Source organism: Anastrepha ludens, chromosome X, assembly GCF_028408465.1.
Source record: "Anastrepha ludens isolate Willacy chromosome X, idAnaLude1.1, whole genome shotgun sequence".
Taxonomy (NCBI): domain Eukaryota; kingdom Metazoa; phylum Arthropoda; class Insecta; order Diptera; family Tephritidae; genus Anastrepha; species Anastrepha ludens.
The window spans coordinates 44,436,226-44,724,583 of record NC_071503.1 but is presented as its reverse complement, the minus strand read 5'-3'; the positions used below and the strand labels follow the sequence as shown (position 1 = coordinate 44,724,583).

The 288,358-nt window shown below is 37.5% G+C and overlaps 5 protein-coding genes and 1 pseudogene across 5 annotated transcripts; 4 read left to right on the top strand and 2 right to left on the bottom strand.

Moving 5' to 3' along the window:
• Positions 1-1,225: 1,225 nt before the first annotated feature.
• On the top strand, positions 1,226-1,882 carry LOC128870455 (uncharacterized; annotated as a pseudogene).
• A 4,985-nt stretch (positions 1,883-6,867) lies between these two features.
• On the top strand, positions 6,868-10,457 carry LOC128870006 (uncharacterized). Its single transcript, XM_054112603.1, has 2 exons — positions 6,868-7,275; positions 10,371-10,457. The coding sequence occupies exons 1-2, from the start codon at positions 6,868-6,870 to the stop codon at positions 10,455-10,457; spliced, it is 495 nt and encodes a 164-aa protein (XP_053968578.1).
• Positions 10,458-10,590: 133 nt separating this feature from the next.
• Positions 10,591-11,310, top strand: LOC128870005 (long-chain-fatty-acid--CoA ligase 5-like). Its single transcript, XM_054112602.1, has 3 exons — positions 10,591-10,815; positions 10,894-11,067; positions 11,173-11,310. The coding sequence occupies exons 1-3, from the start codon at positions 10,678-10,680 to the stop codon at positions 11,308-11,310; spliced, it is 450 nt and encodes a 149-aa protein (XP_053968577.1). The 5' UTR covers positions 10,591-10,677.
• A 77,126-nt stretch (positions 11,311-88,436) lies between these two features.
• LOC128870454 (protein pangolin, isoforms A/H/I/S-like) lies at positions 88,437-279,535 on the bottom strand. The gene is made up of 5 exons (XM_054113120.1): positions 274,842-279,535; positions 231,906-231,987; positions 159,354-159,437; positions 110,763-110,909; positions 88,437-88,697 (listed from the first exon to the last, which is right to left on the bottom strand). The coding sequence occupies exons 2-5, from the start codon at positions 231,932-231,934 to the stop codon at positions 88,565-88,567; spliced, it is 393 nt and encodes a 130-aa protein (XP_053969095.1). The 5' UTR covers positions 231,935-231,987; positions 274,842-279,535; the 3' UTR covers positions 88,437-88,564.
• On the top strand, positions 244,233-245,731 carry LOC128870004 (kelch domain-containing protein 10 homolog; the record flags this gene model as incomplete). Its single annotated transcript, XM_054112601.1, is given in 2 exon segments — positions 244,233-244,784; positions 244,853-245,731. Coding segments are annotated over 2 exon segments (903 nt in total), but the record flags the coding sequence as incomplete, so codon positions are not given.
• On the bottom strand, positions 245,762-246,992 carry LOC128870003 (putative nuclease HARBI1). Its single transcript, XM_054112600.1, has 3 exons — positions 246,641-246,992; positions 246,184-246,583; positions 245,762-246,123 (listed from the first exon to the last, which is right to left on the bottom strand). Exons 1-3 carry the CDS (start codon positions 246,800-246,802, stop codon positions 245,762-245,764), a joined length of 924 nt encoding a protein of 307 aa, XP_053968575.1. The 5' UTR covers positions 246,803-246,992.
• Positions 279,536-288,358: the final 8,823 nt, after the last annotated feature.

Sequence of the window (288,358 nt, the reverse complement as noted above, 5' to 3'; positions counted from 1 at the left end):
AAATGTTAATCAGCATGTTAAAAACAAATCAAAACAAACACCTTATCACTTATTTCCTTCATGGTAAACGTTTCAAAAATTTCACCACACATATGTTACATATTTTTTTTTATTTAACTCGTACCTTCTTGAAAAGCTGAAAAGCGCTCAATGTATGGTGAAATTATTTTTAAAAACACACCAAAAACCCATTTGTTTGGTCAGATTCATCCCACTTCGCCAGCGGATTATACGTTTTCATATTAACATACATACATCAATAATAGTTTAATCATTTACTAAACGATTTGTTACCTACTTAGCTACGCTCTTTCGCTCTCAAAATTTATGAACTTTCGTCTTAACTAGCATACTTATTATTCCCACCTACAAACTTACTTGCATTATATTTATATCAACATGTAGGTATGTATGTAGCAGGCAGATCGACAAACATAGTAGGCTTTGAAAAGACATCGAACTATATTACGGTGCATTTATTTTGCATATGGCCTCTGGTGACGATCCAGCATGCTTGTCTACCAGGCTTATATGTGTGCGTGTCGGGTGACACTCGTACTTGCTTCGTGTCACACATACTTGTTGTCGGCTTTTGCTTGATGAAAATCAAAAATTTTAGATATTAGCGTCAAGCACCCGACACGCACACATATAAACCTGCTGGACAGCATGCTGGATCGTCACCAGAGGCCAATAGAGAAATACATGAATATTTTGTATAGATAGGTATATAGAGCTTTGACTCTTAGCATTAAGAAAATTCTAATTAGGAGAATATATGACATTGGAGTGTAAACATCGCTGGACCGTTTTCTTTGGCCCCATACGTTCAGTAGTGTCCGAAATTACCGCGGTGCAAAATTATTAGTTATTATAGTGTTTTTTTTTAATAATTATTGAAGTTTGTGTGAATTTGTGAAAAGAAGAAATATAGCGCAAAGCGAATTTCCGAGCAAAAAACGGTAAGTTTTGAACTGTTGAAGTGAATTACACGAATGCATGTGTTTCCTTATTTGAAAAAACATATAGTGTACCTCTATTAATGTAGGCATTTTTTGAAATTTAATTTATTCTTTTTTAATTGAAAGAAAAATGCCACGACCCACACGAGGAAATATAGGTCGACGAACGCGTCATGCAAATGCTACGGCATTACAAAGGCGATCACAGACTCCAGATGAACGAGCACAAGCTAATGCATCGCAGCGTGAACGTAATGCACGAAATAGATCTGTTGTACCTGAAATTATGCGTGCTGCTTTTAATTACAACAGTCAGATTAATTACAGTATGTACGGATATACTGGAATAATGGACGCAATATGTTCACATTGGGATGCGACTAAATTTCCAGGTGAAACGCCCGGCATGTGTTGTGCTAATGGCAAAGTGAGATTGCCACCATTAGAAACTCCACCCGAACCATTGTCTTCATTAATTTTTGGGACTTCTGAAAACTCGAAGCACTTTTAGAGTCATATTCAACAATACAATTCGGCATTTCAAATGACTTCTTTTGGTGCTACTAACATTATTAGAGATAATTTTATGCCGACGTTTAAGGTAAATACTTAAACAGGATTGTCCCAATCAATCTGAATCATAAAATTATTCTATAGTTTTAAAAATTATTATGCAACATATACCTAAAATTGCATACATGTTGCAGATTCAGGGCCAAATTTATCATCAAGCTGGTTCGTTATTGCCATACCCCGACGCTGATTATCAATTTTTGCAAATTTATTTTATTGGTGATGAAAATCGTGAATTGGATCAACGTTGTGCAATTGCTTTGAATACAAGACGAGAAATTATTTGTGAGCTATAAAGGTTTTTCCATCAGCATAACGCATTAGTTCAATTGTTCAAAATTGCTCTCTCGATCGTATGCCATCTGATAATCACAAAATCGTAATAAGGGCTGATAGAACACCTTTTGGAGAGCATGAAAGGCGATTCAATGCTCCGACAATTGATTAGGTTGCAATTGTAATTCGTGGTGATCAGTTTCAATCGCGTGATATTATACTTCACCATAGGAATGAGCAATTGCAAAGTGTTTCGGAACTTCATCGTAGTTACGACGCATTACAATACCCAATATTGCATTGGAAAGGTAACGATGGCTACCATATCAATATACGAATGATTGATCCACGAACAGGTAAATAATGTTTTCAGTGTGTTGACATTTCATCATTTGTAGAAATTTCTTAAGTCACATTTTCCACTTATTTTCAGGTCTAAAAGGTAAAAAGTTAGTGCCACGAATTTTTATTCTTATCGATTGATGGTTCGTCCACAAGAACAAAATTATATCTTGAGATGGCGTAAACTAATCATCAGTACATCGTTGATATGTATGCCAAAATAGAAACAGAACGTCTTAATTTTTTTCGTTTTAACCAAGCAAAATTAAGATCTGAACAATATATTCATTTGCAAGATGCGATAGCGAATGATGCTAATATTAATGACATCGGACGTTTAACTATATTGACGGTTGATCGGATCTGTTCATTACATTTACATGTAATCCGCAGTGGGATGACATCAAAAACAATTTATTTGCAGGACAGTCGACAACCGATCGTCATGACATTACTGCGCGTGTTTTTCGGCAAAAATGTAAAGCACTTATGGATTTAATTGTGAAATTATATGTATTTGGGGAGGTGCGTTGCCATATGTAGTCCATCGAATGGCAGAAAAGGGGATTGCCGCACGCACATATACTAATTTGGCTGGGACATAAAATAACTCCGGATAAAATCGATAACCTTATATTAGCTGAAATTCCTAATCACACTGCTGATCCTGAGTTATTTCAAGTTGTCGTTAAAAACATGATAAATGGACCGTGTTCGAAACGATACCCAAGGCAATTTACTTCAGACACAATAACGGGCAATGACGGATATCCGTTGTATCGACGTAGATCACCTAATGATAATGGCAAAACGGCAACCATTAGAATGCATAACCAGGAAGTTGAAGTTGGTAATCGTTGGGTGGTTCCGTATTGTCCATTATTATCGAAAATATTCAACGCTCATATAAATGTGGAATATTGTAATTCTGTCAAATCCATTAAATATATTTGCAAGTATGTAAATAAAGGGAGCGATATGGCTATTTTCGGTGTTGCTGGTGATAATAGAAATGATGAAATTACTCAGTATCAAATGGGTCGCTATATTAGTAGCAATGAAGCTGCCTGGAAGATTATATCGTTTCTAATGCACGAAAGACATCCGGCGGTTGTTCACTTGAGAATGGCCAACGTGCTTATTTTTATGTAGCAAATTTATTGGAAAGAGCAGCGCAACCACCAGCAACTACGTTAACAGGTTTTTTCAAATTATGCGAAACTGATACATTTGCGATAACTTTGTTATATTCTGAAGTGCCTCAGTATTACACATGGAATGTGTCTTCGAAAAAATTTCAAAGCCGTAAACAAGGAACAGCAGTTCATGGGCATCCTGGCATTTTCCAAACAGATGCAATTGGCAGAATATATACAGTACATCCAAACAATGTTGAGTGTTTTTTTTTTTTGAGATTGTTATTATCGTTTTTCGGCTCATCCTCAACAAATACGAATGCTGTTTGCCGTTATATTATCAACATGTATGCCACCAAATCCACTTGAATTATGGAACAAATATAAACATAATATTCTTCTTCTCCTTAATTGGCGCTATAACCGCTTACGCGATTTTGGCCGAGTTTAACAAAGCGCGCCAGTCGTTTCTTTCTCGTGCTAACCGGCGCCAGTTGGACACAACAAGTGAAGTCAAGTCCTTCTCCACCTGATCTTTCCAACGCAGAGGACGCCCTCTTCCTCTGCTACCACCAGCTGGTACCGCATCGAATACTTTCAAAGCCGGAGCGTTTGTATCCATTCGGACGACATGACCCAGCCGAAGTAGCCGCTGGATCTTTATTCGCTGCGCTATGTCTATGTCGTCGTAAAGCTCATACAGCTCATCGTTCCATCGTCTGCGATATTCGCTGTTGCCAACGTGCAAAGGTCCAAAAATCTTACGCAGAATCTTTCTCTCGAACACTCCAAGCGTCGCTTCATCGGATGTTGTCATCGTCCAAGCTTCTGCGCCATACGTTAGGACGGGCATGACGAGAGCCTTGTAGAGTGTTAGTTTTGTTCGTCGAGAGAGGACTTTACTGCTCAGTTGCCTACTTAGTCCAAAGTAGCACTTGTCGGCAAGAGAGATTCTACGTTGGATTTCAAGGCTGACATTGTTATCGGTGTTAATGCTGGTTCCAAAATAGACGAAGTCTTTTACGACCTCGAAATTATAACTGTCTACAGTGACGTGGGTTCCGATACGCGAGTGCGCCGACAGTTTGTTTGAAGACAGGAGGTACTTCGTTTTGCCCTCGTTCACCACCAGACCCATACGCTCTGCTTCTTTATCCAGTTTGGAGAAGGCAGAACTAACAGCGCTGTTGTTAAGGCCAATGATGTCAATATCATCGGCATACGCCAACAACTGTACACTCTTATAAAATATTGTGCCTGAGCGATTAAGTTCTGCGGCTCGTACGATGCTCTCCAACATCAGGTTAAAGAAGTCACACGACAGCGAGTCACCCTGTCTGAAACCTCGTTTGGTATCAAACGGCTCAGAGAGGTCCTTCCCAATTCTGACGGCGCTGCTGGTGTTGAGCAACGTCATCTTACATAGCCGTATTAGTTTTGCGGGGATACCAAATTCAGACATCGCGGCATACAAGTAACTCCTTTCCGTACTGTCGAATGCAGCTTTGAAGTCGACGAAAAGATGGTGTGTGTCGATTCTCCTTGGTCTTCTGGGTCTTTTCCAAGATTTGGCGTATTGAGAATATTTGGTCGATGGTGGACTTTCCAGGTCTGAGCCACACTGATAAGGTCCAATCAGTTGGTTGACGGTGGGCTTCAGCCTTTCACACAATACGCTCGCTAGAACCTTATAGGCGATATTTAGAAGACTAATCCCGCGGTAATTGGCACAAATTGCCAGATCGCCCTTCTTATGGATTGGGCAGAGTACACTTAAATTCCAATCGGCAGGCATGCTTTCATCCGACCATATTTTGCATAGGAGCTGATGCATGCACCTAACCTGCTCCTCGCCGCCATGTTTGAATAGCTCAGCCGGCACTCCGTCGGCGCCAGCGGCTTTGTTGTTCTTTAGCCGCGTTATCGCTATTCTCACCTCGTCATGATCGGGTAGCGGAACGACAATTCCGTCGTCAATGATTGGAGTATCGGGATCTTCACTTTCTCGGTGACATGCGCAGCTGTCACTGTTTAATAGGTTCGAGAAGTGTTCCCTCCATAATTTAAGATTGCTCTGTACGTCAGTCACCAGTTCGCCGTCTTTGTTCTTACAGGAAAACGCCCCGGTCTTGAAACCTTCTGTAAGCCGCCGAACTTTCTGGTAGAATTTTCGGGCGTTGTTCCTGTTGGCCAGCATCTCAAGCTCTTCGCACTCACGTCATCCTTCCTTTCTGCGGCAGCATGACATTCCTCGTCGTACCAATTGTTTTTTCGGGCTCGCCGGAATCCGATTTCTTCTTCGACGGCGGTACGTAGAGAACGAAAAATGTTGCTCCATTGCTCATGCATGCCGGTTTGTTGGGCAGTGCTCTCTGAGAGCAGGAGTGAGAGTCGATTGACTAATCTTCTGGCTGTCTGTTGTGATTGCAGCTTTTCGATGTCGGACATTCTTTGCGTAGGTAGATGCACGTTTTTTGCTGCACAGAGGCGTGTGCACAGTTTGGCTGCAACAAGGTAGTGATCCGGGTCGATGTTCGGTCCTCGGATCGTACGTACATATAATACACTAGAAGCGTGTCTTCCATCTATCACAACATGATCGATCTGGTTTCGTGTTTTTCGATCAGGATACAGCCAGGTGGCTTGGTGAATCTTCTTATGCTGGAATCTGGTGCTACAGACTACCATGTTTCGGGCCCCGACGAAGTCGATCAGCCTCTGTCCGTTGCCGGATGTTTCGTTGTACAGGCTGAATTTTCCGACTGTGGGACCAAAAATTCCCTCCTTGCCCACCCTGGCGTTGAAGTCGCCAAGCACGATTTTTATGTCGTGGTGGGGGCAGCGCTCATAGGAACGTTCCAGGCGCTCATAGAAGGAATCTTTGGTCGCATCGTCCTTCTCTTCCGTCGGGGCGTGGGCGCAAATTAGCGATATGTTAAAAAAACGCGCTTTGATGCGGATTGTTGCGAGACGCTCGTCCACCGGAGTGAACGACAGTACTTGGCGACGAAGTCTCTCTCCCACAACAAATCCGACACCGAATTTGCGCTCCTTTACATGGCAGCTGTAGTAAACGTCGCAAGGTTCTATGGTTTTCTTGCCTTGCCCCGTCCATCGCATCTCTTGGATGGCAGTGATGTCAGCCTGTACTCTCACGAGGACATCAACCAGCCGGGCAGAGGCACTTTCCCCATTAAGGGACCGGACATTCAAGGTGCATGCCCTCAAATCATAATCCTTAGTTCGTTTGCAGGGGTCGTCATCAGTATAGGGAGGTCTCATCCGAGGCTTTTTTACACTTTTCATTGGGGGCGATTTCTAAGTGGTGGGTCCCAAACCCAACGCACAACCAGCTATCCTGGAATGTTTCGCCTTCTCACGTTAGCTCACTCCCGAACGGATGTTCGGAAGCTACCCAGAGGATACGTGGGCTAATCCCGGCCGTTGTGAGCTGCTTGAACCATATGCAGAAGAATAAACATAATATTACAGAAGATATTTTAATTCGTATGCGTCATCATGCAAGAAATCCTGATTTTTAGATAACTTTGGAAATGTACAACGAAGCTTTGATAATAATGGAAGATATGTTTCTACGGATTGCAAATAAAACATTAGTACAATTGGGTATGACCGCACCAAATCCTGACATGCATGGTCTGTTTGATCGAGAATTGCAACGTGAGCAGGAATTCAATTCTAATGATTTGCGTTTATTTGTACAATCGAATATAACCAAAATGAATATTCAGCAAAAACATGTATATGACACAGTCATGCAAGCCATTTCCAATAATGCAGGTGGGTTATATTTCTTGGATGCACCTGGTGGTACAGGCACAACGTTCGTTATATCACTGATTTTAGCCACTATTCGATCGGAACAGAAAATTGCACTGGCACTTGCCTCTTCGGAAATTGCTGCTACATTATTAGAAGGTGGTCGGACAGCACACTCTGCATTAAAATTGACATTGAATGTACAGGTGATTAAAACTCCATCTTGCAATATTTCAAGAAATTCTGCTATGGCAAAAGTTCTGCGATTAACGTCAATTATTTTGTGGGATGAGTGTACAATGGCGAATAAAAAGTTACTAGAAGCATTTAATCGAACAATGCAAGATTTACGTGGTAACCAACAGCTTTTTGGTGGTGCTTTGATATTACCAGAGAATGTTAATGCAATGAGAAGGAGCAAATGTTAAATGAGCTTTTTTCGAGTTCTAATTTGTAGATTCATAATAAGGTAATTTCAAATTCAACTTTCCTCACGAGTGGGGAATTGCAGATATTTACCACGCGAGTGACGCGAGTGGAGGGTTTCTATATTTACTTACCACGCTAGGACAGCAATTCAGATTTTTTCTGCGTTTACCAAACTACTGAGGAAGTTCATAAGATTTTTCGGCACACTAATAAGGAAATCGACTTATTTCATGCCCACAGCGAAGCGAATAAATATGCGATTAAGAAAGCCGCGCGGCAGTTAATTTGTGGTGCAGAAGCTAAAGTCGGCGGAATTATTCGTTTTGTTTTTTGGCACGTATTTAATTCAGGTTCAAGTCCTGAAGTCATATTTTTTTTCTTGCACATTTTTTTTTTTACAATTCAAACCAGGAAAGTTTGGTAAAATTGTTGAGTTTATTTTAATTAAAATTTCTTTAAAATACTCTTCTTTTTGTATTTTATAAATGGAAATTTCTTTTCGGTATAAAATAGTTCATACTGGATATGACCTGATTTTTATATAAATCAATCAAAACAGAAAATATGTACATATGTCTTTAATCTCTTTCATCAAATCCAAATTATATTGATCATTCTAATATCAATAATATATCATATAATTACGCATACAAACTTTCAACTAACGCAGAATATGTGCATATAAAACTGCAAATCGAATAAATGAGTGATTTATTAATTGTAGTTTAGCGCAATCGTGAAAGACGTGTCGTGTATGCAGTACATCGTCCCATATTTGACTCAGGTTCAAATCCTGTGCACACTTTTCTTTGTTCGATATTTTTATTTAATTGTTTGTATTTGGTTTAATTAGAATTGATTTAAAATAGTGTATTCAGGTTTTTCTAATACCTGTTATTTAGAAATTCATTTTCTATATAACATTATTCATACTTCTTTTGAATTAATTTATATGTAAAACAGCCATAAAGGCAATCATATGAATATGCATTCCTATATTTAATCTCTTCAGTCAAATCTGAATTACTTACATACACATATTGATGAGAAAATATTCTAATATCCATGGATGCATCCAGAAAGCCAAACGCGCATACACGCATATGTATACAAATATATACAAACCTTCAACGAACGCAAAATGTATGCATATAAAAAACAACAACTGCGACGGTCTCCTTGTCCGTCAGTGAAAAGATGGGATATGTATACCCTATGAGCAAAAAGAACCGGGAAGGTGATGTTGACTGTTTCCTTCGATTGCCAAGGCATAGTCCACCATGAGTACCTTCCATCGGGCCAGACAGTCAATAGAGAATATTATTTATCCGTTTTGAAACCTTAGAGAGATGCTGTATGTTGCAAGCCGCCGGAAATGTGAGCAAACAATTGTCAGACTTTGCATGATGATAACGCGCCATCGCACTGATCAAAGAGAATACAATTCGGCCTGCCGGGGGTGTTTGGAGGACTGGGTTAAACGTTGGCACATGTGTGTTGCTTCAGACGGGTCATATTTTGAAGGAGATAATATAAATTTGCCTCAAATTTAACTCTGTTTTGTTTAATTTAAACATTCCCGGTACTTTCTGATCATAAGGTACATATATGCGGCTTTGCGGACAGCAATGTGTGATTCGCTGGAAGTCCCATTAACTCGCGACTGTCGCACAGTTAGAAGACATATTTACATACATATAAGGGTGCATACATACATACGGAGCCGCGGCCACTCGACATGACAAAAATTTAAGATTTATCAAATATCGGCAAATAATTCCACGCGAAATATTCCAATATTGACTATTTTCGAATGGTCGCGAAAATTGGCTATGGGCAGCTCGTTCTATGAATGAAATTGAAATATGAGCTCTAACTTATGAATGAACTTTTTGTTTTTGTTCTAAATTGTTCAGCGCCGTCGCTGATAGAATCATGGCCGCTGCGACTGCGTCTACGAATGTATTTTGTTTTTGTAGTCGCTAGGCTTAGATTTTAGCTTTGGGCGACATGCGCATGTGAGGTATGTGTTTTTGTTGTGTTCTAGAACATTTTAGAATGTGTGGTGGCAAAGCGGCCATCGCGTTGCGCTTGCTGTTGCTTTTGCGTCTATCAAAGTATTGTGTTTTTGTAAGTATAATATTAGGAATATCGACTGGTGAAAGACAAAAGTACACGGAAGCAAGAAGGGAGCGCTGTGCTCGCGCATATATGCATGAATGTATGAACGTGCATGGATGTAGTAACATATGAATACAATTATTTTGTAGGAAGTTTAAAAGGCAAGTAGGTATACTCGTATATGTATGTATATATGCTAGGACATAAAGTGGGTATATGTACATACATAGAGCAGAATTGTTTTTGCACTTGTTAGGAAGAAACTCGTTCACTAGTGCGTATGTGTATTTGATTTCTAGTAAGAATGTGATGTGCTGTGGCATGTGTACATACCCCTGCAAACCAACGTTAACCAGTTTTTCCAATTTTACCACCACATTCACTCAATTTTTTCCAATAATACCCACACAATCACATTTAATTCTGTTGTCATTTTTGATGGGTTATACATATATTTATCTCATAATTTTCGTGAATACTTATTAAACTTAACTATAGTGAGTGCGAAAGTGACAGCAAAAAACAAGTTGCAAATGTCGAATACAAAAAAGAATCGCGTTTAAATCTGTGAAAATCTGCAAGCGAAAAGGTAAGTTGAACAATTTGTATTAAATTTTCCAATTATATATATATTTAAACTAATAAAATGTATATTTATTTTCAGAAAAAGAGGTGCATCAAAAGCAATTCAATTTCACAAATTGCATATACTTCTACATACAGAGAGTTGATATCAACAAATCCTTTACAGCTTGTGGATGTGCCGGAGATGGAGTATTTCGCAAGTCAAAACACTGGGGAGGTGCGCGTGCGCGGTTCTAACGTATTCCACGGGTAGGTGTTGATAATTTAAGCAAATAATGGTTTCTTCCTGTGCGAACTTGATTTCTGTGACTAAAACTAACTTAGAGAAAATTAACAATTTCACAATCTTAAGTCGAGTTATAAAGGCACTTGAATGATAATTTCTTTCTCTGCCTTTGCGTCGCAGTTATTACAAAGATCCCGAGAAAACTGCTGAGGCTGTTGACTCTGAAGGCACGTGGCTTCCAAATGGCATGCTGCGCATAATCGATCGTCGCAAACACATTTTCAAGCTAAGCCAGGGCGAATATATTGTACCGGAGAAGATTGAGAATATTTACACTCTGAGCCAATATGTAAATCAGGTGTACGTTTACGGAGAGAGCCTTAAGGTAACTCCATTTTTTTACATAATTTCTAGCTTTTCATGTTCACGCCATATTTACATACATCCCTTAACGCCCACTTAGAGCTGCATCGTAGCCGTCGTCGTGCCTGATGTGGATGTTCTCAAGCAGTGGGCGAGCGACAATCGCGTCAAGGGCACACTTTCGGTGTTATGCAATAATCCACAAGTAAAAGAACGCATCAGGAGCGATATGCTGAATTGGGGTAAGAAGAGCGGACTGAAATCCTTCGAACAGGTAAGTAGCCCAGTGCATATCTGCTTATACTAGTAACGTATGACGTGGTAATAATATCATAATTTAAAATTAATAATAATTACAAATTTTGTATTTATATACCAGGTCAAGGATATATATTTGCATCCCGATCCGTTTTCGGTACAAAATGGACTACTCACACCAACATTCAAAGCGAAGCGGCCACAATTGAAGAGTTACTTTAAGCCACAGCTGGACGATATGTACAAACATTTGGATTAAATCTAAAATACAGCAGTAATTAGTTTTCTAAATGCTGGAGCATTAATTGCCAATTAAAAGCAATACAGGGAGTGGGCAACATTGAACAGAGTGCATAGTTATATTTACTATAAGATACTTCTATTCAGATCAAAAGCAAAAAGAAAAAAAACAGAAAACAGTGCGAGAAACCCCGTAGAGGAGTTAGAAGTAAAATGCGAACAATTTTAAACTTTATGCGAAAATAGAAAAAACATGCAATTGCTATTTATTTAATTAGGCATCAATTTAAATTTCTGCAAAATAGATATTTTAAATACCGGCATAAAAGCAAACTATTACCATTTTAGCCAAAACTATTCTTCAGGTACTAAATAAAATTTGATTAGAAAAGAGTAATCAAACGTAAATATTATACTAATATAATTTATGTACATAAAAACTAAAACGTAAACTTTTCTAATAACTAAACTAATTCATGTATATAAATCACTAAAACTAAAATTTGTCTAACACCAAACCTAATTTTACAATGTAAATATTAAAATAAATAACTAAAACTTAACGTAATTTTATAATGTAAATAGTAAACTAAAATAAATAGCTGTACATAAATAGAACATACTAAAAAAATTATTGTATTGTATTATAATTATATTGTATTAATTTTCTTTAGAAACTAAAAATTTACTAAATAAATATTAAAATTATTCATTAAATAAATAATATTCAATAAATAACCATTTGTATCAGTAATTTTGAAGGATTGTTGTATATAGGATCCGTAAGTATTACCTACAAAATTACCCTGTTGAAGAGATTCTGTTAACTATGTGTTAACAACGAAATTCACTTATTCATGAGATTCTGTTAGCTACATGTTAACAACGAAATTCACTAGTTTATGAAATTCTGTTAACTACATGTTCACAATAACATTCACCAGCCCAAAAGATTCTGTTCACTACATGTTAACAACGAAATTCACTAGTTCATGAAATTCTGTTCACTACATGTTAACAACAACATTCATGAGTTCAGAAGGTTTTGTTCACTACATGTTACCTACATCATTCACAACTTGAATGTCAATTAGAGCAGCACAGCAGTATATGAGAAATTTCTGTTAGTGCGAGCGAATAAATAGTGTAAATAGCAGATAGTTGGTTTGCAGGGACATATGTAAGTCAAGGTTATTTGGGCATACATACTTGCATATGTGATATGCTGTTCTTGCGCTTGTGCATTATTGTTTTTCATATACAAATGTACATATATACATATGTATGTAAATGCTGTCGAATACATCTATATATATAAAAATGAAATAATGTTCGTTTGTACGCATTTTTTTGGGCCGATACGAGGCCAATTTTATTCGTTCTTTTTTCATATTATAGGGATCCACTAGGGGAAGGTTTTTAGCAAAAAAAAATTTCTTTTAAATATTTTCTTCATATAAAAAAAAAGAAAAAATCAAAATATTGTACAAAACAAAACTTGCTCGATTCTTAGATTAAAGTAAGTTTCGAATCGACATTCATTTTATGTGTACAACTTTTTTTGAATTTTTCGTTATTGTATACAGAAATTTCAAATGATTCGAATGAAAATTTTTTTTTTTTTTTTATTTCTTCCATAAAATATTACACCTGTCGTTAGACAATAAGTAATTTGATTTACAAAAAGATGGAATGAGAGTGATATTGAAGGGCCAATGCCCCCAAGCTCATTTAGAAGAAATATATATGTACATATTATTTAAAAACAAGTGGTTAACAAACAATGACATATACGATTAGTTGACAATTGATTACAAGGATTTTGCAAGATCTGTTGGTGTTTGACGGTTAAGCCGACTTTGGGTAGATTTTTCTTTATTTGGTAGTCTTCTCATCATAGGATTTGTATGCGTTAATAGTCTATTTATGTGTCTTCTGCTAGCGCTTTCTATTGTTTCATCAATAGTATCGATGTCAAGGTCGCGATGAATATCTGCGTTAGGAAAATAATGTTTCAATTCAATTGAGCAATGCTTTCTTTGACCAATTCTATATGGAAATGAATGCGTTTGCAAACGATGTTTTCGGCTATGAACAAATGTTGGAATCGAATGAAAAAGGAAAGAAACGCGAAATGATAAAAAAAATTCTTGGAAAATTTAAAATGAATGGTGCTTCATTGGAAAAATTCAAAGGTAATAAGAACATACACAAGATAAAGTTAGAATTCGAATTTTTAGATTTATTTTGTTTATTTCTCATTTTTTCAGAAGTACACCACACAACAACTCATTCCAACTCTGATTTTGAAATCCTGTTGGAATTGGTGATCGATAATTTTGTCACTATAATGGTCAATGGAAATTTGCGTGTATCAGACCCTGCATATTATTTACCATATCAACTTTTTATGGAACATATGGACCAAATGAACACAAAAAAATAATTTAGTTTTGTTTTGATTTTTTGCAACATTTTGGTTTTCAGTTAATACAATAAAAACAATACTGTTTTTTCGTGAATACAAAATTCTAAATTTATTACGTTGTTTGTTTAGAATTTTTTTAGAAAAAAAGTAAATTTTTTGGTTTTGAGGAAATTTGTTTATTGTTGCTATTTGTGAAAGCGTAGATATTTGTACGTATTTGACTATAATCCTAAAAGTTAATGGAATACCACTATGACACATAGAAAACATTTTTTCAAAGGGGTGTTTTTCGAAAATTATAAAAAAAATTGTTTTCAAAAATTTTGAAGAAATAAAGTAAAATAAAAAAATTTCGAAAACATGAAATTTTTTCAAAACCAAATTTTCCTCAAAAAGATAAAAGAAATTTCTTCGAAGAGGAGTTTTTCTAAAATTACAAAAAAAAAAATTTCAAAAATTTTAAACAAATAAAATAAAATAAAACTTTTTCAAGGGTATGAAATTTTTTCAAAACAAAATTTTCTGAAAACCAAACAAAATTAAAAAAAAAATGGTGTTTTCAAAGCATTTCATATTCCACTATTAATAGAGAATACATTTTTTCGAGGGGGTGTTTTTCAAAGCGGAAAAAAATCTTTTTTAACAAATCAATTTAAACTTTTACAAAAGTATGAAATTTTTTCAAGAACAAAATTTTCTCAAAAACGTTAAATTAAAAAAAAATAGTTTTTTCAAAATATTTATTGTAATTTTCAGCAATTAACTGAGAAGAAATTTGTTAGAGCGAAGTGTTTTTCAAAACTTCAAAAAACACTTTTTAACCAAAAAAAATAAACCTTTTTTCAAAAACAACAGGAATGATAACATTGCCTAACAATTTCTGCACTTTTGCACAGTCTAAAGAGGCATTGATACAGAGTGTATTTCCAAACGTAGTTCAACATTACAAAAACCATGATTGACTCAGCGAAAGAGCAATTTTAGCTGGGAAAAATAAGGACGTCAGTGATATAAATTCAGCTATTTTAGATCAAATACCTGGTGACATAGTTGCGTATAAGTCAATGGACACTATTACTGATCAAGATGATGTCGTAAATTATCCAACTGAATTCTTAAACTCACTCGATTTGCCAGGCTTACCACCTCATAATTTACGATTAAAAATTGGAGCACCGATTATTATGCTGCGCAATAGTAATGTGCCCCGACTTTGCAACGGTACCAAACTCGCTGTGAAGAAGCTAATGGGTAACGTTATCGAAGCAACAATTTTGAAAGGGAAGTACAAAGGAGAAGACATTTTGATACCCTGAATTCCACTGCTTCCGGCGGATTTACCATTCGATTTCAAACGTTTGCAGTTCCCTATTCGCCTTGCCTTCGCTATGAGAATTAATAAGGCGCAAGGACAGTCTCTACAACTGTGCGGTATTAATATAGAATACCCAATTTTTTCTCATGGACAATTGTATGTAGCTTGCTCACGAGTTGGCAAACCATCGTCATTATTCACGCGAAAGATGAAAAAACCAAAAACGTTGTCTACCAAAAAGTGTTACAATAAAGTTCGAATGAAATTGTATCAAAGAATTTGCTTTGTTTCGTATTAATTTTGTTCTCTTTCAGCAAATCATTGAATTTATCGTCTAGCGAAGCGGGCGAGGGTACGCTAGTAAACTATAAACTGACATACAATATAAAATAAGTGTTGATTTATCTTAAACCGTTCTTTTATTCTGAATGCAAATACCTCCTATTGACATGTACATACATATTATATCTTATGTATATTATCATATACCATCATTTATTTACATATAAAGTATACGTTCATTTATGTACATATGTGTGTAATGAAAAACTTCATGAGTTACTTTCAGAACTTTATTAAAATTTATTCGCGTCGCGCGCATGCACAAAACCTTTTGTTCACAACGCAGGCGCAGAAATAAACGCTCTGCGTATTTATCCTCCCCACGTGACTCGCCATCAATTCTCGGTGGAAATTTTTTTTTTTTTCGTTTTTAAATTTTTTTTTTATGTAATCGTAAAAAAATTTGTAATAAATTTTATGTATCCGCTTATCATTTCAAAAGTAGCAAAATGGTAAAAAAAAAGCAGTCGAACAAATAAACGCACCGCCTATTTTTCCTCGCCACATGTTAGACTCGAGTTCAATTCTCGGCGCAAACTTTGTTTCATAAATTGTTTTTTTTTTAAATCGTTTTTTTTTTAATGTAATTGAAAAAAAAAATTATGCAAAAAATTTTACGTATTCGCTTATTATTTCAAAAATTCGAAAATAGTAAAAATTTAATTGGTTTAATGTGGAGGTGAGAAATGTGTTGTGTGTTGAGGTGAAAGATGTGTGGTGTTTCTAATTTTTGTGTGGGCAAAAGTCAGTGAGGTGTCTATAAACTCGGTGTGCTAAATTCCCTTACTTCAAATCTTTCAAATCTCAATTGTACTAAAAAAAGCTCACAGTAACATTTGCACCTTCTCATTGCATTAACATTTTCTGATATTACTGTCAGGGGATTTTCGACAAATATTGCCTGTCATTCCTCGGTCAACTCCTGTTGATGAAATAAATGCCGGTTTGAAGTCATCAGTTCTTTGGAGATATGTACAAAAATTGACACTGAACATTAATATGCGTATTCACCTACAAAATGATCCAGCTGCCCGTGAGTTTTCAAAACAATTGTTACAAATTGGTGATGGCAAAATACAAATCGCCAGAACCAACGGATTGATCACTGTACCGAACAATTTTTGTACAATTACGAAATCGATAGATGAATTGATTGAATGTGTTTTTCCAAATATTCTTCAGAATTACAGAAATCATGATTGGTTGAGAGAACGCGCCATTTTAGCACCGAAGAACATTCATATCAATGCCATTAATTTTCAAATTCAAGCAAAACTCCCACGTCACGACATATAAATCAATTGACAGTGCTATGAATCAAGATGAGGCAATGAATTATCCAACAGAATTTTTAAATTCATTAGAACCGGCTGGTATGCCACCGCATTGCTTGAATCTGAAAGTGGGTTCTTTGATTATATTATTGCGAAATATTAACCCACCAAAACTGTGTAATGGCACCAGATTGGCAGTGAAAAATTTATTGCCAAATTTGATTGAAGCTACGATCTTAACTGGTAAATCAAAAGGAGAAGTTTGTTTAATACCGCCAGTTGAATTCAAACGATTACAATATCCTGTGCGTTTATCATTTTAGATGACCATCAATAAAGCCCAAGGGCAAACACTTAACGTTTGTGGTGTGAATTTGCAGGAATCATGTTTTTCACATGGCCAACTTTATGTTGCCTGTTCCAGAGTCGGTACCCCCAGCCGTTTGGTTATTCATGCTCAAAATGGAAAAACAAAAAATATTGTTTATCCAAATGTTTTGGATTAAGTTTTAAAATAGCTAGCAAATAATTAAATATATATTTTTTTTATAAATGAGTTTGATTTAATATATCACTTTATACGTAGCGAAGCACGTACCGGGCCGCTAGTATCACTACATATTATTAAACAAAGTCGCTTTTTCTGTCCCTATGTCCCCTTGAATGCTTAAATCTTTAAAACTACGCAACGGATTTTGATGCGGTTTTTTTTTAAAGATAGATTGATTGAAGAGGAAGGTTTATATCAATATAATGTGAAGAAATATATAAAAGGGGCGTGGCAATCGGTCAAAATGTGGCAAAAAACATAATTTGTTTGTTTTCACGGCCATAAATCATAAACGAATCAACCAATTAAAATGAAACTTTCTTGAAGTTTAACTTTGAAATATTTACTTTCGATCTGCATCAAAAAAAAAATTGATTTATTTGTTATTTAACCAAAATTGTTTCACCCTAGAACACACACCCAGAAAATACCACGTAAACACACACCCGGGATACGTTTGTACCCGGGACCTTATTTTGCGGTTTTTTTAATGCTTATTCAACCGATTTCTATGATTTTTTTTTAAATGTATATTTTAATATATAACAAGTATTTTGTCTTTTGTTTCATTCGAATATTCCTACTGGTTCCAGCGATATGGGCAAATAAAGTCAGGACATGCAACAGTGGATTTTTGTTTTTGTTGTTGTCCTGATAAATGCAAAACAAAATAATATAATTTATAATAATATGCTTGTAGAGTAACAACGAATACACATTTTGGTTTTTATTTCATTGAAATATTCTACCTGGTTCAAAACATATGTGCAAAAAGGTCGCGCAAGGTATGGGTACATAGGTAGCAAATACACTGGTATAACTGGGTTTTGTATTTTATATGCAGCTGCAAGGGTTGTTTTCACACGAGGTGTTGTTATAAATGCTGCCTGTTGATATTTTCATTATTGTTTTGGTGCTCAAAAGTGTAAGAAGTGAAAATATAAGTGAAAATAAATATAACTGAAACTATAAATAACTGGATACGAAATGACTTCAAGAAGAAACGAAAATTTATCAAGTGCAGCATATAGAAGGTAAAAAATGTAAAATAAGCAACAATGTAAACATATACTAATTTTTTTATTATGCAGGCTAACTGAGGAACAGCGAGAATCATATATACAATCTTTATTTGATGAAATTTGTGACGATGACGCTCCCTATGACTTTGACTCAGAAGATGAAGAAGAAATTCAATTCAATGACATTGAAATTGCTGATGACGATGCTGAAGTTTCGCAAAGTATTACAAAGAAGTATTACCTGACTATGCGGACTATGAGGATGATGAAGAAGTCGATGAAGAAGAAGAAGTAGAAAAAAATAATGAATTACCTGCTAGTGGCGAAAAATTTGTTGCACGTGATGGTACTGAGTGGATGAAAGAACCAAATGTAAGTCGTCAGGTACTCAGACAAAATATTATAAGAGAACGTTCTGGACCAGCTAGATGCACTGAAATGTTGTCAATAGAGCAAACATTCAAATGTTTCATGAACGTTGAAATGGCTGATATAATTATGCGCCACACAAATAAGTTAGCAAAAGAAACTTATAATGCTTACAACAATGCGCATCCAAACACAACTCCTAAAACATGGACGCCTGTGTCAATAACAGAGCTGTATGCATTTTTTGGCATACTTATTATGACTGGTGCGAACCATAGCAATGGAAAACATGTTCGAGATTTATGGAGCGTCAAAAACTATCCTTTATATCGCGCCACAATGGGAGTCAACCGTTTCTGTTCGATATTGCGGTTCCTAAGATTTGACGATAAAAACACTCGTGCAACAAGCTTACTAACTGATAAAGCAGCACCGATCTTGCTGCACATTACAAGCCCAGCTCATGCTTGACGATTGATGAACAATTATTTCCTTACCGTGGACGCACACGGTTTACGCAGTACATACCGTCAAAACCTGCTAAATATGGTGTCAAGGTTCGGTGGATTTGCGATGCCACAAATGCATATCCACTGCATGGACAAATATATACTGGCCAAGCAGAAACTGGTAGGGAAACGAACCAAGGCGAACGAGTGGTGAAGGATTTGTCTGCCAAATACCAAGGAAGTGGCCGAAACATTACAATGGACAATTTTTTTACGACCTTGCCAGTTGCAGAACTGCTTCTCACCTGGCAACTCACGATCGATGGCCACTAGCGATGTTCTTCAACCTGTTGGACATTACAGCTCTTGCAGCCTACATTGTCTACGATTTGAATAACCTTATGTTGCCTTGGAGAACAAACAACAAGCGTAAGCAGATCCTGCGCAGCTTGGCTGAAGCATTGTGTATGCCCATTATTGAAGCCAGGGCCATAAATCGTCAAGTGACGCGAAATTTTTCGACTAAAATTGCTATTGAAGCATATTTCAACCGACCGCTGGAATCAATGGTGTCAACAGCAGCATCAACATCTGCCGCAGCGCGCACGCCAAACCCTGTGTCCGGATCTTGCTATTCATGTTACGCACAAGAGGAAAAACGCCGTAGAAAAACCAGAAAGCTGTGCGCCAAATGTAAGAAGCCAATGTGTCTTGAACATTCGGTCACATCAACAAATTGCTCTATTTGCCATGATTTTCCTTAGATATAAGATGCATTTTTATAATTTTTATGATAAAAGTCAATAATATAATGTGTGAAATGAATATTTTTAATTTTTCAAATAAAAAAATAATATAAAAAATGTTTTTTTTTGATTATTATGAGGATTTTTACTATTGGGGTACAAACGTATCCCGGGTGTGTGTTTACGTATATAATGTGTTTGGAAGGCTGTAGCTCCTGAACCAATAGTCCGATCTGGTTCAAATTTTGAATTTGAACTCAAAACTAAATAATCTTCCTAGATCCGAAGTTAGCGGTATAGAGGTATAGCGATTCAAAAGTTACAACACTTCAAAGTTGAAGTGGATACATTTGTACCCGGGTGTGTGTTCTAGGGTTAAACAAAAGCAGCTCTTTTTCCAAAAAAAACTGGTTGTGTGTTTGTTCGCTGTCAACAGAATGAAGCAACAGGCGTTAAGCGATAATCTCACTACATCTCATTAATGTTGAATTACATCGTATGGTGACGGTATTTACGAATCGCTCGCATTATTTCATTTCGGACGTATGTATGTATGTATGTACTGAATTCCATGTAATTATATGCACATAGAATTTTACAGCGAACTAACCCGCTATTTTCACGTTCTATGTTAGTAAATCGCACATAATTAAAATACAGTTTTTGAATAGTTTTTATTGATTCGGAGCGCGTTAAGTTTGCTATCGATTCCATACAATAACATTTTTTGTCATTTACTTTTTACGACAACTAATAGCTTATTTTCGAAGCGATTTCAACAAATCTATGTACATATATGGCTCTTTAAAGCATATAATTGAAAATAATATTTTTCAAGATATTACATCAGTAATTAGTAATTGAGATCTACGGGAAAAATTGCGTTAGCTGTTGCCTCATCCGGCCTTTTGGAAGGAGGCCGAACCGCACACTCTACAATCAAGCTCCCGCTGAAAATCGCCCCCGATGATGATAACAGCGTCTGTAGTGTTTCTAAACAGAGCAATACAGGAAAATTGATGCGTGACTGCTCATTAATAGCCTGGGACGAAGCTACCATGTCAAACAAGACGTCTGTGGAAGCACTGGATAGGACAATGCGCGATTTGCGCAACAAAAATTTACCTATGGGTGGGTGTACAATTCTGTTCTCAGGAGATTTCCGTCAAATCCTACCAGTTGTGACTCGAGGAACACGTGCTGACGAAATAAATGCTTCGCTAAAAAGATCCCACCTTTGGTCGTATGTCAATAAATTAGAGCTTAAAACTAATATGAGGGTTTCGTCATCTTCACGTGAGAACAGGCTATTTCCAGAGATGCTGCTAAAAGTTGGCAATGGAGAATTAACCCAAAGTGAGGGAAGGATTAACCTAGAAAACCTTTGTGTTTTGATAGACAACATCCAAGAGTTAGTCAACAATGTCTATCCAGACATTGACAACATAAGTTATAGGACAATATCTTGGTTTAAAGAAAGAGCTATTCTGTCACCAACTAACGAACAAGTAGATAAAGTAAATAACTTGATTATTTCAAAGACTGATGCGCCGACGAAAATATACTACTCGGTCAATACTGTTCTCGATTTGGAAGAAGCCGTTCATTTTCCTACAGAATTTATAAATTCTTTGAATCCGTCTGGACTCCCTCCTCACAAAATGGAGCTGAAAATAGGTTGTTCTGTTATTTTATTAAGAAACCTAAATTCACCTAAACTTTGCAATGGCACGCGTTTGCTGGTAAAATTACTGAAAACTTTCATAATAGAGTGCACAATACTCACAGGATGTGGTACCGGAGAAGATGTATTGATTCCTCGAATCCCTCTGATACCATCGGATCTACCATTCCAATTTAAACGCTTACAATTTCCGGTAAAGACATCTTTTGCAATGACCATTGATAAATCTCACGGTCAAACATTCAACGTTGCAGGCTTAGATTTGAGCGTTGACTGTTTTTCACATGGCCAACTGGATGTCGCTCTTTCAACAGTAACCTCTAGAGAAAACATGTTTGTATTGTCTAATGACAAGAAAGCTATGAACGTCGTATATAAAGACATTCAGTAATATATTAAGTGTTGTAAAAATAAAATAAATACATATGTATGTAAAAATGCAAAAAGTAAATATGTAAAAGTGTAGGGTATGAATTTAGATATTCCAAAGATAGCAGGGAATCTTCATGCTATAAAGAAAGGAGAATTGTTTTACTCCAAATTTAACGCGTGCGGGCCACGGGCAGTAATGAATAAGCCAAAACTACTGGATCGATTTGAATCATTTTTTCATTGAGTGACATAGGGTATATATTTTATACCCGTGCAAAGCCGGGCGGGTTGCTAGTATATATATATAAGTAAGTACACAATTTATGGCAAGACTAAGTAAGTACTATCGGCCGCCGTACCCGAATGGGTTGGTGCGTGATTTCCATTCGGAATTCACAGAGAGGTTGTTCGAATCTCGGTGAAAGCAAAATTAATAAAAACATTTTTCTAATAGCGGTCGCCCCTCGGCAGGCAATGGCAAACCTCCGAGTGTATTTCTGCCATGAAAAAGCTCCTCATAAAAATATCTGCCGTTCGGAGTCGGCTTGAAACTGTAAGTCCCTCCATTTGTGGAACAACATCAAGACGCACACCACAAATAGGAGGAGGAGCTCGGCCAAACACCTAACAGAAGTGTACGTGCCAATTATTTATTTTTTTTAAGTACTTCAGCTGATACGATATATAAGTATGCTTATATATTGTACAAAGCAGTTCGAACTGAACTACCGAATTTCTAATTTCGCAGAGACCCAATTGGTTATGACATTTATAATAAAAAAATGTTCGCGAAAAAAGTTTAATATTGCGCTTTTATTTTACTTGAAAAAATTTACTGATAAAATTTGAATGTTATTTTTTCCGGATTGTTGTCAGCTTTAAGTTTTTGTGTTTTTAAGGATCAAGTGTATTTTTGTGAAATTTCTTTCGAAGTTAACGTGCGAATAGAAGTGTTCATTGTGACCATATTTAGTTACTAAATAAATAAACATAATGCGGAATTAACTTAATAATATTTGTTACAGAAAGACCATACGGAGCTGATTATTCGGAATAATTTGAATCATCCAGTTTCAGTTGACCCAGGCCATGGTGTGGCCAATATCAAATTGTTACTCGGCCTTCAGTGAATTTGAAGGATTCAGCTGATTCCTTGATGAAACAGGAGCTATGACAGCGGTTTGTTTACGACTTAGGTCAGCAAAAACTGAGATTGGGTTGGTGATATACGAAAACATCAATGCTCATGTCACTTCGTTGCCCTCTGAACGATTGATTGGAATTGCGTAAGCATACGTGAGAAATGAGCAGACACAATTACGCCGGCAAACCCCCAAAGTTTCATTCACAATTTTACCTGGGATTACCAACCTTTGCATCCTACCATTCTTGGACTGCAGTAATGGCTCAATCCAATAGAAGGTAATGCCAAAGATTAGCGAGCTGGCGGCTGAAATGGCGAAATTAAAGCTGGTGATTAATTGGTATCCGTCGTAGCCGAATGGGTTGGAACGTGACAACCATTCGTAAGTACGGAGGTTCAAATCTCCTTGCATGAAACACCAAAGGGATAGAGCAAGTTTTTTCTAATAGCGGTCGCCCCTCGTCAGGCGATTGCAAACCTCTGAGTGTATATCTGCCATGAAAAAGCTCCTCATAAAAAAATATCTGCTATTCAGAATTGGCTTAAAACTGTAGGTTACTCCATTTGTATGCCACAAATAGGAGGGGGAGCGCAGCCAAACACCCAAAAAGAGGTTAATCGCCAATATATGTATATATATAGCTGCAAAATGGTGCGCGAACGCTGCTGTAAACGATTCGCGAATTATGCTGTTCCTTTTTTATCAAATTCCCTAATTTAATTTGAATCAAACGCAGGTGTTCTTAACACAAGTCTTTCAATTTTGGATACCAGTTTTATATATATATATATCGAATCGTTTTCAACAGCGTTCGCGCACCATTTTGCAGCTAAATTTGAGTTACACGCAAGAGGTACATGTGCAAGCACTAAATGTGAGTGTGTTACTACTAGCCCTTAGATTACCTGAATCAAGATTTCCTTAACTTAAAGATTGGTTGCTTACTGTTTTTACTCTCATGAACTTTAATTAAACAAAAACTCACTTTCAATATTGCACAATAAAATCATGCATCTTCGCAAATTTGTATTCACCGTATTAGTAAACAAACCATTGCCATGACACGAGAATTGGTTATATTGATTTTTTTCGTATATCACTAACACTTGCTAAATTTTGTTAAACATATCCCAAGTGATGTCAGCCCATCAGCAGGTTCTGTCAAATTCGCTCAGAGCCGAATAACGATCTGTTATTAAGAACACCTCTAAAAATATTTTCACCATGGCCTTCAGTTATGGTGAACAACGAAATTGAGCGAGTAACTTCGGATGCCACGACGCCGGGGACTCAACATCAGAATTTTGCCCGCACATTTCAACCAGTTATTGTTCAGACAGCAACGAAGCAACATAAGCGAAGATTGTATGGATTTGTTTCTTATATACTCTTATACTTCTTATATATAATTATATATATATAAAGGGTATTCCAATAATAGGTGTTTTTGGTGAATGGATTGCGCTATCGAGAGATGATTAACGATTTTTTGGATGGTATTGTTCTGGACAACGTTAATTTTCAACAAGACGGTGCTACGTGCCACACAAGCAACGAAACCGTTGATCTTTTACGGGAAAAGTTTCCGGACCATATCGAAGAGGTGATCACAATTGGCCACCGCGATCTTGTGATTTAACACCATGCGACTTTTTTCTTTGGCGATACGTGAGGGAGAAGATCTACGCCAACAGCCCAGGGTCGATTCAAGACCGCAAAGATGGAATTCGTGAGGCTATCGAGGATATAGGGCAGCCACTTCGCAATTCGATTATGCAACATTTCCTGAAAAGGATTATGTCCTGTAAGCGTGATCGTGCTAGTCATTTGCCTGATGTTAGTCACAATGTTTATCCACTCTTAACGGCTTACCTTCCTCTTTATAATGAAATAAACATCCGATCATTTATATTACAAAATAGTATTTTTCTTTGAATATGAAACATAACACCTCTTATTGGAAAACCCTGTATACAGGGTGAACGATATGAAGTGTTAACAACTTCACACCGCTTGTATCTCTAAAACAGCTCATGACATCAACGTCAAAATTGTTCTAATGGCAGTTCAATATATTGTTTATAAGGCATCAAAAGCATTTTCGTTTCAGTTTTATTGAATTTTTTTTCTGTGATGGAATTCAAACGTAATAGTGTGATTGCGTTATATTTGGTTGGAAAATCACAGCCAGCGATTGCTCGTGAGCTCAGTCACCTTAAAGTGAATAAAATGCTTGTGCATCGCACTATAAAACGTTACAATGATACTGGTAGCATTGCAAACCGCTATGGAGGTGGACCAAAAACAACCGCAACCACGCCAGAAATGGTTCGGAAACTGAAGGCTCGACTTGAACGAAGTCCACGTCAAAGTAGAAGGAAAATGGCTAAAGAACTGAAAATATCGCAAGACAGCATTCGACGCTTATTGAAAAATGAGCTCAAGGTCCAGGCTTACAAGTTCCAAAAAGCACACGATCTTTCACCCCATCGCAAGTAATGGTTTGGGCCGCAGTGACCGCTCTCCAATGGTTTTAGCAAGCCTGGTGTCAAAGTGAATGCGACTTATTATCGGGAAAATGTTTTAGAAGCTGCTTTAGAGCCGTGGACACGCAAAGATTTCGGCCGTAGACCATGGACATTCCAACAGGACTCGGCACCGTCTCATAAAGCTCGTGTGAACCAAGAATGGTTAAAAAAATCATGTTCCACACTTCAATTCGTCCACACAATAACTTTCGAATTCGCCAGACGCAAGTCCGATGGACTATTCCATCTGGCTCATTTTGGAGAGCAATGTGAGGACTAAAAAATATGCCAGTATGGATGCGCTAAAAAAAGCGATTATACGAGAATGGGCCAAAATACCTCAAGATCACATTCGTGCAGCGTGCAACTCATTTTTTGACCGTTTGAAGGCTATAGTCAAGACAAAAGGTGGTCATATCGAGCTAAAGTGAATATATCGCACCCTAAATACAAAAGGGTCACAACTCAAAATGAGCAGAAGCTCAAATATGAACGAGACGTTATCAATAAAACGGTCCGCGGATGACATATGGCAAAAATAAATTTTCTGTTTTTTGGTAGGACTGTTATAAGCTTACATGGCAAATTTCAGCGTGATATGTCACATAGTTTGTTTTCTGTGCTACTGTAAACAAGTCAAGCTCGAGTGTGGTAAATTTTGAGTTGCGCCCCTTTTGTATTTAGGGTGCGATATGTTAAAATTGTAATCCTTTTTGAACAATTTTGTCTTTGAAATCAATAAAAACTAATTTCACACAAAAAAGTTATGGTGTTTTGAATAGGTAACACTTCATATCGTTCACCCTGTATATAAATTAGTAATTTTGGATATTACAATAGTTTGGGACTGTAGTGATCGATAGCTCATTAAGTATCGATCAAACAAATTAAAGTTTATGTCGTTGTCAAGGTGACATTTCACACTAAACATTTCTTTTGCTGTTTTTTGTTGGTCGCATTCAGTTATGAGTTACATTTTACAGTTTTTCTTTGATAAAGGCGAAAATGCAAGCCAGGTTGCTCAAACTGTGTATAGTGGTTATGATGTTGTTAATGTAACAGCTAATTACGTGCAATTTTGGTTTGGTCGATTTCGTTCAGGCATTTTTGATATTAAAGAAAATGTCGATAAAGACACAGAAACAACCGAGTAAGGATCGACCATAAAACAGTTTTAAACCATTTGCACAAAAACTGCACATGATCGCAAACAGCTCTTAAAATATATTGCTCTCTTCTGCGAATCCAAAAAGAGATCGCTTCCGTTCTATGATGCTAGGTTTCTGGATTATGGATACATATTTTACACGAGAGTATGCCTGAAAAGTTACGTGCAGGGATGTAGTATGAACAGGAGCTTACCTGTGGGAATATTGTTGTGCGGCTGAAGCTAAATGAGTAGCTCAAACTAGCTAGCAGCAGAGCCGACATCAGTACTCTTATTAGCACTATATCGCAGAAACAAATACATATACGCATACATATAGTATGGTATGTGCATTTTATGTTTGTTTTATGTTATTGCATCTTCCTTTTTTGTATTTTCTTATTTTGTTTCGTTTTGTTCTTACTGTTTTTTTTCCATCGATTTATTTCTTGTTTTCTGTTGACCTCTTTTTACTCTGCGCTTTTTGTATATATGTATATATAGAGTTTTCATTATATCATTATATATTATTTTTTGGAGATATGTCAAAAACGTCATTGATATAGTCAAATGAGATTTAGACATCTCATAACCCTCTAAAGACCTAACCTAACCTTAAGGACAATACACCTTCTTGTCGAATAGTATGCCATAGTAGACATCGCTCCCGGAAGAAAAGTACATATGCTCAGCTCAACCCAGCTCCACCTTAGATATATTGAGAGATCTGATTTTAGGTGAGGTAGTCATTTATTTGAATGATCCTAATGACATTGAACTAATTGACCGGGTATCTGCTGTACCAATAATATATGCCAAAAAATCGAATCCTAGCTTGCTAGAGCTCGTTATCGCAACTAGTCTTGGCCATATTCTCAAATTTTACCAATTTTTTTTAAACATGAGATAATATGCTGTGCAGTAGATATGTATGTCCTTTAATCATCCTGTTGATAGTGTCAATTTATGTATCGTGATCCGAAGTCTGCAAATGTTTAAGATCTGCTGGTTGATTTGTCAAAATAAAATACTGGAATAACTGTTGCTTCTACAAGTCTGTAGATTAAAAACATGACTTTTTCAATAAAACCCTCACTGAACTATTTGATAATCATGTTATGTTTGCATCCGTACTTTTTGGGCTATGAATATCTATTTTCCATGGTACAATAATAAAGCCCGTTCGGTTGTAAAAATTCGAAACAAATTGCATGCAAAATGGAAAAGAACCAACACTGACTTCGCTTGGTCACAATACAAGAATGCAAGAAATAAAGGTACCACCATTACAAGAAATGCAAAGCGGTTGTACTTTAAATATAAATATAATCCGTCACTACCATCAAAAGATTTAATTTAAAAAACCTAAATGTGCATGGAAAATTTAAGTCTAAATGTAAAATTGACCCTGACATACTTAGTTACTATTTTATTAACAATCTGACGACATTCAATTGTAATTGTCAAGTCGAATTGGTTTTGTTGAGGTTTTGTCTGCCATTTCACAACAGGTCCACGATGCTTGCCTTTGCCTAAGGTGTTACTACAAAGGGGTTATACATTATTACTTTAATTCTGTATAATGAATGTGGTTGTGAATAAGCTATTATCATTTCTCTGTCTGATTTCTACAAATCTAATAATGGGTCGGAAACAAGCAGGCAAAACTGAAGCTGAAAGAAACAAAATTTTGCATAGGTACAATGAGGGCAAAGGGTGTAGAAATCGGTCAAATGGTGAATCGAAGTCGTTTTCCTATTTATAGAATAATAAAGCGTTTTAAAGGAAAAACAAATCTTAGGAGCTCAATTGGGAACACCTCGCAAATGGACCCTCAGAGTTGACCGCCTTGTAACAAGAAAAATTAAAAAAGAATTCAAAAATTACATCAACGCAAGTGGTAGTAAAGAAGTCCATCCGAAAACAGTTCGCAGGGCCTTGAAACGTGCCGGCCATAGCTCGCGAATGCCTCGAAGGAAACCACTCATAAGCAAAGTCAATAAAAATAAGAGGATAGAGTTCGTAAAGGAATATACAATAAATGATTTTTGGAGCTACGTCATTTTAAGCGACGAGAGAAAGTTCACAATTTTTCAATCGGATGGAAGGATTCGAGTCTGTCGAGTCGGTCGAGTCGATACAATAAGTACAATGCAACATGGTGATGGAGGTGTAATGGTAAGGAGATGTATGTCATCGGCGACTTGGGTAATCTTGTATTTATTGACGGTATTAAGGATGAATCGGTGTTAATGCTGGTTCCTAAATACACGAAGTCTTTTACAACCTCGAAATTATAACACCGATAACAATGTCAGCCTTGAAATCCAACGCGGAATCTCTCTTGCCAACAAGTACTTCTTTGGACTATGTAGGCAACTGAGCAGTAAAGTCCTCTCTCGACGAACAAAACTAATACTCTACAAGGCTCTAATCACGCCCGTCCTAACGTATGGCGCAGAAGCTTGGACGATGACAACATCTGCGCAGATTTTTGGACCTTTGCACGTTGGCAGCGGGGAATATCGCAGGCGATGGAACGATAAGCTGTATGAGCTTTATGACGACGTAGACATCGCGCAGCGAATAAAAATTTAATGGCTACGCTGGCTGCGTCATGTCGTCCGAATGGATACAAACGCTCCGGCTCTGAAAGTATTTGACGCGGTACCAGCTGGTGGTAGCAGAGGAAGAGGAAGGCCTCCTCTGCGTTGGAAAGATCAGGTGGAGAAGGACTTGGCTTCACTTGGTGTATCCAACTGGCGCCGGTTAGCACGAGAAAGAAACGACTGGCGCGCTTTGTTAAACTCGGCCAAAAAACGCGTAAGCGAATATAGCGCCAATTAAGAAGAAGAAGGATAAATCACTTTACCTCCAAACTGTGTTTTGGAAACAACTTTTATTTTTTTATTTTCAACAAGATAATGAGCCCAAGCTTACTGAGCACGATGTGCGTATCTGGATCATACTTCATGCCCCTCATATTCTTGCAACACCACCACAGTCTCCAGACTTGAATCCCATCGCACATTTGTGAGATGCACACCGTAGGCATATCGCTAAAATTAACATAATTAGCAAAACCCAACTAAAGGAGGTACTCCAACAGGAATGGCGAAATTTGAGTCCATATATGACTAAAAAAATAGTTAACTCTATGCCAAAAAGATTTAATGAAGCCATCAGGCAAAAAGGAATGCCTACTAAATATTAAAATTTCATTGAACTTAATATTTTATTTGTGAAATTGAATTGTGCGAATAATTTTATACCTTAAAAATATGAAAAATTCTGTTAATTTTGTTAATTTTTCATTCATGGAGTAAACTTTTGTTAAGTTTATGTTAGTTTTAAATAAACAATAAGTTCGTGTATTTGGCTTAGAATAACATTTTTATTGATATTAATTTTTTCTCAAGATTATCACTTATCGAATGAAAAATTACTGGTTGTCTTAAGAATTTTGTCCGTGTGTGTGTATACATACATATGTGCATCTAAGTTTCAGACTTTGTGCGACGAAAGTCGGAATTCGCCGAGCAAATATATTGTGTTTATGCTAATGACGTAAATAAAAAATTTAATCATACAAATGCTGGATCGGATCTAGCAAATACGTTTTTCAAGCTAAAACCTTCCTCGACTCTAGTTGCTGCATATAACTGCATATGCACTTTATGTGTATGTTTGTGCGTATGTTACGACGCTTATGTCCTTAGTACAATAAACACTACTTCGCGTCATCATTGCATGTCAAAAAGGAAACACAGGTTTGTCATACGGAAAGAGAATTTCACAGCGGCATCTAACGGCAGTTAGTTGGAATATTCTCAAATAGCTGCCAACCTTTGGAAAAATTGGCCTCTAGTTTTAAAAGTACTAACGGTTTCTTCAACTACGAAAAACAGCTTTAACAACCAACACACAAATTCAGCCCTAAATGCTTACCAGAACCTTTAACTTAAAAATATAAAGGAAAATATTAACACACATAAACGACACTTGATTAAAGTTTAAAATTTTTGTGTTGCCATCCTATGCTAGTATATCCTTAAAAACAAACTTAAAGCTATTTGTAAACAAGTAAGGAAGTGCTGAATTCGATCCGGGCCGAACTTTATGTAGCCGCGCACATTTTAGTAAAATTTAATTTGAGCAAGCAATCTAATTTTAGAAATCAAATAAACTCAAAGACAATGAGAGTTGTATCTTGTAACAGTGAAGGACGGGAATTCAGCCTTAACATGTTAGAATGCTGGTTTTTATCCAATTTCAATAAATTTAGTATAAAGTTGCAAAAAGTTTGATAAAGGGTTTTCCAATAACAGGTCTTATTTTGAATAGCCGAAATAGCGGTATATGTCACTTTTGAAGCTGTCATTTTTTGATATTTGGCAAGTAGAAACTATGCCATTAATAAAAATGGAACGATACACGCTTAAACAACGCATTCCAATTATTAAAATTCTCTATAAAATTGGTGAAAATTTAGGTAGAGATTGTTCGTAAAACTCGAACATTTTTGGGTCATCGTGAAGCTCCTTGTCGAACCGCAATACAGAAATTGGTGAACAAATTCGAGCTGTTGGGACAAGTTAGTGATGTGAAGAATAAAACTCGTACACGTCGCTCAAGAATAGGCGAAAATACTGCTGTTGAAGCCAAAAGTGTTGAAGAAAACCCAGGTTTTAGGCATTCCACAAACGTTATTACACTGTATTTTGCATAAAGATTTGGGTCGGCACAGGGCGTAGATATGCGCAATACAGAGGGTTATTCCAACCCCATAGCCTCTACTAAGCCAAGACCGTTAGTGCGTGATGAAGAATCACATCCTGCGCGAGGTAACCCTGCTACTTAACTCAGTAAGATCCCTTGCTGTCGGATGACAAATAGAGTGATTACTGAGTTAAAACAGAACACTACGGATCTAGACCTGAACTGTCGATAACGGGTTCCTCTTCAACAGTGGCTCCCTTGAAGAGTATGAATAGGGCCACAAACGGAAATTAATTCAAACCAGGACTACTCTGCACGGGGTACTCACACTTGTGGCAAACCTCCCGCTGGCTCTCCAGTGGCTTGGTGGAGGATGGACACCTACTGGACGGTGCATCCTCGTCTGCGTCTGCTTCGGGAGGCAATTTGGAGGACGCAGACGTGGTTATGACGCAGGTAACCCCTATCTGTCATGTCACCACGACTGAGAAAACCAAATTGATTCCTGTCCTGGCACCAGTTTTGGCGACTGTTGGGGCTATGGTTAATCAGAGATCACGCTCAGAAAGTAGCAGCGCACCAATGGCCACAGAACAGATGCCAGCTTCAGGAGAAAATCTGTCTAATAGACAGAAGAAGCGGCAAAGGCAGAGAAACGCGAAGAAGGCAGGAGAAACAGTAGGTATGAATCCGGCCACTCGAGCCGGAGCTGCGGCTCATCTGTCTACGTCGACTCTTGTAGCTGAATCTGGCAAGAGGAACAGATCTGATGATGACCCATCTGATCTGGCCACCTTGACAGATGAGCGCATCAGTTGGCACGAGGAAGAAGAAAAGGAGGAAGGGCAATAAACCGGAATCCGAAGTAAGCAACCTCAGACAACAGGTTGTAGTGACTGCAGGAGGAGCCCCGTGCAGCAATCAAATACCTGGTAGTAGTACCAACGAGCCCAGTGGAACGAGTGCCGTGGGGGCCAAATGCGCAGTAGCGAGCGCGAAACCGGGTCCGCCTAGTGATCCACTACTGTCCGTTGGAAGTAACTATGCTACGGCAGCAGCCAGCGGCATGATGGTGGAGATCTGTGGCGATGGGCATATCCAATTGTCCTAAAAACATTTAAATTTTGTCGACAGTCAAGTCTGGGAGGCGATATGGAAGTCGAAAGATGTACCTAGCGAATCGAGCGAATGAGAATTGAGCAAGGCTCGAATGGCTGACCAAAACTGTGGCTGTGATGCCAGGGTTTGAAGAATGTAAGTTTGTCATTCGGCAAACGAACACAATTCGGAAACAGGTGAGGGTGACCATACTGATCCCTGGGCCTCCAAGGGAGCGGTTGATTGCACTTTGTTAAGACAATTCTGCTGTCAAGACTTAGTTGCAGTCAAAATAAAGTATCGATTAGAGGGGAAAGAAGTAGAGACAATTGTCGTCTCGGCCTATTTTCCGTGCGACTCCATTCTCCCTCCCCCTACGAGGGAGTTTATGGAAGTTGTAAGATAAGCTGAATCTATGGGATTAGGTCTAATTGTGGGATGTGACGCAAATTCAGGGAACACACTCTGGGGTAGCACAAAATGTAACTTCAGGGGGCATAAACTCATGGACTTCACTCTGTCATCTCGCTTGGTCATACAGAACGTTGGCACCAGTCCGACTTTGGTGACCAGCAGAAGGCGGGAAGTGATTGATATGACATTATCTAACGATAAAATATCAGATCATATCACTGGTTGGAAAGTACTCGATAAAGATTCCCTGTCGGACCATCGTTATATAGAGTTCACGCTTGCTTCCTCGAAAAACGGATTGGACACGATATGAAGATCTCACTAAAGAGGAAATCCGTGATGTTCCCAAACTCCGGACAATAACTTCGATTGAAGAAGACACAAACTCATTGGGGCGAACTTTGGTCGAGTGTTATAACAAGGTGTGCCCGGAACGTAGGAGAAGAGAGGGTAAAACAGTCCCTTGGTGGAACGCCGAGCTCTCGAAACTCCGGAAAAATTCCAGGAAGCTTCTTAACAGAGCTCTTAAAACTCAGTTGGAAAAAGATTGGACTGCCTACCGAAAGCTTAGGTACGGCTAGGCTAGACTCACTGCTCAAACCAGAGGGTACTTATACGGACTCAAAATCAGAAGTGTACGATGTTCTCTTTTCAACACATTTCCCTAGCTCAAGAAATGTTGTTGGTCAAAGCTCTATCGATCAATCTGATCATGTCAGTATAATTACCAGTAGACGTGATTGGTTTATTGCATCCAGGATAGTTAACGAGGAAACGATAAGGTTCGCCTTCTCGTCATTCGAAAACTTTAAGTCCCCAGGACCCGATGCCATTTACCCAACCATGCTCAAGTGAGGCGGAGAACAACTAATAAAGGCTTTGAAAAGAGTCTTTACGGCATGTCTTGCGCACGCTATTGTTCCACAATTGTGGCGTTTGGTGAAAGTTGTATTTGTCCGAAAGGCAGGCAAGGACAGCTATGCTTTGCCAAAAAGTTTCAGACCTATAAGCCTGACATCGTTTATGCTTAAGGGTCTGGAACGTATAGTGGAGAAGCACATTAGGACGAGGGTTCTAAGTCGAAACCCTCTCAACGTCAGACAACATGCCCATCAAAGTGGGACATCTTGCGAATCGGCTCTGCGTTAGCATAATCGAAAAAGGGCTGCAAAGAAGACTCACTCTTGGTGTGTTTGTGGACATTGAAGGAGCTTTCGACAATGCTACCTTTGACTCTATGTGTTCTTCTATCAGAAGTCATGGAGTAGAAGAAATCATTTTCAGATGGATCCACTCTGTGCTATCCAAAAGACTGCTTACCATGGATAGAGAAAGCGATGAAGGAGTCAGGGTTGAGGTTAAGAAGGGTTGCCCACAAGGCGGTGTACTCTATCCTCTACTTTGGTGCTTCGTGGTGTACTCTCTTCTTAGTGATCTGCAGGAAATTGGACGCATCCAAGCCTACGCAGACGACGTGTGCGTACTTATCTCAGGACGACCACTTGAAGTTATATGCAATACTGCAAAGAGGATAAGCAGTTCCTGATTTCGCAAATAACACTGTGTGACAAAAAAAAAAAAAAATTAAATATACTTTTATGGAGACCTAGCACAACTTGTGGGTATAGAAAAACTAAAAAAAAATGGTATAGGAGAAATTTCCAATACACCCCCAAAATCTCATTTTATGGCCATAAAACCGTTTTTCAGTAGGTTGATGTGAACAATCACTCCTAACTTCGCCAATTTCTATCCGATTTCGAATTGGTTTTTTTAGTTCGAAAGAACAAACACAAGCCTTTTTGCAAGTGTATTGACAATTTTTCTGAAATGACAACTGACGAGACTATCGACGGAAGTATTTGGAATTTTTTTATTTTTTCTCTATTTTTTCAACTTTGACATCATTTTTGCAATATTATGCGATATTGAGGATGTTTTTTAGTACACTACTGTTATAGTAAATTTCATTCTGCGTCGAATGAGCTATATTTGACTGTAATGGAATTAAAATTCATAGAGTTGTGTGAGGTTTAAGATTTTTTTTTTTTTACTAATTTGGTATGTAGGTATAACTGACGCTAAATCGGAATAAGGGCGTGTTTTGATGCGTTATTATATGATAGATACATAATATTTATTGGAGTATATATGTATACATAGGAGTACACTGTACTGCATACAACAGAACTGGTTAGAACTTTCGAAAATATCTAACATATTATATTATCACGCATTTCTTTTTCAATAAAAATATGAAAAAGCTCGCAAGTGTACCTAAGTTCACACTGTAAGCTCAGTGCAGCGGAAAGGCGGGCATGGGAAAGTTTTAAATCATTGTGTGAGAAGTTCCTTGGAAATAAAAAGAGCTCTGAGTATGTTGAAGTCCTCAAAGAGTTTTTGAGTGCGTACGAAAAAATGGAATGCAATATGTCCATCAAGATACACTTACTGCACTCACATTTGAAGTTTTTCCCGGAAAACCTGGGACAGAAGAGCGATGAACAGGGTGAACGATTTCACCAGGAGATAGGAGTCATCGAAAAACGTTTTCAAGGGAATAACTCCATCAACATGCTTGCTGATTATTGCTGGTCCTTGAGACGTAAAACAAGTGATGACTCTTACAAACGAAGCAGGTCTAGCAAACATTTTTGAAATCAAGATTAATTTTTCCCGACATCTTTTAAAATTTTAAAACTGTACTTTTTCGTACTGTTCTATTCCGGTTAAGTAATGTTATGTCCTTTTTTTGCTGTTTTACAAAATGCTGCTATTTAATGTACTGTTCTGTACCGTACTATACTGTACCGTGCCATTATAAACTCCAAAGAGCCGTTTCAAATGCATTTTTAAGTTTGGAACCAGTTCCGTTGTGTATTGCACCGTACTGCACCGTACCATACCGTACAGTGCTGCACTGTACTGTATATCTATACTCCAATAAATATGATGTATTTATACTTATACTTGCTATCATTTTCATGCTTCGAAACGCGCCCTTATTCCTATTTACCTCAGCTATACGTACATATAAAATTAGTAAAATAAATAAAATAATAAAATAAAATCTTAAAACTCACACAACTCTAAGAATTTTAATTCAATTACAAATTCAAATAAAGCTCATTCGACGCAGAATCAAATTTACTATAACAGTAGTGTACTAAAAACATCCTCATTATCGGATAATATCGCAAAAATGATGTCAAAGTTGAAAAAATAGAGAAAAAATAAAAAAATTCCAAATACTTCCGTCTACAGTCTCGTCAGTTGTCATTTCAGAAAAATTGTCAACACACTGTCAAAAAGGCTTGTGTTTGTTCTTTCGAACTAAAAAAACAAATTCGAAATCGGATGGAAATTGGCGAAGTTAGGAGTGATTGTTCACATCAACCTACTGAAAAACGGTTTTATGGCCATAAAATGAGATTTTGGGGGTGTATTGGAAATTTCTCCTATACCATTTTTCTTAGTTTTACTATACCTACAAGTTGTACCAGGTCTCCATAAAAGTATAATATCACTGTCACACAGTGTAATTGAATTGTGTGCAGAAGTAAAGGAATTACGAAAACAGCAAACGGTTGATGTCTCCTCTGCTCTTGTACAGCTAACCGCTGAGGTGAAAGACCTTAGTGCTTGTGTTCATGCAAGGAACACAAAAAATGCGAAAAGCAAATCTAAGAGACAGGAGCCACTACTACCAGTGACTGCTGCTACGTCGCCTGTAAACGTGTCTATTGTTGCTGCTCCGCGTGGTGAGGCTGATGCTGAAAACAGTGAAGACCGCACGGAATCCCTTACCGCATGCCCTTACCGTGCACAAAAACTCACCCCCGAGAACAAGTGCGTTCTCTTAATTACATATTTACACAATACATCGGTTTGTGTGTGTATGTGTTTGGTTGTATCTACACAATGTTGCCATTGATATTTTTGCTTACACACTTTTTCACACATCCGCGTTATCAGTTACAATTTTTCATTGTTTAATAAACCAAAGCCAAAAACCAACAAATGCAAATAGTTCATTTATCTATAATTAACATTATTCAACACAGCACAACGAAACATCCGGTAACGGACAGAGGCTGATCGACTTCGTCGGGGCCCGAAACATGGCAGTCTGCAGCACCAGATTCCAGCATAAAAAGATACACCAAGCTACCTGGCTGTCTCCTGATCGAAAAACGCGAAACCAGATCGATCATGTTGTGATAGATGGAAGACACGCTTCTAGTGTATTAGATGTACGTACGATCCGAGGACCGAACATCGACTCGGATCATTACCTTGTTGCAGCCAAACTGCGCACACGCCTCTGTGCAGCAAAAAACGTACATCTACCTACGCAAAGAATGTTCGACATCGAAAAGCTGCAATCACAACAAACAGCCAGAAGATTCGCCACTCGACTCTCACTCCTGCTCTCGGAGAGCACTGCCCAACACACCGGCATGCGCGAGCAATGGAGCAACATTTCTCGTTCCCTACGTACCGCCGCCGAAGAAGAAATCGGATTCCGGCGAGCCCGAAAAAACAATTGGTACGACGAGGAATGTCATGCTGCCGCCGAAAGAAAAGATGCCGCCTATAGAGCCACGCTGCGATCGGGCGCAACGCGAGCCATGTGGGACTGCTACAGAGAGCTGAAAAAGGAAGAGAGACGTATTATCCGAAAGAAGAAACGAGAGGCCGAAATACGTGAGTGCGAGGAGCTTGAGATGCTGGCCAATAGGAACAACGCCCGAAAATTCTACCAGAAAGTTCGGCGGCTTACAGAAGGTTTTAAGACCGGGGCGTTTTCCTGTATGAACAAAGACGGCGATCTGGTGACTGACGTACAGAGCAATCTTAAATTATGGAGGGAACACTTCTCGAGCCTGTTAAACGGTGACAGCTGCGCATGTCATAGAGAATATGAAGATCCCGATACCCCAATCGTTGACGACGGAATTGTCGTTCCGTTACCCGACCATGACGAGGTGAGAATAGCAATATCACGGCTAAAGAACAACAAAGCCGCGGGCGCCGACGGAGTGCCGGCTGAGCTATTCAAACATGGCGGCGAGGAGCTGGTAAGGTGCATGCATCAGCTCCTATGCAAAATATGGTCGGATGAAAGCATGCCTGCCGATTGGAATTTAAGTGTGCTCTGCGCAATCCATAAGAAGGGCGATCCTGCAATTTGTGCCAATTACCGCGGGATTAGTCTTCTAAATATCGCCTATAAGGTTCTAGCGAGCGTATTGTGTGAAAGGCTGAAGCCCAGCGTCAACCAACTGATTGGACCTTATCAGTGTGGCTTCAGACCTGGAAAGTCTACCATCGACCAAATATTCACAATACGCCAAATCTTGGAAAAGACCCAGAAGACCAAGGAGAATCGACACACACCATCTTTTCGTCGACTTCAAAGCTGCATTCGACAGTACGGAAAGGAGTTACTTGTATGCCGCTATGTCTGAATTTGGTATCCCCGCAAAACTAATACGGCTATGGGAAGGACCTCTCCGAGCCGTTTGATACCAAACGAGGTTTCAGACAGGGTGACTCGCTGTCGTGTGACTTCTTTAACCAGATGTTGGAGAGCATCGTACGAGCCGCAGAACTTAATCGCTCAGGCATATTTTATAAGAGCGTACAATTGTTGGCGTATGCCGATGATATTGATATCATTGGCCTTAACAACCGCGCTGTTAGTTCTGCCTTCTCCAAACTGTATAAAGAGGCAAAGCGAATGGGTTTGGTGGTGAACGAGGACAAAACGAAGTACCTCCTGTCTTCAAACAAACAGTCGGCGCATTCGCGTATCGGCATCCACGTCACTGTTGACAGTTATAATTTCGAGGTTGTAAAAGACTTCGTTTATTTAGGAACCAGCATTAACACCGATAACAATGTTAGCCTTGAAATCCAACGTAGAATCTCTCTTGCCAACAAGTGCTACTTTGGACTAAGTAGGCAACTGAGCAGTAAAGTCCTCTCTCGACGAACAAAATTAACCTTCTACAAGACTCTCATCATGCCCGTCCTAACGTATGGCGCAGAAGCGTGGACGATGACAACATCCGATGAAGCGACGCTTGGAGTGTTCGAGAGAAAGATTCTGCGTAAGATTTTTGTACCTTTGCACGTTGGCAACGGCGAATATCGCAGGCGATGGAACGATGAGCTGTATGAGCTTTACGGCGACATAGACATAGCGCAGCGAATAAAGATCCAGCGGCTTCGTTGGCTGGGTCATGTCGTCCGAATGGATACAAACGCTCCGGCTTTGAAAGTATTCGATGCGGTACCAGCTGGTGGTAGCAGAGGAAGATGAAGGCCTCCTCTGCGTTGGAAAGATCAGGTGGAGAAGGACTTGGCTTCACTTGGTGTGCCCAATTGGCGCCGGTTAGCACGAGAAAGAAACGACTGGCGCGCTTTGTTAAGCTCGGCCAAAATCGCGTAAGCGGTTATCGCGCCAATTAAGAAGAAGAAGAACATTATTCAACAGTATTTTTAAGCTATTTTAACAAAAATTATCATTTTTCTAAGTGTATTTTGTAAATGAGTTCGAAATGTACTGCTTGGCAACACTGTGTGGTGAGAGAGCAATCAGCTGGGTCGGAGTTACGGAATTTTTTTAATAATCGTGAAGTAAAATCTACGGTACTACGATACGGAAGGAAGGAACATGGGGTTCTTATTAGTTTGATCAGAACAGCTGAGTCGGAATTGCATTTACGGGCTTCACTGTTTTCAGCATAATTCGTTTTCCTCTGCTTCGCACTCTCATGCTCCTGTTGGCGATGCGCCACTCTCCTATAGCGCTGCTGTTACTAATACAACTAAAGTGAAGCTGACGCCAATTGCTGCTGCAGCTGCTACTACGTCCGTTCTCCTATCAACATCAACTTGCAAAAAAGCGTCGACTTCTCTTGCACCTACAAATCGTAATCAAATCGCATTCAACTGCTCAATTAGCCATGACTGATGGGTCGAATGATCTCTCTAATCGTACACGTGAATGGAAAACCGTAACTAGAGCTAATCGAAAAAAGGGAAAACAACCTTTGGTTATCTGTTCAAACCAAAATAATGAATTAAGTGTAGTTCCTAACATGAAGTGGCTGCACATATCGTCATTCTCAAACACTGTGACAGCTGCCGATGTTGTGGACTATGTTGCGAAACATGCAGAAATTGACCGCAAATTTCTTTCCTGCTATATGTTTATCAAAAAGGATACCCTCGTAAAGGATTTCAAGAAAATCAACTTTAAGCTAGGCGTTTCTGAGTTTTCTTATGATAAGCTTTTAAATGCGGATATTTGGCCTACGAACGTAAAAATTCGGACATTCACTTTTTTTCAAAAAGACGTCACTCCACCTCTAATTCCGTAACTGCTGCAGCACAAATTAATTCTTTTTATAATAGCCTTAATAGAATCCTAGATCTAATGTTTATTTCAAATAACATCAACTACACATTGTCGGAAGGCATTGCTCCCATATCTTTAACTGATAAACATCATGTTCCTCTTTCTTTTGAGTTGGAATTTTATGAATTTTCTGAGGTATACGATGAGCCTAACATCAAATTTAACTACACCTCATGCGACTTCTCAATTTTTAACGAAATTTTATTAAGTATTGACTGGGATAATGCCTTCCACGACAATGATGTTACCTCTTGTTTTCATTTTTTTAAGACTAAGGTTTCTGAGCTGTGTTTGAAGCACATTCCTATTTATCATAAGAAACTATATAAGACACCTTGGCATACCAAACGGCTTAGGCATCTAAAGAATCTAAAAAACAAATTTTCTAAACTGTATAATAGGTCTGGAGACCCAATGCACTTCTCAAAATTCCAATGCCATTTAAAAGAATTTAATTGTTTGAACAAGTTCTTATATAGAAATTACATCTTGAATTTCGAAAACAATATTAATTCAGATTCGAAGGCCTTTTGGCAATTCATCAAATCAAAAAAGTCTTGCTCAACGGTGCCAAACAATGTTTTTTATATGGGTAAATATGCAAATTCTGCCATAGAATCTGCCAATTTATTTGCTGACTTTTTTTGCTCTAATTTTGAACCCGACTTAGACTTCGATTCTAGTTTGCCCTCAAAAAGTTTTTCACCTCTCAATTTTGGGACTTTGTGCCTATCTGTTACTGATGTCGTCAATGGTATTATGAAGCTCAAGCCTAGATCGAAAACTGACTAGGATGGCCTTTCGGGCATCTTGCTGAAGAACTGCTTGTGACTCGCTGAGCCTCTTACAATTATATTTAATAAATCTTTGTCCTCCGGTATCTTTGTTGACGACAGGAAATTTACTTCCGTTACGCCTATATTTAAGAGTGGAAATGTTAGCAATTACAGACCGATTTCGAAGCTTTCGTCTGTATGAAAACTTTTTGAGATAACAGTGAATGATAAGTTATATTTTGCTGTCAAAGGCCTAATATTTACCAACCAGCATGGTTTCGATGCAAGTCGCTCCACTGTCACTAATTTGTCTATTTTCAATGATTACTGCATTTCAGCCTTCCAGAACAGATCTCAAGTTGATGCAATTTATACAGACTTCTCTAAAGCGTTTGACAAAGTATCGCACCGAATACTCTTGTCGAAGCTTGCATCATTGGGTATACACTCCACGTTTTTGTCGTGGATCAAATCATATTTGTCCAACAGGCACTGCGTTGTAGGCGTTGATAATACGACATCCCGTGCATCCCCGTTATTGCGTCCTCTGGGGTCCCACAGGGAAGTATTCTAGGACCCCTTCTCTTTATACTCTTTATTCACGATATTGGTTCTTGCTTTTCTTTTGCTGAACACTTGTTGTATGCTGATGATCTTAAAATATTTGCAGTGATTAACAGTGTTAGTGACTCTGGAAAATTGCAAACCGACTTGCACAATGTCCGGAACTGGTGCAAATATAAGCAAATGCTTTCACGTAAAATATGCTAAATCAAACAATACTTTGCATACTTCGTATAGTATTGCTGGCTTACCTTTGCAATCCGTTGAGGAAATTAAAGACTTAGGCGTTAACCACGTCACAAGACGATCATATGCGATGCCAGCATTCGTACGCCGAAATTGTTCTGCATTTACCAACCCACACACTTTAATTGGGAGAGAAAGTTTCGCACTACAATTGAAGAGGAGGGATGGCACAAAGGCATGAAGCCTGGCCATAGAACTTTTCACATCTATACAGACGGCTCGAAAACTCCAGACGGAGTGGGAGCGGGTATTTACTACTCAAAACTAGGAATAAGGCAGCCTATCAAGCTGCCAGACCACAGCAGTATTTTCCAGGCGGAAGTTTTTGCTGTGGGGAAGGCCGCGGAGCTAGCCTACACTGGAACAAGAAAGAACTCAACAATTAATATATACGTGGATAGTCAAGCAGCAATAAGAGCAATAAGCTCATATTGTATTAAGTCCAAAAATGTTCGACGGAGCAGGGAGGCCATAGAAAGGCTAGCCGGAAACAATAGGCTGCATATCTACTGGGTACCTGGTCACAAAGGCATTATGGGGAACGAAATAGTAGATGAGATAGCAAAGAGTGCTGTGAGACTACCATTTGAACAAGAGAACGACATACCAAAACCGCTAAACACAATATACAACGAAATGGACGACCACATGAAAAGGCAAGTGGAACCTAGGTGGACTAACCTGAACACATGCAAAACAGCAAAAGTCATGTGTAGAACTAACGACAAAAAACTGCCTCCATTCGTACTTACGCTCTCGCGAAAGGAATGCAGAACTATCATAGGTATGCTAACAGGCCACAATCTATTGGCTCCATATGCGTACAAGATAGGGATTGCTGACACGGACAAATGCAGAAAATGCAGGGAGGATGTTGAGGAGACTTTAGAACACCTTCTGTGAGTTTGTCCGGCATTATTAAAAAAGCGACTAAGATGTCTTGGAGCCCCATTGTGTGAGGGTCTGGAAGACGTCTCAAAAGCGGAGCTCCCAGCCCTACTTAGATTCGCCAAAAGCGCTGACATCCTACATGATGTCTACTTCTGGTATTCATTGTGGTCGGTCTCCATCTGGTATCGCTAGGGACCAAAAGGCTTATTGCCAACCAGGCTAACCTAACCTAAGCTAACCTAACCCACACACTCTCAAAACTTTGTATTGTGCTTTTCTTAGATCCAGATTAGAGTATGCCGTTGTTATTTGGAGACCGTACAAAATAGGTCTGTCTAATCGGATTGAGAGAGTTCAGAAAGTCTTTCTTCGTTTTGCGCTCCGATCTTTAAACTTTTCTGAACCTGCACCATCGTACCGCTCTCGATGTTTATTGATTGACTTAAAACCACTTGATAGCAGACGATCTATTTTATCATGCTCATTTATTATTCGTATCATTTCTGGATCTATTGCAATGCTGTCGAGAATGAAAAATGTGAGTGTATAAGTGAGAACGAAAGAATTGGAGCAGCCCAGTATAAATATTGGATTGGAGTAGAAAATTTGGAACGTAATGTAACTCCTTATATATATTTGGGTTTGTAAATCTATATTATATCTCTAATAAAATCTTTAATATGAATACTTTCGTGGCAGCTTCTTAATAAAAGTACATTCGATAAATGACTTGATGTTAAACTGTGGCGCTACTTGAAGCAAATGAATTTTAAGTCCGAAAAAATTTTCTCACAAAAATATGTTGTGGGAAAAACTGAAAGGCACTGATAAGATATTCTTTTCAATATTGGATATAATGATTCTTCTAAATTTTTCCAGAATTCAATATTATCTCCGTGTGGTGGAACGTTTTCGCTTTGCAAGATGATTAGCTCGGACTGAATTGCAAATTCATACTTACTTATATCGCATTTGAAGGGGTTTTCAAAGATGTCAAGTAATGGTTGAAAACAAAAAAAATCCTGAAATCTGTCTTCAAAATTGTTAAGCAATTGTTCGAGAATTGCAATATGATCACGCGGCTTAACACCCTCACGTTTCGTAATAATAAGCGAAGTTTTCGGAAAATGGGAATAATCGCCAGATTGAAGTTCCCTTAAAAGCAAATATAGTTCTGTTTGGAATTGATGCACATTTTTCAGAGCATCGTTTAATCCTGTTTCTTTTCCTTGAAGCTTTAAATTGGATTTGTTCAAAAAAAGGAGACATCAGCCAAAAATGGTAAATCCAAAATAAAATTGTCATCTTTTAAAGATCGAACTAGGGTGTCTTCATTACAATTAATTTCAAGAAATTGCAAAACTTCTTCAGTCAACTCAAATAACCTGTTGAGACAATCAGCACGACTTAGCCAACGAATGTCTGTATACATTTTTAGGTCATTATGCCGAGCAGAAGTTGTTTTTAAAAAATTTACAAATTTTCTGTGGGTGAAGGAATGGTGCCCTCCCCGTATTTCATTGATAATCTGTTCTGCACGTTTCATGACAGGATGACCGCTCAACAATTTTGAAGCGAGTGCAACTTGATGAATAATGCAATGAAAATGTCTCCCGGAAATTCCATTTTTATTCAATTGGCCAATGAACCCTTCATTCTTGCCGGTCATAAGGTTTGCCCCATCCGTGCATACTCCTACAAATTTGTTTGCATAGAAAACTGAAAAAACTTTTTCGTTTACTACGTCGAACAAGATCTTTCCTGTAACATTCCCACAGAATGTTTCAAGAGAAAACATTGTTTCAGTAATTTCATAATTTACGTTAACTGTCCGAACACATATCGCCAGTTGACATAAATCATTAATATCGGTGGTTTCGTCCAAGCACAGAGAAAAAAATTGGCAATCATTAATTTTTTCCTTCACTGCAGATTGAATGTGTATTCCCAGTTCATCAATCCGTCGGGCTAATGTTTGGCGGGATATGGGTATATTTTTAACTAGCTTTGTATCAAGATTCATTTTTTGAAAAATTTTTAGACAAATGTTTTTAACAAAAACACCATCTATCAAAGGGCGGCCTTGTTTAGCAATATATAAGCTGATCATGGAAGATAGCTCAGCTTTCATTTTTAAATTTGATTGCTTAACAACTGCCTCATTTTCTACTTTCGCCAACCACCCTTTGAATTTTTCCAAAAAGTCTAACATTTTTTCTTCATATAATCCCTGACTAGCTTTTTTGTCTAAAATTTGTATACCTATTTTTGTGGGATGCTCCGATTCCTAAGGCATGTGCAGATTTAAATATGTTTTTCAATTCTTCTGGTGCTGATTTTACATGGCCGTATGGTATCTTAGTCAATCATCTTAAATCGTTCTTTTCTTAGTAACTATATTACTAAACTATTGTACATTAGCTTAATATAGTCTGTAAGAATGTATGCATTCAAAGACAATAAATAAATAAATAAATAAATAAAATAAAATAAATAAATGAAATGCAGGTAGCTCTAAATAAGATTGAGTATTGGTGCGAATTGCATGGTCTTTCGGTGAATCCTACAAAAAGTACCTCAGTGCTTTTCATTAGGAAACGCAATATGGAAGGCCCGTTACTACCCACATTGAAAGGAGTAACACTGCAACTGTCTTCTGAGGTTAAAAATCTAGGAGTAATCCTAGATAGTAAACTTACCTGGAAGAAGCACGTCGAGCAGAAGGTCTCTCGTACACTAAAAGTCCTCTGGCAGTATAGGAGAACCTTTGGCAAGACATGGGGTATAAGACCGGCGATAGTACACTGGCTGTACATCACCCTGATTAGACCCATTATTACATACGCCTCTGTAGTATGGTGAAAAGCCATAATGGTTAATTCCAGAGTAAAACCCCTAAACAGGCTACAGAGAAGTATGTTCTTGGGTATCACAGGTGCCATGAGCACGACATCTGGTGCCCGTAATGCCATTCTGAACTTGCAACCTCCAGATGTTTAAATTCGAAAGGAAGCAATGAAGGCGGCTTACAGGATCCAGTTAAACGGGGTCAGGGAAAATAAAGTAAGCACTGGCCACTGTCAGATATACCACCAGTTGTCGGAGCGGTGCACACTGTTCTCGATGCCGGTGGACAATCGGGTGCCTGTCGTTAGCTTCAGTAGGAAGTATGATGTTTTGATCCCAGATAGAGATCAATGGTTAAGTCCAGATAACCTATTAACGGGATACCAGCACACTTTCTACACCGACGGATCCAAAACCAACGATGGAAACGGATCTGGATGGTACTTAGATGAAGACACTAAGTACTCCTATGCCACAGGACAGATGGCCACGGTATTCCTTACGGAAGTCCATGCCATCTTGAATGTGGCGTACTGGCTAATTGAGAAAAAGTGGCGGGGCAACAGTATTGGAATTTGTAGTGACAGTCAAGCTGCACTGAAAGCCCTTGCTAACCCACGCTGCTCTTCGAAGTTAGTCGGTGAGTCGGTATTTTTATTTTTTTTTTTTTTATTTTTTTTTATTTTACATTGCGACTAGTTACAAAGAAAAAATTTTATTAACTAACGAGCAATTTGTTTAGAATTTAGAAAATAAGGTATATACAACAGTTAACGCTAAGGTGTGGTTAGTACATTAAGTCTTTGGGCTTTCTGCGTTTCAGTCTTCTTCTCCAATTAGCTGGATTAGCGAGAATAGTGGCCTCCGTATTGACGTGGTTTTTTAACCTTTCATCATGGGTTTTTGCTATCTTTTTTATCGTGTCTACCACCGAGTCAATATGTAGGTCGCGTTCAAGATCGGAGCTACGGATATACCACGGAGCACCGACTGCACATTTAATAATTTTGTTTTGGAGCCTTTGTATAGATTGAATGTTACTTTGGCTGGAGCAACCCCATAACTGTGCGCCGTAGGACCATACAGGCTTCAGAATTTGTTTGTATACAATCATTTTATTATTGGTGGATAGTGCTGATTCCTTTCCCATAAGCTAATACATATTTCTGTATTTTAATTCCATTTCTTCTTTCTTTTTCTTTACATGGGCTTTCCATCTTAGCTTGGCGTCTAGAGTCATGCCCAGATACTTTGCAGTATTTGAGTATGGAACCTGTCTACCATTTAAATATATTGGAACATATTTGATTTTGTTTTGGGTGAAATTTATATGCACAGACTTGCTTTAATTTAATTTAATATGCCATTTATTGGTCCAGTCATATATTTCATTTATGGCTAATTGTAATAGTGATGTCGGTGTGTTTTCCGTGTTTCCTATCGAAAGAATAGCTGTATCGTCGGCAAAAGTAGCTGTTACGCAGTTTGAATTGCATGGCAGATCGCATGTAAAGAGCAAATACAATAGAGGGCCAAGTACGCTTCCCTGGGGAACCCCTGCTTTGATTGGTTTGAGACATGAATATGAATCTTCTTGTTTTACTCTGAAGTAACGGTCGGATAAATACGAATGTAGGATGGTGGAGTACTGCTTGGGTAGCAACGCATTTATTTTCTTCTGTAGCCCATAGTGGCATACTTTGTCGAACGCCTTGGATATATCAAGGAATACCGCAGAGCAGGTTTTTCTTTCTTCAAAAGCATTTTCTATTATTCGCATTATCCTATGTACTTGATCGATAGTCGAATGCTTCGTGCGGAATCCAAATTGGTGCGTCGGTATAATTTTTTTGTTTTCTATTATTATGTTGATCCTTTTGATTAACAATTTTTCCACCATTTTCGATAGTATTGGAAGAAGGGAGATAGGCCTGTATGATGTTACATCGTGAGTATCTTTACCTGGCTTATTGAACATAACGACTTCCGCTGTTTTCCAATATATTGAAAAATATTTTAGCTTAAATGTGGTGTTGACGATATTCGTCAATACAGCAATAATATTGTTCGGGAGCTGTTTCAATATTTCAGCAGTAATGAGGTCGTAGCCTGGCGATTTTTTTATCTTTAGATATGAAATTTCTTCTAATATTTCGTCTTGTGAAACCGGAGGGATCTCGTTTATAGCATGGCTATCGCCGTCGTGATCCATATCATCAGCCATTACCGATCCATATGGTGTGAACGTCTCCTCGAGGTAGTTTGCGAATGTATCTGCTTTTTGTTTATTTGTTTTGGCCCACTTATTGCCATGTATCTTGATGGGTGTGTTCTGAGATAATGGTTGTAGTAATTTTTTGGTACATTTCCACAGTGAATAATTTGTCTTCCGTTCATTTGTTAGTTCTTGCAGGTATTTTGTGAATGAACTGTTTTTGTACGCTTTAATTTCGTCGCTAAGTTTTTTGGTTATTTTATTTAGCTGAGCTTTGTCAAGAGGTGATCTTGTTTGATGCCATCTTCTTCGTATTTTCCGTTTCTTCAATACCATTTCCTTTATTTCTTTGGTATACTTGTGACCTGAAATGGTTTTCCTTATAGTTGGTGTACTCTGCCAAGCTGCGCGTTGGATGTTATTTGTCAATCGAAGTACTTCGTCATCGAGTTGATCCTTTGTGTTGATTATCGGCAGGTGGTCATCTGGGCCTTCCAAAATGTGTTTAAAGTAATCCCAATCTGTAAGGTGGTTAGTCAGTTTAAATGGATGTTGTATTGTCGTTACATTTTCGTGCAGTGTTAGATAAATAGGAGAGTGATCTGATAACATATCCATGCCATTCTCAATGTTTACATAAGCGGTGGATACTTTTTTAGCGATGAGAAAAGCAATTAAGTTCGGTGTTTTATGTGGATCTGATGGCCAGTACGTTGATCTGCTCGTCGATATAGAAATGCATCCTGTCTTCTTAAGTGCATCGTAAAGTTCTCTTCCTTTGGTTGTTGTGAGTCGCGATCCCCAGTGAGTATGCTTGGCATTGAAGTCGCCACCTATTATAAATCTATTGTTGTGGCTGTTTATCAGTTCAATATATTGGGCGCATTTGATTGTATGTCGTGGAGGGCTATATACCGCGGAAATTGATATTTCAGTTTTGGCGTATATCGTAACAGTTGTTACCTGGAATTCTTCCGTGAATATTTTTTGGTCTTCGTGATGTTTTTTTGATGATAATTGCACTCCCTCCTCTTGCACGGTTGCTAGGGTGGATAGTGTGATAAATATTGTAATTTTTAATTTTTATTGATGACTCCTTTGTGAAGTGTGTCTCTGCAATCAAACGTACATCCACTTTTTGAGAATCTAAAATAAATTCCAGCTCTTTTTGATGCTTTAAAAGCCGGTTTGCGTTCCAGAGCATTACTTTTAGGAAGTTTGGCATTATGACTTATTTTGCAGATATTTTTCGACGTTTTGCAGTCTTTTTTCGAGTACCAAATTGAATTCATGTTGTTTTGTTAGTTTCTCTGGGATCAGTTTCGAAATGTTATCTTCCTCAATTTTGTTAGCCTTCAATGCTTCTGCAAATGTAAGCACCTTTGGTGCCGTATCTGATGATAGCAGAGTTTGCTGTTTATTTTCTGTTTCAGGTAGCCCATCTTTATTATCGGCTCCAGCTACTTCTTTGTTTGGGTGTAAAGTTCCGGTAGTAGCTTTATTTTTGTTAGTTTGCTTGTCACGTATCTTTTGTAGCTCTTTTGCTACAATGCAACCTCTGTAACTAGCCGGATGGGCTTCTCCACAATTGCAACATTTCGGTTGATGTTCCTCCGGTTTTGTGCAGAGAGAAGTTTGATGCTTGCCTGCGCACTTAACACATCTAGGCTGCTTTCCGCAATAGTAATGGGTATGTCCGAAGGATTGACAGGACTTACATTGAGGTATAAACGTTGGTTGTCTAACTGGTTCAATATTGACTACTGAATGCAGTATGGTTTTTATATTATACATTTTATTTATGTCTTCCGAAGTTTCAAATGTAAGAAGGAACATATCAAGCGGTTGCTTAGTTTTCCATTTTAATTTGTTTATCGCGTTGGTTATTTTTATTCCCTGTTTATTCAAGTCGGAAATTATATCCTTGGGGTCACATGAGTGGTGTAAATTTTTGGCTATGACCTTAATTGGTCTTGAATGCTTATCTTCATAAGTGTACCATGAAATATTTTTGTTTTTCAGTGCTTTCGTAATTTTCCTATAATCATTTGGGTCCTTGGTAGATACTTTGTAATATTTGTTGCTAAGCAGTTTAATTTGAAACTCTTCGCTTGCCTCAACTTTCGCTATGTTAAAAAGCTGTTGGTAATTACACTCTACCGAGACCATTATCGGTGGAGGTCGATGGGCCTTTTTTTTTACTTCCTTGGTTTCATGAGGATTTTGAATAATTGGTGAAGAAATCAATAGTTCGGGGGAAGAATCGGCTTTCCTCTTTTTGCTGGATCTCTTTTTGAGTATCCATTCCGTTTCACAGGTTAGCTCTTCTTCATCGGTTTCATATATTTTATCATTTGCATTTTCTATTTGAAGTGCATTTTTTCCAACATTGGATTTTAATTGGCAATTTTCTGATTTAAGGTGTACTACTTCTTTTTTGAGATCGGCGCATAGCTTTTCCAAATTTTTTAATTTCTCTGATAACTGAGTTATTATTGTTTCGTACTGGTTATTTTTAGTTGCAATTGGCTTTGCTTGATTTCCGCCACCTCCCGGTGGAGGTGCACGATCGTCTCCCATAATAACGCAGAGTTTAGTTTATGCGATTTACTTAGAAGCAAAATAAGTTTAATCTAAGTATGGTGTTTGTTGTAATCGTAAATCGCGAGATATCTTCAAATACATCCGGATCAACTTTGTTAGTATGAATTAAGCAATAAATACATATATATACATTTAAGGGATGATTTTAGGGGTTTTTCAACATAAACTCAACGCTTATATATGTAGTATGATAATTGCAAATACGTTAACAGTATGTTATGAAGTATTGTAATATAAATATATTGTACCAGACAATTTATATCAATTTCTCTTTACCAGAAATGTTTGCCTACTTTTAGGAGCTATTTAATACAACTGCTATTTATTATGTTTTAGAACCACAAGGAGCTTTTTAGTACTAAAATATAAATTTCTACAAATACAGCAACACCTGCTCGGGTCAAAGTCCAATCGTCGTTGACAGCTGAGTAGGAGTCCCACGTAGGAAGATTTGTATTTCAGCACTTTTGGTTGTATTTCACTGGCCAACTTACTGCACTTCAGCTTCCAGCTTTCCCTTCCAATAGGTGTTTTGAATTTCCTTGCTTATAAGTTTTGTTTCGACAGAGCACAGAAACAGTCTTTATTCGACAGAGTTGCCAAATGTCGGTATGTGAGACAAAACTGCACAGTGTTGCAAAACACAACAAAGTCAGTCTTATTTGGGTGCCTGGACATCGTGGTATTGCAGGGAACGAGTTAGCTGATAAATTGGCAAATGAAGGCTCTGCAAGTATGCCACTAGGCCCTGAACCCTTTCTAGGTGTCAATTCCGCATCGATTCAACTATGGATTGACGACTTCATGAGGTCTACTCACAGAGGGCGTTGGTCTGAGTTGAGCTCGTGCAGAGAAGTCAAGTGCTTTGTGAAAGAAAAAAACAGTAAAACAGCGACCTTTCTCCTAAAACTCAGCAGGACGGACCTGAAAGTACTGGTGGGTGTAATCACAGGGCACAACGTCTGTGATCAGCATATGGCTACCATGGGGGTCGTGGACAGCCCAATATGTCTATCCTGTCTTGAGAATGGCGACAATGCGAAGCATTTTCTCTGTAGCTGTCCTGCATTTTCCAGAATCAGACTTAGGATATTGGGTTACGATACACTGAGTATGGACAAAGTTCATACTCTTCCTCTTCCGTATCTCTTAAAATTCATCAAAGAATCCAAGAGATTTGTGGAAGAGTGACATCAAACTAATTTATCCGTTTTTACCATCCACCTTTATCTTTCCTATCTCTATTCTTTCTACTGATATCTATCCGGGTGTAGTGCAATGATCTACTGACTGAGTGCTTGGACTTGTCCAGCCCCCCACAAATCTAATCTAATCAAATCTTGAGTACTGAGGCCCATTTGCACATCGGTGGCTTCGTCAAGAAGTAAAATTGTCGCATCTGGGGCTCAGAAAATCCAAGAGTTATTGTTGAAATGTGTCTCTATCCTTAACGTGTGACTGTTTGTTCCGGTTTTTGGTCCGGCGGAGTCATTGGACCTTACTTTTTCGAAAATGAAGCTGGAGCAACAGTTACGGTGAATGGATTGCGCTATTGAGAGATGATTAACGATTTGTTATGGCCGGAATTGGATGGAATTGGACAACGTTTATTTTCAACAAGACGGCGCTACGTGCCACACAAGCAACGAAACCATTGATATTTTACGGGAAAAACACTTTTTATTGGAAAACTCTTTACTTGGATTTATTTAATTTTGTTGTAAAATGAACTGTATTTTTATTAAATAATAATTCAAATTGAATAAGATTGTCTTGTCTTGAAAAACTTGTCCGTAGGACTCTATATATGTATGCGGATATAAAAATACCGGTCAATCGAATCAGTTTAATTTAGATTAGACTTGCAGATATGATTCAACTCATGAAATTATTATTTCTTACTTTATCTTTACTTATTTGTTTGTTAAGTGAGTGCAGGCTCTGTGAAAATTGGAGAACCTGGTAGGATACATAAATCTAAGCCCTTAATAGAGTATTTTTAATTTTTGATCAGCCTTCAACAGAACACAATGAAAAGCAAAAGTTTAATGCACGATTTTCGTCAGAGCAATTCGAACGTTTCTTTTTTTCACTCTTTAGCGCAAATTCTAAATCCAAAGCTACGTGCTTCATTTCAACAAACTTCGAGTGTTTATTTTAACGTATGATTTGTAACGTAGCTAACTTGTGTTTGTAATATCAGCAAGATATTTGCTCATTTTTAAGTATTTGGTTTCCGTGAGCGAGATTTTTTTTCATTTATTAAATTTGATTTAATTCATTCAATCATAAATATATAACAATTTTCAATAGGAAATTTCACCAAATTTTATCGATACTATTGTTGATTAAGGGTATATTCAGAAACGCATTATAATGCGCAACGTACTTTTGCAGTGTTGGCAATGCGTTCAGAAATGCAAATATGGCAGTACTGCAAATGCATCGCGTTCTAAAACGCCATTTTTGTATCAAACGTCACGCATTATTTGCAGGAAAAATTTTAATACTGGCGCTGATTACGCTAATATGATGTCTGATGAAAAGTGAGTATAAAACTAATTTTTTAGCTTTTAATGCAAAGATATATTAAATATACGTTATTAAAACAATATTTTATTACATTTTTCTTGATTTTAGCGATTATCTAAGTACATCGGAAGTAAAGTTGCTTCTCAGAGTCCGAGTGAGCATGGAAAGTGAATTTGCTTCAGGGAGCAGGAAAAAAATAAAAAAGTGAATAAAGATTTGAAAATAGACGGGCAAATCGCGCAGGGAAAATTTTCTAATTGTTTCAAAAAAAGATTTTTTTTTTTTTTTTTTTTTTTTTTGAAAATTGGAAAAGTAATGAATTACAATCACAATAAATTAAAAAGCATTAGCGACTAGGAAACGAAGATTTATTTTTGGGAATTTTAGCTTTACACATCTTTTTTTTCTTAAATTTAGCAAAAAACGATCACCTTTTACTTCAAATATATCGTCAACAACTAAACTCAATAATACTTCCATTTTAGTCTAAAACGCGTTCATAAATGCAACAAATCTTTTTGTAAATCGTTAACAAATCTATCAATTGCATCACTTGTCACATTGGCAGTGTTGTCAGCGCTGCAATTACTGCGCATTTATAATGCGTTTCTGAATATACCCTAATAGATAAATTTGCAGCTCTAGAATAACGCCATCGTTCAAAAGGTTCGTTTATGAAAAAGCTGACCGTCGGAAGCAGCGTAAAACTGTAATGCCTTCTATTTTACATAATCAAGAACTACAATAAAAGCACCAAATTCGAAAATTAGTAGGCATTCCCTACTCAAATCTCTGCTTGAAAAATACTAGGATAGCTTTTTGACGCTTTTGAAATTTGGTTATCAACGCTGCCAGACGTACTGAGCTACATATGTATGTATTAATGATTTTTATGCCGAAATTTTAAATGATCTGATTTTCAGTAAGTTCAAAATAAGTACTAATAATTATACCTGCGCGTCGACACAAGGGTATTAGAAATTCGTTCAAATTTATTTCATGCAGTATTCATTTTTTCTTAAATTTAATTTAAACTAATGATTTAACAGCTTTTAACCTTTCTGGAATTGACTCCACTAGCTTTTTCGTTACTTCCGGTCCGATTTTGTTCCACTCTTCCAAAATTACGGTTTTTATCTGATCTCTATTGCTTGTGTGATGTGTGCGGATTTTTGTTTCCAGTAATGACCATAAATTCTCGATGACGTTCATGTCAGGTAATTAAGCTGGTGGTTGCTTTAAATGTGGACAATTCCATATGAGCCATGTCTGTAGAAACGGAAATCTTGAAGTATTCCAAGTTTCGCAGCACTTTGGAGTAGATTACTATCTTTTACAATATTGAGGTACATTGTTTTGTCCATAATACCGTCGACAAACACTAAATTTCCTACTCCGGCTGCTGATATACTTGCCCATACCATTACACTGCCACCACCATGTTTCACAGTCGGCTTTATGTTGCTTTTGTGGAGCTCTGTATTAAGTTTAAGCCAGACGTAAAACAATCCATCTGAGCCGAATAGGTTGAATTTGGACTCGTCAGACCAGTCGCACTGTTTCGACGCAACATGATTTGCCCACTTCTTGCTGAATTTCGCTTAGCAGTTTTCGAGCCGATAGCATTGGGTTTTCTTTTATTTTTCTTTTTATTTCGCTCATCACGTTCGTCAAAAATTTTATTTGGGGCACATCGGCCTTTATTTTGCACCCGATTTTCATGAGCGAAGCGTTCAATGATGCTTTATACTGTAGCACTACTCAAAAAAACTATTTCCGCAATTTCTCGCTGCGACTTTCCACTTTGAAAGTGCTTCATAACCAGTTCTCGCTGTTCAATCGTAGTACGTCGGCCCATTTTTTATATATTTTTATATTGTCCACTTGGCGATCACTAATATATATTACTAAAAATTGCATAGAACAATAACTGTGCGCTAATTACATAAACTAGAAATTCAAAATACCGTTAACCAAGCGACTAGCCGCCATCACAACATAAACAAGTGCTTGTATGAAATAAGCTGTGAGCAAAGATACCGCATTGTGGTTGCATTTCATCCCTGTAGTGTGAGTGGGATTCATTTAACTAAATATTTACATTAATGTTTCTTTTTTTAAATTGCGACAATTTTTTATTCTGCAATAATTTAAATTCATAACCTGAAACTGCATGAAATAGCTGTGGGCCACTGTAAATACAGATAAAATGTTTCTTCTTAAACTTTTGGGGCAACATCGGGGGTCAAAGTGGCATTCTAGTACATATGTATACTATTTCTATTATTAATAAAATAACGCGCGCTGTTCAATCTAGCAAAGCAGGATTGACGAGTATGTTGATCGGTTGCGCGGCTTAATAAAACATTGCGGCTTTGGTGAACCTAAGGACGATCTAATGCTGGATAAAATCATTTGTTTGGTTAAGTCGAATGCATTACGTGAAAATTAAAAACCAAAATTTTAAATACAAAAATTTTTAAATATAAAATACATATATATTAAATAAAAAAATAACAGGAATTTAAAGGCACATTCGAATTTAATTAAGCAAATGACGAAATTACATTAGAACAAGCCATAAATAAATGTAAAGCAAAGGAATTGGCAGAAAAGCAATTTAAGGAAGCAGAAGAGAATAAGGCAGTTGATTCACAGAATGAAAAGTATGAAATACCGCACAAAAGGAAATCAAGCAAACATATGTCAAAAAAGAGAGATGAAGACGTCGACTGCAGTTACTGTGGATCGTTGCATGATTTTGAAAATTCCTGCAGAACACGGAAACAGACGCGCAAGCGAGTGAACAAAATTCAAGAAGAAGAAGAAAACCGCGAAAGCCGTGACGAATTCGTTTTAGAAATAAAGATCAATAAAAATTGTTTGAAGTCAAAAATGCTCATCAATGCAAGTTTGAAGAGAGAGAAATACAAAGCTATAGAATGCCAGTTGGATACGGGAGCAACAATAAATGTGATAGGAAAGAAAAATCTGAAAGAAATTATGAATATCCGCAAACTGATTGAGCTCATCAGTTCGTCTCAAAGCGTTCAGAAATACGATCGTTCTATCAATAGGGCAAATACAAATTGACTGCAAATACAAGAAAGGAGATCATCGATTGAAGTTCGAAATCGTGGAGCATGATCACATGCCATTGTTATCCGGAGAAGCGTGAATAAAGATAGGCTTTATAAGAAAGTGTAATGCAATAGAAGGATTGTTAAGATTTTTGAGAATGCCTTTTGGCATAAAACCAGCGATGGAAATTTACCAAATGAAACAAAACGGAGTTGTCCACGGCCAGAAAGGGGTCGCAGTAGCAGCCGATGATATTTTGATCTATGGGAAAGGTAAAACAGTAGAAGAAGCCTTCAAAGATCATAACGAGAACTTTCAAAATCTTTTTCAAAGATTGAGAGATAAAAACTGTAAACTTAACTGAGAATTTTTTCAGGTATCTACTGTCAAAAGATGGACTAAAAGCAGACAATGCAAAAATAGAAGCGATCGTGAATATGCTTACTCCAAAGGACCCAGAAAGCCTATCCAGATTTTTGGGCTTGATGGCTTATCTGCCAAATTTTATCGGAGAAAGCATGCAATTTACGAAAATTATCGCTCCAAGGCGTCGAATGGCTATGGACAACACAGCATCAAAAAGATTTTCAAAGATTAAAGTCAGACATTACAATTGTTCCGATTTTAAAGTACTTCGATACCAACAAACCAGTCACAATACAAGCCGATGCATCTGATCGTGCACCTGGAGCATGCTTAGTACAGGATAATCTACCAATATGCCACTGCGCTATGCTTCTAAAGTTTTAACAAAAATACAGCGAAACAATGGTAAAATTGAAAAAGAGTTTCCTTAGTATAGTATTCGCATGTCGTAGGTTCGCTCAGTATATATGCGGCAAAATGGATGTAACAATAAAAACCGACCATCAGCCTTTGATAAGAATCGTTAAAATGAGTCAACTTTCTAATATGCCAAAGCGATTGAAGATAATGTTGTCTTCTTCTTCAAAGAAACAACCTGAGGATTAAATATGTGAAAGGAAACGAAATGCACATAGCAGATTTTCTCTCAAGAGCACCGGCAAACGACAACGAAATCGCCAATATGAGATCTATCAGTTGAAGCAAAATGAAGACAATTTGTTTCCAAACTCGACGAAATAAATTCGTTTAAGGACCTAAGTGGGAGTGACGAACGTTTGGCACCGTTAAAAGCGCAAACAAAAAATGATATCACCCTGGCAAAGTTCATCAAAGCTATAAAAAATGGCTGGCCGAGCGAACGGCATCAGCTGCCGAACGAGCTGAAGATTTTCTGGGGTATTCGTGCCGATCTGTCAGTTACCAAAAGAATTATTTTTAAATCTAATCGCATACTCATTCCTTTTTAGATGTGCAAAGAAATTATCGAGTGGCTACATAAAATTAATCAGGGCATCAACGATCAATTGCCAAATCGTATCAACAACTGCGAAACTTGTCTAAAGTCGCAGGATGTACCCAAATATCCTTTCCAACGTGTTTCAATGGATTCCTTCGAAATAATGATCAAAGGCAGAAAACCGCGCTACTTCATAACAACCGATCATTTCTCGGATTTCTTTGAAATAGACGGGCTGTATGATCTTTCATCGAACGCTGCCATCATCAGTGGAGAAATACACCAAACGAAACCAGTCTCTCACCAGCAAAACAATTGTTCTCTCGTTCGACCTGAAGCAGCGTTCCTTGTTCACCGAATGACTGCTATCCAAAAGTTTCAGACCAAGTAAAGAATAAAGTAGAACAAAACAGACTCTCAGCAAAGCAACAATACGACAAATACACGAGCAACCTGCCCGCCTTAAAGGTGGGTAACAAAATAATGGCTAAAATCGATCCAAGACACGATAAATGGGTGAATGCTACCCTCAAGAGCGAAGGGAAGCAAAATTCTTTTATCGTCACAACCGACAACCAAGCGTAATATCGCCGAAGCTCCATGCTTACATCCACGGACGCTTCTCTGCTGGTGTCAACAGTCACTATTTGATGACCGCCATTTACTCGTTTACGCGGAATAAGTTTCCGAACCAGCGTAACTAGATGCGAAAGTCATTTTCTCGTGACAGCGCTGAAAAATGAACATTTTTTATAACATTCGTCAGTAATGCCACACCGGAAGAAATATTTAATGGGTGTTTTTCAAACAAAAATTGGGATTTTTTTGTTTACACACCTCCATTCAAGTTAATATTTAGGGCGCGGTTGTCCAGTAGCCTTATGTCACCCATATACACCTACATATAATAAAAATAAGCACAATGCATATGAAATTAGCAAAAAATTCAAAAGTTGATATGTAAATGAAATTATACAAAATTTATATACAAAAGTAACTCCTAATAATAAAGTAATGAACACGAAAAACATAAGTATAAATAAATACATAAAATATTGCGATTTTTTAACATAACAACACAAAAGTAGACAACAACAAAAAAAACAAAATTCGGAAACGACGAACAGAATAAGTTAACCTTTAATCTTTGTAAAATATCTTAAACTCGAATTCAATTCCCTTACCTACACTTTTTAACCATAAAATAATTAAGTATGTATACACAAATATACAGACATAAACCCACACACAGTTTGCATGTATGAGTATAAGAGGCATTGCAAAATTCTAAAAACGCACTTCAATTCAAATTATTATGTTTCAATTGAATTAATTTAAGACAAATAATTATAACTATTTCAATCACGGCATTTTTCCAGTAAGAAAAACGAACTGTTTTCGTCAATTCTTTTCGGCGCGTTTTTTCTGGTAGCCCGCCATTTCCTCTATCAGCTGTTCATCACCTCATAATGTGTGAATGCTTGCCAAGTTTTGAAACGAGCTCATGGGCGCGCTCTTACTCAAAATGAAAGAGTTTCGCATCTTATTATCTACTAGCAACCCGCCCAGCTTCGCACGGGTATAAAATATATACCCTATGTCACTCACTGAAAAAATGATTAAAATCGATCCAGTAGTTTTGGCTTATTCATTATTGCCCGTGGCCCGCACGCGTTAAATTTGGAGTAAAACAATTCTCCTTTCTTTATAGCATGAAGATTTCCTGCTATCTTTGGGATATCTAAATTCATACCCTACATTTTTGTATATTAACTTTTTGCATTTTTACATATGTATTTATTTTATTTTTACAACAATTACCATATTACAGAATGTCTTTATATACAACGTTCATAGCCTTCTTGTCATTAGACAATACAAACATGTTTTCTCTAGAGGTTACTCTTGAAAGAGCGACATACAGTTGGCCATGTGAAAAACAGTCAACACTCAAATCTAAGCCTGCAACGTTGAAGGTTTGACCCTGAGATTTATTAATGGTCATTGCAAAAGATGTCTTTACCGGAAATTGTAAGCGTTTAAATTGGAATGGTAGATCCGATGGTATCAGAGGGATTCGGGGAATCAATACATCTTCTCCGGTACCACATCCTGTGAGTATTGTGCACTCTATTATGAAAGTTTTCAGTGATTTTACCATCAAACGCGTGCCATTGCAAAGTTTAGGTGAATTTAGGTTTCTTAATAAAATAACAGGACAACCTATTTTCAGCTCCATTTTGTGAGGAGGGAGTCCAGACGGATTCAAAGAATTTAGAAATTCTGTAGGAAATTGAACAGCTTCTTCCAAATCGAGAACAGTATCGACCGAGTAGTATATTTTCGTCGGCGCATCAATCTTTGAAATAATCAAGTTATTTACTTTATCTACTTGTTCGTTAGTTGGTGACAGAATAGCTCTTTCTTTAAACCAAGATATTGTCTTATAACTTATGTTGTCAATGTCTGGATAGACATTGTTGACTAACTCTTGGATGTTGTCTATCAAAACACAAAGGTTTTCTAGGTTAATCCTTCCCTCACTTTGGGTTAATTCTCCATTGCCAACTTTTAGCAGCATCTCTGGAAGTAGCCTGTTCTCACGTGAAGATGACGAAATCCTCATATTAGTTTTAAGCTCTAATTTATTGACATACGACTAAAGGTGGGATCCTTTTAGCGAAGCATTTATTTCGTCAGCACGTGTTCCTCGAGTCACAACTGGTAGGATTTGACGGAAATCTCCTGAGAACAGAATTGTACATCCACCCATAGGTGCATTTTTGTTGCGCAAATCGCGCATTGTCCTATCCAGTGCTTCCACAGACGTCTTGTTTGACATGGTAGCTTCGTCCCAGACTATTAATGAGCAGTCACGCATCAATTTTCCTGTATTGCTCTGTCTAGAAACACTACAGACGCTGTTATCATCATCGGTGGCGATTTTCAGCGGGTGCTTCATTGTAGAGTGTGTGGTTCGGCCTCTTTCCAAAAGACTCTTTCCAAAAGAGTAGCGGCAATGCCGGATGACGCAACAGCTAACGCAATTTTTCCGGTAGATCTCAATTACTAATTACTGTTGTAATATCTTGAAAAATATTGTTTTTAATTATATGCTGTAAAGAGCCATATACATAGATCTATATGAAAACAACAATGTATTTAAGGTATTTAATTGGATAAGGATTAATATTGTACCCATTTGCTGAAATCGCTTCGAAAATAAGCTATTAGTTGTCGTAAAAAGTAAATGACAAAAAATGTTATTGTATGGAATTGATAGCAAACTAAACGCGCTCCGAATCAATAAAAACTATTCAAAAACTGTATTTTAATTATGTGCGATTTACTAACATAGAACGTGAAAATAGCGGGTTATTTCGCTGTAAAATTGTATGTACATATAATTACATGGAATTCAGTACATACATATGTACATACGTCCGAAATGAAATAATGCGAGCGATTCGTAAATATATACATACATACGTCACCATACGATGTAATTCAACATTAATGAGGTGTGGTGAGATTATCGCTTAACGCCTGTTGCTTCATTCGGTTGACAGCGAACACACACACAAACAGCTTTTTTGGAAAAAGAGCTGCTTTTGTTTAAACAATTTTGGTTAAATAACAAATAAATCAATTTTTTTTTTGATGCATAACGAAAGTAAATATTTCAAAGTTAAACTTTAAGAAAGTTTCATTTTAATTGGTTCATTCGTTTATGATTTATGGCCGTGAAAACAAAAAAATTATGTTTTTTTGCCACATTTTGACCGATTGCCACGCCCCCTTTATATATTTCTTCACATTATATAGATATAAACCTTCCTCTTCAATCAATCTATCTGTAAAAAAAAACCGCATCAAAATCCGTTGCGTAGTTTTAAAGATTTAAGCGTATAAGGGGACATAGGGACAGAAAAAGCGACTTTGTTTTATAATATGTAGTGATGACTGTAAATCTCTCTCTGTAAATTTGTCGTAGGAGAGGGGATGTTGGGTTGGCAACACTTAATGTCATGTCATGAAAAGTGTGTAGAAATCATAATAATAAATAGTCTAGTGCGAGCACTCGAACTATTAAAACAGTCCCTAAAATGTATGATATGTTAGCCTTTGTTCGTGTGTAACTGTTTGCCATTTTCGGGCCCATCTACGTCAAAGTTTCTTTATACAACCCTAGTGAGATCAAAGTTAGATTATACTTCCTCTATCTGGAAACTATGCCATAGATGATTTCTCAATAGACCTTGTTGCTGTTTTTAATAAAATTGCTCCTCTTTAATTTAATTTCATCAGTGAACGTTGTTATGAAGCACTTTGTTAGCTTGCTAAGCCATAAATTTTGAAGAGTACAACTGATTTCCGGTGGAATTATTGACTGTTCATCTCTTTTAGAAAGATGGCATTTCAATATTCCGACTCGTAACCTCAAATGATGATGAATACACCGAGAAGAAAACAAAAATAATCAATTAATTCCTTATTATCATGCTTAAAATTATTTTTTAGCTAGTTTGAATTTAGTTTTTAGCTTTATTTTAAGCACCCAATGATATCTTCCTTTACCTACCATTTTTGAAGGAATGTAATAATTACTGATACGATTGATGGTACAACGCAGTATTCGATTTATATTTGCTTTTTTAACTTAAGACTTATAAATATAATTATTGTGACGTTAGAAAAACGTTAGAATACGTGCATTTATAAGAATGTTATAATATTAGTCGGAATGAAACAGCAAAATGCTATGTAGAAACAGTTTTTTCTAATAGCGGTCGCCCCTCGGTAGACATTGGCAAGCCTCCGCGAGTGCATTTCCCCATGAAAAAAGCTTCTCAAAAAGCAAAAATATCTGTCATTCAGAGTCGGCTTAAAACTATAGATCCATCCATTTTGTGGAAAAACAAAAAGTCGTACGCCACAAATAGGAGGAACCAAAACGGCTGTAAGCGCCAATTATATACATATGTATATAAAGCGTTTTTCAGTAAGAGCGCTTCAACTTTTGAACTTTTTTGAATAAAACACAAACGGTTTAACTTTTTTAACTAACTTTTTTTTATTATCGAGTTTGAACATATACATTTAAGTATGAAATTCGATTTCTTTTGCATGACCACCGCGTGCACGTTTTACGAAGTCCAATCGTTGAACCCAATTTTCGACCACTCTTTTGCATAAATCGGCCGAAATTCCAGCAATTTCGCGTTCAATATTGGCTCTGAGCTCATAAATCGTCGCCGGCTTGTTACTGTAGATCAATGACTTCACATAAGCGCAAAGAAAATAGTCTAGAGGCGTCAAATCACACGAGCGCGGCGGTCATTCGACCGGTCCATTTCTGGAAATAATGCGCTCATCGAACTTACTCTTCAACAAATCAATTGTAGCGTGTGCTGTGTGGCTTGTGACCCCGTCCTGTTGAAACCACATGTCGTCTAAGTCCATACCATTCAATTGCGGCCAAAAATAATCGTTTATCATGTCGCGGTATCGATTTCCATTCACAGTAACGTGACGATCGTTCTCGTCAACGAAAAAATATGGGTCAATTACGCCCCCGGCATGTAAACCGCACCAAACAGTGATTTTTTGGGGATGCAACGGTGCCTCATGAATCACGTGTGGATTGCTTTCTGCCCAGTAACGCATATTTTGCTTGTTGACAAAGCCATTGAGCCAAAAGTGAGCTTCATCACTGAAGATGATTTTTGAAAAAAATCTGGATCATTTTCGAGTTGATCTTCAGCCCAATTTACGAATTGACGTCGACGTCTTGTGTCAGCTTGATCTTGTACGGATGTAGGCCAAGATCTTTTCGCAAAATTCGCCACAATGACGACACAGAAAGGCCCAATTGTTGAGAACGTCGTGTGAGCGACACATTTGCGTCTTCTTGAACTGAAGCCCTGGCGGCAGCAATATTCTCAATACTTCGTGCACTTCTTGCTCTCACTGGCACCGGAACATTATGTAGCGAAAACGTAGATACAAATTTTTTCACTAGACTGTCGATTGTCGAACGGGATGGCTTGTTAAATGGACCGTAAAATGGCCGTAATGCTCTTAAAGTAGCAGCAACAGAACGATTATTTTCATAAAAAATTTGCACGATTTGCAATCGTTGCTCAAGTGTGTAGCGTTCCATGATAAAATGTATACTAATGAAGTTTACAAATGACAAGCGAAAAATAAAAAATATTGCGTCGTTCGCCCTCCCTATCGGAAAAAAGTTGAAGCGCACCTATTGAAAAACGCTATACTATGATCGTTATATAAATACGGAGAGCAAAATTTAGTCATACCTTTTTTTTAGTATTTAAAGTTATAGAAAAAAGTTGAAACATATATATATTAAATGGATAGCTTATGTTGAAACTTTTTACATGATATACATATGTGAATAGATGTAGTAAAATTAAGTGTGAAAAATATCCCATTTTACCTGTACTAAGCGATCCTATATTTGTGTATTTCAAAAATCATAATTTTTTTTTTATTCATGAATTGGAAACATTTAATTTCATTACTACGGAAAAAAAATTTTTTTTTTTGAAAAACCGTAGTAAAAACAATCATTTATTAATCCACGACCATAATAATTTCTGAATCACATTTATAATAGTATACATTCACAATAATATTATTTATTTTTATACATAATTTTTTTTATTCATGAATTGGAAACATTTAATTTCTTGTATTACGGAAAAAAAAATTAATTTTGTTTCAAAAAGCATAATAAAAAACAATCATTAATTAATTCATGACCATCACAACTTCTGAATCAAATTTATAATAGTATTGATTCACAATATACAAGTTTTCAGTTGTTTCATCAACTTTTATATCATGATACATATATGTAATATCATGATACATATTATAACATGATATATCATAATACAGGTAAAATAGTGTGATTAATTTTACCTGCACCTATTCACTTATGTATCTATTTTAATATACCTATTGTGCAAACGTCTCCACATATGCTATCCATTGGTATATGTTTAAACTTTTTTCTCTGACTAAAAAAAAGGTACGACAAAATTTTGCTCTCCGTATTAATATTTATATAGATATTATTACTCAAAAACTAATTCAGTAATTTCATTGGGATCTAAAATTTCTTTTTTTTTCAAGCAAAAGCGCAAGTAAGTAATGGCTTAGCTTAAAAAGTATGTGATTTCATGTTACAAATCGGAAAAACAATTCCAGACTTACATATAATTCGTGGTATTTTTACTAATATCTAGTCGCGTATTCTTTTATTAAAAAATTTCTCTTAATCTATTCTGCATTGAGAAAACCAATTTCGCGTTCTCACAGCTAATATCTCTGCGCATTCGCTGCCTTAAGGCTACCTCTTGACGTCATTTCGTTTTTCCGAATGGCATACTCCAAATTTGATTGAATTTAGATCCGGCGACTGAGTTGTTGTTTCCAACGGTTTGGTATATAACATCCAAAGCTTTGTATTGTGAGCTGTATATTTTGTGTCGTTATCTTGCTGGAACACGTAATGACCCGAAACCCAAAGTTTATTGGCACTAGCACTCAAAATCTCCTTTAACATTTGAATATAAAGCTGATGATCTATTTTATCGCTAATAAATTGCTTGTTACCGACACCGCTTGCACTCTTGCATCCCCACAACATAGCATTGCCACCATAACGCTTAACTGAGCATATTGTGTTATTATGAAGCATTTCGGAATTAACTTTTCGCTACACTTTATTACTACAATCTGGCCCAAAAATGTTAAATTTAATCTCATCAAATATAATATTACTTTTGTCCAAAACTCGTTTTTACGATCAAATCAATATAATTTTTTGCGAATTCCAAGCGCTGTTTTCTATTTTTTTGCGGCTTAATGCGTGGAGAGACCCAGCAGCTCTAAGCGTTCTTCGCACACTTTCATCCCTAACCTTTATTCTGCTAATCTCAGCGAGATTCTTATTAATTTTTGGGACAAAAGAGCATGGCACTTGCTTGATTTTTTTAATAATAACGGTCTTATCGCGGGAATTTGTTATGCCTTCCTGACCGCTGTCCTAAGTTTACCGAATTCTTCTGCAAAATGCTGTGGATGGTTGAAATGCTTCTTTGTGGTATCTGATGTTTTGTATTTCGTAAATTAAATGCATTTCGTAAATTAAATACAAATTTTCTTTCTATCCATATTTCAAACAACTTCTCGTATTATTACACATTAAGTGAAAGCTACCGAAACCATTGAATTTTACTAACAGACTGAAATTAAATTCTACGATTCTGGATAATGCCTTTGCGAAGCCTATTACGATTTAAAATTCCAAATACTTATGTGATGTGAATTCGAACCAGTTTATATTTATAGCGGTTTACGTTCATAATTTTTTTTGAGATGTTGAATTATTTCTTTCAACAGAAAGCCAAGTGTTTATATGCATGAGTTGTTTCTTTGTTTTTTGACCTTCTACTAGGAAAATTAGGTTTTCAAACACTTTTGAGAGGCAATATATGTATATACGCCGAAAGCTACCCACACGGTTAAAAGCACGGATTTGTACTGGTTTTCCGACATACACACATATATATATTCGAGTTTATATATAACTGGCGCTTACACTATTTTATTAAGCATTTAACCGAGCTCCCCTCCTATTTGTGGTGTGCATCGTGATGTTGTTCCACATATGGATGAACCTACGGTTTTAACCGACTTCGAACGGCAGATGGATTTTTTTATGAGGAGGGTTTTCATGTCAGAAATACACTTGTAGGTTTGCTATTGTCTGCCGAGGAACGACCACTGTATTCTATCAATTGGTGTTTCTTGCCCGGAGTTTCGAGGCTGTGCACTTTCGAATGGTAGTCATACACCAACCCATTCGGCTACGGCGGCTGCGGTTTTCTGACATTCGTGTACAGAATTTCAAAAACCCAAATAAATAATAATAAATAAAATAATATACTATATATTTTTAGTTATTGCATCATTTATTAATATGTTTTGTAACGCGGTCGGAAAATGAAAGTCGACAAATCAATCGAATTTATTTAATGGCATCATTAGACATACAATAGGTTATATAAGTAGATTATCTACTTTTTCGAGCTGATCTCCCAATCCGTAATTAAAAAGTGAAAATACCCATACAAAATTTCTCTCCCGAAATCCGAGATTATAAAATAATCTTAGATTATAAAGATGAGAAAGAGGATTGTTAATTATGCATTCATATTACAAAAAAAGCGTATATTCATAGTAGCTTTGATCTGTTATTGCTATGACCCTATACTCCAATAGAAGTTAAAGGAAAGAAGTATAGAAAGAAAGAAAATAATAATAATATCGAATTTCGCATGCGAATTGCTGCCATAACTTTTTTGCAACCTCAGTAGACTTCGTTCACGAATTTCCTCCAACCGGTTATTACTAGCATGAAATTGCGCAACTAAATTAACTCTTTGCCTTTTCTTCATATTGTTAATAATTAAACAAAATAAAAATAAAAATAAAAAAAAAATAGTTGTTAGATTTCTATAAAGAAAAACCTTTCAAAGCAGTCTTGACAGCTGATTGTTAATTTTGCAGCCTATCTGCCATATGAGATCGGGTGGACTAATTTTTCTGGATTTATTGTTAATCACTGTATATGTGAACCTACTTTTACTTATATCATTACTAGCTTTAACCCGCGGATAGGATATGTAGGTATATAAAAGAATTACAAACAATAATTTCACAGAAAATAATTTTTTATTGATAACCATAATATTACAATACCCGGCATCCGTTGCTATGCCTCGTTGAATAAAATCAAAACAACCAATCAGAAAAATTTTCAAGCAAAATTATTTTTATTAATTTTCTATCTCAACCCGTTTTTGAACTTTGCATTTGGGTCATAGTTGAATAGCTTATGCGGATTATGAAGTCTAGAGTGTGCTATAAATAGTGGGAAATAGGAAAAACTAAGATTTTTTAGATTAAATTTAAGCAAATATTCGATTATTAGTGACGAATTAGAGTGGTGGCGCGGCCTGGGGGCTGTGGGAAGGGAGTTCCATCATAAAAACATGCCTATAACCTTCATTGGGTGAAAATGTGAATGTGTAATAATTTTTACGTCATTTGGTGTTGTCGTTTCGTAGTGATGCGCGGATAACGTACAGACATTCACCTTTATAGTATAGATTATTATTAGCACTTCGACCTGAAATACATATGTATTGTATTCCTAAGAAGATATATTCCTAAAAAAAAAATTGTATTTTTCTTATTTTATTGAGTTTTATTTCCTCCGTAACTTAAATTTTCTGAAAACGCCCGTGACTAAGAACGAGAAGTTATATTTTGAATATAAGCGCGAAACTAAACTTAATGTGCGTCATCCTAAAAAAAATTGTCTGACAATTTTTTTCTAAATTACAGTAAATGCTTTACATCCAGATTATTTGGTAATACAGATCGAGCTTTTTAAACATTGGATAGGGGTGTATAATCATTAATTAGGACTATTTATTTTTTTTTATTTATTGATTCGATCCTAACACAGCAAGTGTGCTAGTCACAATGTTACAGTTTTCATGATCAATATTATATATTTCTGAAGCTCGCGTCTAAAAGTGTTCGTGGTATTTATACTTATAGATATTAAATTTTGTGAAAGAGAATCCCAAAGTCGAGTCACCAAGAACTGTCTTCCTGACGTTAGTGTTTTTTATCTAGCAGCGAGAAATTTAGAATTGCTTATTAACTTCGGGGCAATTATTCTTATTCTGAGGGCGCAGTAACCAAACACTTTCGATTAGTAGATTTTGTGTAAAAGTAACAGGGATCGGAGCTGAAGAAGTTTATCCAGGGACATAAAGTAGATTGTATCAGAAAGATGAAAGAATCGTGGTATCTTGCCTTGACACACAGATGGCACTAGTTTCATTGCATTCCTCTTTTTCAGTTGGTACTAACCTTAAAAAGACCGATGTTAAAATTTCATTATATTCTATTCATTAGTTTGGGAATTATTGTGCTATGAGTAACACTACTTTTGTTATTTTCAAAACAATGGGTCAAAAAGAATTTCGCGTTTTAATTTCACACTGCTTCTTGTTGGGCAAAATATCGTTCAAGCGAAGCAATGGCTTGAAAAGTGTTTTGGTGACTCCGCTCCATCAGAAACAACAATAAAACGATGGTTTGTTGACTTCAAACGTGGTCGTAGAGACACCGATGATGCACAACGCAGTGGACGTCCAAATGAGGCGGTAACACCAAAAAAATCCAAAAAATCGTTTTGAATGATCGAAAAGCGAAGTTGCGTTGGTTAGCTGACATCATAAAGATATCAAAAGAACGTTTTGGCTTTTTTTATATTTGTTTATTTGTTTCCAAAAACGATGATTGTTTATAATCAGTGTCGGATTTACACAAAATGCCGCCCTGTGCACCATGAAGAATGCCGCCCTAATTTTTTAAATTTGTGTGTGCGTGTTTGTATTGTAGTACAGAAAATCGTCGACTACACAATAAACAGGTGTAACAGAACAAATTTAAATGAACGTTCTGCGCTGCAGTTTGTTGACGCTAATGTGTTAAATATTCGATATGCTATCTCCACATTAGGAAACTCAGTGTATAACTCGTTCCTCCGCAGACGTTTCAGCGAGTTACGTTCTATTTTTCGTTCTGAACAGTACGCGAGTTACGTACCATCACTCCACCACCCTATCTATTTATTTCTCTTTTTTGAGTTGTGACAGTATTGTCTTACATTTAATGAAATTGGAATCATACACCAAACTATTTAAATGCTAAGATACTAAGATCTCACAAATAAAGGTTCCCACCAAAAGATTTGCTTAGTATGCAATATTACACCGACACGTTTTTCGCTCAATGCAGTTATGCTCTCAATAAGCATAAGGTACTGCATAAAGTGAGCGCAAAACAGGTGTTATTAGAATTAAGGAAATTGTAAAAAGTCAGTCTGTAGATTCACAGCAACCAAGAAGGTTGAATTTGTTTAAAGAATAAAACCGTGAAAAATAAAAATTAAATTTAGTGTTTTAATTTAAGTCTAAAGACTTAAAACACATTAGTGGCGCAGTCATTGGAGATATTCCCGAAGGAATATTTAAAGAACAAGAAAGTGAATGCAACGAAGTGAAATTTTTGACCAAAATAGAGGTCTAATAATGGCGAACCAACACGACGTGGAAGAACTACTGGAGATCATCCGCAGACAAGAAGCGGAGTTACAACTGCAGCAGCAACGGTTAATACAGCAGCAGCAACAACAACAAACACAACAGCAACAACAGCAACAACAGCAAACACAACAGCAACAACAACAAACACAACACCAACAACAGGAGTTTAATTTTAATATGACCGCGAAGGATGTCATCGACCAATTTCGACGCTTGAAGCCCCTTTCAGAAAATCAAAACGCAAGGGCCTTTATCAATGCTGTAGAATCAAATCTTACGTTATGCGGAACAAATCAGAGCCTTATTCACTTTTGTTTGAGAATTGTGGCCGATGAGAAGATTCATGGCAATGCTGGCGGGCGTGTAAGAGAACTAGACAGCGGAGCTTTGTGGGAGGAAATGAAGGGGAAAATTCAACAAGAATGCAGCCCAAAGACGACCTACGGAGAAGTCTTCAACTTGTGCCGGACAATAAAAGTAAGAAATTTAAGAGAACTATTTAATATTTTTGAAAATTCCAAATTTCATATTAATGATATATACTTGTCTGACCCATTAAAACCTGGTATCTACCGACCAGAAAATGTAGACAGGGACCTGGTAGACATATTATTAGAAAAAATTGACGGACCAATTAGGGATCATTTAAGTGAAAATGCGACTTTGAATGAGATAATTACAAAATATACCAAATTGAAACTATTAGATGACACAAGGGCCATTGCTTTTAACCATAGAGTTAATATACAAAGTGAACGAAAAACAAACAACAATTGGCAATCATTAAAGCCAAGTAATAGTTTTCATAGTAATAATTGGAATACTAATAATTGTTTTCAAAACACAAATTGGCAAAAATCCAAGCCAAATAATAACTTCCAAAATGGCAACTTTAAATCGAATAGTAGCATTCAAACCCGAAATTTCAACTGGCAGAATTCAGACCCTTACCACAGGTCACAATACAGATTAATCAATAATTTTCCAGTTGAAAATTACAGCAGAAATTCAACACAGCAATTAAATTCCAGTAAATTATTTCAGTACAATCAACCAAATTCTTCTCAAACTAGAAAATCTTATCATAGTAGGCAACAACGCCAAACTAATGCGTATCAACAAGAACCAGAGCCAATGGATATTGGTAATTTAAAAGAAGAGGAGGACGTAAATTTTTATATGACGGCTTCTCCACAAAATTACCCATAATATTAGTAACAATTGGAAATTGTAAAATTAGATGTCTCATAGACACCGGATCAGAAACAAGCATAATTAAACCTAATGTCCTTGGGAATACTTTTCCCACTCAACAACTCAATTCACCCCTTTTTTACAGAACCATAAACGGAATAAATCAAGTGACACACAAATTAGTTACCCCAATACCTAGAGAATTTAATATCTCAGGTACCTTCTCTTGGAAGGTTATTGATTTCCATAGCAAAATTTATTCAGCAATAATAGGTCAAAATTTTCTCATCTCTCTTAAAGCTAAGATTGATGTAGAGAATAAATTTATTGCTATACTAGATAAACATATACCGTTTAGAAATTACAATCCATACAATAGTGTAGAAATTTGCTCACTTGAACACAGCGACCTAGAAAAATTGAATCTGAGACATCTAAATTCGGAAGAAACCCAATTGATAACGAAGTTATTGCACAGCTTCAAGGATTTATTTTATAAAGAGGGTGATAAGCTTTCTGCAACCCACGAAATTAAACATGAAATAATTACATCAACTGATAGAGCTGTATATTCAAAAATTCATAGGTACCCCCAAATTCACGAAGAAGAAATAAAGAAACAAATCAAAGAAATGTTAGAGCAAAACATAATTAAGGAAAGCAATTCACCTTATAATAGTCCTTTATGGGTAGTGCCAAAGAAGATCGACAATTCTGGCATCCAAAAATGGCGAATTGTTGTAGATTATCGGAAGCTAAATGAAATTACTGTTAATGATAAATTTCCAATTCCCAATATGGAAGGAATTCTTGATAAATTGGGCAAAGCTCAATACTTCTCTTCTATTGATCTTGCCAAAGGTTTTCATCAAATTGTTGTAGATGAAAATGACAGAAAAAAAACTGCCTTTTCTACACCTTTTGGCCATTACGAATTCATAAGAATGCCATTTGGGCTTAAAAATGCCCCTTCGACTTTCCAGCGACTTATGAATTCAGTCCTTCGTCAGTATATAAATAAAATTTGTGTTGTCTATTTAGACGACATCTTAATATTCAGTACTTCTTTATCAGAACATATACAAAATATTACAAAAATATTTCAAACTTTGAAAACAGCAGGACTTAAAATTCAAATTGATAAATGTAGCTTCTTAAAGAAGGAAACCGAGTTTTTAGGTCATATATTTACACCTAAAGGTGTTAAGCCAAATCCAGTTAAGGTCGAAGTAATTCCAAAATTGAAGCTTCCGACAATACAAAAGCAGATTAAATCATTTTTAGGAACAACAGGTTTCTACCGAATATTTACAAAGGACTATTCTAAAGTAGCTTACCCCATTTAACCCCATATTTAAAGAAAAATGCTAAAATCAACATAAGAGACCCAAATTATATTATAGCTTTTGAAAAACTAAAGGATATAATAACAAATCCGCCTATTTTAAAATATCCAAATTTTAATAAGCGCTTTAAGCTTATCACTGACGCCAGCAATTTTGCTATTGGTGCGGTTTTGACCCAAGATGGGCATCCTGTTTCATTCGCATCGCGAACACTAAATAATCACGAAAAAAATTATTCCACCATTGAAAAAGAGCTATTGGCAATAGTGTGGGGAGTCAAATACTATAGACCTTATCTTTTTGGAAGAGAATTTGATCTCCAAACCGATCATCAACCACTAAAGTGGTTGCAAGTCAAAAACTCGGGTAAAGATATAAGCCCGAGATTACAGAGGTGGCTAGTTCAATTAGGGGAATACGACGCAAAAATTGATTACATTGCTGGCAAAGAGAATAAATTAGCAGACTTTCTCAGCCGCATTAATTGCGAAAAGTGTGAAATAAACGCGTTAGATTCTGATGATTTGGGAATCACTCTTAACGAAACTTTTATAATAAAAAATCTAAATGCTGAAGAAGCAGCAAATCAATCTGATATATCTCTAGAAGTTCATTCCAACCATTCCCTTGAAACCGTACATTCTCAGGCAGAGAATTGCAATGATCATATTTCTATTTTAGATACCATAGTAAATAGGTTCAAAAACCAACTGATTTTAGTAAATAACAAGGAAGTTGAGGTCATGGAAATTTTCAAAAACAAAAGAATCTTTATCGATAAACAAGATATTGACTCTGACAATGTAACTAATATAGTCCGAAGAAATTTTGATAAAGGAAAAATGGCGATATTTTCCCAAATTAATGACCATGAATACAACAAATTACAACAAATTTTAATTAACAATTTCTTAAGTAGTGAACGGTTATCATTTGTAAGATGTAGCTTTTTAGCACAGGACATCCAGGATGAAAGCGAGTTAAGAAAGCAAATATCTCTGTTTCATAAGTACGAAACTGGGCATTCTGGAATATTAGTAACTTACGAGGGCATGAAGCACAAGGTTTATCATCCTCAATTAAAAATAAAAATACATGAAATTATAAATAACTGTGACATATGCTCTGGAGGAAAATATGATAGAAATCCAATTAAAAATAAATTCCATTTAACCGAGACTCCTACTTCTACTAATAAAATTGTACATGTCGATACTTATCTTAATAGTAAACACTCTTTTATAATTTTTCTTGACAAATTTTCAAAACATGCTGTGGCTTTTTACCTACCCGATAGGAATAATCAAACTATTATTGGCAAAATAAACGAATTTTTATCAATTAAGGGTTCCATTGAAAAGTTTGTGTTTGACAATGAGTTTAATTCCAAAAATGTTAGAGATTTTTTAACTAGGGAAGGAATTGAGTTTCACGTAACTAAACCAAACAGTCATACAGGAAATGCTGATATTGAGAGACTTAATAACACTCTAACAGAACGCATTCGAATATTAAACCTAGAGGAAAAACTCCCAGTTATAACTCAAATGCAGAAGGCCATAAAATTTTATAACAATTCTTTCCATAGTACAATAAAAACTACTCCACAAGAAGTTCAAAATTACAAAGTTGATCACAAATTAATAAAAAATCGAATTGAAAGATCAAAGTTAACCACAATTTATAAACAAAACCAAAAACGGGAAAACTATTCAGAGAATCGACTGGAAGGATTTATAAAAAATTACAAAAGTTTGAGGCATAAAGAAGAACCCAAATTTATAAAAAGGAAATTGCAAAATATTCATACATCCAATATTAAAACGGCCAAACAAATTTTCAGGTGGCAACATTCGTACTGGTGATAGCGATATTGGTAACAGGGACTCAAGGGACATTACAAGTCAACAAAATATTGGAAGAAACAGGTTACACTCAAATTAAATTAAGAGAAGTGGAAGTAATAAATGAAACAATTACCGTAATACATTTAATAGATTTAACCGAAATAAATATAATAATTTCACAAATAGAATCCAATATTAAAAATTTAGATATTCTCCATAAGGATTTATTACTCAAAGAAATAGAAATACTTAAAGACAAAGTTAAATCAATTACACCTTCGCCAGTGAATTTTAAACAAAAAAGAGGACTTTTAAATATTGTCGGGACAACTCATAAATGGCTATTTGGCACAATGGACGACGATGACCGTCAAGAAATTTTACAGCATTTAAAAGTTACGGACGAAAATAATCTCAACGTTATTGAAACAGTTAATAAACAAATTCAGATAAACCTACACTTTAATGACACTTTAAACCTACTAAAAAATAATATAGAAGAAGACAGAAAAAGAATCCAGGCAGCTTTTAACGAAATTAAAACCAGGAACAGCGAAATTGTAAGATATTTGCTATACTTAGACCAAATGCAAAAAATCAGATACTTGGAAAATAGGCTTAATCAAATTCAAGATAACATATCAGCGGCTAGGCATAAGATTTTACACCCTAGTATATTGACGGCCAATGAAATAGAACGTTACAATATTGATTTTTATAAGCTAAAACTAATATACTAAAATTAGGTATAATGAAATACGAAAAATCTAAGTTAATTATTGCCATTAAAATACACACAAATTTTATTAAAACCTATGTAAAAGCTATAGTGCCAATACCAAACAAAGAGTTCATGGAAATAAATACTGATATTGAACATGTTGTCGAAAAAGCAAATAACGTATATTCTTATGAAGAAGAGACAGATTTGAAAAATTTGAAAAAAACTCAAAACTGTGTATATTATCAAAACTGTATGTTAAAGTATAACAACAAATTCGAGATCCTAGCTATGGACGATGAAACTTTAATTGTTAAGAATGCAATAAATGACGACCGAAAAATCACACTTAAAAACTTAAAAATTATTTAATTTAATATCTGTATACAACTGTAAAATAACAATAAAAGAGTACGTTCTTCAAAATAAAATAGAAATTGTAAAAGAGAAATATTACATTCCAGTAAACAACGAAAATAACACGTTTGAAAAAGAAATTAACTTCAAAAAAATTTTATTGGAAAATTTTGAAAATATTAAAGAAATAAAAGAATTAAAATATCACAGAAATGTTTCTTATGCAATAAGCACTTTCTTTTTTGTAAGCATTGTTATAATTATTGTGATATTGTATTTAAGAAAAAATAATAATAAAATTAAGATTATCAATAAAATTGAAAACAAATTTGAGGATGTGGAACTGGAAGCCATTAAAGAGAAATACGGCTTAAAAAATAACAAACCATAAGATCCAGGAGAATCTTTTGACAAAGGGGGGAGGAGTTACGTACCATCACTCCACCACCCTATCTATTTATTTCTCTTTTTTGAGTTGTGACAGTATTGTCTTACATTTAATGAAATTGGAATCATACACCAAACTATTTAAATGCTAAGATACTAAGATCTCACAAATAAAGGTTCCCACCAAAAGATTTGCTTAGTATGCAATATTACACCGACACGTTTTTCGCTCAATGCAGTTATGCTCTCAATAAGCATAAGGTACTGCATAAAGTGAGCGCAAAACAGGTGTTATTAGAATTAAGGAAATTGCAAAAAGTCAGTCTGTAGATTCACAGCAACCAAGAAGGTTGAATTTGTTTAAAGAATAAAACCGTGAAAAATAAAAATTAAATTTAGTGTTTTAATTTAAGTCTAAAGACTTAAAACACATTAGTCGCGTGAAAGTGAATCATTTCGTCAGTGAATGAAATCTCAAGGTCTGAAGTATAAGCTTTTCTCAAATATTCCGATCTTTCACGAAGCTCTTTCAAATTTAAACCTCCAAAATCAGTAATCACTGCAAATTTCTCGTACTATATATCTTTTCATATGCTCTTTCTCAATTCTGAATCAACGTTGTCTAGTATGATATTGAAGGTATTTATTCGAAAATTATCACTTCCGGTCAATTGATTCGTCAGCTTGTAACTTTCTTCTTCTTTTTCTCGAAACAGTCGTCTGGTATTCTTGACTCTCTGACATGTTTAACGCTTCTTTTTCATAAACTTCAAATTGTATTCGTGTATCTGCTACTACTTTTATCAGTCCACGATAGTCATTAATTACATCAATAATGTTGATTTCAACTTTCTGTAATCTCTTACTAACAGCGTGGAATCGTGATAGTAAAAAATGCCAAAGAATGTGCATGACTGTTATCTCAAGTCTCTCTAGTTGAATCCTCAGTCCTCTAGCTTCTTGTCTCGTTATAGCATTCTCAGTTACATCTTCCTCGAATAAGATCAGAGTTTCAATGATTTTGCCATAGTGTTCATAGAGTATTTTTACCTGACGAGACGACCATCTTGTTGCTGACAAAGATTTCAATACGATTTATTTTTACACATTGGGCTTGTAGAATTGCCCAACGACTAGTAGATGCTGTGAAAAAATTGTACAATGCTTGAACTGTATTAAAGAAAGAAGCGGCTTCTGTACAACTTTCGACTGCGTGAACTCCAACTAAATTCAGCGAATGGGCTGCACAAGGAGCGAGTTTTGCAAGATCGTTGATTTCTTTAACTTTTGCTTGTAAGCCCGAATAAATGCCAGAAACGTTGCTTGCGATATCGTACGACTGACTTCGACAGTTTGCTATATCAAGGACCAAAAATTCTAAAGCAGATGTTACGGCTATTAACAGATCTTCAGCTTTGTGTCCAGTGTTGTCAATAAACATTGGACACCTTTCTACAGGTGTTCTATCTTTTTGTACATATCTGAGGACAAATGTCAGTTGATCAACGTGTGATATATCCGGTGTTGAGTCTACAATTACACTAAAATACTTGGCTTTTTTGACTTCTTCAACTATAATAGATAATACTTCATCTACCAACAATTGTATAAGCTCTTTATAGATGGTTTTTGATAGATAGCTTGTACTTCCCGATCCTTTGTTGCCATATCTTCTTATATGTTCTTCTGAAAATGGATCAAATAATGCCAGCAATTCGATAAGCATCAGAAAATTGCCATTATTTGGTGAGCCGAATTTTTCATTACTTTCCCGGAACGGAAGCCCACGTGAGGCTAAAGCTTTCGGAACAACAACAACTCTGACGGAATAGATTGCTAAGTTTAGACAGTTATAAGTAATTCTGAGTTATAATGAGCTTGTAGTTTTTGAAATGTAGTCAAACTCTGTCATAAAGATTCAAGGTGTTTTTTAAATTATGAAAACAAAAAAAACACATATGAGAACGTATAAAATAGCTAAATATTAATTCACCTGACGGCTGACATTCTATGATGATCTATCTTGCAGTGATCGCAAATAATCAAATTACTTCCAAAAATAATAAGTGCGTAACTAATTATATAGATATAATTTCATATACCATTTAAAATATTCAATGTAGGGGAGGCGCGGGTATTGTAAGAATAGCGGCTAATGTGGGCCAATCTTTTTCCGACTAATGTTTTATAAAATGGAAATCATTGACAAAATAGTTTGTTACATCAATACGGTTATCTATGTATTATTAAGAACATATGTTTAAAAAAAAGTATTTGAATGCTTTTACTGTATGCACCTGCTTTCTAACCTTGTTTTAGAAGGACTGTCGGTTTTTAACAATTCAATATACAAAATCGAATGAGTGATGTATTCTTTTCTGCGCCACTTCGAAATATTTTTGTTATTGCGAATTAACCGATTTTTATGCCCTAGAGAAGTCAATGAATAAAATCGCTCTGGCGGATATTGGGGGCCACGTATTATATAACAATAAATAACGATTATTTCTGCGTCCATGAAGGTTTCTGAAGATAGAATTGCACACAAACTACTAATTACAACAATTATCATGAATCGACATTGTTTGATAAGTAGTTCTCAACAGTAATGACAGTTTTTGTCACTCGAATCATATATATTTATATTATATGAAAGCAAATACTTAATTTTTTCATACACACTAATGCATTCGAGAGATTTTACGTAATTTTATTAAAAATGTTATTTTATACATTAAAACCGTGACGTTTTTCAATAAAAGGTTTGCTTTCCCACAATTTCCGACACTGTCGGGTAATGTGGGCCAAAACACTTTTTTTAGGAACGTATAATTAACGTTCAGAAATTAACTTTTCTATTCTTACAATTATTTCTCGCATAGATGCATGATTAAACTTTCACTCACTGTTAGAAACTTTTTCGAGATCAGCTTCTTATTTTCTCCATAAACGTTTTCCCTAAGGTGGCCCCTAATACCCGCCGCTCCTCGAGTATACATTTTTTTTTTTTTAATTTTCTTCTCAAAATTTTGCCGCCCTTCTAGAATCTGCCGCCCTGTGCGCAGGCACTGTTGGCACTTAGTGTAAATCCCCCACTGTTTATAATAAAAGGCTTAAAAGTAGTAAAAGAAGGTAGTCAGACTAGGAAGGTGGCGTGAGTTAGTGTTACGTGTCATTTATTATATTAACCACCAGCAGTTTTTAATAGTACGGGTGGATTCGATTTTGTCGCAGCTTGAAATATACATATGTATCAAAACGTTGATTATTTACGTTAAGTGAATATGAGGGATATTATTGGTGTGTGGTTTTTGTTTTGTATAAAGCTTTTTTGTCGAGATATAAGAAGGATTCGGGAGGTGCAAATCCATTAGAAATAGGTAGTGAGAAATAATCGTCGCTTTCGTAGTACAACGCTCTTATTAATATGTTATTGCTATTGTATAGGCAACGCCGCATATTAAGTATTAAATTTATGACATCACAATCAATTTTGGGCACTTTCGCCGTGTTATAAAGCTTTGAATTCGAGATGTATTTGGTATAGTTATTTTTTGTGATCTGTATAAGAAAGTACCTGTACATGATCGTAGTATTCTTCCCTCAAGCCGCTGCATATATGAGAGTGAAATATGGTACCAAATTGAGCAACTGTGCTAGTGTGTGGTAACAAGCTAATTGACCGGAGATTTTTCAAAGAGTTTTTGCCCTTCTCTTTTTTTGGTATCACGATCAGTTTAGCTGTTTTCAAATGGGAGCAAAATAGGCATGTTTTTTATTTATTTATTTATTTATTTATTTATTGTCTTTGAATGGATACATTCTTACAGACTATATTAAGCTAATGTACAATCGTTTAGTAGTATACTAAGAAAAGAACGATTTAAGATGATTGACTGAGATGCCATACGGCCATGTAAAATCAGCACCAGAAGAATTGGAAAACATATCTAAATCTGCACATGCCCTAGGAATTGGAGCATTCACCCCATAGTTGGTTCTCGAGAAGCCAATTTTAAAGGTTTCATACTGTTGGAGCCTCATATTGGGTATATTAAATTGAATTTTACTTAAAAGGGAAGGACAATCAATAGATCCAGAAATGATACGAATAACAAATGAGCACGATAGAATAGATCGTCTGCTATCAAGTGGTTTTAAGTCAATTAATAAACATCGAGAGCGGTACGAAAAGTTTAAAGATCGGAGCGCAAAACGAAGAAAGACTTTCTGAACTCTCTCACTCCGATTAGACAGACCTATTTGGTACGGTCTCCAAATAATAGCGGCATACTCTAATCTTGATCTAACAAAAGCACAATACAATGTTTTGAGAGTGTGTGGGTTGGTAAATGCAGAACAATTTCGGCGAACGAATGCTAGCATCGCATATGATCGTCTTATGACGTGGTTAACATGGCTGGTGAAATTCAGCTTAGAGTCGAAAATAACGCCTAAGTCTTTAATTTCCTCAACGGATTGCAAAGGTAAGCCAGCAATATTATACGAAGTGTGCAAAGTATTGTTTGATTTAGCATATTTTACGTGAAAGCATTTGCTAATATTTAGTGACAAATGGTTTAAATAGCACTAGTTCCGGACATTGTGCAAGTCGGTTTGCAACTTTTCAGAGTCCCTAACACTGTTAATCACCGCAAATATTTTAAGATCATCAGCATACAACAAGTGGTCTGCAAACGAAAAGCAAGAACCAATATCGTTAACAAAGAGTATAAAGAGGAGGGGTCCTAGAATACTTCCCTGTGGGACACCAGAGGATGCAATAACGGGGATGCACGGGATGTCGTATTATCAACGCCTACAACGCAGTGCCTGTTGGACAAATATGATTTGATCCACGACAAAAACGTGGAGTGTATACCCAATGATGCAAGCTTCGACAAGAGTATTCGGTGCGATACTTTGTCAAACGCTTTAGAGAAGTCTGTATAAATTGCATCAACTTGAGATCTGTTCTGGAAGGCTGAAATGCAGTAATCATTGAAAATAGACAAGTTAGTGACAGTGGAGCGACTTGCAACGAAACCATGCTGGTTGGTAGATATTAGGCCTTTGACAGCAAAATATAACTTTTCATTCACTGTTATCTCAAAAAGTTTTCATACAGACGAAAGCTTCGAAATCGGCCTGTAGTTGCTAACATCGTTTTTATTTCCACTCTTAAATATAGGAGTAACGGAAGTAAATTTCCAGTCGTCAACAAAGATACCAGAGGACAACGATTTATTGAATATAATTGGAAGAGACTCAGCGAGACACAAGCAATTCTTCAGCAAAATGCCCGAAAGACCATCCGAGTCAGTTTTCGTTGTAGACTTAAGCTTCATAATACCCTTGACGACATCAGTAACAGATAGGCACAAAGTCCCAAAATTGAGAGGTGAAAAACTATTAGAGGGTAAACTAGAATCGAAGTCTAAGTCGGGTTCAAAATTAGAGCAGAAAAAGTCAGCAAATAAATTGGCAGATTCTATGGCAGAATTTGCATATTTACCATTATAAAAAACATTGTTGCCAAATTGCCGAAAGGCCTTCGAATCCGAAATAATATTGTTTTCGAAATTCAAGATGTAATTTCTATATAAGAACTTGTTCAAACAGTTAAACTCTTTTAAATGGCATTGAAATTTTGAGAAGTGCATTGGGTCTCCAGACCTTTTATACAGTTTAGAAAATTTGTTTTTTAGATTCTTTAGATGCCTAAGCCGTTTGGTATGACAAGGTGTCTTATATACTTTCGTATGATAAACAGGAATGTGCTTCAAACGTGCAATATTTTGCAATAAGTTTTTCAGAATGATGTTAGGTATTTGGTCTAAGCCTGAGGGCAGTTTACTTTTAAGATTGGAAAATATATCTGAGAGATTTCGATTGCCTGTTTGGTCTTAGGTTTAGTGGCATAAAAACTTATTTTGGTTGCTCGAAAGGAATCGAATAAAGTTTTAGCTTCTAAAAACTTATTGAAGTATTCTTGCACCTGTAAGTGAACAATGAATTGCTTCAAAATGAAACTCTACTATATCGAGTATATCATCACTGTTTTTGATGGAGTAATTGAATGTGGTAAAATTCTTTTCTAGTAGATTGCAATGCAGGCCAGCTTTTTGAAATATGTTTGATGAGTTAAAAGGAACGTTTATGTGACTAATTGTGTTGTCGTTTTTTAGAAAAGTTCGTTTAATTACTGAAACTTTTGAGGGGTACCTATTCATAAGGGAAATAAGCGTGTGTTTGAGTTGATCATTAAATTGAATCTATATATTGCCATTGATTAGTTTTAGTTTTGTTTCTTCCAGTTGGAGAATCTTAGGAGAGATTTATATTTGTAGACGGTTGTGTTTTTTGATGTTAGTAAGAATTTTGCTTTTTTCTTTCAGTAGTATTTTTATGATATGGAAGTTTAGAATTGGTAGGACTTTTTGCCATTACTTTTGGAATATTTTTTTCTACAGCTACTAAAATAATTTAATTTAATTTATTTAGCTTAAGCAAGTGAGGATCAATTTCTGAATTAGTTAAGTTTCCATTGTTTGGTGACAACATCTCTTTCTGAAGTTGTATGTTCAAGGTATTTCTAAATTTTTTCCAATTGATTTTTTTATAGTCCAATGTTTTTTGGATTGGATTCCTGCCAAGTTAAGATAGAATGTGCTATCCGTACGGTTACCTTTGATTTTGATAGCGCAATGGTCCCTATCATAGTCCATGCATTTTAAAAAGTTAATACATATTATATCTAAATTCTATCGCATTTGAAGTAAGCCAATCTTTTAAAGCGTTGCCCCTAGTATTGTTATGCGTGTTTCCCCAGTCCGAGTGTTTATTATTAAGGTCGCTTGCTAATATATAGTAATGATTTGGGTTTTGAAGGTCGAGAGCTTCAAATATTATAGTGCGCACGCTGACCGACGTATCGTAGTCCCTTACCGCAGCCCGTAGAGAGCACAAAATTGAGCAAAACTCATCCCGTAGAGAACAACTATGTTCTTTTCGTTACATATTTACTCAATACATCAGTTTGAGTGTGTATGTGTTTGGTTGTATCTACACAATGTTGCCATTGATATTTTTGCTTACATACTTTTACACACATCCGCGTTATTAGTTACAATTTTTCATTGTTTAATAAACCAAAGCCAAAGACCCACAAATGCAAATAACTCATTTATCTATAATCTATAATGCACGGTTGTTGTTCTTTCCACCGGGTTGAGCGACTAAGCTGGGCTCTAAGCTACCGTGGGGGTCGGCAGGTTGCGGATAGCCGGAAGGCCTGTACTAGCAGGTTAGTTGCGAAATAAGTTTAAACGAATAAGCAATCCCCGACAATGAGCGGCCAGAAGCGGAGGATGCGGCTAAATGACAGCCAGCCCATCCGATGAGGCTTCCGGTGACAGAGGCCCAAAGTGAATGCCTCTGAGAAATAGTTGTCTCCCCAAGCCCCCAAGGCCATGGGGAGCACAACAAAAAAACAAAAAAAATCCAGGCGCGGCGGTTTCCATAATGGACGGCTTCCTGGTCAGCGTCTGTTCACCATGTTAGGTGCGGCTGCTAACTGACCGGTATATGCCGTGGCGCACTGGGAATCTCTCATCACTTCAAGAACCATCTCTGTTGTTGAAGTGAAGGGAGTGATGTGAGCTTTCTCTGCCGAGATGTTAGCTGCGGGGTGTATCAGTGACCAGCCCCTTCGGGCCCTAGTCAGGGAGTGTGTATTGGACGCAGAGGTAGTAGTATGCGTTGCCCCGGGTGAGCTCCGGTCCGTCCGTGTTTTCCGGGACCGGTAAAGCGAAGAACAGGCCTCAGGGAACTGGGGTAGGGGCACCGTCCCCAAGGGTATACCCGTTCCTGTTTATTTCGGCCCGCCCCCCTACACACGATGCGCTGGTAAACAAAAAAAGAATGGAAAAATATATGAGAAATACAACTAACAACAGCAGTAACATTTATGGTGCCCTTATGGGTAGCGGAAATGAAAGCCTGGAAGAGGCTAACAGAAAGGTACCAGGTGCAAGTGGATCGAGTGATCTACTAGTGGACCTAACTGAGGAGTACAAGACCCCCAAAGGCCGTATAACAACGGGGGCTGATCCCTTTAAGCGTGCACCAAAACTGGGACGGAGTCCTATCAAGACGCTCAGTGTAGAAAGGCCTGAGAGAGCAAAATCGTCGCCACCTGCGCTGCAAGAAAGCAATGAAAAAGCAGCACAATCGAGTAATGATACCTTAACGCTTCTTGGTGAGACGATTGGAAAGTTGACAGAAGCAATGCGTCTACCGCAACGCTCGATTAACAACCATATAAGGGAACTCCTCGAAAAGATCACTAAGCTACACTCGAGAGCTCAGGAAGAGGCGAAAAGCAAAGAAGCCAAGCGAAACATTCTTGGAAGTGTAACGACTGAAGGAACACCGAAAAGACCACGCGACGATAAGCAGCCGGGTAGAAAAACACCACCCAATAAAAGCAAGACCACACACGAAGAAGAACACAAAGTGTTAGCAAGTGCAGACAAAAAAGCCAAAGGAGAGAGTAATGCCAAGAGGACAAACGGGGATATGGAAAAAGGCTGGATGAGTGTCAAGCGCAAACCAGCTAAGAAGAAAGTGACAAATAAACCACCCCCGAGGCCGGATGCGATTGTTATTGCGCGTGCCGGAACAATGACGTACAGTGACATTCTCAGGGTGGTTAAAAAAGATGATGCCCTGCAAGAACTCGGCGAAAACGTTACACGCATCAGAAAGACGGCCAAAGGAGAAATCCTGCTTCAATTGAAAAAAGAGCAGATGGCCAATACCGGAGTATACCAGAAGAAGATTGGCAAGGTGCTAGGTGACCAGGCACAAATCAAGGTCCTAACCCACGAGATGTTGGTGGAGATCCGTGATTTAGATGAAATCACAACCAAAGAGGACATAGGTGAGGCTATACGTTCGCAAGTTAACGAGCTTAACCTATTTAGTGAAAACGCAATAAAAAGCGTTAGAGCGGCGTATGCAGGCACGCAAGCAGCTGTGATAAGCCTACCAGCACTGGACGCAAGGCGACTGCTTGAGAAGCAAAAACTCAAAATCGGTTGGGCGGTATGCCGAATAAGAGAAAAGCCTGACTTAAGGAAATGCTACAGATGCTTGGAGTATGGACACCTAGCGAGGGCGTGTACAAACGAAGACGACAGAAGCCAGAACTGTCTCAAATGTGGAGAAAAGGGCCACCAAGCGAAAGTATGCGAGAAAAAGCCCTTCTGCGTAGCTTGTAAAAGAAATAGAAGAGAAGATACAAGCCATCAGATTGGAAGCAGAAAATGTCCCCTGTATCAAGCGGCGTATATTAAAACGAAGAAATGAGGATTGAGCAGATCAATCTAAACCATTGCGAGGCTGCACAAGAGCTCCTTAAACAAAGGGTATACGAAAATAAGGTGGATATTGTGCTAGTCAGCGACCAGCATAAAAACCTAAACGTCGGAACGTGGGTCTCGGACAGGAGAAGTAAAGCTGCTATTTGGGCCTGTGGAGGAAATACCCTGCAGGACAAATCGCACACCGACAGTGATTACTATACCCGAGCAAAAATATGTGGCATCTATTTCTACAGTTGCTACGCGCCACCGAAACTGACGCAAGTAGAGTTTGAAAACCTACTGGATGAACTTGTGCAAAACGCTCGTGGTACCACACCAAACGTGATTGCGAGTGATTTCAATGCGTGGGCCTTGGAATGGGGTAGCAGATACACCAATAAAAGGGGAGATGCCTTGATTAAGGCATTCTCACTGCTTGATGTGGTTCTGCTAAATACTGGGGGAAAAACACCTTCGAAGTGAATGGTCGTGCATCAATAATTGACATCACTTACGCCAGCAGGGCTCTAGTACGATCAGCAAGCTGGCAAGTGAGTGATTTTTACACAGGCAGTGACCACCTTGCCATTAAGGTGGACTTTTCGCATGGGAAAAAAGACGTACAGAAAAAACAGAATAAGGGTTGGAGGGTGGAGACGCTTGATGAAGAAATGTTCCAAATCATGCTAGAGAAGAACCCAACTAGCACCAACGATGTGGAACTACAGGCGGAGCTGCTAGTAAAACATGTCAGCAGAGCTTGCGATGCCGCTATGTGCAGGAAAAGACAGAGCGCTCCCAGAAAGCCTGTATACTGGTGGAACGAGGAGATCAGCACCCTAAGAAGCGAATGCAAAAAAGCAAGGCGCCTTTCCCAAAGGAGTTATGGGCTGGCAGAACACTACAGGTTCCGCGAGAACTATAAAAAGAAGCGGAAACAATTAAAGAAAGCCATTAAAAGCAGCAAGCCAGCCAGCTTTAAAGAACTGTGCCAAAATGTGGACGAAAACCCGTGGGGTAATGGCTACAAACTCGTTATGGCCAAGGTCAAAGGAGGTAGAGGACAGGCGCCAACTTGCCCCATTCTTTTAGAAAAGATTGTACAGACACTCTTTCCAAAGCAAGACATGCAACCAAGCCAGACCCAGTTCCACGCAGCAGAATTAGTGAAGCAGAGGTGATTTTGGCGACGGAAAGTTTCGGCAATGCTAAAGCTCCTGGACCTGACGGCATTCCGAACAAGGCGCTGAAGATCGCTGTCAGGCGCAACGCAAAGCCATTTGCAGAACACTTCACCAAGTGTATAAATGAAGGCATGTTTCCGAAAGTATGGAAGAAGCAACAACTAGTCCTACTTCAGAAACCAAATAAGCCAGCGGGTGAACCAAGTTCTTATCCGCCACTCTGCATGATATATACTATGGGTAAAATCCTGGAGAAACTAATCTGCACGCGCCTGGAACAGCATCTGGAGAAAGTGCCGGCTGAACTATCCGAACATCAGTTTGGTTTCCGAAAAGGTCATTCAACCATCGATGCCGTCCGGAGGGTGGCAAACATTGCAAGTAAGGCTATTGAGGGTGACAGGTGGATGCATGGTGATGAAGAATACTGTGCAGTTGTCACACTGGATGTCAAGAACGCCTTCAACTCGGCATACTGGCCCCATATTATAAAGGCTCTTGAAGAGAAAAAAACGTCAGCATACTTAGTACGGGTTATAAACAGTTATCTGTCGGAAAGAGTACTTCTGTACAATACAGATGAAGGCCCAAAGAGATATGCAGTGACGGGCGGAGTACCGCAGGGTTCTGTATTGGGCCCGATGCTATGGAATGTATTATATGATGGGGTACTGCAACTCCCAATGCCGAGGGAAGTGCAAATAATAGGATACGCAGACGACATTGCGTTGACCACAGTCGCCAAAACAATCCCTCAGATTCAGAGTATCTGCAGCGAGGCAACAACAAAGGTCAAGCAATGGTTAACGGCGGTTAAACTCCAGCTAGCCGGGCAAAAAACAGAAGCAGTTCTCATTACGAGTAGAAAAAAGTATAGAAACGACCACACTAAACATTGATGGGTTCAACGTCACAACACAGGCGGCACTACGATATTTGGGTGTAATGATCGATGCTCGACTAAGCTACAGGGAGCACATTAAAAAAGCATGCGGAAAGGCAGCCATGGTGACGGCGGCACTGTCAAGAATTATGGCCAACATCGGTGGTCCTACTCAGAGTAGAAGAGCGCTCCTGGCTAAAGTTACCCAGTCTACACTCATGTATGCAGCACCCTGATACAGAAAACAAACGCGAAAAAGGCGGAAATAGTTTTTAGAATTATTTCCCTTAGAGTTGCCTGTCCTTTCAGGACAGTGTCGTTTGAAGCAGTATGTGTCATATCGGGTATCATGCCACCAGACATAATGGCCTCTGAACTGGGTAGAGTGTACGACAAAGCCAAAAGCCTAAACAGGCGATTAACGGCGGAAGAGCGTAAAGAAGAAAGACGGGGGAGCATAATTGCGTGGCAAAATCGCTGGGACCTAGCGACAAAAGGGAGATGGACGCATAAACTTATCAGAAGCGTACAGGCTTGGGTTGAGAGAGGACATGGTGACACAGATTACTACCTCACACAGTTCCTGACGGGGCATGGATGCTATAGAGAGTATCTCCAAAGACTCGGCCACGAGGACGCAGCTGACTGCTCGTTCTGCGGCAACGGTAGTGAGAACGTGGAACATGTCTTCTTCTCCTGCACAAGATACGCATCTGAAAGAAGGTGCATTGAAGAAATCATAAAAGAAAAATAACCCCGGGCAACATTGTAGATCACATGTTGCAGTCGAAGTTGGTGTGGGTCAAGGTGAAAGAATGGTCCGCAAATGCGTTACAGGAACTGCGGAAGAAGGAATGGGAACGCAGTAAGGAAAGAAGACAAAGAAGTTATGTAGGGTAGACGGAGAGAGAAATATAATTGAAGAGCCATAATGGCTAGCTCTGCCCTGCGATGCAATGCTTAAACGGCGGTACCGCAGGGCAAACTAAAGCTACAGAGGTCGGAGTTAGGGTTTAGTACGTAGGTGTACTGTTTCGCAAGTCCAGTTTAGTAGTAATACTGACGGTGCGTGGTCCCGAATGAGGTGCACCCTTAGCGATCAGTATGAATCGTGCATGCCGTCTGTATTGACGGTATCTATGTAAGATTCCCCCTTCGGATAAAAAAAAAAAAAAAAAAAAATTATCTATAATTAACATTATTCAACATCGTTTTTACCACAGCCCCAAAAGAGCACAAAATTGAGCAAAACCCATCCCGTAGAGAACAACTGCGTTTTTTTAGTTACATATCTACACAATACATCGGTTTGTGTGCGTATGTGTTTGGTTGTATCTACACAATTTTACCATTGATATTTTTACTTACACACTTTTTCACACATCCGCGTTATCAGTTACAATTTTTCATTGTTTAATAAACCAAAGCCAAAAACCAACAAATGCAAATAGTTCTTTGATCTATAATTAACATTATTCAACATTGCTTTTAAGTTATTTTAACAAATATTAAAATGTTTCCAAGTTTATTTTGTAAATGATTTCGAATTGTACTGTTTGGCAACACTGTGTGGTGAGAGAGCAATCCTGAGGGGAATTTTCAAAAATCCTGCGATAAAATCTACGATACTACGTTACGGAAGGGAAGTAATTTTTCATTTACATAGGGCTCTCATTAGTTTGATCGCAACAGCTGACAGGGGACTGCATTTACGTCGGTGACTGTTTCCAGCATTACACTGAGTTCTGATTTGAATGCATAGTTGTTGTTTCCTGATGGATAATAAGCTGCAATTAGATAAATGATATTAATCGGGGGCATATGCATTTTAAGTATACAAGCTTCTAAATAAGAAAGGGAATCTATTCTATAATTAAAAACCTTGGCAAACTTCATATTTTGTTAATTAAAATCGCAGTTCCTCCACCTGTAGTTCTTCTAGATCTATCTCTCCTTATTAAATTATATCCATTAAATTTTAGCTTATGCTTTGCGTTTAGTTTGGTTTCGTTCAGTAAAACTATGTCTGGATTGTTATCTGTTAAGAACTTACTTAATTCTATGCTTCTATTTATATTAATGATCGAATTAACATTAATGGAAACTATTTTTAAATGCGATTGCGAATTCATACTGAGTCTACTAGATTACATATTGCATCGACTCGTGCAGTTTGTATTTCGAGCTGCTTCTGAAGAGTCATAATTTGTCTACTTAGAGATAACATTGTATTTTCTAATTCTGACAGTAGTAAATTTTGATCGTTAATTTTTTAGTGGTGCTTATCTTCCAGCAATGAGGTTATGCTTTCTTAATTAAATTTTCTGCTTGTATCGGTCGCAGTGGTATAAAATGGTTATAATTTGTTTCAATTCGTTAACATTGGTTTTTGCACTTATTTGAACTATAAAAATTGGTGGTTTTATTTTTTGTTGTGTTGAGTTTTTAATAGTGAATTGTGTAACAGTGAGGATTTTAAGGTTATCATTTTGATAGTTGCAAAGTTCATTCCTAATGTCTTTGGTATCGGTGTTACCGTTTAGCCCTTTCATTAATATGGTTTTTGTTTTCAAACATTTAGGAGTACATATATGAATAGAATTTAACTTTAGATTTTTCTAAGTATCTTCGAACTCTTTTACAGTCGGCGATGTTTGTTAGGTAAATTGCTAATTTGTTTTATTTATATTTTTTTATTGTGAATTCAACCATCTTTTATAAGTCCTATAATTTGCTTCGATTCTATATCAGATGTATTTATAGGGGGAATATTTTTACTATTGTTTTGATGTTTGACATTTGTGTCTGTTTTTGTTTCACTGTTATTGTTTACATCAGTAGAGGCAACTGGATTTGCTATTAACTTTGCACTTGTTGGTGCATCGGTGAGATTATTTGTTGTATCACCAGTTTTTGTTTGCTCACTTATTTAGTTGCTTAAAGTGTTGGTATGCAAGTACTGCTCAAATTTTTCTACCACTTCATTACACTCTTCTAGTGTGTCTGTTCAGTGGAGTTCCTTACTTAATAATGAACATCATATAACATTTGTACATTAGACTGGCCGTTACTTTTTTTTTGTGGAAATCCATAAATTTTCGGGTCTTAAAACATGAGGTTAGGAGTAATGAAAAACGGTGTAATTTTTTAACCCGATCCGATGATGCCTAACCGTGCCCATTTGATTCCAAAGTATGGACAATTTCAAAAAATCACAATTTTTACAAATTTTTTTTTGTTTCCAATTTATATAATTTAATTTAATTTAATATGTATATACTTAATATATATGGGGCATTCTTCGCCAACCGGACACCCCCATCTGCCCAGAACAGTTTTTATAAAAAAAATTTTCCCTATGCCGAAATAAAAGCTTACATATGTCATGTACTTTAATTTGTCATGTGGCACTTTTTAAATATTCAAGATGGACGACGAATATTGACATGATACTCGGGGGTTTCTGGGTTCGCTGCTGAATATAAATATTGAAGGAAATTGCTGAAATTGGAATTTTTTTTTCATAATACAGGATTTTTTTCACAGTAAAACTTTTTTTTCTTCTGGAGAATTGGAAAATCTTTTAATAATCACTTCCTTTTTGTTTGAGATTTGGAAGGAATGGCTTTTTAGTATTTCTGGTACTGGTGCTGCAGACTCGAATCTTTTGTTAAGCTTCCAACATATTTGTCAATATTCGTCGTCCATCTTGAATATTTAAAAAGTGCCACATGACAAATTAAAGTACATGACATAAGCTTTTATTTCGGCATAGGGAAAAATTTTTTTTATAAAAACTGTTCTGGGCAGATGGGGGTGTCCGGTTGGCGAAGAATGCCCCATATATAATTTAACTTTATTTATATAATTTATTTATTAATTTAATAAAATTTTAATTAAAGAATTAGATTGTCTATTTAATGAGAGATGTTTTGGTGTAAGACGGATACAATTGCCTGTAGTGCTCAACAACTTGCAGTAAGTACTGTTTATCTTCTTCATTATAAGCAAGCGATCTGTTGTAGTCTGTGATCAATTTCAATGCTCTCTCTGCAGCGTCATTAACTACAGACAAATGCTGACAAATTCGTTTTCCCGCTATATAGTTACTTTCTTGCCATGTTGAAGGATCTGATTCCAAAAAACTTGTTTCAATTCCTAAGCGGGTAAAGAATGTTTTAGTTCTTGATGAAATAAAATCATTTATATTCTTGCTGCCGTGAAGCGTTATTTCTGACATTGTTGCAACAACTCTCTTTGGAACAGCATCTTTCTTCTGGTTATCGCTAGTAATTGCTTCCACCATTTTTCGCTTAATATGTGAAGGAATTTGATCATCAAAACATGAAAGGCCAACCGCCTCTTCCGACAAATACCATAAATGATTTTTAATTTTATGTAACAAGGCATTGAATACATTCTTATCGAAATATACAATCACATCTTGAATGAGCTTAGTGTCATTTTGTGGGGCAGCTATAGGATCCACACAACGAAACCAATATGGAACGTAGATGCAGGTTAAAAAAATACAAACGCTTCTTAGACTCTTTATCTCTGAAGTCGTTAACACGAATTGCTCGCGAAACAGAAACATTTTGTAGCAATATAGGCACTTCGACATAAACCTTGCGTGTGACGTTGCACCAGGTGGCCGTACTTGTGAAAAATTTGGTACGTCTTCCCCAACAAAGAGCAACGATAGTTGTAGTAATTCTTTATAATCGGCACGAGTATGGTGACTATTTAATGCAGTTAGACAAAAATTCTTAAATATTTCCACTTCAGCTACTGTAAAGACTTTCCGAACTTCATTTTCCGATATTCCACTTTTGAATGACTTAGAATTAATGTTTTTCCAGCTGTTAGAGAAACGATTGAATAAGGGAACTTCCGGTGCTGATGATTTGCCAAAATTTAGCTCAAACACTGCTTTGACTAGCAACTCACTGACATGGTGACGACAGGGAATGAAAAGTAGATTTCGGCCCAACCTTTTTTCAGGCAAGAACGCTGCTCCATTATTAACTCCCGTATTAGCAGCTGTTGTATCAAATGATACAATTTCCACTAAATCATCGAGCTTCCACTTGCACAAAAAATTATGTATTTCTGCAGCTATTGCATCTCCCGTTGAACTTTCAATTTTTGGTATCCCCAGCAGTTTTTCCATATTTTCTCCTGTGACAACGAGAGACAATCTATCTTTCTTTTCTGTGCCTCGGATTTCTGCAAGCAGCTTTCCATCCCAGTGAAGGACAAAAACGTCGGGAATCTACAAACAAGTAAAAAGAGACTTCAAGAATCCAAAATCTTATAAAAATATTCAGTAAAACCATTACATTGAATTCATTAATAATCTTTTGAGCTTGTCTGCGACGATAATCTCTCCTCATCGAATGTAATGTTGTTCGATTAAGAATTAAATCTTCCATTTTTATTGACGGCGTTCCATTAACATTTTGCATAATATTTATGAAGGCAGCAACCGTTGGACTCACCAAATGCATGGCATCTCTTGTTGAGAGGTTACATTTGTCCATGCATGCAAGCATTCTATCATCAATAAAATTAATTTTTCCTCGATTTGCCTTTTTCGGTAGTAAATTAATGATACTTCCGTCTGTATCTTCGCCTTCATTCATATCTTTTGCTGCATTTTCTTCGCCAGCTGAAATATCCTTTTCAGCATCCTCGATATCAGTGACTTCAAGAGCATAATTAGCTTCAAATGGGATCAAATATTTAAAAAAAGAACCAGTAAAGCTTAACTTTAATAAACTTACTATGAACTAAATGCTTTTCAACGCGCTTTCTTTCTTCTTCCATTCGTTACTCTTTGCGTTTTTCTTTTCTTGTGAGTACAGTATCGGCACCATACATTCTACCTGGACGACCTCTATTTCTTTGGAGCAAAAGAAAGTCTTTATCTTCCTGCATTTTCATTATACCTAGGGCATCCATGGCTGCAATGTCAAATATGAAGTTTTCAATTTTATCCTTAAACTCTGCTTCATTTTTACGACACTTCTCGTTAGGAGTCTTGGAATGTTTTTGTAAATTTCTCCATTCCTCGTAAGGATTTTTAAGTTTTTTAATACAATTTTTTTCTTGCGCCGTGGGAATTTTAGCTTTTTCCCAAAATTCAATCGTGGCACCAATCGTGTATTTCATACTGCTTTCCAAAGTCAAGTTTTCGTGCCTCATTTTGTAAAACAATAATTGGAGTACCTGTTTCATTGATGGCAACTTGGCCCCCAAAATAACACTTTCACATTCACCCACAGGAAATATTTTTTGCTCAGAACGTAATCTTTTTTTCGGAATGCCTGATAATGATTTTGAACTCATTTTTTCACTATCTAGTTACTTTTGTACTATTAAACGCATAAGACAATTGAAACTGAAAAAAAAAAGTTCACACTGAATAAGAATGCAATGTCAAAGCCTACTAATTCAAATGTCGAGTAAAAATTCAAAACTTTTAGCGTATTCAGCGAACACAACAGTTGATGAATTGCTTAGTGATCACCAAAGTGTTGATTATGAAACAAATTTTTATTTTTATTATTATAATGAAGTGTGAAAAATTATTTAAAAAGTACCTTTGCATAAAATTTAAAAATAATTATTTCATTCAGCAGCTGGCTCAACACACCGTTCATAACACACTATTTCTATTACTCAACTGACGGTGACATATTTTCCACGTATCACTAATCAGTTATGTGTGCTGAAAGCGCCTTTTGTCAGGTGGCTTTCGCGATATAAATTGGACCATACCGCAATAAAGTAAACAAGATCATCAATTAAAATCGCAACACATCAATAAATATAATATAAGATTCGAACAAAAAAATTGGAAACGAAAAAAAATTAGTAAAAATTGTGATTTTTTTCAAATTTTCCATACTTTGGGATCAAATGGGCACGGTTAGACATCATCGGATCGGGCTGAAAAAATATACCGTTCTTTATTGGATCTAACCTCATGTTTTACGACCCGAAAACTTTTGGATTTTCAATTTTTATTTTTCTCCATACAAGCTGCGGCAAGTCTAATGTACATATATATTTTACAATTTTATAACTTTTGCATTTACGTATTTTACGTTTTAAATCTTTGCATTAAATCGTTAGGCGGACATTTTTTAATCTTGAAGAGTAGTTTATCTTAGAAAGGCTGTTTGCTCGGTTATTCGGATGAGTGGCAAGTCGGTTGTTTATTTCTTCGAAAACTGTCGTAAACATGCGGAGCTCCTTTGACTGAAATCTTTGTATAATTTCTAGATTTCATTTTGCAGCTGAGCCCCATAATTGAACACCGTACGTCCATATCGGTTTCAGAATGGATTTGTAGATAAGCACTTTATTGCCTAGTGCAATTGCTGAATTGTAGCCGATTAACCACTGGTTCTGATCGCAGTTTCAGTCCAAGCTGCTTTCACTTTAAAAGTATATGCGATCGCAAAGTAAAACGCCGAACTAATAGAATACCTAAATATTTGGTATTATCTGTTTGAGGTATTGGAACGCTTTAAGAGATACGGCAGGACATGAGCTGTTTCGAAGTGTGAATGTTATCTGCGTCGATTTGCTTCCATTCGCTATTATGCGCCATTTTTCCATCTAGTCGCTAACACTGTTAAGAATTTCTTGTAGGTAATCAGAAGCAATTGAGGCCAGGGAACTCCTGGCTATGATGCCAGTATTATCTGCATAAGTGGCTGTATATGTGTTCTTTGATTGTGGCAGGTCTGCCTTGAACAAAGTATACAGGACGGGGCCTAGAACACTTCCTTGTGGCCACTTGCTCTAAATGCGTGAAGGTTAGTTAGTTAATTACTTTAACAAAAAAATGTATATTTTCCAAGTATGATCTATGAACAGTTGTGCGGTAAACCCTACTTAAGCTTGCATAGCAGGGTTTACGCCAGACTTTATCGAAGGATTGCGTTATATCTAATCGACACTTTGTACACAGACTATAAGGTTAATCACACGGTTTTAATTTCTAATTGAGAGCTATAGGATTTCACTCCACTTTTTTTAAATAGATTAAATCCTTTCTCTCCTGGCGGCAACACCAAAAAAAAAAAAAAACCAAAAAAATCCACAAAATCGTTTGAATGATCGAAAACTGAAGTTGCGTGAGTTAGCTGACATCATGAAGACATCAAAAGAACGTGTTGGGTTTATATTGCATGAGCATTTGACTATGAGAGAGCTCGGTTCAAAGTAGGTGGCCCGTTTGCTTACTGTTGACCAAAACCAAGAACGTATTGATGATTCAAAACAATGGCAAAATTGTTCCCACATCCGCCGTATTCGACAAATTTGGCTCCCAGCGTCTACTGGCCGTAAGCAAGGTTTAAAAAATGCTCGCCGGTAAGAAATTTCGCTCAAATGAAGTGTTGCATTAAGTGTTTGACTACAGGCATAAACACAATTTACAAAGATTTCGCAAACATGTAATAACGATGGCATAACATTTGATTTAAGGGGGTATCTCTCCCAGCCAACGAGTGGTTCTTTTTTTTTTTTTTGCGAAAAACACAGAGTATTTATTATCTTAAAATAAATTACATATTAATATTCATGCTTCAATGAATATACAAATTTTTTTTCAAATAAAATAAAATGGCGGCGCTACAGCTGCTTAAACGTGGCTGCTTTAATTTGCGCCGTGGAATGTACAGCCTCTTATAATCAATTGCAGTCAACCAGACACAAATTTTTCATTACCTAATTTTTACTTGTTGCACTTACCTATTTTTAATGACCACAAAAAGATAACTGAAAACTTGAAGTGTAAAAGAAAAAAAAAACAATTTTTGTATAAACAATTTGATCAAAACAATATTGTTAGTGATAATTAATAGAAAATTTGAGGTACATGCGAAGGCCAATATGTTAGAAAATATCCCTGTAAAATTATAAATTGATATCTTGATTGCTTTTTGAGTTATATTCGACAGCGCGGAAAAACACGTATTTCGAGACGAACGCGATTGAAGTTTTCTTTCTTATTCATCTTCGACGCTCATTCCTTCAATGACTTTATAAGGACTTTTTAGACTAGCTTTAAGCTTAAAACGTTCAAAAGATATTCTTTACATTGTAAATGAATTTTTAAAGCAAAAGAAAAAATGGAATATTTGAAAATGCTGGAGTAGCTGCCCCGTTTAACAATTAGAACGCGAATGCGTAGAGAAGTAAAGTGTTGCGTAGTCCAGAGCGAGCGAAAAATTCCGTACAACTTATATATATATATATATATATATATATATATATATATATATATATATATATATATAATTGGCGCGTACACCCTTTTTGGGTGTTTGACCGAGCTCCTCCTCCTATTTGTGGTGTGCGTATTGATGTTGTTCCACAAATGGAGGGACCTACAGTTTCAAGCCGACTCCGAACGGCAGATATTTTTATGAGGAGCTTTTTCATGGCAGAAATACACTCGGAGGTTTGCCATTGCCTGCCGAGGGGCGACCGCTATTAGAAAATGTTTTTCTTAATTTGGTGTTTCACCGAGATTCGAACCGACGTTCTCTCTGTGAATTGCGAATGGTAGTCACGCACCAACCCATTCGGCTACGGCGGCCGCCATTCCGTACAACTTACCTACGACTAATTTAAGTTAATCTTTGGTTGGAAATGATTCCGAGATTTTTAGCCATATGCACATAATTGATAGCTATGCCGTCAAGGAAGATTTTAAGGAAGACGTTACGTAATTCTTTTTCACACTGTGCATGCCACTTCTAGGTTACTGATAGGATTAAATTTTTGCCTGTGTTTCTCACGAATACACGCCACAGTGCGACGGTAATGTCGTTAGCCTTTCGTGGCATTGACTTTGTGCCTGCACCTCTCTTTCCTATCCAGCTGAGTAAGCGTGGACTTTCTCATATATGTTCTTTGAGCGTAAGGGTTTCCAGAAAGAGAGCACTAATAGTAATGTTGAGAAAGCGATACAAGTACAGGGTTTTAGTAGGAGTGGATACATCTTCAATGGTAATAGCTGCAGAGCCGACAGCAACGGTATCAATTTCCTATGTCATACCATCTAGTATGTAAAAGCAAAGAGCCGAGATAAAAAAAGAGAGAATGATTGAATAACATAACTATTACATTCTCGCACACACGCAAAGGTGGAGCTAAGGGTGTTTGAATAACTGCAAGGGTGCATATAAAACAAATATGGCGTATGCTATAACGAAAACAAAAAGTAGAGAAACGAATAAATAAGATATAGAAGTAAAAACAAAGAAAAAAAAACGTTGAAACCGTAAAAAAAACACGCAAACCAAAAGGAAACTAAATTCGTACACCCATTTTTGTATAAAAAAAGAACAATAAAGCACTACATACTAAAAGGAAAAAAACTTATTCTGGCAGTTATAAAAAAGGGTGGTAAAGCGGTGGTACGATAAAGCTCTTCGCATTGTGGTTGGTAGAGTAACACGTGAGCATTTACATAAGCGTATATGGGGCGTGTGCGGACAGTTAATGCGTTTTAATAGGATACCCCGTGAGAAAAGCTTGAATTTGGGGCAAAAAGCTGAAATGATTTTTTTTTATGTCCTCGTTTTGTCTATTTTTATATTTTCTATGGTCCACTTCTGCAAAATTCAATGTTACCCTACGAGGTAAAAGTTTTTATTAAGTGCATGGTAGTTAACCGGACCGTGCGCTTTCGTTTCATTGATGTCTTTTATTCTCATCATATTCTCATCAGTTTTATGAAGCGAATAGATGGCACAGCAAGTCAACAGGTTAACTTACCATATGAGTTAATATCTGCCTGGAAGTCTGCAAGTTGTAAGTTACAACCATGGGGAAGTGGAAATCAGCAGTTAAATTTGGGAGATTTGAAAAAATGTGATATATTCTTTCCAATCACGTAATCAACAAAACATTTGATCTTTGCAAGATTTCGAAGAAAACGCCAAAAATATTATATGTATATTTTTAATAAAATTTCTTAATTAAAAACATCATTTCATATGGTAGCATAAATACAAACATAGGTTACCTTTCACTAAATACACTTACTTATTGTGAATTAAGCTATAAATATGGCGTCACGTCTGCAGTGAAATGAAATGAACGTGCAAGGTTGCCATATAAAATTTTAGCCAGTAAAATACAGTAAGTATAGACCAAAACTGTATAACTAATTCATATTAACTCTTCTTTTATTAAATAACTACCTTTTAACTTAACTTTTATTTTATTTAATAATTATTATTTAGTGCTCAATACCGCTGTAAATATACACTTGGTGTCATAATTCAACGCTCTTTCTACATTTCACATTTTTTTATAAGAGCGTACAATTGTTGGCATATGCCGATGATATTAATATCATCGTCTGGTGGTGAACGAGGATAAAACGAAGTACCTCCTGTCATCAAACAAAACAGTCAGTGACGACACCCACGTCACTGTTGACAGTTATGATTTCGAGGTTGTAAAAGACTTCGTTCATTTATAAACCAGCATTAACACCTATAACAATGTCAGTCTCGAAATCCAACGAAGAATCTTTTGGACTAAGTAGGCAATTGAGTAGTAAAACCTCTCTGGACAAACAAAACTGGCACTTTATAAGGTACTCATCATGCCCGCCTTATCGTATGGCGCAGAAGTTTGGACGATGAGAGCATCCGATGAGGCGTCCCTTGGAGTGTTTGAGAGAAAGATTCCGCGTAAGATTTTTGGACCTTTGTTCGTTGGCGACGGCGAGTATCGTAGGCGATGGAACAATGAACTGTATGAGCTTTACGACGACATAGACATTGCGCAGTGAATAAAGATCCAGCGGTTTCGTTGGCTAAGTCATGTAGTCCGAATGGATACAAATGTCCCGGCTCTGAAAATGCGATACCAGCTGGTGGTAGCAGAGGAAGAGGAAGGCCTCCTCTGCATTGGAAAGATCAGGTGGAGAAGGACTGGACTTCATTCAAGAAAGGACTGGCGCACTTTGTCAAACTCGGCCAAAACCGCGTAAGCGTTTATCGCGCCAATCAAGAAGAAGAAGAATTTGTCAATGAAATTCTAAGGGTAAAATCCTCATCATCATCATTTCGCGCTACAGCTCTGTGTGAGCTGTCATTTTTGATGTTTACTATCATGTGTTGGTTGTTTACTAATGTGTCACCACCGGTACTTATTTTCGGTAATATATAAGTACATACTATATAAAGGGGAATGTAAAAAGTGTGCGCTCATCATTTGCGTACTCGCTTCTTGTGTTGTTAGGACCATTTTTTGATGAGAAAAGTTTTAGTTACTAGTTTATTGCTTTTCTATGCGTGGAGCCTTACAAGGGAAGAAAAGAAATTAATATCTGCGAGGGGAAAATCATAATAAAATTGTGTAAAGAAGTCCAAAACTTTAGATAAATAGGAAGTTCCGACAGTAATTTAAAGCTACGAAAATATAGGAAAAGATAACTGCTTTAAAGGTAAAAGAAAAAATAAGGAATAAGTTTAAAAAATATATTGGTACTTCAACTAACAAATGGATCTTAAGAAAATATAGTTGTCATGAAAGGGTTGCTTGGTAGAAGCCATTTATTTCCATAACAAAAAAGCAAAAACATATTGCTTTCGTAAATGAACATATACAGAATTTTGGAAAAAGGTTATTTCTTCGAGAAGACCTCCAGTACATCGCTGAATAAAGAAAATTTATTAGCAACAATGAAACATGGTGGTGCTGTGGTGATGGTGTGAGGGTGTATGGCAGCTGGTGGCGTGGGAAAATTGCAGTTTATTGATTCACCAATGGATAAGTTTGCTTATTTAGATATTTAAAGCAAAATTTAAAGCAAGGCGCCTATATACTGGTGTTATCAAAATATAACTGCTTTCAACAAAACAACGACCTCAATCATACGGCTCATATACATAGTAAAGTTCATCTCTATGTGCCCCCAAGCTATTGCCCACTTTATTTAAACCCTTTTGAATACTTATTGGCACTTCTGGAATGAAATATAAAGAAACATCAAATTATATGCAAAGAGGTCTTGACAGAAGTTATGTGAGAAGAATGGAAGAATATTTCTGTCGAAGAGACTACCAAATTGGTAAACTCAATGCCCAAAAAAAAGGAAAGACCTACTGTTTTAAGCCGACTCCGAACGGCAGATATTTTTTATGAGGATCCATTTCACAGCACAAATACAGTCGGAGGCTCGGCATTGCCTGCCGAGTGGTGACTTCTATTGTATTTAAAACAAAACTTTTTCTTCATTTTGGTGTTTGCTCAATAGACTTGAAGAAGCGTCGTGAGTACTCAATATTTTAAATTTTTTATAAATGAGTGTATACTTCTGGAGTATTTCATTTTTGCGTTTCAAATAATATGTATTATTTATTTGTTGAATGGTGTGATCTAAAATGAATTATGTATTTTATTCAATCAGTTTAAATCATTAGATAGCTAAAAAACATATATTTAAAAGGCTTTTTTCGTGTTACTTTTTAAACGACCCAAAAAGGAGAGTAGACTTATAGCACTAAGTGTACGGATACATTTTTAATAAAGCCTGACTGATCACATTTTTTCACGACAGCGCCGCAATACTAATTACCACTGATTTTAATGCAAAGTATACACGCTTCAACTGTTGTATCAACAGGGACATGTTAGATAAACTGTTGTACTCGTATCATGTACGAGTATAGCATGATTGTACAACCGATTTCCATGTTGGTCCAACAGTTGCATGAAAATTAAAATGTTTCAAGTTATGGTGGGCGGAGTTAGCGGTTATATAATGAGTTGGAACGTGTATACGCATATTGTACAACTAACTTTATTTACATTTGTACGTATTTCTTTTTAGTTATTTACCCAGAAAAAATATTAAAAAAATAATAAATTTCAAAATATTAAAAAAAAAATAAAAAATGTAAAAAAAAAATATAATAAATAAAATAAAATTTCATCAATTATAATTATTGAACAAATATCTATAATTTCCTGCATTTTGCGAAATGTTCTACACTACGAATATGAGAATGATAAAGTTGGACAACGCGTTGTGTATACTTATATCATGTTGGAACGTGTTTACTAAATAGCCGTCCAAATCGTTGTACAACGGTTGGAGCGTTTATCCTCTACATAATAATCAGCCTCTGAAAGTAGTGCTTAAGAATGAGCGCAGATGAATACGTTTTGAAGTCTCAACCCTCAATAAATAAACAATAACACGTAATAACTCAATACACTCTTCCTATGGTCCTTACCCCCAAAATGTTTATCCCAAAATGTTTACAACTCTCTGCTCAGCTATAAAACAAGATCTCATTTCCTGTTCGAGGACGGCTTACCGCTAAAAGTTCCTCAATCGAGGTGTACACAAATATGTAGGGGTTCCTAACAAAGAATAAATACATCGAAATATATTTATACAAACATATCGCACCCTAAATACAAAAGGGTCACAACTCAAAATTACCTTCTGCTCAAATATGAACGAGACGTTATCAATAAAACGGTCCGCGGATGACATACATATGGCAAAATAGAGCGGGCTGTATGGAGTTGAGTGTGCAAAATGTGAGGACCGCATTCTATAAATAGTTTTGAACTTAGAAAAGCTTGCAGATTATGATTCTGGATGTTGCCGGGAGATTTGATGGTCCATTTTTTTTTTTACCCCACCCCCTTAGTATTCAAGTATAGTGCATGCGCTAAAGGACATTGAGTATGTGAGGACCGGCAACAATGCTGAAATTCTTTTACCTGAGACCCTACACAAAAAAAAAACATGTTGCTGGCAGCTGTGATGGTCCCTTCCCTTTCCCCCGCCCTTCACCTTGTCCAAGCGTTATTGCGTCATAGCACTCGTATTAGTCAGTAGAAAATACTTCGTGGCACATGACGGTTTATTTTTTCGTAATCACATAATTATTTTAGCTAAATTTTCTTATAATTCAGTGTTTTATTAGTGTTTTGCTTAAATAAACACATGGACATGTCTTTAGAAGTGATAAATATAAAGAAACGAAAACTATACGAAATTTCGTGTTTGTTTTGTGATGAAACGGGTAATTTAGTGATGAATCCAAAACCACAAGCATTTATAAATATTCAGAAAGCAGCAGATCGGAGAAAAGATGACATTAGTGAGAAAATTAAAAGTAATACAGACTTTACTGAATACAAATCTACTTGGCATCAAACTTGTATGCCAAATTGCATTAGCGGAGAGAAGATAAGACGTCGAGAATTGGCAGTACAAAAGCGGGAGAAAGCTTCTATTTCTACCTGCTCTGCAGAAGCTAGTGTGTCAGGAGTCAAGGCACTCGAAGGTCATCAAGAACAAATTTAAAATTTAGTAAAGATCTAAAATGTTTAATCTGTGGTAAACAAACAAGAAATAAAAACAAAACACTTTATTTGTGCTCCGAATGTCAGCAGCGGAACAAATTTTAAATACTGCCCGAAAAAGACAAGATGATGTTTTTACACAAATTGACACTTGCGAACATCCAGCCGATTTATTTGCAATGGAAGTAAGGTATCATAAACACTGTTATCGTGGTTATCTACGACTACCAAGAAACTCAGCAACTCCAGCAGGTAGACCTCCAAATAAAATACCACATGACATTCTTATAGAGCCATTTGAGAGGCTGATTAATGAAATAAAACATAAATTAACAACTCACTCTTATGAAATGGCATCATTAGCTAAGCGACTAGCTGAACTCACTCATGCAGTTGTAGAAAATCGTGATATTAAATCACTACTAATAGATAAGTATGGTGAAAACGTTTTATTTTCATATCCAACTGATCGATCGAAATCATCATTAGTGTTTATGGGCAACATATCACTGGATCAAGTCATTGAACATATTCGTACCGTAACTTCAACAAACTCCATTGTTCAAGTGGCAAAACAACTTCGTAAAGAAATATTAAGTACTGAAGTAATACCAAATGGGGTTTTATGTGATGAAACTTTAATTGAACAATTTTTAAAGAAAAATCATTTACCGAATAATTGGCAAATTTTTATGCAAGTGCAAAAAATAAAAAATTAAGTGAAAATTACAATCGACAAGCGTTATCAGTGTTTCATGATATATACTTTACGATTACTGAGAAACCGACTCTAAAGCATATTGCTTTAGCTCAATCTATTCATCATTTGACTCGATCGAAAAATTTAATCAATATGATGAATAAATTTGATCATTGCATTAATTACAAAGCATTAAAAAACATCAATAAAGAAGTACTAACGTAAATTGTGTGTGCAGATATAGACAGAAAATTACTTATTCCTAAAAATATAGTTCGAGATTCGTCGTTATTTCTTCATGGAGCTATAGATAATAATGATTTCAATGAAGAAATGTCTATGGTTTGAAGGTACTTATAAGAAAAAATACATTTCAGGGTGTCATTTAGCTGCTCAATCCCTTGGCGAAAACATTTCTCGTATTTTGCCAGCATTACACTCTCTAAGTGGTTGCGATTCGACTAGCAGATTGGGCTCAAAAAAAAAAAAATAGTTTAAAAGCTGCATCGTTGGATTTTGTGCAAAATGATCTAAGGCATTTATGAAATCCATACCTAACAGTCGAACAGTCGGAATTAGAAACCATTTGCACCTATATTTTCTCAAAAAAAACATTAACTGCTGGTGAACTTCGCTATAAATTAATTTGTCAAAATATCGGCTTCGGCTTAAATTTATTAAAAGTAATGTGCACATCAGATGCTCTACATTTACGTTTGTTAAGAGCTTCAGCACAAACATATGTATATATGGATAAATTCTGACCAAACAGTACTACAGCCTATTGATTACACATTATTAGGCTATGAAAAAAAGATGGTAAATTGTATCCACGGCAATTGACGAAGCGACCATTACCGGAGTTGTTAATTCAACCCTGCAAATGTGCATCTAATTGTCAAACAAAGGCTTGTTCTTGCAAAAAGTTACAACTAAATTGTATTTCGTTGTGCAAATGTATTAATAATAACTTCCAAAATAAAAGAGAATAATTATTTGTATTTTTTGGTATGACTTATGTTAAAATGTTCTTTTTCCTTTAAATCATTTTTTATCAAAAATATGTGTTTTATTTTTTACTTTTTTTTTATTGACTAACTAAAATTATCTTTAATCATAAGAAATAATTGAACTTTATCACTAAAACAATCATTGAAATGGTTTCAAAGCACTTGTTCAGTCCATTTCCTTGAATACTAAGGGGGTGGGGTAAAAAAAAATGGACCATCAAATCTCCCGGCAACATCCAGAATCATAATCTGCAAGCTTTTCTGAGTTCAAAACTATTTATAGAATGCGGTCCTCACATTTTGCATACTCAATGTCCTTTAGCGCCTGCACTAAAAATAAATTTTTTGTTTTTTGGTAGGACTGTTATAAGCTTACATGGCAAATTTCAGCGTGATATGTCACATAGTTTGTTTTCTGTGCTACTGTAAACAATGATATGTTTTCCATATATATACATATGTTGTATGTACATATGTACGTACATTTACAAGTTTGCATGTAGATTTACCTATCATACGTATCAACTCATGGGTGGCAATGCCAACTAGCACGTATTGTATATATTGTACTTTATAATAGTTACCGGCATTAGCATAAATAAAAACTCTAGTTCTTGAATATAGTGATTCGAAGATAGTTGAAAACGAGAATAATGTCTCTAAATTTTTTATGAATGAATATTATCTTGGAGGCAATAATAGTAATTTTAGGAAACAATTTTTCGCCAATGGACAAAATTAGGTTTCAGTTAATACGAAAGCATAAAATGAGAATAGCATAGTCTTTCCGGAGATTAAAAAAAAAAAAATAATTGGCGCGAACACTTCTGTTAGGTGTTTGGCCGAACTCCTCCTCCTATTTGTGGTGTGCGTCTTGATGTTGTTCCACAAAGGTCCCCTACAGTTTCAAGCCGACTCCGAACGGCAGATATTTTTATAAGGAGCTTTTTCATGGCAGAAATACAATCGGAGGTTTGCCATTGCCTGCCGAGGGGCGACCGCTATTAGAAAAATGTTTTTATTAATTTTGCTTTCACCGAGATTCGAACCAACGACCTCTCTGTGAATTCCGAATGGTAATCACGCACCAACCTATTCGGCTACGGCGGCCGCGGAGCTACAAATGATCAAAAAGGGCGTGTGCCTTAAACCCCTTCATTTTCCGAGATTTCCATCTTAAGTCTACTGAACTCATAAAAACTTGCATATTTAGAACATTTCAGAGGGCTTTAAATTAAGTAGTATGTAATGAAATGCAAGCAAATTGCGTTTGCTTCTTAAAGGTCACCGGCCTTGTAGGTTTAGTATTGCTTAAGCCAAATATTGAATAATATGTGTATATAAAAACTCTAGTTCTTGAATATAGTGATTCGAAGAGAGTTGAAATCGAGAATAATGTCTCTAAATTTTTTATGAATGAATATTATCCTGGAGGCAATAACAGTAATTTTAGGAAACAATTTTTCGCCAATGGACCAAGTTTGGTTTCAGTTAATACGAAAGCATAAAATGAGTATAGCACAGTCTTTCCGCAGATACAAATGGTCAAAAAGGGCGTCTGCCTTAAGCCCCTTCATTTTCCGAGAATTCCATCTTAAGTCTACTGGACTCATAAAAACTTGCCCGCAGTATTTATTCCAAAACCCTAAATTTATTTTTTCTGTAACCAACAGTTCCTAATTTCAGCAGTTTTCATTGCATATCTGATTCGTATGATACCTATCTGCTACCGCGTGATTCTTAAGATTACTTCATACATCTCGTGAGAGCAACTTTACTAACACTCTTCTCTGTGAGGAGTTGCCGGGCGCGTCCCAGGTGGTGGATAGGGAACCCCTGACATCACAAGAGTGGCCTTCCCTGACGGGGTAGGTTCAACACTTGTGTGATGACTCAAATTTGGCATAGAATCAGGCTGCCATCCGCGAACCCAACTGCCTAGGGAGGAGTCCCGAATAAAACCATCCTTGGTAATGGACAACACAAAGGATATTACTCCAAGTGGAACCCACACAAGTGGCAATCCACCCGCTTCGGCGGCAGGGGTATGGATCTGGAGGCCCCAACCATTACCCAAGTCTCTCAGCTCTATGAGCGAGAGCGCATCCTGGAGGAGACCGGGTTTGCTATCGCAATTTCCTCTTCTTCAAAGTCTGAAAAACGTCTCCCTGATTCGGAGGGCCTGAGTTGTGAGGTCTCTTCGGTGGCAGCACGACCTCCCAAAGCAAACGGGAAATCGAAGAGTGTGGCAAGGAGGGAGAGAAAAACGCGGCGGGCAAGGGTCACGAGGGAGAAATCCTTATGGCGCTCTGCGGGCTCTTCTGCGTCTGTGTCTTCCAAAAGACCTCGGTCAGCGGAAGTGACACCCACGGAAGCCACCAAATCCTCGATTGGCACGGGCGCTCCCAAGCTGTTTCGCTCTCGAGGTAAGCGAAGAAGGACGGTGGCTGAAAGCAGTACACCTCCCATCCCTGCAGCTGCCGCTAATGGCCGAGCCACGACCCCCCAAGGTACGAGCGCGGTCTTAGCGCCAGTCAATGTGGCGGGAAAAAGTTCTACTGAGGCACGCCCCTTTCGGCGCCTCGACAAAAAGTCCAGTGGAGGACGGGGAGCTGGACCTTCGCCCAAGCACATCCAAGGGTGCGGCCAAGCCATCCTATAGCGAGAAGGCTGCTGGCCCACGACCTGTGGCTGCAATTGGTAAACTGGGGCCTGACCATCAGCTGACGGATGCAGAAATCAAATACTGCAAAACTCGACTGATGCGTCAGGTTATTGCCTATCCTTGCTGGTCCTGAAGCCAACGCGACGGCCTATGAGTCAAAGGACGGCACCATAAGGGTGACGTGCGCGCCTCTGGCTAACTTCGAGTGCATCAGGACCGTGGTCAATAACGTGTCCGGGCATCAGCACGAGGCTTTGGCGAGTCCTCTCGTACACCAAGAGCAAAAACCGGGAAGGAAAGGCAGGGGCTCCTCTTGTGCTGCGGGTGGATGAGGCCAGTATTGCTGTCATGGGCTCACGGTACGGGAACCGTCTGAGTCTCTTCTTTGGGACGGTCAGTTTTCACGTCTTTCCTAAATGATTGGCGCGGACGGTTACTGTAGCTACCGTCCCTTGAAGGTGACGCACTACTACCTGGGAAGCCCACTAGTCTCGTGAGGTTCTGTGAGCGGCGCAATCTGGGCCTTATACTATGTTGCGATGCTAATGCCCAGCATACAATCTGAGCAGTAAGTGCAATGGATGGGACTCTCGACTATTCGAATTTATCGCGTCCTTTTGCGTAGACATACATAGCGAGGGCTGACAGCAAGTGTTTGTTACAGCTAGAAGGCAGGAGGTGATTGATCTCACCCTATCAAACTCAAAACATGGGTGGTCAATCAAGAACTGGAGAGTTCTTGCCGAAGATTCGGGCTCAGACCACTGGTACATAGAGTTTCAGTGTGGCGAGGAGGCACAAATGCCATTGTCCTCTAGAAACCCCAGAAAAACGGACTGCCAGAAGTTTAGGGGAGCGTTAACAAAAAGACTTCGAAAAGAACAGGCAGTTGAGGTGGCTGTTGAGAAACTCAACGCTGCCCCAACTGAATGGTTTGAGCCAGCCTGTCCGATTCGACCTGTCCCTAATCGGACTCCCGTTCCTTGGTTTAACGTTGAACCAAGGGCTCCAGAGTCGAGAAAGCTTCTAAACCGGGCCCTCAAGACTAACCTTGCTGAGGAGTGGGAGCGATACCGTGATGTTCAGGAGAACCACAAGAGGCTTATTCGGGAAAAGAAAAGAGCCTCATATAGGGGATTCTTCAGTGGTATTGAATCTCTGAGTGACACGCCGAAATTGGTGAGGATTGTGAAAACGGATCCAACTGCAAAGCTGGGATCACTTAGGAAATCTGATGGCTCCTTCACGGAGCGGCAAAGTGAGACACTCAGCTTGCTGATGGAATCTCACTTTCCTGGTAATCAGATAAGCGTCAGCCGGCAACAACCCTTATTGATAGAGGCGATTGTCAGAGCTGCTACACCTTCTAGGCATGACTGATACGTTAAAATATCTGTGGTGAATGAATGAGGCCGCCATTCGATTGGCGGCTACAAGTCGCCCGGACCAGATAGCATATATCCTGCCATGCTGAAGGAAGGCGCAGAGTCCGTGACAGCAGCCATGAAGAAAGTCTTCTCTGCATGCCTGGCACTGGCCTACATACCACGCTCTTGGAGGATGGTGAGGATCGCTTTCATACCAAAGGTTGGAAGAGACGACTACATCTGCCCCAAAAGCTTTACACCCTTAAGCATGACTTCTTTCATGCTGAAAAGCCTCGAACGACTGGTGGAATTGCGCATACGTCAGAAGTCGCTTAAGGCTCACCCTCTGTCTCCATTTCAGCATGCCTATCAAAGTGGAAAATCCTGCGAGTAGGCACTGCAAAGCCTTGTTGCTAGAGTAGAGCTGACCATCGACAGGAGGAACTACGCTATGCTAGCAGGCACGGCGTAGACCGGGTGCTAGTGAATTGGATTCGTTAGATGCTGCCCCAAGGAATCGTCTCGGTACGAGCAGAGGAAGATCTGCTGGTTTCATCCAGGGTTAATAGAGGTTGCCCCTTTTGCTCTAGGGCATGGTAGTTGATCCTCTACTCAGCACATTAACGATTCGGGCGTCTACGCATAAGCATATGCGGTCGATGTTGCTTGTTTGGTAACAGGCTCTTCGCTTATGAACATCTGCAGGAAAGTGCAGAAAACTCTGGATCTGATTGACACTTGGTGCTGTGCGAATGGGCTAGCGGCAAATCCTACCCAGACTGGTATTGTCCTCTTCGTCAGAAGGAGGAACCTCGATGGACTCGTTCTGCCAAAGTTAAAAGGAGTCACAATCCAGCTATCCAAGGAAATTAAATATCTTGGAGTAATCCTCGATAGTAAGCTCCTATGGAAATCACACGTTGAAACAAAGACATCGAAAGCTCTGGCAGCTTCCTGGCAGTGCAAAAGTGTCTTTGTGAAAACGTGGGGTCTTTCTCCTAGCAAGGTCCTATGGATCTACACGGCTATGATAAGACCCATTATCACCTATGCATCAGTGGTGTGGATGAGTAGACTCTCCCATGTGGGAGTCGGGAGGACCTTATCGAGACTACAACGCACTGTGGCCATCTGTTGCGCCGTAGCTTTTCCGACTACTTCAGGCCCGGCATTAGATGCTCTGCTTGGTTTACCACCACGTGTTTGAAAAGAGATACAGTGTAGTGCTGCCAGAGGCTCAGTTGTGGTCAAACTCAGAAAATGAGCCCGGCAAACACTGTTTTCGCATTTTCACGGATGGCTCCAGCTCCGAGCATGGCTCCGGCTTTGGTGTCTACGTGGAATCCAGCGGGACAAAACTGCACTTTGCTCTTGGAATGCGTGTATCTGTGTTCCAAGCGGAGGTGTATGCAGTTCAAGAAGCGATGAACTTTGTTGTGGAAAACCGATGGAGAGACAGATCTCTATGTGACTGCGGCGACAGCCAAGCTGCGCTTATGGCCTTAGACAGCCCCCCAACCACATCAGAGGTAGTCGAGTCTGGTAAATCCAGGCTGAACTATGTCGGTAGACATAATAGCCTGATGCTAACATGGGTCCCGGGACACGTGGGTATCGCGGGTAACGAGACCTCTGACTCCTTAGCTAAGATGGGCTCTGAGGCCAACTTCTTTGGCCCAGAGCCCGTTTTGCCACTCCCTTCTGCGGCCATCACGGCCACGGTTAGCAAATGGGTAACTACCACCCACAAGCGAGCTTGGCAGGCTGAGACAGGCTGCAGATGGATAAAACTGATGTTACCTGTCATGTCCGATCGACTGTCGCAAACCCTTCTGTCATTAAGCAGAGGGGAGTGCAGACTGCTGGTTGGACCACTTTCTGTGGGCGAAGCACATGGTAAGGTTGTGCATCTCAGACAATGTACTCTGCCCAGGTTGTGAAGAGGATGATGAGACGGCGGGCGGACCACTTCCTGTGTGTCTGCCCCGCCTTTGCTCGAATCAGGTTTGGGGTCTTTGGCACTGATGTGTTAAGAAGCGACCATGGCTCCTTGGCACCATAATATCTACTCAGATTTCTTCGGAGATCGGGTAGATTTGAAAAAAATTAAGAGGGAATCTAAGTGTAGTACAATGTACTTAATTTAAGTCAGAGTGCTGCACTTGCTAGTTGTCCCGACAAAAAAAAAAAAAAAGCAAAAAAAAAACACTCTTCTCTTTTTAGACCGACACTGTCGGAGAAATGCGATCTTCTTGAATATACATAAAATCGTCGATTTGCATAAATAGACAAACCTTTAGCTGATATAACAACAAACACCATAAAAACACATACAAAAAGAAAAAAAAAATACTTTTTAAAAGTTTTAATCCCTGGCCTGTCATAGTATTATTCTGATGGGCTATGGAAAACAAGAAGACACGATTTTTGTTATTTAGTTTTTTGCCACTTCAAAGTAACAGTACCTTTTTATATGATATTCTGAGATATTATGGGAAAAACCATATCTGAAATCAACCAACCATATAGTAAATGTTTAAGAATGTTATTTGTTGCTATTTTTATTACTAAAACTGTATTAAAATATAATACAATTCATAAATATTATTTAGTTCTTCGGAAGCTCTAATTTTAAAAGCAAATTTCAAAACTAATTTTAATTTTCTTTTACTTAAAAAAATACTAAAAATGTATACTAAAAATGTTGCACGATTTAATTTGAGTTAAAAAATTTAACTCACCTTGAATATCGATGATTCGTTGTTGGTTCTTGACTGCAGTCCGGTTTGGGACCATGTGTCACAATCGCCGGGTGCGAATTGAGTACATGGTGCGGTGAAGTATGTACTGAAGGCAATAGATTCGGGGAAAATCGGAATGGGAAATCACTGCGGAAAAGAAATTCAAATAAGTGCTTATGAATTATATATGGTATTCATTTATTTATTCATATAAAAATCTAAAAATGCAATATTTCTTACAGACTATGCAAAACAGACTAATGCTTAACAAATCAAGTCAAATAAGTTAAACCTATAATTACACTGTGGTACAAAAAAAAAAGTTGCAAAAAAACTTTGGATCGGATATGGTGAGGGTTGTAGCCTATGAAAAACTGAAAAGAATGGTATGTATTAAATTTTGAATACACCGTCAAAATCTCGTTTTAGAGCCAAAAAACCGTTTTTAGGCATATTCATGTACAAAATACATCGTATCTTTGTCATTTTTTGACGAAATTAAAATTTTTTATTTCATTTTCCAGCTAAAAGTTTAACCTTGCCAACCGTGAAAGAATTTTTTTATTATCTTTTGAATTCATGGAGATAGAGACCAAAAACTTTCAAAAAATTTGATTTTTTTACTTATTTTTCAACTTTGAGACTAGTTGGTAGCTTTAATTTTATATAAAACATCTAATTTCTCTTACTACATCAAAAGTGTATTTAATTTTCTTTTAATGACCGCTAACTCAAAAGAATTCGTTAGAAATTATCCAAGGAATTGCGTTTATAAGATTATAGTCACTTTACCAGTTTTACAAGTAATGTGATATTTTTTCTATTCTTACTTCCTCGTATTTTTTTTTTGCATTTTATGCACTTTTCTATCCTTTTTCCCCAAAATTATCAGTGTGTAGAGTTTAATAATATGTTTATCTGATACTATAGAATAATAATAAATTTTCCCTCATACTTACGTATGCGCGGTCAAAAATTTGATTACATAGCAAAACTATTCATATATCGATATAAACTATGAAGTTTCATTTCGTTTTTGGCGTGAAAGAATTGTTTGCTGCTATCTTCAATGTTATAAGGAATCAATAAACCGGAACTGTCATGTCGTTTATGTGCTAAAGATACAAAAAACGTGTGATCAGAAATGATTTGCGAAAATCGAAATAGCTTTTGCTACATTTGCGGCTGGTTTATAGATAAGAAGCATCGTTTAAAATTTGAAAACAATAAAGCAATGGTTCTAGTGTATAATGAAATTTTTAACCGCGCATACGTAACTAGTAAATTATATGAACCAGAGTATATTTGTGTGGCTTGTACTTCAAAATTAAAACTAACTCAAAATCAAAAAAGAATAACAATCATCTACAACTTTTGAATCCAATGATATGGAAAAATCAAACTTATCATAAAGAAGAAGATTGCTATTTTTGCCAAACAAATGTTACTGGTCACCATTACAAAACACGTTGTAATATAAAATATGCTGATGTTCTGGCCGTAACAAAACCTGTGCCAGTAGCCGTTGACAATTTGCACACAATGCTTGTAAATGATCAATTAAATTGTAATGAAGATCACCAATCTGTAAATACACTAGATTGTGAAGACAGTGATACAGAAAGTGTTCCTTCTACATCACATTCACCTAAACGCCATCTAATAACTAATGCAGATTACAAAGATATTGTACGTGATTTTAAATTTTCTCGAAGACAAAGCGAAGGTCTTGCTTCACGATTAAAGCAGTGGAATGTGGTAGATAGTGACTTCAAGATCATCTCCGGTTGCAATGATTTTGGGGAAAAATTCCATCAGGAAATGACAGCCGTTGAAAAACGTTTTCAGGGGAAAAGCACTATTAATATGCTTTCAGAGTATTGTTGGTCGCTCAAACGCGAAGAAGACGGTTCAAAGTTAAAGAGAAAAAGATTAAATAAGCATTTTTAAATTTGAAAGATTAAAATGTACTAATTTCATCATTGTCAAAAATATTTTGTGTTATTGAATATTGTTAGATAATTTAATAGACTAAAATGGTTTACGGAATTAATAAATTTTATAGTTTCTATATAACGAAAATATTTATTATTATTCTATAATATCAGATAAACATATTATTAAACTCTACACACTGATAATTTTGCGGAAAAAGTATAGAAAAGTGCATAAAATGCAAAAAAAAAAATACGAGGAAGTAAGAATAGAAAAAATATCACATTACTTGTAAAACTGGTAAAGTGACTATAATCTTATAAACGCAATTCCTTGGATAATTTCTAACGAATTCTTTTGAATTAGGGGTCATTAAAAGCAAAATTAAATACACTTCTGATGTAGTAAGAGAAAATAGATGTTTTATATAAAATTAAAGCTACCAACTAGTCTCAAAGTTGAAAAATAAGTAAAAAAATCAAATTTTTTGAAAGTTTTTGGTCTCTATCTCCATGAATTCAAAAGATAATAAAAAAATTCTTTCACGGTTGGCAAGGTTAAACTTTTAGCTGGAAAATGAAAAGAAAAAAACTTAATTTCGTCAAAAAATGACAAAGATACGATGTATTTTGTACATGAATATGCCTAAAAACGGTTTTTTGACTCTAAAACGAGATTTTGAGGGTGTAATTTCGTCAAAAAGTGACAAAGATACGATGTATTTTGTACATGAATATGCCTAAAAACGGTTTTTTGACTCTAAAACGAGATTTTGAGGGTGTATTCAAAATTTAATACATACCATTCTTTTCAGTTTTTCATAGGCTACAACCCTCACCATATCCGATCCAAAGTTTTTTTGCAACTTTTTTTTTTGTACCACAGTGTTATTTATTTCGTTTTATTATAGACAATGTAACAATTTTTAAAGTTTACAATAAAATTATTTAAAAAAAACTTCTTCTTCTTAATTGGCGCGATAACCGCTTACGCGATTTTCGCCGAGTTCAACAAAGCGCGCCAGTCGTTTCTTTCTCGTGCTGACCGACGACAGTTGGACACACCAAGTGAAGCCAAGTCCTTCTCCACCTGATCTTTCCAAAGCAGAGGAGGCCTTCCCCTTCCTCTGCTACCAACAGCTTGTACCGCTTCGAATACTTTCAGAGCCGGAGTATTTGTATCCATGGTTTGTTCGATAATAGGAGGTATCTCGTTTTATCCTCGTTCACCACCAGACCCATTCGCGTTGCCTCTTTATCCAGTTTGGAGAAGGCAGAACTAACAGTGCGGTTGTTAAGGCCGATGATGTTAATATCAACGGCATACGCCAACAACTGTACGCCCTTATAAAATATTGTCGCTGAGCTATTAAGTTCTGCGGCTCATAAGATCCTTCCCAACATCAGGTTAAAGAAGTCACACGACAGCGAGTCACCCTGTCTGAAACCTTGTTTGGTATTAAGCGGCTCGGAAAAGTCCTTCCCTTTTCTGACGGCGCTACTCGTATTGAGCAACGTCATCTTGCATAGCCGTATTAGTTTTGCGGGGATACCAAATTCAGACATCGCGGCATACGGGAAACTCCTTTTCGCACTGTCGAATGCAGCTTTGAAATCGAAGATGGTGTGTGCCGATTCTCCTTTCATGGGTTTTTCCAAGATTTGGCGTATTGTAAATATTTGGTTGATGTTAGACTTTCCAGGTCTAAAGCCACACTGATAAGGTCCAATCAGATAGTTAACGGTGGGCTTCAGCCTTTCACACAATACACTCGGTAGAACTTTATAGGCGGTAATTGACACAGATTGTAGGATCACCCTTCGTTTGGATATGGCAGAGCACACTGAAATTCCAATCGGCACTCATGCTTTCATCCGACCATATATAGCATAGAAGCTGATGCATGCACCCTATCAGCTCCTCGCCGCCATGTTTGAATAGCTCAGCCGGCAGAATGTCGGCGCCCGCGGCTTTATTGTTCTTTAGCCGCGTTATCGCTATTCTCACCTCGTCATGGCGGGTAGCGGAACGACAATTCCATCGTCAACGATTTGGGTATCGGTATCTTTACATTCTCTGTGAAACGCGCAGCTGCCACTATTTATGAGGTTCAAGAAGTGTTCCCTCCATAATTTAAGTATGCTCCGGATGTAAGTCATCAGATCCCCGTGTTTGTTCTCACAATAAAACGCCCCGTTCTTAAAACCTTCTGTAAGCCGCAGAACTTTCTGGTAGAATTTTCGGGCGTTGTTCCTATTCGCCAGCATCTCAACCTCCTCGCACTCACGTATTTCGTTTCTTCTTTCGGTTAGTAAGTCTCTCTTTTTTTTTAGCTCGCGGTAGCGATCACACATGGCTCGAGTTGCGCCCGATCGCAGCGTGGCTCTATAGGCAGTATCTTTTCTTTCTGCGGCGGCATGACATTCCTCATCGGACCAACTGTTTTTTCGGGCTCGCCGAAATCCGATTTCTTCTTCGGCGGCGGTACCTAGGGAAGGAGAAATGTTGCTCTATTGCTCGTGTATGCCGGTTTGTTGGGCAGTACTCTCTGAGAGCAGGAGTGAGGGTCGGGTGGCGAATCTTCTGGCTGTCTGTTGTGATTGCAGCTTTTGAATGTCGAACACTCTTTGCGTAGTTAGATGTAGGTTTTTTGCTGCACAGAGGCATGTACGTAGTTTGGCTGCAACAAGGTAATGATCCGAGTCGATGTTGGGTCCTCGAATCGTACGTACATCTACAATACTAGAAGCGTGTCTTCTTTCTATCACAACATGATCGATCTGGTTTCACGTGCTCCGATCAGGAGGCAGCCACGAAGCTTGTTGTTTTTCTTATGCTGGAATCTGGTGCTGCAGACTACCATGTTTGGGGCCCCGGCAAAATCGATCAGCCTCTGTTCGTTGCCGGGTGTTTTGTTGTGTAGGCTGAGTTTTCTTTAGAAAATACTTAGAAACAAGTTAAATAATTCATATGGTATCATTTTGAAGTAGTAGTTTGTGGAAGAAAAATTTAGCCCAATATGAAGTGAAAGCATATTAGATAATCTCAAAGTTCTAGAAATCGGAGCATTGGAAGTGTAATTAGATCTAACCATCGCTAAACAGAAAATATCATGATTTCGAGAGCTTCGCTGAGGAATATTGAAATTGATTTCTCTCGAGTAGCAATGGGCCGCCAAACATTCCACTTATCAAATCGAGATCGAAAGTGTCGGAGAGAATAATCCTTCTAATATCCAGTGTTTTTCGATTAATGAGCAAACACCAACTTTTATACAATAAAATTGGATCCGTGAAATTCAAAGAACGCAAAGCATACCACACAAAATCTTTCTGGCCACGTTTAAGCCTACTAATATGACAAGCATAGCATGGTTTCCAAATAAAGACGGCATATTCCAACTTCGAACGCACAGGAGAGGTATGGCAACGTGTGTAGAAGTCGACGGAAGTCCGGAAAGTTACTGATTGCCATAGACTTAGGAGTGGCCAGGACAATCCTCCTGCATACGGTCCAAGCAGCTCACAACTTCCGGGCTTAGCCCAAGTATCCTCTGTGTAGCTCCCGAACATCAGTTTGAGAGCGAGCTAATATGAGAAGGCAAAGCTATCCAGGATATCTGGTTATCCGCTGGATTTGGAACCCGCCACGTAAAAATCCTTCCCCAATGAAAATGCTAACAAAGACTCGGATAAAACTGCTTATTCTGATAACGACCACTGCAAACAAACCGAGGACGATGACTTGAGTGCATGCACCTGTAATGTCCGGTCCCTTAATGGGAAAGGTGCCTCTGCCCGGCTGGTTGATGTCCTCGTGAGAGTCAACGCTGACATCACTGCTGTTTAAGAGATGCAATGGACGGGGCAAGGCATTGGGCCTTGCGACATCTACTACAGCTGCCATATAAAGGAGGCGAAATTCGGTGTTGGATTTATTGTGGCAGAGAGATTTCGTCGCCAAGTACTGTTGTTCACTCACGTGGAAGAGCGTCTCGCAATATTATCTATATCTATAATATTATATTCATTGGCTTAACAAATTAAGAAATAACCCGGATCGAAGCGAAATTTTTTAATGTCTCATACATTTGCGTCCACGCCCCGATGGAAAGGAAAGACGATGTCATCAAAGATTCCTTCTATTAGCGCCTAGAACGTTCTTATGAGCGCTGCTTCCGCCACGACATAAAAATAATGCTTGGGGACTTCAACGCCAAAGTGGGCAAAGGAATTGTTTAGGCCCACAGTCGGAAAATTCAGCCTACACAACGAAACATTCGGTAACGCACAGAGGCTGATCGACTTCGCCGTGGCTCGAAACATTGTACTCTGCAGCACTAGATTCCAGCATAAAAAATACACCAAGCTACATACGTGGCTGTCTCCTGATTGAAAAAGGCGAAACCAGATCGATCATGTTGTGATAGATGGAAGACACGCTTCTAGTGTTTTAGATGTACTATCCGAGGACCCAACATCGGCTCGGATCATTACCTTGTTGCAGCCAAGCTACGTTCACGCCTATGTGCAGGAAAAAACGAACATCTGACATCACAAAGAATATTCGACATCGAAAAGCTGCAATCACAACAGACAGCCAGATTATTTGCCCCTCGACTCTCACTCCTGCTCTCGGAGAGTGCTGTCGAACAATCCGGCATGCTGGAGCAATGGAAAAGCATTTCATTGATATCATCGGCCTTACCAACCGCACTGTTAGTTCTGCCTTTGCCAAACTTGATCAGCAAAGTGAATGGGTCTAGAGGTGAACTAGGACAAAACGAAGTACCTCCTGTTATCAAACAAACAGTTGGCGCACGCGGCGTATCGGCACCCACGTCATTGTTGACAGTTATGATTTTGATGTTGTAAGAGACTTCATTGCTTGTCATGTCGGTCTCCTTACCGCGGGGATGAGGCTTAAGTGGTGAGTTAACCCCATGTTATGGAGATTAACTTACCACGAACTAAGAGGGCAGCTCCATATAGGAATTGGGTATCCATTTATCCGCGGAATGGCGGAATTGGTGACCACCCATGTACTATGTGGAGAGTACCGCACCGACAACCTGGCAGGAGGTATAACATACATTTTCTACAATGTGGCGGCTAACCATGGATCTCTCTGCGCGAGGTAACCCACTTTCGGGAAATCCTCCCGTCGAACAATCGACGGCTCGGGCCAGGCCCGAACCCCACATCCCCCAATGACCGGAACTGACACCCAAGGCTCCGGGGGAAGCGCACTACTAGTGGTGAAATATGGCACATTGACTATGCCAATGGAGAGCAGAGTGAGTGTGAGCGATACACCGTCGTCGAAACGATCTGAAGCAATTGAACAAGTTTTGGAGGATGTGGAGATGGCGGACAATCACTCAGTAGACTCAGATGGATCTCTGGCACCGAGTAAGTCTTTGACAACGGTTAAACCTGGTGCGAATCAGGTAAGTGCCGGTAAAAAGACTGAAGTTATTGGAGTTATTGGAGAGTCGAACGCAGGTGTTGGTCTATCCGCAAGGCAGATCAAACGAAGAAGACATAAGGCGAAGCAAGCCGAAGCATAAGCTAAGGTAAGTACTCAAGCTCCGTCAACTTCGACACCTGTAATGGAAACGGGAAAGCGGGGCAGAACAGAGAATTCCTCTGTAGCGTTGCACTGTTCCCGAAACGAAACGGGGTCTGTGCCACTGACCGGGAAGAGGAGAAAGGGAAAGAAGAGGAAAGTCGAGAGACGGAATTCGGAAATGGCTGCATCCTCGACCCAATCCAAGGCAGACAAACCTTTGCCTGGCAAGGCAAAGGCTAAGGGACCTCAAATGTCGAATGACACTCTTCCGTCAACGTCTGGCGAATCATTCGCGAGAATGGCAGCAAAAGCAATGACGGTGGAGATACATACCGACAAACAAGACGGTCTACTGTCCAAAGGGCAACAAGACTATCTTGACAGCTATCTTTGGAAAGCTATCGGTGAGTCAAAAGACGCGCCGACTTTCGAGGGGAAAAACGTGGTGGACGGCATTCCAAAGGTGCACTGTTCCAATGCTTTTTCCCGAGAATGGTTGGAAAAAGATATAGCAAAAATTCTAGCCTGCGAAAAGAGCACGTTTATTCTTGTTAAGAGTAACAAAGAAAGGCTGGTACGAGCGAGTGTCTGCATTACGGGTCCTTCCTGTAGTTCAGCAGAACTCCTCACACGCATCCGTGTTCAGAACAAAGATCTTGACACGACTCTCTGGAGAGTATACTCGTGCACCAGGCAGAAATCCGCTACCACTTCGGAGGCGGGCTCCCACCTGGTACTGCGTATCGACCTTGGGTCCCTCAAGGTTCTTAAGTCGAAGTACGGATGCCGTCCTCACCTACATCTGGGGCGAATCCATTTCCGTGCCCAGGATAAGGTGGAGGACAAAGCGTAAATATACTCAGTCTAATGACTGAAGTAATATTTACACAGATAAATCTGCAGCACAGCAAAGCGTCTACGGCTCTCCTGTGCCGTAGGCATGCAAAACTGCAAACAAACCCACACATAATACTAATACAAGAACCATGGGTATGTCACAAGCGTATCTGTGGTCTTGGTGCTATGTCGTTGGGACAAATACTTCATTGTGAAGGTAATGTGAGACCGCGAGCATGTATTATCTTGCCGAGGTTGATCGAACACATGATGTTAAAAGAGCTGTGCCCCGGAGATATCGTTGCTGCAAAAATAAAAAGTACTTGAAAATTGAGAACAGTGTCGAAGCTATCATAGTTTCGGCCTACCTACCCTACGACTCTTTACAGCCACCTCCTTTGAGGGAGCTAAGAGAAGTGGTCAAGTATGCAGAATCCAATAATCTGGGGCTAATAGTGGGCTGTGATGCAAATTCACAGAACAATGTATGGGGAAGCAGCAAATGCAACCCCAGAGGTCTCAAGTTACTGGATTTTATCTTGCCATCCGATTTGGTCATTCAAAATACTGGTAACAAACCAACTTTTGTGACCAAACGGAGACAAGAGGTGACCGATTTAACACTTACCAATAGGTCAGTTGGAAATCAAATCAACCGATGGCTAGTTTTGTAAGAGGACTCTCTTTCTGATCATCGTCTTATCGAATTCCGACTGGGAATTGATACAATATTAATACCGTCCCTTAGGAATCCTCGAAATGTGGACTGGGACAGGTATGGTGAGCTTGTAACAGAGCGATTACCAAACCTGAAAAAACTCAAATCAGTAGAAATGATTGAAGATGATACTAAGAAATAAGAAGATACTTTAATCAATTGCTTTGAGGAACTGTGTCCACTCAGGCAAAGCAGACAGGGGAAAGCGGTTCCTTGGTGGAACCCTGAACTGTCGAAGCTTCGTGTACGGTCCAGGAAACTTCTTAATAAGGCCTTGAAGACCAAAACAGAAGAGGACTGGGCTAATCATCGACTTATACTGAGAGAATATAAGAAGAAAGTATGGAAAGCCAAACTTGAATCCTATAGAAATGTCTGTAGTAACATTGAAGAAATGAGGGAAACAGAGAGACTTTGTAAGGTCCTTCATCTAGACCGCTCAGTAAGACTGGATTCCATTCGAAAACCTGATGGTTCATACACCATTTCAAAATCGAAAACGTGTAATGCTCTACTCGAAACCCAATTTCCGGGAAGTAGAACTCTCTCACAGTCTGTCTTGCATTTATTTATTTACCATCCCAATGACGACGCGTAAGAGTAGTATTTATTCCGAAACCAGGAAAAGATGACTATTCCCTAGCAAAAAGTTTTAGACCAATCAGTTTGACATCATTCGTGTTGAAAAGTCTAGAACGAGTGGTGGAGAAACATATTCGAGTGGGGGTATTGCCGATAAGTCCGCTTAGTAGAAATCAATACGCTTACCAGAGTGGAAAATCATGTGAATCAGCCTTACGTGATCTTGTTAGCAAGATTGAAGCCGGGCTGGAAGCTGACGAATACACAATGGGCGTGTTCGTGGACATTGAGGGGGCTTTTGATAATGCCACTTTCGGCTCGATATGTTCTTCTGCCGAACGACACGGAGTTAATCAAACCATTGTAAAATGGATATATTTCATCCTCTCTGAGAGGCTGTTGAAAGCAGTGACGAACTAATCACAGTCAGGGCCAAGCAAGGATGTCCCCAAGGAGGTGTTCTTTCTCCGCTGCTGTGGTGCTTCGTCGTAGACTCTCTACTAGCGGAGATGCAGGAACTCGGTTTTCATGTCCAAGCATATGCGGACGATGTCTGTGCGCTAACATCGGATAAATCCTTAAGGAGGCTTTGAATGAAAGTGCATAGAATTCTTGACAAAATCGATGACTGGTGCATGAGACAAGGACTTTCCGTTAATTCGAAAAAAACAACCATAGTCTTGTTTACGAGAAAACAGAAATTGGATGGACTCAGTCTTCCGACACTGAAAGGTGTGACACCTGATCTTTCCGATGAAGATAAATATCTAGGAGTAATCTTGGATAGGAAGGAATAGGGTCTGTTCCGCAGGAATCATGAATTGGATCGGCGATTATGTAGGCAGTCTACATAAAGAGCGATGGTCCGGTCTAGAACGCTGCAGAACTGCAAAGTGTGACAAGTCCGAACAGAAAACTGTGAAGCTTTCTACTAAAACTTGGAAGGAAGGACGTTCGGTTGATGGTCTGTATCATTACAGGACACAACCCATGGGGTCAGCATATGACCACCACTGGAATCATTGAGGACCCAGTGTGCCTGTCATGCTTGGAGGAGGCGGATAGCACTGAGCACTTTCTCTGTGAGTGTCCTGCCTTTGTTAGAGCACGGCTACGAGTTTTGGGTTCCGATGTCATGAGAATGAGTAATATTCGTTCTCTAAAACTGGAGGATATTTACAGATTTGCCAAAGAATCTAGAAAAATCTCACAGGACTAACTATCTCTATCTCTGTCTCTATTCTTTCCTATCTCTTTCTCTGATACTTTTCTCCTTCCCTCCTTGACTATCTACCCCCTTTCCAGAGCTCTAAATACAATAGGCTTTTTATCCTGAGGGGAGCCATCAAATCTCCTGGTGCTGCTTGGCGCGACCTTTTCAAATTTCAATTTCAATACTTTGATATGTTTCCACAAATTGGAGGACTTTAAACATGCATTGAGTTCATCAGCTGGCGTTGATCGTGGAATCACTGGCAATGTTTGACGAAAATCTCCTGCTAATAAAATCATTGCACCACCAAATGGATAACGATTGCTCCGTAGATCTTGTAAAATATGTTTGTAGTTTGTTATTCTTAACATATGTTTATCTTCTGTTCTTCTTAAAATATTTTTGTCTTTTGTTATTCTTAACATATGGTTGTCTTTTGTTCTTCTTAAAATATGTTTGTCTTTTGTTATTCTTAAAATATGTTTATCTGCTGTTCTTCTTAATATGTTCGTTTTTTGTTATTCTTAAAATATGTTTGGATTTGTTCAGCCCTGCATGAGTATTCTAAGAATTTACTTAACTAGTTTTATTTATTATTTGTGAATGAAATCATTCCTTGTTTCGTTCTGAAACTAAAACAAAAGAAAAAATATTGCGAGGCCAATTACCCGATTTACACGAGGAGACATCTGGAAGGGAAACATTTTGTTCGGAGGCGAAGAGAGAAGGGATTTTGTCTCCCGTACTCGGCGACACGCTTTGCTCTTCTTATTCGTATTTCTTATCTTAAAGCAATTTTTGACAGTTGCTTCATTCGTTTTCTTCTTTTGTGGAAGAAAGTTCTAAGTTATGTGTTGGTTTTCATACAAACGGAAGATAACAACGATGACAAACATCCGAACGCTGCTTGGGAAATGCACGATTATTTTTGCTAGTAAATTAGGTATAAGTTAAAATAGTTATGGGACATGTTTATGTTGATTTCTAATTTTTCCCTGCATTTCTAGATACCCAAGTTAATTATTTACATATGAAGTATTTTTAATTAAATTTTTTTTATTGAAGTATAAGAATTTATAAATATATTTCAATAAAAAAAAACAACAAATTATTTATTATTTAACCAGTTTGCATTTTTCATTCATATATTTAAGAAACTGTTGTCGAACACTCTCTGCTTTACATGTAAGCGCGTGCTAGAATACATCCGAACCAGACGATGCTAAAGTATTAAATGTCAAAATGTCGCGGAAACATTTTTGCCCGTGTGTACGCGAATGAAACATCAAAAGAGAATTTCCAGTGTCTCCCTTCCAGATGTCTCCTCGTGTAAATCGGGTCAATCAAATCTATAGCTCTTACATATTTTGATTTTTCAATTTGGTCGGGCTCACGATATTATCGCTTTTGTGTGAACGCATTAGATCCTCCAACGCAAACACGCACACACATGAACGCGCAATATTTGTACGGGTAAAAGAAAAGGGCTGTTTTAGGGTTTTCCCTGGAAATTATTCAAATTTTTCTCACCGTAAAAACTAGCCTTGGACTTCAAGGAACATTTAAAAAAAAAGAATTACTAAGATTCTCGTTGTTGAGTTATGCGCTTACCAACACATTTTGCGATTCATTTTTATATTATAGATATGAAGTTCATTATTAAGTAACGAACTCCACTGGGAGTTCTTACACGAAGTTATTCTTCTTTAAATTGTAGGTAAAAATAGTACTTATTGTTATTGTTATGACAGATTGTGTGAAATACATGGAGAAAAATTGGAACAACTGTGCCGACTAACTGTAAAATAAATTTTAGCCCTGAGTATGTTCAAATAATTTTGAGACCGTGGAAAATTTGGAGATTATAATTGGCAATATTATTCTTATTACCACTTTTGAATACTGGATGAATAGTTGTTACTTTCCAAGCACCTGCGAACTCTCCCCGTTCAAGGGTTTTATTGAACAGTACTAAAAGCAGATATGTAATTGCAGACCCGTTTTTAAAAATATACGAAAATAGCCCATCTACATCAGATTTTGTTGATGTTCTGAGTTACCGAATACCACCTTCAACATCAGAAAGCTTTAAGGTTAAAAAATCAATATTGATTGAGGAATTCAGGTTGAGAATTGAGGAATTCACGAATCAAATACGTGTCTACTTGAAAATTTGAACGGAAGAAATCTGCAAAAAGATAAGCTGCATCGATAGAAGAATATCCTTGAGTTTAATTATAGTAGACAACAGCATGATACCATATCGTCAGAGGGAACTATAATTTTAGCTTATGTCCGATTCGAACTTAAGAATATAATTTCGTTTTAAATTCCTAACCAAAGACTTAAGTTCACTAGAAAAATGCAAATATTTATTTTTATAAGTGATATAATTTTTTAGCTTAAGCATTGTGAAATATTTGTTTCTCAAATTTTTAAGTTTTCTTAGTTTCTTAGTTTGCCAATCTATTCTATAACTAGTCTTTTTTATCACAGGTTTATTTTTTTACAAATATGTTTAAGCTTAAAAATATCATAATAACTAGAAACTTCATCCCCAGAAAATAAGGAATCCCAATGTAAAATGTCAACTGGTAAATGAATAATATCAAAATCAAGTTTTTTGAAACAAAATTCAATAGTCTCATCATCAGAATAAAGGTCATAAAATTCACATAATTCTATATGAAGGATAAGTGGAAGATGGTGGTAGACTAATATCGAAGTCACCCAGATTACAAAAGTTGTCATTATTAGATGTTAGAGCTAAAACATTATCCATATGCGCTTTATACAGTGTATCAATATTTCACGGGGGAATATATGACGGGCAAATCATTCGCGAAAACACATAGCTGATCTAGGAGTGTATCATTCATCAGTGATACAAATTATGAGCAGTACTTTCGCTGAACTGCTATTAAAACTCACCTCAGCTATATATGTAGATCCGTTTTCTTGACATCACGATCATTACATGGTATAAATGTAGAAAGGTATAAAAAATAATCCATGTGTTAATTAAACACTTAAAGTTAGCTAGATTTAGTTCTCAGCCCAGAAACATTTTGATAATAATTTGTTTCACCATTTTTAAGGGCGATTGTGCATCATTTTTGTGAAAAAAAATGAAAGGGTCAGATTTGTACGCACTTATGCTATATGTTAGCGACGAGCACCTTTCAAAAAAAAAAAAATGTTCTGATACACCCAATTTAAAACTAATCTTTCTGAATGTATTTATTGTAATTCAGTATCTTTGTTAATGAGTTTATAGCACACCAACAGCTTCGCTTCAATTTTCGCCTGCCTCGACACATAAGTCAGGCTCACTCAGCTTCACTAACACTGGGCGCACATGGCGATAGGTGTAGCCGTTTGAATATTGGGGCAACTTGTAGCTCATTATTATTATTGTAACCAATCACAATGGGCTTGTTTAATTTCTTCCTTCCATTTCTGGTTACCGTTTCCCACTGGGAAGCCTGTCGCTTCGCTGACATAGATACGTTAGCTGCATTGGGAGCAGCAGAGACCTGAGATGAACATAACATCGAAGCAGCAACAGAAGCAAATGTTACTTTTGCAGGTGCAGTTGTAGTAGCGTACTTTGACGCCAACTTTGCTTTCGTTTCTTTGGCGACAGCAGGATTATGCATGCGAGAATATTGATAGATTTAGTAACAGATTTAGATACTTTACCTCAAGAGTTAGTGTAGAGAGAGCGACGTCTTTCGATTGAAGCTTAGACTGAAAAGAGCAAATTTCTGCAATGAGATCATATGATTTTTGTAATAGTTTTTTTATTTTCTTCATGTAGAACATATACTTGTACAACAGAGCGTATGTGACCATTTTCTGTTCTAAAAAACCTGTTTATTAGAAGATAACAAAAATCTACATCTGCCTAAAGTAAACCACACAGTCAAGGTGAAAGAACTTTTGGCATTCAGCACACTGCACTTTGGGTTGAGGCCGATCAACCTTATATCCACACACTTACGGTATGTTTATGTTGCTTTATTTACTTAAATTCAGATTATAACAAGGATTGCCCTTAGTATATCTTGAAGTCACTCTTATAATTCGGTGAGATCACCACAGCAATGCCATTTCATTTACAAACAAAACCAATTTGGAAAAAAAATTAAGAACGATTTGTAAAATACGTCCAAGCAGTACGATGTTTACATATCTACATTTGATCTGGTATTTCCCAACAAACAAACAAACTAAACTTATTGACCTTAAAAAATGCTGCAATTTTTTTTTACTCTCTGCGTTTGTTGTTGGACAACAGGAAAGGAGAATCGACACACACCATCTTTTCGTCGACTTCAAAGCTGCATTCGACAGTACGGAAAGGAGTTACCTGTATGCCGCGATGTCTAAATTTGGTATCCCCGCAAAACTAATACGGCTATGTAAGATGACGTTGCTCAACACCAACAGCGCCGTCAGAATTGGAAAGGACCTCTCCGAGCCGTTTGATACCAAACGAGGTTTCAGACAGGGTGACTCCCTGTCGTGTGACTTCTTTAACCTGATGTTGGAGAGCATCGTGCGAGCCGCAGAACTTAATCGCTCAGGCACAATTTTTTATAAGAGCGTACAATTGCTGGCATATGCCGATGATATTGACATCATCGGCCTTAACAACCGCGCTGTTAGTTCTGCCTTCTCCAAACTGGATAAAGAGGCAAAGCGAATGGGTCTGGTGGTGAACGAGGACAAAACGAAGTACCTCCTGTCTTCAAACAAACAGTCGGCGCACTCGCGTATCGGCACCCACGTCACTGTTGACAGTTATAATTTTGAGGTTGTAAAAGACTTCGTCTATTTAGGAACCAGCATTAACACCGATAACAATGTCAGCCTTGAAATCCAACGTAGAATCTCTCTTGCCAACAAGTGCTACTTTGGACTAAGTAGGCAATTGAGTAGTAAAGTCCTCTCTCGACGAACAAAACTAACACTCTACAAGACTCTCATCATGCCCGTCCTAACGTATGGCGCAGAAGCTTGGACGATGACAACATCCGATGAAGCGACGCTTGGAGTGTTCGAGAGAAAGATTCTGCGTAAGATTTTTGGACCTTTGCACGTTGGCAACAGCGAATATCGCAGACGATGGAACGATGAGCTGTATGAGCTTTACGACGACATAGACATAGCGCAGCGAATAAAGATCCAGCGGCTACGTTGGCTGGGTCATGTCGTCCGAATGGATACAAACGCTCCGGCTTTGAAAGTATTCGATGCGGTACCAGCTGGTGGTAGCAGAGGAAGAGGGCGGCCTCCTCTGCGTTGGAAAGATCAGGTGGAGAAGGACTTGGCTTCACTTGGTGTGTCCAACTGGTGCCGGTTAGCACGAGAAAGAAACGACTGGCGCGCTTTGTTAAACTCGGCCAAAATCGCGTAAGCGGTTATAGCGCCAATTAAGAAGAGAAGAAGTTTGTTGTTGGAAAATTTTTTTAGTCAATTAGGGAATTCCCTTAAACGTGAAAAGCGGAAAGCTCGAAAACCTCGGGGGGAAACCCCGCCATTAATGCGAAGTAGGTTCACTCTATCATAATCAGAGATTCTCATACTTTGATATTTTTAAAACAGAACGGCAGAACAATTTGAGTTTTATTGATAAATTGATAAATTTCGCAAAGACCTTTCCTATAAAAATATATCTTCTATACATTTGCGAAGAAAATTAACAATTGCACTGCACTATTTCACAGTACCGCGAGCTTTATTCATGGACAACGAACGCGGATTTTTAGCCCCACTTGTACAATACATTAAATAAATTAGGGATAGACATACGTACAACGAACTCGGATTTCTAGCCCCACTTGTACTAAAGTACCTAATATACATTAAATAAATTAGGGATAGACATAGGTATGTATGTATATCAATCGCCAACACAACGGAGCGAGGTCAACGGCTAAGTTGATGTTGCTCTCTAATTTGCATGTGAACCACACCTAAACGTCAAATTTTTTTTCTTCATTTCATTTGACATTTTTCAATTTCAGACTACCTCAATTTGAACCATGGAAAGATACACAATCGAGTAGTGCGTTAAAGTTATTCAGGCTTATTATGAAAACGGGCGTTCAAATCAAAATGCATATCGCGCACTTCGTGATTTTTTCGGCCAATTCCAAAAGTGCGAACAATCGCAAAAATTGTGCAAAGGTTTGAGCAAACCGGATCTGTAGGAGATGTGAAAACACCAGTGCATGCTTGTGGACGATATGTGGTTTCAACAGGACGGTGCCACTTGTCACACAGCTAACGAAACAATGGCTCTTTTGCGCGAAAAATTTTATGGCCGAATAATCTCCCGTCGCGGGGATGTCAATTGGCCGCCAAGATCATGTGATTTGACACCGTTGGACTTCTTTCTTTGGAGTTATTTGAAAGAAAAGATGTACGTCGATAAGCCAGCAACATTCCAAGAGCTAAAGGATGATAAAATTTGGCGCATTAACGGCATAGAACCTCAATTATACCTCAGCGTCATCGAAAATTTGGACCATCGGTTGGAGATGTGCCGTCGAGGCCGCGGCGGCCATTTGGCCGATATTTTTTTCCATAGGTAATTGAGCCATACCAATATTATCATAATAAAGAGAAATGACAATAATTTCCTAAAAAAATTGTATTTTATTCAAAATCTACACCGGTCCTTGAAACTTAACCACCCTTTATAATAAAACTTGATCGCCACCTCGCAATTATCATATCGCCAACATGCAAATAGAAACCACTTTACAAAAAAGAAGCAGTCGCTGAAAGTTGACATGCGACTATTATCAAACAAAGTGGCGAAAGGTTCCATAAATCCGAAAATTCTAGAAATGATTAAAAAAACATACTATTGTTATGAAGAGTGAGAAAAATTTCCCTAAGTCGATATAAAGAAAATTTCAAATAACATTGGTCATGAAGCAAGTCTCTCAAGTACATATCCTTGAGCTCGAAGGATCTTGGATCTTTCCTTGTGTTTGATCAAGTCATTTTGGTTCAATTCCAGTTAACTCGTTAGTCCGAGTCAAAGTGGCTCACTTCCACCAAGATGATTATAGCTTTAATTTACGTGAAGCTACTCGTGCCATAAGTAGACCGTTCGCAATTATTAACGCTCATGTCTAAAAGGGAACAACGCGAGCCTTCCAATGCCATCTGAGTTGAGCCTGTATTCCGATGAAATGTAATATATAAACTGGAAGGGTGCTAGACTACAACAGCGAGCTTATAATAATAACATAACCAATTGTCATATTTGATGGCGTAACGACCTACTAAGGCACGTTTGGACGCCATCAAATATGACAATTGGTTATGTTCTTTCCAAAATGGATACACACGATCCCCCATAGGTTCGAGGAAAGTTAGTCCCCCTAGATATGCAAAAAAGCACAAACGAATGATAAGCATACAAATGCAATATTAAAATGCGAAAAATACGCATGAAAACTAAAAAAAGTCTAATTAATTCCATTAAATTAAATAAAAAAGGGGGAAACAAACCCTAATTTTAACAATATTAATACAAAAAATTAGATGTACTAGCCTATTATACTAGCCTTACTGCCTTGGCAATTAATTTTCAAAAAAGTTCCACTCTTAATAGCAATTCCTGGGTTCCCATGAATTCCTAATAACCTTTATCCTCCCGAACTCCACTCACTAGCAATGATATTAGATTAAGGAGTAACTAGTTTGCTACTGTAGAATAAGACACACCAGATTATTGATAGAGATTTTGGCACACACATTTCAAAAATTTCCGAATAACTATAATTAGTTGAAAAATCTACTCTATTTATTTTGAATTTTACTGACTTAAAAATATAATTTTCAAGTAATTGTCAAACAAATGTGTATGATAGATATTTTAAGGAAATAAAAAAGTTGGTCTCATTTAGTTAAAATTCAATTGAAAATTGTTTACAATGTTCATTCTAAGATATCTAGGAAGTGAATTTAAGGTTAAGTTAAACATGTCTAATCTAATTCGTAGAATATGCCACTGTGTGATCGCACAAGCATATGTCGTATTCAACTAGTCAATATGATCGACGAGCTAATGATGTTCCAGGGCAAAGCTTTCAGAGGAGATTGATCACAAGGTAATGAGCTGAATTGAGCATGCGAAATGGCCAAAGCATGAGTTTTAAACAGTAACCTACTAAACAAAGAGGAAATAAATTAAAGTGAAATATGAGTCCTCCCGTAGAACAACGTCATTTAAGCCATTGTATATAGTCAGCCGTCGATCTACACCAATGGCACTCTTTAACTCTACGTGTTTCTATTTCAAAGGTGGGACAAACCAGATAATAACTTATCACACGATAAATTTTGAAGTATATAACAAACGTATCGTATTAAGGATAGCTGCCTACACATTGAAACCGCCATGGTCAACAAACAGGTATCATGAGACTTATGCTGCAAACAGTCACCGACGTAAACGCAGTCCCTGTCAGCTGTTACGATCAAACTAATGAGAGCCCCATGTAAATGAAAAATTACATCCCTTCCGCATCGTAGTATCGTAGATTTTATAGCAGGATTTTTGAAAATTCCGTAGAATCGTGTCAGCTGATTGCTCTTTCCCCACACAGTGTTGCCAAACAGTACATTTCGAAATCATTTACAAAATGAACTTAGAAAATTTTGAATTTTTATTAAAATAACTTAAAAACAATGTTGAATAATGTTTATTATAGATAAATGAACTATTTTTATTTGTTGGTTTTTGGCTTTGGGACGTAGGACACGATCTTGCGTTTACGGCGGTGAGTGTACCATAAGCCTTTCCAGTTCAGTAACCAATACCATATTTATAAGAGCACGATGACATTAGCCGGTTGTTCTCTGTTGGAGATGCGTTTAGAATTGGGTGTTTACAAGAAATAGCTGTGAATTTAAATAAATAATTTAAAACTTAACAAACTTTTTGTATAAAGCAGGCCACAAACTGAAAACAAATCGAAACAATCGGTTGAAACTCATTTTGCCACACAGGTGTGGATTTGTTGATCATTTCGTGGAACGTGGAAAAAAATGATGTTCATGTATGGTGTTTACGTGTGCTTGAAAAGAAGAGGGGGGAGGAAAATTTTTTTTCAAACTTCTATATTAGCGTTTTTGTCTACATTTTTATATTTTTCTAATAAAATTTTCCACAATTTTAATTTAATTTTTTTGCCTTTATATTCATCGCTCTTATTTTTCCACATGATGGCTGGCTTTTGAACAAATCCTTGAATTCCCCAATAAATGATTTATTAGAAATATAATTATATTTACATAATTATTATATTCATATAACTATATTTCCATATAATTCTAATTATTTTACATTACGAGAAGGACTAGTTGATAAGACTGTTTTGCTTAATGTTGTCATTTGTCCGCCCAAGTGCATACTTTAAAATTTCAAAGGAATATATAATAATATTTAACGACAGAACTATATAAAAATACATTTAAATATTCTCAATTAAGAATTTTTTTTTTAATTTTGTTTTAGGTATAAATGGAATCTAAAAAAACTTTTATAACTGCTTTAATTTTAATAATTTAATGTCTTTAAGTCGTGCGCATATAATTTATTTACTAAGGTATATGTATGAATGAGCTTGAGTTCATGGCGGGTAGATCAACAGTCACGAATCTTTCGGTTTCGATTTCGAATTTTTCTTTTCGATAATTTCTACGGAAACTTCCCGAAGGCTTTTGATAATGTTAATCACTCAAGTTTAGTTTCCAACCTGTTTAGTTAGTCTACTTTCTTAAAATGGATAGAGTTGTACTTTCCCATCGTAAATGTGTAGTCGTCTTGGATGACGCTTCTTCCCATTCTTTATGGCCACTTCCGATGTTCCTTAGGATAATATTTTGGGTCCTTTGCTCCTCATACTTTTTAAATTTATGACACTAATTCTAGTATCTCTGATTTCTACATGCTCCATTCATACCTCAGTAATGACGTGGTGTAGGAAAAATCGTCTTTAATTAAATACTAAGTGTTTTCATACGCGATTTTCCAAATCTAAGCAATTAACTTCTACTTCATACTTTATTTTGGAAATATCTGATCTGAATGTAATCTTTTTACTCGAAATTTCTGTTTCACAGGCATTTGAATTACATCATTGCCAACTTTTATTATACACTTGCCTTCATTCTGCATTTTGAGTCGGACTTTACTGATCCATAAAGTTACTACTTACATCACTCGTACGGTATGCGGTCTTTATTTAGAGACCATATAACCTTTGTTACATTAATAGACTTGAACCATTGAGTAAGTAATAACATTGACTCACAATCTCGAACAAAACTTATTTTCTCAGATAGACCATTTCTACTCAGATAGACTAACCGTATCCTTTTTACATAAAGATATGCAAATCATCGCGTCGAGTAATCAAGGCGACCAATGATGGCTTTGCTCGTAAACGAAAAGAGTAAACGCTCAATATAAACGGTGGGCAAAAATGGATGAGTTTCGATAAAAATTTGTTCCTTAGTGGGTTAGACTACGCTGAATCTTTGATATTCGGTTTTTTTTCATAGCTTTTAAATTTTCGATGAAATTAAGTCTAACATGAGGGTTACAAATGCTTTTTTCTGAAATATTTCAACAATCCAAATACGTCTATGTATATTTCGGACAATAAATTTTTTTATTTGTGCCCGCTGTGAAGACAAAGCGCGACGCAGCCAAACAAGTTCTGCGCCGGACGTACATAAAAATGTACATACATATGTATATGTAAACATAGATACACTACAGCAAAAAAAAACAGCAATATGGTTTCAAAGTAAATTTCCAACTCGGCTTCACGGCTATATTACTTACTATATTTCGTACAGTTTTTGTTAATTGGATAATCCCATACGTCAGGTATTATCTTAATTAAGTATTTATCTTCTATATAAAAAGGAAAGGATTTGAAATTTTCAATAGTACGAAATGTCAAAGACGTAAATTTGTTTTAAGCTAACGGCGGTTTTTTAACATCATAGTATATATTATGCGCGCACTTAATACAAACAGCTTAAAAATCACCATTCGCTACGACTATGGCGCATTTATAAGACACATTATTATTGTATGTATGTATATGCGAAGATTCCGGATCTTACTTTCCACGACAAAAAATGGCGGTTCACCAAATATTTCCTCAAGTAAAATAAGAATTTGATATCATAGGCTGAAATAAATTAAAATGGAAATGAAAGTGAAAAGAAAGAAAAAGAAGAGGAAATTCTGGAAGAAAGGCTTTCTGTCACTTTAACTATCAGCTGTTTTCGAGAATGGCTGCTACATATATTCTCGATTTAACAGGGTTCCACAGTAAAAAAGTTTGTTTTTGATTTCTTACTTAACCCTTTTGAAAAGAGATTCAAACAATTTTTACGAGTAAACAAGATAAATTTTATTGTAAGACCATTTTTTAGAAGTGACCAAATTTTTCAAGGAGCCGGATCCTGTTTACCTATCCATCTATGCCCTAGCTGTGTGTTCCCTTAGTTGTGGCCGATTTTAATTTTCTAGCTGGCTTAGCAACTTCTTAGAAAATTCGGGTACAAAGGCAAAACTTACGATAAACTTTTCGAGGTTCGAAACACGCAAAGATCAACTTTTATATAATTATCAACGGTCGTTTTTTGAGGCTGGAAGAGTTTTGAGGTATTCGAGATATTTTTGCGTATAAGGGAATGACTTAAATATTTCGACACCTTTCCAAGCTATCGCTTGAATTTACAAAACATAAGATGTTAAATTTCTCTATGACATGCTCCACTTAAAGTAGTACAATAATTACAATATATTTTGTTCTTCTTACAATAAATAAATGGAAATGTTAAGCATTCATTAATTTTTAAAGAAATGTTTTCAAAAGTCAATTAAATTTACGCATTAATATTGTGTTGGCTCAATTATTTGTTGTATAAATATATTCCTGCCATAAGTTCTGTTACAAGTTAAGTCCGTTATAGATATGAAGTTATAATACTTTTTTAATGAAGTTAGATTTATTTACTCATGCAAATATTAATCCACAAAATTTTCGATTTCTTTTCGAAATGGTCACCATTTGCTTTTACCCAAGCCTTCAAAGGATTAGGTTATTCAGCTCTTACAGCACGTACGGTTTCCGTGGATATTTAAGTCGCTGCTCGAACCAAAGATTGTTTGAGGCTCTCCAAATTTCTGTAAGGCTTTCGATGGGCCATGTTCTAAAATTCTGACCACAAACTGTAGTGCAATGGATTCAGATCTGGACTTCCAGACGACCAATCTTCTCCGACTATGAACCCAGGGATATTATTTTTTAGCCACTGCTTGGTGGTTTTTGCCTTATGGACCGGAATCTTGCTGAAAGGTCCAACACTCTCCATGGAGGAGAGTTCTAGTTAACTACCTCACCACTCCTTCTAAGAAATTTTCCTGGCACACTTTCGCCCCGGTCTTAACCCCGTTTTCGCAGAAATGAAGAGATTTAACGCCTTTACGAAATACCACCGAAGCATTACGGAAGCTTGATAGTTAGTGGCCACGCTGAACCCTTGAAACAAAATATTTTGCTTTTTTAGTAGCTTTAGCATAGATTTTTTTGCTTTGCTTATTAAAAACTTGTTCAACAGTGAAAATTTTCTCATCTCTATGGTGCACAGCTTTGGGGTTGCGCCAGTGAAGCTATGGTGCACAGCTTTGGGGTTGCGCCAGTGAAGAAAATATCAATGTAATACAACGCTTTCAAAACAAAGTGCTGAGAATCATCGTTAAAGCACCCTGGTACGTCAGAAATGCTGATATTCATCGGGACCTTAAAGTTAACACTGTAACTGAAGAAATTAAGAAAATAGCAGAAGCGCACCAAATTCGACTTCAAGGGCATGTAAACGAAGAAGCTAGGAGCATCCTTAGTAACCCGTGCCCAGTTCGAAGATTAAAGAGGAAAAAACCACATGAACTTGCTGGCTATTAACAGAAAATAAGAAATATTGTTTGTAATTTCTTTTTATCAATTGTAATTTATTTTCGAATCAAACTGCTCGTTAGTTTCTGAACTAGTTGTAGTGTAATTAAACATTGTAATTTACTTATTATGTTTGAAATAAAAAAAAAAAAAAAAAAAAAAAAAAAAAAAAAATCTGTGAAAATAATATTTTAATGGCCGTTGACCGCGTGCCACCGAAGAAGCTGCTTGCATATGTCGAATCTAATTTTCTTCAAGCGCGTTGTCAAAATATGACCAGTTAGCGACGGAAGGCCTTTCATGTACATTCATTTGCCTGGACATAATTTTCTGCTTTCTAAGGAGATTTCTGCGAATTATTTCTCGAACGGCGAACGGAGCGAAAGTTGCGATGAAACTGAGAATAATTTATGAATAGACAATGCATACGAACAAAAGAAAAAATAACAGAACTTTTTTCCACGAATTTGTTTTCGATATATGCATTCTGCTAGGCTCAGCCGTGTTCTTTCCAAAGACCATGCAATGGCTTCTTGGGTAAAGAAACCTGATGGTGCTTGCACTGCTACGGCAGAAGAATCGCTATAACTTCAGCTAAACACACATTTTCCGGCATGCAGCGCTCACGAAAGTGGGAGGGGAAATCCACAGCATCTTGCAAGTGAAATAATTATCAGGGAGAAAGTTGCATGGGCAATCAAATCTTTTTCACCTTTTAAATCTCCGGGGCCAGATGGGATCATTCCGACTGCACACCACGCATACCTTAGAGGCAAATCTACGGAGACAGCGCTTCACGAGGTAGTCCGAACAATAGAGGGCTCTCTAGAGAGCAAAAATTATACCATTCTTGGATATAGAAGGCACCTTTAACAGATGCCATCCAACGGGCGTTGATAGACCTAGAGGTGGACAGTTGCATTAGTAACTGGGTCATCTGTATGCTAGAAACCAGGATCATCAAAGCTAATATGGGTAATATCAACATAACCAAGAAGGTCCACAGGGGGGAGTATTATCTCCACTTCTCTGGCTATGTGTGATCAGCAAAATCTTAATAAAACTTAATAGAGATGGGATAAAAGTGGTGGCGTACGCTGATGATGTGGTGCTAATGGTGTCAGGACTGTGTCCCAATACGATCAGTGGGACCGTCCAAAGGGCGTTAGGCGGGCTTAACTCTTGGGCTACAGGATGTGGGCTAAGTTTAAACCCGCGTAAAACAGAACTTATGCTTTTTACCACCAGATACAAGGTACCAACTTTTACCCTACCATATATCAGCGGACAAACTCTTTCACTTTCACCCAGTGCATAGTACTAAGCTGGAAATTTAACGTCGAAGAACGGGTAAGGAACGCAGAAATTGCTTTATATGCCTGTAAACAGTATGCTTGGAAAAAGATGGGGTCTTCCACCTTCAACCTGGATTGTGGTGTTGAAGCTGTTATATATTCTCATAGACTTGGAATGGAAATATCTGTGCGTCTGGTATTATGGCCAGCAGTGTCTTCCAGGCGGAAGTACTGGCAAATGAGGAAGATTGTAGGCTACTAATCACGGATTTCTCTTTTAAGGGCAATATCGCTATTCTTTCGGATAGCCAAGCTGCAATCCAGGCACTGGACTCGACTACAACGACCTCTAAATTGGTGGAGCAAAGTAGGAATAGCCTCACCACCTTGAGTGAAAACCATAAAGTAAACTTAATTTGGGTCCCGGGACACCGGAACATAGAAGGTAACGAAAAAGCCGATGAACTGGCAAGAGGGGGATCTGCCATGATTAACGTTCTTGCAGTATCGGTATTCACACCATTAGGTGCAGTCAAGAATGCAATTTCCCTAAAATACCTTCGAATCGCAGATTGTAGATTGAGAGGCCAGACGAAAATCAGCAAAATCAGCAAGACGTTATGGCCCACCTAAAACCTCAAGTAATCGTCGACATTGCTAAACATGAAACGACGGGACGCCTGTAGACTCACGGCAGTCATAACTGGCTTCTGATCTATGGGAGAACAAGCCGCCAAAATGGGCATCCCTCACAACACATACTGTCATAGCTGTAAACAATCGCAGAAAAAGGAAACAGTCTTCCATTTCCTCTGTGAAAGTCCTGCCCTATGGGAGGACAGAATGTTAACCCTGGGCAATCCGCTGTTTGAGAGTCTCAAGCAACTGTCTGGCATAGACGTCAACAGCCTAATAAGGTTCCTAAACCGCACAGACTAGATATAGTCTTGCTGTAAATAACTGCTAAAGAAGTTGGTAACGAGCATGTGGCAACAAAATGGTGCAGAAGCGCTAGTTGGATTCTGGATGAATCACCACTCTAACCAACCAATCAACCATGCATTGAAAAGTTTGTTACATAATTTATGGCAAGACTTAGTACATACATATCGATCCCTGTTCACAAAAAAGACGTAACTGCCATAATTTTCGATTTTTTAATGAAAATTGATAATTATTGTCACACGCATAATCTCTCAAAATTTCATAGTTATAGATTGTACCGTTACGAGTTTATTGTTATTATATAATTTAACATTTCCATAATAATTTGAAGAACATCTTCTTTGGTGCTTCGGCACAATCATTGAATAATGTGTGGGTGCATTTGATATTTTGAAATTAGTTTCGAATATTTTAGATCAGTGGTCGCCAACCCGTCGATCGCGAGCTACCGGTAGCTCGCAAAGGCAATTCTGGTAGCTCGCGCTGCTCACGTTGCAAAAAATCCAAAAGTCTGAAAATCACACCAGTATTAGCAAATTTCAGAAATTTTCATAATAAATAGATAAACAGCGGCAACACTGCGGTAAGCGATTTCGCGCCGACAAACACGACGCGAAGTCGCGTCTCCGTTCTAGGATCGGCTGGAACCGATTAGCGTGTTCGAGAATTTTTTGGCTTTATATATACGCAATGTACGTCGACATTGCGCTCAGTTTAATACCATAGATGACTAGATGTGAAACTCTTTTTATCGTGAGAGCGCTGAAAAATGTGCATTTTTTATAACATTTTCCAATATTGCCACACCGGTAGAAACATGAATTGGGTATTTTTGAACCAAAGGTCTGGAATTTTTAGTTTCCACACCACCATTGAGGTTAGTATTTAGTGTGCGGTTGCGCAATAGCCTTATATCACTCGTAAACACCTACATATACTAAAAATAAGCACAATCCGTATGAAATATATACGTAAATAAGCAAAAAATTTAAAAATTTATATGTAAATGAAATTATTTAAAACCGAAATACAAAAGTAATTTAATAATAATAAAGTAATGAACGCGAAAAACATAAGTTATAATTAAAAACATGACTTATTGCGATTTTTTAATATAACACAGAAATTGGGTAACAAAAAAAAAAAAAATCTCAAACAACGAACAGAATAAGTTAAAGCAGATTACCTTTAATTTTTGTAAAATATCTCAAACACAAATTCAGTTCCCTTACCTACGCTTTTCAACCATAGAATATTTACGTATATACAAATTTACATAAACGAACACACACTTTTCAATAAAATTACATTATGTACATAAGACTAATTAAAAGTAGAAGTCGAAAAGGATATAACGAGCTTTGGATTCTACAAACTCTCTTCAATTTAAATTATTACATTTCAATTGAATTAATTTTAAGACAAATAATTATAAACATTTCAACACGTCATTTCTCCATTAAGCAAAAACGAACTGTTTTCGTCTGTTATTTTTGGCGCGTTTCTTCTGGCAGTCTGCCATTTCGCCTATCAGCTGTTCAAAATCCCATAATGTGTGAATGCTGCCAAGTTTTGAAACGTCCTCATGGGCGCGCTCTCTCTCAAAATGAATAAGTTTCACATCTAGTTATCTATGCTGCGTGCAGCGGTTGGGTTAGAGTTCGCAACATTATGGCAAGCAGTAGTAAGAAGGCGAAGACATACCATTTCCATTCGGAATGGGAAGAACAATACTTCTTCACAGAAGTTAAAGGCCAAAGTGTTTGTTTGTTATGTAATACATCTGTGTCAGTTCCTAAAAAAGGAAATATTGAGAGGCATCATAAAACTGTACATTCGAATTTTGAGAAGGCATTCCCGTTAAATTCTGCCACCAGAAAAGAAAAACTGAAACATTTAAAAATCCAGTTAATTGGACAACAGTCAATATTTTTGAAAACAATCGACAAAAATAAGGCTGCAACTGAAGCATCTTATCGTGTTTCCCAGATAATTGCACAAAAGAAAAAACCTTATGAAGACGGGGAAATCATAAAACAAGCATTTTTGGAAGCTGCAGATTCTTTATTCGCCAACTTTAGAAATAAAGACGAAATAGTGTCTGCTATAAAATCTATGCAACATTCTGCTAATACAGTGATGAGGCGAGTAGAAGTAATGAGCAATGATATTTTTTTACAGTTAAGAAGTGACTTAGATAACTGTATTTATTTTTCACTGCAACTGGATGAATCAACAGATGTAGTTGACACCTCACAGATGGCCATATTTGTCAGGATGGCTTTTAGTGATTTTACAATTAAAGAAGATCTTTTGAAGTTTATTCCACTCAAAGGACATACTACTGGGCTAGAGCTGTTTTCTCATTTAAAAAATCTCATCTCTTCTGAGAAAATTCCAATATCAAAAATGGTAGGCCTGACAACTGACGGTGCTCCAGCTTTGGTGGGCTGTGATAAGGGGCGCGTGTCGCTATGTCATAAGGATGAAAGTTTTCCACAATTTCTTAGTTACCACTGTATTATACATCAGCAAGTATTATGTGGAAATTTTCTAAACTTGAACAACGTTATGAAACTGGTGGTGAAAATTGTGAACAAGATTAGAGCTCAAGCGTTACAAAGAAGATTATTTAAAACCTTGGCTGATGAAATTGACTGTCAATACGGAGAGCTACTTCTTCACTCTGAAGTGCGATGGTTAAGCAGACGACGAGTGCTCAAACGTTTCAATGATGTCGTGCCTGCTATACTCCAATTTTTCAAAGAACGCGATGAACCGATTCCTGAACTGGAAAATTCGACTTGGCTCAGAGATTTCGGTTTTCTTGTGGACATTACAGAGAAATTAAATGAGCTTAACTTGCAGCTTCAAGGCAGGGATAAAGAATTAGCGGAAATGATTTCTGATATAAATGCATTTATTACAAAACTTGAATTTTGGGAACAAAACCTAAAAAACCGCGATACTAAGCATTTTCCTATTCTTTCCGAAAAGATATCCAAAAATCTATTAGAGCCCTATGACAGTAAATATCATATGGAAATAGTTTCTAACTTGAAGGAAAACTTCAAAAATCGTTTCAAGGATTTCAGCAAAATTGCTTTAGTGACGCAATTTGTTGTTTCACACTTCATGGACATTGATATACAACAGTTTGCAACTTGTGTTATGAACAACTTTGGCGAAGACATTGCTGTGACAGAAATGGAACTGATTGCTTTTCAAAGTGACTTGACTTTAAAATCTTTAGGTTCAAATACAAAATGTATATGGACTTTAGTAAGTAAAGATAAGTATTCAGTTTTATGTCGTGTTGCGTTGAAAGTGAAAGCGTTATTCAGTTCAACTTATTTGTGTGAATCTTCTTTTTCCAATATGAAATTTATTAAAAATAAATACCGCAATCGGCTTACAGATATGCATTTGGATAACTGTATTCGAATGATTGTATCAAATTATACTGCAAATATTAAAAAAATTATCGATGAGTCAGAATGTCAACCTTCTCATTAAATATGCTCTTTTTATCTGCCCATATTTTATTTATATAATAATGTACTATTACTGTTTTGTTGTTTTTTTAAGTCGCTTGTGATTTGCCATTATGACTGCAAACAATTTTGTTACGATTGATAGGTGTGAACATGGATGTAGTTATGCATAAGTATAAGCACTATAAGTCATAAGCTTATTATATATAGAACGTATATTAGTAAAATAAATACATGTATTGTATATCGAATATAACTATGTATTATTTAATTTATGTTGGCTTGTGCAAGTAGCTCGCTGTTTATTTCAAAATCTTGAAAGTAGCTCAACACATTGAAAAGGTTAGCGACCACTGTTTCAAATTATTTTTACTTTATATGTTTGTGAAAACCAATGTATTTCATCTTAAAAACCCTGGTAAGTACAAATAATTTAAATTAATAAATGAAAAACACCTTTTTTTTAATAGAAGTTTTGACGTAACCGCTATAACAGCAGATAGTATCTTGATATTGTGAGTAAAAAAAAGTACAAAAATTTTGCAGATAAGAAATTGGCATAAGCTGAATCAAATAATAGTTACAAGTTTAATTTGATGTTAATACGTGATCTGATAGCAAAGATATTAAAAAACCTTTTGCAAAATTCTGTTTCGGCTGCTTACGTTTCTTTCGCGCACAGGGCTCGATATGTACATATGTATATGCATTTGCTAAATGATATTAATTATGATTAATAGAAATTTTTTTTGGTCTGCATACGAGGCCTCCGTGGTCTTGCGCAGGAAATCTCTCCATCATTTTAACTGTTATGTATGTACATATGTACATGTATTGTAGAAATTCATTTATAGAAATTGAATAAAGGAGAGAAGGCAGCAATCCCTGAAACAAATTTCACTTCATTCCTCCATTTTGCGAAATGTTCAACACTACGAATATGATAATAATATAGTTGGATAACACGTTATGTATCATGTTGGAACGTGTATACTAATCAGCCGTCCAAATCATTGTACAACGTGTTGATACAAAGTTTGGAGCATGTGTACTCTACATTAGGTTGCAGTAAGAGTGGAAGCAGAGACCGTTAATGATAGAGAAGTCTCATGGGCTACGAATAATTTGAATTGTCAAAAATGAAGTGTAACCGCCGCCGTGGATTGGTGAAACTTTTATCAAAGCTGATTACAGTGAATTCTCTCTTTAGTGACGAATGGCCGACGGCATTAAGCAAAGCATTTGAATGAGTTTATTTCTATGACTTCGTTATTCAATTTATATTTTCAAAAAACCTTAAATGTACTTTCAAAGAAACATATATTTGAATTATAATATAAAATCAAAGTTTTGTAACTTTAATGTTCGCTGCTTTAATTTAAAAAGAAGATTAAAAAATAAGCAAAATACATTGTAAAACGACCTCACATTTTCATGCGCGTGTTTTAGTACATTTAAAACTTTATTCAAATTTGGTGAAAATTGTTGCTAATTTTTTGGATTGAAACCAATTTTAGACGAGAATGCATAGAACGTAGAAGTGTTTTAGTACATGTTCTATATATATAAAACTTCAGCCGTTTTTCGCGTTGTGATGAACTTTACGGAGAATGGCTCAACCGATTTTAACCAAACTTACACACATTGTTAAGTAGGTATTGAAGATGGTTTCCGTATAGTGTGGATACCTATTGGTGGATAGGGTCTCGAGATATAGGTCAAAACGTGGACCCGGGTAACCTTTGGATGTGTATGTACAATATGGGTATCAAATGGAAGCTGTTGATGAATGCTTTAGTTCAGAGTATTTTTCATGCCGCTCCATGACTAGGGTATCGAGATAGAGACAAAAACGTGGACCCGGGTAACCCTAGAATGTGTTTGTACAATATGGACGCCAAATGGAAGCTGTAGGTGAATGCTTTAGTACAGAGTATTTTTTATGCCGCTCCGTGACTGGGGTCTCGAGATATAGGTCAAAACGTGGACCCGGGTAGCCTTTGATTGCGTATGTACAATATGGGTAGCAAATGAAAGCTGTTAATAAGTGCCTTAATAAGGGGTAATTTTCATACCTATTGATGACTAGGGTCTCGAAATATATGCCAAAACGTGCTCATAACTTAGTCAAAAATGAACCGATTTTAATGATTCTGGGTTCAAAATGATCGTCATTACTTACACAAATGACTTCTTGTAGAAACAATTGCAAAAAAGTAGTTGAACATTTTTTATTTTCCAAAAAACAAAAAGTGCGAAACAGGTTTTTTACTCAAAAATTCATTACTCAAAAACAGCCCATTTTAGCTACTGGCCATTCTGCTCAATTGCAGCTTGAGGTGTCGTCTTGATTTGGAAAAAGTTATAAAAAAAAAAAAAATACGCTTTCTGAAATATTGAATTTCGAAAAAATTTCATTTTTTTTTTTCCTTTTCGCTAAATGAAAAATTTTCAACTACTTTTTTGCAATTGTTTCCATATTAAGTCGCTCGTGTAAGTAATGACGATCATTTTGAACCCAGAATTATTAAACTCGGTTCATTTTTGATTAAGTTATGGGAATTAAAAAAAAAAAATGTCTTATATAATTAAAAAAAATCGATTTTGAGCCGAATATTTTGACTAGAGAGCAACATATTTGAGTTACATGGAAATCGAAGAACATGACCCGAATAGCCCGGTTGAATTGAAATGGAAAGCATCATCTTTAATTCTTAAAGTGCTACATATGTACTGAAGCAAGTATGACGTAGCTCACGACCGGAGTAAATACCCGAATGATCGAGTCCCTGCTGAACAAATGCACAATAAAAGAATTCTCATTTACATTTGCATATAAATACATATATTTACGTCCGTATACACACTTGACGCCCTAGCCTATATAGGTACATATTTGAATTCTGAACTCCCAGAAAAACTATGATGAAATATAACCGCACACATTCTTTATTCCTCTACATGAGTATGTCGTCCAAAGCTAAAATTCTAAGCCTTGCGACTACAAGAACAAAATACATTCATAGGCGGAGCCGTAGCGGCCTTGATTATTTTAGTCGCGGCGGCGAGTTTCAAATATTGCACAGCACAACAAAAACAAATTCATTATTAAGTTCGAGCTCATATTTCTAGAAGCAAAATACTTTCATTCATAAAACGAGCCGCCCATATGCCAATTTTTCTCAACGAAGAAATTTTTACCAATATTTGGTAAATCGTGTAATTGTATTATGTCGAATGGCCGCGTCTCCGTATATAAATATGTTTGCATCCATACATGTATGAAAATATGTCTTCTGAATGCCCGATAGCAGCAGCTGTCATGCGTGAAGTGCGCGCATGAGCGTACAGTAAGATGCAGAAAACAGCAACAAATATCTCTCGATACTATAGAAAATTTCATTTCCATTTTTTTTTGTTCTCTGGTAGTATGTAAATTTCATTCATTCCATTTTTTTTTTTGTTCTCTGGTAGTATGTAAATAATTAATTAGTATGTTCCATTTCGTATGTGGTTCTCTAATTGATAAAAAGCACCTACAAACATACCTTCTGCTCAAATATGAACGAGACGTTATCAATAAAACGGTCCGCGGATGACATAGGGCAAAAATAAATTTTTTGTTTTTTGGTAGGACTGTTATAAGCTTACACGGCAAATTTCAGCGTAATATATCACATAGTTTGTTTTCTGTGCTACTCTAAACAAGTCAAGCTCGAGTGTGTTCTTCGAATTCACTTTTATGACTTCAATTGTCTCAAAATGTTTTCCACGGAGCGGCAACTTGAGCTTGGGAAACAGGAAAAAGTCACATGGAGCCATATCAGGCGAATACGGTGCTTGCAGAACGATATTAACATTATTTTTGTTCAAATAATCGCGAACAAGACGTGATGTGTGAGCTGGTGCATTATCGTGATGCAAGAACCATGACTTGTTGTCCCACAATTCCTTCCTTGTAAGACGAATGTTCTCGCGCAAACGCTTTAAAACGTCTAAATAATATTCAGCGTTAACCGATTTTGCGATTTGTGCGATTTTCAAGCACAATTTCCTTTACTTTTCCGATGTTTTCGTCGTTTACTGATGTTGCTGGACGACGTTCATGAGGCAAGTTTTCAACCGATGTACGATTTGAACGATGTACCTCTTTGAACGATTTGTACCACTGGAAAACACGTGCACGCGATAGAGCAGAGTCCCCATAGGTTGTCTGCAACATTTTTAAGGCGTCTGAAACCGAAATTTTGTTGGAATAACAAAATTTCAAACAAATTCTTTGTTCAACTTGAATTTCCATCGTTAAATTCGAAGAACACACTCGAGCTTGACTTGTTTACAGTAGTACAGAAAACAAACTATGTCACATATCACGCTGAAATTTACCATGTAAGCTTATAACAGTCCTACCAAAAAACAAAAAATTTATTTTTGCCATATGTCATCCGCGGACCGTTTTATTGATAACGTCTCGTTCATATTTGAGCAAAAGGTATGTATATAGCTACAAAGTTAGAAACTTACACTGAAACCAGAGTGCGACTTTTTTGGAGGTTACTGTATACACACGCAGCCTTTGGATGAAGCCCAAAGTGCCAAATATTTAATATTGAAGCTTCTGCAAGCTGTACAGCGCTGTCATAACAACAGGGACCAACGCCGCAACTTGCTAAACTAATATTTTTGAGTCAATATGCATTTTTTATTTCTAAAATGTATTACATACTTTTCCTCTTGAACATTAATTTTCACACATCGAATAATAATGTATTACTTCATAGTAAAGATCTAAACAGTTGTTGAAGTAAATAATGAAGCAATTTTTTTAACATTTCATAATTCATAAATTTTGATGCAATGCTGTGATTATGAATGTGCGATGTATTGCTTGGGCATTTTTTGCCAAACGTAGTATTCTTGCTGTGCCAAGTGCACGCATATGTATCATATATTAATTCACATTGTATTATTTGCTCTTTTTAAGTCACTATTGAACTTAACATATTTGTTTTTTATGATAAACTGCCTGTAGCTAGTCTACAGCATTAACATTCTTTCTTCCTACTTACAAACGAATTTTACTTAAGTGCTGTTCAATTTGACTAGTTGAGTATATTTTTGTTAACTTTTGGTGAAAAATATGTCTCTGGTGGACCACAAACGCGCGGAAAACAGTAGCCTCCGAAATTCCATGCGTTCGTGTCATTGAAACTACTCTATACATAAACGTTCTCTGGTAGAAGTAAAACCGAAGACGAAGATAAAGACAGTCTCATGGCAGCCGGTTCTAAGTTAGCGGAATGACTCGAGTTTTTCCCGACCAATGACTGCCGCCCCAGTAAACTAGCCCTGTCTAATAAAGAGTCTATCGTCCCACCCCTTACGTCACAGGAGCAACTTCTTGCAGAAATTTTGCTCCAAATACTTTTCCTCAGTGCTGGTATTGAATCCAACCCTGGGCCAGAAGTATTCTATTGCTGCGTATGCCATAAACACGGTATGTGGCCACGTGTTGCTCCCGCCAACAGGCGTCTGTTGCCTTAACGGCTACTGTCCCCCCTGATAGGCCGGAACCTCAAACCGCTACGACAACCCATTCCTTCTCTGAAAGGAGCCTATCGGAGCAACATAACTCCTCAAACACACCCGATCCTCTTCCCTCCAGCTCCAACCCCAGTGCGGGGTCAAACCAGCAGCCCTTGGTCCCCCTCACAGTCTGCTCCGCGTGTCAGACCAGAATACCTCCGAACCTGGCATCAGTCAAATGCAATTCTTGCAATGGTTGGTGTCACTTTCAGAGATGTTTCGGCCTGCGCACCAAACGTGAGTGGACAACTGACTACGTTGCCCCCTGCTGGAGAGCTCTGCACCCGCAACCGCCCCCGTGGCGTGGCCGCCCACCACCATCAGGCCGCAGCAACTACAGCGGAATGCACAGCAGGCCCAACGTAGGCAACCCCACGTGTCCCTCACCCCCCGTGCTACTACCACCCTACCAAGAAGCTTTAAGCTTCTTTAACGTAACTGCAACGGACTCACGACATAGTTGACTTTATGAGCAAACACACTATCCCAATAGCTGCGGTCCAGGAAACCAGACCCCACGCTAGGTCCTCCCTGATCACCAGGGATGGCTACAACGTGCACAGACGCGATTGCGAGCGAGACAATGGTGGTGGGCTAGCGTTCATAGTTCATGAAGGCATCGACCGCAGAGACAGCTCCTTAGAATGTCAAGGTATAGCAGTGCGGTCAGGCGATGCCGAGCTCGAAATCTATAATATCTACATACTCCCTGTCACCTGCTGCCCGACAGGATATCACCCTGGCATAGGTGCGGTCCTCAGAGGTGAAAACCGATTAGTCGTAGTTGACTTTAATGCGCATCACGATCTTTGGCATTCAAGCCTTCCAAACGATCGGAGGGGACAGCTTCTGGCAATTCAGATAGACGATTCGACATTCAATAACAACATAACAATTGCTAGCGCTGATCTGATAAATAGCATAACCTGACGACTTGTGGTATCGCTTGCATCAGACCACTTGCCCATTATCGTCTCGATTGAGAGACCTGCCGACTTCGTTTCCGCGAATCACCGATTCCATATTTACTTTATTAAAGCTTATTCCCATCCCCACTGATGTGCACGCAGGCGGACGCGCATTCCGCAAGGTGCTCACAACTGCTGCGGGTCGCTTCATTCCCGCTGGAAGGCTCAAGGACATCCGTCCCAATTTCCCAGCCGAAGCAGCCGGTTAAGCAAACGAGCGTGACCACTTACGCCAGGTCGATCCCGGGGATGCCCGCATAAGGAATCTCAATTTGGAGATCCGGCAACTGGTAAACCAACACAAGCTGACCAAATAGGTTGAGCACCTGAAGAAATGTAATTTCACCGCTGGAGTGAGTAAGCTCTGGTCCACCGTTAGGTCCCTGTCGAACTCGACAAAGCGCAACGACAAGGTAGCAATCACCTTCAACGGATGTATTTGTCGGGCCAGAAGTGGTGCGCGAGCTATTTCAGCCGACTGTCTACATTGCATCCTCCGGCCGACAGAGCCAAGCGACGTGCCACCAGACTGCTGCACAAACTGAAACGACAGTGCGCCACTTGCTTTCTCCAGCGATGAGGTTCAGGGGGCCATCAAAAAATCAAAATCATCAAAAGCCATTGGCCCCGACGGACTGAACACGCTGATGCTGAAGCACCTGGACCCTTGGGAGCAGGGTTTCTCACAAGGGTCTTCATTCTGTCCTTGGCCACTCTCATCATCCCTGACAAGTGGAAAGCAGGGAGAGTGGTCCCACTACTTAAACCTGGGAAACCCGCAAACCAAAGGGAATTTTATCGCCCGATAACTCTTCTTTTCCCAGTAGTGAAGACACTTGAAGCCCTCTTACTCCCACTCTTCACGAAACAACTGGCCCCAGCCCCACATCAGCATGGTTTCTGTCGTGTGCATAGCACCACCACTGCACTCACCGTCATAAACGCCCGGTCTGAGCGGTCGGCACTCGTCGAAACTCCCCCAGCCACCTTGTCATGTCGATCTCCTTGCCACGGGGATGAGGCTTAAGTGGTGAGTTAACCCCATGCTATGGAGATTAACTTACCACGAACTAAGAAGGCAGCTCCATATAGGAATTGGGTATCCACTCATCCGCGGAACCGCGGAATTGGTGATCACCCAAGTACTATGTGGAGAGTACCGTACCGACACCTGAGGTATAAAATGTATTTTATTACAACGTGGAGGCTAACAAAGGATCTCTCTGCACGAGGTAACCCACTTTCGGGAAAACCTCCCGTCGAGCAATCGACGGCTCGGACATCGGATGCGTAGGCCCGAACCTCACACTCCCCTATGACCGGAACTGACACCCAGGGTTCCGGAGGAAGCGCACTACTAGTGGTGAAATATGGCACATGGGCTATGCCAATGGAGAGCCGAGTGAGTGTGAGCGATATACCGCCGTCGAAACGATCTGAAGCAACTGAACAAGTTGTGGAGGATGTGGAGATGGCGGACAATCTCTCAGTAGACTCAGACGGATCTCTGGTACCGAGTAAGTCTTTGACAACGGTTAAACCTGGTGCGAATCAGGTAAGTGCCGGTAAAAAGTCTGAAGTTATTGAAGAGTCGAAGCAGGTGTTGGTCTAACCGCAAAGCAGATCAAACGAAGAAGACAGAAGGCGAGGCAAGCCGAAGCACTCCCTAAGGCAAGGACTCAAGCTCCGTCAACTTCGACACCTGTAACGAAAACGGAAAGCGTGCCGCTGCGCTCTTCCGGAAACGAAACGGGGTCTGTGCCAACGACCGGGAAGAGGAGAAAGGCAAAGAAGAGGAAAGTCGAGAGACGGAATTCGGAAATGCCTGCATCCTCGACCTAATCCAAGGCAGACAAACCTTTGCCTGACAAGGCAAATGTCGAATGACACTCTTCCGTCAACGTCTGGCGAATCATTCGCGAGAATGGCAGCAAAGGCAATGACGGTGGAGATACATACCGACAAACAAGGCGGTCTACTGTCCAATGGGCAACAAGACTATCTTGACAGCTATCTTTGGAAAGATATCGGTGAGTCGAAAGACGCGCCGAATTTCGAGGGGAAAAGCGTGGTGGACGGCATCGCAAAGGTGCACTGTTCCAATGCTTTTTCCCGAGAATGGCTGGAAAAACGCGATAGCAAAGATTCCAGCCTGCGAAAACAGCAAGTTCATTCTTGTTGAGAGTAGCAAAGAAAGGCTGGTACGAGCGAGTGTCTGGATTCTGGTCCTTCCTGTAATTCAGCAGAACTCCTCACACGCATCCGTGTTCAGAACAAAGATCTTGACACGACTCTCTTGAGAGTATACTCGTGCACTAGGCAGAAATCCGCTACCACTTCGGAGGCGGGCTCCCACCTGGTACTGCGTATCGACCTTGGGTCCCTCAAGGTTCTTAAGTCGAAGTACGGATGCCGTCCTCACCTACATCTGGGGCGAATCCACTTCCGTGCCCAGGATAAGGTGGAGGACAAAGCGTAAATATACTCAGTCTAATGACTGAAGTAATATTTACACAGATAAATCTGCAGCATAGCAAAGCGTCTACGGCTCTCTTGTGCCGTAGGCATGCAAAACTGCAAACAAACCCACACATAATACTAATACAAGAACAAGCGTATCTGTGGTCTAGGTGCTATGTCGTGGGGACAAATACTTCATTGTGAAGGGAACGTGAGACCGCGAGCATGTATTATCATGCCGAGGTTGATCGAAGACACGATGTTAAAAGAGCTATGCTCCGGAGATATCGTTGCTGCAAAAATAAAGTACTTGAAAAGTGGGAACAGTGTCGAAGCTATCATAGCGATTACCAAACCTGAAAAAACTCAAATCAGCAGAAATGATTGAAGATGCTACTAAGAAATTAGAAGGTACTTTAATCAGTAGCTTTGAGGAACTGTGCCCACTGAGGCAAAGCAGACAGGGGAAAGCGGTTCCTTGGTGGAACCGTGAACTGTCGAATTTTCATGTACGGTCCAGGAAACTTCTTAATAAGGCCTTGAAGACCAAAACAGAAGAGGACTGGGCTAATCATCGACTTACACAGAGAATATAAGAAAAAAGTACGGAAAGCTTAACTTGAATCCTATAGATATTTCTGCAGTAACGTCGAAGAAATGAGGGAAACAGAGAGACTTTGTAAGGTCCTTCATCTAGACCGCTCAGTAAGGCTGGATTCCATTCGAAAACCTGATGGTTCATACACCATTTCCAGATCGGAAACGTTTAATGCTCTACTCGAAACTCATTTTCCGGGTAGTAGAGAGTGGCATGAACAATAACGGTAGCAACGGAGGAACCTCTAGGTACTGCTTGTATATTGCTAGTCGGATAGTGACAAGGGTATCGATAAGGCTTTCCGTGTCTTCCTTTGAGAACTTTAAATCCCCTGAACCTGACGGAATATATCCAGCAATGCTTAAAAAAGGAGGAGACAGGCTGATTGAGGCCCTGAAAAGGATCTTCACAGCCTGTCTTGCATTTGGTTATATACCATCCCAATGGCGACGCGTAAGAGTAGTATTTATTCCGAAACCAGGAAAAGATTTCCTAGCAAAGAGTTTTAGACCAATCAGTTTGACTTCGTTCATGTTGAAAAGTCTGGAACGAGTGGTGGAGAAACATATTCGAGTGGGGGTATTGCCGAGAAGTCCACTTAGTAGAAATCAACACGCTTACCTGAGTGGAAAATCATGTGAATCAGCCTTGCACGATCTTGTAGCAAGATTGAAGCTGGGCTGGAAGCTGACGAATACACAATGGGCGTGTTCGTGGACATTGAGGGGACTTTTGATAATGTCACTTTCGGCTCGATATGTTCTTCTGCCGAACGACACGGAGTTAGTCAAGCCATTATAAAATGGATATATTCCATGCTCTCTGAGAGGCTGTTAACAGCTGGTGGGAGCAGTGACGAACAAATCACAGTCAGGGCCAAGCAAGGATGTCCCCAAGGAGGTGTTCTTTCTCCACTGCTGTGGTGCTTCGTCGTAGACTCTCTATTAGTGGAGATGCAGGAACTCGGTTTTCACGTCCAAGCATATGCGGACGACGTCTGTGCGCTAACATCGGATAAATCCTTGGGGAGGCTTTGCAGGAAAGCCCACAGGATTCTTGACAATATGGATGACTGGTGCATGAGACAAGGTCTTTCCGTTAATCCGAACAAAACAACCATAGTCTTGTTTACGAGAAAACGGAAATTGGATGGACTCAGTCTTCCAACACTGACAGGTGTGACACTTGGTATTTCCAACGAAGTTTAATATCTAGGAGTAATCTTGGATAAGAAGCTGACTTGGGAGACACACGTTTCACTGAAGGTGAATCGTGCAGAGAAGATTTTTCAGCAATGCCGTAGAGCCTTTGGCAAAACCTGGGGTCTGAAACCTGCTGTGGTCCTATGGATATACACAGCTCTTATCAGATCAATCATCACATACGCTTCTGTGGTCTGGTGGCAACGGAGCATGGTTAAGTCCACAATCCGGGAAATATACAGCCTGCAAAGAAGTATATGTTTATGCATCACGGGTGCCATGAGTACAAACTCTGGTAATGCCCTAAATGCTATGCTTGATTTGCTCCCCCTGGATCTTAAGATATAACAGGAAGCAATAAAAGCAATGTGTAGACTCCATAAATATGGTTTCTGGCACGAAGATGGAACTTCGAGACACAGAGAAATCTTTAAGTTGCCGTCGGAGCAGTATCCACTGTTTTCGGCAGTTAAAGATGACCTGATACCCACGGTTTCATTTGGAAGGAAATTTGATGCTCACGCAATGGAGCAATCCAGAATGCATGCAGGGAGGTTTGAGGGATATTTTCTTTACCGATGGGTCCAAGAATGACATAGGGTCTGGAGCCGAATGGTACATAAACGATAGTAATAAGTATCACTATGCTATAGGGGGAATGACAACTGTTTTCCAAACAGAAGTTTTTGCCATCCTAAAAGTAGCGAAATGGATAATCGAAAGAAGATGGAACGGGAAACAGATTGGAGTCTTCAGTGACAGTCAGGTTGCATTGAAGGCCCTGGAGATCGCTAAGCAAACCTAAAAGATTTTTTAAGAATGTAAGAAGAAGCTTAATTCTATCGCAAGACAAAACAGGCTTGTACTTATATGGGTTCTGGGACACTCCGGTGTTTAAGGAAACAAAATTGCCGACGAATTGGCCAACTGTGGATCAGGGCTGCCCTCACAGGGGCCAGAGCTAGTAACCGGAATCAGTCCCGCAGGAATCATGAATTGGATCAGCGATTATGTAGGCAATCTACATAAAGAGCGATGGTCCGGTCTGGAACGCTGCAGAACTGCAAAGTGTTTTGTGACAAGTCCGAACAGAAAACTGTCAAACTTTCTACTAAATTTTAGAAGGAAAGATATTAGGTTGATGGTCGGCATCATTACAGGACACAACCCATGGGGTCAGCATATGACCACCATTGGAATCATCGAGAACCCGGTATGCCTGTCGTGCTTGGAGGAGGCGTATAGCACTGAGCACTTTCTCTGTGAGTGTCCTGCGTTTGCTAGAGCAAGACTACGAGTATTGGGTTCTATGTCATGAGAATGAGTAATATTCGTTCTCTAAAACTGGAGGATATTTACAGATTTGCCAAAGAATCTGGAAAATTCTCACAGGACTAACTATCTCTATCTCTGTCTCTATTCTTTCCTATCTCTTTCTCTGATACTTTTCTCCTTCACGATAATGGCGTCGGGAAATGACATCGATGGCCTGTGCTCCAAAGTGAACAACTGCCTCACCGAACTTTCTCGCTTTTTCACTGCGAGGAATCTCCAACTTTCCCCCACAAAGTCCACGGCGACCCTTTTTACCACCTGGACAAAGGAGGTCATCAAAAAGTCGATGACACACCAATTCCGACGGTAAACAATACCAAAATTTTGGTTATAACCTTCGACAGTTTCCTCTCCTTCTCTGCGCACACAACTGCAATTGCCACTAAAGTCCAAAATCGCAACAAGGTTCTCAAGTCGCTTGCCGGCAGCACTTGGGGCAAGGGCAAAGAATTGTTGCTATCGCCATTTAAAGCAATTGGCCGGCCGGTTCTGAACTATGCTGCGCCTGTCTGGTCGTCTGGAACTAGTGACACACAGTGGATAAAGCTCCAGACATGCCAAAACACTGCCATTCGGACAGCGACGGGCTGGCTCCTGATGTCCCTATTACAACACCTTCACAACGAAGCCAATATGCTACCTGTCAAGGAGCATAACAAACTGTTCAGCAAGCAGTTCCCATTGGGGTGCTACCGTATGTTTCACCCTTGCAGACACCTGCTTGAGCCAGATCCGCTTCCTAGGCACGTCAGGAGACACCTACTACACTACGCCGACGAGATCCAGGACAAAACAAACAGAGACCTACTGGACCGGACAATGTTTAGACAGACATTAAACGACATTCACCGGGAGACTGTTACCACCTTCATAAGCTCCCGTCCAGTGAATGCCGTAATCGGCGTCCAACCATCACCCATTGCAGATGAAAAGATCCAGCTTCCCCGTGAGACCCGCATGACACTGGCACAATTACGTTGCGGATATTGTAGCAGGTTAAACTCCTACTTATCCAGAATTGACCCCGACATACCTAACTTATGTCCAGCATGTGAAGGCACCCCGCACGACACTAACCACCTTTTTACAAGCCCTTTAAAACCTACTCAGAAAAAACTTTAGTATAATGTATATCGCTTTGAAAAAAAAACGTTAAAAGGGGTGGATAGAGGGGTGTATCCCCATCTTAAAACTGAAAACCGAACCTGCCGGAGGGTAATAGTTTTTAAGTAATTTAATGTTAAAGTTCTCTAATTTAGCGAAATGTTAGTGTTGCCATACACCTGAAATAAAAACGAAGTTCGTATGCAGGGATGTTCAGTGGAAGGTTCATTGTAAAACTGCAGTATTTTTTGCTGTAATTTTAAGTTGAGGAATATTTTTGAAAATAAAAACATACAACTCATTTAAACTTAAAAACAATGATATTCCCCCTCCCTCTGGAGGGAAACAGCATATTTCCTGGGCCTACCTTTAGATGAGCCTGACGAAGACGACCGATGATATACTCTACACTGACGAGGCTTCTCTTACTACTACAACAACAACAACGAAGATAAAGACGAAACTCAAACCGAATTGCTTGCGTTGAGGGCAAGCTGGAGAGTGCTCATAGTGGAAGACGAACGAAATGTAACAACAGTTAAAAATGATCCGTTTTCAGATGAGCAAATGTTTCTAAATAAAAGTTCTTTTTTTTTTAAGGTAAAACTCAAACAAAAACAAATGAATTGCCGAAATAAATTTGTCTAAAAAATTTCACCACTTGTACGAAGAGTTAGCACAAAGGCGAACAAACATTTTTCGACTATTCAAGACAGTCAATTAATACATTTGATTACATTTAGTCAAAAATTTAGCCATTTATTGAATAAATGCATAAAAGCACAATCCAAGCCTTCCCCTACGCAACCCTTGCAGACCCATTTAAAAATGGGACAAAAACCGATTCACTGTATTTTCCTAATCCAAGGCAGTTTATGTTAATATAATTAACTATATTTTCATTAATACAGTTTTCAAAAGTATCTCGCGATTATTTAACAGCCATGAGCAACTAAATGAAATGTAAACAACCCGCCGTAGCCGAATGGGTTGATGCGTGACTATCATTCAGAATCAAGAGAGAACGTAGGTTCGAATCTCGGTAAAATACCAAAATTAAGAAATACATTTTTCTAATAGCGGTTGCCCCTCGGCAGGCAATGGCAAACCTCCGAGTGTATTTCTGCCATGAAAAAGCTCCTCATAATATCTGCTGTTCGGAGTCGGCTTGAAACTGTAGGTCCCTCCATTTGTGAAACAATATCAAGACGTACACCACAAATAGTAGGAGGAGCTCGGCCAAACACCCAAACCAGGGTTCATATATAAATATATATATATAAATATATATAAATATAAACAATTCATTATAGCAAGCAATTCGTCTTTGAGAACAGTCCCGCACTGTTTCAAGGTGTTCGTTTGCGCAACGTCTTTATGGTGTTGTTATTGTTGTAGCAGTACCTTTGCTCTGTCAGTGTAGCGTAATCACCGGTCGTCTTCGTCTAACTTATCTAACGGTAGGCCCATGAAAACGAGCTGTTTCGACGCGTTGGGTCCAGAGGGAAAGGGGTGTTAGATGAGTAGGTTTAATGGGGCTTGTGAATAAGTGCTTAGTGCTGGACACATGTTCAGTATGTCGGGTCGAATCTGGATAAGTAGGAGTTTAACCTGCTACAAAATCCAGAACGTAATTGTGCAAAGGTTGCGCGGGACTCTCAGGGAAGTTGGAGCTCTTCGTCTGCGATTGGTGGTGGTTGGACTCCTTAACGGCATTCGGGGGTCGGGAGCTTAAGAAAGAAGAGTCTCCCGATGAATGTCGTTTATAGTCTGTCTGTACACAGTCCGATCCAGTAGCTGTCTGTTGGTTTTGTCTGAGATCTCGTCCGCGTAGTTGAGGAAATGCCTCTTGATTTGCCTCGGAGGTGGCTCGGGCTCTAGCAGGTGTGGCCTGCGGTAACACCCTAGCAGAAACTGCTTACTGAGCAATTTGTTATGCTCCTTAATAGGCAGCATTAGGTCCTCATCATGTAGGTGTGGTATAGGTGACATCAGAAGACATCCTGTCGCGGTCCTTAATGCAGTGTTTTGGCAGGTCTGAAGCTTCGTCTACTGCGAATCACTGTTTCCAGGCGACCAGACGGGCGCAGCACAGTTTAGAACCGGTCGGCCTATTGCTTTAAAAGTCGACTGCAACATTTCCTTGTCTTTGCCCCAAGTGCTGCGAGCGAATTGAGAACCTTCTTCCGATTCTGTACTTTAGTTGCAATAGCGGTTGTATGCGCTGAGAAGGAGAGCAAGCTGTCAAAGGTGACTCCCAATATTTTGGGGTTGTTAACCGTCATGTAACCGTAATTTGTGTATCATCGACATTCACCTTGAGTTGTAGCTTGACCTCCTATGTCCAGGTGGTAAAAAGAGTCGCCGTGTATTTAGTAGGGGAGAGTTGTAAATTCTTCGCAGTGAAGAAGCGAGAAAGGCTGGCGAGGTAGTCGTTTACCTTGGAGCATAGGCCATCAATGTCATTGCCCGACGCCATTATCGTGCAGTCGTTGCTTGCACTGTGATCAGAGGAATGGAATTTTGAGGGGTACGCGTCTCACGAAAACGAATCACCACAGCCGTCGATTATAATTTGTTTGTGTTTAGAAACAAAGAATGTTAACGCTGCAGGCTAGCTATGACCATTAATAACACGTATTTATATTTTCTCTAAAACAAAGGGCAGGAGCGAATCATCAAAATAAAAAAATATATAAATACATATATTATGTGTGTCTGTTAAACTTTGTTGAATTCCTTCCCTACAACAAAATTAAATCCTTCACAGAGAATTGCTTCATTACCAGGCACACAGGAAGATGGCATATGCAAATTTAAATATTTGAATTTATATAAATACATATGCGGCTCAAGAATGATAGAATACACATTTACGCCTTCCGAATTCGCCGTGTCAAAAGAGCGCATGAATAAAAAGCAAAAGGAAGGGAGGAAGGAAGAATTACTTATTTGGGAAGAAGAAGAGTGAGCAAGCAATGGAAATAACCAAACACAAAAAATTATACGCACACACACATACTTTCTGGCCACGGCGTCTTAAAGAACGTTCACATATGCATTATTTACCAACAAATCCACAAAATTAATCTACCCATTCGCATATGGCAGATTAACTGCAAAGTTGACGATCAGCTGTCAATCCTGTTGTGAAAGGTTTTTCTTCATAGAAATTTTTTTGGTGGAATATATCGGTGTTTGTGGTTTGTTTAATTAATATTAACGATATGTAAAAAAAAGACAAGGACAAGGAATAGCTAATTTAATTCCGCATTTGGCTGCTAATAACAAACAGTTAAGGGAAATCCGTAGACGACGTATACTGAGGTTTCATAAATTATAGCAGCAATATGCATTCGAAATAACATTTTATAATAAGTAATAATAGGGCACACGTTTTCTGTTATATGAATGCATTGTTAATAGTAAATACCTAACAAACGTTTTAAAATTATGTCTATAAACCTGTTTTCTTTGCTGGCATCCATTTTATTTAGTTTTTACTTCGACGTTTTTCTTTATACGCGTAAAAACAATGTTCTATTACACAGAAAACACAGAGTTGTTCTTCAAAAAGTAAGGTTATTATCTAGGATTATTTTATAATCTCTGATTTTAGGAGAGAAATTTTGTATGGGAAATCTCGCTTTTTAATTACGAATTGGGAGTTAAGCACGAAAAAGTAGATCATCTACTTATATGTGAACGTATTAATACGCATAAAAACGCAAACAAACTGCATTGGGAGGCTTTATATTAATATTGTGCTTTCACCATATCATTCACGGCACTTTGATTTCGTTACTACCAATACTACCAAGCCATTCGCTGAATTTTCACAAACAAGTAATTTCTCCTACATTTGTTTGTTTTGTTCGTTTGTTTTGTATTGCGAAAGGAGCTGACGTCAGACTAGTCAAAATCGCGAAAAATAAAGTAACTGTTTTTTAATGGCGCCACCTTAGATAGTCAATTCGCCTATATATAGTATTACGATTCGCAAAAAATGTTCAAGGCATCCAGCGCACATTCATAGGCACAGCATTGGGCCAAAAATTATGAATTATGAAGCGTCAACAAAATTGTTTTATAATTTATTTAAATAACTTTTAAGGCCTTTACTATGAAGTAGTACATTATTAATTTCACACGAAGTCGCACACTGGTCTAATCAATCGTTGTTGAGACGACATGAAAGTGGCATAAACGGAGACTGTGCTAGTTTTTTTTTTTTTGTATATCACCAAATCAAATTAGCTGAGGGACGGTTAACAGTCAGATATTGGCTACACCATGCTTGGGAAACACCGTGCAAATGTTACTGCAGCGAACACGAGCTCGCCGACCCTCACAGCGAACGGAATAGGGTAAAGTGCACAAAAATAATTGAACATTGCCTCATGAGCCAAAAAACGACTTTCGAATGCTTTTTGTGACTAGTATATATTTGTGACTACTTGACAATAGGTATTGGAAAGGGAAACATTGTACAAACAAAATGGCAGTTTCCCAGACTGCCACTTTGTGCAAACTCAGAGTAACCTCACCAAACAGAGCAGACGCATTTCGTGTTCGCCGAAGAAAGGAGATGAAAAATTAATATCGCTGCTGCCATCAGAATGAAGTGCTGAGTAACAATCTCTAAGTTTCTACGAAAACTGAGTTCAATTAAAGGCCAATACTATTCACCACTTCCTCGCTCGCTATCTTTATGCTCGATTGACTTGATGAAAAATTTGCATGCGATAGCAACAACAAAAGCCCTCTTTTATTCGCCATATCCCCGCTCGCTATCTCAATGTTCGATTAACTGAAGAAAAATTTGCATGCGAATCCAACAACAAAGTTATCGAGTAAGATTCACCGCTAGGCAGTGTGGCTATACTTCATTAAACTGGTATAACTCACTATCTTACAAACACATGTAATTTATCCAGCGTTGCCAAGATACATTGAGTCAAAAAGCAGCACTGCCAATAGCACACTCGAAAAATCAAAGTTCTCAGTGCTATAAATTTTTTTCTAATGAAAGTGTAAAAAATAGAAAACGGTATTTTCTAAATGTATTTATTTCTTAGGTATCTGAACAAAAAAAAAAATTAATATCGAGATAGGTTTACAAGCTCAAACTTGAAAGGTCAAATAAGGCACAAATTCACATCAAAAAGAGTAATCAAGTACCTAGGAGTGCAATTAGACGCAAGACTAAGTTACTGAGCGCACATAAATCATACTGCCGCAAAAACTGCCAAAGTAAGCGGCATGTTAAGTAAGCTCATGGCAAACCTTGGAGGCAAGCGAAACCTTTTAATGGACACGATGAACTCGATTCTTCTATGCGGAAGCGAAATATGGGCAGATTCGCTAAAGGCTAAATGCCGACGAAAAATTCTGCAATCAGTCTTACGCACCTGCTCTCAAAGTGGCTTTTTATACAGATTTATATCAGAAATGTTAAAAAAAATTGTATCTGTAAAATGTTCTAAGCAAACAACATTTTTCTCTGATAATGAGGGGGCGCTTTATGAAGGGGGCTAGTTCTACTGTATCCTAGTTGGCGCGTCACATGCTGAAGCAGGGTCCAATGTGTTTCACTATAGAACAGTTACCTATGAGATTCGTAGATTATAGAGAAAACATAAAGCTGGAGTTAAGCCCCGGCATCTCAGATTTTTTAAATTTTATGGTATTTATTTTAATCCTAACAATTGCATGCTTAGTGTTTATGTGAATAAATTTACCTTGATAATGTTGTATTGATGGGCAATGAGGAGGGATAGGGACTTCTAAAACTAGATGCTGCCGAATATACAGATGGTGTATGCCTAGAAAAGATGCAATAAATAAAAGTATATTAATACATATGTTATGAAAACTGCTTTCATGTATGCATGTGTTGGCAATTTATCTATATAAAAAACTAATAAAAATTGAAGAGTCTATCCGTGATTCCGTAAACAACGATTATAATAATAATTATTTACGGCCATGTGGCTATTCGCGCGCTGCTGAAACCTAAGGAAACGAGTTAAAGAGAAAACGATTTTTTTACAAAAATAGTTTAGTTTTGCATGTTTTTTATTATTTTATGAATTTTTTTGGGAACGCATCTATCGTATACAAAGAGAATTAGGTGTCTTGCCCGGGATATTTTCTTAAACAACTGAACTTGATCGAATTTTCATTAACAACCAGAGGACTCTTCAGCACATATTATCACCCTTTTGGCATCGAGATATTTCAGAAGGTTGTGCTTATAGTGCGAATATTGGTCCCTATCTGAATGAAAGTTCACACACACCAAGGCGAATTGAGTACTGAAGGTATCGCTATTAAAAAACAGTTACTTTACTCTGACTCTCTTTGCAATGCAAAACAAACAAAAGTAGGCGAAATTGGATTTTTGTGAAACTTCAGTTAATGGATTGGTAATATTGTGATTTGTGAGATTAAAACTAAACAAACTAATGCAAACGAAGTGCCGCGTGTTAAATTGTTAAAGCACAAATGAATGTAAAGCCTCCAAATGCATTTTTTGGCGTTTTTATGCGGAGAACGCCGTGGCTAGAAAGTATGTGTGTCAGCGTATAATGTCTTATGTTTGGTTGTTTCCATTGCTTTCGCCTACTCTTCTTCTTCCCAAACAAGTAATGCGCCTTCCTTTTGCTTGTTTATTGATGGACTCTTACGACACGGCGAACTCGGAAGGTGCAATCTTCTACTCTATTATTCTTGCCTATAAACATAATCTCACTCCTATTTTGCGAGAAAGGTGACAACATTTTTAGTCACGCACAAATACACCCGACTAGGACGGCCACAACACTTTACTACAATGACGTAAAAACTGGACTAAAACTCTAGACTGAAACACTTTTTCTTGACCTCTATGAAATATTGGATGCATATTTGATATTCAACACTGAATATCCACTAGCATTAAGGTATTGATTCATGGATGCGGTGTGGTGAAGAAAAACAGGTTTTTACCTGATTGTTTATAAAAAAACACTTGGGTTTTAGTTTGGTTGAGTTCATCACTGATAACTGATAACTGAACTTTATTTCTTTAAACTTTCTTATTTATACTTAATTTATTTTGTTAACAATAAATATTTGATTACTTTACAATACATATATTGGTTCTTTGGAAATTTAGTTTACAATTCTTAAGAAAAATGGTTCATTGGTCTTTTTAATAATTGCTTAATAATTCGTTAGTCTTTTATTAATTTTGTTTACAACAAAATTATAATTACTTGAGAACATTTACAATATTCAATTTGCAATTCTTGGAAAAATGGTTCATCGGTATTTTTAATAATTAATTGCAATTGCTCATAGAGCAGTAAAGATTGAATAAAGGAAGTGTGAAAAAATACTTCTGTATGTATGCTCATATTCTTATTATATAATAGGACTATGAATAAGTTCGTTACGGTTTTACAGCAGATGGCGTAACTTGATTATTATTCCATCGATCCACATTTCCAAACATTCATTGGAGAGCTACTGTCGTAAGGCACAAACGTCAGTATAAGTTTTTTATTTGAAGCGTAAACAACAATATTTTTACCACACTTGAAAATGTCGAATTTCGTGCCAAATAATGTGTTTTTGCGGGGAATTCTTCTTCATTATTTTAATATGAAGAAAAAAGCAGCCGAAAGTCATCGTATCTTGGTGGAAGTTTATGGTGAGCATGCTCTATCTGAGCGAACGTGCCAGAAGTGGTTTGCACGCTTTAAAAGTGGTGATTTTGGCTTGGAAGACGAAGAACGCGAGGGTGCGCCGCCAAAGTTCATGGATACCGAATTGGAGGAATTGCTCGATCAAGATCCGGCTCAAACGCAAGAAGAGGTTGCAAAAACTTTGGGAGTTGATCAATCAACCATTTCCAAACGTTTAAAAGCCATGGGAATGATCCGAAAGGTAGGCCATTGGGTGCCGTATGAATTGAAGCCAAGAGACGTTGAACGCCGTTTTATGGCATGCGAACAACTGCTTCAACGGCACAAAAGAAAGGGTTTTTTGCATCGAATTGTGACTGGCGATGAAAAGTGGGTCCATTACGACAATCCAAAACGTCGGGCAACGTATGGATACCCTGGCCATGCTTCAACATCGACGTCGGCGCAGAATATTCATGGCCTGAAGGTTATGCTGTGTATCTGGTGGGACCAGCTGGCTGTTGTGTATTATGAGCTACTGAAACCGAATGAAACGATTACGGGGGATGTCTACCGACGACAATTGATGCGTTTGAGCCGAGCACTGCGAGAAAAACGGCCGCAATACGCCGATAGACACGACAAAGTTATTTTGCAACATGACAATGCTCGGCCACATGTTGCACAAGTGGTCAAAACATACTTAGAAACGCTCAAATGGGATGTCCTACCCCACCCGCCGTATAGTCCAGACCTTGCGCCATCCGATTACTATCTCTTCCGATCGATGCAACATGGCCTGGCTGACCAGCACTTCCGTAATTACGATGAAGTCAAAAAATGGATCGATTCGTGGATTGCGGCAAAACCGACCGAATTTTTCACAAAGGGAATCCGTGAATTGCCAGAAAGATGGGAAAAAGTAGTAGTAAGCGATGGACAATATTTTGAATATTAAATTTGTAACCATTTTACGTCAATAAAGTTTCAAATTTCGAAAAAAAACCGCACGAACTTATTCATAGTCTTATTCATAGTTTTTTTTTTATATTTCGAATACAGTGGAGGCTATAACTATGAACCTGAGATTTTAGTGAGCTTTTTAATAAATGAACATAGATTTATTATGTTACGTTTGCTCTCTCAAATTACATTTCTCATTTTCTACTTTTTAGTTCGATTAGCAAAAAAGCGTGTTTTTTAGTTTTTTTTTAACTATTTTTTATTTTTAGTATATGTAGGTGTTTACGAGTAATATACTACTACACAACCGCACACTAAATACTAACCTCAATGGTGGTGTGGAAACTAAAAATTCCCAATTTTCGTTTAAAAAAATACCCAATTCATGTTTCTACCGGTGGGGCAATATTGGGGAATGTTATAAAAAATGCACATTTTTCAGCGCTCTCTCGAGAAAAAGAGTTTCCCATCTAGTCATCTATGTTGTGTGTTCCGAGTCGATCAGATTTTTAGAAGCCAGTGAAAATTAAGCTCAAAGATTCCGTTACATACATTCAACCCGAGCTAATAAAAGTGTGTTAATTATTCTATTTGTATCTTAATTTTTGTTATAATTCTGTTCTGAGGTAGTTGACTATGACTGATCGTTCGATTTGCTATTACTTCATTATAGGTCTCTTTGTCATTAAAATTTATTTTCTACTTTTTAGTTCGATTAGCAATAAAAGCTTGTTTTTTACAATAGTTTTTTTAAACTATTTTTTATTTTCTACTTTTTAGTTCGATTAGCAAAAAAGCGAATTTTTTAGTTTCTTTAAACTATTTTTTTTTATTATGAATGAAAATTATTGTTATCATTGCAGTCAGTGAATAAATGATTCGATATATTCCTGTTATATTTAATGCCTTTCTTATCGACTGTGAGTCTAAAGCTATGCAGTTATCGGCCGTGATAAAGAAGTAATCGGGATTAAGAACTTATTTCGTGGAGGGAGCCTGAGAAACTGATTTACAAGAATAAATAAAGATTTTTCATTTTACAACCAAATTCACCTTACTTTTTGCCCACAGTAAAAACAAGAAAATATTAATCCTGGCAATCCTAATAAGGATAATGGAAAACTTTTATCAAATTATTGCATTGTCATCGGTCCTTGATAGGTGTGCAAAATTTCAAGTCGATCAGATTTTTAGAAGTCAGTGAAAATTAAGCTCAAAGATTCCGTTACATACATACACACAATCCGTCCTAATAAAAGTGTGTTAAAAAGGAACTCATCTGCTTTTGTGTTGCCGGAAGTTTTAATTTTTTTAATTATTTCGACCTTAGCTGGATTTGGCTTAACACCTGTCGGTGTAAGTGTATGTATATAATTCAGTTTTCTTCTTTAAGAAGCTACATTTACCAATTTCAATTTTTAATCCTGCTTTTTTCAAAGTTTGAAATTTATATATATGTATATGTATATGTATATGTATCAGGAGGATGGTTCCTTGTGTAGAAGTCCACGCAAGTGGGGAAAGTTACTGATCGCCATTCACTTGGGAGTGGCCAGGACGATTCTTCTGCATATGGTTCAAGCAGCTCACAACGTCCGGGATTAGCCCACGTATCCTCTGGGTAGCTTCCGAACACCCGTTCGGGAGTGAGCTAACGTGAGAAGGCGAAGCATTCCAGGATAGCTGGTTGTGCGCTGGGTTTGGGACCCGCCACTTAAAAATCCCCCCTAATGAAAAGAAGTACAAAGCCTCGGATGAGAACTGCCTTTACTGATGACGACCCCTGCAAACGAAATAAGGAATATGATATGAGGGCATGCACCTGGAATGTCCGGTCCCTTAATGGGGAAAGTGCCTCTGCCCGGCTGGTTGATGTCCTCGTGAGAGTAAAGGCTGACATCACTGCCATCCAAGAGATGCGATGGACGGGGCAAGGTAAGAAAACCATAGGACCTTGCGACGTCTAAAACAGCTGCCATGTAAAGGAGCGCAAATTCGGTGTCGGATTTGTTGTGGGAGAGAGACTTCGTCACCAAGTACTGTCGTTCACTCCGGTGGACGAGCGTCTCGCAATAATCCGCATCAAAGCGCGATTTTTTAACATCTCGCTAATTTGCGCCCGCGCCGCGACGGAAGAGAAGGACGATGCGGCCAAGGATTCCTTCTATGAGCGCTTGGAACGTTCCTATGAGCGCTGCCCCCGCCACGACATAAAAATCGTGCTTGGCGACTTCAACGCCAGGGTGGGCAAGGAGGAAATTTTTGATCCCACAGTCGGAAAATTCAGCCTACACAACGAAACATCCGGTAACGGACAGAGGCTGATCGACTTCGCCGGGGCCCGAAACATGGTAGTCTGCAGCACCAGATTCCAGCATAAAAAGATACACCAAGCTACCTGGCTGTCTCCTGATCGAAAAACGCAAAACCAGATCGATCATGTTGTGATAGATGGAAGACACGCTTCTAGTGTATTAGATGTACGTACGATCCGAGGGCCCAACATCGACTCGGATCATTACCTTGTTGCAGCCAAACTGCGCACCCGCCTCTGTGCAGCAAAAAACGTACATCTACCTACGCAAAGAATGTTCGACATCGAAAAGCTGCAATCACAACAGACAGCCAGAAGATTCGCCACTTGACTCTCACTCCTGCTCTCGGAGAGCACTGCCCAACAAACCGGCATGCGCGAGCAATGGAGCAACATTTCTCGTTCCCTACGTACCGCCGCCGAAGAAGAAATCGGATTCCGGCGAGCCCGAAAAAACAATTCGTCCGACGAGGAGTGTCATGCTGCCGCCGAAAGAAAAGATGCCGCCTATAGAGATACGCTGCGATCGGGCGCAACGCGAGCCATGTGGGATCGCTACAGAGAACTGAAAAAGGAAGAGAGACGTATTATCCGAAAGAAGAAACGAGAGGCCGAAATACGTGAGTGCGAGGAGCTTGAGATGCTGGCCAATAGGAACAACGCCCGAAAATTCTACCAGAAAGTTCGGCGGCTTACAGAAGGTTTTAAGACCGGGGCGTTTTCCTGTAAGAACAAAGACTGACGTACAGAGCAACCTTGAATTATGGAGGGAACACTTCTCGAACCTGTTAAACAGTGACAGCTGCGCATATCAGAGAGAATGTGAAGATCCCGATACCCCAATCGTTGACGACGGAATTATCGTTCCGTTACCCGACCATGACGAGGTGAGAATAGCAATATCACGGCTAAAGAGCAACAAAGCCGCGGGCGCCGACGGACTGCCGGCTGAGCTATTCAAACATGGCGGCGAGGAGCTGGTAAGGTGCATGCATCAGCTCCTATGCAAAATATGGTCGGATGAATGCATGCCTGCCGATTGGAATTTAAGCGTGCCCTGCCTAATCCATAAGAAGGGCGATCCTGCAATTTGTGCCAATTACCGCGGGATTAGTCTTCTAAATATCACCTATAAGGTTCTAGCGAGCGTATTGTGTGAAAGGCTGAAGCCCACCGTCAACCAACTGATTGGACCTTATCAGTGTGGCTTCAGACCTGGAAAGTCTACCATCGACCAAATATTTACAATACGCCAAATCTTGGAAAAGACCCAGAAGACCACGGAGAATCGACACACACCATCTTTTCGTCGACTTCAAAGCTGCATTCGACAGTACGGAAAGGAGTTCCCTGTATGCCGCGATGTCTGAATTTGGTATCCCCGCAAAACTAATACGGCTATGTAAGATGACGTTGCTCAACACCAACAGCGCCGTCATAACTGGGAACGCCCTCTCTGAGCCATTTCATACCAAACGAGGTTTCAGACAGGGCGACTCGCTGTCGTGTGACTTCTTTAACCTGATGTTGGAGAGCATCGTACGAGCCGCAGAACTTAATCGCTCTGGCACAATTTTTTATAAGAGCGTACAATTGTTGGCGTATGCCGATGATATTGACATCATCGGCCTTAACAACCGCGGTGTTAGTTCTGTCTTCTTCAAACTGGATAAAGAGGCAAAGCGAATGGGTCTGGTGGTGAACGAGGACAAAACGAAGTACCTCCTGTCTTCAAACAAACAGTCGGCGCACTCGCGTATCGGCACCCATGTCACTGTTGACAGTTATAATTTCGAGGTTGTAAAAGACTTCGTGTATTTAGGAACCAGCATTAACACCGATAACAATGTCAGCCTTGAAATCCAACGTAGAATCTCTCTTGCCAACAAGTGCTACTTTGGACTAAGTAGGCAACTGAGCAGTAAAGTCCTCTCTCGACGAACAAAACTAACACTCTACAAGACTCTCATCCGTTGAAGCGACGCTTGGAGTGTTCGAGAGAAAGATTCTGCGTAAGATTTTTGGACCTTTGCACGTTGGCAACGGCGAATATCGCAGACGATGGAACGATGAGCTTATGAGCTTTACGACGACATAGACATAGGGCAGCGAATAAAGATCCAGCGGCTACGTTGGCTGGGTCATGTCGTCCGAATGGATGCAAACGCTCCGGCTCTAAAAGTATTCGATGCGGTACCAGCTGGTGGTAGCAGAGGAAGAGGGCGGCCTCCTCTGCGTTGGAAAGATCAGGTGGAGAAGGACTTGGCTTCACTTGGTGTGTCCAACTGGCGCCGGTTAGCACGAGAAAGAAACGACTGGCGCGCTTTGTTAAGCTCGGCCAAAATCGCGTAAGCGGTTATCGCGCCAATTAAGAAGAAGAAGATATACATATAAACACACTTGTATATGTTCTGATAAAGAAGTACTGAATATAAAGATGTCGTCTAAATTTCATTTATGCATATATTGATGAAGCACTGAATTCACAAGTCGCTGAAGAGTCGAAGGAGCTTTTTTAGCCCAAATGACACTCTTATAACTTCGTAATAGCTTGTAGAAAATGCGGATTTTTCTCTGTCATTTTCATCTAACACAATTTGATGAAAACCTTTGACAGGATCAATAGAAGAGAACGGTTGGGCTTTGCCTAATTTATCAAGAATTCCTTTCATATTGGGAATTTGAAATTTATAATTAATAGTAATTTCATTTAGCTTCCGGTAATCTACAACAACACTGTGGAACAAATTCAGGTTAGCAAAAATTAGGTCCATTCTGAGAGAGGCGGGTGAAAATAGAGGTGAAATTAGAAGACCCGTATCGCGCCGTTTTTTTATGTTAGTTCGAATTTTTTTTTAATCGGCCTTCGAAGTTCGAAATCGGAGCAAAATTGTTTATATGGTTTTTTGGCTATAACTCGTCGACTAATTGATATTTTTTCAATCTGTAAAAGCCAAATTATTGTTAGAGACCTGTGCAACAATTACAATTTTTTAAAAAATTGATTTCGAAAATTTTTGTGGTACTTATGAAACAATATACTGAAAATCGGCATTTGACTGCAAACTTCGAAGGCCGATTAAAAAAAATTCGAACTAACATAAAAAAACGGCGCGATACGGGTCTTCTAATTTCGCCTCTATTTTCACCCGCCACTCTCAGAATGGACCTAATTTTTGCTAACCTTAATTTGTTCCACAGTGTTATTTGACTTTTTTACATTCAGTTTCATGTTCGGGAAATGAATTTTTAGTAAAAATAAACAAAATAAACTATGAAAAGAAGCTATTTTTCTTGTTGCGGTTACACTGTGCAACAAATTCAGGTTAGCAAAAATTAGGTCCATTCTGAGAGTGGCGGGTGAAAATAGAGGCGAAATGAGAAGACCCGTATCGCGCCGTGTTTTTATGTTAGTTCGAATTTTTTTTTAAAACGAAAGTTAATAGTTGTGTTGTTTTTGTTGAATTCAAGTGCATGTCACATTTCACGAAAGCAATAAACTGTTTAATGTTTGATGAGTCAATGTGAAGTGCATATGTATGTAACAAGCTATATCCGATAAGTGTTCAATATTGTTTACGCAATAACTAATAAACAAAATTTAACGTAATAAAATAAATGCTAGATATTCTTAAGATTTTTTACATATGTATTTGCAAAAGTTAATTTTTAGAGGGTTGGTCATTGGTGCATTCAAGTTCGGTGTATTTGTGTTATGTGCCAATGATGTAATTCGTGCATTTGATCCAGAAAAAATATTACGATACCCTAAAAATTCTCAAGGAATCCAGCGCACATTCATAAGCACAGCATTGTGCCAAAAATTATGAATTACACAGGCCGACAGCATCTCAGACCCAGAAACCGGGCTATATATTTTCGAAGGATTTTGATTCGATGAATCGAAATCTGGCCTCAAAATTGCTCTATCAGCTCTGGTTTTCGATATATCCCAACCTAAAAGTGCAAAACACACCGTTTTTGCCCATATTTGAGGTTATATAGCCTTGCAGATGTTTTCTTTTACCAAAATTAAAGGATGGCATCTTTATCAAGTCTTCTTTTTTCAAATGGCGTTGAGTTTGCTCAAATATCATTCTTTTTCGCTGAGATATCGCATTTTGAAATTTTCATGTTTCTAAATTTTCCTACACCTGAAAATCGATTAAGATAACATAGACATGATATAGTCGATTACTAATTTTCTTGAATTGAGTCTTATTTTTCTTAAAATTTTGTCTCACACCATAAGTGTGCTAACTCCCCACACCACTACACTATCTAACCTTTGGGTACCGAGTCACACACAGCCCTAACCCCTAGAAACCACATCTATCATACCGCAAGCAGGCTAACCCACTTAACCCTGGGGACAGCGTTTACTCGCATATTTTTTTAAAAATAAGTCTTATTTATCTAGATATCTCATAACACAAGTAGGCTTAACCACTTAACTCCTAATAGGGGTGGTTTCTAAGTGTTAGGGGGTTTATGGGGATTGGTGGGTTAGAAGTTAAGTAAATTAGCCCACTTGTAGTACGAGATATCAAGAAAAATAAGACTTATTTCAAGAAAAATATGAGGTGGGTTAGACTGCTTGTGGTGTGGTAGGGGTGGTTTCTAGGGGTTAGGGGATACGGGAGTTGATGGATTAACAGTTAAGTTGGTTAGCCCACTTGTGTTGTGAGATATCTAGATAAATAAGACTTATTTTAAAAAAAATATGCGAGTAAACGCTGTCCCCAGGGTTAAGTGGGCTAGCCTGCTTGCGGTATGATAGGGGTGGTTTCTAGGGGTTAGGGCTGTGTGTGACTCGGTACCCAAAGGTTAGATAGTGTAGGGGCGTGGTGAGTCAGCACACTTATGGTGTGAGACAAAATTTTAAGAAAAAAAGACTCAATTCAAGAAAATTAGTAATCGACTATATCATGTCTATGTTATCTCAATCGATTTTCAGGTGTAGGAAAATTTAGAATCATGAAAATTTCAAAATGCGATATCTCCGCGAAAAAAAAATGATATTTGAGCAAACTCAACGCCATTTGAAAAAAGAAGACTTGTGTTTAAAGATGCCATCCTTTAATTTGGTGAAAGAAAACATCTGCAAGGCTACATAACCTCAAATATGGGCAAAACGGTGTTTTTTGCACTTTTAGGTTAGAATATCTCGAAAAACAGAGCTGATAGAGCAATTCTGAGGCCTGATTTGGATTCAGCGCATCATAAACCTTCGGAAATATATAGTCCGGTTCCTGGGTCTGAATGTTGGTTAAATTTTGTCGGCCTGTGTTATGAAAACTCAACAAAATTGCTTCATAATTTACTTAAACAACTTTGGGCTCCGAAGGCTGAATGTATATGTAGTAACATCCAAATAAGTCGCACTCCTGTTGCAGTGTAAGTTTCTAATTTTGCAGCTATATTTTTACATATGTTCTTGTGCACTTTTTATCAATTGGAAAACCCCATACGTAAACGAATATATAAATTTAATATATATGTACGTACTATCAGAAAACAAAAAATAATGCCTTCGAGGTAGGTTGGGTGGTTGTCGTAAAGACACACTTGGACCTTTCGCAGGTCCACTGTGATACCACTGGAGCTTATCCTTACCCTACGTGTTCCTTTTCAAACCATCCGGTAACTTTAATGAACGAGCAGAGCTTCGTTATTTTTAGATGGGCTATGTCCGCTACATCGGTTAAAAATGCTGTATCGAGAGTGCGCAGCCTTCTCAAAGCAAAGCTTTCACACTCACATAAAAGGTATCTGACTGTTTCCTCTTCTTTTGTATTGAGACAGCTTCTACAGAAATCGAGGTACGGGAGTCCTAACTTTCTAGCGCGGCTACCTACTAAACAATGACCAGTTAATACCCCTATCATTTTTCTTATAGCTTCTCTGTTAAATTTTAACAAGATTTTCGATCGACCGCTCTTCCAGTTCGGCCATGTCTGTCTGCTTAGTTCGCATGTTGTGAGGTTTTGCCAGCTTGTATTTACCTTTTTGATGGCTTCCCTGTCTATAAGTAATTTACAAGTGGCTATAGCCATAGGTATTACTGTCTTATCCGGTTGGAGATCGAGCATTGTACCGGTTCGAGCAAGTTCATCCGGCTTGCAGTTTCCTGCTATATTCTTGTGGCCTGGCACCCATATAAGGTGCACTTTGTAGCATTTAGATACGTCATTTTGAAGTTTAAAACATTCTAAAACTTTTTTTGACGAGTGTGTTTTAGATTCAAGCGCTTTTATTGCCGATTGACTGTCCGAGAAAATGAAGACTTCATTTGTGGACAATACTCTCGTTTTTATTACCGTAAGTCCCTCTTTTATGACTTCCGCCTGAAATACACTGGAATGATCAGGTAGGCGAAATGACCTCCACCTACTTTGTTGTCTAGTTTTGACCCATCTGTGTAGATGTTTATATCATTTTTCTTAACAATAAGCCCGTTATCCCACTCCTCTTTGGATGGAAATCCTGTGACAAAGGATTTATTTAAGTTGATATCCTTGGTCTTACAGAAATCCGTTGTGCCAGGAATGCAGGGGAATTTTTCTAAAATTTAAGAGTGTCCTCATTGGTTCGTTCTGAGTAGGCCGATTTCTTTTAGTCTAAGAGCTGCTTTGGCAGCTGTTTGCTCACCGAATTGCTCTACATATTGGTAAAAGGTTAAACATAATACTTAGTGCCTCTATGGATGTAGTCCTAAGCGCCCCGCAGATGCAAAGACTGACCATTCTTTGTACATATACCATGGTCCTTTTAATATCTAACTTTTCTAAAGCCGAGCACCATACTAGTATGCCGTATGTAAGGATTGGTATTCTGTGTAAAGACAATATACGATAGATGGGGAAAGACCCCAACTTAGTTCTATCAGCTGTTTACAAGAGTAGAGTGCTATTGTCGCTCTTTTTACTCTATCTTCGACATTTGCCTTCCAACTTAGTTTTCTATCTAGTATTAGACCTAAGTAGCGGTCATCACTAAATGACAGTGCCATTCCACCTAGAGTCGGGGGAGCTATATTTGAAATTTAATGTTTCGTGGTAAATAGGATGAGTTCAGTTTTATTGGGGTTGACGCTTAGCCCATTTGCTTTTGACCAGTTTTCAACCATGTTTAGTAAATCTTGGATGACTTCTCTAAGTGTATTGGGAAATTTCCCTCTTACTACCATTGCAACGTCATCCGCATATGCTACGACGTGTTTTCCTTTCTCCCCTAGGCTCTTTAGCAAGAAGTTGAATGCCAGCACCTATAGGAGAGGGGACAGCACACCGCCTTGAGGTGTCCCTCTACTAACTTTTTTCTTGATCTTTAAGGTCCCTAGGGTTGCGATCTCAAATCTGCTCAAGAGCATGTTTTTGATGAACTCAACCTCAACAATTATGGTATCCGGTAGGATGTAGTTGAACGCGCCCTCGATATCAAAGAAGGCTACCAGTGTGAATTCTTTATTATAAATTGACTTATCGATTTCTATGACAACTGAGTTAAGTGCTGTTTCAGTAGATTTCCCTATACAGTACGCATGTTGTGAGATATGCTATTCTGTTATTCTTTCTAATGTTTTTAGCAAAAAAGAGGATAAGCTAATTGTCCTAAAATCCTTGGGTGTTGTGTGTGAACTTTTTCCCGCTTTAGGAATAAATACAACTTTTACTTCTTTCCATACTGATGGGACACTTTTAAGTTTCAGAGCAGCCTTGAATATAGCCGTTAGCCACTCCATAATATAATTGAGTGAATATTGTATTTGGACCGGGAATAATCCATCTGAACCCGGTGATTTAAATGTTTTAAAGGTGTTCACTGCCCAGGTTAATGCCTTCGAAATGTTCCCTAATTACGAAGTGTCCGAGACAGAATTTTTTATAACCTACTTGTTGCTGTTTTCTGCATATTACTGTACGCTCCTGTGCGCACTTGACGTATACTAGCTGCGGCTGTCGAGCATATAGAAGACACATTTACATCTTCTTCTTCTTAATTGGCTGATAACCGCTTATGCGATTTTGGCTGAGTTTAACTAAGCGCGCTAGACTTTTCTTTCACCTCCTAACCGGAGCCGATTGAACACACCAAGTGAAGCCAAGTCCTTCTCCACCTAATCTTTCCAACGCAGAGGAGATCTTCGTCTTCCTCTGCTACCAACAGCTGGTACCACATCTAATACTTTCAGCGCCAGAGCGTTTGTACCCATTCGTACGACATAACCTTCATCATTCCATCGCCTGCGATATTCGCCGTGGCCAACGTGCAAAGGTCCAAAAATCTTGCGCAAAATCTTTCTCTTAAGCACTCCAAGCATCGCTTCATCGAATGTTGTCATCGTCCACGCTTCTGCGCAATACGTTAGGACGGGCATGATGAGAACCTTGTAGTGTTCGTTTTATTCGTTGGCAGAGGACTTTACTACTCAATTGCCTACTTAGTCGAAAGTAGGACATGTTGGCAAAAAAGATTCTACTTTGGATTTCCAGGCTGACTTTATTATCGGGGTTAATGGTTAATGGTACTAAAGGGTTAAGGTATGGGCCTTGAGCACAGCGACCATATTGATCTATTGTGTACCCAATGCTGTCTATTGACTGTTAAGTATGCTTATGAATTGTACCAGCTCCTTCTGAGGGAGTGATGAATTTGTTTAAAAACTTGTTCGTGCTATGCGTCAACCCCTGACATTCGATGACGAGATGTTCTTTAAACTCCTCATCTTCGCAACAAAATCTGCAGGTGCTGGTGTTATTTATGCCTAATTTATGTAAGTGTTTGTTGAAGGTGAAGTGACCCGTGAGGCGCCTGTGAGAGTGCGAATACTCTTTTTGTTTAACGTGAGGGCCGAGTTAGCTCTTTTAGCATTGAAACTTAAGAACTTTTTGGAGTGTCTAAGACCCTCTACGTTGTTCCAATGCTGATTTATTAGAGTTTTGGCCCAGACATTACTGGGCATGACATGGAAGATACAACACACTGTCGTGAAGTCAGAATAGATGCTATATCTGAGGATCGGCTCTTATGGGCGATTGGAAGTTTCAAACCTTTTAAATCACCGGGCCCAGATGGCATTTACCCGGTGGAACTGCAAAAGGCCGCCGGATATCTAGCACACGGGCTACTAGCAATCTTCAAAGGTTGCTTTCTCTACGGTCATATACCTCTTAAGTGGAGAGAAGTCAAAATTGTTTTCATTCCAAAAGCTGGTAGAAACTCACATACCCATCCAAAAGACTTAAGACCGATATCTCTCTCCTCCTTCCTATTGAACACTTTGGAGAGGTTGATAGAATTTCACTTAAGCCTAACTATAGATAAAAATCTTATCTCTGCGTCACAACATGCCTACACGAAAGGGAAATCGGTAGAGACAGCTCTACATAACCTTATTTACACGGCAGAGAGTTCACTGCACAAACAGGAATTTACTTTAGCCGCTTTCCTTGATATTGAAGGGGCCTTTAACAATGTTGAAGGGGGGGCAATTACTGCAGCACTCACTGATCTTAGGGTAGAACCGGGCTTGGTAGGCTTCATTGGCAAAATGCTAAATAGCAGAGACATTGAAGCGGAACTAGGAGAATCGGTGCTCAGGAGATTGGTAAGTAGAGGTACACCGCAAGGTGGAGTCCTCTCATCGTTTTTATGGAACGCAGTTGTAAATAAACTTCTGTTAATACTGGAATCGGTGGGCTGTAAGGTGATAGCTTACGCCGACGATGTTGTTATTGCTGTATCTGGTAAATTTGTATCTACATTAAGAGACCTAATACAAAATGCTCTAGATATACTTTCTAGGTGGGCAGGAAAGTGAGGTCTAGGAGTCAACCCAAACAAAACACAACTCATATTTTTCACTGAGAAACACATAATCCCTCAGCTAAGTCCAATTACGCTCAAAGGGGAAGCTCTTGTGATTTCGGAAGAAACCAAGTACTTGGGACTAAACATAGATAGGAAACTGACTTGGAAGTCAAACACCTTAGAAAGGGTCAGGAAAGCGAACCTAGCTTTTTATGCCTGTATAGAGCTTTAGGGAAGACCTGGGGAATTAAACCTAAGGTTGCTCATTGGCTCTACACTGCTGTCGTCAGACCCATTCTTCTATATGGAAATGTTGTCTGGTGGTGTGCTATGCAGAAAAAAACCTATTCTAATTTATTGAATAAGGTGCAGAGATCAGCGGAACTAGCAATATGTGGCGCCATGAAAACCACGCCATCCATAGCTTTGGACATCTACATGCTACATCTGCCACCCCTAGATCTCTTCTGCAAATACTCAGCGGCCTGCGCCGCTTTAAGGCTCAAAGCGAGCTCACAATGGAGAACTGTCACACATGGACATTCAACCATTTTAGACTCCTACACGGATATACCCAGTGACTGTGATTATCACCCTCCCATTCTTTGCTTCGAAAGGAATTTCCTAATGAAAATCCCTTCTAGACTGGAATGGCTTGAAGAAAATCCAACACCCAACACACCCGTTAAGATCTACACGGACGGATCCAAAATGGACACCGGTGTAGGATCAGGGTTATTTTGCGAAGAGCTTTCTATTAGTGAATCCTTTAAATTACCGGATCACTATAGCGTTTTTCAAGCGGAAATAAACGCTATTCATGAAGCCTTAAAATGGTTAAAGATAAACAGAATATCTTCAACGGATATCTGCATTCTATCAGACAGCCAAGCTGCCCTACGAGCCCTGGATGCATTCCAAACAACATCAAGGAGTGTCTTACGTTGTCGCCAATCTCTCAATGAGATGGCCAAACAATATCGTATAATAATATGCTGGGTCCCAGGCCACAGAGATATACCAGGGAACTGTAGGGCAGACCAACTTGCAAGGGAAGGTACCTGTATGCCAGACATAAGTAATTTTATGGAGATACCTCTCGCAACTTGTAAGCTTCTCATTAAGGACGCACTAATCAATTCTGCAAATCAGAGATGGATTAGCGCCAACACCTGCGAAATTGCTAGGCAAACATGGCCAAGGCTAAATTTACGTCTGTCCAAGAGTATTATAAAACTGAGTAGACTTCAAATCAGGACCTTAGTAGGGGCCCTCACAGGACATTGTCTCATAGGAAATCATGCAAGGAGATTAGGCGTATACACGCATGATTTCCGTCGTAGCTGCAGAAATGCGGAGGAATTGGAAACAATTCAACACCTTTTTTGCACATGCCCGGCTCTAGCCAGAAGCAGAAACCGATTTTTAAAATCCTACTTCTTAACGAATATAGATAATCTATACACTTTAGGTATCAACAACCTTTTACGCTTTGTCAAAAGCTCAGGATGGTTCAATATGGAAAGGGAAATGTAGCCCAGCCCCCGCGGCTCACAACGGACCCATTCCGTGGTCTAAGTGGCATCGTTGTCTCTATGTGCGATGCGGCTGCCAAACCTACCTACCTTGGCCCAGTATTTTAATTTTTGTTTTGGCCTGTTTTTGTTAAATCCAAACATGGGACTAGGTCCGATGAAATGTACATCTGCCCCTATTTTGGCTTGAAAGTCTGCCTTTTCGTTGCCGTCATATTCCTCATGTAATGGTACCCAAATTAATGAGACATTGCTTTTTCTGGATGCCAGGTTATTGAGTGCCCTGTGCCATTCTAAGAGAGTTTTTGAGTTGTAGGTATAGCTATCTAAAGCCTTTAGAACTGATTGGCTGTACGAGAGTATTCTAATCTTTACTCTCTTGTGGTTTCTACGTTGTATGATGTTTGCTGCTTCCATTATTGGGTATAAATCCGCTTGGAAGATGGTGGTGTCCCTGGTGAGAGTGAATGATTTGTGGATTATGGGCCCCACTACTCCTGCTCCTGCACCCTAAGGTGTTTTTGATCCATCAGTGTACCATTTTTGCGAATCATCATTCATCCATTTTAGGTTTGTTTTCCACTCGATCCTCTCAGGAAAGGTAACTGTGTATCCTTTTGTGAAACATAGGGTTGGGTTGTGGTCTGAAACTTGAGCCATGTTGTTTTTGACTTTATTTAGGATACTTAGGTGACCGGTGAGGTTGCCTAATTTGAAATTTTCTTTCACGTGTAGCATAAGTGCTTGCGTAGCTGCTTCCTCTTGGATTGCTATATGAAGTGGTGGGAGATTAAGGAGTGCTTCCATGCCAGCTGTTGGGGTAGCTCTCATAGCCCCTGTGATGCATAGGCAAGCAAGCCTCTGTACTTTCCTCAGTTTGGTTAGCGCTGTTTTTTGAATAGATTTGCTCCACCATACTAGTGCCCCATACAGTATGATTGGTCTAACCATTTGGGTTTATATCCAGAGAGTCATACTAGGGCTGAGGCCCCAGGATCTCCCTAGTAATTGTTTGGTTGTCCACAAAGATTTCGTGGCTTTTTTTGTTTAATTATTTATATGTGACTCCCAAGTGAGTTTTTTATCTAAGGTTAAACCTAGATACTTTTCAATATAGGAAACTCCAACTGTCTTTTTCTTGTGAAGGGGATAATTGTGGTTTTGTTAGGGTTGATCGACAACCCCTCCTTTTTACACCATTCAAGGCATTTTGGTTTAAGTCTGTTAGTGTCCTTTCATGATTGCCTTTTATTATAACAGATATGTCATCTGCATAACCAATGGTTATAAATCCCTTATTGTTCAGGTGCTGCACCAAGTCATCAACTAGTAGGGACCTCAGCAGTGGAGAAAGAACTCCTCCTTGCGGACATCCCTTTACTGTTGTTACATTAAGTTCAGCTTGGCCTAACGAGGCTTTAATAATCCTCTGATTAAGCATTTGGCTTTGGATTTGTAATTTGCGTTGTCGAAGGCTCCCTCTATGTCCATAAAGGAACAGAGGGCTAATTCTTGGGGTTAATGCTGGTTCCTAATAAGAGAAGTCTTTTACAACCTCGAAATCATAACTGTCAACAGTGACGTGGCTGCCGATATCGAGTGCACCGACTATTTGTTTGGTGACAGGAGGTACTTCGTTTTGCCCTGCTTCACCACCAGACCCATTCGCTTTGCCTCTTTATCCAGTTTGCAGAAGGCAGAACTAACAACCAACAGTTGTAAGCTCTTATAAAATATTGTGTCATTTGATCTGCAGCTCGCACGATCCTCTCCAACATCAGGTTAAATAAGTCACACGACAGCGAGTCACCCTGTTTGAACCCTCGTTTAGTATCAAACGGCTCGGAGAGCTCCTTCCCAATTCCGTCGCGCTGCTCGTATTGAGCAACATCATTTTGCATAGACATATTACTTACGTGGGGTTACCAAATTCAGACACCGCTGCATACAGATAACTCCTTTCCGTACTGTTTAGTGCAACCCTTTCATGGGGGTTCTCCAAGATTTGTCGTATTGTGAATATCTGGTAGATGGTAGACTTTCCAGGTCTAAAGCCACACTGATAAGGTCCAATCGGTTGGTGGGCGGTGGGCTTCAGCCTTTCACTCAATACGCTCGCTAGAACCTTGTAGGCGATATTTAGCAGACTAAACCCGCGGTAATTGACACAAATTGCAAGGTCACCCTTCTAATGGATTGGGTAGAGCACACTTAAATTCCAATCGGCATGGATCCTTTCATCCGACCATATATAGCATTGAAGCTGATGCATGCACCCTACTAGCTCCTCGCCGCCAGGTTTGAATAGCTAAGCCGGCAGTCCGTTGGCGCTCGCGGCTTTGTTGTTCTTTAGCTGCGCTATCGCTTTTCCCACCTCGTCACGGTCGGGTAGCGGAACGACACTTCCGTCGACAATCGGAATCGGGATCTTCACATTCTCTGTGACACACGCATCTGTCACTATTTAACAAGCTCGAGAAGAGTTCTCTCCATAATTTAAGTATGCTCTGGATATCAGTCACCAGATCGCCGTCTTTATTCTTACAGGAAAACGCTCCGGTCTTAAAACCTTTTGTAAGCTGCCGAACTTTCTGGAATCTAGAATTTTGGGGCGTTGTTCCTATTGGCCAGCATCTAAAAGCTCATCGCACTCACGTATTTCGGTCTCTCGTTTTCTTCTGCCTGATAATACGTCTCTCTTCTTTTTTTAGCTCTCGGTAGTTGTCCACACGGCTCGCGTTGCTCCCGATCGCAGCGAGGCTCTATAAGCAGCATCTTTTCTTTCTGCGGCAGCATGACATTCCTCACCGGAATCCGAGTTCTTCTTCGGCGGCGGTACGTAGGGAACGAGAAATGTTGCTCCATTGCTCGTGCATGCCGGATTGTTTGGCAGTTCTCACTGATAGTAGGAGTAGGAGTCGAGTGGCGAATCTTCTGGCTGTCTGTTTTGATTGCAGCTTTTTGTTGTTGAACATTCTTTGCATAGGTAGAATGCGCAGTTTGGTAATGATTGGAGGTAATGATCTGAGTCGATGTTGGGTCCTCGGATCGTACGTACATCTAAAACACTAGAAGCGTGTCTTCCATCTATTACAACATGATCGATTTGGTTTCGCGTTTTTTGATCAGGAGATAGCCACCTAGCTTGGTGTATTTTCTTACGCTGGAATCTAGTACTGTAGACTACCATTTTTCGGTCCCCGACGAAGTCGATCAGCCTCTGTCCGTTACCGGATGTTTCGTTGTGCAAGCTGAATTTTCCGTCTGTGGGACGTTCCAGGCGCTCATAGAAAGAATGTTTGGTCCCATCGTCCTTCTCTTCCATCGGGGTGCGAGCGCAAATGAGCGAGATGCTGTAAAATTGCGCCTTGATGCGTATTATTGCGAGACGCTCTTCCACCGGAGTGAACGATAGTACTTGGTGACGAAGTCTCTCTCCCACAACAAATCGAACACCAAATTTGCGCTCCTTTACATGGCAGCTGTAGTAGACGTCGCAAGGTCCTAAGTTTTTCCCGCCTTGCCCCGTCCATCGCATTTCTTGAAGGACAGTGATGACACCCTTCCTGTCACGAATTTGCATACAATTTAGTAAAAACGCAGTGGTTTTTATTTTTGGATCGCGGTATCAACCGCCTTTATTCAAAATTATAGGACTATGAATAAGTTCGTTACGGTTTTACAACAGATGGCGTAACTTGATTATTATTCCATCGATCCACATTTCCAAACATTCATTGGAGAGCTACTGTCGTAAGGCCCAAACGTCAGTATAAGTTTTTTATTTGAAGCGTAAACAACAATATTTTTACCACACTTGAAAATGTCGAATTTCGTGCCAAATAATGTGTTTTTGCGGGGAATTCTTCTTCATTATTTTAATATGAAGAAAAAAGCAGCCGAAAGTCATCGTATCTTGGTGGAAGCTTATGGTGAGCATGCTCTATCTGAGCGAACGTGCCAGAAGTGGTTTGCACGCTTTAAAAGTGGTGATTTTGGCTTGGAAGACGAAGAACGCGAGGGTGCGCCGCCAAAGTTCATGGATACCGAATTGGAGGAATTGCTCGATCAAGATCCGGCTCAAACGCAAGAAGAGGTTGCAAAAACTTTGGGAGTTGATCAATCAACCATTTCCAAACGTTTAAAAGCCATGGGAATGATCCGAAAGGTAGGCCATTGGGTGCCGTATGAATTGAAGCCAAGAGACGTTGAACGCCGTTTTATGGCATGCGAACAACTGCTTCAACGGCACAAAAGAAAGGGTTTTTTGCATCGAATTGTGACTGGCGATGAAAAGTGGGTCCATTACGACAATCCAAAACGTCGGGCAACGTATGGATACCCTGGCCATGCTTCAACATCGACGTCGGCGCAGAATATTCATGGCCTGAAGGTTATGCTGTGTATCTGGTGGGACCAGCTGGGTGTTGTGTATTATGAGCTACTGAAACCGAATGAAACGATTACGGGGGATGTCTACCGACGACAATTGATGCGTTTGAGCCGAGCACTGCGAGAAAAACGGCCGCAATACGCCGATAGACACGACAAAGTTATTTTGCAACATGACAATGCTCGGCCACATGTCGCACAAGTGGTCAAAACATACTTAGAAACGCTCAAATGGGATGTCCTACCCCACCCGCCGTATAGTCCAGACCTTGCGCCATCCGATTACTATCTCTTCCGATCGATGCAACATGGCCTGGCTGACCAGCACTTCCGTAATTACGATGAAGTCAAAAAATGGATCGATTCGTGGATTGCGGCAAAACCGACCGAATTTTTCACAAAGGGAATCCGTGAATTGCCAGAAAGATGGGAAAAAGTAGTAGTAAGCGATGGACAATATTTTGAATATTAAATTTGTAACCATTTTACGTCAATAAAGTTTCAAATTTCGAAAAAAACCGCACGAACTTATTCATAGTCCTATAAATAAAGAATGACCAAAGATTTTACATTTTTCACAATATCTATACTAAAACTAATACTGCGCTGAAACTGGATTTGTTGTTATGGCTTATTTCCATGCGTACCACTTTGTGGAAGCGTTTTGCTGAGTTGTCGAATTATGATGGTAATCATATTTTGATCGTCATATGCTGTTGTAATCGTATTTATAGCAACGTTTAAGATAATTTGTAATAGCTTTCGGGTGACATATGTGCGTTGTGATCGTATTCCCCATGACTTATGTGGTATTGAGTTTTCCAACTTCTTCTATTGGATTCTATTGGGTTTTCCAACTGCTTCTTGAGTGTTTCAGTGCAGATCTAAAAGAAGCCGCTATTTTTTTATAGGTAGTCGTATTAAAGGCCACTTGGGTGGTGTTGGCTTATCCTAAGTTAACTTATATATATGGATGGAAACATATGTATATACGGAACCGCGGACATTCGACATGACAAAAATTCACGGTTCACCATATATTGGCAAAAATTTCTATAAGAAATATTCGTGTATTGACTATTTGAGTATCCAACTGTTTTCCAATGGTTGCCAGTGATGAAGAAAACTTAGATATAGAATTTTGTCATCGTTGAGAAAAATTGGCATATGGGCGGATCGTTTTATGAATGAAAGTACTTTGCTCCTAGAAATATGAGCTCGAACTTATGAATGAATTTGTGTTTGTTGTGCTGTGCAGTATGTAGTTGAAACTGTTCTCGCCGCGTCTGAACATTTGCTTAGTTGTCCCATACACATATGCATATAGGTTTCTTTACATTTTTATTTTAAACAATATATTTTAAACTTCAAAGTTTTAAACAATACAATCTAGAAAATGCAGATTCTCCCCGTAGTAAAAGTATTTAAGGGCATTCAAATGCTTTGCAAAATGACATCGGCCATTAGTCAATTTGATTTGATACAGAAGCCAAAACCTTGACGATTCACACTATTCGTAGCTCGTGAAACTTCTTTATATCATTAACGTTCTCTGCAAATTATTTGATTTTCTTCATATGTGGAAAGTAAAGTAAAATTGATTAAGTGATCGCTGTTTTTGTAATAGTTAATAAGGCGTTTTTCAATAGGTGCGCTTCAACTCTTTTCCGATAGGGAGAGCGAACGACGCAATATTTTTTATTTTTCGCTTGTCATTTGTAAACTTCATTAGTATACATTTCATCATGGAACGCTACACACATGAGCAACGATTGCAAATCGTGCAAATTTTTTATGAAAATAATCGTTCTGTTGCTGCTACCAGCATCCAGATTTTTTCCAAAAAATCATCTTCAGTGATGAAGCTCACTTTTGGCTCAATGGCTTTGTCAACAAGCAAAATATGCGTTACTGGGCAGAAAGCAATCCACACGTGATTCATGAGGCACCGTTGCATCCCGAAAAAATCACTGTTTGGTGCGGTTTACATGCCGGCGGCGTGATTGGCCCATATTTTTTCGTTGACGAGAACGATCGCCACGTTACTGTGAATGGAAATCGATACCGCGACATGATAAACGATTATTTTTGGCCGCAATTGAATGGTATGGACTTAGACGACATGTGGTTTCAACAGGACGGGGCCACAAGCCACACAGCGCACGCTACAATTGATTTGTTGAAGAGTAAGTTCGATGAGCGCATTATTTCCAGAAATGGACCGGTCGAATGGCCGCCGCGCTCGTGTGATTTGACGCCTCTAGACTATTTTCTTTGGGGTTATCTGAAGTCATTGGTCTACAGTAACAAGCCGGCGACGATTTGTGAGCTCAGAGCCAATATTGAATGCGAAATTGCTGGAATTTCGGCCGATTTATGCAAAAGAGTGGTCGAAAATTGGGTTCAACGATTGGACTTCGTAAAACGTGCACGCGGTGGTCATGCAAAAGAAATCGAATTTCATACTTAAATGTATATGTTCAAACACGATAATAAAAAAACAATTAGTTAAAAAAGTCAAACCGTTTGTGTTTTATTCAAAAAAGTTCAAAAGTTGAAGCGCTCTTACTGAAAAACGCTTTACTTTAATCTAATTACTTCAAAAAATCCATTCTAAAGAGGCAATTTCGATTAATTTACTAATTACCCAACATTTATTAAACGCATTTTCTGGAACTTTTTGCATTAAAAAATGTGGTACATTCCGGTAGTCAAGAATGGATATAATTATATATATATATAATTGGTGCGTACACCCTTTTTGGGTGTTTGGCCGAGCTCCTCCTCCTATTTGTGGTGTGCGTCTTGACGTTGTTCCACAAATGGAGGGACCCACAGCTTTAAGCCGACTTCGAACGGCAGATATTTTTATGAGGAGCTTTTTCATGGCAGAAATACACTCGGAGGTTTGCCATTGCCTGCCGAGGGGCGACCACTATTAGAAAAATGTTTTTTTTTTTCTTAATTCTGGTGTTTCCCCGAGATTCGAACCTACGTTCTCTCTGTGAATTCCGAATGGTAGTCACGGACCAACCCATTCGGCTACGGTGGCCGCAAATAATGGATATATACTACAACATTTTTTTTAAAACGGAATACAGCATAGATCTAAAAACTTTCCAGTTATCGGTCGGGCAAAATGTTTAGTAGAAAGCATGATATAGAAATTCAGCCTGCTCTTTGTCAAATTACTGAGGAACGAAATATGTTATTCAATAAAGATGATTTAAAGTTAAATAATTTTCTTTTGAGCTGACCTGTAAGACTGAACAAATGGTCACTTACATAAAGATAAACGTTTTATATAACTAGTGCTAAGTTGGCTGTATAGAGCGGGATCAAGATTTAGATTTTATTACTTTTCAATGCAAACAGAATAACATGTAGTACGAGGGGTGCCTTTTATATGTCGGGATTAGAGAACAAAAACGAATTTTATTCATCGAAAATCACTTTATTGTTTTTCAAAATATTCTCCATGAAGATCTATACACTTGTGCATGCGTTTGAACCAATTGTCGAAGCATTTTTGCCACTCTGAATGAAGTACCTCCAAAACATGCATTCTGAATGCCGCAACCGCTTCTTCAGGTGTCGAAAAACGTTGACCTCTCAGTTTGTTTTTTACGTACGGGAATAAAAAGAAGTCATTCGGTGCCAAGTCAGGACTATACGGCGGATGACCCATTAATTCGATGTTTTGGGTGCTCAAAAATGCAGTTGTTTGAGCCGATGTGTGAGAGCTCGCATTGTCCTGGTGAAAAGTGATCCGTCTTTGGCGATTGGTTTTCCTAATTTCTTGGAAGACAACTTTTTTTTTTTTTTTTTTTCAAACTCCATTTATTCCATACAATCTGTCATAACAATAACAATAAGTACTATTTTTACCTACAATTTAAATATTGTAATAATAGCTTAGAGTAAGAATTCCCAGTGGAATTCGTTACTTAATAATGAACAACATATAACATATACATATATTATACAATTTTACAACTTTTGCATTTACGTATATTACGGTTTAAATCTTGAGGAGTAGCTTATCTTGGAAAGGTTATTTGCTCGATTATTCGGATGAGTGGCAAGTCGGTTGTTGTATCTCTGGCTGAGGTTGTTTATTTCTTCGAAAACTGTCGTAACTTTTAGGTCACGGTGCAATATCTCGTTTCGTACAAACCATGGCGCATTGGCACAAATGCGGAGCACCTTGGAAGGCAACTGGCAAGCAAATGGGTGTGTACCACTCAGAATTTACTGTTCTGCGTTGTTCTAGTGGTACGGTTGCGACATGTCCAGTTTTTCTGAAAAAACAGGCGACCATTTGCTTGGAAGTGCTTCATGCGCGAACAACTTCTGTAGGATTTGGCTCATCTTGAAACACCCATACAGTCGACTCCTGTTTACTTCCGGGCTCATACGCATAAATCCATGATTCATCACCTGTCACGATGCCATAGACGTGTTTCGAAGTCCCGCGATCGTATTTTTTGAGCATTTCCTTCGACCAATCGACACGAGCCTTTTTTTGAGCGATTGACAAATTGTGTGGGATCCAACGCGAACAAATTTTTTTGACAGTCCAATGTTTATGCACTATTGAATGTATGCTGGTCCCACTAATGCCTAAGATTGTCTCAATCTCACGATAGGTCACATGACAATCTTGGAATATCAGTTTGCGCACAGCATCAATGGTTTTCGGAACAACAACTGATTTTGGACGACATTCACGAAATTCCCCTTGAAGTGAACTACGACCACGATTGAATTCACCATACCATCGATAAACACTGGTAATTGATGGAGCTTCATCGCTAAAAAATGAATTAAGTTCATCCATGCAATGTTGCTGAGTTAATCCACGTCGAAAGTTGTAAAAAATAATCGCACGAAAATGTTCACGATTTAATTCCATTTTTGGACCGAGATGAATCTTTTAAGTTACTGTAAACAACACAAATAGCGCTGGTATTTCAAAACGTTCTGAGTACGTAAAAGCCAAAAAATGTCAAACTTTGCGATACAGCTGTCAGTTGCCAGATTGCAACACAAGGGTTGCCAAATCCCGAAATATAAAAGGCACCCCTCGTAGCAAAACAAACAAAGAAAGCAGAATGTTTTTCACACAAAAAACAAACTTTACAAAAGAAGAATTAACCGCCACATCTTTCTTAAAATACGACGGGCGTAGCAACTTTAAACAGCCAACCACATAAAATTTGAGATCGTAAAGTTTCATAAACTTGCATTTCAAAGCAATCGACTTTGATAAAATAGTGGAAATTAGGAACACGAATTTCGATACTTTTAACGGTAAAATGCAGATGTTTTTAAATGTTTTTTACTCGACAGTATTAAAAAAATATTTCTCTACAATCGAGTATAAAAACCACTGCATCAGTCAGAAAGAAAATCGCATAAAAACCCAGTTCGCAGCGATATTCTTTGAGCTTAACCTTTTATTACTTTTTGTATGTTACATTATTTGCGTTCAAAATTTTACAGTTATATAATACCGCCGGAAGTAGTGTGAATTTATCAAAATAGGTGTTGTCCTACTATGCGTCATAATTAGTGTTACATTTGCTTAGACAAGTATGTGTTTACACCCTTTTGGGTGTCTGGTCGAGTTCCTCCTCCAATGTATGGTGAGCGTCTTGATCTTGTTCCAAACAATAGAGGAACTGTTTTAAGCCGGCTCCGAAGGACATATGCTTTTTAATAAGGATCTTTTTTATGACAAGGATGGCAAGTAGCGCCGTCTTGTTATGGAGATCAGGGGCTTCAAATTCCGGCATCAAACAGTTCTTTTATCATAGCGCGAAAGCGTTCGCCATTCACTATTACATTGGCCCCAGCGTCGTCTTTGAAAAAATATGGGCCGATGATTCCTCTAGCCCATAGGCCGCACCACACGGTTGTTTTCAATGGATGTAATGGCAGTTCTTGAATGGCTTCGGATTGCTCTTCAGCCCAAATTCGGCAATTTTGCTTACTGATGTAGCCATTAAGCCAAAAATGGACCTCATCGCTGACCTCATCGTTGACCTCTGTCAAAACCCCATTGGAAAAAGTACCTTCAATCTGATCACCCTCGGTTTGGTTGGTGGTTGAAAAGTATTCAAAATGTGGCATATAGTGGTTATTATGTCGATTTTACTTCGGATCGTATCGATTTTACTTCGTTTCTAATTCGTTATATATAAATATAATATTTTCCATGCGCTCATAAGATTTCATAATTTTGTCTATTATATTGTATCACTGCGAGGTCTCTTGCTGGTGGTGGCACAACAAAATATTCATTTCCACAAGTTTAATCAGTTTTCCTAGATAATTCTTATTTTCTAAGTTCGTATGTACACTTTTGACAGTGCCTTTTTTTTACATGTTGTTATATAATTAGGCTTGAAACAAAACTGCATCATTACATTTCTTTTAAATGCTTTAGATCGGGAGAAATTAAGAAAAAAGGATCGTACGGAGTTTTGTCCGCAACTGTATGTATTAGGTGCGCAACTAAGTTCTCGCCCTTTTTTTATGAAAATACAACTTTATTCTGAAAAAATGGTTACAATTGAATCATTGAAAGTATTGCCCATCGCTGGTTATTACTTTTTCCCATCTTTCTGGCAGATCTCGTATACCTTCACGGTAAAACTGTACCATGTACCACCGATCGGAACAAGTGATAATCGGATGGCGCAATATCTGAAGAATATGGCGGGTGGGGTAGGATTTTCCATTCCAGTGTTTCTAGCTAGGTTTTGGCAAAGTGAGGCCCGCGTTGTCATGCTGTAGAATAACTTTTTCATGCCTCTCGCGCAGTGCTCGGCTCAATCGCATCAATTGAATTCGATACCAATCCCCAGTGATTGTTTCGCTTGGTTTTAACAGTTCATAATAAATAACACCAACTTGATCCCACCAAATAAATAGCATAACCTTCGCAGCAGGAATATTCGTCCGAGGCGACGACATAGAAGCATGACCAGGTAGTCTCCATGACTTTATTTGATTTGGACTGCTGTAATGAATTCATTTTTCATCACCCGTCATGATGCGATGAATAAATCCCTTCTTTTTTTGCCGCTGGAGCAGTTGTTCACAGGCGAAAAAACGACGCTCAACATCCCTTGGATTTAACTCATAAGGAGCCCAAGTCCCCTGTTTCTTAATCATTCACAAAGCATGCAATCGCTTGCAAATGGATTGGCGGGTAACTCCTAATACTAAAGCACGCTTTTTTTGCGTTTGGCACGGATGCTCATTGAGCACAGCCTCCAATTCAGCGTCTTTGAAAGTTTTTGGCTTTCCTTCACGCGGATGGTTCTCAACATTCAAATCACCGTCTTTGAAGCGACAGAACCAATCTCGGCACGTTGTTTCACTAAAATCAGCATCTCTATATATGCATTCAACACTTTCCCTATTTGCTTTGTTAAATACTTGGGTGATTGCGGTGAATGGCTTAGCATTGTTCATTGGCATAGCATGCAAAATCGTTGCAATAGAGTAGTAATCACTACCACAATGATTATTTAGCGTAATAGTATCAAGTTTTAGGGCTGTACTCGTTAACTGACATGATGGTGTAATTCATCCATGTCACCCTGCAGTGTTTTCCAATTTCTATCTTCCTCCATTTCAGGAGCGACAGCTTTCCGAACGCTTTATCACCCGTAAGCCTTAAATCTCTTCTAAAGATGGTTCTTCCGGGTGATTGGTCGGTAGTATCATCCTTTATCTGAATGTGATTCCTAGTCACAAGAACCTCGTGAACATTTCTTGTTTGTAAATAATCATTAACTGACTTCGTTTTTTACCAAAATTTGCAGAGATAAAATAACAAAAACAGCTGCCACGAAAGTGTTTTGAATATCTCTATGTTTGCGCTTCGTTTGCTTAGATGATTTGATGTACCGTTATTTCACCGAGTCGCTACACACACGTTAGTCATAGGAAATACGATCACAACGCACACATGTCACTCGAAACCTATTGGGGCGTTCCATGAAAGTAGTACCAGTTGGTCCTTCAATTTTCTTTATACTTTGGAATTTTGTTGTGTTTGTGACTCTTTGGAAGCATGCCAAAGGGTTTTGCAAAATTTCAATTATTTTGCAAGTTATTGTTTATTGAATTTTTATGCTAAATTTTTTTCGATAATTTTTATCTTGATAGAAAAGTGATAAAAAAAAAAGTTGTTCATAAAAATTATAGGGAAAAAGTTGAATTTTCATAATATATTTTTTAAAAAATAAAAAAAATAGTTTTTAGCTAATTTGTTTAAACAATAATTTTTTATTGTTGGTTTTTTACTCGAAGTACACTGTGGAATTTTGTAAAAAAAATTTTTTATCAAAGTTTGAACCCTTCTTAAAAGATACTGCAAATCCCAAACCCATCTCTATAGGGTTTTTTTTTTGTTCTCGAGAAATAATTTTTGAATTTTACACTGCATGACTCGGCCTAGTAGCCGCGCGCGGCAGCTCCCGCAGCATGCTTTATTCTTTACCAATACAGTATAAAGAACAAATAATAAATAAATTAACATTTTTTATTAATATTACTGTTAATTTTTATTAATAGAATCTTAGAAGTTTCCGAAATAAGAAAGGTCATATTGTTTGAATTTTTTTTTTGTATCACTAATATATTTCAAGATTAAAATTATCGAAAAAAATTTAGCATAAAAATTCAATAAACAATAACTTGCAAAATAATTGAAATTTTGCAAAACCCTTTGGCATGCTTCCAAAGAGTCACAAACACAACAAAATTCCAAAGTATAAAGAAAATTGAAGGACCAACTGGTACTACTTTCATGGAACGCCCCATATACAAAAAGAATGCCATAAATAATAAGATGCGAAACTCTTTGATTTTGAGTGAGAGCGCGCCCATGAGCATGTTTCAAAACTAGGCAGCATTCACACATCAAGGGATGATGAACTGTTGATAGGCAAAATGGCGGGCTTTCAGAAAGAATGCGCCGTAAATAACTGACGTTTTTGCACATCTTCCCTCACGCTTCTGAGCGGTTCATAAGCCTATTTTGCTTGAAGACAAAAATATTTGGCGAACCGTAAATTTTTGTTGTGGCATCTGCGTATATTAATCTGTATACATACATATGTATATACAGCCATGGACAGATAAATAGCACAAATGTGAGCCTTATATGTTAAGTTAAGGTTTTAGTACGAACTCTGCTAGATCAAATAAATTTGTTTGTTTACATTTGTTACCGTTATTAAGCCTACATTTATGCGGGGAATTTGCCATTTTTATTTCGATGGATTTTTTTGCGTTCCATTTTATTTATGCTTATTGCGGTTTTGACAGTTCATGTTCATTTTTTTCCCTACCCCCGTAGACATAAGTACACCCCCTACTCTAAGGGTGCATGCGAACAATTTGGGTTTGGGCTTATTTCAAAGAACAAAGTTCAACCTTCAATTACTGACAATAACGAAGATCGTAGCACGTCAGGGTTCTGCTCCACAATTTTTGAAAAATGGCCAAATACGCTATTTTTAGAGGTTTCAACCCCCTTTTTTTTGAAAACCTGACGTGATGGAAAATTTTTGAACTCGGATTCGTGCTCAGCGCGAAAATTCCCTTCGGGAACACTAGGTCACATCTTATTCGCATCAGAAAAATTGAAATTTGCAGGGCAGTGCTATTGTTCTTCCGATTGTTTGCGTGGTTGCTAAAAGGAATAGATTTCAATATCTGGATACACTCCAGAATAAAATGGAGCCATTGTGTTTGAGTTTATGCCATTAAATTGGACATTTATACAGGACAATGATCCAAAGCATACTGCAGAGACAGTGAAGCAATGGCTCATGATAGCATGTTACTGGATTTGCCGGCGCAGAGCCCTGATCTCAATCCAATAGAAAATTTGTGGAATGACGCTAAGGTCAAAATCGCTAACAAAAATTTTAAAAATTTTGATGATTTGTGGGCCTCAGTTGAGGAGGCTTGGTACTCGGTTCCAAAGGAAAGATGTCCCCAGCTTGTAGAAAGCATGGAGCGACGTCTTGAAGAAGTAATCAAAAACGGTTGATATGGACAAAATACTAATCTGGTAAAACAATATTATTACTTAACTATCCGATTTGTTTACTATTTCTACTTTTATTTGGAATTTTTTAAGATGTGCTATTTCAGAAATATAGACGCATTTGGATTGTTAAAATGCTTTGGGAAAAAAACATTTTTAAACCTCGTTTTAGACTTAATTTTATCGAAAATATAAAGTTATGAACAACCAAAATAGCACCTCGAATATCAAAGAGTCAGCGTAGGAACATGGTCATTAAGGAACAAATTTTTATCAAATTTCATTCATTTTTACCCACTGTTTATATTGAGTGGTCGCATCGGCACATAAAACACATTTAAAGATAGCCCTCCTTCAACACGGCGTCTTATAACACGGTTTCGCTATAACACGATTCGTAAATTGCGCGAACGTCCCTACAACAAAGCATCCTATAACACGGTTTCTCTCTAACATGATAAGAAAATTGCAGAAATCTTTGTAAAGAACTGTACAGAACTGTGGCGAGGCAAGCCGTCTTAAGGACACAATTTTACCACTGAGGTTTATACAATTTTATCTCAGTGAGTTTTGGGGAAACTATTTCTTTTTATCTCCGTGGCCTGAAAATAAAAGTGTCTCACGCTGCTGATCGGCAGTCTGTGTCGAGCCGCGGTGTGTTAAAGAAAACCTTTTTAACATTAAGTTCATGTCCCAAGATATGTACGAGAAAAATAAAGAAACAACGTCCAAGAGAAAATTTATTTGTTTCGAAGTAAAGTTATAAATCTTGGATCGTCTTTTGAAAGGAGAAAAAACATCTCATATTGGAAAGGCCTTAATTAGAATGAAGCGACAGTCTGGACTATCAAGAAAAATGAAAAAAAATAGGAAGTTCAGTTGCTGCAGGATCATTAACATCCGCAAAACGTGCAGCTCGCCTCGGGGCGTCAATAATTGAAAAAAATGGAAATGGAAAAGCATTTGGATTGATGATTGCTGTAAAAAAAAATTCCATTATATGACAATAGGATCAAACAAAAAGCACTAAAAATTTACAAACATCTTAAAGAGCAAGGAGAACCCTCTGTCAAGCCAGATTTTGTGGCAAGTAAAGGTTGGTTCGAAAATTTTTTTGCAATTCATAGCATAAGAATCCAAGGAGAATCTGCGTCGGTTAATCATGAAGCCGCTAGGATGTATCCAGAAAAAATGCCTAGTAGAACCTTTATACCGAAAAAAGAAAAAAACAGCACCTGGATTTAAGGTGTCTAAAGATCGCCTAACGCTCCTTGTGCAGTAATGCATCGAGGGACCTTATGATAAAACCCGAAATCATATTTTTGTCGCTGAAAGAACTGAAAATGTCAGCGATAAATGCGCGGAAGAAGTGGATATGACTATTGACATCGTTCAAAATTTATTGGAGGAAGGAGACGCTGAGAAGCGGATTAAATGAAAATGGCATCCGAAACCGTAAATAAAATCGATTCTGAGAACACTAGCACTAGCGATATCATTCCACCGAAAAAACGTTATCGGTTAATTATTCTGAGGAGTTATTAAATTCAGTTGTGTTAAATTAAAATAATATAATATTTTTGGTTTGTTTTGTGTTGAACATTTATTTATATTTTTAATAAAAATTAAGCTTGTTTATGTAGAATAAAAAAAAATTGTTTTAAGTAAGTTTTCGGAACATAACCCCCGTTTTTGTACTGGCTCTAGGTCTCATACAACAAAGTTTCACATAACACGGGTTTTTCTAGGAACCTATCTACCGTGTTATAGGAGGGTTACCTTCATCAATAATCAGTCTCTTAATTTTAGGTTGTAGGTTTTTCTGGTTCAGATTTAAACAAATTTGATGATTTTCAGCATTTCGCATTTTTGTCCTTACAATCCTTGTCCTATCCCTAATCCATACATATTTACGTATATATGTATATGTATGTGATCTATGTGCATAAATGCATATATTTTAATAAATAATTTAATAACATAATTTAAAGTATAGTTTGTACTTTTTATACAAATTTTTGGTGAAATAATTAGAAAAAAATAAAATTAAGATAAAAAATAAAAAGTGAATGTTAGGAGATGCCGGTTGCAGGATTTGAACCTGGTGCCAAGCATCTTGTAAAATCAACAATACAGTAATTCAATGAAGCAATAAAACATCACAGCCACAGCCGCGTTATAAAACTGTAACAAACCTAGAAATTAAACTGACATATCGAATTCACACATCTACTGACTTCTAAAACCTATGCTGTATTTGCACCACGGCGTGCAAAAATTTTCAATTTCCTGCTCATTCCACATGATACCGAATTATTGTCACACGTCGCAAAAACGAGTTGCGCAACATGTTTGAGTGGAAATAGGGTGCCAGTACTGATACTACACCTACAACATAACTTTTGTTCGAGATTGTGACTCTATGTTATAACTCACTAAATGCTGCAAGATTGGATCGCTATTGCATTCTCTTTTTCGGCAAGAATGATACTCGTACAGATATAGATTCCGAATTCGATGCAGAAAACGTTACTGTACACAGAAGTCTCAATGACGGGAACGCATGGAATTTTGAGGGGTACTCGTTTTGCGTTGCGGGTACAGTTGAGAAAATTCGTTTGTAATACCTCGGAATCTGGTATCAGTCCAGTGCAATTCTTGCAATGGCTGGTGCCATTTTCGGAGATGTTCCGGCCTGCGCACCACCCGTGAGTGGACAACTGCCTACGTTGCCCCCTGCTGCAGAGCTCTGCTTCCACTACCGCCCCCGGAGGCGCGGCCGCCCACCACCATCAGGCCGCAACAACCACAGTGGATTGCGCAGCAGGTCCAACGTCGACAACCCCACGCGTCCCTCACCCCCGAATCACACAGACCTCACCGAGAAGCTTCAAGCTTCTCCAATTCAACTGCAACGGACTTACGAGTAAGGTCGACGAGATAGTTGATGCTTTCCATTTCGATTCAACCGGGCTATTCGGGTCATGTTCTTCGATTTCGATGTAACTGAAATATGTTGCTCTCTGGTCAAAATAATGAGACACGTATTTTTTTGTTCGCCCGAAAAAATTTTTTTTCAAGAGTTATCGGCAATTTTGTTTTTCGGCTCAAACTCGATTTTTTTTAATTATATAAGAAAAAATTTTTTTTAAATGCCCATAAGTTAGTCAAATAGGAACCGATTTTAATAGTTCTGGGTTCAAAATGATCGTAATTACTTTCACGAGCGACTTCATATAGAAACAATTGCAAAGAAGTATTGTAGTTAAAAATTTTTTATTTAGCAAAAAAGAAAAAAAAATTGAAATTTTTTCGAAATTCAATATTTAAAAAAGTGTATTTTTTTTTTTATAACTTTTTCCAAATCAAGAGGACACTTTAAACTTCAAAATTTTGGGTGTAACCTTTGACAGCTTGCCCTCCTTCTCTGCGCACACAACCGCAATTGCCACTAAAGTCCAAAATCGCAACAAGGTCCTCAAATCGCTGGCCGACAGCACTTGGGGCAAAGACAAAGGACTATTGCTTTCGACATTTAAGGCAATTGGCCGGCCGGTTCTAAACTATGCTGCGCCTGTCTGGTCGCCTGGGACTAGTGATTCGCAGTGGACAAAGCTACAGACTTGTCAAAATACCGCCATTTGGACAGCGACCGGGTGCCTCCTGATGTCACCCATCCAACACCTACATGACGAGGCACAAATGCTCCCAGTAGTGGAGCATAACAAACTGCTCAGCAAGCAGTTTCTGCTTGGATGTTACCGTAGGTTTCACCCCTGCAGACACTTGCTTGAGCCTGAGCCACCTCCCAGGCACGTCAGGAGACATCTCGTAGACTACGCTGACGAAGTCCAGGACAAAACTGACCGCAACCTACTGGGCCGGACAGTATTTAGACAGTCAATAAACGACATTGACCGGGAGACCGTTACCACCTTCATGAACTCCCGTCCTGTGAATGTCATAATCGGAGTTCAACCACCACCTATTGCAGATGAAGAGCTCCAGCTTCCCGGTGAAACTCGTGTAACACTGGCACAACTACGTTCTGGATACTGTAGCAGGTTAAACTCCTACATATCCAGAATCGACCCCGACATACCAAACACATGTCCGGCATGTGAAGGTACCCCGCACGACACTAACCACCTCTTCACATGCCCCCTTAAACCGACTCATCTAACCTCCCTCTCCCTCTGGACCCAACCTGTCGAAACAGCATGTTTCCTGGGCCTACCCCTACACTGACAGGGCTACCTATGCTGTTAAAACAACAACAACAACAACAGCAGTCCTTGAGCAAAATGGTAAATCCATAAGGTTCATTTCCAGAACATTGACAAGGACTGAGGAAAACTACGCAACTAATGAAAAGGAACTTTTGGCCATAATATGGGCTTTAAAAACTTTTAGAAATCATTTGTATGGTTCAACCACAGTAAAAATTTTCACAGACCACCAACCCTTCACATACTCACTCAGTAGCAGAAATACTAACAGTAAACTAAAAAGATGAGGAGCTTTTTCATGGCAGAAATACACTTGGAGGTTTGCCATTGCCTGCCGAGGGGCGACCGCTATTAGAAAAATGTTTTTTTTTTTCTTAATTTTGGTGTTTCACCGAGATTCGAAGCGACGTTCTCTCTGTGAATTGCGAATTGTAGTCACGCACCAACCCATTCGGCTACGGCGGCCGCCATTTGTGGAACGACATCAAGACGCATACCACAAATAGGAGGAGGAGCTCGGCCAAACACCCAAAAAGGGTGTACGCGCCAATTGTATATATATAAACTAAAAAGATGGAAATCAATACTAGAGGAATATAATTAAGAAATCAAATGCAAACCTAGCAGTAACAATATTCTCGCAGACGCACTTTCTCGACCACCACAACAAATAAACTCCTTGTCTGCAGCCCAACATAGTGACGAAAGTTCAACCCAAAATTTAATACTGTAGATATACAGACGCACAAATTAAAAAACCTTAACAAAGTAATTTAACTTTCCTCAACATTTCAAACAGCATAAGTAAATGGTCAGAAATATCAGGCGCCTTCATCTTAGCAAATAAATGCGCTACTTTTTTAGAAAACGTAAATGCTGCTTCCCAGTTTGTCCATTTCCAATGTACTAATCATCCCACATTCTAATACAGTAAGGAGTTTAGGCTTAACATTCGACAAAAAACTTACATATGAGGAACCCTGTAAAACCATTAGAATAAGCTTAGTTTTAAGACTTAACATAATTGAGTTTTTATCTTCTACGCATAGCCATGTTCATCCGCATACACTTGCTAATATAACGAAGGCCCTACTGTTATCCAAAATCGATTTTGGACTTTGTATTTATAGACATTGTCCTAAGGAAAACATCAAATTACTAAATGCTCCTTACCATGCGGCATCTGGAAGGAGTATCCGCGCCGACACATTGCCAACAAAAGCTGTTCTTGCAGAAGCCGGATATATCCCACAGAGTCAAGCGCAACACATTATGCTCATACCTAAGCTTCTTCACTGGAGAAACAAAGTCTTACTTGTACTGGTAAACTCTGCGATGCAACAATATAAAAATAACCGCAAACTGTCCACCATACAACGTTGTGTTGAACTAATGCACACACTTAATGTCACATCAGACGCGATTTTACCATCAATTCCAGTTTTCTCATCAGGCTTGCATTGAGCCCAAAGAGCATTTTAGTGCGTTTTTATATCCAAAGCTAGGCAACACTGCAGTAGTGAGAGAGAGATTTTAGTCTAAGAGCTCATGACCAAAAAACCCAACATATTTTATACTTCTTGAAATTTTGTGTGAGATTAGTTTTTTAATACTAGAATCGATATCCGGCGGGCTGGCTGCTCAATACCGGTCTTAATTATGCGTTTTTATTTTTTAAAATTGTTAATAAAAAACATTTACTCAACATATTTTATACCACTTGAAATTTTAACAGAATTTCATTTACGGTCTGTATAAAATGAAACGATGGTTACCAGCCCATTCTCATGGTCCCAAAGTACTGCCAGCCCATGTTGAAAGTGCGTTGATGGAAGCACAAGTCAACATATTTTATACCGGCTGTCTTTTTTACACGACATTGGCAATACAATAAATTGACGAAATGTGTAGAGCCAGCCCATTCTGATGGTCCCATCACATGGAAACTTTGGAAAATGTCATTCCTGTGAGTGCGAGCGAGACCGACTTACGTGAATGTGGGTGCGCGAGAGAGAGCGTATATTGTTCATATTCTGTCTCTCCGTACAGTCTTGCAAAAATGGGAAGGATGAAATTTTTGTTCATCAAAAAATTAGAAAATGGGATTTTTTTTTCTTTTTCTTAAAAAAGTTTTTATTTCTAATTTATTATTCCTTTATTTATTTAATTTATTAAATGGATAGAAAAAAAAAAAAACAAAATTAAATTTTTAATTTTCTATGTCAGAAATAGATTCCGAGTCTGAACTGAAATAGTCATTTTCTATTTCTTCAGCTTCAGCATCTAAAAGAAAATCATACCGTCAATCAAAATACCTGATAGTTGCAATATTTCGGACTATGAATGAAGGCGTAAAATACTATACCTGATTCAATGTTGTCATTCGTTGAAGGAGTTTCTATGACAGCTCCAAGGACTGATTGAGGGAATTGGTCGCCATCAAACCAATTAAAAGAAAGAAATTCTCCATTTCTCACCCAGCCATTCGATTCTGGGAGATAACAAGTTGGAAATTTCAAATAAGCGTTTCGCCATGTATTTCCAATATACCTATTGAGCTCGGAGAAGTTGCTGATGTAACTCGGTTTTACATGGCGGTAAAGACGATGCGTCGATATTTTTCAGCTGTTTCTGGAATGCTTCGTTTACATTTGACGCTTTCTATGTCTCCCAGAATTTAGAAAAGCGACCGCTGTTCACGTCATTTATGTTTCTTAAATTGTACATTTCGCATACAAATTTTTCCAGCATTTTAAATATATGATTTTTTGTTGCGATGGAGTTTATATTCGCCAGTTCAATAAAAGCATTTTGATATTCCGGTGATTTTTTTAATATCTGGAAAGGTCTTTTCTTGCGTTTTCTGTAAAAAGCCGGACTGTAATCACAGCCGGTCAGGGCATGGAATTCTGGTAAACTCTGGCATAGGAATGGGCTGAGTTGTTCACTGAGATTATTGATATCAATGCAACGTTTGTCAGTGCCAGTTCCTAATTCCATAAATATGTGCAATTCGTCATGCGAAAGATGGTCCTGTTACCCAGCATGATGATCAGTATGTCAGTAGCGGAACATTTTATTAAAATATTCTCGCAGACCGCTTTACATACATGATACACACTTTTTGTATCTGATTCCTCCTGAAGTTCCCATGACATTTCCTCATCGACGATTTTCGATACAGAGGCGCCGTCACTTGTAAATGTATAGCACACATCGTAATTCAATTTTATGGTTGAATTGCCAATAAATGGCGCCATTTCCACTGTTCCCCAATGTTCTATGAGAAATCTGACCAGTGCGTCCTTGAATTTGCTATTTCTTAATTCTTTATTGAAATCTTTAGGTCGAGTTTGTTCGGGTCCTGTGATGTTATAATCGATACTGCTGACATTTCCTCTTTGTATTCGTTCATAATCTTTAATGGATGGAGTAAAATATTGGTCGAATATGATGTCGAATCGTTTGGCCGGTGTCTTCTGCATGAATGAGATAATTTTTTTTGATAAATTTCCAAAAGTGTTTGGAATTTCTTTCATTAAGTGGAGCAGGAAAAATCCATCGATTATGACTATGTCGAATATTTGCGGTATGTTAGCAGTTGTATTTATTTGTAAAACCTGAGTGATTGCAGATTTTTCAGTCTTACAAATTGTTCCATCAGAATGACATAGAGATAACGGAATTGGTGTTATTGGATAAGACAATATTTTTTCGACTTCGATATTGTAATCCATCGATAATGCCACAATTCGTGCAAGTAGATCCCGTTGTAAGCGTATTTCGTAGACCTGGTTAGCAACTTTTGCTTTATTATTTACTGCATTGGCTGAAAAATTACAAATTTTAACCCTTGTGATGACTTTCGCTGTGGGTCTATGGAGCACTGAGTAATGAATTCTTCCCTAAACTGGCTCCCTGATTGTTCAAATGTCAATAAATAATTTTCAACCTGCAATGATGCAGCCTTTCCCGTAGCGATGTTGAAGAGAAAATTCCTGTCAATGCTGTCATCGAAGGGGTTCATAAATTTATCAAAAGTTTTTATGAAATTTCGGAGTTGATTAGAATCTCTTTTGATGATATGCGGTTCCAGTTGCGTTGAGATATCGGGACGTTTCTTCAAACCAGCAGTTTCATATACATGGAAAATGATGGCAGCACGAATAGCATGAATTTTTGCCCAACTTTGCCGGGCAGAAATGGAATTTGTGAAATGGATTATTCCCGTCAATTGTTTTGCTGCATCGGCATTAATTGTTTGTTCTAAGGTTATATCAATCGGTTGTCTTGAAAAAACTTTGTCGGTTCGTTTTATGCCAAAGAAGCCTTCTTTTATGGCAACATGTAACGATGGGTGCGTTTCCTCAATCTTGTTCAAATTGTCGATATATCTGACAAGCCAACGTGCATAATTCGGCTGGTTGGATACAAAGAAAATGCTTCCTATTTTCGGTAATATGTATTTGAAAAGTATAAAGTGTCCAGTCCTAATACTTCGACTGAAGCTGAAGAAATAGAAAATGACTATTTCAGTTCAGACTCGGAATCTATTTCTGACATAGAAAATTAAAAATTTAATTTTGTTTTTTATTTTTCTATTCATTTAATAAATTAAATAAAGGAATAATAAATTAGAAATAAAAACTTTTTTAAGAAAAAGAAAAAAAAAATCCCATTTTCTAATTTTTTGATGAACAAACCTTTCATCCTTCCCATTTTTGCAAGACTGTACGGAGAGACAGAATATGAACAATATACGCTCTCTCTCGCGCACCCACATTCACGTAAGTCGGTCTCGCTCGCACTCACAGGAATGACATTTTCCAAAGTTTCCATGTGATGGGACCATCAGAATGGGCTGGCTCTACACATTTCGTCAATTTATTGTATTGCCAATGTCGTGTAAAAAAGACAGCCGGTATAAAATATGTTGACTTGTGCTTCCATCAACGCACTTTCAACATGGGCTGGCAGTACTTTGGGACCATGAGAATGGGCTGGCAACCATCGTTTCATTTTATACAGACCGTAAGTGAAATTCTGTTAAAATTTCAAGTGGTATAAAATATGTTGAGTAAATGTTTTTTATTAACAATTTTAAAAAATAAAAACGCATAATTAAGACCGGTATTGAGCAGCCAGCCCGCCGGATATCGATTCTAGTATTAAAAAACTAATCTCACGCAAAATTTCAAGAAGTATAAAATATGTTGGGTTTTTTGGTCATGAGCTCTCCGTCTATTTGATGTTTAGTTAAGTTAAGTTAATATAAAACCAAACTTCCATTTCTATAATACTCACGTAACATATATGCATAGGTAATTTAACAAACTTGATTTTCCGCCATGTGCCGTCTGTAATTAAGCAATTCCAAAGAATTGCTTTACTAAATGTGCAATAACGCAGCTTATATTTTTATTGAACACTTATTCACCTTTTTGCCGAATTTGCATTTCCGGCACTTGCCAAATAAACGGTAAACAATTCCACAGAATTATTCACCGTGCCAATATGCAACATAGACAGAATTGAAACAATAAATATCGCTGTAGCAGTAATTTTAAGGCAGTCTTAAGATAGATTCAATAAAGAAAAGTTTGATTTTAATTGAACATAAATTGGTTTTTTTTTTTTGGTTCATTAAAAATATCGAACTCAAAAGTGGCGCAATCGGTAGGATACTGCAACTAAATCGGTAGTACGTGAATATTAATTCCTTGTGCGGTATCAAAAAGAAACGAACCTATTCGCGAATTTGTGAGCAAAAGATTACCACAATGGTGAAAAAACTAGTGAAATTATAGTAAGCAAAAGATTGCTACTATAAATTTAGAACTCAAAAAATTTTTTTCGTGAAAATATAGTAAGCAAAAGATTCCTACTATAAAACTCAAAAAATTTTTCGTGAAAATATAATAAGCAAAAGATTTCTACTATAAAACTAAAAAAATTGTTTCGTGAAAATATAATAATCAAAAAATTGCTACTATAAAATGAAGATTAAAAAAAAAAAATTTCGTGAAAATATAAAACGCGAAGAATAGCTTCATTCCGCCCAACGTAAGGACATCAAAAAGACATCAGCACATCAGTGAAGAAAAATAAGAACAACTTTATTCCAACGTAAGGACATCGAAGATACCCATTCAGCCTAACAGACAAAGGTAGGAAAACTTTTCATTTTCTTTTACATGTGTACAGGGTGGGCCATATAGCGTTTGCTTTTTGAACCACCTATTTTTTGAGAATGGTAACACAAATGACATGCCAAATGTGTTCATAATTTACTTAAGGGGTTATACGCAGTTATGAAGCAAATAAAAGACGGGTTGTCAAGGATTTATCCTGAAGAAACTTCAGAATATTTTAATTTGAAAATTTTTGGCGGTTATAAAAGCATCCTTGAAGAACGTAACAAAATTTTTTATTTATAAAAATGTTGATTATAGAGCGCGCTGCAGGCGATTTCTGGAACCTCCTTTAAAAAAGACGATTTACGGTGTACATCGTAACTCAGGATTGGATTATCTGAAATCAAAAAACCAAACAAATTTTGTTAATATATTAGATTATCTAGTAATTAATCGTTCGGCTAATCAAAATAGTGAATTTTCACAAAATGGCAGCTTTTAAAAGAAATGATTTCGATTTTTACGTTAAAATTTGGCCGTAAATTGATTATAAAATGGAAAATAAGCATCAGATTTACAAAAGAAACGATTAATTACTAGAAAATGTATCTTTAAAGATTGAGTTAAAACGGTTGACCGATCAAACAAGCCGTTTTCGAGATATCGTGTACACCGACTTGAAAAATGCCGTTTTGAAAAAAAACACGTTTAAAGTTTCAATACCTACCTTAAAACGTGCCGAGGCATCTCTACATATTTAGGTATAACTCCGAAAGTATTGCTTAGATCTACTTCAAATTTCGTGCGTATACTTTTGAATATATGTACATTACAAAAATGCAATAAAAAAAAATCGATTTTTTTGAAAGTCATAACTGCGTATAACCCCTTAAAGGTTTGACATTTACGAAATGGGACGCAATACGCTTGAACAAAATTGGGAAATATTGAAAACCTATTTCCAAAGTGTTGAGTCCTCTTCTTCTTCCGCGGTTACAGTAAACGGCGTGCGTTACCGTGACATGCTCAACGAGTTTTTGTTTCCAAAAATTAAAAAGGATGACATGGACGACATTTGGTTTCAACAGGATGGTGCAACTTGTCACACTGCCAAAGTTACACTCGAACTTTTGGCTACCGTTTTTGAATTCCAATATCAATTGGCCGCCTCGGAGCTGTGATTTAAGCTCGTTGGACTATTTTTTGTGGGGAGCCGTTAAGGACAAATGCTATGCAAACCATCCAGAGACGATTGATGCTTTAAAACACGAAATCGAAGTTGCCATTCATGAAATTAGAGCCCAAACAATCGAAAATGTGCTTAAAAATTGGGTTGATCGAATAGCCTACTGTAAAGCCAGTCGTGGCAATCATTTGAACGATATTTTTTTTCATTCATAAATGACAATGTTCCATCTTCAAAATAAAAAAAAAGTTTGAAAAAATATTGATTAGTTTCTTTTTACAGCCGATCCAAAAAGGAAATTTTACATGGCCCACCCTATATATGGACGAGTACTTCGACATCCAAGAAGAATTGCATTCTCACCGAAGCCGAGGACAAGAAATAGCAGACTTTATTAGGAAATTAATTTACTTAAGATTTTATTAAGAAATTAGTTAATTAATTGCACTGGTTTACAGCCAAAATGCACCAGAGACGCCGTTATGAATTTCCTATGTAAAATTCCCGTCTGATTCCGAAAATCAAGGGTATTTTTTATTCTATGGTAACGTTTTTGAGATATTTACGAATTACCGTTATCTAAAAAAAAAAAAATGGGCCCACTTAATCATATATATCTCGAAAACGAATTAAGCGATTCCAAAACCGTTTAAAGCTTTTAAAAGGTAATAAAATTTTCTATAAACCGCGTGTAAAACACTTTTTGCTAGGCCCTGCAGATTCAAAGATAACGAACTATCATAACGGATTTTTTAAATTTTTTTTGTAAAAATATAAAAAAATTTGTACTTTGAGAGAAAGGATCTCGAAAACTTTTTATTTTTTCGTATATTTTTTGTTTTCACTCTAGGCTCTGTTTTATTACAGAAAAAATAAACTTTGATTAAACAAAATCGATGAACTAATACAAAAGTTACAAGCATTCAAGTAAATATATCCATATAGTAAAACTTATGTACCCTACAAATAATAGCATATGTACATATGATTCTGTCTTAACTCTATGATCTTATTTTATAATTGAAAAAGTTATGTGTCTTGTTTTGACGCTTATTTATATAAGGATCGGTTTCTCTTATGAGAAACCAACAGTAGTCACCCATCATAGCGACATCCCAGAATCCTTGATACCGACTTTCAATCATTTTCATTTGCTGGTGAAACCTTTCGTCGCCAAGATTTTGCGGGAAAAAATTTAAATGGGAGTGCAGAAAATTAATTTTTAAGGACATATTTACTCCTGAAAGAAAATTAAAAAGGGAATTAGATAAATACATAAGTGACACATTAGCATATAACTTTCTTAGGCTGGATTAATCTTCCAATTCAGAACAAATTTGGGTCGTTCTTGTTTGTTCGGAGCAGGGCAATAAATTCAGATTAAGGGCTATATATTCTCATGTAAATTTAAAAATTTGCTTTCAAATTTTTTGTTTAGTTTTAAAGTTAACTGAGAAAACGGTCTTATATGTGTTTTTTATTTACCCATTTCCGCATAGTTTTTGATTAAATCGTTCACTATCAGCTCGAAGTTAGGGCTTTTGTGTTTGCCTAAAAAAGAAGTAACGACCTTTTCAAAAGATTCCCACGCCGCTGCCTCCACTGGTGACAATAGTTCTTTGAAATGGGTATTGGCCATTATTTTCCTTATTTGCGGCCCCACAAAAATCCCTTCCTTTATTTTTGCTTCTGAAATCTGTGGAAAGATTGTTTTCAAATAATGAAAAGCTTCGCCTTCTTTGTCCAAAGCCTTGACAAAGTTTTTGATAAGGCCGAGCTTGATGTGGAGCGGAGGTAGAATAATTTTTTCCTTCTTTATAAGTGGTGATTATTTTATGTTATCCACCCCAACTTGAAACTCGATACGTTCTGGCCAATCCTTTGTGATGTAGTGGTCTTGACGTGCTCGGCTATCCCATTTGCATAGAAAGCAACAGTATTTGGTGTATCCAGATTGTAGACCACATAGCATTCCAACGACTTTTAGATCGGCACATATTTTCCAATCATGTTCTTCGTATTTAATTAATTTAAGCAATTTTTGCATTGTCTCATATGTTGCCTTCGTATTTACTGCATGCGCGATCGGGATAGATGGCTTTTGGTTGCCAATATGCAATAATACGGCCTTTAAACTTAATTTATTGCCGTCTATGAACAATCGCCACTCTTTTGAATCATATGGTTCACCAAACTGTTTAAATAGACCAGCAATGTTTTTGCAATAACAAACACTGTCCTTCTTCGTATAGTACTGGGAGAATTGTTCGTGACGAGTCCTATATTATGTTACCTAACATCGGATGAAACAAATTTAAATTGTTGCATACGAGAGGCGTGTAGTTCGTCCTTTTCTTTTGACAATTCGAAATCCCTTATCCAATCATTGAGTTGTGCTTGTGACAAAGGGTTTTTTTCGTTTTCCGTTTGCAATTCAGTACAACATGATGCCGCGTAACCAGATACTGCTGTTGACAATGAAACTGGAGCCGGAACTAAAGTTAAATTTGATTCTGGCAATGTAGCTTCCGTTGAATTTAGTTCTGGTAATGACACTGTAGATACGCTCGCATAGGTTACTTTTCTTGACTTTCCAACCCCTAATACTTTTGTAGTACAAATATAGAAGTCCGTTGAATGGCAAGTTGGTTCCCTCCACTTCATTGGTGTAATAAATTTCATATGTCGCCTAAATAGATAGTTTAAGAAATTAGTCAGATATGCATTAAAAGAGAGCAAACTCCTAATTTTTACGTTGTACCTTTTGGTTCCGGTTTCCGAAAATATCAATTCGACTCCACATGTGGTGCACACAGTATTCGGTGTCCATGGTTTTTCATTGTTTCTAGGCTCAATTCCATAACACTTATGGTATGCAAATTTCAAAGGATTTGAAAACACACGTCGCATCCTTTTAACGATAAATTCCCCGCAGATGAAACAGAACATATCTGGATCATTTTTACACTCAAACTCTCGCGCCCTTTTATTCATATTATATTTTTAAGTAAATGACGGATTATAAACTGCAATTATAAAGTGAACAGTATCCGGCGATCCTTATAGAAATTATGAAGGAACGAGGCACATGTACTATTATTTATACTTACATAGATCAACTAAAAATGCAAGCCTACCTATACAAAAAGGTTCCCTAGTTATACATAGAAAACACTACCTGCCTTTTTGTATCTAATAACCCTTCCAAAATCTACCAGTAACTAACTGATATGCGAATACTAACACATATTACCAGTAGGGTACTTAAGTATTAATTGGATATATTTACTTGAATGTTTGTAACTTTTGTATTAGTTCATCGATTTTGTTGAATCAAAGTTTTTTTTTTGTAATAAAACAGAGCTTAGAGTGAAAACAAAAAATACACGAAAAAGTAAAAAGTTTTCGAGATCCTTTCTCTCAAAGTACACATTTTTTTATATTTTTACAAAAAAAATTTTAAAAATCCGTTATGATAGCTCGTTATCTTTGAATCTGCAGGGCCTGGCAAAAAGTGTTTTACACACAGTTTATAGCAAATTTTATTACCTTTTAAAAGCTTTAAACGGTTTTGGAATCGCTTAATTCGTTTTCGAGATATATATGATTAAGTGGGCCCATTTTTTTTTTTTTAGATAACGGTAATTCGTAAATATCTCAAAAACGTTACCATAGAATAAAAAATACCCTTGATTTTCGGAATCAGACGGTGATTTTACATAGGAATTTCATAACGGCGTCTCTGGTGCAGAAAAAAAGTTGAAATTTGTGATCCAGTGTTACTAATTAACGTAATAAGAAAATGAAAACAATTAGAGTATAATGGCTCAAATACGATTCGATCCTCTGAAGTATTTAGGAAATCTCCCTGAATTTACCGGCTACAATAGGGACCCTCAGAGATTTATAAACTTAATAGATAGAATCCATCCTATGTTACAGACATATGATGAACTATCACAGGGACTGTTTTCAGACATGATTAAAATCAAGCTAAAAGGGAAAGCTAGGGAAATAATAGAAATTCCAAGTTACAAAGGCATTCTGGGAATGAATCGGCAGATCTAGCGGCCAAATACATGCACCAATCTCCAGTCTTTCTATTTACTCCACTTGTCTCTAAAGACCTTCAAGCTTACATAAACAGCTATCTCCTTCGACAAAAATATGCATCGTGGGCGCAATTCAGCCACCCGTATAAAGCTTTTAACCCAGATTGTGAAAAAGCAATATATGCATCCTCAATACCAAGGAATCAAATTTCTGTATTCGTGCGTTTAAGGATCGGTCACTCCAGGCTAACCCATGAACACCTTCTTCTATCCACGTCTCTTCCCACATGTCCTTTCTGTAACGATCAACTTAACCTTATACACATAATAGACATCTGTGCAAATTTAAATAGTAAACGTGCACCTATCTTTGGTTCCAAAAACCCCTCCGAACTTTTGAAAAATACCACAATAGAGAATGTCATTAAAATATATAACTTTATTAAGGTAATCGGCCTAATTGAAAGCTTGTAAAATTGTCATTTATCCTATACCTTAAAACTTAAACATAATCTCATAATTACCAAGCACCGAAGGCCCAAGCAGCTAGTGTGCTCTTTTTTGATTTTAAGTTAGTGTAATATTTTATATTACAATATATATATAAATAATAATAATAATAATAATAATAATAATAATAATAAGCCCGCAAGGGCATCCCCAAAGAGGTGTGACGGGTGTAACAACCCCGCGGTCCCTAGTCCGGACGAGAGAACAACAAACCTACCGTCTGAATGCCAAACATGCAGGCTAGTAAAAGGTATGTCTGAAGGATACTGTGAACCCAGAAGGAAAACTGTGAACCAATTTAAGCCGCAAGGAATAGATCGAAAGAGATGTGATGGGGAGCGACGCCCCCACGGTACCATAGTCAACCGTCTTGATGGGCCAACTACCCACTAGACGTGAAAATAGTTCCAAGAAGAAGAACACAATCCTCGGACGAGCACCGCAATGATCGGGATCGGTGCGGGAACCAACAGCCCGATCAAGAAGACAACCGGATAACCCAAAATCAACCAGCACAAAGTGTTTTGCATGGTCAACCTGCAACCACAAAAGCTGGAAAACCCCGGCAGCGCTTAGCATGGACAACAGATATGAACGCCACAGTTATGCGATGCTACTATCAAGCAACAAAAATGGAATCAAATAAAATAGGGTACAAAGACGAAATGCGAAACTTATTTCTTCAAATATACCCACAATTTGAAGACGTAATCACCTCACAGAGACTAGTAGATCAGAAAGCGACCATTATTGTAAACAAGCGTTTATCAGATATTGACATTGAAAACATCAAACAAATAGTAGTAGCACACTTTAAGCCACCAGCAACACAAACTCAGTTTTTATTAGATGAACCACAGGCAACAACACACCTAAACACACAACCAACACAAACACGTGCAATATCAACAGAGCAACACGAAGCAATCGAAGTAACATATAATAATAACAACACATCAATGACCGGTCCCACACAGTGTGCTATCCCGGTCCCAAACATACACCACACAATAGAAGAAATATAAAACAAACTAATGACAAACACAATAAAATGGAAAAATACGTTCCCAACAACCAGACCTTCACTTCCAAAATTAATTTTTAAAGAATATACAAACACATATATTTATATATATAAAAATGAAATGATGTTCGTTTGTACGCATTTTTTTGGGCCGATACGAGGCCAATTTTATTCGTTCTTTTTTCATATTATAGGGATCCACTAGGGGAAGGTTTTTAGCAAAAAAAAATTTCTTTTAAATATTTTCTTCATATAAGAAAAAGAAAAAATCAAAATATTGTACAAAACAAAACTTGCTCGATTCTTAGATTAAAGTAAGTTTCGAATCGACTTTCATTTTATGTGTACAACGTTTTTTGAATTTTTCGTTATTGTATACATTACATTACATTACATAAATTTCAAATGATTCGAATGAAATTTTTTTTTTTTTTATTTCTTCCATAAAATATTACACCTGTCGTTAGACAATAAGTAATTTGATTTACAAAAAGATGGAATGAGAGTGATATTGAAGGGCCAATGCCCCAAGCTCATTTAGAAGAAATATATACATATTATTTAAAAACAAGTGGTTAACAAACAATGACATATACGATTAGCTGACAATTGATTACAAGGATTTTGCAAGATCTGTTGGTGTTTGACGGTTAAGCCGACTTTGGGTAGATTTTTCTTTATTTGGTAGTCTTCTCATCATAGGATTTGTATGCGTTAATAGTCTATTTATGTGTCTTCTGCTAGCGCTTTGTATTGTTTCATCAATAGTATCGATGTCAAGGTCGCGATGAATATCTGCGTTAGGTATGTACCAAGGTGCATTAGTTAAGGTCCTAAGTATTTATGAAAATAGTGTTTCAATTCAATTGAGCAATGCTTTCTTTGACCAATTCTATATGGAAATGAATGCGTTTGCAAACGATGTTTTCGGCTATGAACAAATGTTGGAATCGAATGGAAAAGGAAAGAAACGCGAAATGATAAAAAAAATTCTTGGAAAATTTAAAATGAATGGTGCTTCATTGGAAAAATTCAAAGGTAATAAGAACATACACAAGATAAAGTTAGAATTCGAATTTTTAGATTTATTTTGTTTATTTCTCATTTTTTCAGAAGTACTCCACACAACAACTCATTCCAACTCTGATTTTGAAATCCTGTTGGAATTGGTGATCGATAATTTTGTCACTATAATGGTCAATGGAAATTTGCGTGTATCAGACCCTGCATATTATTTACCATATCAACTTTTTATGGAACATATGGACCAAATGAACACAAAAAAATAATTTAGTTTTGTTTTGATTTTTTGCAACATTTTGGTTTTCAGTTAATACAATAAAAACAATACTGTTTTTTCGTGAACACAAAATTCTAAATTTATTACGTTGTTTGTTTAGAATTTTTTTAGAAAAAAAGTAAATTTTTTGGTTTTGAGGAAATTTGTTTATTGTTGCTATTTGTGAAAGCGTAGATATTTGTAAGTATTTGACTATAATCCTAATAAGTTAATGGAATACCACTATGACACATAGAAAACATTTTTTCAAAGGGGTGTTTTTCGAAAATTATAAAAAAAAATTGTTTTCAAAAATTTTGAAGAAATAAAGTAAAATAAAAAAATTTCGAAAGCATGAAATTTTTTCAAAACCAAATTTTCCTCAAAAAGATAAAAGAAATTTCTTCGAAGAGGTGTTTTTCTAAAATTACAAAAAAAAAAAATTTCAAAAATTTTAAACAAATAAAATAAAATAAAACTTTTTCAAGCATTTCATATTCCACTATTAATAGAGAATACATTTTTTCGAGGGGGTGTTTTTCAAAGCGGAAAAAAATCTTTTTTAACAAACTTTTACAAAAGTATGAAATTTTTTCAAGAACAAAATTTTTTCAAAAACGTTAAATTAAAAAAAAATAGTTTTTTCAAAATATTTAATTTTCAGCAATTAACTGAGAAGAAATTTGTTAGAGCGAAGTGTTTTTCAAAACTTCAAAAAACACTTTTTAACCAAAAAAAATAAACCTTTTTTCAAAAACAACAGGAATGATAACATTGCCTAACAATTTCTGCACTTTTGCACAGTCTAAAGAGGCATTGATACAGAGTGTATTTCCAAACATAGTTCAACATTACAAAAACCATGATTGGCTCAGCGAAAGAGCAATTTTAGCTGGGAAAAATAAGGACGTCAATGATATAAATTCAGCTATTTTAGATCAAATACCTGGTGACATAGTTGCGTATAAGTCAATGGACACTATTACTGATCAAGATGAGGTCGTAAATTATCCAACTGAATTCTTAAACTCACTCGATTTGCCAGGCTTACCACCTCATAATTTACGATTAAAAATTGGAGCACCGATTATTATGCTGCGCAATAGTAATGTGCCCCGACTTTGCAACGGTACCAAACTCGCTGTGAAGAAGCTAATGGGTAACGTTATCGAAGCAACAATTTTGAAAGGGAAGTACAAAGGAGAAGACATTTTGATACCCTGAATTCCACTGCTTCCGGCGGATTTACCATTCGATTTCAAACGTTTGCAGTTCCCTATTCGCCTTGCCTTCGCTATGAGAATTAATAAGGCGCAAGGACAGTCTCTACAACTGTGCGGTATTAATTTAGAATACCCAATTTTTTCTCATGGACAATTGTATGTAGCTTGCTCACGAGTTGGCAAACCATCGTCATTATTCACGCGAAAGATGAGAAAACCAAAAACGTTGTCTACCAAAAAGTGTTACAATAAAGTTCGAATGAAATTGTATCAAAGAATTTGCTTTGTTTCGTATTAATTTTATTCTCTTTCAGCAAATCATTGCATTTATCGTCTAGCGAAGCGGGCGAGGGTACGCTAGTATATTATACAAATCGATACCTAACGGACAACTAAACATATTTAGAAGAAACACAGAACCTGGAAGAATACCAAACATTTATATACACAGTCGCAACAACAGTAATAGAACTAAATCAACAAAAAATATCTAACAATAAACACACAATAACCAGAAAACGAGCCCCAAAATGGCAAACTCGCTTAAATACAAAAATTAATAAATTAAGAAAAGACATAGTAATAAGCACACAACACAATAGAGGAAATACATCGAAGAAAGTCACCAAACACCTGAAGCGGTTGACAGGGAAGAGCGAATCCCTTCCAATCACGCTGGATACCTTGAAACAAAAATTAAAAGTATACGCATATAGGCTTTGTAAATATAAAGAATCAAATGAACGGAAGAAACAAAATAGAATATTTAAGTACAACGAAAAAACCTTTTATAAAACTCTAACAGAAAACAATCATCAATTAAACATAAGTCCTCCAACAAAACAGCAAATACAAACATACTGGCAAGATAAGTGGCCAAAATATGAAGAACATGGATAAAACAGGAAGAAGAAACACACAGTACTATACCAACACAAGAAAACATCACAATAACCCTACCAAAATTTACAACAACTATCAAAAACACACAACTGGAAATATCCCGGAATAGACCACATACACAACTATTGGTACAAAACAATAACATCGACACACAATAGACTACTAAAATTAATAAACGATACAATAAACCAATCAAACACTTTACCAGCTTTTCTTACTGAAGGAATAACATTTATTAAACCAAAGAATGATCAAACCAACAATCCAGCAAATTACAGACCAATCACATGCTTACCCACTCTTTACAAAATTATCACATCGTTAATGTCCCAAAAAATATACACGCACCTAATAAACAATAACATTTTAACAAATGAACAAAAAGGATGTAGAAAACAAAGTCAAGGCTGTAAAGAACAAGTAATAATAGACCAAACAATCACACAACAAGCCATTAAAGAACAACGAAATCTACATACATGTTATATTGACTACAAAAAAGCATTCGACAAAATACCACATAGCTGGCTGTTACAAGTTCTAAAAATATATAAAATACACCCAAAATATATACAATTCCTTAAAATAAATATGGAAAATTGGACAACAAAAATACTTTTACAAACCCCATCCATAAATATAACAACAGATGCAATTAAAATATAAACCGGAATATTTCAAGGAGATGCACTAAGTGCGCTATGGTTTTGCATATGTCTGAATCCACTCTCAAACATACTCAATAAAACAAAATATGGATTTGATATAAAAAGGCAAAAACAAAATATTCACATACTATTCATAAACTATATGCGAAAAATCAACAAGAACTACAAAGATTAATAAAAATAACTGAGAAATTTACTATAGACATAAAAATGGAATTTGGAATAGATAAATGCAAAACCCAACATATAGAACGCGGACAATGGACGAACAGAAGCACAATAGAAACACAAAATAATGAAACTCTCCTAAATATGGAAGAGAATGAGTTTTATAAATACCTAGGTTTTAAACAAAATATAAAAATAGACCATACAACAACTAAAAAAGAACTAACCGCTGCCTATCTAGCGCGTATTAATAAGATCCTGAAAAGCTACTTGAACTCGAAAAACCTTTTTAAAGCCATGAATACATATGCGATACCGTTGTTGGAGTAATCAAATGGAGTAATACAGATATCGAAAACCTAAACATAGCCACAAGAACGAATTTAACAAAACATAATAAACATCACCCACATTCAAGTAAAGAGCGTATAACAATACCCAGAAAAAATGGAGGAAGGGGACTTATTGATATCCATCAGCTGCACAGCAACCAAATAAATAACTTAAGAACATACTTCTACAACCAAGACACATTCCTTCATAAAGCAGTAGTACTAGCAGACAAAGAACTAACGCCCCTTAACCTCAACAACCAAAGACTTATTCTACCAAAACATACAATAGAAGAAACCCTAGCAGCATGGAAACAAAAACAAATACACCCACATATAGTTAACAATGCCAACAGAGATCAGCAAAACACATATACGTGGCTAAGAAAAGGAGATCTACAAGCAGAAACAGAAGGATTCATCATTGGAATACAAGACCAAATCATAGCCATAAGAAACTACAGAAAATACATAATAAAAGATTCAACCATCACATCCGACAGATGCCGTAAATGTAACATATACACAGAAACTATAGGCCACATAACAGCGGGATGCCCAATGCTCGCTGGGACAAAATACACACAAAGACACAATACAGTAACCAAAATCATCCACAAGGAAATAGCCACATTTCTCAACTTAACCAATGACACAGCACCATGCCTGGCATCTCAGACAGTGCACTTTGCCCAGCATGTGGAGAGGAGGATGAGGCGGCGAACCACTTTCTGTGCGTCTGCCCCGCCTTCGCTCGAATCAGGCTTGAGGTCTTTGGCACTGATGTGCTAAGAAGCGACCACCGTGGCTCCTTGGCACTACAAGATCTACTCAGATTTCTTCGGAGGTCGAGTAGATTTACAGAAAACTAAAAAGTGTTCCCTTAGTGCAGTACAATGGATTTAATTGTGCTGCACTGAGTGCACTGAATGCTGCACTTGCTAGTCCGTCCCGCCAAAAAAAAAAACTGCAATTAGATAAATCAGAATCTTTAAAAAGGGAAACTGAATTCCTTGGCCACATAGTGACAACCAGTGGTATAAGGGCAAACCCCAAAACAATAGAATGTGTCAAAAAATTCCTAATCCTTAAAACTCCTAAACAAATTAAGCGATTTCTCCGTTTAACTTTACTATAGATAGTTTATAAAATATTACTCTTTAATCGCCAAACCTGTGACTAAGAATTTAAGAAAGGGTGCAAAAATAAAAACATCTGATCCACATCAGTTTTAAGACTAATTTGAGATCGCTGAAGCCAAAAATGAATTTAATTTTTTTTTTTTTTCAAAGAACGGTTTCCGAGATATTCCCAAAAAACCTGTTTTTTTGGGCAATAGTGCAGTTTTTGCCAAATAGGGCATTTTTGACGTTTTTTACTAAATTATCAAAGTTTATTAACTTTTTTCTGGACCAAAAAATTTTTTTATATCGACATAAGATAGGTTTTCTGAAATACAATTTTGTCACCTACATTTTAAGCCTAAGTTTGTCTGAATCGACGAAAAATTGTAGAAGTTATCACGTATTATGTGAGTGAAGACAATTTCATCGTCTGTCGTATATCTTTTTGATGTATACAATACGGTTTCGAACAAAAGTAAATCATGCCAGCCTGCGTATTGAGTCACGCAAAATAACTGTTCTTAGGCTCACTATAAATAAAAACAATATTTATTTCATACAAATAAATAAATAAATATATATATATATATATTATATATGTCGCAGAATAGGCTTATTTGCCCATTGTACCAATTCCAGCTAAATAAGAGCTAGGTATGAACATTGTAATATACGTCTGTGTATAATTTTCGGTGGCGCCATATTTCTGCAAGTATAAATTTGTGGACGACGACAGAGGGCTAATGAAGAATTTTGTGAAAGCTTTGGCAAAAAAAACGGAAAACACAACCCTTAAATACTTGAAAACCAAGTTCCCAAGATTGTCAACAGAGAAAATCAAAGCGGGTATATTCGTCGGTTCACAGATAAAGAAATTGCTTACGGACACAGAATTTCAACAATACCTTGACAGTTCCGAAGCTAAAGCTTGGAAAGCTTTCCAAAAAGTTGTTCATGGATCTTGGGAAACAACAGGAGCAACAACGACCGTCAATTGATTCATACAATGATGAAATACTTTAAAACTATTGGTTAGTATAGTAAAACGTACATACTCCAAAATATATTTATCATATAAATTGATTGGAAAATTATTAAAAAATTTACAATTAACTTTGTTTTTGTTAACAGGTGCTCGCATGTCGTTAAAAATGCACCTACTTCACAGTCATTTGGATTGTTTTCCTCCGAATTTGGGGGCTGAAAGTGATGAACAAGGCGAGCGATTTCATCCAGATATTGCTACGATTTAAAAGCGTTATGAGGGCTTTTGGGATCAAGGAATGATGAGCGACTACTGCTGGATGCAATTTCGTGAAGATTCCGTGCAACATAAAAGAAGAAGTTTCAGAGTAGAAGCGTATTTTTGACCTAAAACATAGCCAAGTCAAAAGCTGCAAAATCACACGTGTTGACTTTATGAACAGAAAAAAGTTAATAAACTTTGATAATTTAGTAAAAAACGTCAAAAATGCCTGTTTTTAACTTTCAACAGCTGTTTTGCGAAAACTACGACTTCCATTGACACGAAAAAAAATATTGCCATGTACATAGGTTATATGTGTGACTTTCGAAATTTATGCACTTCAAAGAAATGGCGTGCACTGTTTTCGAGATTGCAGGTAATAACTGCACTATTGCCCAAAAAACAGGTTTTTTGGGAATATCTCGGACACCGTTCTTTGAAAAAAAATGGTTTCAGCGACCTCAAATTAGTTTAAAAAACGCCTTTTGGTCGAGGACCATTTTTGGTGTAAACTAGTGTTATTGATAAATTTACAATATTCGCGGTAGCTTATAAAATTAATCGTAGAAATTGGGCTGACGGAAGAATAAAAAAGATAGTAGTAGACAATGAACTAGGATTCAAAGCTATCACAATACAACAATTCCTTGCAAATATAAACATACACTATACTTCAAACAGTAACCACACTTCAAATGCCGATGTCGAAAGATTTCACAATACAATTAACGAACATATAAGGCTCTTTAGACATGACGATAGGAATAGAAACGAGACAATGGAAGAGAAAATGCTAAGAATAATAGGTTTTTACAAGAATACAATACACAGTTATAAAAAATATCAAGCCAAAGATAACCCCAAAGTAAAAATTAACTAACATAACCCTTTCAGATGACTTCCCGGGTACTGATAACTGTATTCCTAACGACCACCTATGCACAAAACATGGGTATATTAGGCCGTACGAACAACAACGGATACTTACCAATTAAGCCCGACGAAGTCTTAATTTACGTTACAGCATACAATGATCACTAATACATGAAAACACACTATTTATATTTCCAATTAAAACAATTTAATTTTTTTCTTTCAATAGTTTTCACTTATATTTTATTATTATATTTAAAAATTAAGAAAATTGGTTGAACACGACTTATTCTTACTATTCATAGCCGAAGACTGACTCGACCGATAATACATAACTCGCCCTCCACATAAATTAAATCGAGTCCCTGCGATTTATCTTAGTGTGTTTTATATAACTTACTTTAATTTATTAACTGATAACTACACAATTTCATTGTAATATACAGTAGTTAAAACTAAGTTTCAGTCAGCATTAAAATTTTGTTTAATGTTTAACTTCTATTTTCCTTTTCGTTATTTGCCGTTTTTGAATATTCAACTTTTTACATTTTACAAAAGAACTTTATACTTTACATCTGCAGTATACAAGTTGTTATATGACAAACTATAAAAATTAGCTTAGTTTACGTAAATTTACATAGTGTTTAATAAACTAAAACTTCAGTAGAATTTCTAGTAATTATTGTGGTCGCAATCACTATTTTTTTTTTTTTTTCATTTATGAGTAAATGTTAAAATCTTTAATAAAATTCGCATAAGCACATTTACGTTATTTTATGCGGCCTCTTGATATTTGCCATGTCAACTTTATTAGGAAAACTTTTTTGCAATTGTACGAACCTTTTTGCAAGTTTATTTCTATTAGCAAGAGTATTCTTCATGTAAACTTTGCTGTTGTTGAAATATGGAACCCTTTCTGCTTCTGCATTCAATTTGTTGATTGCTTGTTTCTTTTTTCTGTACGTATAAGTTTTATTTTTTCAAAATCTATGTCGTTTCTAGTGATAAAGTTTTTTTTTTTCATATTTGGATAAAAGTACCTTAATTTCATCTGTTCATAATTTTCTAGCACACCTCTATGGTTCCCTTCCGTATGGACTTTTTCCACTACCTCTAAAATTTCCTCCTCTGTTTTCAAGTCTAAAGCTTTGTAACAGCATTTAGTAAATTTAATGTTATTGTCATAAGAGAATAAACTTATCAGTTTTTCTTGTACCACATTGTACGCACTATCAGGCAACTCTGAATGAATTCCTGTTGTTCCTTTTTTAATACCACATTGTACGCACTATCAGGCAACTCTGAATGAATTCCTGTTGTTCCTTTTTTATAATATATTTTCTAAAAAGATCTGTAAGATAAATGCTATTTTGTAAGTCTCTTTCGGCTATATAGATTATTCTATATTTGTTATATAGCATTTCGCTTTCGATGGGTTTGTTCCTTACTATACGAATTTGAGTGGTGTATCTATTTACTAAGGACTCGGATATAAGAAAGTGTTCATTTAGGTTTTCGTATGCTGAATGCACCGTTTCTAAAGAATTTTCGAACAAAGATTTTATATCAATGTTTTCTTCGTTATCCGTAAAATAATTATTATCGTTTTGTCGTTTTCTCCGGGTTTTCCTTGATACCTTCATGTGTGATAATATGGCCCAGAAACTCTGTATATCTAGATAAAAATTTGCACTTATCGCATTGTATTCTTAAGTTATTTGTAGACAAGCAGTTAAATATTTTTGTTAGGCTCTCAAAGTGTTCGCTAATAGAAGTAGAAAATACCAAAATATCATCCATATATATTATGCAGATTTTGTTGATGAATTCAGACAAAATTGTATTCACTGTTACGAAATCTACCAGAGTAATTTCTCAAATTTGGTTCACCTCTCCAATTGCCACTATTTCTACCGTAGTTGACATTGCTATTAAAATTTCCGGATTGATTATTTTCAAAATTTCTATTGTATCTGTTCGAATTTTTATAATTCGGATTATATTCAAAATTTGTATTTTTGTTGCGGAAAACTCCTGAATTTTGTTTACCAAGATTGTTATTGGTTTGGTTTTTATGGTTCAACCGATTGAAATTGGAATGAAAATCATGATTGCTCTTAACATTTTTCTCATAAGTGTCAACCTTCAGGCTGCCGCGACCTATATCAATGTCTTGCAACAAGTTATTTTGTAAATAATATGTGAAGGCATTTTCCATATTGTTTATATTATTTTGCAACAACAAAGTTTTTACATGAAATGGCAAGAATTGTAAATAAACTTCAAAAATCAATTTTGTATTATATTGTGGGGTGTGCTTTATTATACGAAGTTTCAGCGCCACCGTTATTTTCTTTTAAGTTATCTGTCTTTTCTACATACTCTTTTTCAATTATTTCACTTCCTTTTTAATTAGCTTTCAATTCTTCATTTTCATCCCCCTTTTTATTTTCATTTTCACCTTCCTTTCATTTTCAATGTCACTTTCCTTTTCATTTTCATTTCCCCTTTCTTCTACGTACTTATTTCCATTTTCCTCTCCATTTCCACCTTTTTGTATGCTTTTGCTTTCCTTCTCTTCTTTATTTACTTTCCTTTACTTTAAATTAAGGCAGTTTGAGAAACACTGTTTATTGGTAAGCTTATTCTACTTTTTTGCGACTGTTGCTATATTGATATTTTAATTTTACTTATTTTTTATTTTATTTTATTTTTTTTTTTGTTGGCTCGTTGTTGCTGCTGTTCGCTGTTGTTATCCGATTGACTACCGCCAGCAATTTGAAACATTTCCTTGGTGAATTCCTTGCTACCAAATTGACAGGACAAATCGCGAACAGTGCGTGCCTCACCCTTTGCATTTTCATAACCCTGCGAGTCCATGTTGACAGTATTTTCGTTGTATTACGTTAGACAAAGTTAAATCGATTTAACTTGATTTTATATTTTTATTTATTGTTTCACTATTTATTTTGCTGCTTTCTTATTTTTGGATTATTTTTATTTAGTTATTACAATTGAATGGGTTTGAAATTTAGTTGTATACCAAAATTTACCGGCACAAATTATCACTGCGCGATATTTATTCTGAGGACAAGCGAAGGAAGCACGTTTGTATAAATTTGTAAACCTCTTTTATTTTATTTTTATTTATGTATGTCGTTATTTCCACTTTTTTGTTTATTTCTTCTAATACCTTTGCCTCCTCAGCTAGCACTTCTTTTAACTACTTTCTTTCGTTATTTCTTTGTGTTTAGTTTATGTTTTCGTTCATCTCTCTTTAAATTTTATTTTTGTTGTCTTTTAATTCTCATTCGAGGTTGATCGCACTCGTTTACATATATTATGCACAAACACACATAATCACTCAACATGTGTCCAGAATTTCGCGAGATGGCTTTGTTTCGCAACAATTGTTCGTTGGCAACAAGGTGTATAAGCTTTGTGTCCGTTAGTATTTTGCTGTCCTTTCCTTGACCGTGCGGGTCATGACTTCTTCGTTTTGAAGTCAAGTGCACTTTTAAACGATTTTTTAGTTGTTGTAATGTAGAAACACTTGAGTGATTTGCGGTATGTTTTTTTTTTTTTTTGTGTTTTTTCAACTGTTATTTGGCTAGGCTTTTTCAAGTAGTACAGCGCTCAACATTCAATATTTATTCACTTTCAGTTTTCAATTTTCATTTCTTTTTAACAAGATTGAAACTTAAGTGTTAACACCTTTCAAATTGTATTTCCTTGTCACTCGTATTAATTTGACCCCCCATGAGATCTCAAATCCCATTTTCTGCAATTTTCTGTAAAATTATCTTTATGTATGTGTGTATTTCAGAATTTTCGTCAAATCACGTATAGCTTCCAGTTTATTATTGAAATTTCAAAATTTCACACTTTCAAATTTCGATTCAACTTTAGTTTTCATATGTAATTATATTAATATTGTGTTTATTATTACAATAAATATTTTATTAAAATTTAGTCATATTTTTTTTTTCTTAATTTTGCACACTATTCGTAATTGTTTTTTTTTGTTTTTTAACGTTTGCTTGTACGCATTTGATTTATTGATTTTTTATTTTTATTTTAATTTTTATTTATTTTTCCTTTCAATACATCTCGAAGAGCAGATATTACAATAAATTTTTGTTTTTTAATAAATTTGTGTTTTTGTTTTGTTGTTTTTTTATCCTCGTTGCTATTTATATTTCGAATTTTCGTCAAATCACGTATAGCTTCCAGTTTATTATTGAAATTTCAAAATTTCACACTTTCAAATTTCGATTCGACTTTAGTTTTCATATGTAATTATATTAATATTTATTATTAAATATTTTATTAAAATTTAGTCATATTTTTTTTTTCTTAATTTTGCACACTATTCGTAATTGTTTTTCTTTTTTTAACGTTTGCTTGTACGCATTTGATTTATTGATTTTTTATTTTTATTTTAATTTTTATTTATTTTTCCTTTCAATACATCTCGAAGAGCAGATATTACAATAAATTTTTGTTTTTTAATAAATTTGTGTCTTTGTTTTGTTGTTTTTTTATCCTCGTCGCCATTTATATTTCCAATTAAGACAATTTAATTTTTTTCTTTCAATAGTTTTCACTTATATTTCATTATTATAATAGGACTATGAATAAGTTCGTGCGGTTTTTTTTTCGAAATTTGAAACTTTATTGACGTAAAATGGTTACAAATTTAATATTCAAAATATTGTCCATCGCTTACTACTACTTTTTCCCATCTTTCTGGCAATTCACGGATTCCCTTTGTGAAAAATTCGGTCGGTTTTGCCGCAATCCACGAATCGATCCATTTTTTGACTTCATCGTAATTACGGAAGTGCTGGTCAGCCAGGCCATGTTGCATTGATCGGAAGAGATAGTAATCGGATGGCGCAAGGTCTGGACTATACAGCGGGTGGGGTAGGACATCCCATTTGAGCGTTTCTAAGTATGTTTTGACCACTTGTGCAACATGTGGCCGAGCATTGTCATGTTGCAAAATAACTTTGTCGTGTCTATCGGCGTATTGCGGCCGTTTTTCTCGCAGTGCTCGGCTCAAACGCATCAATTGTCGTCGGTAGACATCCCCCGTAATCGTTTCATTCGGTTTCAGTAGCTCATAATACACAACACCCAGCTGGTCCCACCAGATACACAGCATAACCTTCAGGCCATGAATATTCTGCGCCGACGTCGATGTTGAAGCATGGCCAGGGTATCCATACGTTGCCCGACGTTTTGGATTGTCGTAATGGACCCACTTTTCATCGCCAGTCACAATTCGATGCAAAAAACCCTTTCTTTTGTGCCGTTGAAGCAGTTGTTCGCATGCCATAAAACGGCGTTCAACGTCTCTTGGCTTCAATTCATACGGCACCCAATGGCCTACCTTTCGGATCATTCCCATGGCTTTTAAACGTTTGGAAATGGTTGATTGATCAACTCCCAAAGTTTTTGCAACCTCTTCTTGCGTTTGAGCCGGATCTTGATCGAGCAATTCCTCCAATTCGGTATCCATGAACTTTGGCGGCGCACCCTCGCGTTCTTCGTCTTCCAAGCCAAAATCACCACTTTTAAAGCGTGCAAACCACTTCTGGCACGTTCGCTCAGATAGAGCATGCTCACCATAAACTTCCACCAAGATACGATGACTTTCGGCTGCTTTTTTCTTCATATTAAAATAATGAAGAAGAATTCCCCGCAAAAACACATTATTTGGCACGAAATTCGACATTTTCAAGTGTGGTAAAAATATTGTTGTTTACGCTTCAAATAAAAAACTTATACTGACGTTTGTGCCTTACGACAGTAGCTCTCCAATGAATGTTTGGAAATGTGGATCGATGGAATAATAATCAAGTTACGCCATCTGTTGTAAAACCGCACGAACTTATAAATAGACCTATTATTTAAAAATTAAGAAAATTGGTTGAACACGACTTATTCTTAATATTCATAGCCGAAGACTGACTCGACCGATAATACATAACTCACTTTCGCTAAGATCTACCACGACAGAAAGCAAAGCATTACTGGATACAGTAAATAAAAGCTTTATTTTAGCCAAAGAAAAGATCGCAAACTTAAATCCACACTTAAGGCATAAACGAGGACTGATTAACATTTTACGAAAAGGACTTAAAATAGTGGACTATGGACAGCGACGACGAATTAAAAATTCATTGAACACTGTATACAAGAACGAAGAGATTTTAACGAAAAATTTGAACAATCCCACAAGCATAAATAATATAATTTCCTCTCAAATACAAAATATCACCAACCATATAAATCACAAAAAAATTATAATAGGAAATTACATAAACAACTTCAAGAACTTCTTACAAAATAAAATAGCTACAATAGAAGACAAAATAAAATATTTAGAAAGTGTCTATCAAATAAATAACGACATATTCCTTTTAGGTGACCACATTGATGACATTGGACAAATAAAATTCTCCTGTAAACTAGGAATTATCCCTTCCGACATACTTCCTAAAACAGAATTAGATTTAATAAACGACTTCTACAGTTACACTAACACTAAAGTAGACGTCGCATTACATTATTTTAATTCCCCAAATACCTTAATATTCAGAAAGCATCCTATTAGCAATCGTATTTGAACCAATGCCTAATATTAATGATAAATCTATTAAATTAAGCATATATGAAATACTTGTAGATAATAATAACATTTTTGACACTTATGTTAAGGGAAAAGAAATTTAGTAAAATTAACAGACACATATTTTTTAAATATTATCAATTTTGAAGAAATGCGATATTCAAGACTACAAAGAAACTGAAGTAAAAGAAATCATCCCCGGAATACTTACATTTAAGAATTTTGATTCAAAGATAACATATAATTGTAATAAAATGGAAATAAAATAGAAAGGAAAATGTATGATTAAATTTGAAAATTGTGAAATGCAAACACTTAATATAACATTTTTTAATACAAAAATTAAAATTTTTGACAAATTCATTTTACCAAATTCCCTAACAAAAGTTAAAGAAAGTAAAACATGCAAACTCAATTCAAAAAGGTATCAAACAAATTGTATATTCAAGTTTAATTAATATCAGCATTAGCGCAATAATCATAGTCATAATTATTTTGTTAACAATATTTTTTTCGAATAACATAAGAAAAAAGATGTCTAAATTGCATATTTCGTCCGGGCCTCAAACTAACGGTGGGGGTGATATAGTTAGGCCCCTTAATATAATGTAAAACCAAACTTCCATTTCTATAATACACACTTAACATATATAACTTACATACATAATTTAACTAAACTTGAATTTCCGCAATGTGTCGTCTGTAATTAAGCAATTCCAAAGAATTGCTTTATTAAAACTGCAATGATGCAACTTATATATTTATTGAACAGTTATTCACCCTTTTGCCGAATTTGCATTTCCGGCACTTGCCAAATTAATTTAACTAAACTTGCATTTCAGGCGGCCGCCGTAGCCGAATGGGTTGGTGCGTGATTACCATTCGGAATTCACAGAGAGGTCGTTGGTTCGAATCTCGGTGAAAGCAAAATTAATAAAAACATTTTTCTAATAGCGGTCGCCCCTCGGCAGGCAATGGCAAACCTCCGAGTGTATTTCTGCCATGAAAAAGCTTCTCATAAAAATATCTGCCGTTCGGAGTCGGCTTGAAACTGTAGGTCCCTCCATTTGTGGAACAACATCCAGACGCACACCACAAATAGGAGGAGGAGCTCGGCCAAACACCTAACAGAAGTATACGCGCCAATTATTTATTTATTTATTTAAACTTGCATTTCCTCTATGTGCCATCTAGAATTAAGCAATTCCAAAGAATTGGCAATGCGACCAGATGTTAAAAAAAGTAGAGCTAAATAAAACTGAGAGAGTTTTTGAACTAATTTTTAAAAAATTTATATTTCCCAAAATTATAAACATTGCATTCAGGATAGAAAAATGTCATTAAAAAAGAGCTAAAACTCCGAGACTAAATAACAAAAAACAAAGTTAAATAAAGTTACGAAAATGGTAATCTGGCCATACTGGTGCTAATACGACATCACTCATACTCAAATTTGTTGAGGGCAACAAACAATAGGCGCCCTCTCATTATCCTTTCCATCATGCTGTAAACGTATGTATATACATATATTCATGCATACATTTATATGTACGCATTAATGAATCATATTTGATGCTATGGGTAAATTTTGATTTGCTGTTTTTGATTTATGTAGGATTTTTATATAAAATATAATATTTTATTTAAATATTTATGTGACATGAAAGTAGATAATTTTATACCTACCATCCATTACCTTCAAACGTACTATGCTCCAACATATGTACTCATTTGAATTTATCTATAAGGGTTAATAAAATTATGCCCTTTCTTTATTATTTACTTAATGAAATTTTCTTCCTTACAAAAACAAACTACGTTTATACGTGCAGAAACTGAATTCTAAAATGATCTCTAATAAAAAAAAAACTAGTTCAATAATAAAGGCAAGCGCATATTTCAAAGCAAGGCTCGATCATTCATAAGACGAGCCCACCACATCTGCCCTCTCGCGCCTAAAAGTACGTTCACATATGCATTAATTACTAACAAATCCACAAAATTAATCTACCCGTTCACATATGGCAGATTACCTGCAAAATTGACAATCAGCTGTCAATACTTTTGTGAAAGGTTTTTCTTCATAGAAATTATTTTGGTGAAATATTTCGGTGTTTTTGGTTTGTTTAATTATTATTTCCGATATGAAGAAAAGACAAGAAGAAGGAATAGCTAATTTAATTGCGCAATTGGCTGCTAATAACAAACAGTTGGAGGAAATCCGTAAACGACGTTTACTGAGGTTTCAAAAAACTATGGCAGCAATACGCATTTGAAATTCGATATTACATTTTTTTATAAGTAACAAGAGGGCACACGTCTTTGGACACACGCTCTTTTTCTGTTATATGAATGTATACGAGTAGTTAATAATACCTAACAAACATTTTATAATTCTAATAATGTTTACAAAAATGTTTTATTTCCCGGCATCCTTTTTATTTAATTTTTACTGATGATCCATTACACAGAAAACACGTAGTTGTTTGTCAAAAAGTATGGTTATTATCTAGGATTATTTTATAATCTCAGATTTTGGGAGAGAAATTTTGTATGACAGAAGAAAATCTCGATTTTTAATTAGGGATTGGGAGTTAAGCACGAAAAAGTAGATCTACTTATATGTGAACGTATTTTAAGCTGTCCATAAGTATAATCTTCTTGAGGATTACAAAAACATTTGCCGAAACGTCAATTTTTGTCGCGGCATCTGCGTATATTCATATGAATACATATACACATATATACTTTATAAATCCGCGACAAAATGGTGATAGGCGTAGCGAATGGTGATTGTTTTAGCTACTGTGTGTCAAGTGCGCGCAGAAGCATACCCTAATGTTGTAAACAAAAGCCGCCGTTAGCTTAAAACAAATTTACGTCTTCGACATAAAGAATTTAAAATGAGGATGGTTCCATATGTAGAAGTTCACGCAAGTGGGGAAAGTTACTGATTGCCACTCACTTAGGAGTGGCCAAGACAATTCTTCTGCATATGGTTCAAGCAGCTCACAACTTCCGGGATTAGCCCAACTATCCTCTGGGGAGCCGTTCGGGAGTGAGCTACCGTGAAAAGGCGAAGCATTCCAATACAGCTGGTTGTGCGCTGGGTTTAGGACCCGCAACGTAAAAATTACCCCCAATGAAAATATTAAAAAGCCTCGGATGAGAACTTCCTATACTGATGACGACCCCTGCAAACGAACTAAAGCTAATGATTTGAGGGCATGCACCTATAATGTTCGGTCCCTCAATAGAGAAGGTGCCTGTGCCCGGCTGGTTGATGCCCTCGTGAGAGTAAAGGCTCTGTGAGGGCCTGAAACGTTCATATGAGGGCTGCCCCCGCCACGACATAAAAATCGTGCTTGGCGACTTCAACGCCAGGGTGAGCAAGGAGGGAACTTTTGGTCGCACAGTTGGTAAATTCAGCCTGTACAACGAAACATCCGGTAACGGACAGAGGCTGATCAATTTCGCCGGGGCCCGAAACTTGGTAGTCTGCAGCACCACATTCCATCACACGAAAATACACCAATACAATACACTGTCTCCTGATCAAAAAACGCGAACCCAGATCGATCAGGTTGTGATAAATGGAAGACATGCTTCTAGTGTTTTAGAAGTACGTACGGTCCGAGGACCCCATCGACTCGGCTTATTACCTTGTTGCAACCAAACTACGCACACGCCTCTGTGCAGCAAAAAACGAACATCTACCTACGCAAAGAATGTTCATCATCGAAAAGCTGCAATCAAAACAGACAGCCAGAAGATTCGCCACTCAAATCCCACACCTGCTCTCAGAAGGTACTGCCGCAAAAACCGGCATGCACGAGCAATGGAGCAACATTTCTCGTTCTCTACGTCCGACGCCGAAGAAGAAATCGGATTCTGGCAAGCCCGAAAAAACAGTTGGTGCGACGAGGAATATCATGCTGCAGCAGAAAGAAAAGAAGCCGCCTATAGAGCCACGCTGCGATCGGGCGCAACACGAGCCATGTGGGATCCCTACCGAGAGCTAAAAGAGAAAGGGAGACGTATTATCCGAAAAAAGAAACGAGAGGCCGAAATACGTGAGAGCGAGGAGCTTGCGATGCTGGCCAATAGGAACAACGCTCGAAAATTCTACCAGGACATCCAGAGCATACTTAAATTATGGAGGGAACACTTCTCGAACCTGTTAAACAGTGACAGCTGCGCATGTCAGAGAGAATGTGAAGATCCTGATACCCCAATCGGCGGAACTGTCGTTCCGCTACCCGACCATGACGAGGGGAAAATAGCGATAAGGCGGCTAAAGAAGTACAAAGCCGCGGGCGCCGACGGACTGCCGGCTGAGTTGTTTAAACATGGCGGCGAAGAGCTGGTAAAGTGCATGCTTCAGTAAAATATGGTCGAATGAAAGCATGCGTGACGATTGAAATTTAAGTGTGCTCTGCCCAATCCATAAGAAGAGCGATCCTGCAATCTGTGCCAATTACCGCGGGATTAGTCTTTTAAATATCGCCTATAAGGTTCTAGCGAGCGTATTGTGTGAAAGGCAGAAGCCCACCGTCAACCAACTGATTGGACCTTATCAGTTTGGCTTTAGACCTGGAAAGTCTACCATCGACCAAATATTCACAATACGCCAAATCTTGAAAAAGACCCATGAAGGAGAATCGACACACACTATCTTTTTGTCGATTAAGCTGCATTCGACAGTACGAAATGGGTTATCGGTATGCCACAATGTTTGAATTCGGTATCCTCACAAAACTAATACGGCTTTGCAAAATGACGTTGTTCAATACGAGCAGCACCGTCAGAATTGCGGAGGACCTTTCCGAGCCGCTTGATACCAAACGAGGTTTCAGACAGGGTGACTCACTTACCTGTGACTTCTTTAATCTGATGTTGGAAAGGATCGTACGTGCCGCAGAACTTCATCGCTCAGGCACAATTTTTTATAAGAGCGTACAATTGTTGGCGTATGCCGATGTTATTTACATCATCGGCCTTAACAACCGCACTGTTAATTCTGCCTCCTTAAAACTGGATAAAGAGACAAAGCGAATGGGTCTGGCGGTGAAAGAGAACAAAAAAAGTACCCCCTGTCATCAAACTAACAGTCGGCTCACTCGCGTATCTGTACCCACGTCACTGTTGACAGTTATGATTTCGAGGTTGTATGGTAAAATACTTCGTTTATTTGGGAACCAGCATTAATATCTATAAAAATGTCAGCCTAGAAATCCAATGTAGAATCTCTCTTGGCAACAAGTGCTACTTTGGACCAAGAAGGCAAATGAGTAGTCTCTCTTTCGACGAACAAAACAAACACTCTACAAGGCTCTCATCATGCCCGTCCTAACATATGGCGCAGAAGCTTGGTCGATGACAACATACAATGAAGCGACGCGTGGACTGTTTGGGAGAAAGATTCTGCGGAAGATTTTTGGACCTTTGCACGTTAGCAACGGCGATGGAACGATGAGCTGTATGAGGTTTACGATGACACGGTACCAGCTGGTGGTAGCAGAGGAAGATGAAGGCCTCCTCTGCGTTGGAAAGATCAGGTAGAGAAGAACTTGGCTTCACTTAGTGTATCCAACTGGCGACGGGTAGCACGTGAAAGAAACGGCTGGCGCGCTTTGTCAAACTCGGCCAAAATCGTGTAAGCGGTTATCGCGCCAATTAAGAAGAAGAAAATTTAGGATACATTCATTTTTGTTCTCTTGTAGAAAATAAATACTTAATTAAGATATATCTTCACATATCATTTGGTTTTTTTTTTTTTTTTGTTTTTTTATTATTAACACATCCTAAAGTATAAGCAGAATAACGTTTAGAAGTTACAACTAGTACAACTAAATAAAGATACTAACGATGCAAGATACAATTTTTATTGAACATATGTATTAAAAAAGGAAAAACTAAGATGCCTAAATATTCATAAATTCATTATCTATACCTTCTGCTCAAATATGAACGAGACTGATTTAATAAAACACAAACGGTTAATTATTGTTCAATTTTTATTTTATCTCCTTCAAAGTAATCACCATTGGAGGCGATACACATATGCCAACGTTTTTTCCAATCATCATAGCATTTCTGGAAGGCCGATTTCGGTATGGATTTCAGTTGCTTCTTCGAATTCTCTTTTATGACTTCAATTGTCTCAAAATGTTTTCCACGGAGCGGCAACTTGAATATCAGGCGAATACGGTGCTTGCGGAACGATATTAACATTATTTTTGTTCAAATAATCGGGAACAAGACGTGATGTGTGAGCTGGTGCATTATCGTGATGCAAGAACCATTACTTGTTGTCCCACAATTCCTTCCTTTTAAGACGAATGTTCTCGCGCAAACGCTTTAAAACGTCTAAATAATATTCAGCGTTAACCGATCGGTCTTGCGGAAGGAACTCCGAGTACACCACACCTTCGTAATCGAAAAAAACAGTTAGCATAACCTTAATTTTTGAGCGACTTTGGCGTGGTTTTTTGGGTTTCGGCTCCTCCGGGGAGCCACTTTTGTACCACTGGAAAACACGTGCACGCGATAGAGCAGAGTCCCCATAGGTTGTCTGCAACATTTTTAAGGCGTCTGAAGCCGAAATTTTGTTGGAAAAACAAAATTTCAAACAAATTCTTTGTTCAACTTGAATTTCCATCGTTAAATTCGAAAAACACACTCGAGCTTGACTTGTTTACACTAGCACAAAAAACTAACTATGTGATCACGCTGAAATTTGGCATGTAAGCTTATAACAGTCCTACCATAAAACAAAAAATTTATGTTTGCCATATGTCATCCGCGGACCGTTTTATTGATAAAGTCTCGTTCATATTTGAGCAGAAGGTATATATAAAAAGAAGTTACATTTCGTTGGTAATCTTATAACTCAAGAACCGCTGAACCGATCGACACAAAAATTTTAGAGTTCTTTTCTATCTTTGAGGAAGTGGTTTGTGTGAAGTTTGATTGAAATCGGTGCAGCTGTTCCTGAGTTATGACATTTTATGTGAGTAATGGTTTCCTCTCATACGAAATGCCTGTAGGGGAAAAACAACAACAAATACACAGCCGCTTATGAGCGTTTCTGTTGTACTGTTGTGGTTGTAAGTGTATTATGTTAATATTAATTTGTCGTCGTGGAATTCAGTTGACAGTTCGCTTATGTGCTTTGAGTTCTTTTATATCGTGCTCTCAATGCGAACAGACATTCTTTTGGTGAGTGTTAACCATGTGTTTTTTTTAACCACGTACACACATTGAACTTTGAATTAAATTTATTTTCATATATTTTCGTCCAAAATGACTTGAAATAATTTTCAATGTTTTGCTTTTACATTCAATTAGTAATATACTGTTTCTTGAAATAATTTTCAATGTTTTGCTTTTACATTCAATTAGTAATATACTGTACTGAAAGAATGCCACATGCAAGACGAGCAAACATTGGCAGACGTTTACGTCAATCAAATGCTACAGCGTTAAATCGAAGATCACAAAGTGAAGAAGATCGTGTTCGACGAAATGAAGTGGAAACACAACGACACAGACGGAGAAATCAGTCGGTTAATAGTGAAGCACCAAGAAACCGTCGTGGGCGTACGTCCGTTTATGATATACGTCAAATGGAACGCGCGGCTTTCAATTACGATGCCACCATGGATTACAGCAGCATGCCTACATTGGCCAAATGAATATAGAATGTATACATTGCGAAGCAATTAAATTCAGAAACGAAACGCCTGGTATGTGCTGTGCTGGTGGGAAAGTCAAATTGCCGGTGCTAGAACTTCCGCCAGAACCTTTGCATTCGTTGGTTTTTGGCAATTCTCCAACGTCGAACCATTTCCTCTTAAACATTAAAAAATACAATTCATGCTTTCAAATGACATCTTTTGGAGCTACATATATTAAAGAGACGGATTTATGCCGACGTTTAAGGTTATTACTTCGTTTGGAATAAACAATATCATATTTAATTTATGTGCGGTCCCTGTGTTCAATGTTTTTAAAAATTCAGATCCGTTACAAATATATTTGCAAGTATGTGAATAAGGGCAGCGATATGGCTGTTTTTGGAGTGGCTCCTGAAAATAGTCATGATGAAATTTTGCAGTATCAAATGGGGCGCTATATTAGTACGAATGAAGCTGTATGGCGTATTTTATTTTTTCCAATTCATGACAGACATCCGGTTGTTGTACATTTGGCAGTTCATCTTGAAAACGGCCAACGTGTTTACTTCACTGCTGCAAATGCAGAACAAAGAGCAATAGAGCCACGAGTAACTACACTGACAGCTTATTTCCAGTTATGTGAAACGGATGAATTTGCCAGGACTTTGCTATATTCGGAAGTGCCACACTATTTCACATGGAATGCATCAACAAAAAAATTTCAACGTCGCAAACAAGGCACATCTGTTGATGGTTATCCAGGTATTTTTCGAACAGATGCTTTGGGACGCATTTATACAGTTAGTCCAGCTAATATTGAATGTTTTTACTTGCGACTTTTGCTAGTGAACGTACATGGACCGCAATCATTCCAACATTTACGAACTATCAATGGTCAAATGTGCGCCACATACCGTGAAGCATGTCAACAATTGCATTTGCTGGAAGATGATACACTTCGTGATGCATCAATTTCATCTCCACCAAATCAAATTCGTATGTTAATTGCGATCATAATATCAACATGTTTTCCATCAAATCCACTGGAATTGTGGAATAAATACAAAGATTTCATGGCTGAAGACATTTTGATTCGACTTCAACATCGTTCCAATGATCCTGTATTGCTGCTGACATTGGAAATGTATAATGAAGCCTTGATAATGATCGAAGATTTGTGCCTTACTATTGCAAATAAAGCATTAGGGCAATTAGGATTGACTCAACCAAATCGTCCAATGCATGATTTATTTGAACGAGAATTGCAACGCGAACAGCAATTCGATAGTGAAAAGGTAAAAATTATGATTGGGATTAAGAGACTGATTGATAGATGTGTCTTTTTTTTCTTTATTCATTTATTAAAAGGTGTTTTTTTATGAAAAATTTCTTGCGACATAAAAAAAATATTTTATGTATGGTGGTGCGAAGCCCACTGGGTAACAGAACTCAACACCATGTGGTCCGTTGCAAAATCGAGGCGGCGTTATTTGCGAAATTTATTCAAAGGTTTTTATTTTTTTTTATTTTTTGATTTTTTTAATGCTTCAGATGTGACGCTTTTACCATTTGTTTAATATTTGCTGTTGAAAGGGGGAATTTTATACAATCCTAAGAATTTTACGGGTTTCCTTCGGTGTCAAAGCCATCACAGTTCTGCATTTGTAGTTTCATCATAGGAGGCACATTGTTTCACGTAAAGATCCACAACGTATCACTAAGCTTTTTGGCAATTGGGCGATTTGAAAGTCCCTCTGAAGTCAAACCTCTGTTAGACCTTTTCTGCTTTCGCATTTTATTAGAATTAAGAAGTTTTCGACCAAACATAATAAATGCTTTAAAAAATACCTTTTCACAGCGCAAATAATATAGGAAAACTAAGTGCCTCTATTCAAGTGAACCAATAAATCAAGCACAATATTACTGCTAAAGTTTTACTGCTGCGAAATACCGTTAGATGGAATAATATTTTGATGCATATTTATTTTCTAGCAAAGTACAGTCTTCATCATCAGAAAAGCATTGATAACTTGACCATTTTCTTCCATGAAAGTTATTGCCTCTAAGTGAACCGGACTGTATTTTGTTATCTTACGTATGGATAAGTTTTTCATATTTAAGCATATTTTTTGTTGTTTAAATTAAATAAATCAATGAATAATTGTTGAGGCAAATGGGATTTGCTTCCAATTCCGTAGATATTACGCTATGTAGGCAAAATACTATGCAGTTATTATCAGCATGACTTAAATTTCAGCACTTACCACGAAGGTGTCATATCCGGACCAAGCATTGGGTATGCATACTGGCTCGAGGGGAATGAATATATAGCCGGCCGCGTTAAGCCTATAAGCAAAAGAGTGAAATAAAAATCCAGTATTTCAAGCTAGTTCTTCATGTATGTATTTTCATAACAAAATAAAATAAGGTATGCAATATTCACGTAACAACGTTTATTTGGAGAAAAGTTATGGATATTACAAAAGATGATAATAATTGATGGTAGAAAGTTCATAAGTGCTTAGTAATTAACTATTGGAAATTATATTAAATTAGATCATTACCACGGCGACCTATCACGATGGCAAATAACTGCTGAGCCCGAATACTTCTTTTTCGACTGACTACGACGAACTTAAGCTTAAGACCAACCAGAGCACACACATTTGTATAGTAGGTGATAATTTTATTATTATTATTATTTATTTGTTATCTATAATTAAAATTACAAAATAACTTTTAAGCACAAGCTACCAAGGCTATCGGCTAGGTGATAATAGGCGACCACTGTATCGTTATATGTAAATACCTGCTTACGTTTATAAAAGACTAGCGTATACGGCTTGCATTGCTGTCGCACTCGAGAACATGCCACATGACCGGGTGAAAAATATGGATTTTTAAGATTTAATCCACAATATTTTAGTTATTGTACTTGTGCTTTATTTATTGTCATTGGGAAAGTAAGGCAGACGGAGAACTACAAGCGTTTCACATCAAATGGTACATCGTTTGACATGAGAGGTATTCTTGGAATCAGAACATTTTTTCCTTTTGATTTACCATTGGAAATGTTCGTTTCGATCAAAGACGATTGATTAGCAGTTTTGGCCCAAGGATGTGAAAACAATTGTGAGGGAAACTTGAATGAAATGAAAACAAAATGTATTACAAAAAGTGTAAAGTGTGGTTATAACATGATTTTATTTCAGCCACTCCTGATACGTCGTATGGCTTGAAGATATTTTCAAGGTATTCAGATAAGGTATTAGCTTTCCCGATATTGGTTTTGCTGTTTTTAAAATCCTTTATGTTTCTAGAGAGTTCTTTTATTATTTTATTTAAACAACTTTTATCAGGCGGAGACCTGCTTCGACGTGCTTTGCACGTTTCCATAACCATTTCTTTTATTTCTCTTGTGAATTTATGTCACGAGATATTATTTTTAATTGGCGTACTATCCTATGTAACGCGTTGCATGATGTTTAATAAGTTCAATACTTCATCGTCAAGATCCTCACTACTATTTATTTCTGAACTGTGTATGTCATCCAACTGCATCTGTCTAGAGTAATTGAGCTTCCTTGGTAATTACACTTTTATATATTCTTCGGTATATTGTCTAATGATCGCGCGCTTTCTATGCGCATATATATTCTGAAGAAAAATTTCTGATTATAAAAAAATCTATAAGATCAGGAATGTTTTGTGGATCTGTTGGCCAATACGTTGGTGTCATGCGATTGCAATCGGGCTGAGGCAGTGAATCTCTATAATCTTAGTAGGCAGAGGGAAATCCAGTCGAAACGAAGGGTTTTCTGCTTCTCCGCCTGACAGGTTTCACAGAGCGCTCAAAGCGCGTAGTCTTGAGTGACCATGTAGGGTATCTAAACCCTTAGTTCAATCTGTGGTGGCATATCCGAAACTCCTATAAGTCATGATGAAAAGGAACAGCGGCAGAATACCGCAATGGCAACGGATGTCCACGGGGACATAAAGAGAATGTGTAGCAGAATGTAGCACTTGTTGACAGATAGATTCTATGTTGGATTTCAAGGCTGACATTGTTATCGGTGTTCACGCTGGTTCCTAAATAAACGAAATCTTTTACAACCTCGAAATCATAACTGTCCACAGTGACGTGGGTACCGATACGCGAGTGCGCCGACTGTTTGTTTGATGGCAGGAGGTATCTCGTTTTGTCCTCGTTCACCACCAGACCCATTCGCATTGTCTCTTTATCCAGTTTTGAGAAGGCCGAACTAACAGCGCGGTTATTAAGGCCGATTATGTCAATATCATCGGCATACGCCAACAATTGTACGCTCTTATAAAAAATTGTGAACGATCCTCTCCAACATCAGGTTAAAGAAGTCACACGACAGCGATTTACCCTGTCTGAAACCTCGTTTGGTATCAAACGGCTCGGAAAGGTCCTCCGCATTTGTACTGTAATAAACATGATTGTAATTATGGTATTCTGAGACTTTAAAACATGTTTTTTTTCAATTTTGTGGATTATATTTTCGATGCATATGTGTTTAAAAGCCCAAGTCCACATGGTTATTGTATTTTGTTGTGATTTTCTTAAATCCTCTCTTTTCTTCTGAAAATTGTTGACAATTTGCATGATAAGGCTATTAATTTTTTCATCAAAGTTACGCATTTTTCGTGCTCTTCTTTTGCATCCTTTAACAATTTCTTTTGTTTTTTCATTTTTTTACCGTTTTTTTCACTCATGGTGTATGGCAGCTTATCGCATATGAACCGAAAAAAATACATCCACAAAATATAATTTCATTTGAACATTCCGATTTCACATTAAATTCTCAAATTTCGTAAGAAATTATTCACTGTTCCAAAATTCACTCCAAAAAAATTCACAAAAAATGTTTACACTTTGCACTTACGTCTTCTCCTTATGGCGTCCAAATCAGAAAGAAATATTGACACATTGTAACTCACACTGTCAATTTGACAGCTCAGTTCCGCCCCAAGCGTTAAAAAAGTAAACGACATTATGGCTGGTTCAAAAGAACGCTGTACGCGTTGCCGGTGTTCACACACATTGTTAAGTAAGTATTGAAAATGGGTTTCATAAAATTTGGTTGTAATTCGATGCAAAGACACGGCGGGTTATGGCACATATTTCGAGACCCTAGTCATCAAAAGGTATGAAAATTACCCCTTATTAAAGCACTTATCAACAGCTTTCATTTGATACCCGATGCTTTCCATTTCAATTCAACCGGGCTATTCGGGTCATGTTCTTCGATTTCGATGTAACTTAAATATGTTGCTCTCTGGTCGAAATAATGAGACACGTATTTTTTTGTTCGCCCGAAAAAAATTTTTTTCAAGAGTTATCGGCAATTTTGTTTTTCGCCTCAAACTCGATTTTTTTTAATTATATAAGAAAAATTTTTTTTTAAATGCCCATAACTTAGTCAAAAATGAACCGATTTTAATAATTCTGGGTTCAAAATGATCGTAATTACTTACACAAGCGACTTCATGTAGAAACAATTGCAAAAAAGTAGTTGAAAATTTTTTATTTAGCAAAAAAGAAAAAAAATTTACATTTTTTCAAAATTCAATATTTCAAAAAGTGTATTTTTTTTTTTTTATAACTTTTTCCAAATCAAAAAAACATCTCAAACTTTAATTGAGCTGCATGCCTAGTAGCTAAAATGAGTTGTTTTTGAGTAATGAATTTTTGAGTAAACACCCTGTTTCGCACTTTTTGTTTTTTGCAAAATAAAAAATTTTCAACTACTTTTTTGCAACTATTTCTAAATGAAGTCGCTCGTGTAAGTAATTACGATTATTTTGAACCCAGAATCATTCAAATCGGCTTATTTTTGACTAAGTTATGAGCAATTAAACAAAATTTTCTTATATAGATTCTTTCCATTTCAATTCAAAAGGGCTATTCGGGACATGTTCTTCGATTTCGATGTAACTCAAATATGTTGCTCTCTGGTCAAAATAATGAGACACGTATTTTTTTGTTCACCCGAAAAAAATTTTTTTCAAGAGTTATCGGCAATTTTGTTTTTCGCCTCAAACTCGATTTTTTTTAATTATATAAGAAAAAAGTTTTTTTAAATGCCCATAACTTAGTCAAAAATGAACCGATTTTAATAATTTTGAGTTCAAAATGATCGTCATTACTTACACGAGTGATTTCATGTAGAAATAGTTGCAAAAAAGTAGTTGAAAATTTTTTATTTTGCAAAACACAAAAAGTGCGAAACAGGGTGTTTACTCAAAAATTCATTACTCAAAAACAACTCATTTTAGCTACTAGGCATGCAGCTCAATTAAAGTTTGAGATGTTTTTTTGATTTGGAAAAAGTTATAAAAAAAAAAAAATACACTTTTTGAAATATTGAATTTTGAAAAAATTTAAATTTTTTTTCTTTTTTGCTAAATAAAAAATTTTCAACTACTTTTTTGCAATTGTTTCTACATGAAGTCGCTTGTGTAAGTAATTACGATCATTTTGAACCCAGAATTATTAAAATCGGTTCATTTTTGACTAAGTTATGGGCATTTAAAAAAAATTTTTTCTTATATAATTAAAAAAAATCGAGTTTGAGGCGAAAAACAAAATTGCCGATAACTCTTGAAAAAAATTTTTTTCGGGCGAACAAAAAAATACGTGTCTCATTATTTTGACCAGAGAGCAACATATTTAAGTTACATCGAAATCGAAGAACATGACCCGAATAGCCCGGTTGAATTGAAATGGAAAGCATCACCCACATTGTATATACACAACCAAAGGTTACCCGGGTCCACGTTTTGGCCTATATCTCGAGACCCTAGTCACGGAACGGTATGAAAAATACTCTATACTATAGAAATCATCAACAGCTTCCATTTGCTACCCATATTGTACAAACACATCCTAGGGTTACCCGGGTCCACGTTTTGGCCTATTTCTCAAGACCCTTATATCCGATTCTTAAAATTTTAAAACACAAACCTTCTCAACGTGTGTCTCTTCAATGTGGCAAAGTTTGGTTAAAATCGGTTGAGCCATTCTCCGTAAAGTTCATCACAACGCGAAAAACGGCTGAATTTTTATATATATAGATTAGGGTGTCCGTTATTTACCATTTTGATTATTTTTCTTGCGACGCCCCCTATACTTTTAGTTTTCCGTCTAAGAAAAATTAGCAGATCAAAATCCGCTCTTAATATTCAGAATAAACCTTGCCCCAAACACGATATATTTCCTATTTATATAACATGGGATTTTGCTACTTTTTGGAATAAACTTTTTTTTTCTCTAGTATGCTAATTTACAGCTATCAAAAATACATATTCTGATGGCAATTTTAACTCACTACAAAAAACATCTCAAATAATTTTTCGATAAATTGACTCGTTTAAAAGTTAATCGAAGTTAAAGTTGAACTTTCTGTAAATTTCAGACTTTTTCACTTTTGCAGCAAAGTTATTACTGTTATAGCAAAATTCTGACGTTTATGTAAAATATCTTAAATTAGATGCGCCATGTTCACATGTTCTAGAAAGTTGAAAATGACTTTTACGTTGGTTTCTGTTGCATTGCAGAGAATTTCAATTGGGTTGTTATTTGCAAAATATTGCGTGTGTAGGTGGGAGCTAGTGGTACAAATTAGCAAAATATGTCGTACACTTAGATCAGATGTGTTGCAGAAAGTACATAATGGTGGCTGAGTATTCTTAAAAATGTATTCGTGTGTTAGAAGGCCTAACCTTAGGCACATAAAACATTTATTCATCCAAGTTGATGTGTTTGTTGGTAAAATGATCCAAGAACCCTGGGCTCGGCAGTCTAAGACCATGGGCCTCCAAGGCAGACACTATGATATTTTTTTATGTCGCCTGCCATTAGGGCTGTTAATTGGAAGGTTTCTCAGAGAAAATCCTTTTCGGATCACAGGTTGATCCTTTTCGTAATCAATTTCGCACGGGAAACCATATCTCTCCACAGGTCCCTAAAATAACCGACTGGTCTCTGTTCAATAGGGTTTTCAATAATAAATTGAACAGGCAAACTTTTTCCTACTCATCCACGGATGAACTGGACAAGCAGGTGGAACACTTGCTGAGATCCTATCAGACGTCCTTCAAAGTTGCTTTCCCAGTATCTTTTAGCAAGAAAGACTTTCCTCACTGGTGCAGCAAAACGCTGACCGATTTGAAAAAGAAGGTTAGGAGGGTTTTTAACGAATACCAAACTAAAAACTTTAAAAATTATCGTGTAATTTTGAAAGAATACAAAAAAGCCATTTAATATGCGAAACGCAGCTCCTGGAAGGAGTACTGCGAGGCCATTGAATCCGTGAAGGATTCTGCCAAACTAAGCAAGATCCTTTCGAGATACCACTCCTGCAGAACTCTTGTAAAAAGGGAGGACGGGAAGTGGGCTGAATCTGCAGAAGAATCTTTGATTATCTTGGTAAATAACGACTTTGCGGAAAATTCTATTACCCCACGTGACATTGTCGACACGAGTCGACAGGTAGGGATACTCGAAGTTTCCCTTACTCTATCCTGTCAGTTGACAGAATCACGTGGGTAATAAATAGTTTTTCTCCTTTTAAATCTCCTGGTTCTGACGATATCTTGCCTGTGATGCTTCAGAAAACAAGTACCTCGGTGGTTCCTGTCCTGCAAGAAATCTACTTGGCGTGTATCGCTCTTAATCACGTTCCCGCCAACTGGAAGAAAAAGAGGGTTGTTTTCATACCCAAGGCGGGGAGAAGGGGTCACGACTCGGCCAAAGACTTTAGGCTTTTAAATCTTACCTCATTTATCCTAAAAGTGTTTGAAAAATTAATTGATTATCATACCCGAGAGCCCATCGAATCCAATTTATCTCCAGAGCAACATGGTTACCTGAAAGGGAAATCCACGGAATCAGCCTTACACGAGGCCGTAGAGACTGTGGAAAAATCCCTAGAAGGCAAACATTTCACTTTGGCGGCCTTCATAAATATAGAGGGTGCTTTTAATAACATCATGGCGAAGTCACTTGTCACTGCGTTAGATAGCCTATAGGCTGCTTGGCTGCAGGGAAGTTAATGCAGATGCAAGTTGGTGGTGTCCTTTCGCCCCTACTTTGGCTAGTTGCTAAATAAGGGTGGGGTTGAGGTAGTAGCATACTTGGTCCTAATGGTATCGGGCCCGTTTTCTTCAATCATGGCTGAGGTTTTGGAAAGGTCGCTGGTTGTACTCAGTCGCTTTGCTACCACTTGCGGCCACCCAGTCAACTCTGACAAAACGGAACTGGTGCTGTTTACCAGAAAAAATAAACCTCCACCCTTTTGACTTCCCAAACTAAACAACCACGTTCTCCCGCTCTCATCGGAAGCTAGGTATCTTGAAGCTACACATTGGGTAAGAGGTAAATCGGGTAAGGAAGGCCAGTATAGCCTTCTACTCCTGCAAATATATATTCGGCTTCGGAAGCTCTTCGGAAGGGCTATAATATCACTAAACTCCGGAGGGTGCAAGGAAATGCACGCATTGGCATCACCGGAGCATGTAACACATGCCGCAGTGCTGTCCTGAATGTCGTTTTTCACTTACTTTCCATCGAATTTTCCCTCATCCGCAGCTCAAAGTGCGATCAGGTTAAAGGAGGTTGGCCTCTGGAGGCAATCTCTCTTAGAGGTGTAATCGTTTCGTCCGGTCCTGAATCCTTAGTGGGACATAGGGCATCAAGTAAATTAATAGTAAAAATAAGCAAAAAATACCAGAAAATACTGAAAAAGCCAGAACGACATTTTTACAAAAAGAGTACCTTATTTTGTTACTTACCCTGAATTATAGCAAATAAGTCGTTCCCTTAACAAAAGAGTTTCTTTTAACAAAAAAACTTATGCGTTAAATTGTACGTATCCATTACACATTTATTTTAAAACAACGAACATTTTAAAGACAATTTGTCACGCATACAAAGTTCTTTAAGTAATCAATAAAAATTTGGTGTTTTGTTTTCTTTAAATGGGCATTTTAGAGCGTTTTTATATCCAACGCTAGTCAACACTGCAGTAGCGAGAGAGAGATTTGACTGCTGAAAACAGAAGAACACCAACAACAACTGCAATCGGGGGCAATGCGACCAGATGTAAAAAAAGTAAAGCTAAATAAAACTGAGTGAATTATTGAACTAATTTTTAAAAAAATTATATTTTACAAAATTATAAACATTACTTTTAATTAGAGCAAGCTAGAAAAATGTCATGAAGAAAGAACTACAACTACGAGACTAAATAACAAACGAAAAAAGAGCTAAATCAAGTTACGAAAATAGTAATCTGGCCATACTGGGGGTAAAACTACCACGTAACTGATTGTCAAATTCGCTCTTCACTTGAATCATAGTTACTAGATCAAATGCGGTTGCTTTAATAACCATGTGTTTTTCCATATTGCCTCTAACTAAGTCAACCGGACTGTATATATAAGATATTACACCAATTTATGACTTGGTTCTCAAAAACCTATACTAGGCAGGATATTGTTTTTTTTTGGATTTACGGGTAAACTGAAATACAGAATGAACGAGCACTTCAAAAAGCATATTAAACTCCCACATTTGCAGAATAAACTACGACAGATTTAATATATGTCCCAAGAGTGAAGTAATTAAGCATAACACTAGTTCATAAATAAGGACCTCTAATACCGGTTTCCGTTTGGGTTAATCCCGTCGATTCATTAAGATTTTTGTTTGGGACTGTCGGTTTTTCACCGCATTAGTAAGATTTGGTTAAAGTTACTATATTAATGTGGAGCCTACAGCTATGTTCTCTGAAATGTGTTACCATGGAGTCATCGTTTCATATATTAGTGACATGTTATTTTTTTTTCAAATCATTGTTGTTTCTTTCTGTTGTGGTTTCTTTCGAAGAAAGACGCATGCTAATACTTGGATGTGGAAAAGGTTTCTTTGAAATTGAAAGAAAATGCACTATTTTCGCTCTAATACTTTCGCTCTATATACTTCATGCAACGTTTCTCCAAATAATCCTAGAAGCCCTCAAAACAGGTTGTTTTTATCGATGACTTCATGCGATGATGTAAGTGATGAGGAAGAGCTTTCATAGAATTTTTTTTAAGATAGTAAATATTATTTATTGAGCACTCGAAATCCCCTTATATTGCTTAATGCTCGTTGGGGTTTGTTTCAAAAGCTGTTTCAGTAAAGCTATTAGACAAAGCCAGTCAAAATTTCAGAGTGTATTCTGCCCTCGGAAGGCAATGGCAAACTTCCGAATGTATTTCTGCCATGAAACATCATCAAACACACGGCACAAATAGAAGGAGGAGCTCGGCCAAACACCCAAAAAGGGTGTACGAGCCAATTATATATATATATATATATAGGGTTTTTCAGTAAGAGCGCTTCAACTTTTGAACTTTTTTGAATAAAACACAAACGGTTTGACTTTTTTAACTAATTTTTTTTTTATTATCGAGTTTGAACATATACATTTAAGTATAAAATTCGATTTCTTTTGCATGACCACCGCGTGCACATTTTCGAAGTCCAATCGTTGAACCCAATTTTCGACCACTCTTTTGCATAAATCGGCCGAAATTCCAGCAATTTCGCATTCAATATTGGCTTTGAGCTCCCAAATCGTCGCCGGCTTTTTACTGTAGACCAATGACTTCACATAACCCCAAAACGGGACGGCTTGTTAAATGGGCCGTAAAATGGCTGTAATGCTCTTAAAGTAGCAGCAACAGAACGATTATTTTCATAAAAAATTTGCACGATTTGCAATCGTTACTCAAGTGTGTAGCGTTCCATGATGAAATGTATACTAATGAAGTTTACAAATGACAAGCGGAAAATAAAAAATATTGCGTCGTTCGCCCTCCCTATCGGAAAAAAGTTGAAGCGCACCTATTGAACAACCCTATATATATATATATAAATAAATATATGTATATAAATATAAATAAATATATATATATATATATAAATAAAAATTATTCTTTACAGTCAAAATATTGGATTTTAAGTGGGAAGTTCATTTATTACTTATTTGATAACCTTCGTAACGAGATTTTATGTGCAAATTATGAAATTGAGAGTATGACAAGAGGGTGATGAACTGTTTTTCAGAGGAACTAACGTCACAAGCCGGTCATTTACAGCATTTTGTGTTCAATACATAAACCTTCTTACCTACACCTTTTATTACAATGAAAACTTCAAAAATTTTGAAATAAACACCGAAACGTAGTTTGACAGCATGTTTTAAATTCATGAAAATAATCATCACCCCTCATTCGCATGCATTCCCACATGAAATTTGGATTCTGTTTGCCCCTATTGCAATTGATACTCTTTTTTCGCGGATTTGTTGTTGTTTAGGCTCACGACGCAATATTGTTTTTTTTTTTTTGTACTTTTAACTGCACTTTTCATTTAAGTCTTTGTGAGTTTTTAATTTTCCATTCCCACGATTTCTGCTGTGCATAGTTTTGTTGTTGTAGCTTTATGTTATTTAATTTCCAACCCCTCAAAAGGGTTGGTTTGAGCCGTACCCTCAGTTCCATTGTTATACCCCCGCGGTAGACTGTTGCGTGGTAAATTTGTGTGCACATTGCAATTGTGAGTACATACCGAGCAGCGAAAAATACTGGAATACTACTAGTTCACTTTTCAGCTTAACGAGTTCGTGTTCTATCTTTTTTAACACACTTTTATTAGGTCGGGTTGTATGTATGTATGTATGTATCTATGTATGTATGTATGTATGTATGTATGTATGTATGTAACGGAATCTTTGAGCTTAATTTTCACCGGCTTCTAAAAATCTGATCGACTTGGAATTTTGCACACCTATCAAGGACCGATGACAATGCAATAATTTGATAAAAGTTTTCCATTATCCTCATTAGGATTGCCAGGATTAATATTTTCTTTTTTTTACTGTGGGCAAAAAGTAAGGCGAATTTGGTTGTAAAATGAAAAATCTTTATTTGTTCTTGTAAATCAATTTCATCCCCTTCAAAATAATCCCCTCTCGATGAAATACACTTATGCCAACGATTTTTTCAATCCCCGTAACATGCCAAATAGTCCATTTCCGGTATAGCCATCAGCACCTTCTTCGATTCAGCTTTTATCTCCTCAATCGACTCGAAACGCGTTCCCCGGAGTGGTCTCTTGAGTTTTGGGAATAGCCAGAAGTCACACGGAGCCAAATCAGGCGAATACGGTGGTTGCGGAACGATATGCGTGGAATTTTGGCGAAATGGTCACGAAGAACGAGTGCAGTGTGAGACGGTGCATTATCGTGATGCAAAAACCAAGAGTTGTTGGCCCATAATTCTGGTCTTTTTAGACGAATTGCTTCACGTATTGATTCCTTTGTTGAGTCAAAATAAATTCATAAAATATGCCCATTTTTTGCGCTCTAGACCAGCTTCCCCCCTTAACAGTTTGGCCAGGTGGAAGGAATTCATAGTGCACCACACCATGACCTTTATTTTTGAACGTGCTCTTTTAGCTCTTTAGCACGATATTCGCTTGATTGGTCGGTTGTTTCAGGGTCGTAAGCATAAATCCAAGTCTCATCTCCCGTAATGATGCATTTGAGCTTGTCCTGATAGTCTGAAAGCATTGTTTCACACACATCAACGCGACGACTTTTTTCCAAGAAATTGAGAGTTTTCGGTACCAAACGAGATTTGACTTTTCGTAGGCCCAAATGGTCTTTCAAAATGGTTTTCACAGATCCTTCTGATATTCCGATCATATCAGTAAGGTTTTTAACAGTCAACCGACGATTTTTGACCACTAACTCCTTCACTTTATTGACGTGTTGGTCATCTGTTAACGTCGATGGTCGTCCGGAGCGCTCCAAGTCATCAACACGTTCTCGACCCTCTTTGAAGTCTTTGTACTACTTATAAACATTTTTCTGCGACATGGTGGAATCACCAAATGCCTTCTGCAACATTTTAAACGTTTCCGCAGCCGAAATTTCATTCCGCAAACAAAAATCAATCAAATCAGACATTGTAAAAATCGAAAAATGCACTCTTGGTCGTTTGGTAAACATGATAATGACATTCACATGAAAGTTGGCCCAGATGCTATTAACAGTGCTGCCAGCTCATGAAAAAAATAACTAGAGCGAAATTTTAATCCCGCGAACTTTGACAAATAAATTTATCTTACTTTTTGCTCACAGTAGTAGATCTTCTGTAGAAGAGTAAGAAAGACAGAGCTAACGCGCGGTCTGCGCATGCCCGCACTCTCCGAGTTACTCTTACTGATTTTGGGGTCTACGACTTATACTAAGTTTCCACCGCAGCCGGAGTTTGGGTTCTCTGCCGCTATCGTGTTCTTAGCGCAAACACGAAACAAAACACCTGTCAAATCCCATACAAAATTAAAACACAACTCCATACCTAAACCCACTTTTCAAAGCGTGTTTTGTTGGGTTTGCGTCTAATTTAATTATTAAGTGGTGGCAATGTTGCTCATTTTCCTCATTTATTATTGCATTCTTATCGAAACATGGCAACAATGATTGCAATTTGTCAATATGACATTTGATTGACGCACCGGCTATCCATTTGGTTAATCTTGCTCAAACGATTGTTATATATATCAAACAACAGGTAAAAAACCGAGTGTTGAGCGAATAGATGCTACTGGTGATGCGCCAATTCCGCAATATGGACCGGGAATAGTTTTACACAAACATTATTTATATACGGTTGGGGGAACAACTGGCTATGATTACTCTTGTGAAGTGCATCGCTTAAATTTGCGCACACGAGTGTGGGAATGCGTATATATCTGTCGTCCAGATATACGCGAAGATCCAGAGGGTCGTTATCGTCACGAAGTTGTCTACGATGGGCAATACATATATGTGCTGGGTGGTGGTACATCGAATTTAGTGTATGATTTACAACGCATCCCTGCATTTAATTTAATTACAAACCGATGGGAATATTTCGTCACATTACCCGATCGAACATCACAAACAAATCTAACAATCGAGCGACAAAATTCCGGATATCCAAACCCACGAAAGTGCTTTTCCTGCGTACAGCACACGAAATCGAATGGTGAGGTCCAAGCATTCATTACGGGAGGCTTGCAGGTGCGTAATAATTAAATTTAGTATTATTAAATTATATTTGAAGTTGGATATCCCTTTTCCATTTGCAGGCCGATCAAGTATATTTTTCAGATATATGGAGATTAAATTTTACTACTAAGCAATGGACACTTATAAAAACAGCCTCTCTACCAAAAGCTTTGTACTTCCATGCCGCAGCGCACAGTCAAAATGGTTGTATGTACATATTCGGTGGTATTGAATATGATGAAAAACGTATACGACGGTGCAATGACCTTTATAAAATGTGGATGACCATACCATTATTAAGTGAAATTTGCTGGGAGGCAGTGTTACATTACAGACCAAATCTCAAATTGAATGGCCACTCACAGCTGCTTAAAATGGGCATACCATTGCGCTTTGCACAGAGATTGTGGCATTCTTCAAAAGCCAAATGATTATACAATAAATGAAGAGATATATGGTATGGTTTGTCATGTAACGAGCAATAAGAAGCGACAATTTTTATGTTTCATTCTAGACATAAAAGCATAATTATTGTTTGCTAACCATTTAGGAATGACATAGTTTCATATGGAAGAAATGGAACCAAAAGAATAAACATAATAAAATAAGACATTAATAATGAGTAAAAATGAAAAAAGCTAATTAATATGAAAATAAGAGTAATTATTTTTATACGCTACATATGTGTACGAGCAGTTGTGGCGATTTTTTTTACAATATGGTTCATACACTGTCAATGGATGCTCAGATCACGAATTCTAGAAAATTGTATCATAAGAGTGGAAGCAGGATCAAGTGGCCAATCGGGCAACCAGATGAACACCAAATTTAAAAGGATAATAGTCTGCCGTCTGATTTAAAGTTCGTATCCATGAGTCTATGCATAATTAAATTCGCTTTTTCCAGATTAACGATATAAACAAATTATTTTCAATAAAGAAATCAAAAATGAATAAAATGTTATTTTATAAAATTATGTATTACAAATTTTATTGTTCTGGTGAAAAGTTGTTTTTCAGATTTAAACCAATTGGACTCTTTGTAGGATATGGCTTCATTAAATGCTGAGAGAGACGAAAAGCAGAGTCCCCTATAATATGGACTGGTATTTTTGTGGATCCATACAGCAAGCTCAATTCATCAAGAAGTGCACAACTTTGCAACTCGCGCTTTAGCGATGATTTTTCAAAAATTCCGGAGTCGTTGCATCTTCCAGGACTGCCGCAATATATATAAACAAATCTATATTTTGCGTCTACCAAAGCCAATAGTACTACGAAATACCACCCTTTGTAGTTGTAGTAATCAATGGCTTCTTCCTTTCTTGGATGAATTTCAATATGACATCCATCTGTATAATAAAGATGCTTTTGATTAAACGTTATTTTTATCGCATTACTTATAAACCTACCTATTGCTCCAATACATTGTGGATAGCCCATTGCATTAAAATCTGCGACTCCATTCTCAATTTGCGCCCTTGTCAGTGGAAAATTTTTCAAATATATTGGAGCCAAAGATGTCCCAACTTCATTGCAAAACTCGATGAGTATTTTGCAAACAGTTGCTTTGCCTACTCCAAACAAATGTCCAATTGATCTGTATTCACTAGAAGATCCTAGTGCATACAGATCAATTGCCACGCGCTTTTTTAGTGAAATCGGGTTTCGATAGTTCGTTTTTCTTTTGGCTATTTTTTCAAGTTTGCTGCACAATTTTTCAAAGCAGGATCTTTCCATTCGGAAATTATTTTTGAAAAACTTGTCCCCATTACTCTGGCAGTCTACTTCCCAAAAGGTACTGGAATGTTCCTAAAATATACATGTACATTATACACAAATAATGTATCATAAATCTGTTTACCATACCAAAGACCATACACTTTGCGAACGCATTAAATTGGCAGCAACGCTTAAAATTATTTTATTTTCCCTTAACCTTTTTTTTAAATAATATGTGACCAACTCACTATCAATTATTTTAAAATAAAATGATAAAATCAACATAACAAATTGAATTTTATGCACCATTTTATAATTTTATCAATTTTTATAATTCTTATTTCACAATGTCAACAAAAGACAGTTCAAACACAGTTTCTCCCAAACTTTCGGTGGAAACAGTTGACAGTTCTCCCAAACACAACTCCTGCAAACACGGTGTTTGCTTTTGGTGGAAACGTAATATTACTCTTTCGAATTCGAACTTGCTCGGGCACGCGGCACTGCAGGTCGAATAGAAGGCTGAAACGTTTTCAGGATAGTTGCATTCTCACTTTGTATAGTCTTTACACATGCGTAGATACTACAAGTCTCATACACGCAAATTTACTCTATTCAATGTTCATATAAGATGAAATAATTTTCATATAAGATGTAATTTTGTTAATTACAATAAAATAATCAAAACATAAATTTTGAAATTATTTTACGGAACAAAATTTTGGCAAATAAAGAAGGAATTTATCATTACCATAATTTCATTTTTAAAATTTTATCGATTAAAGTACAATTCACAACAAAAATGAACTAAAGAAAACCAAACTGGAACTTTACATCTCGTTTTGATTGTGTCAATATAATCCACGGTCTCCTTTTTCTGTGCTGAGAGTATCTATTCTGTGTCAAGGCCAATGCTGGCCTTTATTTGGACATATAGTCGGTAAAGAAGAAATTAAATATAACACAATTAAATCGGACTATAAATCACTGACTAAATGAAAACAATAATTTTCATTCAGAAAAACAAGGCTCGACCTTCAATCAATGATCTATATGGGAAAAAGTATGTAACATATTGATTATGTCATTATATTTTGTTGTTACCTCTCCATCTCAGGAGTGGGGTAGCCGTTTCTCAGGCACCCTCCACGAAATAAGTTCTTCATCCCGATTACTCCTTTATCACGGCCGATAACTGCATAGCTTTAGACTCACAGTCGATAAGAAAGGAATTAAATATAACACGAATATATCGAATCATTAATTCACTGACTGCAATGATAACAATAATTTTCATTCATAATAAAAAATAGTTAAAAAAAAAACTAAAAAACACGTTTTTTTGCTAATCGAACTAAAAAGTAGAAAATAAAAAATAGTTTAAAAAAACTAAAAAACACGCTTTTATTGCCAATCGAACTAAAAAGTATAAAATAAATTTTAATGACAAAGAGACCTATAATGAAGTAATAGCAAATCGAACGATCAGTCATTCTATTGGCAACTACCTATGTATGTACAGAAGGTTATGAAAGTGAAGCAAAATGCATTCCACGCTTTTAACTCTAATTTGAATTATTCTATTTGCATTTTAATTTTTGTTATACTTCTGTTCTGAGGTAGTTGACTATGACTGATCGTTCGATTTGCTATTACTTCATTATAGGTCTCTTTGTCATTAAAATTTATTTTCTACTTTTTAGTTCGATTAGCAATAAAAGCGTGTTTTTTAGTTTTTTTAAACTATTTTTTATTTCATGTTAGCAAGTAGCATTTTTAGAACGGCCAACTCCTACGAAATGTGAATTATCCGGCCAAGTATGTATCTTCGTACTATCCAAAAAAAATCTAGAGGAATATGTTTTCAAAATATCCAACCTTCGGTCAGTTAAAATAAAAAGAAACATCCATTTCGATTCCATTTCATTAAAATATTCTAATTCTTATTGAGAGTGAATACAGAATTAGTTTTTTCCCATAAAATTAAGTGCAACCTCTTTCAGGTATAGTAATTTGTTAAACATTCAAAAATTAGTTTAAACCTATGCTATTAGTTATCCTAAAAAAGCAAATATGAATTCGTAAAAAAAATTACTAAGAAAATAAAATCTAAGGTATCCACTTTAAAATTAAAGCCAGTTAAATTTTGGATTCATATTTAACGTGCCCGGCTACTGTGGGGCTTTTGCTTTGAGAGACTTGTTTTATATTTTAATAAAGCTTACACAATGTTAATAATTATTATATAAACTGGAGTTGTCATGCAGCACTTGCATCAGAGGCTATCAGCTGTCCGGGAAGTATCAACGGTTTTAAATCTTTCGAAGTAGGTCGGCGTCTTTTAGGAATCCATACATTGTTCTTATGTATTTTTCAGATGGGTTCATAAGAAGTGCGGCGGGGTCAGTTCCAACGAAAATCTGTTGCCTTTTGGCCAGGGCAAAAAGCAATTAGATGGAGAACGCTTGTTGAAACTTTACAGAAGGGACATTGGTTGGCCCGGCACCTTTCTAGAAGATGAGCATGTGTGAGTATGGTGTGTGCGATTCCGAGGCGTATAAAAGGTGTGAGCATGATTGTTGATATGGATGAAGGGTAGTGAAGTCTTTTTTGGTTAACTAGGCGATATATGTCGCTCTTGATGAATAGGCTAGATGTGACTGTCGGGATGAAAGTGGTGTCTTTGGCCATTTTGTCTGCTTAGGTATTGCCGTCGATGCCGGTGTGGCTTGGTACCCACATTATCTTTATCTTATTTGGGTAGGAGATGAGATTGTCTCTAATGCAGCTGATGATGTTATTGGTGTTATTGCAATAATTGATGGCGTGAAAGCAGGATTCGCTATCGGTACAAATTATGTATTTTAGCGCTCTGTGAAAGTGTGATATGGCGCCGCAATCATTTTTAGATTTTTTTTTGTATGATGACCGTAGAATTCAAAAGCGTTGTTGATGACAGAAAGGATAAATGAGTACTTGCTGTCTAATATAATTCCAAGAAATTTGAGAGTATGTGAGCATGGAATATTTGTATTGTTGAATGTGAGTATTGGGCAATTACAATTATGTTTTTTACAAATAACTGGGATTTAGTATAGGGAATGGAAGCGCCGGAAGATGAGTTAAGGTCAGACAATTTTGGGAGAATGTCACCGGCATATGTTTGATGCCGGATATTGGAGAAGTTAGACAGGATAGTGCGTATTTCGTCAAATGCTATTGTGGAGAGAATGACCGATAGGGGTGAGCCCTGAGGAGTGCCGTTATCAAGAGAGTGGGGGAGGAAATATTAAAAATAATAGCTTTCATTTTGCGTGCGAGGCCCAACCTTCCATCTGATGAGTTGCCTTAGTATACCAATACGATCGAAGGCCTTTTCAAATTCGAGTGGGGTGAAATTGGTATCAGAGGAGGAGTTACTGAAATTATTGGCGAATTCTAGGGCTATGTCTTAAGGATGTAGTAGATTGCCTCTAGGTATTTTAGGAAGAAATGGGGGGGAAAGAGGGCAAACTAGATAGCCTTTTTATATTAGCCCAATTTTTTTCGGTTCGGTTTGGCAATTTTGGCTTTGCGTCTGAAAAGTGTGTTTGCTTTTTCATAGGCGACAAGATTTATTGGTGAGCGGTTTCGTTTAAATAGTTGCCATGTTCGTTGTTTATTTAGCCTTAGTGCCGAGAGTTCGCTGTTCCACCAGAGAGGGAATGGTTTGAGTGTTTGACGGAGGATTGAGGGATAGATTGGTTAGCTGCGGTACGAGTGATTTTTTGTATTCTGGAGGTTTCCCGGTTGATGTTGGATGAAAAGGGGAAGGATTCGGAGTAGAGAAGGTAGTAGCTTTGATATTTGGACCAGTCCGCTAAGTCTGTTTTGAAGAATGTTTTGGGTTTATGGAGGGGTGAGGGTTGGTGAGAGGAGATTTTAATTTGGATGGGAAAGTGATCGCTACCGTGTAAGTCATCGATACGGTGCCAATCGGTTTTAGAGTGATGCAGAGCAGAGAGAGAGGTCAACATGTGAAAAAGTACCGTGGGTGGTGGAACCGTCATTAAGAATAACGCAGTTTGATGGATTGAGAGAAATTGGTGAGAAAGCAGGGGAAAGGGAAGGATTCAAGGGGTGAGAGGTGGGAAGAGCAGTCTACTTTGAGTTTTCAAGAAGTTCTTCGTGGGATAATGAATTCTTCTTGGAGGAATTTGTGTTGGGGTTTGAATTTTTTCTATGCTATTAATTTTGTTTACATTAGATATATTATCGTTGTGGCAAGGTGTATTAGTCACTCTGCCGAAAGAGGGGGTGGCAGAAAAACCATTGAGTTTTTTATATTGGAAGTGTTCTCGTTGTTTATAGCGGTATTTGCCACTCGCGCGAAACAGGAGATGGCAAATGTGCTGGGAAATTGTTTTTTGTAAGTGGTGATGGCTTCTCTTATTGTAATATATATTTACGTATAGTTTTAATTTTTAGAAATTATTTTGACTCAATGAACTTGGGGCAAGTATTCGATGCTGAGGGATGTTCACCTGCGCAGTTGGCACAGTTTACTCTAGAGCATTCTGCAGGGAGGGGTGAATGGGAGAGATGTTGCAAAACAAAGCTGGAGTATTGCTTCAGCGTTTGGCTGTGTGACCTAACAGATAACAATTTTTGCAGCGCAAGGGATTGGAGGATATTGATTGGATTTGGGTTGGCGTACTGCCCCAGACTGTCGAAGAAAGGTGCTCCCAGTGACCTTAGTCTTCTAGCTGCCAAACCCGGACATTTACAGAGAAAATGCTCTACAGTCTTCTTCTCTGAAAGGTCCTCACAGCATCTGCAAGGGGGGTTAAATGGTAACCCTAGCTTTTCCGCGTGTGCCGATCATCCAGTGACCGGTAAACACGGCTACGAATTTGGAAATTGAATGGCGAGGAGTCCAAAGGACTTTCTGAGTCCTACCTATATCGTATTAGGGCCAAAGGGTTTTCGAAATGGCACATGAAGAAATGGAGCTCGATCTTTTCTGCGCTTTCCTGAGAAATAATTTGTGCAGTTCCTCTTTAACAACTGTTAGGGGATGCCGATGACCGGGTAGGAGGTCTCTTTGGCCAAGCCCCCTTTTTGGCAACCTCATCAGCCATTTCATTTACCTCTATTTTCCCAAGCCCTGGAACCTAGATCTGAAAAATGTTACCTGCCCACCCAAGAGATTTGATCTCCTCCTTACAGGAGTTTACTAATTTCGTTCTGCACTAGGCGTCGTTAGAGTCTTAATCGCGGCTTCGCTATCGGAAAAAATGTTAATATCTCCCTCGCTCCCGCGTACCCTAAGCATGTTGCATGCCTGCAGGATCGCAAAGACTTCTGCTTGAAAAACACTACCAGTGTTCTGCAGTTAAAGGGAGATATATAAATTGGCTGATTCAGAGAAAACCGCTGCTCTGACTCCCGACTCCATCTTGGAACCTTCAGTGAAGACAGAGGTGCAAGTTTCGGTGCAGAATTTCCCCCGATCCAATCCTGCCTATTTGAAAAGATTGCCCTAGCACGACCCTCAAACTCTACTTTACGGATAGAGAGATCTGTTCGAAGTTCGGAGAAATACGGTGTTAACTGCCCGAAAATGCTACCATATCCCCTGAGAGATTGCCTCTAGAGGCCAACCTCCTTTAACCTAATCGCACTTTGAGCTGCGATGGAAATGACAGAAAAGTCGATGGGAAGTAAGTGCAAAACGACATTCAGGGCACAACTGCAGCAAGTTTTATATGCTCCGGTGATGCCAAGGCTTGCAGTCCTTTACACCCTCCCCAGTTTAGTGATATAATAGACCTTCCGAAGCGCTTCCCACCAAATCAGGCATCTAACAAAATTGGCAAATGTGGGTTGAGTCACCATTTTTTACCGAACATTGATTTGCAGGAGTAGAAGGCTACACTGGCCTTCTTTACCCGATTTTCAATGCGTAGCTTCCAATGGAGTTTGAAGTCAAGTATCACTCCAAGATATCTAACTCCCGATGAAAGCGGGAGAACGTGGTTGTTTAGTTTGGGAAGTGAAAGGAGTGGAGGTTTATATTTTCTGATAAATAGCACCAGTTCCGTTTTGTCAGAGTTGACTCGGAGGCCGCTAGTGGCAGCCCAGCGACTGAGTACAGCCAGTAGCCTTTCCAAAATCTCAGCCATAACTGAGGGAAACGGTCCAGATACCATCAGGACCAAGTCGTTGGCGTATGCTACTACCTTAACCGCACCCTTATTTAGCATTATCAGAACTTCGTCAATAGCAACTAGCCAAAATAGGGGCGAAAGGACACCAACCTGCTGCGCCCCCCTCTGAACGAATCTAAAGATCCCCCTCTTGCGACTGCATTAACTTCCCCGCAGCCAAGCAGGGACGAGATCCAGAGACATATAGATCTTTCCACCTATAGCTTATCTAACGCAGTAATAATTGACTCCGCCATGATGTTATTAAAAGCACCTTCTATATCTAGGAAGGCCGCCAAAGTGAATTTTTTGCCTTCCAGAGATTTTCCCACAGTCCCAACGACCTCGTATAAGGCTGATTCCGTAGATTTTCCTTTCAGGTAACCTTGTTGCGCTGGAGATAATTTAGATTCGATGTGCTCCCGGATATGGTAATCAATTAATTTTTCAAACATTTTTAGGATAAATGAGGTAAGATTTATAGGCCTTAAGTCTTTGGCCGAGTCGTAACTCCTCCTCCCTGCCTTCGGTATGAAAACAACCCTCTTTTTCTTCCAGTTGGCGGGAACGTGATTAAGAGCGATACACGCCAAGTAGATTTCTTGCAGGACAGGAACCACCGAGGTACTTGTTTTCTGAAGCATCACAGGCAAGATATCGTCAGAACCAGGAGATTTAAAAGGAGAAAAACTATTTATTACCCACGTGATTCTGTCAACTGACAGGATAGAGTAAGGGAAACTTCGAGTAGCCCTACCTGTCGACTCGTGTCGACAATGTCACGTGGGGTAATAGAATTTTCCGCAAAGTCGTTATTTACCAAGATAATCAAAGATTCTTCTGCAGATTCAGCCCACTCCCCGTCCTCCCTTTTTACAAGAGTTCTGCAGGAGTGGAATCTCGAAAGGATCTTGCTTAGCTTGGCAGAATCCTTCACGGAGTTGCGTTTCGCATATTTAATGGTTTTTTGTATTCTTTCAAAATTACACGGTAATTTTTAAAGTTTTTAGTTTGGTATTCGTTAAAAACCCTCCTAACCTTCTTTTTCAAGTCAGTCAGCGTTTTCCTGCACCAGTGAGGAAAGTCTTTCTTGCTAAAAAATACTGGAAACGCCACTTTCAAGGCCGTCTGATAGGATCTCAGCAAGTGTTCCACCTGCTTGTCCAGTTCATCAGTGGATGAGTAGGAATAAGTTCGTCTGTTCAATTTATTATTGAAAACCCTATTGAACAGAAACCAGTCGGTTCTTTTAGGAATCTGTGGGGAGATATGGTTTCCCGTGCGAAATTGATTACGAAAAGGATCGACCTGAGATCCGAAAAGGACTTTCTCTGAGAAACCCTCCAATTATCAACCCTAATGGCAGGAAAGAGTGATATCAATAACCTCCTCCCAACCGTTTGATATTTCCCATGCTAGAAATACAAACATGAGGGTGTTGCCCTTGTTCCAAATAAGGAGATTACGACTTATAATGAAATAAAAAAAAATACTCACCTCGATTATTTATCTCGCTGCTTCCCCAAATGGAATGTCTCGCATTGGCGTCGCAGCCGACGAGGATGTCCTCTTTATTAAATGAAGATGAGTCCACCAAATGCCCCACTGCCTCAGGAGGTGCTGCATTTTCATGGGCCATGTATGCAGAAACCAAACAGTAGCAGCGGCTACTAGATGCTTCTACCTACATGGACTACTGTCACGTGTGGTGAGCTGAAATGAGAAGTCAGAAAGGCATTAATAGTATTCCTAACGAGGATACAAGCCCTAGGCTTACCTTCCGACTAGACATAAAAAAGATCATAGTGTCTGCTCTGGAGGCCCATGGTTTTAGACTGCCGATTTCAGGGCTGTAGGATCAGGCAGATATCTATGCATTCCTCCCTGAGGATGACACAGAGGTTATCGGTGGCTAAACTAGCGTGGCGAAGGGTAATTTGAGCTACCCTTAACATTTCTTTGTTAAAGGATGCTCACCTAAGCCTGTTTCATGGCCGAGCTTCGGGGATTTCGTAGAGCCGTGGCAGACAGCCGAAGCTCGCCGAGGTGATTTGCTACTTCAACTATTCCGTCCAGTTCGCCATCCGGAGCCCCACACGCGGGGAAGATCGTAAGTTTAGCCGTCCTGAGGCCAAAGCGTAGTTTGTTCTTCTTTTCCTCGAGTACCTTCAGGGACTCTTCGGAAATACAAAGTAACGCAAGCGGAAAAAATGCGACCGTACGGGTTAAAAGCTCGGTTGCGACTGATTGAGAGACTTTAGATAGTTAATTAGTTACCAATAACAGTGAATATTATATTGTTATGTAGGTGTATGCAAACAGTTCATACGTAAGTAATATGAAATAATTTTAAGCTTACACTGAGCTAGCTATAAGCTAACTATGTCATAAATCCGCTAATCTAATCTTACTGACTTGTGATTCGAGGCTACATATAAAATGAATGCTATAAAAATCATGCAAACATTAATCAATTGTTGACTTCATTTAATAGACTTGGATATAGTGTTTTCCAAGTAAATGTATTCACCAGGATGTATGTATATACTTAAACAAAATGCTGTAATCATAGCGATGTATTGGTGCATCAATAGACGAGGCTTAAACCATAGAGTAAGTAATCCCAAAGAGTCACAACCTCGAACAAAAATTATTTTGCATAGGAGGTGCCAGTACTGGCATGAAATTTGTTTAAATCTGAACCAGAAACATTTGGAATTAAGAGACTGATAATTGATAAATGAGTTTTATCTACAACTAGCTGGATTATTGGTGAGTGTAGAAAACATAGGACTCAATTATTAGACTTTTTTGTCCTAGTGCTTCTGCGAAAGCACTGCTCCTGAGCCGTTGAAAAGATTCGATGAACCAAGAAATGTTTCCGTATTGGATCGTATTTAATTCGAATTTCAACGCATCTTGGGTCGACTCCGTGGTAATATAAGAACTTACTTAGAAAGATACGCAAATCATTGTGCCAAGTAATAAAGGCGACCAATGATGACTTTGCACGTAAACACAAAGAGTAAACGCTCAATATAAACAGTTGGCAAAAATGAATGAATTTTGAAAAAAAAACTGGTATTCATAGCTTTTATATTTCTAATGAAATTAAATCTAAAATGAGGTTTAAACACGTTTTTTCTGAAGCATTTCTACAATCCAAATACGTCTATGTTTCGGACATTAAAACATTTTATTTGTGCCCGCGAAGAAGACACTACAAACCAGACAAGCAAATTCTGCGCCGAGCGCACAAAAAAATGTATATGTAAGCATAGATATGCTACAGCAAAAAAAACAGCAATTTGGTTTAAAAGTAAATTTCTAACTTCACGGCTACATATATTACTTATTTCGTACAGTTTTTGTTAATTGGATAATCCCATACGTGAAGATATATCTTAATTAAGTATTAAAGAATGGATTTTAAATTTTCAATAGTACGAAATTTCGCAGACGTAAACCTGTTTTAAGCTAAAGCCGGCTTTTGTTTACATTACATCATTAGTGTATGCTTCTACGCGCACTTGACATATAACACCGAAAACAATCACCATTCACCACGACTGTCGCCATTCTGTAGCGCATTTAGATGTCGGCACTTGCTATGACAAAAATTTACGGTTCACCAAATATTTTTGTCAAATCTTTGATCTATTAATAATATAAGACCGTCTAACTGTATAGAATGTTTAATGGTACTGTATGGTAGGTATAAAATGATCTACTCTATTGCGATATAAATATTCAAATAAACTCTTTTTTATATTTATTTAGGTACTAGCAACCCGCCCGGCTTCGCACGTGTATAAAATATATACCTTATGTCACTCACTGAAAAAATGATTAAAATCGATCCAGTAGTTTTGGCTTATTCATTACTGCCCGTGGCCCGCACGCGTTAAATTTGGAGTAAAACAATTCCCCTTTCTTTATAGCATAAAGATTTCCTGCTATCTGTGGAATATCTAAATTCATACCCTACACTTTAACATATTTACTTTTTGCATTTTTACATACATATGTATTTATTTTATTTTTACAACAATTAATATATTACAGAATGTGTTTATATACAACGTTCATAGCTTTCTTGTCATTAGACAATACAAACATGTTTTCTCTAGAGGTTACTCTTGAAAGAGCGACATACAGTTGGCCATGTGAAAAACAGTCAACACTCAAATCTAAGCCTGCAACGTTGAAGGTTTGACCCTGAGATTTATTAATGGTCATTGCAAAAGATGTCTTTACCGGAAATTGTGAGCGTTTAAATTGGAATGGTAGATCCGATGGTATCAGAGGGATTCGGGGAATCAATACATCTTCTCCGGTACCACATCCTCTGAGTATTGTGCACTCTATTATGAAAGTTTTCAGTGATTTTCCCAGCAAACGCGTGCCATTGCAAAGTTTAGGTGGATTTAGGTTTCTTAATAAAATAACAGGACAACCTATTTTCAGCTCCATTTTGTGAGGAGGGAGTCCAGACGGGTTCAAAGAATTTAGAAATTCTGTAGGAAAATGAACAGCTTCTTCCAAATCGAGAACAGTATCGACCGAGTAGTAAATTTTCGTCGGTGCATCAATCTTTGAAATAATCAAGTTATTTACTTTATCTACTTGTTCGTTAGTTGGTGACAGAATATCTCTTTCTTTAAACCAAGAAATTGTCTTATAAGTTAAGTTATCAATGTCAAGATAGACATTGTTGACTAACTCTTAGGTGTTGTCTATCAAAACACAATGGTTTTCTAGGTTAATTCTTCCCTCACTTTGTGTTAATTCTCCATTGCCAACTTTTAGCAGCATCTCTGGAAATAGCCTGTTCTCACGTGAAGAAGACGAAACCCTCATATTAGTTTTAAGCTCTAATTTATTGGCATACAACCAAAGGTGGGATCATTTAAGCGAAGCATTTATTTCGTCAGCACGTGTTACTCGAGTCACAACTGGTAGGATTTGACGGAAATCTCCTGAGAACAGAATTGTACAAGTTAAATTTTCATTTATTAATTTTTGTTTTTAAAAAATATTGCGGAGCGAACTCCGTCTTTTTTATTCGAGCCTTTAACTAGAACTAAAGCTTATAATATTTTCTTAATTCTAAGCATACCCAAAAAGCATAGCCAAATTGACGATGTCACCTGCTTTGCCGCGTGATATTGTTCCACGAATTTCGTTTTGAAATAGTTCGCACGGTAAATAAGCAGACATAGTAGCGTCAGCATAATTGCAATAAAAGCGGATGCGCGTGCAACGGGTCGCTTACAGCGTATGCAGCGTTAACTCCTCCCCACTTAAATTCGATTGTCCTCAATCGCCTTTAAAAATATGGCAGGTCATTTACACTCATCGTGGATGCGCGAATCGAGGTCGGGGGTTGAATGTTGGTTAGAATTATTGGTGTTACCGGGAGGTTCTTTGATTCGGTGATTTTCGTTGCTTTATTTGTTAAATTTGATGAAAATTTGCATAGACGTATCAGGAGGGCTGTGATGGCTATTATGACAATAAATGCTGTCATCGAGACTTCACCTACTATGGTTCCAAATCGTAGTGTTTTGATTTCATTCGTGTTATTCATATGTAATTCCTTTAGGCTTTCAAGAGTCAAAATATTTTCCCATTTTTCCTCTATTGGTGTTATTTGTAATGTCGCTGGAATTACCTTTAGTGGGGGAGCTTCAATGTTCCGAAATACTTTGTCCTTAATAATTATTGTGGTATTGCTGAACTTTATCAAATATGTTCCGGTAAGTTGTCTTTCTTTATTTTCCTGGCGGATGGTTCCATTAAAATCTTGTAGGAAATTTAGTCCGGGGTGGATTTCCTCGGTTTCTTGTATGTGTTGGCTGTTACTGTAGGTACATGTTGATGCTAAGCTTTTGATTATGTTTGGTATGCATGTATTATTACTTAAGTCTACTACTTGTTCTTTATTACAAATATTAATTTTATAATGCTTGATACATTGGTTTCTTAAACCGTACATTTTATTTTCTTGTCTTATAATTTCATAAAAAGGTAATTTCATAATTTTTCCTGATTTCTTTACAGGTTTCAATATATAATTATCAAAAGTAACATTTGTTGTTAATGGTATTTTCACCATATAGAGACTTATTGAATTCTTATAGATAGCATTGACTTTAGCGTATTCCACCGCTTCTTCTGCTGATGCAAATGGCATCTTTTCTTGTTCTAACTTCTCGATAGCTAATTTAATTTCTAGTTTGTTTAATAAAATAGAATTAATTATTGCATTTTTCGCCCATTGCATGGCGTACTTAATATTTATAACTTCTTCTTTGATTAGTCGTATCTTATTTTGAAAATGTATAGCGATTTCACTACTTAGATAACCATCTTTTTTAATTACATTATTTATATCATTAAATCTTTTAGTTAATTCATTCATTCGTTCATTTAGTTCTTGATTTATTAAAATTTGCTTATTGTTATTAATATTTAATTCATTCATATTTTTACCTAATTTTCGAAGTCATCGTGGTCTGGGGTACCAGCGATGTACTTCCATGCTGTTCCAATTATATTAATTGATCTTTTAGATTTATTGGTATTAAGAGGCTTTAGACTTTGTAGGATTTCGTTTGTTTGGTTTAATTCTTGTGATATGATGCGATAGAATAGATTCGTAATTGGGATATTTTTGTCAACGTACGTCTGCACTTGTTGTAGAAATTTTTCGTAGATGGTCAAGTCAATGATATGTACTATTTTAAAGGTTCCGTCCGCTATTTTTGTCTGTCCACTGTTTATGGTTACCAAATGTGACGACGTGTAGTCCAGTATTTGTAAGTCTGCTGCGACTTCGCAAAGGAATAGAATTCTGAAAAATTCGAAGCAATTGGTTTCTTAATTTCTTTTTTAATTTATGTCCTTCATGTTTTGATATGGCTTTTATGAATGGTTTTTCCAGATTGTGTTAAAACTGTGGTGTTTTTGTCTTGGGCAACTATTTCTTTTCTATATCTTGGGGTTAATTTATTGCCAAGTCTCTTGTTTATCCTGACATATATGGTTTCTCCTACAGCATATGCCTTGGGTGGTTCTTTATTTTTATTGTGGTAGTTCAGGTCTGCCTCTTGTTTGTCCTGTAATTTTTTTATCGTTTCCTGTCGGTCTTTTTCAAGTAAATTTGGATCACTACTAACCCTTCTGCCAAAGAATATTTCTACCGGTTTCTTTCCTGTTGTTGAGTGTACTGAAAAATTGTATTCTTTTACTGATTTTTCCAGGAGTTCATTAAATGTTCGGTGTGTCTTCTCTGTTTTGAGGCATCGTATAATTTCTTGGAGGGTAGAATGGAAGCGTTCAATTTGGCCATTTACACAGCTTGTGTACGGTGGTGTCCGGAAGATTTCAATGCCGAATTCATTTTCGATCATGAAATTTATGGAGGATGAATTGAACGATTTTTCATTGTCTATTATCAGTTTCTCGGGTACTAGGGAGAAAAGAATATCCCTCAAGGGTTGTCTAATGTCCTCAGTTGCTCTGGATTTAACTATTTTCGCAATTGCATACTTAGAAAACTTGTCTATGGCAGTAAAATTATTTTTTGTCAGTTAGAAAAATGTCTATGTGGACTAATTGACCCGGATATTGTGGAATAGGGGTGGCTTGAATTTCCTGTTTCCTAGGGTGGCGGTCATATTTGTTTTCTATGCATACTGTGCACTTTTTTATAATGTTATTTATTTTTTTAGTCATGGAGGGGAAATAGTATTTTTCTATTACTTGGATTTTGTTTTCTCTACAGTTTCTATGTGCTCGTCTGTGTGTTCGGATTATAATATCTTCTTGCAATTGTTTATCTGTAATATCTTCTACTTGTTTTTGTGTAAATCTGACTTTGCAATTGTTGAAATATTGTGGGTAAATGTCTTGTATTAGTCCCATTGTTCGTTCGTCTGTCTTTATACCGTTAATTACTGATGGGTTCAGATAGCGTTTGAGAAGTTGTATTATTTTGTTTGAATCGTAATATGGTTCGGTGATTATGTGCCTGTGGAAAGTGGGGAAAACAATTTTAAATTGGTACGTCGTGTTTGTTGTAAGAAAGATTTGATTTTTAAATACGTTGATTGGTGCATCAACGCTGTGGATTTAGTTGTGGGAAGAGCTCTCATCACTGTGTTGCGTTACCGTTAAGGAATTTAATTGTTCCGTTTGCGGAATTCTCGATAGAGCATCTGCGACGACGTTAGCCTTTCCTGGCTTATAATGCAGTTCGAAATTATACTCTTCGAGAATCGCCTTCCACCGTTTCATCTTACTATTATTATTTCTGTTGCTCAGAGCATAGGTGAGCGGTTGATGATCGGTGTAAATTTTTACCTTTGATCTACCGTATAAGAAATTTCTCAACGTGTTCCGAGACCAAATAATTGCCAGCATTTCACAGTACCGCACCTATTGCGAAATTAGACGCATCAGTTGTTAGCGTGAGTTCCTTTTCGCAATTCGGATAGGCTAATATCAAGTCCTCGGAGGTGAGGGCTGTTTTCAACTTATGAAATGCTTCGATTGCATCGGCGTTTAAGTTAATTTTAACTTTTGAGGATTGATTTTTGGACATTCGTCCTCCCTCCCCTCTTAAAAGGGATGTCAGGGGTTTAGCGAGCCTTGCATAATCACGTACAAAGCGACGGTAATACCCTGATAGACCTAAGAATGAGCGCAATTCTTTTAAAGTTTAAGGATACGGTATCCTTTTAATTGCATCAACCTTTGCCGGATTTGTTTTAACTCCTTCTGAAGAGATTATGAATCCTAAGAATTCGACGGATTTTTTGAAAAAATTACACTTATCAAGTTGCACTTTCATGTTCGCTCCTTGAAGCGTCTTGAAGATTGATTCTAGATGACGGATATGGTCGCTTTCAGTCTTGCTGAAAATGATTATATCGTCGATATAAACAAAACATATTTTGGCTATATGATCACGCAGTATATCATCAAGTGCCCTCTGAAAAATTGAAGGGGCATTTTTTAAGCCAAAAGGTAACCGAGTGAATTCGTATTTACCATTACTTATTGAAAAAGCTGTTTTTTCAATGTCTGATGCTTTAAGAGGGATCTGATGAAACCCACTCTTTAAGTCCAGCACGGAAAAGAACTGGTTTTCCCCAAGTTGCGTAAGGACATCGTTGATCTCTGGGATCGGGTATCTATCTGCGATAGTTTGCTCATTCAGCTTTCGGTAGTCAACAACAACTCTGTATTGCTTATTTCCTGCGGAATCGGGTTTTTTTGGCACAATCCATACGGGGGAATTGTACGGAGATCTAGACGGTCTTATTATGCCATCTTTTAACATTTCTTGAATTTGAGTTTCTACTTCCGATTTTAGGGAAGTTGGGTAAGAATAATAGCGGGTATATACTGGTGTATCGGTCTTAGTTCGAATTTCGCCTATTACTTTGGTTGTATAAGTGAGTTTTGTATCTGGTTCTGCGAAAAGATTTGGGAATTTATTTGCTAAATATGGTCATTTTTAATGCTGATTGTGTTGACGGTTTTTGAAATTAATTGTTTCATTTTAATTTTAATGGTGTTTCCTATAGTTATGAGGCTGTTTCTCGTATGAATAACAACTGCATTTAGTGCTCTAAGGCTATCGTTGCCGAGTATACCATGGAACGATTTCAAAGTTGGGAGTATACAAAATTTAAGGTTAATGTCCCTGAGATTAAAAAGATTAACGTATGTATGTTGGTGACCTTTACGTCTCTTGCTATTGACTTTGCATAGAAAACTTGTTCGTTAGGCATTGCCTTTTTTACAAAGTTCGGTTGAATGTAATTTTTTGTAGATCCGGTGTCTATTAATAGTTTGAGAATGTCTCCACTCTCCGTCTTGCACTGAATGTACGGTAGCGAAGAGTGCGTCAGCCTAAAAAATGTATGTTACTAGTGTCCAAATAGTCTTTGTCGTCATTGTCGGTGTTATATTGGAAATCGTCGGAATTGTTTTGGAAATCTTCGGGATCGTTTTGGTCAATGTAGTATTGCTCAGGTGGAGTTACCTGTTCTTCGTTATAGGTTTCTGATTCTATGTGAAAGTTTCTTTGCATTTTTTGTGGCGGTAGTGGATTGCCAGTTGTGGGTATTTTTCCCACAAATTCATTTGGTTTTGGTTTGTTCATATAGTTTATGTTATGCGTACGCATGGATGTATCAACATCCATAGGCTCTGGCCTCGGCTGTGGCTTGAGGAATGGTCGCGGCGGCGGATTGTTCATTTGTCTGAACTGCGGCAGATTGTTCATTTGCCTGAACTGCGGCGGATTACAAAATATGCTGCGTCTGTATGGACCGGAAAGGTTTGCGCGAGGCTGTGGTAAATATGCCAATTCGGGGTAGAATTCTCTATTTTGTCGCGGCGGCGGCATATTAAACTTCCTTGGTGGAAGTGGAGGACGAGGATCATGCATCCTTCTACTTTGGCCGCTCATAGCATAATGAGACCGATAGTTCTGGTTTTCCAATTTCAAGCAGAGATGGAGTGCCTGAGGAAGGTCTGCCGGTTCTCTTATACCGAGCAGTCTCGGCAAATCGCCTTTTAAGCCTCGAATGAAAGTATCGAGAGCTTTGTCTCTGTACGTTCGAGTTAAGAGATGCATTGATTCTGGACCGGCGTCGATGCATCCAATTTTATTTAATATGAGCGACAGGTGAGAATATACCTGTTGGTAGAACTCTTGGATGGTGAGGTTACCCTGCACCAAAGAGGTCATCTGGTACTCAAGGGTACCTAAATCGCGTTTGTCCGCGTAGTGAAGGGTGAGACATTTTGAAATGGCCTTCCACTCCAAAGGGGTATTGTACGACTCGAGGGCAATGTCTGCATTACCCACGATCTTGTTTCGTACTACATTAAGTATGCCATAATATTTGGGGCTTAATCTTTGGGGCTCGTAGATCTGAAGAACGCGATCTACGCTTTTCTTCCAGGAGTTAAACTCTCCTGGTTGCCCTGAGAATTCTCTAATGCATCGGACAACGTCCGGGATTTTGTCTAGATCCGAGACATTATTCGAATGTCTTGGATCTATGGTAACGTCAGAGATGTCGAAAAAGTTGGAATTTGGATTCAGCGCGGCCTGTACGATGTTTCTTCCCTCTCGTTGAAAGATATTACTAACCACTCTGGTCACTACATCCGTCAACTATGCCATATTTATTTCTGGGGTGTTAGGGATCTTAGGGTCAGGAGGTGATGTTGTATTTGTGTTTAAAACTGCGGGCCTGATTAAATTGTTGGGGTTAGACATTTTCCACTTTTACTAATTTTCACTTATTAATATTACTTTCCAATTATTAGTATTAATTTTTAATTATTAATATTTTATTAATATTCAATTTTCCTTCTAAATTTCTTTTGATAATATGAAATATTCTTTAGTATTCGATTTCCTTTCCTAAATTTTCTTTTGTATATATTTATTTAACTTTCTTAATATTCAAATCTTTTAGTGGATTTTAATATATTTGACTTTCTTTACTATACGACTCCCTTTTGGGTAGATTTAATATTTTATTTCAATTTCGGTCTTTTAGTTTCCTTGAATAAATTTAATAATATATTTTTTTTTTTATTTAATTCTCTTTAATTTTATTTTGATAATCTTAACTTTATTGCTTACAATATGCGTCGTATCATTTTACTTCCTTTTTGCAGTCGCTGTTTTAGTTGCTACTGCTACTGGGGGGCTTCATTTACTGTTCCGTTTTCCTTGACCGGCTTTTCGCGTTGTTCCACGTTGGCACTTCAGCTTTTTGTATTTTATTCTAAGGTGTCTGGCCACGATCACTAGTTAATCTAGTTAAACGTCACTGTTTAAAGTTTTTTTTCCTTTATTGTTTAGAAACTTTTCTTTAGCGCGTACTAACTTTCGATTGAACTTCGAACGAACGCGAACTTTTAAACCAGTCCCTGCTCGGGCGCCAGTTAAATTTTCATTTATTAATTTTTGTTTTTAAAAAATATTGCGGAGCGAACTCCGTCTTTTTTATTCGAGCCTTTAACTAGAACTAAAGCTTATAATATTTTCTTAATTCTAAGCATACCCAAAAAGCATAGCCAAATTGACGATGTCACCTGCTTTGCTGCGTGATACTGTTCCAGGAATTTCGTTTTGAAATAGTTCGCACGGTAAATAAGCAAACATAGTAGCGTCAGCATAATTGCAATAAAAGCGGATGCGCGTGCAACGGGTCGCTTACAGCGTATGCAGCGTTAACTTACATCCACCCATAGGTGAATTTTTGTTGCGCAAATCGCGCATTGTCCTATCTAGTGCTTCCACAGACGTCTTGTTTGACATGGTAGCTTCGTCCCAGGCTATTAATGAGCAGCCACGCATCAATTTTACTGTATTGCTCTGTTTAGAAACACTACAGACGCTGTTATCATCATCGGTGGCGATTTTCAGCGGGAGCTTGATTGTAGAGTGTGCGGTTCGGCCTCCTTCCAAAAGAGTTGCGGCAATGCCGGATGACGAAAACAGCTAACGCAATTTTTCCCGTAGATCTCAATTACTAATAACTGATGTAATATCTTGAAAAATATTATTTTCAATTATATGCTTTAAAGAGCCATATATGTACATAGATTTGTTGAAATCGCTTCGAAAATAAGCTATTAGTTGTCGTAAAAAGTAAATGACAAAAAATGTTATTGTATGGAATCGATAGCAAACTTAACGCGCCCCGAATCAATAAAAACTATTCAAAAACTGTATTTTAATTATGTGCGATTTACTAATATAGAACCTGAAAATAGCGTTTTATTTCGCTGTAAAATTGTATGTACATATAATTACATGGAATTCAGTACATACATATGTACATACGTCCGAAATGAAATAATGCGAGCGATTCGTAAATACATACATACATACGTCACCATACGATGTAATTCAACATTAATGAGGTGTGGTGAGATTATCGCTTAACGCCTGTTGCTTCATTCGGTTGACAGCGAACAAACACACAAACAGCTTTTTTTGGAAAAAGAGCTGCTTTTGTTTAAACAATTTTGGTTAAATAACAAATAAATCAATTTTTTTTTTTTTGATGCAGAACGAAAGTAAATATTTCAAAGTTAAACTTCAAGAAAGTTTCATTTTAATTGGTTGATTCGTTTATGATTTATGGCCGTGAAAACAAAAAATTTATGTTTTTTTGCCACATTTTGACCGATTGCCACGCCCCCTTTATATATTTCTTCACATTATATTGATATAAACCTTCCTCTTCAATCAATCTATCTTTAAAAAAAACCGCATCAAAATCCATTGCGTAGTTTTAAAGATTTAAGCATTCAAGGGGGCATAGGGACAGAAAAAGCGACTTTGTTTTATAATATGTAGTGATATAAAGAGAAACAATTATAAATACTTGCTACACTTAAAACTAAAGCACTGGATGTCAGGGCCGTCGACTAGACAAAAGAAATTAATATACTTAGTTAATAATATTTAGTACAGAAAGACATATTAATAAGTGTATTCAGGACCGTAAAGAGCATATCCGGGCCCCGTGGGAAAATTGCAAATGCCGCCCTTAACACTTATATCTAATTCATATAAATACGTATAATCTCGAACCCGGGGCCCTCTGAGAACTTCGGGCCCGGGGTAAAAAGTCTCCGAAAATCGCACCCTCCGGAGCCTTATAGTTTTTAAGTAATTTAATGTGAATATGTTTAATTTCTGTAAGTTAGCGAAAAGTTGGTGTTGCCGTACACCTGAAATAAAAACGAAGTTCGTATGCAGAGATGTTCAGTGGAGGGTTGATTGTAAAACTGCAGTATTTTTTGCTGTAATTTAAAATTAAGAAATATTTTTGAAAATAAAAACATACCACTCATCGAAACTTAAAAACAATGATATTAAGCGTATCACAAAAAGTAATAAAGTAATTAAAAGCCAAAAATTACGGTTTATAAGTGTATTGTATTGCTTCGATCAGTTTTACAAACGGGTCCTTATGCCTTTCTTAACAGATTTTCTCCACAAAAATTCAACTACCATGTCTGCAAAACAAATAGGGTAGTCGTAGTTGTCTTTATTAAGAAACTCGTTTCCCTAAAAAAAAATAACCCACATCAGTCCAACTCCGGCTACGCAATCCACAGTATTTTTGCGTAGAACTTCTTTTCGCGTGGGCGGCCTTCGGTCGCGCTATAAAAAATAGCCCTTATCAGTCCAACTCCGGCTACGCAATCCACAGTATTTTTGCGTAGAACTTCTTTTCGCGTGGGCGGCCTTCGGTCGCGCTATAAAAAATAGCCCTTATCAGTCCAACTCCGGCTACGCAATCCACAGTATTTTTGCGTAGAATTCCATTTCGCGTGGGCGGCCTTCGGCCGTGCTTCAACAAAAATAACCCTTATCAGTCCAACTTCGGCTACACAATCCACAGTCTTTTTTTCGTAGAATTTGAATTGCGCCAAAAATGCCTTTTGACTATGGTGATCTTCATAATTATCGTTTTTGTCGCGCTTTTTACGCGCACCTTCTCCAAAATTTTCGCATTCATTACTTCTAACGTAGGTATTGAATCTCGTATGTTCACAGCTATTACGAAGTTCTCGAAAGATTTTGACAAACTCGACAGTAGAATCCACACTAATAATTCGTCGCCTACTGTGATTCTCATTTCTGACAGCTTATCTACAATTTGTGAACATTTACCTTAATGTTGCGACGCACTTTCAAGATCTACCATTCCAAAATTTGTGAGCTTTTTGAACAGTGAAACTTTGCTTTGACTTGGTCCAAATTAAAAAGGATATCTTTTCATGTTTGATGTGACACATCTGTGTAGATTTTATGTTTAGGGTAATAAAAGCCAAAGCCTTTCCATCTTTCATTTCCTATTTAAGCACGTCAGAGATTTTCATATCGTCACTCTCCGTCGATTGACCGCTAGCCATCGTCCAAAGTTCTCCATTGACGATCAACCTACTCATCTGTATAGATCAGAAATCGTAATTTCTTTCGTCAATTTGGTATACGGTGTGCATACTGAGATCGTTCTTATGTTATAACACAATTTAAATTCCTTACTTTAGAGTTATGAACCCATAACCTAACAGGGCCGAATATCAAACGAAACGTGTTACTTCAAAGGGTTATTATAAACGACTAGCTATAAAAATATGTAACAAAAGGAATATAGGCAAATTCAAAAATTCAAATATTCGGATTGTATTTGCATTGCTTACTATGTTAGCTACTTTTTTAATACACACTTTAATAAAATTATTTAAATAAATAATAATAAATAATTTTAAACAAAAAAAATTAGGTTTAAATTTTTGAGTATTAAAATTAAAATCTATAATATTGGCCAATCGGGCACATGCATCAGAGGATGATGCATTTAGATTTGTTAGTTCTAAGACTATGTCGAGATATGAGTTTCGAAAATATAGGTGAACTCAGTGCAGTTAATGTCGTCATTCATGACTTTGTAAGCAAAAATCTATGAGAAATTAATTTATCTATAAGATAATCGCTCTAGGCTTAGTCTGCCGATATATAGTAATTTGGAGAACAATTTTTTAATCATTCACATTCAAAACGGATCAGGTAATTTTTTTTTTTTCGTTTTTGTTTGGGCTTCGTATTCGTTCCATATTAACGAGCAATATTGGAGTTAAGTTCTCACCTAGGCAATATACAGCCATTTCAATATTTAAGAATCTTTGAAGCTATCATTACTAGTGTTTCTTCTAATGAAACAGATCATTGCGAATGCTTTCCAGATAACGAAATCAATATGATTGGAAAATAATAGCTTGGCGCCAAAAATAAGACCCAGAACGTTTATTTCGTAACGGGAAATTTAAAAATAATGATCACGTAGGTAACCTTAATATTTGTATAACTTAAAAATAGTTAACAAAAGTATGTTTGTACAATATCTTAAACCAAAGATATCATAATTCAAATTCAATTCAATTTTCTACGCTTTTAAGGTAAAATACAAAATATTTACATGTATACATATTTAAAGAAAAACCAGCACCCAGTTTTCAATAGAATTACATGTATGTATGCAAAATATATTCAGCAAAGTGTGACAGAATTTGACAGTGGAGACATACTATAATGCATATACATATTTACACAAGATGAATTATAAATAGAAGCCGAAAAGAAAATAAGAGTATCTGTGAAAATTCTAAAAAAAAACTTCAATTAAAACCTTAATTTAAATTATTTCGCTTCAACTGAGTTTATTTTTTATTTTTTTATAAATATATACATCGCTTTTCCATTTACACTATTTTCGTTAATTATATTTGGCGGCTTATTTCTGGTAGCCATTTCGTTATCAGCTGTTCATCAGCCAAGGGAGGCGCAGTACCGCCAAGTACTCAAACGAGTTCACGGGCCCTGTCATATAAAATGAAAGAGTTTTGCCTTTTACGGCATAGGTGCATAGATGAGCGCTGTAAAAATGTGCATTATATTATAACTTTAGCCAGTAACTCTAAAACCGAAAAAAACACTAATTGGGTATTTTTGAAACAAATTTCGAAGTTCCGCACTACATATAGTATGCATATCTTCTTATATATTATATAAAAATGGAGACGTTTTTTTGTGTGCGTTAGTCGCCGATTCACGCCTTAACGCATTCACTGATTTCAATCAAACTTTCACAGATCATTGGTATTGGTCCATAGATGGTTTATGTGAAGTTTTAAAGAAGTCGGTTTAAGTATGCGTACATTGTGTAAGTGTGAAAAATACAATATTTGCGTGTTTCCCTTATACGGACATTACGTATACAGAATGAGAATACACGCAAATGAAGAGAATATACACAGACATGAATAACATTGTTTCGATGGCGAGTGACGTATGCGACTGTATTATTCGTAATGACATAGTTGTCATCTCTTTTCTTGCCTTTTTATGCATGCGTGACACGGCATCAAAGCACATTGCTTTTTTTTAAACTGGAAAAATATTTTGAGCTTCATTTGAACGTTTTATGATTTAGATAAAATAAAAATTCGAGGTTGAATTAGTTTTAAAGGTGACACACAGATGGCGCTATTTATCACTTTATCGCGTTGTCAATACTGAATATATATTCATGACAAAGCCTCATCCCTAGGCTTTGTTTATCAGTATCTGTCATTTCGCTGAAGTATAAACAACGCAGTGTTTTCGTGCTCCGAGTATGTCAACTTTCGTGCCGTCGAAACGCAATTTGCGGGAAGCTTTGCTTTTCTGCTTCAATTTGAAAAAAAATACAGCCCAATCCCGTGAATTGCTGCAGGAGGCCTACCCAGACCATACTCCGTCGATTTCAACATGTGAGTACTGGTTTCGACGATTCAAAAGTGGTGATTTTCACACCGAAGACAAGGAGCGTCTTGGCCAGCCCAAAAAGTTCGAGGACGCGGAATTGGGGAAATTGGTAAACGAGGACTCGTACCAAACCCAAGAAGAGCTTGCTGAATCATTGGGCGTTGATAAATCAACCGTTTGCAAGCGTCTAAAAGCGATGGGAATGATCCAAAAGCAAGGACATTGGGTTCCGTACGAGTTGAAGCTGCGCGACGTCGAACGGCGACTTTTTACGTGCGAATTGCTGATCGAGCGACAAAATCGGAAGGGTTTTTTGCATCGGGTGGTGACTGGCGACGAAAAATGGATCCACTACGATAACCCAAAACGCAAAAAATCATGGGGTTTGCCCGGCCACGCATCAACGTCGACGGCCAAGCAGAATATTCACGGCAAGAAAATCATGCTCTGCATTTGGTGGGATCAGGTCGGCGTCGTATATTTTGAGCTGCTCCAACCGGGCGAAACAATCACGGGGGATCGTTACCGACTGCAATTGATGCGTTTAAGCCGGGCATTGAAAGAAAAACGGCCGGAAACGGTAAAAAGGCACGACAAGGTTATTTTGCAACATGACAACGCTCGGCCGCATGTTGCTCAACCTGTCAAAAAATACCTTGGAACGCTTGGCTGGGAAGTGTTACCCCACCCGCCGTATAGTCCAGACATAGCTCCCTCCGATTATCATTTGTTCCGGCATATGAGTCTCGATTTGGCGGACCAGCGGTTCTCCTCGTACGAGGCTACCAAAATATGGGTTGAGTCATGGATAGCCAAGCAGCGGCCAGAATTTTGGAGAAACGGCATCCGGAAATTGCCCGAAAGATGGGCGAAAGTTGTAGCTAGCGATGGCCAATACTTCGAATAAAATATTTTGTACCGTTTTTTCACAATAAAGCCCCAAATCTTCGAAAAAAACCTTTAAAACTAATTCAACGTCCATATTTGATTCCATTAATAACCATAAGCCTGTATTTTTCGAAGTTCAAAGTTTTTGGACAAATATTGAAACGTTTACTTAAATTAAATGTTAAATATATATATATATAAATGCGCAAATGCAAAAGTTTAGATGGATTTAAAATATACGAAATTATTCAGCGGTTGAATCCATACATTTTTTGAAATCCATCAATATGGATCGACAGTCGCCATAAATGTTCTTTTAAAAAATAAAATGTGTTAATTTGATGGTAGCTCGAGTATTAAGATCAGGTTTCTATTAGTATAATCATGGGTTTGCGTAATTTTTTTGTGGTGAAAGGCTAAAACCAAGAAAAGAAAACGCGAAAGCCGACGAGCCAAATGTAAAAAATAAATCCTCCTATATGCTCGAAAAAGTTATGCCAACACTTTTTTCATGCATTTAGGTAGACAATTTTATATGGGCAAACGTACGTTTACGAGATAAATGCCTAGAAGCAGGTATAACTAAAATAGCGCTCTCAGGGATTTCTGTTACAATACTTCCGTAAATTTCATGCTCCAAGTGTTCGAGCATTGGTATGGCGCTGAAGACAAATGTTCAAGGATATAATACAAAAATGCATATATACTTGATTTCACATAGTAAAATTATAATTGTTAAAAGAGAACAAGTTTGTGTTAGGTAATAATTAAATAATGCAACCTTATGTGCTGCTTTGACGAGTGGAAAAAACAAAATAAATAATTATATATGAATGTGTGTTTAAAAGAGTTGGATTATTTTGAGAGTGTAAGCAGTTTCAAAGCCAAAGAATAGTTGCAAGATTAAAAAATACCTGAAACACATTTTCATTTAACAACTAAAATAGCAAATATGAGCAAAATATGTACTTTCTTCAATTTTCTTCTGTTGCCAACTTTCTGAAAAACGTGAATTCACCGCGATGCGATACAGAAACAAAAAGACAGCGACAGCGCGCAGAGGGTTTTGAGCAATAATATAAATTTATATCAAACAACGCATTAAATAGTCATTTTAGTATACTTTTGGTGTTTACTTATTCAAGTAAATGCATGTATTAGTTTTTCTTTAAGAAATTTCTCTAAAATTTGCAACTTTTTTTTTATGATTCAAAAGATTACTTTATTTTTGCCAAAGAGCAACCTTGCGTACAGAAAATTGTGTTGTACTTAAAACTTCGCCACTATAAACTTGGTCCTTATAAAGGACTTTCACCACAGTTTGTTTACTGGATATACTGAGGTTAACATAATCAGCTGTATCAAAACCATTCGGTGAGTGGTCAACAATTTTAAAGTGCGTTTTTCATTGTTGTTTTTGTTTTTTGGGAAAAAATTTATAAAAATAAAATATATTGTACGTAAAATTTTAATAATCAGTGAAAATAAAAAAACGGTGATTTCGTTGTTGTTGTTAGCGATTGTAATGCACATTGTGAGTTTTTCATGTTTTTTTGATTAAATTCATTACTTTTCAATTATTTTGTTTTAACTTATTTGAAATCAACTTATGCGGCCAAAAGAATTAGAAATTTAATTTCAACAATAGAAAAAAGAAAATTATATTACTTACATTTTCATCGCTTAATTTTAGAAATGCCACGTCCGCGAAGAAATGATATTGGTCGTCGGTCGCGTAGAACGCAAAATAGATAAAATGAAAAATCAATCACAAGAAGGGCGAGAAATTCAAAACCAAAATCAAAGGGAACGTATGGCCAGATCACGCTCAGGCCATCCACCTGAAGAACGTATACAACGTATTGAGCAAGATAGATTAAAACAAACACAATAAACAAAGCACAAGGACAATCGCTGGAATTATGCGGAATTGACTTAGAATATCCATGCTTCTCCCACGGACAATTATATGAGTATGTATCATGTTCACGTGTAGGAAAGCCATCAGTTCTGTTTATGTATACCACAACTCAGGGCAAAACAAAAAATGTAGTTTACGAAAAGACTTTGCGTTAGTTTAAGTTTAAAATTAACATTAATTTTATATTGTAAAAAAAGAATAAATACACATAGAGTGAATTTAAATCGAGTGTTCATTACTCATTTCTAATTTTGATATGCCTAGCGAAGCAGACAGAGGGTCCGCTAGTACGTATATACAAACAATAAAAATAAAAAGAATCAGTAACTAACTAAGATTCAAATGAAATTTTCAAAAATATTAAAAGACAAAAATAATGAAAGCAGAAGCCATAATTATAAAGATATTAATTATATAATATATGACATACAAAGTGAAATAATTTCAAATAAATTTCAAATAAATGATAAGAAGTGGGCAACAGAAACAAGTTTGTAAAACAAGAAACCCTTTAACAAAGATAATTTTTTTATAGCTTAGAAAAAAAAAATCTTGTCAAATATCACTAATCAAAATACCAGTATTCACCCCCTGACTTAAAAAATCACTGTCACCCGATGCATCCTCGAACCCACCTATTCTTTACTTTTGACATTTTCTTGCTGAAAAAACCGTAGTACAGTCTAATTTATCAGCATAAAACATCAAACTTGAATATTTACCTCCTTGATTTTAATTTTTCTCTCTGTTTTGAATATAAATTCCGGCCTAATACTTTCGACTTTCGATTGTTTTTTTTTTATTTGGTACACTAGTCTCGAACATATGTTCACGGTTTTAGCAATATATGTAGCAGGTTGTTTAGGTAGGTAGGTTGTTTCCGTGTTCGGCAATTTTCTGCTATTGAAAAAAATGGATCAAAGAAGTTGCATTACTTTTCAAAACGTCAAAAAATGGAATTAAATGCTTAAAACACTTGAAATGTTGACACTGGCATACAGTGAAAGTACTATGATTCAAAAAAATGTTTACAAGTGGCACAAGCTTTTCACAGAAGGTCGAGAAGATGCGAATGACGACGCTCGCTCTGGACACCCTAGCACACCAACAACCGAAGAAAATATTGAGAAAGTGAAGAAAATTTTTATGGATGAGGATATCGGCATATCGGTTGGCTCATGGCATGCAATCTTTTCGGAAATTTTGGGCATGAAGCATGTGGCAGCGAAGTGCATTCCAAAATTACTAAATTTTGACCAAAATCAACCCAGAAGTTGTTGAATGACGTCAACGATGGCAAAGATTTGCTTTAAAGGGCCATAACTGGTAACGAATCATGGGTATATGGTTATGACATCGAAATCAAAGCCCAGTGGAAGAGTCCAGAAGAGCCAAAAGTCGATAGCAGAAAATCGTCGAACACATAAAACACTTGTTTTATTTATCCATCTCACAAACAAACTTAACATGCTATATTGCTAAAACCGTGAACATATCTTCGAGACGAGTGTAGCAACATAAAAAAATAATGATCGAAAGTCGAATGTACGTAGCCCGCGAAATTTGAAACTTTCACCTTATTTTCTGAAAACACCTCGTATATCGCTTCATTAACGTAAAAACGAATTGTTTTCTCCAGTTATTTTTGATTTCGATCAGCCCAGGGATTCGAAATTCTGCCAAGTACTCAAACGAGTTCCTAAGCGCGTTCTCACATAAGTTTATAGAATTTCGCTCTAAGCATCCATGCCCAAGATTGGTAAAATACAAGATTGCGTCTCCGAATTCGCTGAGACATCAATACTTAAGAAAATACAAACAACAGAAAGTGCCAAACACAACAAAATTTTACACGCACACACTTTCTTGTCACATCGTCATCCGCATAAAAACGCAAAAAAACTGCATTTAAAGGCTTTATATTTATTTGTGCTTTCACAATTTAGCACGCGGCATTTGATTTTCATTAGTTTATACACATACCTAATTTCTCTTCCTTTTGCTTGTTTCGTTTATTTGTTTTGTATTATTATAGTTCATGACGTCAGCCGGTTCTCAAAATCGCGAAAAATAAAGTATTGATTTTCGAAATCCGACACCTTTTGTTTCTGTAGACCGTGATGCATGTTGTACATATGTAGGTATGTCCATTGTTCAGAGGCAATGAAGCAACATGGACAGCGACCGTGGTGATTTTTTGATAAGTCTGTAGATTTTACATCTAAATGTGGATGGTTATTGATTATTATTTTATTAAAATTTATGTTTATTATTTTATTAAAAACTAGAACAAGATCAGAAAAAGTTGATCTACTGGGCAGGAAACTATGTTGTCAGTTGAAAAATAAACTTGCTCACGTGAATGAATTACTTTAATTGAATAAAAGAATGGAATACTTCATCCATAGTACATTTTTTAACAGTAAGTACGAGTATATAGCTGCGGACATTATCACGGTTACCTATTTGTAGATAGGCTCATACACATGCATTAATATCAAAATTTCTGATGATTTCTAACGATAGAAAGGTTAAACCTAAAAGTGGCGTAGGGTCATGCCTTACATAAGCCCTCTCAAAGCAACCTGCAAATAGATCACAAGAGTCCTGAGTATTGCTTAAACTAACACTGTCATACTCCACACTGGTTGGAAAACCATTTGGTTTTCGTTTAGAGGTAATAAAATGGCAAAAACTTTTGGGATTAGACTTAAGTTTTATTTCCACAGAAACCGTATACTGTTATTATAATATATACCGAGATTTCTTGTCTGTCAAATATTTTTTGAAATACACCTAGTACATCCTTCACAAGAAATTTTTAAATCATTTCACGCATTTATAAGGTACAGAATTTCACCATTCTTGTTTAAAATGGAGTTACACTGTCTGAAATAAGGCGAAAGCGGAATACGAACCACTAATATATCGATACCTGACTTGGGATTGGTTGGCGCCGATTTACACAGGGAAACATTTGGAAGGAAAACATTTTGTTCGGGGGAGGACGGCCGCGGAAGAGAGAAGGGATTTGGTCTCCCTTACTGGCGCCACGCTTTGCGCTTCTTATTAGTATTTCCAATCTTAAAGTTGGCTGGAAAACAATTTTTTACAGATGCTTTATTCGTTTTCTTCTTTTATGGGAGAAAGTTCTGAGTTCTGTGTTGGTTTTCAACCTAATGGTAAAAATGAACGATGACAAACATCAGAACTGCTTGGTACGTATGACTTAAAAAACATACGGGACATGTTTATGTAGAATACTAAATTTTTTTCTATTTCTAGATACTTAGGTTTATTTTCAATTAAGTATTTATTTATGAAGAATTTTTAATTTAATTTTTTTTTTACTCAAGTACAACCATTTATATACAGCGCACGCTCGATAAGGTGAACTAATTCCAACCAAGGCAGTTCACGTCAACAAGAGTGTTCACGTTTGGAATGCTCAAAAAGACTTAGTAAATATATTTTTTCACATTTAAATTCTACATTCTACTCTTATTTTCGTTACATCTTAATCGAAAATAAAGTCATGCGATGGTTTAATTTAAAAAAATCAGTCATATTTTTTTGTATCTTCTGTTTTTCTAAAACTTGAAGCACAGCTTTCTCCCTTAACCGTCTTAGAACACTCATATCATTTTGATCGACGTCTTCATGACCAGCCCATATTAACGCCTTGTTGAAAATTTCAACTGCTTCAGTCGGCTTAATTTTCTCCAGTTGCTCAGATACGCTATCATCATCGGACTCGTCCTCTTGTAGATGATCGTCGTCTGCATTGCCCTCCTCGATATCTTCGTTCCATTCACGAATGGCTGGTAATGTGAATTCAATCTGAAATTTTTAATAAAACAAAGTGTTTTCAATAACCCACATACATATCTTTGAGCATATCTGCGAACACGAATGAAACTCAGGATTTAAACTACTATAAGGAGATCAACGGTATTGCTCATCAAGGTGCGAAGTTCAGCTTCCCATTGTTCTTTCAAAACCGCCAACGGAACATAATCTTCAGGATCATCATTGTTTACAGCAAAATTTAAGATACTGTTCCAGCACTTAGCTAATGCTGCTTCACCAACACGAAACCAAGCCGTATCCAAAAGGATTTTAGCTGTTTTTAAGTTAATTTTTTCAACGACTCGAGCAAATCAGACTTTGTCGCTGCTATTGAAGCTAGAAGGCTGTTTCTGTACTGCAACTTAGTGATTTTTACTGCATTCTGATCCATCGGTTGAATGAGGGGAGTAACGTTTGGTGACATAAACATTGCCGAAATTTGCCCATTCTCCGTTGTCAGTTCAGTTTCATTTGGGTGAGAAGGAGCGTTGTGGATTAGGAGGAGAGCTTTAATTGGTAAGGCTTTCTCGTTTAAAAATGATGTAACCTTAAAAAACAACCAGTTAACCTTAAAAATCGGACAAAACTTGAAAGGAATATTTACCCGTGGAACAAATGACTCATGAAACCATTGCTTGAAAATAGCCGACGTCATCCAGGCAGACTTCGAGCACTTATAGTCAGTGAGACACTGAAACCTTTTTAAAGCAACGTGGATTCTTCGCCCTTCCAATTACCAAAAGCTGAAGCTTGTGGGATCCAGTGGCGTTTGAACAGCATAAAAACGTGATTCGCTTCTTCTCGGACTTTACCCCTGGGGCTCTCTTCTCCAAACTTGACGCGTACGTTTGCTCTGGCAAAAGTCTCCAGAATAACCCCGACTCATCAGCATTATATAACTGATCATTGCACAACTCCAATTCGGCCATTTTATCTTAAAGTTTTTCTTTAAACGGATCCACTAGCTGTGGTTGAGAAGACAGTTTTTTGCCTGATATTTTTTTTTTTTTTTTAATTTTTCATGCAGTTTTTTTGCCTTTCCCTTCAACATTAGAGTACTTACTCGCCAGTTTTTATCTCGCATTCGGATAAACCAACGATAAAGAGCTCTCTCCATTTTAGGCAACTCTGAAGCACGCAGTGTTTTTCTATTTCCAGGTCCACAATACGTGTTGTTTACGCATTTTAAAATCCCTTGATTTTTCGCTTTAATGTTACAAATTGTTGATTTATTTATATTTCTTTGCTAAAATCGTCACAGATGAGTTTTTTTTTAAAAAGCCGAGAATTTTTGTCTTTTATTTTAATGTCAAGCACACGGGTTTTTTTAGAACTCATTTTCAACAGAAAACATAAGACAAAACACTTTTTCCAAAACCAAACCGCGACTGAAATATTTTACTCCTTACATGCAATTACGAATAAAATGCCTGCTTCATAATTAGAATTACTTGAGATCAATGTAAGCTACATTCAAATAATTGTAACGTTTATTGTTCATGCTATAGAGTTTTTTGGATTTGTTCACGTTTTAGAGTAGTCAATGCAGAAAAATGTCTGTTCACGCTTGGGGGGGTTCCCGCTTTAGAGCGTTCACGTTGTCGAGCGTGCGCTATAAATATATGTAAATAAAAAAAAATAAGAAATGATTTATTATTTAACCAGTCCTGTTAGCATTTTGCATAGAAATATTTAAGAAACTATTGACGAACGTTCTCCGCTTTACATGTTAACGGGTTGTAGAATATATCTGCACCAAAAGATGATAAAGAAGTAAACTTCAAAAACAAAGAATGTTGCCGAAAATATTTTCGCCCGAGTGGCTACGAATGAAGCATCAAAAGTATCATATTTCCAGTGTCACCCTTCTAGATGTCTCCGTGTGTAAATCGGTACTTGACAATAAATTATTACTACTAGCATCTCCCGAGGTCGAAAATTCACCCAATAAGAATTCTCACTGTAAATAATAGGTTTTATTCAATTTCTATTGAATTATACAATGCGATAAAATATGTAATTTTTTTTCAAACGATCCATACAAATAGTTTTAAGGTTTTGAATTTTCCGCTGATTCATTTAATTTGTAAACACAATATGAGATTTAAATTTGTAGTGTAGGTGCCACGCCTCCTTTTCAAATAATTATTGCTTTCCGGCTTAAGTAAGGTATTCGTAATTAATGTAACTGTATGAAATTTGAGCACCTTAGCATAAGGCTGGCGAAATTCCTCCACTGAACCCTCCCCGAGGGTGCCGGCTGGAAATAAGTACCACAGTTGTCCTAATTTTAGGAGGTACTTTGCTAATTTAAGGGTACTATGATTAGTGTTCGATACTCTTCAATAGTACAGCATTATTCAAAATATTTTTAACGTGGTCGGTGCTGAAGGGCTGGATTAAGGTGTGATGCGACTCCTGCCGAGAATCTGTCAGGCTGGGGTTCTTATCGTTAATAACCAAGTCTCGAACGGAGCTTACGGATACCTGGCGTGCTCCATAATAACTAGCCTTACCCATGTAGTTCGGAGCTATGCACGTGCGGACAACTTTTCTCCGACACTCGTGGGTCTAAAATGCTCAGACCTAATAATAAAACTAACAAAAAAAGGAGATCGGTCTTCCTCCTAACAGACCGACAGGAACAACCAGTTCCGCTATACGAGCACCGGTCGCACCGACCTCAAAAAAAAACCCCATACATCGGCTTAATAAGTCGTTCAAAACAAATAGTGACAGCAAGACCGAAAGTCAAACCAGTAACTACACCACCAACAGTACTGGACACAGGTCCAAGCACAAGTAGAAGTGCACAAGCCCGGCAGTCAACTGTGATTCAACCCCCAAAAACGGTTCCGACCGAAAGCACAGCTACTGCTAGCTCCGGTACTGAAGGATGGCCACTCGTGAGGGTGGTAGACCCAGCGAAAGCGAGCTACCAGGATCGCAGAAACGCTGCAAGACTTCTAAGGAGGGTGAACGAAACCCAGCCAAAAGAAAACGAGTTCACACATAAGTTGACGGATTCGATTGAAAGAGCGAAAGCAATCATTCCTGACTTCAACCCCGATTTTAAACCAGCACAATCCGCTCCAAAACATCAACGGTCCTTGGAGGAAACTAAGCCAAACGCAAAAAGGTACAAAACCATTGGCTTGACGACCAGAAAATCCTTTGCGGGGATTGCAAAAGACCGCATTATTATATGAGTTCCGGATGAAAACCATCCTGAAGTTATGACCCCCAAAACCCAATGGAAATAGGTTGAGGCCGAGCTGGCATCAAGGCCAGATACAAATAGTAGCGTGTGACGATGAGAGATCGGTTCAACTTTACAAAGAGGCCATCTCAAAAGTCGGCGAGGTGTACCCGAATGCCAAGCTGGTCGTCGTGGACAGGAAGGATATTCCGTCCGGCCGCGAGCAAGGGTCTGGTTACCTTCAGCAGTCGAAGACCCGGAAGATATAATAAAGCTCACTCGGGTCTCTAATCCAGACATCCCAGCGCAGGAGTGGAGATATTGCAAAACACAGCGCAGAAGAATCGAGAGACCACAAGCGCGCTACTATGCAGGCTACTACTCCTGACTGAAAACTCAATTGAACCGTTAGCGAAATGCGATGGCCCATTGAGATACGGTTTTGTAAGAATACAACTTCACATTTACTGATACGGAGGCAATAGAGTTCCTCACTACTAAGGGTTACACAAAGCCCATGAATGAAGCAGAACCAATGAGGGAAGATGAACGTCCCACCGAAGAAGAATACGCCTCTTTAGGCTCAGAAATAGACTTAAAGAGGATGTACTTCGAACGGGAGAGTAAGTATTCAATACAACAGCGTAAGTATTCTGAAAGGGAACTTTTATGCGAAAATAAAGAAGATCCAGACATAACGCTAACAGCTGGTGCATCTCCTACAGATAAATCTACACCATTGTAATAAAGCCTGCCTTGCCCTCCTGGATCGTCTGGCAGAAGATCAGCCAGCTGTAGTTCTCATCCAGAAACCTTGGGTACGAAATGGCGAAATCTGCAACTTGAGGACCTCAGGTTACAAGTTATATAAAAACAATTGAGAAGGCATTAAAAGGACATGTATAATTGCAACAACACAACTTAATATATTTATGATTCAAAATTTCAGTAACACACATACTACGACGGTTAGTTGGGAAGTGAGCGGAAGCAACATCTGGCTAACCTCGTTTTATTTTGCCGGTGACGACACAGGTCCACGCCTGTCACCGCTGATAAGAACACTTGTGGAAGACTGCATCGCACACAATCGTGAATTAGTCCTAGGAGGCTACGCCAATGCCCACCATACCGTATAGGGGAGCTCGGATACCAACGAACATGGTGAGTCTCTCTTTAATTATATTATATGTAGAAAGCTTTTTGTGTGCAGCAAAGGCAATGAACGGGAACTTAAGGAAAGACTTCCTCCTTCCCTCAATATCACTATTGAAAATAGAGAACCACTGAATGAACACATACAAATGCTTACGGAGGTTTGTAGAACTGCGCTAAATAAGGCATGCCTTATAAAGGGTTTTTCAATTGGCGCGGGTCAATTTCGGCGCCCTGTGGCAGCCATTTTGTTTTGGTGACATCCGTCAAATTTTTGTTTATTATTCAGTTGTTTATGCCAAATTGGCATGGCAAGTTACACGATTGAACAGCACGTTCAAATGATAAGACTTTATTATCAAAATGAGTGTTCATTAACGCAAACGTTGCGCGCATTGCGCCCATTTTTCGGTAGACGTGGTGGCCCTTCCAATTTCTTATGGCCCATATTGAACCATATGGACCTAGACGACATGCGGTTCCAGCAGGACGGCGCTACGTGTCAGACAGCAAACGCCATTTTATTCCATTTCAACATCTGCCCGCTCTTATTAAAAAACCCTTTAATTAAGTATTAGGGGAAGAAAAAATCGTCCTGGTGGTCTAAAGACCTGACGACATTAAGAAATCACAGCAAGAAGACAGTTTAATAGAGCGAAAGCGACACGAGAGTGTAAAGACTGGGACTGCTATTAGAGTAAGCTAAGAATTTATAAAAAATAAGTTAGGAAAGCGAAAAGGTCTGGTTAGAGAACGTTCTGTGAAGAAATCGAAGGAACCAAAGAGGCTTCTAGACTGCGTAAAATCCTTTCAAAAAATCACTATTCCTCCGGATACCTCAAAAAACCGGAAAGGAGTAGGACTATCTCGAGTGATGAAACCTTGAAGTTGCTAGTGGACACACATTTTTCCACCAACGAATCACCTAATGTATTAATTAACAATCGAACAGAAAGACCTAATTCTGACATTGAAGATATAATCACTGAAACTAGGATAACCTGGGCAGTGAACACCTTTCAACCAATTAAATCACCGGTCCACATGGATTATTTCCGGCATAAATACAACATTCACTCAACTATATTATGGAGTGATTAACGGCTATATTCAAGGCTGTTCTGAAGCTCAAAAGTGTTCCATCAGTACGGAAAGAAGTAAAAGTTGTCTTTATTCCTAAGGCAGGAAGAAGCTCATACATAACACCCAAGAATTTTAGGCCAATTACGCTATCCTTTTTTTTTGCTAAACACATTAGAAATAATAATAAACGAGTATATTAAGGCTAACATCAAACCTAACAAGCTTAGTATCTCACAATATACGTACTGTAAAGGGAAATCTACAGAAACAGCACTTAACTCACTTGATACAGAAATCGACTAGCTAATTTACAATAAGGAATACACACTGGTAGCCTTCCTTGATATGATAACAACATCCTACCGGATACCATAATAAAGGCACTGACCGGGAGGCTCTGGTTGAGTTCAGCAATAAGCTTCTTGCTAAAGAGCCTAGAGGGGAGAGGGCAGCACGTCGTAGCATATGCGGATGATGTTGCAATGGTAGTAAGAGGAAAATTTCCCGATACATTTTGTGAAATCAGGCAAAATTTACTAAACATGGTTCAAAACTAGTCAAAAGCAAATGAGATAAACGTCAACCCCAACAAAACTGAGCTCATCTTATTTACTAGGAAACACAGAATTCCAAAAATAAATTTTCCGACTCTAGGTGGTACGGCACTGTCATTCAGTGATGAGGCCCGCTATTTAGTTCTAATACTAGACAGAAAACTAAGATGGAAATCAAATGTCGAAGATAGAGTAAAAAGAGCAACAATAGCACTCTACTCTTGTAAACGGCTGATAGGACTAAGTAGGGTCTTTCTCCATCTATCGTATATTTTCTTTGCACAGCGATTTTAAGACTAATCCTAACATACGGTATACTAGTATGGTAGCCGGCTTTAGATAAAATATATAATAAAAAAAACTATGGTACATGTACAAAGAATGGCCAGTCTTTGCATCTGCGGGACCCTTAGGACCACACCCACAGAGCTACTAAATATTTTGCATAACTTATAACCAATAGAGCAATTCGGCAAGCAAACAGCTGCCAAGGCAGCTCCCAGACTAAGAGAAATCGGTATACTCAAAACCAACCAGAGAGGAAACTCTTCAATTTTAGAAAAATTCCCCTGCATTCCTGATACAACGAATTTCTGTAAGAACAAGGATATCAACTTAAATAAATCCTTCGTCACAGTATTTCCTTCCAAAGAGGAATTGGCTAACTAACGAGCTTATTGTTAAAGAATATGGTATAAACATCTATATAGATGGCTGAAAACTAGACAACAAAGCACGTGGAGGGGTTTACTCCAATAAACTCGGAGTTAGGCAATCATTTCACCTACTTGATCATTGCAGTGTATTCCAGGCGAAAGTCACTGCCATAAAAGAGGGACTTACGGTAATAAAAACGAGAATATTATCCACAAATGAAGTCTTTATATACTCGGACAGTCAAGCAGCAAAACAAAGCGATAGAATCTAAAACACTTTCCTTAGAAACAGTCATATAATATTTTAAACTTCAAAATAACATATCTAAATGCCACAAAGTACACCTTATTTGGGTGCCAGGCCACAAGAATATAGCAGGGAACTTCAAGGCAGTTGAACTTGCTCGAATCGGTACGACGCGTGATCTCCAAGTGGATAAGACGCTGATACCTATACCTATAGCCGTTTGTAAACTACAGGGTCCGCCATATAACTTTACGGAATTAAAAATGGTATAAAAAAGAAACTACTCAATATTTTTCCAAACTGTTTTTTTTATTATTTTGAAATACAATCCTTCCGGTTAATTGGGTGGTCGGTTTGCTTCAGCTGCCGAACCAATTGGACTTTGTACGGCGTCATACCAAGGTCTTTACGCAAAATTCGTCTCAATGATGTCTCCGAAATGTCCAATTGTTGAGAACGACGGTGAACTGATGTTCCTGGTGATTCACGAACACTCTCGGCCACAGCAGCAATATTTTCGGGTGTACGCACGCAAAGTAACGCACATACGCTTCATTCGGTGCTTTTCTTCTTGCTTCATTGCCGTACCTAATTTTCGTACACATTCTGCAACATTACCATGATTTTCAAAGTAATGTCGCAATATTTCCCAGCGTTCTTTGAGCGTATACACAACTATACACAACCTTTTTCGTTCAGCGGAAAAATTAAACTAATTTTCTGTCAAATCAGATGACAGCGAAGTGTTACCATTCTTCAAATAATACCTAGTTCAAATCCCTAACGGTAGATGGCGGGCCGTATACTTATAAAGGGTTGTTAAATTTTAAGGGCCCCAAGTTTTAAGTTAACCCCAAAGAAAGAAGTCCAACAGTGTCGTTGACGTTTAGGTGTGGTTCACATTCAACTTCGGGCCTTGAAATTTAACCACCCTTTATATAGAGAAACCATTAACAAGGTAAATACAAGTTGGCAAAAGATCACAACGTGCGAAATAAGCAGACAGACATGGCCGATATGGAACAGCGGTCGATCAAAAAGGTAGTTAAAATTTAATAGAGAAGCTATAAGAAACATGATAGGGGTTATTGTATCATTGTTTAATAGGCAGCCACGCTAGAAGGTTAGGACCCTCCTTCGATTTCTCCCCTCTCCGCACTCTTGATACGGCATTTTTAACTGATGTAGCGGACATAGCGCATCTAAAACTAACGAAGCTTTGCTCGCTTTTTAAAGCTACCGGATGGCTTTAAAAGGAAGCCAAAGGGTAAGGATAAGTTCCAGTGGTATCACAATGGACCTACGAAAGGTCTAAATGTGTCTTTTCGACAGCCACCCTACCTATCTGCCTACCTAGCGTAAGCGGCTCCAGAGAAAAGCTAGCTATGTATGTCATTCAGTTTCAGTTTGTATGGGGGTGCTACGCTCCATTTTCCAATACCTACCACTTTTCAACATAAGACAGATATTGGTAATTTATGTATCACATTTCATTATTTTAGGTTTTGTGGTTCTAGAGAAAAGCGATTTGTAAATTTCAGTTCATAAGGGCGGTGCCACGCCCCATTTATTGGTTTTAGACGCATATATCGAAGTACCAAAGGAAATTATTCCCTTCAATCGGGCGAACGATACACTCAAACAACGAGTATAGGTACATATTCTATTGTGGAAGTATTTATATAATGGTGATATGGCCAATATAAATTAATTAAATTGAAATATCCTAGATAAACATTCGATATATAGAGTAAGTTATCTAATGCTTCTGATAAATAGATAAAACTCCTCCATTCGGAATATATGAAAAAAGGAAAATTATATTAATTTTTTAAAAATGTTAACACTGATGCAGACTTGCTCTAGTTTACCATCAACATAATCGAGCTCAATTGCTTTGTTACACAGACCTGCTATAATAACGGAGGTATGATACTGGCTTACAGCGAAGTTTTTCAGCAGGGTAATTAAAGTATTATTAAATAAGACACTTCAATTTGGACCAGCCTATATTAATGGGCTCGTGATTATCAGAGTAAATGTACTTGTAATGGGTGATCAATTTAGAGGTATAGGTGTTTAAATTGAAATAAAACAATGAAAATTCAAATTTATTGTTCAATGTTGAATACAAATTTTGTGTAGAACTATTCATGACATGTATTTTTTGAAGATAATCTCTTTCAAAACCAAATTTGAATGACTCGCTGAAGGACTTCGGTCAGTATCTCGTGAATAGCTTTAGTTATGTTGGCTTCTAATGTCTCAATCAAAACTGGTCCGAATCAGCCCAAAAGTGTGATATCACACGATCTTGGTGGCCAATCCACTGACCCGAGACGAGAGATAAAATGCTCACCGAAACGACGGCACAGTAAGCCCATTGCTTTACGGGCTGTATGGCAAGTATGGCTCTTGTTAAAACCAAATGTTATGAAGATCACGGGCTTCAATTTCCGGCATCAAAAAGCCATTTATCATATCACTCACAGTGCGTGGATTTTCGTAATACAATTGAATGATTGTACACGAACGATTGTAAACGTTGTTGGGACCATGATAAAATGTCAATGAATACTAAAAAAGTGATGTATTTAGTTTGACAGTAGTCATGCCTGATCCGTCAAAAAACCCTTTTAGAAAAAGTACCTACAACCTTTATATTTTAATTCCAGTACTTTTTGTTATATATATATTATATTTTAGACGTCAGATGGATTCATGTAGAGTTAAATATAGAGTTTTCTGCCTCGAAATTAATTTGAGAACACAGTTGCATCTGTCACAAAAAGTTTAGTTTCTATTAATTAACACTGCATAACTATTTCTTATTTTGTAGTAGAAAAGAGTTGAGCTAACGATTTTGATTTATAAGTATTTCTGCTTTGCTGATATTTGACTAACTATAAAAGGCTGCCTGGCTTGTTTATTCTCATAAATTTATAGTTGACAAGTCAGGTAAGTCTGTAATACTATTAACATTTTGCTAGCTATATAAATACTTTATAGCTCGAACTTATCCGCGGTGCTTCCCCTAAATTTGCGGTAAAATATAAAATTTATATTATGCTATTCACTTAGTGCGGCCGACCGCAATGCAGAGTAGGGTAAATTGAATAGAAGTGGAGTGGAATGGAACGCAGTGCAGTTGTTTAGAGTGGTATTATGTAAACCTAAATTCACCAAAGGACTAATCGAGCATTGCCGAAAGGGGTGGCTAACACCACGCAACAGGCAATGCAATTTTCTCACTACAGCAATAGCTGTAAAAAACGTTTGGTCAATATAATCCTAAATTATTGGAGACGCGACTACTCGTCACTTTAATAATTAAATTAGAAGATATTATAACGAACAGGTAATCTTTATGTTCAAAAAGGCTTGTTACAAATGAATTTGTCTTGTTACTTTTTCTTCTTTTTATTTGTCTTTATGGTAGGTACTACTCTTAGATACGGGAAGAGCTGTTTTTTTTTTGTGTCTTCTCTATTAGTAATTTTTGCCCTTCAATACAGACAATCACATGCGGGTGCACAATGATGAGCTCTTTAATTGAATACATCAGATGAGTTCCACCACTACAAGCCACTTGGGTAAATTTTTTCCCGAAAGGAACTATAATTTTTGTGCATTTTCTATTGTTTTATTCACCTAGCTCACATGTAAGCAATTCTCAACCCATGTTCATTGTATATAATCGTTTATAGAAATCGTTTTTTTTTTAAGCGAGCGCCCATCGGCAGGAAATGGAAAACCTTTAAGTGATTTTTTGCCATTTTTAGAACACCTACCATATGAGTCAAACTTGTATAATTTTTATTAGGTAATTTAATTTGTTAAGTAGTGCAACTTAAGTATTTCTTTTCATATTGATGTACGAAAAAAAAAACACAAATCCACAGATTTGTGATTGTAATTAGAAATACATACCAATATGTATGTGTCTAAATGTGTACCCCTCTCTGCGATCATGATATTTGCTCATAATTGCGTGTAATAATCCGTAATACATGCCAGCAAATAACACTCAAGAAACTACAAACAAGGGCGGCCCAGTCGATCAGTTCTTTTATATTTTCCCTTTTGTTTCCTTTGTGAACCTTTGCTTATGGCCTCGTATGAATTGTAATTCAGATAAAGTTGAGGGGTTGTTGGACGGCATACATATATGCGTAGTTGGACTTTTCGGAATCATGCCCTGTCAAATTATTATTTTATAATTTTCGCTTAGATGCACACAGTGTTGTTTAACGTTTAAGGGTGAGAAAGTCAAGAGCGTACGCCTCGTTACGCAAGTTGGTGAGTTGTTTGATTTCGTTGTTTTTTTTTTCTTTTGTTGATTTATTGCTTAATAAGTTACTCCGATGATGATGAAAGCGTTGGTTGGGCAACCTTAATGCATTATCAATACAATAATAACAACAGCAATCAATATAACAATAGCATAACTCGCTGAATAAGGTACCGAAGATACTGGCAATTAACAACAATTAACGTCACATTAAGGTAGTACTTAAAAGTGTGCTCTTTGGAAATAACAAAAAATTTTGGTAGGAGATTTATTTTTAATTCAAAATTATGAAATCTATTTCGCACGGGAAACCATATCTCCCCACAGGAACCCCAAAAGAACCGACTGGTCTCTGTTCAATAGGGTTTTCAATAATAAATTGAACAAGCGAACTTTTTCCTAATCATCCACTGATGAACTGGACAATCAGGTGGAACACTTGCAGCGGTGCTATCAGACTGCCTTT

Coding starts and splice junctions, on each gene's coding strand:
- LOC128870454 (XM_054113120.1), bottom strand. CDS start 231,934: ATGCTTGGTCCGGATATGACACCTTCGTG. Junction 110,910..159,353: donor ATCAATACAACATTATCAAG/GTAAATTTATTC, acceptor TCTTTTCCGCAG/TGATTTCCCATTCCGATTTT. Junction 88,698..110,762: donor ACGAATCATCGATATTCAAG/GTGAGTTAAATT, acceptor ATCTAATTGCAG/CTTATTATCCATCAGGAAAC.
- LOC128870003 (XM_054112600.1), bottom strand. CDS start 246,802: ATGGTGCATAAAATTCAATTTGTTATGTTGATTTTATCATTTTATTTT. Junction 246,584..246,640: donor CGCAAAGTGTATGGTCTTTG/GTATGGTAAACA, acceptor TGTATATTTTAG/GAACATTCCAGTACCTTTTG. Junction 246,124..246,183: donor ACAATGTATTGGAGCAATAG/GTAGGTTTATAA, acceptor TTTATTATACAG/ATGGATGTCATATTGAAATT.
- LOC128870005 (XM_054112602.1), top strand. CDS start 10,678: ATGCTGCGCATAATCGATCGTCGCAAACACATTTTCAAGCTAAGCCAG. Junction 10,816..10,893: donor TTTACGGAGAGAGCCTTAAG/GTAACTCCATTT, acceptor ACGCCCACTTAG/AGCTGCATCGTAGCCGTCGT. Junction 11,068..11,172: donor GACTGAAATCCTTCGAACAG/GTAAGTAGCCCA, acceptor TTTATATACCAG/GTCAAGGATATATATTTGCA.
- LOC128870006 (XM_054112603.1), top strand. CDS start 6,868: ATGGAAGATATGTTTCTACGGATTGCAAATAAAACATTAGTACAATTG. Junction 7,276..10,370: donor AATTGACATTGAATGTACAG/GTGATTAAAACT, acceptor AATCCTTTACAG/CTTGTGGATGTGCCGGAGAT.